Genomic DNA, 281,084 nt, shown 5'->3' with positions numbered 1-281,084 from the left:
TCTGACTTGTAGACTAGAAACATGAAAAATTAAATAGACTTCCACAGTTAATGAAAGAATCTAGGAAGAATCTGAGTCACTGAAATTAAATAATCGATTGATTGCCCCATTCCTTCTGCTTATCTCTAAGGACAGTTTTCAGTGCCTCATACCTTTCTGCTGTGATCCTCTTGAACTATCTCTCTGGTTCAAGACTCAGAGTAATAAGGAATGATTTCTTTGCATGAAGAAATATCTCCAGATCATGTTTGAAATTCTTTACATACATAGTTCATTCATATGATTTCACATTATTTACATGGTTTGGGTTTGTTGATGAAAAAATACAATCCAGTTGAGAACTGGTCTTCCAGTCTGAAAGGTTAATGAAAGCTACAGAATGAAGTTGTTATATTCAGAGCATGACCTCCCAAGGTTGACAGCAACAATTAGAGAACAGGACTATGCGTCTCCTCCCCACCACCTGGCTGCCAGAGTGTGTGTTAAATGAAAATAAGTCAGATTGAATTGTGCCACACATGCAAACATATCTTTACAAGCAGGTACAGAACCAGCAACCAGTTCCCATAAGCTTAATAAAGTCTTCCCTCAGAGTACCCCTGTTATGGACTGAATGTTTGAACCTCACCCCAAATCCATAGTCGAAGCCCTAACCCCCAGTGTGATGGTATTTGAAGGTGGGATCTTTGGGAGGTAATTAGGCTTCACTAAAGTCATGAGAGTTAACCCTCTATGATGGAAGTAGGCTCCCTCATAAGAAGACTCAGACTCCAGAGTGCTCTCTCTCTCTCTCTCTCTCTCTCTCATTCTTTCTCTCTGTTTCTCCATTATGTAAGGATATAGCAAGAAGGCAACCATCTACAAGTCAAGAAAAAGGTTCTCATCAGAACTGAGCCATGATAGCAACTTGATCTTGGACTTCTCAGCCTCTAGAGCTGTGAGAAGTAAGTGTTATTGCAGCCTGAGCTAAGACAACTCTTGGCTCTAAAAAGCATGCTGTAGGAAATTCCAAAGCAGATCTAATGATATTTTGAAGATAGGATCAATAAGCCTTTTAGATTTCCAGTACAGGAGACACAAATGACTAAAGGGAGTTCTAGAGCTAAGGTGCACATTTCACCTCCACACATTTCATGCCGCTATATTTATTGGCTTTTGCTGGGTCACTTTTATATATATATATATATATATATATATATATATATATATATATGGATAAAAATGCCTGTTCAATCTTTCTAGTTGACTATTTACCCTGAACACTACTCATTCCTCCAGTGAAGAATTATTTGTAACACCCCTTTGTCTAAATAACAAAACCCTCTCTTGCAGATTTAGATAACAATATTTAACTAGCTAGCTCTGGAGTTTGGATTCCTGATTATGATTTTTCAAATGCTAACTAATCACTTTTAAGTAGATGGTGAATTACATACAATATAATAGAGACAAAGCTACTTCCATTTTTTAAAAAGGCTACCATTATATTAAAAATAAAATGTCACCAATTTTCTGTATATTTTGAATGTTTACATTTAATAATCCTTTAACATAAAACACCTACAACAGACTATTAATTCATAGTCCACTATAGTCAGTGTGGTCTGGGAAGGGGACACGAGTGGAAGTTGGTGATAAATGTCATTTTTCAATGCTGTAACTGTGATATTTGGCAGGTTGATTTGGAAATGACATCAAAGTCTGGAAAAGAAGTCCTTAGTATGAAGAAAGTTAGGCCTGAGCCAAACAGCATGACCTGGTACCATCTCTCCAACCCTAACTCAGGCCTTGATTCATAAGATTCCAATGGCTTTGAAGTCTTCGCTAAGGAGTCTGCCTAAACCAAAGTCACCATGATTTCAACTATGTCATGTTATCTCCCATGTGAGGCCACTCACAGCCAAGTTCTAGCTCAATTGTAGTAGTCACACATGTAGTCTGATCCAGGCAACCCTTCTGATATGCACAAATGTAGTCCTCTTTTTACCATTTATTAACTGGATGAGTCTTACCTTTACTGCATTTGACACAAATCTGAAAATATCAGGTAGTAATGGAAAATTCACCAAAACTGGATGAATTCTTTTTCACTGAATTCACAAGTAGAATGAGTAGAGAGGCAGATTTTGATTCCTGAAACTTTTTAATGTCTTTGGTGGGTTGTTAATGAGTTGCCGATAACTAATCCCCAGTGAAGAAAATTCTTTAAGAGTTGCTATAACTCAGATTAAGACAATTCATTAAAGTGTTCAGGAATAAACAGTTCTCACTTTATAATAACTTTATAACCTCTACACATATGCCATCAATAAAAGATGAAACAGAGAAAAAAACACACACAAGTAAGTTTTCAGCTGTCCTTCAAACTAAAGAGAATTTTCCTTTGTTCCTAAACCTCTTTCTACCCTATTGTCCTTAATGGCTATGAAGCTCTTGGTTTGGTCTCCCTCCTTGGCTTTTATCAAAAGTTTACCAGGCAATAATGGAAAAGCAGTGTATTCCTACTTCACGGAGCCATGAGTTTCTTCTGGTTAGTTCTGGCTTCTTATGGATATCTAATTCACACATTTAACTGGACTGACATAAATCCTAGTAAGCCCTACAGAGCAAATTTCCCCCAGTCTTCTTCTGGCTAAGGGTTCAAATCTTGGGCTAGCAACATTCCTATCTGACTTCACTCTCCCTTGAGAGGTACATTAGAATCCACAGCAATTGACTCACCAATTAGCTCCATTTCTGGTTGAGATGCATCCAGAGAGCTTATAAAAAAAATCTATGACCCACAACGGGCTAAATGTATTATATTTAATGCCAGAGCAGATCTGTTGCTAGGTTCAGGTATACTTACGCTCTGTTAAATCACATAAGATTAATGATTGCTTCTTCTGGAACCAATTAATTGCTTGGGGTCTCTCTCTTACCTGGAATATATAAGATTAGTAAGAGCTATTTGGATTTTAATATTTAATGTGTATAAGAGATTTGGAGTTTTAGAAAATTTGAATTCACATTAAAGGAAACACATATTCTCACATTGTGTAGGGGTCAATTGCATCTTATGAAACCAACATCATAGAGCCATTGAATGTTCCGTCACTGCTACACGACAAACTTTCTCCTACCATAAATAGAACTTTAGACAAGTTATTCCTTCTAATAAGTACATGACAAAATGAAATAAACTGTCATAAAATTAACTTTGCAGAGTGGTCCAGTCATTCTAGATGACAGTTGGCTGAAGCACTGTTTCCGACATACCCCTAACCAGGCAAAATCTCCTTCAGAGGTTTCCAGTGAGGAGACAATGATCTTAGGAAGACAGAACTAACTAAATGGCTCTTGGTTTCAAAGACCAATATAGGGTCAAAATTAGTAGTCATTGACTTCAGTTATATTTTTTAAGAAGTCAAAGGTTTGTCACACAGATAAAGATACATAAGAAATCTAAACAATGCACCTCCAATTAATTTATGTGTGTGTCTATAAGTTCCACATTGACAAGGTAATATCTATTCTGTATTCATAATAATTTAGTTAGACCATATATAAAGTCATCATATTGATATAGTTTCAGTCATTTCCCTAGTGCTGGAATATCATGTTTCAGATCATTTATGTGACAAGAGAAGAAATAAATACAAAACAGAGACAAGCGAACTGGGAACATAAAACTAAAAAATACATCTTTGACCTTCTTGTTCATATGTGACTATTATTTAACTCAACTGCATATGGTGCAAAATGGATTGCTGATTTTAAATGCTAAGTGTGTAGATCATAGTTAAGAACAAGTGACATGACTCATTAATATAGAAATTAAATGTCAAATTCTCTTCAATTTCCTGTTTTAAATTCTGCTTTGAATAGTTGGAAACTACTAGGCAGATTTCAAACCTCTAACATCTCATTTTCCAAGAGATGGGAAAAAATCTGAGTTTCTACCCCTTCCTCCTTGGCAAAGGTACAGATTGAAGTCACGGGCAAGGAACTGAAAAAGATTTTCTATTAGGGGACGCTGGACTTCATGTGACTCAACAAATCAGACTTGAAATCTTTTGCAGACGATGCTAAACGTTCACTTTATGGCACAAGGTCATGAATACTGAATGGCATGTTCCAATTCTGCCAGATTGGCCCAGGGACAGCACTTCCTGCTGACGTGCAGATGAAATCTGCCTTCAACAGTAAGGCCTGGTGCAGAGGCCTCAGGGAAGACTGGAAGGCTAGGGAGTTATGCCAGAGTCTACACAGCCCACTGTGCATACATCATACCTTTTCCTAGAAAGGAAATCTGTGGAACTATCAATAGAATGGTAATGAGCTTACCTCATTATCATGGGACACAGACCAATCCCTGAACTACAGAAAGTAGTTCAAGAGGGGAGAAAATTCACTTAATAACTTGGTTTTTGGTTTACCATCAACTCTGAAACAGTCATTCTTGGGATCCTCATTCGTGCTTATGTAACAGGTAACAAAAGTGCTAGACCCATAATAGCCAATATTTATAAAGCATTTATTATGATGTCTGGCACTATTCTATGTGTTTGCTATGCGTTAACCAATTTAATTCTCAAAATAACTTTATGAGGTAGTTTCTATTATTATTCCCATTTTACAGATGAGGAAACAGAGGAACAGAGAATTTAACTTGGAAACAGCAACGTGTAGGGTGTGAACTGAGATGATCTGGCTCCACAGCCCCTGCTCTTCACGACTATAGTGTTCTCGTGGATTCATCCAGTGACGTTTCTTTCTCAGCACTGCCTCTGCAAATCTGTTGTCAGCTCCTTTGTCTAGATAACCTGTACCTCACTCCCTCCCTGAATGAAATCCTGGGCATCTCACAGCCTTTCTTCTAGAGAATAAAAGTCTTCAAGTAACTTGGAGGCATCAGAACAGTCACTATTAGGTAAATAATAGATGAAGTACAATGTAATATTAACTCGTAAAGCTCCGAACAAGCATCTCCTAGCACTTAGTACTTAGCACCTAGCACTTCTCAGCTAATGGCCATTGCGGGTGTTGCTCCGGGAGAGGGGCCCTGGTTGGCTGCTTCTTCATTCAGCCTGCCAGTTCCTCCAGTTCTCCCATGAGCAGCTACCATGATGTTGAAGGAAAAGAAAGTAGGTAAGGGAGAACTAGGGGCCAATACCTCCTACACTGAGCCAGCATTAGCTCATCCTGGCCACACTAGTGTTTAAACCTGACTGGGTCTCTGCAGCAGACTCTGTGAGCTCTTGGACAACCCCCAGTCACTGGATGACACTCCTCCTGTGTCTTCCGAGTAGCTTTTTGAAACCCTTCTTTGGCTCTGAAACTCAGTAATACACCTTCACAATCATTTTTCTGTTTTGATCTCCACTCCAGGAAGCTACTCCTGTACCAAGCCCTTTTTGAGGACTCCAGGTCAACTCTCTCATGAATCCACTGTGGGAAAATGTCCTTTTTGTCCCATCACTGGTGGGACTGTGGTTATTTCCTAAAGCATAGCTCTTTGATCTGCAGCTGCAGGATGATTTCCAGCCTCCCTTTGGGCAGGAGATGCAAAGTAGCCCTTGGGGGAGTCCCTGGAAGCCACTGTCACTGTACTTGAAGGGCAAGGTAACACCCCTTATGTCATTATATAATGACCACTCTCTTAAGACAACTGTCCAGTTTCCCACTTCAGCCTCTTAGTGAGAGCTGGCTCCAAGTGGTCTGCCTCATCATGTGGGGAGTCTTGCTTAGAGGTCTAACACCATAATTTGGAATATGGGAGAAGTTTGCTCTTACTGGCTTTGAACCTCGGCTGAAAATGAGACCAAACAATTTAACATCCCCTTAGGATTACATAAGAGAGGCAGCTGGACCTCACAGGTAAAGTACTGGGAAAACAATCAAAAGCCCTGGGGCACCTGGGTGGCTTTAGTCAGTTGAGCGTCCAACTTCGACTTCGGCCCAGGTCATGATCTCGCAGTTTGTGAGTTCTGTGTGCATCGGGCTCTGTGCTGCCAGCTCAGAGCCTGGAGCCTGCTTCGGATTCTGTGTCTCCCTCTCTCTGCCCCTTCCCTGCTCATTCTCTGTCTCTCTCTCTCTCTCTCTCTCTCTCTCAAAAATGAATAAATGCTTAAAAAATATTTTTAAAAAAATCAAGAGCCCCACATTCTAGTCCTGATTCTACCAAGAGTTAATTCTGCCACTATTGGGAGTTACTGTGTCTATTCAAGATTCAATTTCTACATATGTCTTCATTGAAGCTTCCCAAAGGGCTATCAAAAGAATTGTAGCACTGTGGGCTGCTAATGGTTGTTTCATGGGAATAAAAGGATTCCAAAATCAAATAAATTTGGATAATGATCATTAAGCTAAAGTTAAATTATGTTCTTTACAACAGAATTTCGCATTAATATGCATGACAAGTCTCCAAAGAGAAATGTAATGTGCTGTAGTTCCTAAATGTTTCCACCCTGGGAACTTTGTTGCAGGGAATGCTCTTTAACATCTTCCTCAGAATACGATTTCAGAAAATCTGGACTCGATGAACTCAAAGCACCCACGCCCTAGCTTATCAGTATCTTTGGAATCCATAATTTCATGGCCCACCTGGGTTCTATACTCCTCCCCCCACCACCACTGGCCACTGCTCTTGGATATAGAGAAGTCACAGCTGAGTGTGGCATATGTGGTTGGCTGAAAAGGAAAGAGCCTTGTTTTGTATTGCAGGTTCAGTTATCCAAAACCAGATGCTGAGACACAGTGGGAATAGAGGGAATTATGAAGAATCAGCACCTACGGAAGGGAGAGGAAAGAGCAGTACTGGGTGGAGGGAAAAGTCTATAATGCAGCATGATAAAGCCTCAGCCGATCCCAGGGGGGACCTCAGAGGCAAATATTGCCCATCAAAGTTGGTCATCAGGCCCAAATGTCCAGGCCTTTATACCCCCATCTTGACCAGGTGAGCCCTTGAGTGAGGCAGCTGACGCTGAAGGAGCAGTGAGAGGCTTGCGGTAAATTCTCCACTGGAAAGAATCTGGGAGATGTATCTCCATGTTCAACACACTCTTGCTTACATTAAATGAACTCTCATGCTCATCTGCTCATAGAGAGAAGAATATGGAATGCAGAGAGAAAAGATCCACTTCCCTTTTTATCCTGGAAGGCACTGAAAGTGCTCAACTGGTTCAAAGGGGATCAATAAACTCTGTGAGATATGGGGTCTCTCTATAGTCAGGTATCCATTTCCAGAAGCAAAGGAGGACAAAGAGATTCCACCAACCTGCCAGAAAGCATTAAGCAATCTCCTAGCATGGTGAATGGCTAGCCCCATTATAATCGGCACACCTTCATCCATGTTCCTCTTCCTGTCCCATCCAGTGCTGGAGACAAATGCTCAAAACTCATACACTATTCAATTAGAAATGAGTGAAGAATATACCAATAATAGGGAGCACTAACTGTAAAATACAGTATATCCCACAGAGAGGTTTTTGTTCTCTTCCAATAGTATGTTTATAGAAATTGGCCTAATGGTAGACCCAAATTATTTAACACTTACACTGGATTATGAGTCACATCGACACAGGTGTCTACAAGGATCTAGGCAGTTCTGAGAGTGACTTATGAGAGTGCTGGTTTCTGAAGGTAGTCAGAAAAAGTAGAAGATCACGCCAAGGCAACATCAAAGCCAGCTAGAGCTCTGACTTAATTATAAGGCCAGCTCCAAACCTAAAAGCCAGATGGGGATCAAGGAAGGCACTAAAAAAACAGCCTCAGGTACCCACTTCCCTGGCTCAGAAAGAGTCACAAAGCCCCTGAAATCTACCTTTCCGTATGTTCAATTGAGGCACCCAAGCTGTGAGTACGGAAACAAGTAGACTGTCAACTCTTCATCCTGAGCTATTTATGGAAAACCAAAGCGGTAGGTGATGCTGAGTGAGCATGTGGATTTGAGCAAAATGTTTCCCTGGCTGCTTTAACTTATGCAAAATCCAAACTGAAGAAAGCAACATAATGCTAATTAAAGCTGTAGCTCAGAGTTTGCCAAAACTGCTGGCTTTGATGAATGAGCCTTTCAAAGCTTCCCAAGCTCATGGATGATCCACCAGTCACCATGTACCTCATTCAAAGACTCTAATCAAAGAGCTTTATTAAGTCACTAAGGAGTTATCCTAAATTATTTTTAAAGGATAATTATAAACAACTACTATTTAACATTTACTTTTTTAACCAAAATATTCTAGATACTTGTACAAAACCTCCAAAAGATTGGGAACCACTGCAGACTTTCTTTTTGAGTCACTGTCAGAGAAAATCCTGGTAACCTCTGCTCCCATCTGGTGATTCTGTAAAATGAACAGTTAGTATCTATGAAGGCATTCAAGTCATTTGACGACAGATCTAGTCCTGAAGATCCAATGATCAAGGGATCCAGAGAAAGTGAATTATTGAGGAGTTTCAGACCAAGAGGAAAAAAAAAAAAAAAAGTCAGTTTACAGGTCAAGTGTGGGCAAACATCAATAGTGCTTGTCAAAATATGCCCTTCCCAGTCCTTTACAGACGGGTGGGATCATGTGACTAGTTCTAGCTGGTGAAATGTGAGCAGAAATAACCTCTGTCATTTCCCGGCTGAGCTTGTAGAAAGCTCTTTAGTGCCCTTCCTGTCTTGCTGGTCTGCTTCTGCAGCAACAGAAGAGGTTGTGTGTTCCAGATGATGCAACCGTGATATGACTGTGGTCCCATCAGCCTGGATCCCTGATTCCCCTGATTCCTGATGCCCCTCTCTGACCTTCATGTAACCATTATCTTGAAGTTGGTAGGGTCCTTCATAACTGTTTTTATACTTTTGCCACACTTACAGCTGTTCTTAAACACATCATGTTGTTTTGCATGTGTTTAAACTTTAAATAAATGGTACCTTATCACATGTGTCAATCTATGTATTGCTTTACAGTTAACATTACATTTTTGGGAAAAAAATTATATTTTTGACCCTTACGCATGCAACTCTATGGAGCTCCTACAAGATGGAATGAAAGTACCACAATTTACTTATCTATTTTTCTCCTACACATTTGGGCCGTTTTACTTTCTGCTGTAATAAACAACACAGCAATACATATTATAAATTCCCTGAAGCACATGTGCAAAAGTCTGCACTTCAAACTGAAATCATCAGATTGAAGTGTATGGACAGCTTTAGCTTTACTAGGTAATAACAAATAAAATCGCCTAACACTTGGGGCATCTGGGTAGTTCAATCGATTAAGCATCTGACCCTTGGTTTCAGCTCACGTCATGATCTTACGGTTCAGGAGTTCAGACTCCATGTTTGGGCTCTGAACTGTCACTCTCTCTGCCTCTTTGCGGCTCACATGTGCTCTCTTTCACTCTTTCTCTCAATATAAATAAATAAACTTAAAAAAAGAAAAAACCTGACACTTGCACAGTATTAACTCTCATGAATTAAGCACTGGGACAAGGCACTGTTTTCATTGAATCGTCACACAAACCCTATGAGGTACCTTAGAACAGATACCTCCCAGTCTCAGGAAGCTCTGTTTAAGTGTGGTTATTATTATTATCATTTTTTAAATTATTTTTATTACTGTTATTAGTGTTTTGTAGACAAGGAAGCAGAGGTCTGGGTATTTGAAGTATGTCACATAGCTCCAGAGTCCGCACTAGTAAACACTAAGCTCTCTTCTCTTTGGCCTCCAAAGGTCCTAGAAGAGAGTTCTCATCTCTCCAAAGTCCTGCAACACTTAATACTATCAAGCTTTTCCATTTCTGCCAATCTTGTGCATGTGAGATGTTATTTCATGATTGCTTTTATTTTCGCTTTCCCAACTAGAAGTTGAGCTGTTTTCCATATGTTCATTGGCCATTCAGGTGTTCTCTTCTACTGTGATTGCCTGTTCACATGTATCTTTGGCCCATTTTTATAATGGGCTGTTTGCTTTTTTTTCCCATTGATTTGTAGGTCTTTTCTACACATCCTAGATACTAATTCTGTCAATTACACTTCTTTTCTTTAAAAAAAAAAAGCTGGTAGTTTTTTTTTAAATTATTATTATTTTTTAAGTAACCTCTTCTCCCAACATGGGGCTTGAACTCACAACCCTGAGATCAAGAGTCACATGCTCTACAGACTGAACCAGCCAGGTGCCCCAAATAATATTTATTTCAATATCTTACCCAGTCTGTTAGTTGTAAATGAGCCTTTTAAATATCTTTTATAACCAAAGAACTTTTCAGTGTTTATATATTCAAATTTATCAAACTTTTTGTTTATCCTTTTTCATGATTTTATATTTAAGAAATACTTCCCTAACAGATACTATGAAGATAGTCATTGGTATTCTCTTCTAAGAGATTTAAAATTCTGTCTTTCAGGGGCGCCTGGGTGGCGCAGTCGGTTAAGCGTCCGACTTCAGCCAGGTCACGATCTCGCGGTCCGGGAGCTCGAGCCCCGAGTCAGGCTCTGGGCTGATGGCTCGGAGCCTGGAGCCTGTTTCCGATTCTGTGTCTCCCTCTCTCTCTGCCCCTCCCCCGTTCATGCTCTGTCTCTCTCTGTCCCAAAAATAAATAAACGTTGAAAAAAAAAATTTTTTTTTTAAATTCTGTCTTTCATATTTAATTCTCTAATCTGCCTGGAATTTATTTTTAAATTTATCTAATGCTATTAAATTGTACTGTCACTATTTAATAAGGCCCATGCTTTTTCTACAGATTTATAGCGGTCTCCTTGGCAAGTGTCAAATGCTCATATGAGTTTGGGCTTTTGCTGAGCTCTATTTTGTACCAATCTGTTCCATTAATCTTTGTTTATCTCTGGGGGAAAAAAGCACAATCTTGTGTTACCATAGTTTTATAATTTATCTTCATATCTGAAGGGTGAGCCTCCCCTCTTTGCCTTCTTCAAAATTGTTTTAGCTCCTCCTGGCCCATATATGAGATGCCTCTTGGCCTTTTTCATATGAATTTCAGGGTCAATTTGTCAAGTTCCATGAAAAACTCTATTGAGATTTTATTGGAATGTTATTGAGTTGGTAAGCTTTTGGGGGGAAAAAATAACATCAAGTATTTTAATAACAACAATATCAATTCTTTTCATCTATTAACATAGTATATACCTCTACTTGTTCAGATTTTTTCCTTAGGTCCTTTAGTAATGTATTTTAATATTCTCCATGGATAACTCACATATATTTACTTCTAGGTTACCTTTGGGTTTTTGGTGCTCTTGGAATGACATCTTTCTTTCATTTTTTATTCTTATTTATTTCTGATATGGCAGTACAAATGATTTTTGTATGGTGATCTTTTTTCTATTTTAGTGTTTATTTATTTTGGAGAGAGACAGAGACAGAGACAGAGTGCCGGCGGGGGAGGGGCAGAGAGAGAGGGAGACACAGAATCCAAGGCAGACTCCAGGCTCTGAGCTGTCAGCACAGAGCCTGACACGGAGCTCAAACTCACAGGTTGCAAGATCATAACCTGAGCTGAAGTCAGAAATTTAACCAACTGAGCCACCTAGGTACTCCATATGTCAATCTTTTATACAGAAAACTTGCTGAACTATTTTATTATATCTAATAACTTGTCCACAAAGTCATTTGGAGTTTCAACATATACAATAGACTACAACCTACTCAGAAAATGTTGTCTTTTCCCCTTGCTTATATTCCATGTCCTTTGTCTTATCACATTGGCTGAGACTTCCAGTAAAGTCTTGAGTTAGAAAGAGGGAGGGACTGGGTGCTCAAAGTCACCCAGCTAGATAATGACAGTTAACCCAATGTTGAATACCAAAGTCTTCTCTCCTTGTCACTATATAAATATTTTTCTCTGAAAGAGACTTCCCCCTTAGTCTTCAGTTACCTTATTAGATCAGTTTTAGATGACTGTAAAAAATTTTTTAATTAAGTAAGAAGGAATGATACAATCATACAAACATTAAAAGTACATTGATAACGAAGTAGTAAACTTACGATAGGACTTTCTTACATTTAAGCAGTCACCAGAAAGCTTCATTACATGCTTCAATTTACATTGCTTAGCAACAGCTCTTCAGAAATTTCAGTTATCAGCATGATCACTAGAAAGAGAATAAGCTACAAAATGAATTTACAAAAGCTGGATACATTTGCATCTAGAAATAAATGAGTAAATACTTAATTGTGGTTCAAAATGTAGTCATTGTCATATCTATAGCTATCATTTTTGAGGCATTTTTAAGGCTAAATCTTGCCAGCATCTGTCATTTTGTTTCCATTTTCTCCGTTCATATACAGTATCACATATACACAGTTTGGCCCTTACTTTCCAAATTTGGGAGAGAGTTCCCTTGAACTGAAAAATAGTCAAATGACTAAGAGGATCTAGTCCTTCTTTTCTGGTCATCACCTGCCTCTGTTCTAATGTTGGCACCCAGAAAGTGCTCAACACTGGGCTGGAGAGAGCGAACCTGCATGCCCTATTACTATGCAGATTCAACCTGAGCGGCACTTTGGAAGATGGAGGAAAAAGGGAAACCCAAAAGGCTTTGCTTTGGTTACCGCTTTCAGTGAGTTTCTCATAGTGTCATCCTCATACTAAGGCACAAAGATGAACAAGGATTTTCCCTGTGTTTCATGAGCTACATGTCTAATGAAGGAGTCAGTACTGAGTGACAAGTGTTCTAGTGAATGCATGTCTGAAGTGCACAAAACAAAGAGGAAGAACCATCTAACTCAACTTGTTTCCCAGGAAGACTGGGGCCATATGCGTGACTAACCTTCCATAAACTAGATAAATAATCTCCAGTAAGTAACCTCTACAAACATAAACAGTTGAAGCCTCTAATCTGTAAAAACTCTCATGTGTAAGAGATTAACCCTCCTATTGACCAAGGCAAAGGATATGCTCAAACGATTAACAAAGTATAAAATGCAAGTGGCCAATAAACCAATGAAAAGATGTTCAACCACACCAGTCATTAGTTACAGAACAAAACATCAGTGATATTATCTTTCAGTTTGACAAGCATTCAAACAATTGTTACTGCTTGCAATGGAAAAGATATTGGTAAAGGAATTATTCATTGTGTGCAAGAATGCAAAAAGAGATAACTTTTCTAGAGAAATTTGGCAAATTGTGTAAAATTTTAAACTATTCTTTAATAAGTCATTCAATTTCTTAGAATATATCCTCAGAAAAATAATCAAAGTATATGCGGATGCAGGTGTTACCTGTAGATTTATTTAAAACAGTAAAAAAAATGTTTTTAAATGTTTATTTATTTGATTACATAAAATATAGTATAGCTACCCATTATGCTATTATGCATCTGTTTTTTTAAGTTAATTTATTTAAATTTCAGTTAGTTAACATACAATGTAGTATTGGTTTCAGGAGTCCAACGCAGTAATTCATCACTTACATATAATACCTAGTGCTCATCTCAGCAAGAGCCTTCTTTAATGCCCATCACCCATTTAGCCCATCTCCCCACTCAGCTCCCCTCCAGCAACCCTCAGTATTTGTTCTGTGTATTTAGGAGTCTCTTAAGGTTTGTCTCCCTCTCTGTTTTTATCTTATTTTTCCTTCCCTTCCCCCATGTTCATCTGTTTTGTTTCTTAAATTCCACAAATGAGTGAAATCATACAGTATTTGTCTTTCTCTGGCTTATTTCACTTAGCATAATACATTCTAGCTCCATCCACTTTGTTGCAAATAGCAAGATTTCACTATTTTTCATCACCAAGTGGTATTCCATTGTACATATATACCACATCTTTATCCATTCATCAGTCAATGGACATTTGGTCTCTTTCCATAATTTGGCTACTGTTAAAAATGCTGTTATAAACATTGGGATGCATGTGCCCCTTTGAATCAGCATTTTTATATCCTTTGGATAAATACCTAGAAATGCAATTAATGGGTCATTAGGGTAGTTCTATTTTTACTTTTTTAAGGAACCTCCATACTTTTTTCCAGAGTGGCTGCACCAGTTTGCATCTGTTTTAAAAGCTGAAGTAGGTAACTTTTAACTTGAAAAGATGCTCAAGATACATTTTTTAAGTGAAAAGATATCCAAGATGGATATATATAGGTATATCTATAGGTATATCTATATCTATATCTATATCTATATCTATACCTATATCTATATTAACTTTTAACGTTTATTTTTGAGAGAGAGAGAGAGGGAGAGGGAGGGGGGGAGGGGCAGAGATCGGGCGAGACACAGAATGCGAAACAGGCTCCAGGCTCTGAGCTGTCAGCACAGAGCCTGATGCGGGGCTCGAACTCACGAACTGTGAGATGACCTGAGCCGAAGTTGGACGCTTAACTGACTGAGCCACCCAGACACCCCAAGATATATTTTTTAAGTGACAAAAGCACTTTATAAAACTGTATGTTGAGTAAGATCCCATTTATATAAATATATTATGTATGCATGAAAAACTGGAAGTCTATGCACTAAAGAGTTAGCGGTGGTTGTCTCTGGGAGATGAGCTTACAGGGAACCTCCACACTATACGTTGAACATTTGAATATGTAGTTTGAATTTTTGTCACAGAGCATGTGTTACTCTTACAATCAAAACGAAACCAAGATAGCTCTCTTAAAAGAAGGGATGCTCTTTTTCAAGTTTACAGAATGTTATTGAAATGGTATTATGTATAAATATTATATCTTATGGAAATTATTGGAATAATAACTTTTTCTAAAACTTCTTATTAAATATGTATATCCAGTCAAGTTATTTGAGCAAAATTGCCAGCAATTTCAATGCCTGTTCTTGACTCTAAAATATGCCAGGGCTATAACCATACAAATAGATCTCTGTTGTGATTAAATAGAGGTCACAAGAGTCTTTCCAAGGAAAGCCTGCTTCCTCTTCTCCCAAAATATATGGTTTAAGCTTCTTTATGGATTCATGTAAATCTGTGAAATATTTTCATTGAAAAAGAGTGGCTCCACATGTGGGTGGTAACTTCCAAGCTTATGTTGTCAATCAGTCTGTAGCTCAGATTTTTTCCCACTTCAAGTAATTAGCCATTAGGGCAAGCAAAACACATTTTTGGTGCCAAACACAAAAATTTCAAGGATTCAAGAATTAAAAAAGCAAAACAAAAACAAAAACAAAACAACCAACAAACATAAAAAGCCAAAGAAGATGACACAAAAATGTTGTATAAGAGCCGCTATAAAAAATAAAGAAATATAACCATCAGGAATGTATTGCTTCAGTTGATGTGAGGATTGGAGGGGCTACTTGTAGAATCAATTACCGAGGTTATGACAGCAAGCATGAGCCTGTCTACAGCCAAACAGCAGTAATATAACTGAAGGTCTCTCAGTATGGAAATCTCTGCTCCCCTGACAAAATTGTGTGTGTAAGCCTGTTTACCAGAGACACCAGGATGAGGGGTGGCCACACTACATAATCTTCCTCTGTACCAGATCAATTCAGAGACAGAAAGTCTCTACCAATAGAGTCAGACTCCTTTGCCATATATTCTAAAGTATAGTCTGGTACAGAAAGTATAATGAGAAAAATTTGGGAGCAACACTCAAGTAGATATTACCAACCAGTAGATATTATCAAATTCCAACTGGACATCATACTGTGCCCAGACTGAATCAGGGTCAAAGCAATACAATAGAGTAGGCACTTACGGGGTGGGGACATAATGTAAGAGTGCTACCCGTGCATCTCTGTGATTCTTGTGACCTTATGGTTGCAAGATGGCTGCAATAGCACCAAGCATCACAACTTCTCACAATGTTGATAAGTTCCAAAACAGGAAAGACGGGATGAGTCTCCTGCAGCCCGGAAGATCTTTCCTAGAATCCCCCAGTTGATTTCTTATGTCCGTGGCTAAATTTTCTCTACAGGTTTCCTCCCAAGAATCATTCATGGAGGTCTGTAAGGCATATCCCCAGAAACGGCCTTTGTTTTAGGGAGACTTTCTTAAAATTGTTGATGAGTGGGACACCTGGGTGGCTCAGTCAGTTAAGCCTCTGACTTGGGCTCAGGTCATGACCTCACCATTTGTGGGTTTGAGCCCCATGCCGGTCTCTGTGCTGACAGCTCAGAGCCTGGAGCCTGCTTCAGATTCTGTCTCTCTCTCTCTCTCTCTCTCTCTGCCCCTTCCTCACTCATGCTCTGTCTCTGTCTCTCAAATAAACTTAAAAAAAAATTTTTTTTTAGTTGCTGATGAGTTAAGACATCAAAAAATTGCCCCCAAGCTCAAAACTTGCACTCTACTGAGAAAGTGGAACACATTCATCAGCAGCCTTTTGCAGACTTCTATGAGATGGTGGTGACTACATTTGCCTCTTAGGAAAGGTCTGTGAAGGAAACCAGCTGGGAGTTTACCTGGACTCCTCCTAGTGTGCTCCTCTCATGCTCTATCTTGAACGATCCACTATCACTGTGGCCGGCAAGAGTAAGTAGCCATTTTCTCATCTCCTCCTCAAAGCAGACCTCTGGGTTTGTGTCTCAGGAGAAGGCACAGCATCCAGTGACACAAATTGGCCCCGGCCCAGGCAGTCTCCCAAGTTGGTGGATTTGCTAAAATTGGTAATTTGCACCTTCACGTCCTTAAAAGGTATACCTACAGGCAAAAAAAAAAAAACAAAAAAAAACCATGTTGCAAATCCAGGAATTTAATAACTATTTTTTTACTGAATACTTACCTATATGCCAAACTCTAAGCTGAGTGCTTTACATATATATCCACAGGTAATGTCACTTAATCTTGTACAAAATCTTAGAAGGCTGTTGCTGACATTTTACCCTCAGTGAGAAAATAGAGACTGTGTGACATTAACCAACAGGCCATAAGGGGAAGAGTTGGATTCACTCAGATCTGTCTGATTAAAACTTGTGTGCATATCTGCCACACTTTGTTTTATTGTCAATGTGTGCAAAAAGAAAAGAAAAGAAAAGAAAACCCCAAACAGTAACCACAAAAAAGACAAAAACAAAAACAAAACACCTACAAGCCATCATACAACTGATCATTGTGGTCACAAATACCCAACAAAGTGAAATCCACAAACACTCCCAACCTGTCCACACTGTGTTCTTGCTGGCAATCAGCACTCACTCTTATGACACTCAAGAGATGCTGGATCTCTGGTCACCAGATCGTATGTGTGACTTCCTGACCACAGACCCAAGCTAGATCAGAGAGATGGCTCTACAGGGTGTTTCCTGAATAATTGAGAAGGGCAAGGGAAAGCCTCCTGAATAATTGAGAAGGGCAGGGGGAGAGCCTTTAGGTAGAGCCTTCAACAATACTTCCTAGAACAATTCTGCAGAGCTGGCCTGCTAGCAGACAGGATTCTCTGCCACATTTGGAAGTAAAATATATCAGTCAAGTTCAATCGGGGTAGGGGGAAAAACACTTCTCTCAATTTCCAACAGAGGAAATTTAATACACGCATTGGTTGCAAGGGTGTTGGAACAGCTGGAAAGACAAAAGAAGAAAAATAATGTTCCCTGGGGATCTGTATTTGTGGGAAACCACTACCGGCAGTAGTTGGAGGAGCAGAAAGGGAAAATAGCATTACTCGTAGCCAGGGCTCAATGTGCTGCTGAGCTTCCCGTTGGACCTGAGATGCCTGTGCAGAAACCAGAGCCCGTACTCCAGCTACTGTTATTGCTGGTGCAGCCTCAGCCACTGTAGCCCTCACCACTATTCCTCCAAATGCTGGAAGGACAGAATTCACTTCTCTGTACCTGCCTTGCCAGTCTCCTGACATCGCCACCCACTGGCCAAACATAACCAAACACCCACTGGGGAGGGAATCTGCAAAGGGAGCTTGCCCTGACACACACAGACCACAGTAAGGCAGGGTGAAGTGTAAGCAAATAGGCAAAAGACCAGTATATTAGGGGGACAGGGAACAGTTTTTGTAGCTTTTAGCTCCAGGAATCTCCTACCCTAGGTAGGAGAAACCACTGCATCTACAACTGTTGGGACCAGAGTCACAGTGCCTCTCCTAGATCTATACAGACAAAAGTTGCAGGCCTCGCCATCATCAAAATTATATACTTTGTTCGTCCAACGACACAGTTATGAAAAATGAAAAGCCAAGCCACGCACTTGGGAAAAAATTTCCAAAGCATATGTCCAATGGAGGATTTTTTCTAGAAGATATAAAGAACTTTTACAACTTAATAGACAACCAACCCACACTCTTATCCTCCTTTGTCCTCTTATCCTGGCCTGAGATCTCTTCTGGGCTGCTCCAGCTGTATGCTGGAGAACAACCCCTTGAGCTGGGACAGTCAGGGGCTCTCTACGTGATGATTTGCAAATTGTGTCTGGAAGACTGTTTTCAGGCCCGTGCCTGACTATTGGTGCTCTTGCGTTAGTTTCCTAGGGCTGCTGTAACAAATTATCACAAACTGGGTGTCACAAAACAACAGAAACTTATCCTTTCATAGTCCTGGAGGCCAGACATCTGAAATCAAGGCGTTGCAGGGTTGGCTCCTTCTGGAGGATCTAATGAAGAATCTGTTCTGAGACTCTCTCAAACTTCTGGTGGCAACCCTTGGCGTTCTTTGGCTTAAGGCTGCATAAGTCCAATTTCTGCCCTCCTCTTCACAGGCCTTCTCTCTGTATCTCCTTCTATCTCTAATAAGGATGCTCATCATTGGATCCAGCTAACCCTGGGTGATATCATTAAAGTCCAATCTAATCCTGGATGATATCATTTCAAGATCTTTACCTTAACTTCATTAGAAAGGCCTTTATTCCGGGCGCCTGGGTGGCACAGTCGGTTAAGCGTCCGACTTCAGCCAGGTCACGATCTCGCGGTCCGTGAGTTCGAGCCCGGCGTCGGGCTCTGGGCTGATGGCTCAGAGCCTGGAGCCTGTTTCCAATTCTGTGTCTCCCTCTCTCTCTGCCCCTCGCCCGTTCATGCTCTGTCTCTCTCTGTCCCAAAAATAAATAAACGTTGAAAAAAAAATTTTTTTTAAAAAAAGAAAGGCCTTTATTCTAAATAAAGTCACATTCTGCTCTTCTGGGTGGACGTATCCCTTGGAGTCCACAATTCAACCCTCTACCATCCTGAACTCAGAGACTCTCTTAGTCTTGGCAACCCCCAAGCTATATTCAAGAAGGTGAGATTCCAGTCTCCCATACTCTGTTTCCCCTAGGCCACTCTGGGAGTTTCTGCTGCTCCCATAAGGCTCTCAAGATGTGGTCCCAAGAAGGACAGGAGAAGGATACCTCCTTCTTTTCTAGGCCTAGGTTCAAAACCAGTTAAAACAAGGTACCTGGGTGGTTCATGCAGTTAAGGTCTGACTTCAATGCAAGTCATGATCTCATGGCGTGGGCTTGTGAGTTTCAGCCCTGCATTGGGCTCTTTGCTGGCAGTGCAGAGCTCACTTGGAAAACTCTGTCCCCATCTCCGCTGCCCCTCCCCTGCTTGTGTGCACATGCTTTCTCTCTTGCAAAAATAAATTAAAAAAAAAAAGTTAAACCACAGGTTCAAAATTAATTTTAGAACAACTGGTATTCCAAGTAAGCACTCAACAAATGGTCCCCATCATGACAATGTTGGTAATTATTGCTGTGGTTATAATTACCCTGTGAAATGAAAATCCAGTATTGAAATTATCTTACATCATCGTATATCAAAAATAACTACTCTCAAGTCATGAACAAATGTATTTCTGGCTCATATAAAAACACTATTGAACTGGAGGGTATTATGCTAAGTGAAAGAAGTCAGTCAGAGAAAGACAGATATCATGTTTTCACTCATATGTGGATCTTGAGAAACTTAACAGAAGACTATGCGGGAAGGGCAGGGGGAAAAATACAAACAGAAAGGAAGGGAGGCAACCCACAAGAGACTCTTAAATACAGAGAGCAAACTGAGGGTGGATGGGATGTGGGGGAAGGGGAGAGTGGGTGATGGGCATGGAGGAGGGCACCTGTTGGGATGAGCACTGGGTGTTGTATGGAAGCCGATTTGACAATAAATTACATTGAAATTTTTTTTCACTAGAAAAAAATATGTAAATAAACAAACAAAACACTATTGATATCTGCTCGTGCTCATTATGACTGAAATCAAAGTCATGAGGACACAGCATGTGAAATGCATAAGCTCATGTTTTACAAATCAACTATCACAATGGAAGCCTGCTATAGCTTGGCACCCTAACAGTTAAACACGGATGAGAGTGAGCCTTCACAATAGTGATAGTCTTCTGCCATTGGTAATTGTTATTTCAAGTAGCTCATGTTGTCCTCCTGGAAATAGATTCAGTGACATTTAGCTTTTTGGTCTTGAGAAGCAAAGGACAAATCCCCCAACAGAAGGCTCACCCAACCTGTTCTTTGCTCTTACTGATGTGAAGTTATTTCCCCACAGCCACCATTGATACAAATGGAACCACTCTTCTGTTCCATGATAGCAAATTCTGCCACAGAGGGAAGTCCTTCTCCCTCCAAAATGTTGAAGGAGCCTTTTGCTCTCCACTCTCCACATTATTCCTCTGAAGCAATGAACATATAATAGCCTCACAGGGAGGTCATGATACGTTACCCAGCCACACAGATAATTTAAATTGTTGTAAGTGCTTTGCTAGCAGGACTATGGGATGCTCTGGAAGCACACATGGGCCTTAAGGAATTTCTGCGAGTGAAAATGGAGAAAAGCTGGTGACTGGGGCCGATGGCACAAAGCAGGTGTGAGGAAGCCAAAGCCCTGAGTATGTTTAGGACAGAACGACAAGGCTAGAAAGATTGGGTCATGTGAGACTCTGTTTATGGTGTATATCACAACATCTAATTAACTCGGCCCTTAAATAATGCCAACACATTCCTTGTATTAGGATATAAGTATAGAAAACGGAAGAATTCTCAATAGAAAATGCTATTGGCTAAATATCCTAATGTATAAACAGAACTATCTCTAATTTCTAATGCATATCCATGTATGTGTACATGCATGCACAGTATCCTCTGAAGCACTTCATAAGAGACATAGAGAATTCATTAAGAACCATAATGAGGGGGCGCCTGGGTGGCTCAGCCGATTAAGCATCCAATTTCGGCTCAGGTCATGATCTCGCAGTTTTTGAGTTCGAGCCCCATGTCGAGCTCAGTGCTGACAGCTTGGAGCCTGGAGATTGATTTGGATTCTGTGTCTCCCCCTTTCTCTGCGCTTCCTCCATTCGTGCTCTGTCTCTGTCTCTCAAAAATAAATAAACATTACAAAATATTTTTTAAAGAACCACAATGAAATGTTTAAGAGAAAAACTCAATTAAGAATAACAGAAATTAAATGCTAAATTTGTGATACTCCATGGTCATAGCAGGATGTAACCTTTGCAACAGAATGATAATGAGCTTTCAGAATCAATCTTAATTGGATTCAAGTCCAGGCTCCCCCACAATCTGTGTTCTGTTGGTCAAATCAACAATGTACTTATCTAACAGGCTGAAAATAATCTCTTCATCGCTAGATTATGGTGAGAATTAGAGGAGATAGCATCTGTAAGCACCCAGCACTGTGCTAGCACATTCTGTGTGATCAATAAATGCTAATTCCCTTACATTCCTTAATGCTAATGTGGAATTAAGAAACACCAGCCTTGCCATTTGGACATTCAGAAGACAACACAGGCCCTGTGGTGGTTAGCCTTGGAAGGAAAGAAACTGAGAATGGTCTGAGACAGACAATAAGATCAGGAAGCCCCAGGAAGAATCACAAATGGAAGAAGTTACTTTGCATTTCAATCATAAGCAAAATTCAAATTATCATCAACAGCATCTGCACAAGAAGGATAAAATGCTCTGATATAATTGGTTTGAACTTCTTTCTACTTAAGAATTTGAGAAATTAATTTTGTCCACTTTTTGCTAATCTCCCTTGGAGGGGGGGCGGTTGGGTTGGGCAGTAAGAGATGAGGATGGGAAGGGCAAGTGAGGGAATGTTTTAACCACAATTTGGAAAACAATTTATAAGATGATTCTGAAGAAGGAGACCTTTATCACAGTGCAGTTAATCTGTTCCCAATTACTTTGCCTGCTGTAATGACTAAAGGTGACCTCTTCCTTCCCTGCTCACAGACTTGCTTTTTCCCCACATATTTACCACCCCACCCCACCCCCACCCAGACACAGTGGCTCAGCCTCTAGTAAGCTCAACATCTCTCTCTAGAATTTTAAATCAAATGGCTGCAGGCAATACAGGATCCAGAACAATACATACTAAATCACAATTTGTGTCTGGAACACACTTTGATGTGACAAAATTACAGGCAACAGAGAAACATTACAAGATAAATTATTTAGCTCTACTGAAATGATTAAAATAGAGACAGGATTTGAGAAAGCACCCAAAATACAAAGCAAAGGTATTACCTATGTCCATTTGGCTACCATTTCTACTCCATGAGAGAAAAATCTAGAAAGAAGGACGATAAATGAAACTAACCTAAAGCCTTCTAGGCGTTTTGGCAAAGCACCGGGAGAGGTAGAGTTAGTCAGTCAAGATTCATTAGGCACTTGTGGTGCCCACAGGGGAGCAGGAAGTGCTCACGGAGCCCTGTCATCAGTTTTAGATTCTCAGAAACTCCTGAGGGACACTTCGTGTGTCTTGATAGTTTTTCCAAACACTGAACAAAGACCAGGCAGTGTTTCAAGCCTTTTTCAAATGATAAACAAACCTTTTTACCAACAAAGAACAGACACCACGATGTCACATGTTGGTGTTCATTTATGATCTTCCTGCTTGGTGCAATTAGCCCCTTAATCCATAAACTCTTGAGCTCCTACTGTGTGCCAGCCACTAATCCAACTGCTTTTAAGGACTTCACATCGCGGTGAAGAGCAAACAGGTAAATAGAGAGATGCATTAATTTCTAATGAGTGGAATGGAAGAGGTAACCGTGAGGTGTCATGAGTAGGGGGAGTGTATTTAACCCAAACTGGAAAGTGGGGAGCTCAAGAAGTCTTCCTAAAGGGAATGACATCTCTGACTAGGTTTGTTGTTGTTGTTGTTGTTGTTATTTGTTTTTTGTGTTTTTTAAAACTAGATATTAGGTTTTTAAAGTTAAGTAGGAGCTATCCTAACAAAGAAGTCAGGGTGAGTTGGTGGTGATAATGATGGCCCAGGTAGCCAAGAGGTGCTGTGGAAAGGCACAAGGAAAAACTAGCACAATCTTTGGGGACTGATATTGGGGGCTACATCTAGCATAAAGTGGAGGGCATGAAGGGTTAAGGGTGCTGAGACATGCTGAGAGGTCAATCATGTCAACGAGGTAAGCGGAAGCCAAGTCTGCAAGAGCCTTGGATGCCCTAAGGAGTATGATTGTTATCCTCAAAGCAGTTCAAAGCCATTGTAGGATTTTAGCAGGGAAGTTCACAGTTCAAGATTTGTGTTCTTCTCACTGCAGCAAAGGTAGAAAATGGACCTAAGATCATAGCGGTGAAACAGTTTTACTCCACATAGAATAGGATGCCACTCCCCTCTCTGTACTCCCTAGAAGTGCAGACAGTGCAGGAGAAGATACATTTGGAAGAAAGAGGGAAAGAAGAGCTCAGTTTAGGAAATGTTAAACTTATGGTGCCTGTGCTACATCCCAGTGAATGTGTCCACTTTGATTTACGGAAGAGGTTCAGGGTGGTGGTACAGATTGGGGAACAGGTGACTGTGGATGCCGTGGAGGCAGGGCTAATGCTCAGCTGTGATGCTCTGGCATGGCTCTGTCAGATGCTTATGGCCAGAATCTGTTTCTATTTGTCCATGCCCACCTTTGCCAGTTATTAAATATTGTGACCAGAATCTCCATATGAGATGATCCAGAATGACGGTAGGAAAGGGTTGAAGATAGAACTCTACAAAATGTTCAGGTATTTACTGGAAGACCAAAGATGAAGGGGGAGGAGGAGGAAGAAGAGGGGGAGAAAGAGGAGGAGGAAGGAGAGGTAGGAGATTTATAACAGCAAAGACCAGTAGGAATGTTTCAAACTGAGAGTTAATAGTGTTTGGGGAGGGGCACTTACATGGCTCAGTCGGTTAGGCGTCCCGACTCTTCGTCTAGGCTCAGGTCGTCATCTCATGATTTGTGAGATGGAGACCTGAGTCAGGCTCTGTGCTGAGAGTGCAGAGCCTGCTTGGGATTCTCCCTCTCTCTCTCTCTGTCCCTTCCCCACTCACATGCACACTTTCTCTCTCTCTCTCTCTCTCAAAATAAATAAATAAATAAATAAATAAATATTAAAGAAAAGATAGTGTCTGGGGAAGGGGAGCATATGAAGGAGAGAAGACCCTGGACATATTTCAATTTGAGAGAGAAAGAAAGTACGTAGATGAAGGATAAAGCAACAGAAGAGAGAGGGGTGAACAATAGAATGACGTCCTAAAGTAAATAGGAAAAGATAAGTACAGAACCTTCTACTATGTGGATCTATGTAATTATAGGGGGAGGAACTGGGAAACGATTGAGAGAGGGGAAGTAGCAGAAAAGATAGGGCAGTTCCTCTCACGATGTACATGGCTAGAGTTTCAGCTGGGAGATTTCAGAGAGGTGATATGTAGGAAACCCAAGGAGAATGTTGTGTTTTGAAATGTGAAGAGCTCCAAGGAACCTCACCAGAGCTGGGCTGGAAAAAGTATACTTAAAAATACCCACCAAAGTTTAATCTTGTTTTTCTAATAGCTCTCTAGAGACTTGGTATAAAAACAGAAGAGGTAATCATGTGGTTTGATTTAGCAGTGGAGTTTTGCTGCTAAATGAGGCTAGATGAGGAAACAAGAAAGTTGTCAAAGAGCGTTATTAGTCTTGTCTATACTTAGAGACACAAGAAAGGAGAGGAAGAACAAGGATGAATGGAGAATCAAGAAAAATTGGAGAATAGGTATGAGTATAGAAATAAGAGAGCTAGAATGATATGAAAAGGTAATGTAAAAAATGTAGATCTTTAGGATTTCACTGGAGGGGCAATTCCAAATGCTATGAGGTATCCAGAATCCGAAGCAGGCTCCAGGCTCTGAGCTGTCAGCACAGAGCCTGACGAGGGGCTCAAACTCACAAACTGTGAGATCATGACCTGAGCCAAAGTCAGACGCTTAACTGGCTGAGCCACCCAGGCACCCCTCAAGCCCAGTTCGCTTTGATTCCAAGGTCTGTGCCCCTTCGATAATGGTGGGGCTTGAGGAGCACCTGGGTCCTCAGTTGGTTGAGAGTGGGACTTCAGCTCAGGTCATGACCTCACAGTTTGTGAGATCAAGCCTCTGTCAGCACAGAGCCCACTTTGGATCCTCTGTCTTCCTCTCTCTCTGTGCCTCCCCTGCTTGTTCTCTCTCTCTCTCTCTCTCAAAAATAAATAAACATTAAAAAAAATAACAGTAAGGCTTGAGAAGAAGACGGGGGCAGTGAGGCGGTGTGCCCAGCGGTTCCAGGGATCTGTCTTTTGCTTCAACAGTATTTGGACAGAACAGACCCAGGAATGCCCCCTCTACCAGCCTCTGACCACCCTCCAACCTTTTTGCCAGTGGCAACCAGAGCCATCTTCTTGGCCACCATCTGCCTCTGGGACCAACGAATACTTTCTTTCCAACTTAGCTCAACCATGAGCTCCCAGATTAGTTAGAATTATTACACTGAGGTGGAGGTTGCCAACAACCTCATGATCAACATGCATCTGAGGGCCTCTTACACCTACCTCTCTCTTGGCTTCTATTTCCACTGCAAGGATGTGGCTGGGGGGTGGGGGGTGAGGAAGGGGGCACTTCTTCTGTGGTTGGCTGAGGAGAGGCTGGAGGGCACTGAGCTTCTCTTGAAGATGCAAAACCAGTGCAGCAGCCGCACCCTCTTCTAGAACATGCAGAAGTTGTCCCAGGATGAATAGGTAAAACCCTGGACACCTCAGAAGCCACCTGGTTCTGGAAAAGAACCTGAACGAGGCCCTTTTGGATATGCATGCCCTGGGTTCTGCCTGAGTAGACTCCCATGTCTGTGACTTCCTGGAGAACCACTTTCTGGAAGTAGAGGTAAAACTCATCAAGGATATGGGGAAACACCTGACTAAGATCTGCAGGCTCATTGGCCCATAGGTTGGCTTGGCTGAGTATCTCTTCCAAAGGCTCACCCTTGGGCATGTCTCTGAAGCCCAGCTGCCCTTTGAGGGGCTCCTCGACCATATGGTTCATAAGCCTGACCATACACTGCAAATTTCTGGAGTCCCCAGATAAATAGAAGAACTCAGGAGGACTTAGGCCTCTGTAGAAGAAGCCTGCTGTGGCCTAAATGATCACATTTCTGAGGGCATGGAATGTTAGCTGATAAAAAACAATCAGGGAATGTATCATGTTGGCTCCATAAGGAAAACAATGAAGGCTTTGGCTACTAGGCAAATCATTCTCACTAGTGAAGACTCTTAAAGGTTTTGCTGATTATCTCAGTTTTCTTGACCACCATCCTTTTGGTCCCTACGGTATCTGATTTTGTCTTCTATCATGCTATATTTGACTCCTATTATTCATCATGTATATGTCATTACTGAATGCCCAATAAATGGCTTGTTCATCCTAACCAATTACTAAGCATATTATAGGTGCCTGATAGGCATGTCTTTGAATCTCTGGAGGAAACGATGAACGCTTTTAATGTACCATCTTGTGTTTTCTTTTCATCATCTTGTTAATATATGATTTGCACAACATCTTATATTTTCTTTTGAGAACTTGAAGCCCAGTAGGCAGGATGTGCTCTGAGAGAGCTCTAAAAGTCATAACATAACATTTCCAGGCCTCAACTCTGTCCACCATGCACAGACAACTGGGAGAAGGAAGTGAACCTATGGAATCTTCACAGACCTGAGTTCTCAGGCATAGGACAAAGGGAAGGAGAGTTTACAGTCCACTTTTGTTATTTACCCAAAGAGAAATTATTTGCCTTGCTGAAATAGAAATTGCAATTTCTGAAGAGCACTGAGATGGTTAATAACTCCATTTTTTCCATCTCTTTCAAGCCTGTCTAGTGAGGTGGTACATTGTTTAATCAAGAAAATCTATCTCCTCTCTAAGGACCTACCCAACTGGGAGATTCCAAAGTTGTTGACAGCTTATTTTTGAAAACTATATATCTGCTCATGAGGTGAGCTGAAGGAAAAAGAATTTAATAACAAATAAATTTGCCCAAGCTCACAATCCACTGCCTAGTCTCTAAATACCATGAAATATCTGGCCCACAGATACTACTGCTCAACTTCATCAAACAGATACATTATGAACCTTTAACCCTCTTCAAATGATTAGCCAAAAGTGGAGGAGGAGCCAAGATGGCGGAACAGCATGAAAGTTTTTTGTGTGTCTTGCATCCATGAAATACATTCAGACCAACACTAAACCATCCTACACACCTAGAAAACTGATTGCAGGATTAACACAACAATCTGCACAACCTGAACCACAGAATTTAGCAGGTATGCGGTACGGAGAGCTGAACTTGGGGAGTGAGAAGCCGCGACAGGTAGGGAACCGCTTTTGCGGGAGGAGAGAGGACAGAGACTGGGGAGGGAGGGAGGGAGAATACAGGAAAAGCACCCCTCCCCAAAAGCAGCTGGAGAGAAAGTGGAAAATTGGAAACAGCCACAGGGACTAAATTTAAAAAGGGAGAAAGGAGAAAGGAGAGGGTTTAACTTCCATTAAGACTGTAAACAAGGGGAGCACAAAGGCTGCAACTCTGCAGCTCAATACCTGGCGGTGCTCTGGTGGAAAGGGCGAATCCCCAGGAGCAGAGTGAAGCCTGGGAGGTTCTCAGGCCACACGGGGAAAAGCAGTTCCACTGCTGGAAGGACATTTGGTAGAGACTGTTGAAGCCACCTGGTCCCAGCAGACCCCAGAAAAACGGCCACATTCACTGGTGCTGGAACGAGGTCGTTAAGGGTGAAGCCTGGTGCCAGATGTGTGTTGTGATTTTCCATAATCCCTGAAAAGCTGCTGCTACACTATCTCGCGAACATTTTCTGGGACAGGCTGGCAACTGGCCTCAGTCTTGGGACACCGGCAGCAGCAGGGTCCAGCAGGAGTTCCTGGGTACAGCCAATATTCGGCCATTGCTCATTCAGCCATTGCTCAGCGAGACCCTCCCGTAGAGGGGTGGAGCAGGTCAAAGCCACAGCCCTTCAGAAGTAATGGGCCAGGGAAAACAGCCACATCTGAGACAAAACTTGGGAGAGAGGTATTGCCTGGGGCCTGGTCACAGAGAGTGAAAAAGTGGGGAGTGGACGAAACCTGAAAGGAGAGGACCAGTGCACGATTGCTGATCCAGGAGAACAGACTGGGTAGCTGGGTGGCACCATTTTCACCGCTCCCGCGCATGCACATACGCACCTATGAGCACCGCAACAATCCACCCCAGTAGGCTAGCAGTGGCATCTAGTGGAGAGCAGAGCGGTTACACTTTGCCCTGCACAACTGGGCCAACTTCACTCTTCAAGAACACAAGTCTCACCGCTGGCTTATTTTATAGACTATAAAGAGCTACATAGACTGACTTCTAGGGGAAAACGAAGCAATTTCAGTCCTACTTCAATCTGTTAGCAGGTTCATCTATTCAATTTTCTTTCTTTTTTTTTTCTTTTACAATTCTTTTCTTTTTCTTGAATATGGAAAGAGAAAAAATTCATTTTTATTTTCAATTTTTATTAAAAATCTTTTTCTTTAATTTTTATTACTATATTTTTTACTTTTGTGTAAATTTTTTCAAATTCTATTTTACTTCCATCATTTTATTTTAGTCTACTTCAGTGTTTTCACCTTTTTAAATTTTCAATTTCCTTTTTTTTCTTTCTTTTTCTTTTTTCCCTTTTTCATTTCTTTTCTTTTTCTTGAATGCAGAGAGAGAAAAACTTAATTTTTACTTTAAATTTCTATTAAAAATATTTTTATTACTATCTTTTTTGCCTTTATGTAAATTTTTTCAAATTCTATTTTACTTCATTTTATTTTAGTCCACTACAGTATATTCACTTTTTCAAAATTTCAACCAATTTCTTTTTTTTCTTTTTTCTCTTTTTTTTCTTTTCTTTTTTTCTTAAACACAGAAAAAGAAAAAATTCATACTTATTTTTAATTTTTATTAAAAATATTTTTCTTTAACTTTTTTCTACTATATTCTTTACTTTTGTGTATATTTTTTCAAATTCTATTTTACCCCCATCATCTCATTTTAGTCTACTTCAGTGTATTCATTTTTTCAAATTCTCAAACGATTTCCTTTTTTTTCTCCCCCCACTTTTTTTCTCTAATCTGTCAAACCACTTTCAACATCCAGACCAAAACACACCTAGGATCTAGCATCATCTATTCGATTTGTGTGTGTGTGTGTGTGTGTTTAATTTTAATTTTAATATTTTTGTAATTTTAATTTTTTTAAATTTCAATTCTTCTACCGCATTAATTCCTTTTCTCCCTTCAAAATGACAAGATGAAGGAATTCACCCCAAAAGAAAGAGCACGAAGAAACGACAGCCAGGGATTTAACCAACACAGATACAAGCAAGATGTCTGAACCAGAATTTAGAATCACGATAATAAGAATACTAGCTGGAGTCAAATATAGATTAGAATCCCTTTCTGCAGAGATAAAAGAAGCAAAAACTAGCCAGAATGAAATTAAAAATGCTGTAAGTGAGCTGCAGTCACAGATGGATGCAGCGGCGGCAAGGATGGACGAGGCAGAACAGAGAATCAGCAATATAGAGGACAAATTTATAGAGAATAACGAAGCAGAAAAAAAAGAGGGCAATTAAAGCAAAAGAGTACAATTTAAGAATTAGAGAAATCAGTGACTCATTAAAAAGGAACAACATCAGAATCATAGGGGTCCCAGAAGAGGAAGAGAGAGAAAGAGGGGTAGAAAGGTTATGTGAGCAAATCATAGCAGAAAACTTTCCTTCCCTGGGGAAAGACACAGACATCAAAATCCAGGAAGCACAGAGGACCCCCCATTAGATTCAACAAAAAACGACCATCAACAAGGCATATCACAGTCAAATTCACAAAATACTCAGGCAAGGAGAGAATCGTGAAAGCAGCAAGGGAAAAAAAGTCCCTAACCTACAAGAGAAGACAGGTCAGGTTTGCAGCAGACCTATCCACAGAAACTTGGCAGGCCAGGAAGGAGTGGCGGGATATATTCAGTGTGTTGAATCAGAAAAATATGCAGCCAAGAATTCTTTATCCAGCAAGGCTGTCATTCAAAATAGAAGGAGAGATAAAAAGTTCCCCAGACAAACAAAAATTAAAGGAGTTTGTGACCACTAAACCAACCCTGCAAGAAATTTTAAGGGGGACTTTCTGAGGGGAGAAAAGATGTATATATATATATATATATATATATATATATATATATAAACACCAAAAGCCACAAAGATTAAAAAGTGTCAGAGAACATACCAGAAATTCCAACTCTACAAGCCTCATAATGGCAATAAATCCATATCTTTCAGTACTCACTCTCAATGTCAATGGACTCAATGCTCCAATCAAAAGACACAGGGTAACAGAATGGATAAGAAAACAAGATCCATCTATATGCTGTTTACAAGAGACCCACTTTAGACCTAAAGACACCTTCAGATTGAAAATAAGGGATGGAGAACCATCTATCATGCTAATGGTCAACAAAAGAAAGCCAGAGTAGCCATACTTACATCAGACAATCTAGACTTTAAAGACTGTAACAACAGATGCAGAAGGGCATTATATCATAATCAAGGGGTCTATCCACCAAGAAGACCTAACAATTGTAAACATTTATGCGCCAAATGAGAAAGCACCCAAATATATGAATCAATTAATCACAAACATAAAGAAACTCATCGATAGTAGTACTATAATAGTAGGAGACTTCAACTTCCCACTCACAGCAATAGACAGATATCTAATAAAAAAATCAACAAGGAAATAATGGCTTTGAATGACACACTGGACCAGATGGACTTAACAGATATATTCAGAACATTACATCCTAAAGCAGCAGAATATACATTCTTCTCCAGGGCACATGGAACGTTCTCCAGAACAGACCGTATTCTGGGACACAAATCAGCCCTAAGTAAGTACAAAAAGATCGAGATCATACTGTGCATATTTTCCGACCACAACGCTATGAAACTCAAAATCAACCACAAGAAAAAAATTGGAAAGGTAACAAATACTTGGAGACTGAAGAACATCCTACTAAAGAATGAATGGGCTAACCAAGTTAAAAAGTTAAAAAAGAAATTAAGAAGTATATGGAAGTCAATGTAAATGATAACACAACCCAAAACCTCTGGGATGCAGCAAAAGCGGTCATAAGAGGGAAGTATATAGCAATCCAGGCCTTCCTAAAGAAGGAAGAAAGATCTCAGATACACAACCTAACCTTACGTCTTAAGGAGCTGGAAAAAGAAAAGCAAATAAAACCCAAAACCTGCAGAAGACAGAAAATAATAAAGATTAGAGCAGAAATTAATGCTATTGAAACCAAAAAAAAAAAAAAAGTAGAACAGATCAATGAAACCAGAAGCTTGTTCTTTGAAAGAATTAACAAAATTGATAAACCACGAGCCAGTCTGATCAAAAAGAAAAAGGAAAGGACCCAAATAAATAAAATCAAGAATGAAAGAGGAAAGATCACAACCAACACAACAGAAATAAAAACAATAATAAGAGAATATTATGAGCAATTATATGCCAATAAAGTGGGTATTCTGGAAGAAATGGACAAATTTCTAAAAAGATATACACTACCAAAACTGAAGCAGGAAGAAATAGAAAATTTGAACAGACCCATAGCCAGTAAGGAAATCGAATTAGTAATCAAAAATCTGCCAAAGAGCAAGAGTCCAGGGCCAGATGGCTTTCCAGGGGAATTCTACCAAACATTTAAGGAAGAGTTGACACCTATTCTCTTGAAACAGTTCCAAAAATAGAAATGGAAGGAAATTTTCCAAACTCTTTCTATGAAGCCAGCATTGCCTTGATTCCAAAACAAGACAGAGACCCCACTAAAAAGGAGAACTATAGGCCAATTTCCCTGATGAACATGGATGCAAAAATCCTCAACAAGATATTAGCCAACCGGATCCAACAATACATTAAAAAAATTATTCACCAAGATCAAGCAGGATTTATGCCTGGGATGCAGGGCTGGTTCAATATCCGCAAAACAATTAACGTGATTCATCACATCAATAAAAGAAAGGACAAGAATCATATGATCCTCTCAATACATGCAGAGAAAGCATTTGACAAAATACAGCATCCTTTCTTGATAAAAACCCTCAATAAAGTAGGAATAGAAGGAGCATACCTCAAGATCATAAAAGCCATATATAAACAACCCAATGCTAATATCATCCTCAATGAGAAAAAACTGAGAACTTTCCCCCTAAGGTCAGGAACGAGACAGGGATGTTCACCCTCGCCACTGTTATTCAACATAGTATTGGAAGTCTTAGCCTCTGCAATCAGACAACACAAAGAAATAAAAGGCATCCAAATCAGCCAGGAGGAGGTCAAACTTTCACTCTTCAAAGATGACATGATACTCTATATGGAAAACCCAAAAGATTCCACCAAAAAACTGCTAGAATTGATTCATGAATTCAGCAAAGTTGCAGGATATAAGATCAATGCACAGAAATTGGTTGCATTCCTATACACCAACAATGAAGCAACAGAAAGAGAAATCAAGGAATCGATCCCATTTACAGTTGCACCAAAAAACATAAAATACCCAGGAATAAATCTAACCAAAGAGGTGAAAAATATTTACACTGAAAACTATAGAAATCTTATGAAAGAAATTGAAGAAGACACACACAAAAATGAAAAAAGATTCCATGCTCCTGGATAGGAAGAACAAATATTGTTAAAATGTCTACCAAAAGCAATGTACATATTCAATGCAATCCCTATCAAAGTAACACCGGCATTCTTCACAGAGCTATAACAAATAATCCTAAAATTTGTATGGAGCCAGAAAAGACCCCGAATAGCCAAAGCAATCTTGAAAAAGAAAACCAGGGGCGCCTGGGTGGCGCAGTCGGTTAGGCGTCCGACTTCAGCCAGGTCAGATCTCGCGGTCCGTGAGTTCGAGCCTCGCGTCAGGCTCCGGGCTGATGGCTCAGAGCCTGGAGCCTGTTTCTGATTCTGTGTCTCCCTCTCTCTCTGCCCCTCCCCCGTTCATGCTCTGTCTCTCTCTGTCCCAAAAATAAATAAACGTTGAAAAAAAAATTTTTTTTTAAATTAAAAAAAAAAAAGAAGAAAACCAAAGCAGGAGGCATCACAATCCCAGACTTCAAGCTATACTACAAAGCTGTAATCATCAAGACAGTATGGTACTGGCACAAGAACAGACACTAAGATCAATGGAACAGAATAGAGAACCCAGAAATGGACCCACAAATGCATGGCCAACTAATCTTTGACAAAGCAAGAAAGAATATCCAATGGAATAGACAGTCTCTTCAGCAAGTGGTGCTGGCAAAACTGGACAGCAACATGCAGAAGAATGAACCTGGACCACTTTCTTACACCAGACACAAAGATAAACTCAAAATGGATGAAAGACCTCAATGTAAGACAGGAAGCCATCAAAATCCTCGAGGAGAAAGCAGGAAAAAACCTCTCTGATCTTGGCCGCAGCGACTTCTTACTCAACACATCTCTGGAGACAAGGGAAACAAATGCAAAAATGAACTACTGGGACCTCATCAAAACAAAAAGCTTCTGCACAGCAAAGGAAACAATCAGCAAAACTAAAAGGCAACCGACAGAATGGGAGAAGATATTTGCAAATGACATATGAGATAAAGGGTTAATATCCAAAATCTATAAAGAACTTATCAAACTCAACACCGAAAAAACAAATAATCCAGTGAAGAAATGGGCAAAGACATGAATAGACACTACTCCAAGGAAGACATCTAGGTGGCTAACAGGTACATGAAAAAATGCTCAACATCACTCATCATCAGGGAAATACAAATCAAATCCACAATGAGATACCACCTTACACCTGTCAGAATGGCTAACATTAACAACTCAGGCAACTGACACATGTTGGCAAGGATGAGGAGAAAGAGGGACCCTTTTGCACTGCTGGTGGGAATGCAAACTGGTGCAGCTGCTCTGGAAAACAGTATGGAGGTTCCTCAAAAACTTAAAAATAGAACTACCCTACGACTCAGCAATTGCACTACTAGGTATTTATCCAAGGGATATAGGTGTGCTGTTTCGAAGGGACACATGCACCCCCATGTTTATAGCAGCACTATCAACAATAGCCAAAGTATGGAAAGAGCCCAAATGTCCATTGATGGATGAATGGATAAAGAAGATGTGGTATATAAATACAATGGAGTATTACTCAGCAATCAAAAAGAATGAAATCTTGCCATTTGCAACTACGTGGATAGAACTGGAGGGTATTATGCTAAGTGAAATTAGTCAGAGAAAGACAAAAATCACATGACTTCACTCATATGAGGACTTTAAGACACAGAACAGATGAACATAAGGGAAAGGAAACAAAAAATAATATAAAAACAGGGAGGGGGACAAAGCATAAGAGACTCATAAATATGGAGAACAAACAGGGTTACTGGAGGGGTTGTGGGAGGGGGATGGGCTAAATGGGTAAGGGGCACTAAGGAATCTACTCCTGATATCATTGTTGAACTATATGCTAACTAATTTGGATGTAAATTTTAAAAAGGAAAAAATAAAATTAAAAAAAAAAAAAGATTCGCCAAAAGCCAAACAGGCCATTTTCACTCACCTTGGAGAGTAATGGCAAAGAAGGCTGGGTTAATCTGCTTCCCACACTAAGTCCTCAATTATATTCAGTCATTTGACAGAATGAACTAGAGGCTCTACCATGAGACAGAACATGAATGGATCCAGGCAAAAGCTCATGGGAAACCTATCCATTGAAAATAATCAGTGCGCATACTTTGACTACCTCCAGCAGATAAGGTATTTTGTTTATTCATCTGTTTGTTTTTCAGCATGCTTCACTCATCTAAATTAAGCTCCAGAATTTAGTAAGTATGAGGACAGAAACAAAGGATGGAGGAGAATAGGGTTAATGTTGGAGAAGCTGGCTAGGGAGAGCTGAACAGTTTGCGCTTTATTCAAAGCTGGATGAGAAGCTTTGGGTGGGTCTTGAGAAGGGAGTCGTGTGATCTGACTGCTGAGGTCCCAGATAGAAGAACAAGAAGTGACACTAAATGTTTGATTTTTTTTTCTTGAGGAATAATGTTTACTCTCATAATTTTACATAGTATTACAATGAGCTAAGCAATTACAGGGCGCATGGTATGTCATTTATTCTCTGTAGCTTTCTTGTGCCAAAAGAGAAAAATACCTTTAAAAAAACCCCAAAAACTATACATTTGTTTGAAACAGGTTTATGTTTTGTGGGGTGGAGGGACATTTTTACACTGAAACTCTAGTGATACAATGGCGGCATTCATTATATGAATTTTTGATTCTTTTACTGAAGCGTATGCTTTTGCCTCTTCCCCCACCCCGCACTCTCCCACCCCAAATGGAAGAAGCAATAGAATTAAGAATGAGGCATGGAATGTATCATTATTTTTGTTCATTTGACTAAGATTTTATCTCTAACTCAGAAATGTTTGTAACATTTGTATCTCCCAAGTCCAATAAACATTATATTCTGATAACTAAAAATAGTAAGTTAAATGAGAAAAACTCATTTGTTCTGGTCTTTTTTTCAGTATTTCATGTATTGGAAAATAATTATGAAAAGGAATATTAAACCTGGTGGAAGCATCAATAATTGCTCTGGAACTAATTCTACCTAGCATGATTTAATATAGGCTTTACAGAATTCTACGAACAACCAATTTAAATTATACACGCCAAGATTTGAACCCATAAAATGACTATGCAATTAGTTCAAGGCATTGGGCGTCTGCCCCTCTCCATCATGTGTCTGCTCTTAAAGTGAATAAACATTAACAAATATCAGAAGTGACTATGACTCTCAGTCCACAAATCTACGTGGGTTTTGGAGAAATATGCACTTATTGTCTTTAAATCCAGCTAAGACCAAGGCGATCCCTCCTCCCACTCAGCCAAAAGGCAGTCGCTCTCAACAGATTCCTTGGCTGCCAATTTCTTTCCTCAGGACATCTCTCCTGCCACTCCCACCCCACCGCCCCCTCCCCCCCCCACCTCACCCATCCTTACTTTAAAAACCATTCCCCTCTATTCTTCTCTGTCAAGGTAATCACTTCAATGAGCTCAGACTTTTTAGAAAACAAAACCAGAAATTAAAGTATATTAAAGGTGACTTTAGTTTTTGCTCTTAAAATTAATTTCTCCTAAGGGCTGGACTTCAAGACTTCATTTTAACAAACAGAACATAGCAAAAGTATGAGGGTGTAACTTTAATGATTAAGTTACAAAAGACTGTGACTTCCTGCTGGCACTCCCTGGCCCTCTTGCTTCCTTGCTCTGGTAGAAACTGGCTGCCATGTTCTGTGCTGCAGTGTAGAGATGCCTCTGTGAAAAGAAACAACTGAAAAGAAACTGAGAGCACATGACAGCCAGTGAGGAACTAAGGCCCTCAGCCCAACAATCCTTTCGGAACTGAATCCTGCCAATAAGCTTGAGTGAGCTGAGAGCAACTCTTTCCCCACTCAAGCTTTGAGGTGTGACCGTAGTCCTGGCCATTCTGGACCCCAGACTCTGAGACTGGAGCAAAGAACCCCACTAAGCTGTGCACCCAGATTCCGTGGGGTATGAGGACCCAGTTAAGCTGTGCCCCCAGATTCCGTGGGGTATAAATGCATAAGACTTTGGGTGGGTCCGGAGAAGGCAGAGGTGTGGTTTGGTTTTAAGATCATCTCCTGCTGTGTAGACGATGTTGGAGGGGCAGGAGTGGCTATGAAGGGAGGCTCTGGTGGTGATCCAGCGGAGAGAGATGGCTGGCTCTACCCAGGATGGCAGTGGTGGGACAGGAGGGACAGTTAGGAAGTTCAAGGCAGAGGCAAAAAAGAAAAAAAAGATAACACTAAATATTTGGATCATTTTTACAGAAACTGTGAGCTATGAATGCTGTTGTTTCAAACCACTAAGACTTGGATTAATTTGTTATATAGGAGTAACTAATATAAACCACCAAGTATTTGTGGTGCCCTTGTCAAAGTATGAAGTTGAGAGCCAGTGAGGGGGCCTTACACTGTTTGCACACTGTGCCTATCAAATATCTGGGACGCCTGGGTGGCTCAGTGGGTTGAGCATCCAACTCTTTTTTTTTTTTTTTCAACATTTATTTATTTTTGAGACAGATAGAGACAGAGCATGAGCAGGTGAGGGTCAGAGAGAGAGGGAGACACAGAATCCGAAACAGGCTCCAGGCTCCGAGCTGTCAGCCCAGAGCCCGATGCAGGGCTCGAACTCACAGACCGCGAGATCATGACCTGAGCCGAAGTTGGACGCCCAACCGACTGAGCCACCCAGGCGCCCCGAGCATCCAACTCTTGATGTCGGCTCGGGTCATGACCTCATCCTTTGTGGGATTGAGGCCCACATGGGACTCTGTGCTAACAACGTGGAGCCTGCTTGGGATTCTCTCTCTCCCTCTCTCTTTCCCTCTCCCCTGTTCACGTTCTCCTTCTCTTTCTCTCTCCCTCTCTCTCAAAAATAAACTTTAAAAAAATGTCATTTTCATTCTATATATTAAAAATATGTGTTGGTGAATGAAAAGTAAGTGTAAACATAACAAAGAGACACATGTACCATAGAGAAGGCCTTGAGTAAGGGTATGTTTGGTATTTTTATAATGTTTTGATCTGGTCAAAACTGAATAACTAGTAGTATTTTAATAAGGCATTTGAGATAAATGATGATATATTAACATTTATACCAGGGCAATATCAGCAATATGGCAAAGTAATTAAAAATGAGGTGTTTAGGGGCACCTGGGTGGCTCAGTCGGTTAAGCGGCCGACTTCGGCTCAGGTCATGATCTCGCAGTCTGTGGGTTCGAGCCCCGCGTCGGGCTCTGTGCTGACAGCTCGGAGCCTGGAGCCTGCTTTGGATTCTGCGTCTCCCTCTCTGCCCCTCCCCCGCTCATGGTCTGTCTCTCTCTGTCTCAAAAATAAATAAACATTAAAAAAAAATGAGGTGTTTAAAGGACCCTTTATTATTAATCATCAGTAAATAATATTAAGACATTAAAGTTGAGACTGAAAATTATGCGAACATAACAGAACTTCCCCCTTTATTTTCCATGTTGCTCACTATCTGGATCTTACAGAAACAATAAAGCTACATTCCAACTCTAAGTGGTGACATTTGTTCTTTTCACATCCCAGAAAGGACACAGCTGCACTTGGAAGGAGCACACCAGTACTGATAAAGAGAAGTTTCTTCAAGGGACAAACAAGCAGTGGGAAGGCATATGGTAGGACAAATCAGACCTGCCCTGTAGAAGTGTGACCCTGAATCAACTACATTTCTCTTATGTTTTTGGCCCTAGAACAATGTTTGTGTTGCTAATGGTCCAAGGAGTAGTTGCCAGATTAAGTATATAAAAATACAGGATGACCAGTTAAATTTTGAACTTCAGATAAACAATGAATACTTTTTCATGTAAGTGTGCCCCCCACCAAATAATAATTCATTCATACAACAACAGCATTCATAGCTCACAGTTTCTGTAAAAATGATCCAAATATTTAGTGTTATCTTTTTTTTCTTTTTTGCCTCTGCCTTGAAATAATGAAAGAGGCTGAAGAGAGAAACAGAATGAAGAAGCATTCACAGATGACACCCTGGATAACTAACTGTAGAGGCTTTGGGGTCCCTTCCTGAGGTACAAGATGGCTGGATAGGTATAGTAAGCCATCAATGTTGTGCCTCTGACTTTGCCGTGCTTTGAGTTTACTTCAACCCACATCTAAGTGGGAGCATTCCCTTTGGAGACTTAAGAAATGCATATTGCTTACCACAAGTTTCCAGCAGAGGGCAGTAAAATGTCATGAGGAAAAAGGTAGTAGGCACCTGCTTTTCCAACTCCATTCAAAAGACTTCAATGAAGAGATTGCCTCCCCACCCTTTCCATGTGTGGACCAAGCTAAGGAGACCAGTAAGAGATATTGTGCTTGGAGACTGGCAAGAACGGGAAGGCATCACCATTCCTAGACCTCAGAGCATAGAAGGAAATGGTGTTTTCAGAATCCAGTGAAAACTAGAGCTCTAGCCCTGTGGACAGATGTCAGCCACTGCCAGAGATGCAGCCCCAAGCAGGGAGGGAGCAGGAGTAAAGATCCCAACTCTCCTTCTGCCCTTTTACTTTCCCATTGGCAGAACCCAAGTCTGTTGGCAAGGGAGCCCGCGTGATGTAGTCACGAATGGTCAGGCACCTACCATGACAGGGAAGTGTGGAAAACAGATTGATCTCAGAAAAAAAAAAAAAAAAAAGCAAAACAAAACAAAACAAACAAAAAGAGAAAAACCAGCATAGGGTCCTTTTCCTAGGTTGCACAGAGGCACAGTGTGGACAAACAGCAGCCTGTCTTTGTTAAAGAAGTATTTAAACACTCATCAGAACTTAATAAATCTGGCCTGTGAAGTCAAGTATAGTGGTATTTTTATGTATTAAATACTTAACAAGTACAAATCAGTATGCAGGATTCTGAGGCCAGAGAGACAGAGACAAGTAATAACAATAGCTAACGAGTGACTCACTCATTATGTTACAAGCACTGAACTAAATGCTTTATAGGCAATATTTTATTATATCTTCATGTCAACCCTCTCACCTAGACCCTATTATTATTGACGTTTACACATAAAGAACTAGGATGCATAGCAGGTTAAGTAACTTGCCTATATCATGAGCTGCCTAGATGGGAAATCACATTAATCTGACTGCAGACCTTGGGCCCTGATCTAAACAAAAACATTGGTTATAGATAAATGGGGGAGAAAAGGTTAGTGATAAATGCTATGTCTGCAGTAACTGTAGGGATTTATGAAAAAAGATTGGTGGGGCAACTAACCCAGAATACAGTGGGAGAGAGGGGCAGGTGCTTATGAAAAGTCATGGGGAGTAGGGACTTTATCTTAACAATGGTGTCTGGTCTTATCACCGTTCAATTATATTCTGCTTTGTAGCACAGCTATTTTGTGCACAGGCCACATGCTGGCCTTAGTGGTCCTCAGCTCTAGCTGCACATGCATATCACCTGAAAGAAATGTCCTAGACCCCACACCAAATCATTTAAATCAGAGTTCCTGCAGATAGACTGTTGGCATCAGTATTTTTATGTCCTCCCCAAGTGATTCTTCTTTGCAGCCAGAGGTTAGAAAAAAAATGTATGACTCTAAAATTTCGTATGAGTAGGAGTAATGCCTTATTTATTTTATAGCTTATAACTCTGCTTTACATATAGTTCAATATTTAATTGAGCAAACTTGAATCAAATAGCTAAAGAGAATAATTCATGAAGGGGAAGAAAATATAACTTGGAAGGACTCAAATAAAAAAGAGGGGAAAATTTCCTTAGTCAATGTTCTTTTCTTTGAATCCGTAAAGGGCATAGGACCCTTGTACTTTTCCCAATAGATTATCAGCGCACACTGTTTTTCTCAAGAAGCACATATTCATCCAAGTGTCAGGAAATTCACTGAGCTATTTCCATCTATATCCAATAGCATGTAAGTCAGAGGTGAAATTTTTTTAAAAATCATAAAGGGTAAGGCTATGGGAGAGGCCATGACCAACATGGGTGTACCTGGCAGAGACACCGTGACCTAGTAATGGTAGGAGAGGGAGCGGTGAGTGTCTGGACTACCTGGAATGAGAACATAGCTCTGGGGTTGAAGAGAAATAAACCAGAGGGAAAGAAAATAGAGCAAGTCTGGGGCGCCTGGGTGGCTCAGTTGGTTAAGCGTCGGACTTTGGCTCCGGTCGGTCGCGATCTCATGGTTTGTGAGTCTGAGCCTTGCGTAGGGCTCTGTGCTGACAGCTCAGAGCCTGGAGCCTGCTTTCGATTCTATGTCTCCCTCTCTCTGGCCCTCCTCCGCTCACACTGTGTCTCACTCTCTCTCTCAAAAATAAACAAACCTTAACAAAACAACAACAACAACAAAAAAACCACTTCAGGCTCAGATGGCTTTCCCAATGAATTCCATCAGGCATTTAAGGAAGAAATAATACCAGTCATAAATGCTTTTATAAAATAAAGGAAGAAGGAACATTTCCTAACTTGTTTTATGAGGCCAGCATATCCTTCATACCAAAACTAAATACATTACAATAAATGAAAAGCACACTATCAATATCCCTCATAAGCACATATTTTAAAATTCCTTAACAAAAATTAGCAAACTGATTCCAGAAACATATAAAAAGTATGACATATCATGGCCAAGTGGATTCTGTCCCAGAAATGTAAGATTAGTTTAATATTTGAAAATCAATCAATGTAATTCACCACATAAAACAATAAGAAGAAAAGTTATATAACAATTGGGATAGAGAATAACAACAAAATAAGTTTTAATACCAATTAATGAATTAAAAACTAAAAACTTGCAGCAAACAAGAAATAGAGGGTGACTCTTAATATGATACACAGCCCACATCATATTTAATGGTGAAATACTGCTGTATGTCCATTAAGACTGGAGAAAACAAAAAGATGTGTACTCTCTCTAACATTATAGTGGAAGCCCTAGCTAGTTTGATAAAGCAAGAAAAAGAAATAAGAAGCATAAATATGAGAGAGAAATAAGTAAAACTATCCTTAATCACAAGTGACATCATTGCTTATAAAGAAAATACTATAGCATCTATAAAAACTAATAAATTAATAGTGAAATTACCCATATTACAGGATATCCAAAAAATCAATTATCTACAAACTTAATAGATGTGCAAATCTGAACACACACACACACACACACACGCAAAGCATTGCAGAGAGAAATTCATGAAAATCTATATAGAGAGATATGCCATGTACATAGATTGATAGACTCTCAAATTTGAAGATTTGAATTCTTTCCAAATTGATCTGTAGATTCAATGCAATCCCAATCATAATTCCAAGAAACTCTGTCAGAAACTGAAGAGCTGATTCTAAACTTTATATGAAAAAGCAAAAGGTCTTGAGGCGACTGGGTGGCTCAGTCGATTAAGCAGCCAATTCTTGAATTCAGCTCAGGTCATGATCTCAAAATCGTGTATGCCAGCCCAGCTGTCAGTGTGGAAACTGCTTGGGATTCTCTCTCTCTCTCCTTCTCTCCCTCTCTCTGTCCCTCCCCCACTCATATTCACTTTCTCTAGCTCTCATATAAATAAACTTTTAAAAAATATACACTACAAAATAAAAATTAAATTTAAAAATATTTTTTAATTAACAGAAAAAGAAAAGAAAAGGAAAAGACAAAGGTCTAGAACGGCCAAAACAGACTTGAAGAAGAACAAACATGAAGAAGAAGAACAAAGTTGAGGGAATTACATCCTATGATTTTAAGACTTAATATAAAGTACATTAATCAAGAGAGTGTGGCATTGGTATGAGCTTAAGTAGATCAGTGAAGCAGAACAAAGACGTTAGACAAGAAGATATATATATATATATATAATTATTTTGACCAAAGTGCCAAGGTAATTCAATAGGAGAAAAATATAAAAAAAATGGACCTCAGCATTTATTTCACACTATATTAATTTAAATGGAAGTCCAAAAATTAGCCTAAATGGAACTCGACCTAAATATAAAGCTAAAATCATAGAGTATCTACCAAAAAAAACTTGGAAAAATACCTTTTGTGATATTAGACTGTTAAAATATTTTTAGACAAAACAAAAAAGCACTAACCATTAAATTAAAAATTTATAACATGGATTTAATCCAAATTAAACATTTTTGCTCATCAAAAGATATCATTAAGAAAATGAATAAGCATCCATAGCCTGGGAATAAAAATAATTTTAACACATAGGGCTTGTATCAGAATATATACTTCACATACTTTATCATAAGTTACTCTTTGACTCTGCAAGTATGTGGGTCTGTGTAAGAGAAGGGGTTGGGGAGAGGTACAAGAATGGGTATAGCATCATTGTTTATAGTAGCCAAAAACTGGAAACAACCAAAATGTCTACCAGTTCAATAGGAACATGGATAAACAAAATGGTATATCCGTAAGTGGAAAATTACTCATTAAGAAAGGAACAGATAATAAAAGAACCAACTGCTTATACACCAACTAAACAGATAAAGTTCAAAACACCATGGCAAGTAAACAAATCTAAGCACAAAGGTTGATTATCTATGCCATTTACATGAAATTCAGGAACCCGCAAAACTAATTTGTGGTAATAAAAATATGAACAATTGCTGCTTCGGGAGGTAAGAGGGAACTGACTGGAAAGGAGCATGAGAACACATTCTGTGGTAATAGAGATGATTTGTCTTGTTTTAGGTAACGTTTATATATGTGATGAAACTGTCAAAACTCAGGATCTATATATTTTGTTTTTATTAATTATACTTTAAATTATATTACATAAATTATACTTTAAGAATGTCGGTTTAATAAAATCAACCCATAGGATTTACGTATTCCTTTTCTTAGAAATTTGTTCTCCCAGGGCGCCTGGGTGGCGCAGTCGGTTAAGCCTCCGACTTCAGCCAGGTCACGATCTCACAGTCTGGGAGTTCGAGCCCCGCGTCAGGCTCTGGGCTGGTGGCTCAGAGCCTGGAGCCTGTTTCCGATTCTGTGTCTCCCTCTCTCTCTGCCCCTCCCCCGTTCATGCTCTGTCTCTCTCTGTCCCAATAATAAAATAAAAAACGTTGAAAAAAAAATTAAAAAAAAAAAAAAAGAAATTTGTTCTCCCTTTTCCCTGATCTGACCTTTATTGTGAATTTAAGGCACAACTCATTGTTCTAAATTCTGTATTAACCACTGACCAAAGTTATTATAAATCTGACCTAACCCAAAGAAGCAATGGTAGTATTAAAAGAATAGTATGTGAAGTAATTATTTTTGCATCTGTGAGTAGATAACACCGATCTGAACTGATGCAAGAGTGGAAAAAAAGCTTTTGCTGCATGTTTCTGCACACAATGGTTGGGTATAAAAGGCAGCTGAAATGCTACCGTTACATCACTGGCACACTTTGGTGTATTTCTTTGGTGACTCCCAAAGGAGTCCTTGTGTAATCTCCTCCCCATAAATCCGAGCCAATCCCATGACCTATTGTAACCAAAAGTAAGGCAGAAGTCCCCTGACCTTCCATGTAAGAAGTGTGTCTACCCTGCTGAAGAAATTACATATGGAGGCCATATGGAGACCATTGGAAGAGGAAAGGTCATAAGATTATATGGAGAAGAACTGGGGAACCCAGCCAACAAGAAGAACAAGGCACTAAACATGACCCCAGTGGAGTCATTCAAGCCCTTACCACTGACAACTTCCAAATAGAGCCATGAGACATGCAAGTTAGGAAACCGCTTAGACTTGGTAGCTCCAGCAGACATGACATGGAACAGAGAAAAGTCATCTCTGCTATTCCCTGTCTGAATTCCTACCCCACAGAATGGTGAGAAATAACAAAACAGTTCTTGTTTTCCACCAGTAAATCTTGGGTACTTTGTTATACAGCAGTAAATAACTGAAACACACCTAATGGAATAAGCTCCAGAGGGAAAGTTGGGGCCAGGAGGAGAAGGAGGTAAGAAGCTGTTTGAGAATGAATAGAAGATGAAAGAACAAAGGAAATTGAGGCATATATATGATCCAGAGGAAGCAGGAGGATGCCTGAATCATAGACGTGCTTCAGACAATCCATCCCATGTATATGATGGCCTTCAGCCCACCGCAATAAAGAGGTAAACTATCATTGGGTCAAAGTATGGGATGAAGACAGAACAGACTTAAAAGCCAGCTATTTCTACCAGTTTGACCATGAAACCTAAGCCACATTGACTACTTTAAAAGTTATTTTTAGTCTACACCTCTATATCAAGATTCTCCATAAGGTTTTCAGTGAGCTACAAAATTGAGATTGCCAAATGATTTTTTTTGAACAATAAATATTTGTTTCAGTTAAAGAACTTAAGAAAAATTAAATAAAAAACTCAGATTCAATAAAATTCTACCTGTTACTTATTTACCCCAGAATATTGACAACAGAGTTTTATAATTATAGTCCAAGAATTAAGTAATATTTTCCATATCCAAACAATCTAAGTTTGCATAGTTTACTTAATATCTCCCTATGGTACAGTAATGAGTAAAAGTTAACAATGTATTCATATGTCCTGAAGTTGTTTTTTTTAATTAACTAATTTTTTAAATTTTATTTTTTTAATTTACATCCAAATTAGCTAGCATATAGTCCAACAATGATTTCAGGACTAGATTCCTTAGTGCCCCTTACCCATTTAGCCCATCCCCCCCTCCCACAACCCCTCCAGTAACCCTCTGTTTGTCCTCCATATTTAAGAGTCTCTTATGTTTTGTATTTGTATATTTTTATATTATTTTTTATATATTTTTAATATTTTTGTTTTTGTATTATTTTTGTTTCCCTTCCCTTTATGTTCATCTGTTCTGTGTCTTAAAGTCCTCATACGAGTGAAGTCATGTGATTTTTGTCTTTCTCTGACTGACTGATTTTGCTTAGCATAATACCCTCTAGTTCTATCCACATAGTTGCAAATGGCAAGATTTCATTCTTTTTGATTGCTGAGTAATACTCCAATGTGTATATATATATATATATATATATATATATATACCACAGTTTATCCATTCATCCATCAATGGACATTTGGACTCTTTCCATACTTTGGCTATTGTTGATAGTGCTGCTATAAACATGGGGGTGCATGTGTCCCTTCAAAACAGCACACCTATATCCCTTGGATAAATACCTAGTAGTGCAATTGCTGAGTCATAGGGTAGTTCTATTTTTAAGTTTTTGAGGAACCTCCATACTGTTTTCCAGAGCAGCTACACCAGTTTGCGTTCCCACCAGCAGTGCAAAAGGGTCCCTCTTTCTCCGCATCCTTGCCAACATGTGTCAGTTGCCTGAGTTGTTAATGTTAGCCATTCTGACAGGTGGTATCTCATTGTGGTTTTGATTTGTGTTTCCCTGATGATGAGTGATGTTAAGCATTTTTTCATGTACCTGTTAGCCACCTGGATGTCTTCCTTGGAGAAGTGTCTATTCTTGTCTTTGCCCATTTCTTCACTGGATTATTTGTTTTTCGGGTGTTGAATTTGATAAGTTCTTTATAGATTTTGGATACTAACTCTTTATCTGATTATGTCATTTGCAAATATCTTCTCCCATTCTGTCGGTTGCCTTTTAGTTCTGCTGATTGTTCCCTTCGCTGTGCAGTTTTTTATTTTGATGAGGTCCCAGTAGTTCATTTTTGCATTTGTTTCCCTTGTCTCCAGAGACATGTTGAGTAAGAAGTTGCTGCGGCCAAGATCAGAGAGGTTTTTTGCTGCTTTCTCCTCGAGGATTTTGATGGCTTCCTGTCTTACATTGAGGTCTTTCATCCATTTTGAGTTTATCTTTGTGTCTGGTGTAAGAAAGTGGTCCAGGTTAATTCTTCTGCATGTCACTGCCCAGTTTTCCCAGCACCACTTGCTGAAGACACTGTTTTTATTCCATTGGATATTCTTTCCTGCTTTGTCAAAGATTAGTTGGCCATACGTTTGTGGGTCCATTTCTGGGTTCTCTATTCTGTCCCATTGATCTGAGTGTCTGTTTTTGTGCCACCAAATGATTTCCTAAATAAAGAGGTGTTTATTTAAAAAAATTAAACATTAAGATAGCACACAGCTATTACCTCTCTATAATCATTACATCTGTAGCAAATTAAACTACAGATTTATTTTTGAATTTCTGCAGATGGCTTCAATCTATATCTGCCACTCCAGCCACACCATCTGTATATGGTGCTTTTTTGAGAGCCATGCTTAAGTTGTTGGTAAAAGGACACATTAAGTCTTGCAATGACTGAATTTCTAGACCTGATTGCACTTGAGAAATAAGAAAGTCTTACAGAAATGACTCATTAATAATGGTTAAAGTTGTGAACAATGGGAAATAACAGAACTCTTGACTCCTCCCCTCTTTTATCTTTTGCCAGTGTCTCTATTCCTTGGAGAATTTTAATGGTACCTGGGCCATAAGATTATTATGAGCATTAAATAAGATAGTATGTGTTTAATGCTTCAGACAATGACTGGCATGAAGTGCGCATTCAATAATAAATTTTATTATATTGTTTCCAGTCTGCACCATATTGTTAATCAACCAAAATACCTTATCACTTTTATCTTATACAAATTAAATATCAAGAAGAATTTTAGTTATCCTGACAGATCATGGGGATGCTAAAACACTTGCTACATTGTCACAAAGACCTGCATAGATGTTTCAATTACTTTATACATTTTGGTATGTCTCGAAAAGATAATCAACATTAACAATTTTAGGACTGTACATGATGGCTCACCTTCACAATCTCTGAGTTAGAAATCCTATTGGATTACTGAAGCCTGAACTCCTAAGAAAATATTAAGATATGGGGCGCATGGATGGCTCAGTCAGGTAAGCATTGGAGTCAGTTTCAGCTCAGGTCGTGATCTTAAGATTTGTGCGTTTGAGCCCCACATCTGGCTCTGTGCCCAGCCTGCTTGGGACTCTCTCTCTCTCTCCCTCTCTCTCTGCCCCTCTCCCACTTTCTCTCTCTCTCTCTCTCTCTCTCTCTCTCTCTCTCAAAATAAATAAATAAACTTTAAAAAAAAAGAAAATCTGAAGATAGATACTAAAATACTAGGAAAGACTGTTATACGTATTAGAAACCTTCAAAGCAACAATAACAGAACTGACACCAGTTCTCTTGAGTAAATGGGATTTATCAAAGAATATTAGGAGTTGATGTTATTAGTGGGCTTCTGGAAGACCAAACTTGGAATATGGGCCAACACCAATGCAGTGATAAAGGGCAGAAAAAAGAAGCTTTTGGCAGAAATAACTGCCCCTGCTGTTATGAATTACGCCAAAGTGTCTCTATGTAAACGTCAGTCACCAAAGAGTCAGAGTCCTGGGTGGGAGTGTTTAACCAAACCCAAGTAACGTGACCATGTCCTGGCTCCTAGGAGAGGAGAAAGAGAATCAGGCCATTGTGGTTACTATAATGGGAGGTAGGACCCTGTGTTCTATCGAGACCAATGGTGAGTTAACAGGAGTGAAAGTTTGGAAATGCCATAGAAATGCTGGCTATGCGGGGCACCTGGGTGGCTCAGTCTGTTAAGCGTCTGACTTTGGCTCAGGTCATGGTCTCGTGGTTCCTGAGCGAACCCCATGTTGGGCTCTGCGCTGACAGCTCAGAGCCTGGAGCCTGCTTCAGATTCTGTGACTCCCTCTCTCTCTGCCCCTCCCCTGCTTGTGCTCTCTGTCTCTCTCTCAAAAATAAACATTAAAAAATATATTTAAAAAAAAAGAAATGCTGACTATCCAATACATCTTTGAACTGTTTAGACATAGCAACATGAGACTGGCATCCACCTTATAACTATTTGTTCAAAAAGTAATATTCAGGGCTCTGGGTGGCTCAGTTGAGCATCCAACTTCAGCTCAGGTCATGATCTTGCAGTTTTGTGAGTTTGAGCCTCACTGCTGATCAGTCTGTTGATGCAGAGCTGGCTTCGGATCCTCTGTGTCCCTCTCTCTGCCCCTCCCCAACTTGTGCTGTCTCAAAAATGAATAAAAATCAAAAAAGAAGAAAAAGTAATTTTCATGCTGTCCATTCAATGACCTACTGAGAAGGCCAAATTCATACTCCCCTCAGCCTTAAATGAACTCTGCCTTTTAAGCAATTTGTCTTAAAAACTTTTAAGTCTATATTAGCACAATACTTTGAATCAATTCAGAGATTATATAGACCAATCGTTACAGATTACATGAATATTTTAAATATTAATTACATAGAAAGACAAATTGGTTATTTGTAAATTTATCTGACATGCCCACATCAGTTGACACATCTACATTAACGAGTCAGGCTATTTTCTACCACCATGATCAATTTAATAATCACTTTAATAACTTTTCCATATTTTCCATCTGTATTAGTTTCCTGTGGCTATTGCAATAAATTACAGATTTGGTGGCTTAAACCAACAGAAATTTATTTTTTTGTAGTCAATGAAAATACCAAACACATTTGGGGTTTTTAATGGTTAATCAAAGAAAAATGCAAAATCATATAGAACATTTTAAAATTAAAAAAAAAATCTATATAAGTAATAAAATAATGCCATACACAGAAAATATAAAACTCTGGCTCTTTTAATATAAAATACACTTACTATATAGGTTCCTTAATAAAAAAATAATATAAATTATGAAAGCTTAGGAAGCATGAAACAAAAGGATTATCAATATTTCATTTTTTCAGTTACTTATATTTTACTTTCAAATATATGAAGAAATTAATTAAAAAACCGTCTTCACAGATTCCCAAAGTTTCTTCCTTTCTGATTTCCTATTCTGAATCAGTTTATAGCTTAATAATATATCAAAATTGTTTTACCTACTGCTGTTTGTTAGATCAATTGAATTATAATAAAAACTAGGTTTAGAAACTTTGCAGAAGCATATTGTAGCCTGAAAATTATTTGCAGTAAGCAAACTACGTTTTGCCCTCAGGGAAGCAAATTTTATATTCAAAGCACTTCCTTTTAAAGATAACTTGTATTTTTCTCTTTTTCCATACTAAAAACATCCAAATTTAAGTGTTACAGTCAAAAGTAACTTTCCCACAATTGACTGGGTTCAAATCATAATATGGTGACTTATCAGTGGAAACCATTTCAAATGCTTACAGATATTTATATAAATATATAGTGAAATACATATGAAATGACAACATAATGGTCTTTCTGTGATGGAAATTGAGGACTAATTGTTAGTTTGTCTAGTATTGATTTCCTAGAGACTGGTTCCCAGAGACAGAATTGGAATATGAAAAATTCCACAGACATAGGCTATGTCTTGTACTTAAGGGAATCATTCCCAGTCAACCCCAAATCTTGGACCCCTGTGTTCTGGTTATACCACGACAGAGATGGGTAAATCTTGCTATTAGCTTACCACATAGGACTTGGACCCAGTCCCTGAACACAAAAAAGGAGAGATACTTCAACCCACACCCTCATAAATATACCTGGACTCAAAGTCTGAGCTATTAGAATAAGACTGATGTCAACATTCTCCTTGGCCCTGATCACACCAGCACGAAGCCCAGTACGTTCTTACTCATGCAGCCTAGCAGCAAAATAATCCAACTGCCCTCCTGGAATAGAATATTTAGCCCTGCATTCATATATTTAGCTCTGTGCATTTCTCTAGACTGAATGGAGCATGGGATCCCTTGAATATTATTTAGTCTGTCTCTGGTAGTTTCCTCCTAAAACATGCTGCTTTAGCAGGCCTGATCATTAGATCATGCTGCCTGGTCATTAGAACTTGTTTGTATAATAAAAATACAATATTCCTATTCGAAAGCTTGTCATTTTGCTCTTAAGTAATTTTGAAACTACATTTTTTTTAAGTTTATTTATTTTGAGAGAGTGTGTGAGCTGGGGAGGGGCAGAGAGAGAGGGAGAGAGGGAGAATCCCAAGCATGCTCCGTGCTGTCAGAGCAGGGACCAATGCAGGCTCAAACTCAGGAACCTTGAGATCATGACCTGAACTGAAACCAAGAGTCCAACACCTAACTGACTGAGCCACCCAGGAGCTCTGAAAAATATTTTTTTAATGTTTATTTATTTTTGAGACAGAGAGAGCAGGGGAGAGGCAAAGAGAGGGGAACAGAGGATCTGAAGCAGCCTCTGTGCTGATAGCATCGAGCCAGATGCAAGGCTGGAACTCACCAATCGTCATGACCTGAGCCAAAGTCGGATGCTTAACTGACTGAGCCATCCAGGCACCCAGCTACATTTTTAAATTGTTGGCTAGGGTGGCCATATTCTTTTGATAAAGCTGCCAAATAATTCTTACTTATGATATTAGAGCAAATGAAAACTAGAAAGTGTCATCAGTACTGAGAATTTTGTTTAGAAAAGTGAAATATGTAGCAGTGCTACAGAGCTATAAACTGCTTATGTGGGTCGTTCGCGCATGAATTTGGAAGTCTTAGGCTGACTCTCTCCATTGCAGTGCATAGACTTACTGGGAAATTGTGTCAATAAATGTATTACTATTATCTCCCCCACTCTTTATATTCAGGATATTAGCCAACAAAATTAGAACAGAAAAAAAACAAACAAACAGCTAAAGACAAATATTGGAAAGGAAGAGGTAAAATTATCTCTATTTGCTGATTATGTGATAGAATACCTAGAAAACCTAAGAAAAACAAAAGCAAAACTAATATAAACAATATGAAAATTCAGTAAGGTAGTAGAATATAAAATAAACATAAAAATCAAGAAAAAGAAAAAAATAAAATTAAATACTTACAAAAATAAACTTATAAATTTGAAATACGTGGAATAAAAATTTTTTTATTTTATTTAAAAAAATTTTTTTTTAATTTTTTTTAATTTTAAAAAAAAATTTTTTAACGTTTATTTTTGAGACAGAGAGAGACAGAGCATGAATGGGGGAGGGTCAGAGAGAGAGGGAGACACAGAATCTGAAACAGGCTCCAGGCTCTGAGCCATCAGCACAGAGCCTGACGCGGGGCTTGAACTCACGAACCGCAAGATCATGACCTGAGCCGAAGTAGGACGCTTAACTGACTGAGACACCGAGGCGCCCCCCCTTTTTTTTTTTTTATTTTTAATGTTTATTTTTGAGAGAGAGACAGAGCATGAGTGACAGAGAGAGAGGGAGACAGAATTAGATGCAGGCTCCAGGCTCTGAGCTGTCAGCACAGAACCTTACGCGGGGCTTGAACCCACAAACCGTGAGATCATGACCTGAGCCAAAGTCAGACACTCAACCCACTGAGCTATCCAGGAACCCCTGGAATAAAAATTTTAAACAAGTGTGAAGGACTGAAAAATTCATGAGTATACTTGAACAAATGGAATGATGTCTCCTCTTCTTGGAAAGTCCGTTCAACATCATAAAAAAGTCAATTCTCTCCAAGTTGTATAAATTTAAACTACAACAAAAATAACAAAGAAACAAACGTTATTTTCTGGAAGTAAATAAGCTTAGTCTAAAGTTAATTATGTAAGTAAGCAAAAATAGCTCAGAAATCCTGAAAAAGGACAGTAGGGATGCCAAACCTTATCAAATATTAAAGACAGTACAATCAAAACTGTGTGGTATTGGTGCATGGGTAAACAGACTAATGGAACCTAAAAAGTACAAAAATGGATCCAAAGACAAATCAAAATTTACTGTACTATAAACATGGCATCTCAAATTACTGGACAAAAAATGGACCTGGGAAAAATGTAACAATTGGTTAGCCATTTGGAAAAAGAGGGAGGGAGGGAGGGAGGGAGGGCAAGAAACTATAGAAATACTAGAAGAAAATAGGGGTGAATTTTTCTATAACCTGTAAGTGGGGAAATATTGCCTAACTATAAATCAAAATTTAGAACCTAAAAAAGATTGATAAATTAAACAACATAAAAATGAAAAAAAAAATGTTTGCATGTAAAGATAAAGCTAAAAACAGGATCAAAAGGTAAATGATAAACTGGAATGAAAGGGTTTGCAATTTATATTACAAAGGACAAACATCCCTAATTTGTAAAGAGCTCATAAAAAAGAGGAAAACATATACTAGAAAACAGAATTAAAAATGAACAAAGACATGTACATTTACAGATAAAAAGAAAGGATATGGGTTATAAACCTATGAAAAAGTTGTCAGCCTTATTTGTAATAAGAGAAATGTGTTTTGGTTTTCCATTGCCCCCAAACTCACTGGTTTAAAATAACAGCCATTTTATTTGCTCATGATTCTATTGGTTAGACACTTAAGCAAGGCTCAGCTGGATAATTCTGCTCCACGTGGCCTGGGGGCACTCCTGAGACCACATCAGCTGGGTTCTGCTGGTACTGAAATATCCCAGAAGGCTTCACCCACCTGTCTGGGATGGCTAGAACAACCTGAGAGCTGACTGAGTTAGCACCTTCCCTCCCTCTCTCTCTCTTTCTTTTTCTCTCTCTCTTGCCCTCGCTCTCTGTCTTTTCATGTGACCTCTCCAGTAAGGTAGACCTCATTATGTGACAGTTCAGGGCTCCAAAGGCAAGGAAAATGAAGCAAGATCTTTAAGGTTCAGGCTTGCAAGTTGCACAGTGTCACTTCTGGTGATTAATCATAGTCACACTGGTCAGCCCATTGTCAAGGAAAGGGGGAACAGATTGTACTTCCTTATGGAAAATTGGCAAGGTAACATTGTCAAAAAAAAAAAGCATGGGGGTGGGAATTGTTAACAGCCATCTTTGGAAACACAATCTACCATAAAATGCAAATTAAAACTACAAAAAATTTCCCCTCCATCAAACTGGCAAAAATCTAGAAGTTGCTCATAGACTCTGAAGAAATAGGCACTCTTATATATTGCAAGTGAAAGGTCCCATAAAGGGGATTTAGCAATAATTACACTTTGACACAGCAATCATAACCCTACCTCTACCTCTATAAATAAAATTCTTGCACACAAGAATATATGTGGTATTATTTGTAATAGCAAAGAACTAGACAATCCAAATAATAGGGCTACTTGAAATAACCTATGGAATATCCAAACAACACAGTACCATGTAGCCATAATTAGGAAGATTTTTATGTCATAGCAAAGAAATATTTCCAGTATAAGTAAAAATAGTAAGATGCAGAACAAACCCACTGATATTGGAAATACCAATTTTGCCTCGTGGTTAAAAAAAAAACCCAAAACTTATTTTCTACCTCTGTTCCGTGAAAGGACCTAGAAGCAATGACAGTAATAATAAGCACACCTCTTGTCCATTTCTTGGTTTCTAAATACCATGTCCACTAAAAGAGGCATTCTGGGCATGGGTCAGGGAAATATAAGAATAATATGATTGGGGTGCCTGGGTGGCTCAGTCGGTTGAGCATCCGACTTCAGCTCAGGTCACGATCTCACAGCTCATGAGTTCGAGCCCCACGTTGGACTCTGTGCTGACAGCTCAGAGCCTGGAGCCTGCTTCGGATTCTGTGTCTCCCTCTCTCTCTGACCCTAACCCACTTGCATTCTGTCTCTGTATCTCTCAAAAATAAATAAACATTAAAAAAAAGAATAATATGATTACGTGGGTAAATGTCTTCATTCTTAGGACATACTTGCTGAAGTATTTAGGCGTATAGTGTCTTATGTCTGCAGGTTACTCTCAAATTATTCACCAAAAGAAACTACAGTAGTCCCATTTGGAAACAGGTAGTCCTTCTGACATATGATCACAAAGTCAATAGTAGCCTAACACTACATTACAGTGCCTACATCATTCACCTCACCTAAGCATTTTATTATCTTACATATCATCAAAGAAGGAGGCTCAGTAGAACACAATATGATATTTTGATAGAGAGACCACATTAACATAACTTTTATTACAGTATATTGTTATAATTGTCCTATTTTATTATTAATTATTGTTGTTAATCTCTTATTGTGCCTAATTTATAATTAAACTTTACCATAGGTTTGTATGTATAGGAAAGTACGTAGCATATATAGGATTCAGTACCATCTGCAGTTTCAAGAATCTGCTGGGGGTCTTAGAACGTATCCTCCACAGACAAGGAGGGACTACTATATACACTTGTATACACACACATGGGCACACACACACACACACACACACACGTATATATACAGTGTAGGTATGTATACATACATCTAACTATATACATCTATCTATATACACATAAGATGGATACGTAGATAAATTACATACTGGAATATATTTAACAATTGTTGGATCTAAATGGAAAGTATATGGATGTTTGTTGTACCGTTCTTTTCAACATTTTTAAAGTTTGAAAACTTGTATTGAAATTATTTAGTACCAAGCTGGTGGCTTAGTCAGTTAAGTGTCTGACTCCTGATGTTGGTTCAGGTTGTTATCTCATGGTTGAGAAATTGAGCCCTGCATCAGGCTCTGCACTGAGTGTGGAGCCTACTTGGGATTCTCTCTCTCTCCCCCTCTCTCTGCCCCTGTCCAACATGCATGTGCGCACATGCACACTTTCTCTCAAAGTAAGTAAACTTAAAAAAATATTTTTTTAATAATGGGGGAAAGTTTTTGCTCTCAAAAAAATAAAAAGATGATCAATAATACAATAATGTCCATTCTCAAGAATGACTGAAAAAAGAAGGGGACAAATTAGCATGTATTAAGTGCCAGGATGGATTAGGTATAGTATTTCACCTAAACCCATAGCCACACTTTGTGACCACTTTGTTGTTCCTGCACAGATATGAAAAGAGTCTCGTAGAGGTTAGGTAACTTGCCCACAATCATACAGTAAAATTGGTTTTCAAACCTTGGTTTAACAGAGTCCAGAGTCCCTGCTATTTCTACTAAACCATATTGAAGAAGAGAAAAAGCCTACAATGGTTAGGCAAGACAATATAACTGAGATAAAACTTGAGTTGGGTGCAACTTTGGAGATGGATAGAATTTGGAAGGGCATGGGTTTGGAAGATGTGGCATCCTAGTCATGACGTTGGCCATGGCTTATTTAGGCAGCAAGGAAGAGACCGGCCCCCAACAGCCAATGATGGTTGTCATCAATGAATAGAGTAACTTTTCAGAAGAGATTGAGTACTTGGACTTAGGTATCCTGGATTTTGGATGTCTGTTTTAAGAGTCTGCCTTTATGTCATAGATTAGAGGAAGGTCTGTGGCTAGGAAAGTGATATGAAAAGAATGTTTTAGAAAGGTGAATATGGTAGTATATGCATAGGAGATCCCAAGACATCGAGTTATTTCAAACAGTTTATTTACCTCTTACTTCATGCCAAGCACCATGTTGTATATGGCAGGAGATGAAAAAAAAATAATAATAACATTAAATTTCACAAAATCTTTAAAACATTAAAAAATATTTATTGAGAACCTAGTATGTGCCAAGTATGGGGTTAAGCAAGATAGATAATGTCCCAGCTCTCATGAAGCTTACATTTGTACAGGACCAAAGGGATATATAAATTACTATATCATTGTGGTGTAAGTCCATCAAAAAGGGGGAAACTGCTCCGGGGCAGGTGGTCAGATGAGGACAACACTGTATCTAGTTTGAAGAGATGGAAAAGACATCATGGAAAGAGTAGCACTGGTGAGATGGGTTTTGAAGAATGAAAACTGCTGTGGCAGGCAGAAACAGAAGGGGAGCATTCCAATTAAAAGCAACAGTTCGAGCAAATGAAAGGAAGCAGGAGATTATTAAGTTAAGAGATAGGAAGTGGTACCTCATGGCTGGACTATTGGGTGTTTTTTTTTTTAAGTAAGAGGAAATATAGCTAAACATAATGCCTGGACTCATATATAGGATTCTTGGACGGCAGTATAACAGTTGAATTTACTGGTTAGAAAATAGGAGGACCTAACTTGGGGAACAAAGAAAGCAAAACTATGCTTTAGGAAATTCTTCTGATACTAGTCTATAGAAGACATCAGAAGGGAGATATAAAGCTGGATAGTTATTGGGAGATTAGCGTGATGGTTTAGTAAGAGGACATAACGATTTAGCTAAAGCTAAATTGGGGAATGAAGAATCGATAAAAATTGGACAGTTAAGTGAATTGGGGGGCAAAGAAATAGGTATTACAAATGTAAAGAGAGGGAGTCTGGGTGGATTTGAGATGAACTAGCAGAGAGAGGCATCAGAAAGTCCATGGGGGAAGGGGAATGAGGGAGAACGGGGTGAGAGGTGTAAGGTGTCCGGAAAACCTCCATGTGAAGATGTTCAACATGTGGTAGAATTAGGCATCAGTGAGTCAGTAGTGATGGTGGGTAAAATATAGGTTGAGCTATTTATGTAAAGAGGTAGTGGGAACCGTGAGAATGGGTGAGATTGTTGGAGGAGTGCACGTGGACATGAGAGGGGCCTGAAGGCTGGTTTCCTTGTCCCCAAAGTGCTCTGTCTCTGTATCATCCCTCCCAGGACTCCTTTCCATGGCTGCCAGAACTACGCAAGGTGCGATTCTGACCGTTTCACTCCCTCACCTACTGCCTACTACAGCCGGGGTTCAAGCTTTTAAACTCTGCATTCAAGACTGAGCCCTTCTGGAGCCTCCCTGTTATTACTTTCTGCCTCACACTTTATATTCCAGTGTCAACTGTTGCTTCCCATGCTCACGTCTTGCTTTCCTGAGATGCCAGACGTACCCCAGCTGCCTTCACTGCCAATAAGCAATTCTTACGCAGCTCAGACTCCTTTCCTGAATCCTTTCCTGTCCTTCCAACCACTGCCCTGGAGTAGACATCCTTACTCCAAAATGGTAAAGTGACCATGATTTTGCTTATCACAGTGCAGCCTGATGATCCACTTAGGCACCCATTTCCCGCGAGTTATATCTTGACCTGTCTCTGGGGTAAAAGTGTTCCTCCTTATCAAGACTAATCTCACACTGTATGTGCTAAGGTGGGGTCTTTGTCATTTGTCTTCATACCCTCATTATCTAGCATAATACCTGGAATGAAAGAGATGACCATGGGGCACCTGGGTGGCTCAGTTGGTTGAGCATCCGACTTCGGCTCAGGTCATGATCTCACGGTTGGTGGGTTGGAGCCCCACATTGGGCTTTCTGCTGTCAGCGCAGAGCAGCCTGCTTTGGATTCTGTGTCTCCCTCTCTCTCTGCCCCTCCCCCACTCGCACTGTCTCAAAAATAAATACACATACGGGGTGCCTCGGTGGCTCAGTTAAGCGTCCAACTTTGGCTCAGGTCATAATCTCACAGTTTGTGAGTTCGAGCCCCGCGTCGGGCTCTGTGCTGACAGTTCGGAGCCTGGAGCCTCCTTCAGATTCTGTGTCTCCCTCTCTCTCTGCCCCTCCCCTGCTCTCTCTCTCTCTCTCTCTCTCTCTCAAAAATAAAGATTAAAAAATAATAATAAGTAAACATTTTTTAAAAAGATGGCCATAATGGTTGGCAGGTTTTTTTTTTTTAAGTTTATTTATTTATTTTGAGAGAGAGAGAGTAAGCAAGCAGAAGGGCAGAGAGAGAGGGAGAGAGAGAATTGCAAACAGGCTCCCTGCTGTCAGCACTGAGCCCAACTCAGGGCTCGAACTCACAAACCCTGAGATCATGACCTGAGCCGAAACCAAGAGTCAACACTTAAGCCTCTGGGCCACCCCAAGCACCCTGGTCTGCAGATTTTTTAAATTAAACAACAAAAACAGGTTAGGGAAGTAATACTGGGTCTTTCTAGAATTCATTTCTTAGGAAAACGAATGAATCATAAACTCCAAGTATACAGGAGAGTCTAGAATCCCAGAAACTAGAAATGTAACATTTGTAACTCAGGGAAAGAATCCCCTGTATTTAGCAGACAGTGACTGAAAATGGGAAGGAAAAAGCAAAGGTCCTGAAGAGAGGAAGAGATGGTATCAGAGGTACAGTGTGAGGATTAGTTGTGACACGAAGAAACGTCCTTTCCTCACACAGCTTGCAGACAGAAATTTTGAGGTAAAAAGGAATGATGCTGACATCTAGGTTGGAGAAGCCCTCTTCAAACCAGGCGGAACTAGCAAGTTTCAAGTTCATCTTTTCGGACAACATGCTAGATTAGAAAATACTAGAATTCCAGAGAATTCTTGGACATAATCACCAGTTCAGGACTTAAGTAGTACTAGTTTTTGTGTTATATCTGTTTCTTTTTTTATGATGACAAAAACTCACATTCCAAAGCACACGTACTCATTTATTTAACTTCTCTTTTCCCCTGCCCGGGCCCGCATGAGTAGGCAGCAGGTGAGCGATGATTTTCTTCTAAATTAATTAAATGCATCACCAATTGATATTCTGTGAGCATCATGGCTGGTCTTCTCCACCTGATACGCTGAGGACCTCAGAATACATCTGATAGCGTCTGATTTTGCAAGTAATTAGGTATTCTGCATATTTACGTATAGATGAGCTTCTGCTTCCAAGTAACTCATAAATTAATATTTAATGGAATCATTTGCCTGGAGATGCTTTGTGTATTCCTGTTCATCTCCCGAATGCTTTATATTTGGTGTTGCATCTCACACTCCAAAGCCAGTGACAGACTTGGTGGGACTATTTCTACGTACACATATGTATCCCATGTACACCTGAATGAAAGCAGGCTTATTTCTCTGTAATTTTCCCTCAGAGAAGTCATCTTTCTCCAGGCCAAGAAAAAACTCTTTATGAGAGGCATGCCAATTACTTATTTGAATTACAGGTAATATTTAGGAAAATCACATTAGATTGAAGCCACTTGAATATCACTTTCAGAAGACTAAAAAAGGCCACCAGATAAATTACTTAAAAATAAAAAAGGGGGCACCGGGGTGACTCAGTCGGTTAAGCGTCCGACTTCAGCTCAGGCCATGATCTCAGTTCGTGGGCTTGAGCCCCACGTCAGGCTCTGTGCTGACAGCTCAGAGCCTGGAGCCTGCTTCAGATTCTGTGTCTCCCTCTCTCTTTCTACCCCTCCCCAGCTTGCACTCTGTCTCTGTCTCTGTCTCTCTTAAAAATAAACATTAAAAAAAATTATAAAAAAATAACAATGCTTAATCATTATTCTTGGAAATATGACCTCAAAAACAAGCACAGGATGTTACAACAAGCATTTTTAAGAACATTATTAGGTGGTTATAATGTGGAAATCAACTACATGCAGATTAAGGGGGAAAATTTGCTAATTTGATGTTTATACAACAGGTAATTGAAGCATGGAATTTCTTATAACATCATACATGGGTAAAGCATTACCATCTTTCAAAAAACACTGCTTTCCTTCAAATAAGCTTAGACAACAAGCTGACAGGCTTTGGGAAACTGGTGTTTCAAAACATCAAGGAAAAATGTGAAAATAATGAGAACTCGTGCATGGAAAGAAGCTAACGTATCATTTCACAGAATTAAAATATGCATATACAAGCAAATGTGTATTTCATCTTTAAACCATGAACTATAGATTCAAGTAAACTTGATTTGCTTTTTAAAGTTATGCTACAGCATATTTTAGGCACTATCCATCACCACCCCTAGCTTGGCCTCTTTCCACTGGATACCAGTAGTATGCCCCCTGTTGTGACAAATAATGTCTCCCAATGTTTTCACATGTCCACTGGGGGGTGTCATCACTCCAGTTGAGAACCACTGCTCTAGACAAATGCTGTCAAACATCTGTCAAGTAACTTCCACGTTTTTCTTGATGCTCCATTGTTTAATTATCTGAAATCTAATTAAAATATTGATTCCTCTCTGGTTAAAACAGTTGGTTACTATTCCCATTATTTACTTTTCTATTAAATTTTGTAAAAATAAGAAATTTAAGGCAGTTATGAGTAACTGTTACTGAGGAATAACCTTGCAAAATATACATTTACCAAAAAGAAAGGAAGGCTTCATAGAACCAGATCCATTAAAGATAGAGCAGTTGAAATCAATCTTTATCAGAATAGAAATATTAGATACTCTCTACAAGTAGGACTATGCTGTTGTGACTGCCCTACCTTCAGATCTTTTCATTTTGCTCAAGTTTTCCTTCTCTGAGCCAAACATCCTGTTTTCCTTGTCCTCATTAAACTTAAATGATGATTAAAACTACTAATGATGGGAAGTATAAACACGGTCAGTAGCAGGTAATCCAAATAGTCTGACCTCGGAGTAGATCTAATTTTTATCTTTTGCATTCTTCTGGATGTATGAATCTAGATGCTAAAATTTATGTATAGTTCCCAAATCTCTACAAGACAGATGGAGGGGAAAAAAGAAGAGTACAAAATTACTTGAAGAATTTGGATTAAGGTTAAATACTCATTAAGGGTAACTGAATGTGGACTGTAATTTCTCCCATTTTATTTTCATGTGCTCATGTGATTGTTTATATCGGGACACAATAATTAAATACAAAACAGAATGCAAGACTCTCAATTTATAGTTTGTAGCTTAAAAAGAATCTCTTTATTAAACCTGTTACAGATTCATTTTTTCAAATAGAAGTACAAAAAAATTTGATTGTCACCAAAAATGTAACCAATGAATGATGGTATTAGAAATTATTTTCCTTTACTGTAGCTTCTCTAAATTTTCTATTTTTTTCTATAATGAGTGTTTTTTAAAACCACAAGCAAAAAATAAAAAATAAAAATAAATAAATAAATAAAACCACAAGCAAATTCTTTCTGCACTCCCTTTCCCCACCAATTTTATCACAGTTTGTGGCCTATCAAGTAGGATTTTTGGACAAGTGCTTACATTACTCTTGGTTCCTGGGTTTTATTTCAAACTATACTGAACTCTCCCTAAGTTTTGTTAAGTGCATTTCCTATTAACCAAAATTAAAAATGTGCCCTTTGAAACACCTGATTTCAGGTGAAAATCTGTCTTGCAATTAGATACATAGAAAACGAATATTCTATGCAATGTAAGACAAACCATGGTTCTTACCATTCTATTTCCTAGTTTGATAAGGACTGTCAAATTTCTTAAAAGAGTACACACATACACTTTTAACTTGGCATTCCATGTTCAGTAAAAATCAATTTGATCTTAATTGCTGTGGAATTTTGACAACTCTAGCAATGGCAAAGCTGAGTTTTATCTTGCCGTTATCTAGCAAAAAGTAAATACCATTAAGATTCCAAATGCTTAACCTGGTTAAAATGAGAATATATTTCAATCAAAAACATACCATTGGGGAAAAAAAATAGTATTGCTGTCTAGCCATGAGTTTCTCAGTACATTTCTGCAGGCCCTAAATGTTTAGAATAAATGTAGCATTCACATAATACTATAGTCCATGAAAAGAGTATATTCTTTTATTGTTTTTGTACATACATGTTGTTTCAACTTTCAATAATAAAATTCAATAAATTTGATTCCTCAATCATAAAAACTTGCTTTACACATTATGTACATGTTGCCAAAGTCTATAGCCATACAAAACATCACAAAGATTTGACTCTATGCATGGTGCCATCACACAGGAGGGAGCTAATCAAATAACATACATTCAAAGATTAAACTGTAGATACGCACAGTGTATTTGGCACTGTTTCCTTAACATTAGAACACCTTCCTCTCAGAGACAAGTATTCTTAAGCTTTAGTCCCAATATACCAGGATTTCTTTTATTCACATCAAAAGCAGCTTTCAAACTCTATTGTAACAGTAATCAGTTTTAAGAAACAAAATACAACCAGAATTGGGAATGGATTCAAACACGCAAACTTTTTGCTATGCTCCAACCTGCCATCCTTAGAGTAGGTTTACTTTGATAATTTCCATTGTCAGGGGTGTCAAGAAGAAACAATTTAAAGACAAATACCTTGAGTACACCTAAAGATAACAGTTTGTTTAAACTTTAAGATTATCAGTTCTTCTTCGGAGTGCCCAGGGAGCCCTGATGATGTGGAACTTGTGATGATTTTGGCAGGAATTCCAGAATGACCAATGCCATTCAAGTTGTGGAGACCATACAAGCAGTTAAACTCATGAGGAGAAGGATCTGGAATGCTTATATCTGAATTCATAATCCTTAGCAACTTGTGTTAAGGGTCTCTTTCTAGGACTATAACAGACTCAAGTCACAGGTTACAGATTTACTTTGATGTGTAATACTACACTGCTATGAAATGGAAGGAGAAAATAAAAGTACAAAGGCTTAACCATTAAACTTTTAGAGACTTTGGCTACATCCCAGTGGGTAATGTTTGATTAACTTCATTTTACCAAAATTAAATCCCTTCACTTCAACCAGACCCATTAAGTTTATTCATTGAAGCCATACATATTCCAGAATGTTTATAAAAGACACATACCATGTTTATAAAAGACATAAATTCAGTCTCAAACTAAGGCAAAAAACCCTCAACAGAACATGGATCACAGTACAGGGGAACAGAAATCAGAAATTGGTAAAGTTCAGGGATATGCTATAGTTTCACACAAAACTTGTAGCAATAAATTAAGACTTAAAAAAAAGTCTCACAATGTACAAAGGACTATGAAGTGCAAAGTAATGTCACTGAACCAAAATTTAGTTTAATCATTTTATTTCAAGTGTAGTTTTTAAAATCATAAATGGGGTCTTATAGTCCAAAGTCCAAACATTTATTCCTCCTCAGAGCTTTAGAATATGACAAGCAACTTTGGACCTTGCTTTCCAAGCCCAGTCTTCCTTGCTATTTTTTAGACTTCTGAGACCTAGTATTTAAGCTACTCCATTCTAAATGTACAATTTTAGACAACTATTGTACACTTAAGATTTTTCTGAAAACAGTCCATCAAGTATAAAGAATGGTTTCTGTCCAAGGATCAGTAGTGAGGGAAGAAATACTAAACATCAAAAAATCATTTATTCATTTAAAAAATAACAGAACCAGTGCTGTTCTCTGTCATGAAAGAGAACATGTAAGGTTAACTTAAATTACTTTTGTAGACTTTGGTAATATTTTATTACCTACACAGGCCTCAATCTTACTTAAAGATCTTTTAGGCAAAGTCCCCCACCATCAGGATATACTGAGTAAAAATCCTGGGAACTAACACAGACCTAAATGTGCTATTCCAAAGAGTAATAGGTTACTACTTTAGGGGAAAAAAGCTGCCTTGATAACTTTTCAAATGCTCTTTTAAATAGAAAGTTAATGGGAATCTTTTTTTAAACCAACTTTGGGTACATACTGCCCACCAAATAAAAAAGGGAATCAAACTTTATTTCCTATTTTAGGAAATTTTCCAACTCATAATCCTTTAAGATTATAACTTTTTCACCTTTTTTTGACTGATATTTAAATTTTTTAAATTCTACATTTCAATGTAGTAAGAGTTCCTTTTCAAATAATTTTCACAACCCAGAACACAGACATCAGAGCAACACTCACAAGTCACATTGTTTAACTATAATGAGATGAAAATGGACGGATATCTGAAAATAGGTATTCCCTCTACTCCAAAGGTGAGCAAACTTTTAACATGTGACCAACACAGAACTCCATCCCTCCGGAGATCCCTCAGACTCAAAACGGTTCCGTTTAATAAGTCAATACATTATTCTTAAAAATTAAGTTTGGTCACTAGGAAAGACTGAACAAAAACGATTCCCCTCCGCTCAAAACAACCAAATAGCTCTAGTTACCCCCTCCTCTCCCCACAAAAATAGGGAAGTAGTTGAGGCTGAAGTCTTTAAATCTGAAATTTCAGCTCCTAAAACACTGCTGCTATTTGCTCAAAGTTGCAGATCTATGTATTTCCTTCTCCAATACTTCCCCCATTTATAAATTTATTTACACACACACACACACACACGCACACGCGCGCGCACGCACACACACACACATACACACACACACACACACACATATATTCACACATACCCTTACTCTCAAGTAAGACACTTTTTTGTGTTTGTTGATAAATTATGAGGATTATGAACTAGGTGTGTACAGGGTTTCGTAGGTGCTTTGTAAACATCAGAGTCACTTGGGTCCTTTTCTCCAAAAGCCTGAAATCAAATTACATAACCAGGGATCACTACTTTCCCAGACGCTGTTCACAGGCTGCATATTGACGAAGGGCAGAGAAAAAGTCCTCATAACTGATGTTTAGGTGGGAAGGCAAAGAGCTGAAAAGAAAGCACAGGGGGAAAAAAGCAATTAGATGATACACTGTAATGTGGAGAGGGGAACCAGAAGGAAAATACCCCAAAAGACATTAAGGACAGAAGAAAGTAAATGATAAACACAGAGTATGTCAAACCATTTCTACCAAATGACAGCTAAACTCACTGTGAAACAGTGCAAGTACAAAATAATCTCTCCTTCTTTCCCTAAGGAGAGAAAAGCAACTTGTAGCAAGACAGAGATTCAGAACCTGTATCAGCCGAAGTCCAAATCAATGCAGAACTGGAGACCCACTTGTAAGGATCTCATTCACGTTCACGTTAGGAAGTCCTCTCTGCCAGAGCGAAGCCTGCACTGCGTGAAGTGGTCTATGAAAGCCAGGCTTAGCACTGGCAGAGCAGCACAGCACCCTCACGCGACTGCATGTCGAAGCCACGCGGTGAGCAACCAACAAATGAACGTTCATCTCTACCATTTCCATTCGCTCAAGGCGGCAATCACAGTGCGATGTGAAGACACTTTAAGGGCAGAATGAATGTACAGCCAGAAGGTTCCCTGTTAGGTATTTTGAATACTTAGAATAATTTTCAATAATTGACATAAACAATTCTCTAACGTACACAGCTTTCTTGTGAGGCTTTGGGAATTCCAAACTGTACCAGAGCCAAACACCTGGTCAGAGTACAAGTCGCACTGGGAGCTCCAGGCACATACATCACCAAAAAAAGACTGAACAAACTTACCACGAACAGACTCCTGTCTGACCATGTGCTGGTTCTCGTAGCTAGGCTTTCTTTGTCCTTCCTTTTCCCCTCCCTAGCTTTACTGAAATATAATTGACTTATAAGCTTTTTCCTTCAACTGCCAAAAATTCTGAAACAAGTCTCCTTTTCTTCCACTTCCTTCTCTTATTAATCCTGCCATCAACCTTTTATCTTACTCACTCCACTGCAGCGATAACCTCACAAGACATCCTCAAACAACAAGTCAACGACACTCTTCTTGCTGAAGCTTGCTTCATTCAGATGTCCTCCTCAAACAACCCACTTGACTAAGTCTTTTCCATTTTATCCTCTTCATCAATAGCTTCGTCTCCTATCACTCAAGAAGCACTTAGCGCCACTACCTCCTCACTGCCCCCAAAGTGGTCTTGCCATTCCCGTCTGTTCTGTTAGGGCTCCACCCTTCTACTTCTCCATGTTATGATTAAGACGTTAAGACATCAGGTGCTTACGGTCTGGTGGGCAGTAGACAAATCCAAAGCAAACCTTAATATAACGTGATAGGGCCATGACAGACACATGTACAAAGATCCACAGGAAAGCTTATTATGTGCTCGGTATCTGATGTCCGTTATCTGACTTAAATCCTCAACTTCTTATTAAAATACCCATTTTACAAATACAGAGAAGTTTAAAAGCTATCCAAAGTCATGTTACTGAAAAGCATCACCAAGATTCAAACTGAGATGTATCTGTTCTAAAACACACTCTTCCCTTCAAACTACTCTGAACCTCACAAAGCAGCACTGCTACCTTTCTTGGAGCCCAATGCACAAGGCACCTGAAATTAACTCAGAAAACCCCTGGAGAAAAAGAAACAAGAGAAACATACACCCATCATACGGAAAACCAGAGTTTGGAGATTTGGGTTCTAATTCCACTTTACTACAAGCAATAGTAAGAGCTACGTCTCCTCCCCATTTTCCTCACGCCTACAAAATGAGGAGCCAGGACCATATGATGTACAGCCCTTTCTGACTCTACAATGCTACGGGTTCTTTTCTGCCTTTTTATTTGACACCTTTACCCTGTCTTGCCCCTGAACTTGGAGCATTTATTAAAAGGCCAAAAGATCCCTTGATACTGTGCTCTTCTATATACACTTGAGAAAGTTCCTCTATTCTCACAGACTCAACTACTACTACTTCTAAGTACTGTCAAACTCTAAATATACATTTTTTAGCCCCTTGACTTCTCATCCATGGACCAATTCTGCATCTTCATCTGCCCTTGTAAGTGTTTCCACGAAATAGACTATGGCTTTGAAATCATCTTATCCTTGAAATCAACCTTTTTTTTTTTTCAAAATCAATGCTCCCTTGACTTTGTAGTTTCTCTCAGTAACGTCATAATTAGGCTTAACAGCTTAGGAGTCATTTCATTTCTTCTCGGACTTTTAGCACAGTTTTAATTATGCTTGATAAATAATTCTCATTAGAGACCGAATTTATAGAATGTTCCTCCTAAGACTCAGAATTTAAATATATTTTAAGGCTACTAAGTCTCTTTAAAATCAGGGGTCAGCAAATACAGCCCATGAGCCTGCCACCTGTTTTTTTTTTTTTAATGACGTTTTATTACGACACAGTCACACACATTTGTTCTGCGCTGTCTGTGGCTGCTCAGCTATACTGCCAATGCTGAGGGGTAGCTGCAAAGAGACTGTATGGATCACACATTCGCCAAAAATACTTACCATCTTACCTTTATATAAAAAGTTTACCCAACTCTGCTCTAGATAAGCAATTTCATTCTCCGCGCTGTATTATGCCCTAAATCATAGCCAAGGATTCTTCCCTTGTCTCTTTCCAGGTTCTTTCCCAAATCCAATCTACTCTAGTACACAGGTGCCAAACAAATCTTCTAAAATCACCATTTCCACACTATCTACAGGCTCAGTGGTTTCCTACTTCCTGTCTAAACCGTTATGCATATTCTTAGTGCTGGTACTTAAAACCTTCCCAGCATCAATACACCCAAATTATTTGTTTTCATCTTACAGAGCTGACCCTTCAACAACATGGGTCTGAACTGCATGAGTCCATCTGTACGCAGATTTGGTTTTTTTGATACAGTACAGTACTATAAACGTATTTTCTGTTCCCTATAATTTTCTTAATAACATTCTTTTCTCTAGCTTACTTTATTGTAAGAATACAGAATATAATACATATAACACATAAAATATGTATTAAATTAGGCTTCCAGTCAAAAGTAGGCTATTAAGTTTTTGAGGAGTCAAAAGATATATACAGATTTTGGACTGCACAGGGGGTCCACACCCCTAATGCCCATTGTTCCAGGGTCAAGTGTACTACCATCTAATGTCATAATGCCAAATCTCTGTGCTCTGGTAGGGCCGGTTCCCTCACGATTTCTCTAAAATGAGATGTTCACTCCTCACTTCCCAGCTTTTCTTTTTTCCTTGTCCATCATCCCCTATACTTCTCACCCTTTCTGTAATTACAAAAATTCTATCCATTTTACATGCCCTGGAGTATGTCAGACCTTTTCTTTAAAATCAGTAACTATGGGGGCACCTGGGTGGCTCAGCTGGTGAAGCATCCAACTTCAGCTCAGGTCATGATCTCACAGCTGATGGGTTCAAGCCCCACATTGGGCTCTGTGCTGACAGTTCAGAGCCTAGAGCCTGCTTCAGATACTGTATCTCTCTCTCATTCTCTGCCCCTTTCCCACTCACACTCTGTCTCTCCATCTCTTAAAAATAAATATTAAAGGGGCGCCTTGGTGGCGCAGTTGGTTAAGCGTCCAACTTCAGCCAGGTCACGATCTCGCGGTCCGTGAGTTCGAGCCCCGCGTCAGGCTCTGGGCTGATGGCTCAGAGCCTGGAGCCTGTTTCCGATTCTGTGTCTCCCTCTCTCTCTGCCCCTCCCCCGTTCATGCTCTGTCTCTCTCTGTCCCAAAAATAAATAAGAAACGTTGAAAAAAAAATTTTAAAAAAATCCTTAAAAAAAAAAAAACCAAACAATACAACACAATAAAATCAGCAATCCTGACCCACAGACATATCTCTCTCACTTGTCTCCTATGAAATTTGTATTAATGCCAGATATTTGCACAAGCACTCTCTCTTGTGTCTGAGTCTTTATCTTACCACTGATACTGTGAAATATCTGAGGCAAAGGACCAGTATTGTAAGTCTTTGGGAATTCTCACCATACCTAGTACAGTGCTAGGCTCAAGAAACACTTGCTGAATCGAATCAAAGTCAGTACACTTTTAATTACTTACACAATCTCAGTCAATCTGATGTGCCAGGGAAGAAAGCCTAATGTGCTGTCCACAGGACCAAACTTCAGTACTAAATCGGGATCGGGGAAACCATCTGAACCTTATAAAGAAAGAAATACACAGGAATTTAACATGCATTGCTCACAAAGAAAATGACCAAGGGCAAAATCTGTTCATCAAATTGGCTTTTTATGCTTCATCTGTTTTCTTCACAAGCTTCACTCATATGTTTCCATACCACCACCCCACTGCCCAACATATACTTTAGTATCTATGTTATTTCCAAACGTGAACGCTTTCTCTAAAGACCATTTGACTGAATGGATTACCTCATAAGAAGAGGTAACCCCACTCCCATCCTAAACCATACAGACAGCACCCAAATCCCATCCATCTTTCAAGACTCCAAAATTCTTCTGGCACCCTGAGAACCATACTGCTTTAGGGGCACAAATGCTTATTCTGGCCATAGAAGCACAGAACTTCAGAGATGAAAAGGAACCATAAAAGTAACTAGAACCCTTCCTTCCCCAATACCCCTTATTTTATAGCTGATAACAAAAAAACCCAACTCCTAGCTATCTAGTATAAATGTTTTCTCCAGAGCTCCAGCCCAGGGAGGGAAAAGACCAGACACCTGCCTCAACAAAGGCATGGCCATTCAGTCTCACAAACTGGTTTCCATACAAGACCTGGTTTGAGAAAAAAAGGGGATAAGGATAGTTCAACTGCTTAAGAAATAAAGTAAAATAAATATTAAAATAGTCACTGGTAGAACAGAAAAGATGCTATTATCCAAGAAACCCAGGCTGCAACAGTTTCTAATAACCTCAATTCTGCCACTAACTTTCGGTTGCACAACCTCTCCGGGGCTTAGTTGTTTCATTTGTTAAATAAGGAGACTAGATTAGACAGGCTCATCCAGCAGTAATTAAGAATTATTTCCATAAAAAAGTCTCTTTTAAAGTCCATATTGGTAAAGGTGCGTGGACTAAGAAGAATATATATTCCTCTGACTGCTAAAGAGCAAATTCTCTTTAGATCAATAAATAAATAAATAAATAAATAAATAAATAAATAAATAAATAAATAAATAAATAAAGGCAAGAAGGAATTTCTGGCTAAGGGTAGTGTGAAGAAGGTGATGAATCCTCCCCCCAAAAATATGTATTAAACTGACAAAACCAAACATTTAAGGGCACCGGATACTGGCCAGAAGCAGACAATTATTCTTTTAATAACAAAAAAATGAAACACCAGCTAGAGCTTCAGGTAAGAACGGTAAGGGTCTTTGTCTTTCCTGCCTGGGAATGGTCCTAACTCCCATGCCTCTACCCCCAATCAAATGGAAAAAATTATAGGTTTACCAGCATGGGGCTGATGGCAAAACTGGTAGATTTGTTGCCTGTGGCCAAAAGATATGAACTCAATTTGGAACTGGAGATTGTGGGCAGGAGGGGCCAATGATGAAAGCCCAGGGTTTTGCCAGCTAAAAGCACCAAGTGGCAAACTCAAAAGGAAACAAATGAGGAAAACACACAGCTTGTTGGCTTGGTGTTGTGGCCCCAGTTAGGGCAGGCAATCTAATGGTCAGAAATTTACCAGGCAGATCCTGAAAATAAGGGCTCAGCTAAGCCCTCCACGTACCCATAGCTGATGAGGAAACTGCATACATGCAAAGGAGGAAAGTAACCAAGGAAAAGTAACCAAGAAGACTTGAGAACTGGTGGGAACTCTGAACCCAGCAGCCAACATCATACAGATCAGGGGAGCCTTCCAAACTCAAGCTGTTAGAGCACAACCAGTGTGCAAATGACAGTCTGACACATAAAACTAGACAGACACAAGAAGTGAGACTAAAACATAAAATTAAAAATAGAAAATTTGAGAGGACGCAATGGGTGTCATCTTTATATACAGGCAACACAACTGTATATTTAAAAAATCTTAAGGGGCAGGGTGCCTGGGTGGCTCAGCTGGTTAAGCGTCTGACTTAGCTCAGGTCATGATCTCACAGTTTGTGAGTTCGAGCCCCGCGTTGGACTCTGTGCTGACAGCTTGGAGCCTGGAACCTGCTTCAGATTCTGTGTCTCCCTCTCTCTCTGCCCCTCAACCGCTCACACTCTGTCTCTATCTCTCAAAAATAAATGCACATTAAAAAAAAAAATCTTAAGGGGCACCTGGGTGGCTCAGTCGGTTGAGTGTCCAACTCTTGGTTTCGGCTCAGGTCATGATCTCACAGTTTGTGACATCTGACAGTGCGGAGCCTGCTTGGGACTCTCTCTCCCTCTCTCTGCCCCTCCCCCAGTCTCTCTCACAATAAATAAACATTAAAAAAAAAATCTTAAGACTCTGAAAATGAACTATCAGAACTAGTAAGTGAATTTAGCACGGTGGCAAAATACAAAATCAATATTTAAAAAAACCAAAACTACATTTCCCTTTATTATTAACAAACAATCTAAAAGCAAAACTAAGCAAACAATCTCATTAATAACAGCATCCAAAAGAATAAAATACTTGGGAATAAATCTAACAAAAGAAGCAGAAATCCCAAATCCTGTTAAAAACTCTGTTAAAAGAAAAATTAGGACCCAATATGGAGACATGCTATGTTCATGGATTAGAAGACTCAATATTGTTAAGATGGTCAATCTCCCCAAACTGAGCTACAGATTCAATTCAGTCCCTACCAAAACCAGGTGCTTTGGGGTTGGTGAAGCTGATTCCAAAATTTACATGAAAATGAAATGTTCCTGACTAGCCAAAGTCGTTTCACTTCAAAAAAGAAAATCAAGGGGCGCCTGGGTGGCTCAGTCGGTTAAGCGGCCGACTTCGGCTCAGATCATGATCTCGTGGTCCGTGAGTTCGAGCCCTGCGTCGGGCTCTGTGCTGACAGCTCAGAGCCTGGAGCCTGTTTCGGATTCTGTGTCTCCCTCTCTCTGACCCTCCCCTGTTCATGCTCTGTCTCTCTCTGTCTCAAAAATAAATAAACGTTAAAAAAAAAATAATTAAAAAAAAAGAAAATCAAAGTTGAAGGACTTTAAGGACATGATTTCAAAGTTTATCATTAGTAGGCACTACGGTAATCAAGACCTTGGGGCATTTGAAGGGACAGGCAGTACAGACCAATGGCAGAGAGTAAGAAGTCCAGAAATAAATTCAAAGATTTATAGTAAATTAGATTTCAACACAGGAGTCACAGTAATTCAAGGGAGAAAAAAATGGCAGAAGAACAACTCAGTTTGTCTGCCTCACACCATTCACAAAAAGTAAGTCAACATAGCTTACAGATTTAAACAGAACAGGTTAAGTGATAAAAATTCTAGAAGGAAATAATGGTGACTTTGGGTTAGGGAAAGATTTCTTAGCTATGACACCAAATGCATGATTCACAAAAGAAAAAGATGATAAACTGGATTTCATAAAGATTAAATACTTTTTTTTTTAAGTTTTTATTTATTTATTTTGCGGGGAAGAGAGGGAGAGGCAGGGAGAGAGAGGAGGGAGAGAGAGTCCCAAGCAGGCTTTGCACTGTCAGTGCAGAGATCAAGGCAGGGCTCAATCTTGAACTGTGAGATCATGATGTGAGCTGAAATCCGGAGTCAGACACTTAACCAACTGAGCCACCCAGTCACCCAAAGATGAAATACTTTAAGGAAAAAAAAGTAAGCCACAGATTGTGAGGAAATATTCATAAGTCATATCTTACTACTGAAAAAAAGATCTGTACCCCAAATATATAAAGACCTCTTAAAACTAAGACAAACAACCCATTAAAAGTAGGCAGAATGTCTTGAACGGATATTTCACCAAAGAAGATACAGATGACAAATTAGCACATGAAAAAAGCTCAATGACATTAGTCATTAGGAAGATGTTAATTAAAACCACAATAAGATACTATTACATCCCCACTAGAATGGCTAAAATTAAGAAACAAAAACAAAAAACTGACAATACTATGCCTTGGCAAGGACGTGAAGAATCTAGACTCCTCTACATTACTGGTAGAATATAACAATACTATAGCCTCTTTGGAAAAGTTTGGCAGTTTCTTAAAAGTTAAACATTCACTCAACCAACACAACCTAGCAATTCCATTATTAGTCATCTACCAAAGAAAGGAAAACATGTCTGCACAAAGACTCGTATGTGAATAGTCACAGCAGCATTATTCAAACAAACCTAATGCACATCAACTGGTGAATGGATAAACGAAATGTACATCCACAGAACTGAATACTATTCACCAACAGAAAGCAATGAACTACTAATACATGCAACATGGATGAACCTCAATAATATGCTGAGGAAAGAAAACAAGACATTGAAGATTATTTTATATGATTTCATTTATATAACATTTCTAGAAAAGATAAAAGTATGGTAAAAGAAAACAAGCAGATACGTAGTTGCCTTGTATGCAAGTAGGAATGGTGAAGTTCACAATCATAAGCGAACTTTTGGGGGTAACAGTATTCAGGGGATCTGCTTCTGTCAGATTAGTAAATTAACTTATGGACTGTGTACTTTTTCACTTATCGTGAGTTTGCCACCCCTGAAGGCAACACCTGGGCTCAAAACTTTGGCACTTCTCCATAGGCTCCCTGAAGGACCACCTTTGGTCCCTCTATCACTTTTAGGACACCCTCATAAATTACTCTATGGTTGGGGCCTTACAGATTCCGGGAAACAGTCAACATCCAGTAACCTACAATGAGTCCCTACAATGGTCTACTTTAAGTCTATTCATTCAGCTTAAATGCAGCCAGGCAATGAGAGAGAATACCAGAGTAGGGGAAGAAATGAGTAGTCAGTGAAAGACAGGAGTTGGTGAGACCGGAGGCCAGAGAGCAAATGTGCCGTATGATGAACATGTGTCAATGTGGAAGAAACAAGAATGGAGAGTCAAGTAAATGACTGAATTAGACAAAAAAAAAAAAAAAAAAAAAAAATGCATGATTAATAAGTAAGGTAAATGGAGACCCTATTTGAATGAACAAAAAATGTATGTCTGAAATTGAATAGCTATAGAAGCTATTAATGGACATAAACTTGTTAGAAGCATTGCCTTTCTTCAAAAGATCAAGGATGGGGTGCCTGGGTGGCTCAGTTGGTTAAGCATCTGACTCTTGATTTTGGCTCAGGTCATGACGTACGAGTCCTGAAATCGAACCCCACATCAGGCTCTGTGCTGGGCAAGCAGCCTACTTACGAGCCTCCCCCCAACCCATCTCTCCTACCCTTCTGCCCACTCCCAAACAAAAGAAAATAACCCAAAAAACAAAAAAACAAAAGGATCAAGGATAATGCCAGTAAGCAGAAGGACCATAAAGTTGAAGCAAAAGGTTCCTAGGAGGCTCTACAGAGAATAAACAAATTAAAGGCTTTCATAAATAGTTGAAGGAAAAAAAACCCTATAATGTTATATTTGGTATAACATGACAAATACAGTGAGTATATTTCATATCACATAACAGAAAGAACACTAAAAATAAAGTGACGAATGCTAATAAGATTATATTCTTGGGACTGCCTCCTAAATAGCTGTTAAATTCAAACTTAACAGATAGTTCAAACTAAAAAGAAACATAAGAGGAGTGCGATATTATAATAAAAAAAAATATGTTTGGTCTCTGTCCAGGTTCCAAGCACAGAGCTCCTAAAATCCTTGGAATTTCCTGAATGATAGGAGTGAGAAGAGTATCTTGTGTTATTCGTAATAAGCCCCCTTCCACCACAGCTGGGTTTCTGTTAATGGTGACTCTGGGCAGGCCTCTGGATAGCTTTAGGATGGGAGCTAGTTGCTGGGGAAACCAGTCATGTGATTAGAGGGCTGCAACTTCCGGCCCTTTCAACCTACAGGTAGGGGAGAAGAGCTGGAGACTGAGTTCAATCCCTAATAGTCAATGATTTCATCAATCATGCTAACATAAAGGAACTTCTACAAAATCCCCTAAATGACAGCGTTCCAAAAGCTTCCAGGTTGGTGAATGCACTGAGGTGCTGAGAGGGTGATGAGCCCAGAGAGGTCACGGAAGATGACTGCATCCCCTGGCGATACCTGGCCCCGTATGCCTCTTACGCTGGACGGCTCCTGAGTTGTGTCCTTTATTATCAACTGGTAAACATAAAGTTTAGTCAAGTTCCTTCCTGAGTTCTGGGAGCCATTCTAGCAAATTAGCAAACCTTAGGAGAGAGTCATAGGAACCCCCTAGTTATAGGTAGCTGATCAGGGGGCCTGTACAGGTGGCATGAAAACTGCAACTGGCATCTGAAGTGGGGGCCGTTTTGTGTGACTGAGCCCTTCAACCTACAGAGTCAAACACTGTCTCTGGGTGGTTAGTGTCAGAAGTGAATTGAACTGCTGGACACCCATGTGGTGTCTGGAGAATTGGAAAACTCACGGTGTAGGAAAACATCCCACAGGAAGGCTGACAAGCAGAAGTCCGATATTCAAGAACATTCATCAGCCCCCCGCAAAATCCTCTTATATCCTCTCCTTTACCAGTAAGTTCTCTTGCAAGTGAGCTGACTACAAATCTCATTATCTCAAAATCATTTTCAACATGTGGGGCTTCAAAATTTCAGAAACATTACAAGTGTAACAACAACAACAACAACAACAACAACAAAATCAGGCTTTATAGTGCAAAAGGAACTCAGATGCTCTCCTTCATAGTGTACCCTCGTAAACCACGTACAGTTGTAGGACACAACTGAAAACATATATATTTGTCTATATATGACTTACTAAGTAAACTGCCAAACATATCTACATCCAAATCTGTGGATCTCTTTTGCTGCTGGGCTACTAACTGGCAAAAGTCCTGAGCAGCTCTCACAATATCTGCTTTTCCATCTTCTGGGGAGAGCACCTTCACTGCCGATTGGCAATTTAAAACTGAAAGAAAAAACAAACAAGTTATTAAAAAAAAAATCCTGTTCCAGACATATTTCAAAATCTGTTTCAAGAAATATTAAGTTCAGACTAAAATAAAAGTATAGTTCTTATAGTAAACATGGATCATTTAAGTCCTTCAAATTGAACATCAAAACATACTTATCTACTCTCCTCTGAAAGGACCCACACATCACATTTGTGTGTATATTTATATAGTACCTTCCTCTCAAAGTACTCAAAGACCTTGTATCGCTGAATAAATCCTCTAGAAAATAGGAATCATACGCTAGTTTACAATTTTCACTCACCTAAAATGCCATCTACAATCATAGTACAGTTAGCAGTAACACAAAAGATAAAAACGAAGAATATAGGGGAAAAAATGTGTTTCAATGAAACAGGCACTGTCTACCTTATCAGAATCTGATTCTGTGGGAGCTATTTTATAATTGACAGGATTCTAGGTACCTGACAGGAATGCCAAATTCTTCTCTATAGACAAGAATGCAAATTCTTTCTTGTCTGGTAGAGGTTCAATTATCTTCCCTCTAACCCAAAAGAAAAACCAGTTTTGCCTCCATTTACACATTCATTGCAATATTACTTACCTGTAAGTGTGTCCATCCTTTGGACTCTCTTTGAACTGGTTACAAAATCTGCCTGGTTCCTGGTTATTCATTAGTTAAATAAAATCTTTAACATGTGTGTATTTTTTAATATCTATGAAAGTCACGATTTTATCTTTTTCTGAAAATTCTTTGAAGAAGATGAAGAAAGAAAAGTCTAAATCTGATGATAAAAGAAGCGTGACAATAAAGACTAACAGCACAAAATGAATGAATGAGTGACAGGACCTGCCTTGAAACACAAAATACATCTGTGTAAGTTAGATACTCAATTTGATACTCGCGCTTACCTTGATCATCTTTGTCATTACTATTCGCAAACTCTGGTGAATATTTGGAACAATCTAAACCCAGAAGTTCCTGCTGTTGTTTTAAAATTTCATCCATTAATCTGGAATTATTTCTTTTGAAAATACCTTAAAAAGAAAAAAAGCAAGTAAATCCCAACTAGGTTAATTTATCCTCTTCAACAATTAATGGATGTTTGCTGTGAAAACATCACTGCACCCAGAACTGAACAAACTCCACATGAAGCATTGCTGACTATGCCTCAACCGGAGTCTAAAAGAAAAACAAAACAAAACTCTTAACATAAGAGTCTGCAGTCAGGCTAACATTTAAAAAAAAAAAAAAAAAGGATAGAGGTGACTACTTGGAGCCAATATGAGTATGATAAAAAATTTACACCTAGAAGGAAATTTTAAGCTATCTTTTACTTGAAATTTTCATTTACAGATTAAGAAACTGGGACCCAGAGTCCTTAAGAGACTTGTTCAAGAGTCTGTAACTGTGGCAGTGGTCCAGAGCCCTTATCTTGTGGACTCCCAGCCCAATGCACTTTCCTTGCAGACCCACTACGTGCATTCAATATTATTACTTCTATTTGATTCGTTGTTTTATTTATTTTTTATTTTTTTAATGTTTATTTATTTTTGAGAGACAGAGAGAGACAATATGAACTGTCAGCAAAGAGCCTGACTGGGGCTCAAACTCATGAGCCATAAGATCATGACCTGAGCCGAAATCGGACGCTCAACCGACAGAGCCACCCAGGCGCCCCGATTCGTTGTTTTAATGGTAAGAGGAACTATTAAGAATTATGTAGGGACGCCTGGGTGGTTCAGTCGGTTCAGCATCTGACTTCGATTCGGGTCACGATCTCACGGTTCGTGAGTTCAAGCCCCGCGTCGGGCTCTGTGCTGACAGTTCAGAGCCTGGAACCTGCTTTGGATTCTGTGTCCCCCCTCTCCCTCTCTGCCCCTCCCCTGCTCATGCTCTCTCTCTCAAAAATAAACATTAAAAAATTTTTTAAAAAAGAGAATCATGTAGAAAATAGAGAGAATACACAAAAGTAACAAAATCAAAATTTAGTAAATTCCAGCAAAGCATGGAAATACACTACCTAAAACTGTTTTTGTTCCTTCAACCATGCACAAAAAAAGCTAAAACTTTTAATGGTTATTATGTCATTGAAAAAGATGAAGTAACTATGTGGCATAAATTTAACATGAAACTAATGAAGAGAGTTCTAACTAAAAACAAGTGACAACTATTTAGCTATTTTCAGAGGGGCAGCTTTTTTACCAGTCATTGCCTTTTCGATCTTTACCAAGTGTTCCTACTCTGTACTCTCAGTCAGATCTGACTTTAAAGTACTTCAAAGATTAACTGGGAAAGAGAATATAGTTAAAAATATATAAAATAACACAATCTGGTGAATATGCTGTATACACATTATGTTGCTAGTCCATGTGTAATAGCAGTTCAAAGGTTAAAAAAAAAAGTTTCTTTTGGTAGGGAAAGCTTTGTAAAATAAGCAAGACTTGAGCTGAGCTTTCGTAAGTTAGAAAACTGAGCTTCAACCTTAGAAAGTTAAAGGCGATGGAGAGGATATTTAGTTTGGGAAAATGTTTAAGAAAAAAACACTGAATACTCAAAAGACAGACAAATGTTGCTGGTGCAAAGGATTTGAGAAAAGGGGACAGACCTAATTTTCATTTCATGTTGCCTACCAAGTGGGTAACCAACAATTTCTAAGCCATGTGGGAAGGTGGAAATTTATAACTTTAGGAAAACTAACCTGGCAACAGTATAGAGAAGGTCAGGCAGCAGAATACTGCAATAGTCCATTCGTAATTTGATGAAACAATGGAAGGAGTTCATTACAAAAGAACTGAGAGAATGAAAAGCATGACTTAATGAGAGGTGAACAGAGAAAATTCCATGGCATTAATCCTAGCTAAAAGAAAATAATAACTTTTGTTTAAAGTGTGGAATTTCTAGCAGAGAACTGGTTTGAAGGAAAACATAACCTTAAGTTTTAGACACCTGATGATAGAATATTTGGGCAGGGGTACTGAAAAAGTGATTAAGACAAGTGAAGGAAGGACATTCAAAAAAGGTCATATAGGGACGCCTGGGTGGCTCAGTCCATAGAGCATCAAACTCTTGATCTCACGGTCATGAGTTCAAGCCCCACACTGGGTGTGGAGCGTACTTAAACAAAAAAACAAAAAACCAAAAGAGGTGATATAAGCACCATGTGGGTAGAGATCTTAACTGTGTTTGCTCACCAGGGGCTAGCACAGTGCCTGGCACAGAACAGACACTCAGCAAATAAATGTCTGCTGAAAGAAGGCAACAGTCAGAGACTGACTAGGGGACTTAAAAAGACCTCTTTAGGGTAAGTGACATTTCATCCAGCCCATGGAGAATTAGGAGAATTCTACAGGGGTAAGGCTGGGAAGGTAACATAACAAAAGATGGGGATACAGACACACATTTGGGAGTCACCTTCCTTAAGGTGAAGCCAGACAGACACACAAGAAGTGAAAAATAAGATCTGCAAAGGTAAAGAAGCATACGTGAAGAAGAGCAGGGGGCTAAGGCTGTGGCACCTTATGAAAGCCCACAGTCATAAGACCAAAAGCTAGGAAGTATAAAAGTGAACACTGAGTAGTACCCATATGTAAAGCAACAAAAAATACATAGTCCCAAAGACAAACAAAAATTTTAAAGGAAGGTGATTAATATCAGAAGCTATTGGAAAACAATGTTGAGGACAGCAATACTTGTGCAACAATACAGATGTGTAGGATATTAACATTATGTTCAAGTCAGTCATAAAATTCACATGTATGACACAAAAGCATGTACTATAAGACAGCTACATGATACAGGCTTATTAATGTTACAAGACTTCCAGTTGTTTATGCAAGTAAAAAATAAAAAATGATTTAGACCACACTTTGGTCTATATCATAGATATAAATCATGGAAGGCATGCAAATGCAAGCTGGTGCAGCCACTCTGGAAAACAGGATGGAGGTTCCTCAAAAAACTAGATAGAACTAGAACTAACCTACAACCCAGCAATTGCACTACTAGGCATTTATCCAAGGGATACAGGTGTGCTGTTTCGAAGGGACACATGCACCCTAATGTTTACAGCAGCACTATCAACAATAGCCAAAGTATGGAAAAAGCTCAAATGTCCATGGATGGATGAATGGATAAAGAAGATATGGGGTGTGTGTGTGTGTGTGTGTGTGTGTATACACACATACACTGGAGTATTACTCGGCAATCAGAAAGAATGAATTCTTGCCATCTGCAACTACGTGGATGGAACTGGAGGGTATTATGCTAAGCGAAATCAGTCAGTCAAAGAAAAACAAATATCATATGACTTCACTCATATGAGGACATTAAGTGACAAAACAGATGAACATAAGGGAAACAAAAATAATATAAAAACAGGGAGGGGGACAAAACATAAGAGACTCATAAATATGGAGAACAAACAGAGGGTTACTGGAAGGGGTGTGGGAGGGGGGATGGGCTAAATGGGTAAGGGGCATTAAGGAATCTACTCCTGAAATCATTGTTGTACTATATGTTAACTAATTTGGATGTAAATTCAAAAAATAAAATAAAATAAAATAAAATAAAATAAAATAAAATAAAATAAAATAAAATAAAATAATAAAATAAAATAAAAGAATAAATAAATTATGGAAGGCTTATGAATTTCAAAAACAATGTAAAATCTCCACAACACTGTTAGAACATATGAACTTACTAGAATGTAGATTTATTCATTTTAATAGTAACCCACCACTAGGAACCCTTGCTTTTGTCTATTTACAGGACACTGATCCCTTCCTTCAATACTCCAAAGACCTATACTTCAGTGCTCACTAATTCACTCATCTCTGCCTTAGCTTCCAGATTAAAATAGAAACACATTTCAGGAACTCTTGCTCTCTCCAAATCAATGGATGACATTCTTTGTCACCAAAATGGTCACTACCTCTTTTCAATCTGTATCCTTTCCTTCTCAATCTTTCTGAAGTGTTACCATTAATGACCAAGCTGCTCCATTCTCAAAATTCCATCCTTACCCCACAACTTGTCTAAACTCCCTTTCTTGGTTCTACTCCCAGCCTGCGCCTTGAATGGCCCCTTCTCCCTTTGCACTGAATCCTTTTCCTCTTCCCACTTCTAACTGAAAGATTACTCCTAGAATTGCTATCTCAGCCTTCTCCTTCTGTCCATGTGCTCCTCCTTCTCTGAGTCTAGTCACTCATGGGACTTTAAAACCACTCAGGGCCAGGACAAGGGTGAGATAAGTGAAGCAAAACTTAAGTTGGCATCAAAAAACTCTAAGATAAAGAATAACGCATTATCTTCAACAACTTAATGCAAAAACATACCATGATGAACAAAACATTAAAATTTTAAGTAAAAACAAGGATCAGCATTTAATAATTCCAGTTCAGGGGCGCCTGGGTGGCTCAGTTGGTTAAGCCTTCTACTTCAGTTCAGGTCATGATCTCACGGTTCGTGAGTTCCAGCCCCACTTCTGTGCTGACAGCTGGAGCCTGCTTCGGATTCTGTCTTCCTCTCTCTCTGCCCCTCCACTGCTCATGCTCTGTCTCTTCCTCTCTCAAAAATAAATAAACATTAAAAAAAAAAAAAGAAAATTCCAGTTCATTGTACCCAGAAGTTCTGTAAGCATCTGAAACATACCTAAAACATAGCAGCTGATCTCTTAAAGCTAGTTCTCAGGGAGCCTGGGTGGCTCAGTCGATTAAGTGTCCGACTTCGGCTCAGATCATGATCTCACAGTTCGTGAATTCGAACCCCAGCTCTGGTCTCGTGCTGACAATGCAGAGCTTGCCTGCGATTCTCTCTCTCTCCCTCTCTCTCTGCCCCTCCCCTGCTCATACTGTCTCTCTCCCTCTCTCAAAATAACAAATAAACTTAAAATTTTTTTTTAAATAAAACTAGCTCTCAAACACTTATATCAAGTTTTTTTTTTTTTTTCTTAAATGTTTATTTTTGAGAGAGACACAGAGCGCGAGCAGGGGAAGGGCAGAAAGAGAGGGAGACACAGAATCAGAAACAGGCTCCAGGCTCTGAGCTATCAGCACAGAGCCTGACACAGGGCTCAAACCTATGAACTGTGAGATCAAGACCTGAACCAAACTCAGATGTTTAACCGACTGAGCCACCCAGGTACCCCTATATCAAGTTTAAAAAAAAAAATGGAGCAGTACCATAACTGTAAAATTTATATGCACTTAGGAACCAAGCTTGGAAGGGAATAGGCTATATGACAACAGGGAATGTACAAGGGTGATAGGACAACAGGGGATTTAAAATGGTAATTGGGGTAAAACTATATAATTAAAAAGAAAAAAAACACCAGCCTTTTTTGTTGTTTTAGTTCCTTTTTTTTTTTTTAAGTTTATTTTTGAGAGAGAGAGAGAGAGTGTGTGTTTATGTGTGCATGCAAGTGGGGAAGGAGCAGAGAGAGAAGGGGACAAGGGATCTGAACAGGCTCTGTGCTAACAGCAGAGAGCCCAATGCAGGGCTCAAATCCAGGAACCATGAAATCATGACCTGAGCCGAAGTCAGACACTTAACCAATTGAGCCACCCAGTTGCCCCGTGTTGTTCTATTTCTAATAAAGGCATCACTACCTGCCCAGGGACCCAAACATCTTCTCTACTCTAGTATTTTCACTACCACTTCCAATGCCCTATTAACATGCTAAACCCATATACTCATACAGCAATATTTCCCCTATCCATTTCCATTTGTCCATTGTCCCCAACTGTTTCAAGTTTTTCTTTTTCATTAAAATATTACAATTACATGATCTTCCAATGGGTCTTCTTGCCCCTTCTAGCATGTATCACTAGATTGACAACCAGATTAATCTTTGGGTTCATCTTTAATCCTGACATATTCCAATTTAGGATCTTCAATGGCTCCCAAAATGCTTAATATACTAAGAACAAACTGCTCAGATCAGCATTAAGATTCCAGCCTACGCTTCCACACTTGGTGGGTGGAAATAATGTTTACGAAACAAATGAATTTATTTCTCTGTAGTACTCTGTCCCCAGCAAATTAGAACTGTCGTATATTCCCCTCAAAACATATGACATGAGCCCAACCTCCATCCTTTATGTTACTTCCCAGCCCCACACCTACAAACTCTTCACAGGCCAGCTAAAATGTCACTTACTCTTAAGAGACTCTTCCCAATCCCCCAGCCAGATATGCCCCATTCCTACTCTGACTCACCCTTACCTCCTCCAAATACACACATTTTGTTCAAACTCCATAATAAACGAGATTCTACTTTGTACCATAATTACAGCTTAATCCCCCTACTGAACTGTAGTCTTCCTTGTGAACTTCTGGCTTACTCATTTCTTTTCCCTTAAGGTGCCTTCCACATAGCAGGAGTTCAATGTTTATTTAATAAACTGAATTAATCAGTGCACAAAGTGCCACCTAACAACAAAACCTAAATGGATAGGTCACTAAGTGGAATTTTTAAGAAGTTTCCAGGAACCTCTCACAATAAAAACAGGCACTTCCTCATTGCATACAGGCAGAAATTCTGTTAAAAAGGAAGAATACACAGAGCCACAGTTACCAAGTATCTTTCATAAAGAAGTTCATAAAGTTATTTTAAACACAACCTTTGTCTCAGCTAATTTGGATGGAGAAATTAAATGCACAAGTATAGTTTCTGAGAAGTGTATAGATAAAACAGAGTATCAGTAAGATGATTCCTGATCACTCACAGCTTGCCCCTTCCAGAAATCTGATTATATGCTATGCTGCCTATCTCACTTACCCATAGGCAATACTATCATCTTAAAATTTTCTTCAGGATTCAAAGTCTACACATACATACTTCTCATGATACACAAGAAACGCAGAAAGATATGAGTGCCTTTGTCTATGATAGGTAATTCCTCCACTAATATCATAGTATGGTATTAGGCAAGTATTCATACTTGCAGAGCTCTTTTTCTCATATCACACTTCATCTTGTTTGCCTTCACAGAATCTAAACTAACACCAAAATGGTGTAATAAAAGAAACTATGACAAAAGTCATTTTATGTAAAAGGAAGTTGAGACTACATTCGCTCAGAAATAACTGACCTAAGGGAAAAACATTTGTGAATACATTTTTCAGAAAATCATAATTTACAGAATTATACAGTAATAAGCTGAAATAATTATTTTAAACCATCCTTTCACAGATGAGAAAGAGACCCAAAAAGGTCAAGCAACTGTCCTTGGCCAAGAGTCTAAGATTTTGGCCTGGAATCCAGGTCTCCTGGATTCTAATTATTCAGTTCAGTAACTATTTCTAACATTGATAAACCAATGATGCTAAACCCACTTTACTAATACACCCATTAAATTCTGAATTCCCCTCCCTAAAAGTTGAACTCTATTAAATATATAAAACTGGCCTTTTTACAAATAAGCAGTATCTTTGGAAAAAACTAGAACTAGAGCTCTTTTTTAAAAGACTCTTAAGGAGGTTTCACAGGGCTGACAGTTATTTGAATTAAGAAAAAATAAGTTTGGGGTGCCTGGGTGGCTCAGTCAGTTAAGTGTCCAACTTCAGCTCAGGTCATGATCTCACATTTGTGAGTTTGAGCCCTGTGTCGGGCTCTGTGCTGACAGCTCAGAGCCTGGATCTTGCTTAGGATTCTGTGTCTCCCTCTCTCTCTGCCCCTCCCCTGCTCATGCTCGCTCGCTCTCTCTCTCTCTCAAAAACAAATACACATTAAAAAAAGTTTTATTAAAAGAAAAAAGAAAACATAAGATTTTGCAATAATGATTTCAAGAATTTTATATTTTGTTGCTCTACAACTATATCTCATGTATTCTCAATTTCCTAAGTGTAAACTGTATGTGTGTGTGTGTGTGTGTGTGTGTGTGTGTGTGTATATATATACATAATATATATAAGAGAACTATCTTTTTTATTTTTTTTTTATTTTTTTTTTCAACGTTTATTTATTTTTGGGACAGAGAGAGACAGAGCATGAACGGTGGACGGGCAGAGAGAGAGGGAGACACAGAATCGGAAACAGGCTCCAGGCTCTGAGCCATCAGCCCAGAGCCTGATGCGGGGCTCGTACTCACGGACCGCGAGATCGTGACCTGGCTGAAGTCGGACGCTTAACCGACTGCACCACCCAGGCGCCCCAAGAGAACTATCTTTTAAAACATGCACATGCACACATACACAAACATCTACAATTTCCATAAAAAAATAAATAAAATATTATGCCAGAAAAATTGGACCTCAGAAAGACTACAATGTTTTTAGTATTTCTTGACAAACATTAGCTACACACTTTTGGGGCCAAATGTAAACTTCTCATATTCTAAGAAATATCTATTTTGAATTCTAGTATTAAAAACTACTTAAGACGCTTAACATTTAGACAATAAGGTAACCATTCATCCTAAACTGAATATTCCCTAACCTCATCACCATAACACTTCCAGTTTTTAGTGTTTCCTAGTCTTTGTTCCCACCCATGTATAATACTGGCCTATATGATTATGCAATTTTATATCCTGCTTTTTTCATTTATATAACATGTATTCTTCCTTGGTGCTAATCTCATGATTATTATAACAATTGCATTATTTAACAGAAAAGCCTTTGCTGATGTGTTCCAGCTCTCAAAATATAAAAATCAATACTTCCAGGACTAAGATTACTACTAGAGCTATTGCATATTCTCTCAGCATTTAGGTTTTCATCATATTCAAGGAAAATAAAATATATTGCCAATATAATTGGTGAACATAGAAATTAAGTGGAATGAAGGGCATCATATGAGGCCAGGCAAAGGGGTAATACAAAGGGGTCTGTGGGCCTTGGTAATGAGCTGAGAAAACATTCCAAGTACAACGGGAAGCCATTGGAAGGTTTTACTCAGAGCTTAAATGACGTTATCAAGAAAGATCACTTTGCTGGTGAGTAAAGAATGGATTATACAGGGGCCAGAATATAAACGAAGACCAATCAGGTGGCTACAGCAATAATCCAGGTGAAAGATAATGATAACTCAAACTGAGGTGGCTACAACGAAAAACCAAAACAAGTATCCAATTTGGAACATATTCTAGAAGTAGGGCCAGGGAGGCCTGTTGGTAGATTATAGGTGGAATGTAATGTAAGAGACTCACAGAAGACATCTACGTTTTTAGCTTGAGCACTTACTAGTATGTTTTAAGATGGGAAAAACTGTGAGAGAGGTCTGAGGGGAGTGAAATTTGAGACATGGTTTGGACATGTTAAGTACCTGAGATGCCTAATAAAAGTAAACCTGTTAGACAGTGAATTAGATATAGGAATCTGGAATTATGGGAGAGATAAGGACTGGAGATACAAATCTGGGTATGAGCATTTAAAGGACTTTTAAAATGATAAGGTTAGAGAAATCATCTGGGACAGGGATCAGCAAACTACTGCTATGGGAACACAGCCACATCCATTCTTTTATGGCTGCTTTTTGGCCTCATTGGCAGAGTTGAGTAGTTTTCACAGGAACCCATAACCCACTAACCTAAAATATTTACTAGCTGGCCCTTTAAGAAAAAGTTGTTGACCCTTGACCTAGGAGATAGCAAGAACAACAGAAGGACAAAGGCATATATGCAGACAATACTCTAGGACACCCCAACATTTAGAAGTGAAAAAAATGAGAAGCCAGAGGCTCAGAAGGAACACATAGCAAGACAGGAAGAAATCCAAGCATACGTACGTTTCAAAGAGAGTCGAATTAAGCATGCTCTATCCACCCATTCGATTATATGCTATATTCAGGTACCTTACTGGAGTCCTTTGAAATCTTTACTATATCAATCGAAATGACATTTTAGAATTATAGGTTACAATATAGTCTACTCTTTCACTCAACTCATGCACACGTTAACTGGCTAATACACCCATGACATACATACTTTTTTCAAATTCAGGAAAGCAAGTAAGGAGTTTAATTAGACAAATATTCAGTCAGCAAATCTTATCTCTATTCCTTAAATCCTGCTTCTTCTAAAATTTATGTGAAATGAATAATCAATTCCATAAAATGAGACTTTTAAAGCACATATTTAACATATTTTCTTTGAAATATGAAATTACAGGGCATTAGGTGGCTCAGTCAGTTGAGCATCCGACTTCAGCTCGGGTCATAATCTTGTGGTTCGTGAGTTCGAGCCCCATATCAGGCTTTGTTCTGACAGCTGAGAGCCTGGAGCCTGCTCCAGATTCTGTGTCTCCTTCTCTCTCTGCCTCTCCCCTCCCCCCAAAATACACAAACATTAAAAAAAATTAACTGAAATTAGAATTTTTACCATGGTTATTCCCTCCTTTCTACAGAAACAGACTTTAAGATATAACTAACATCAAGTATTTATAAGGATACAGGAAGGGAAGACAGAAAAGTGAGATAAACACTAAAACAATCTCTCCTAGTTATAAAGCATCTCATCAGCTATGGAATTAATGTAATACTTCTTTAAAAATAAATGCCTGTCCTTCAAAATGGCCTACCTTTTTTCCTTTTAAACTAGACACTTAAGTAAGTTACCTAGTGGCTACCTTCATTTAATTTCTCTAACAATCCATTTACAAAACTATCAGAGGCAATCTTCAGAGAAGAAAATATAATACTGATGGAGCAATTATTTAAAATTTAAAAAAAAAAACTACCATTAAAATTTTATATGACTAAAGCAGTCCTAAAAAAAACAAATCTTATACACCATTAAACAGTTTTATTTCAAGAGAGAGCCCCAGGATTAGGAATCAGCATGTTGTAGCAGGGAAGGTATGTGTGTGATGGTGGCACAGCATAATGGAACGAGTGTTGTGTTTCAAGTCCCAGCTCTTCAGCAGGATAGGTGTGTAAAATTAACAAGCCATGTGGCCTCTCTCAGCCCCTGGGTACACATTTTAAAAATGAGAGTATCTTCACAGACTCTGCTCACCTGACAAAGAAACAGTTCAGTACAGAGCAGGAGTACCATGATATTACGTTTAGTTGATTAAAAAAGTGTCCTATGGGGCGCCTGGGTGGCTCAGTCGGTTGGGCGTCCGACTTTGGCTCAGGTCATGATCTCGCGGTTTGCGGGTTCAAGCCCCGTGTCAGGCTCTGTGCTGACAGCTCGGAGACTGGAGCTTGCTTCTGATTCTATTTCCCTCTCTTTCTGCCCCTCCCCTATTTGTGCTCTGTCTCTTTCTCTCTCTCTCAAAAAATGAAAAAATTTTTTAAAAATTTAAAAAAAATAATAAAAAAAGCGTCCTATCAGTCACAGGATGAACGTTTATATTAGTGGTAGGAAGAAAATTCTATTTGCCTTCATATTATGTTACAAATCATTTCTATCACCTGTAGATACGTACCACTTTACCGAGGCTTTCAGATGACCTAACATACTTAGGAACAGTACTAAAAGTGACTATTGTAGTCCCATTCTCTTAGGAGTGTAAGTCAGTATAGCAAAATGGTTAAGTATAAAAGCTTTGGAATAAGATTTAGTTCAAATTCTAGACCTGTTCCTTACCAGATATAGGTTCTTAGCTTTCTCAGTCTCAGTTTCTTGATTTGTAAAACTTCTAAGGGTTTAACGGACTTCTTTGCACAGAAAGAATTCAACAAAGACTAATTATTCCTATTAAGTAAAGGTTTATTTTCATAAATAGATCCAGTACTATGGTTAACCAGAAGGGTACTCAAGAGAAGGTCATTTCAAAAGTTGCCAAAAGCAGAATAAAGCTTTTCAAAGTCAGCAAAACTGGGGATGGAATAATAAGTCAAGAGGTTACCTAGGAAGTAACAGAACGGACGTTATAAGAATTGATGATAGCCTTTTGACAGGTAGCTAACTCTCTGGCACAAAATGAAGACGACGTTCCAGGATGCTAGGATATATATGAAATTATGTACAAGATGTGAACTACACAAAGGTGAAGATTAGGAACAGATGTTGCCTTCCATGAGTTTCCACATGAGGGAAGACAAGTAGCCTAGTTTGTACTGCTCATTGTGTCAACATGTAATCACAGTACAAGTGGATTTTCAACCTCCTTCCAACTCTGTATTTCAACATAAGGAGAACAAGAAGTATTTAGTAAGACCATGCTTCCCAACAGCATCTCCGTCAGTGTGCCAAATATGTAACTAGGGGAAACTATGTTCGTTTCCTTCCATTATTCTAAGGTTCCTGGGTACTTGTGCTCAGAAACAAATTACATGGAGAACACCAAGCTACCTACACACTGTAGGAGAAGCAAAGATGAGAAGGATGGACAGTATCTGTGGAGCCTAAATCTAGTAAGAAAATTGAGGCACATATACATGATTACTATTTTAGAAAATCTAAATACCTTTCAAGATGCAAAGTTCTGAGGAGATTCAAGAAAAGAGCAAGATTAGGAATGGAATAGTCAAGAGAGACTATTTAAGAGGTGACAGGATAGACTTACAAGGATCTATGACAGCCTTCTGACAGGTAGACAGCCATTTCTCAGGAAATGGAGGAGAGCCATTCCGGGGAGTAACCTAAATGTGGATCAAGTAACATCAAGTAACCTAAATGTGGATGAGGCAAAAGGTATATAAAATGTGAGAAGTAGGTTAGGGAAGCCGTGAGTACACTGGACAGACATTTTTTTTTTTTTTAATTTTTTTTTTTTTTTCAACATTTATTTACTTTTTTGGGACAGAGAGAGACAGAGCATGAACGGGGGAGGGGCAGAGAGAGAGGGAGACACAGAATCGGAAACAGGCTCCAGGCTCCGAGCCATCAGCCCAGAGCCCGACGCGGGGCTCGAACTCACGGACCGCGAGATCGTGACCTGGCTGAAGTCGGACGCTTAACCGACTGCGCCACCCAGGCGCCCCTGGACAGACATTTTTAATGCCAGTGTGAGAAATATGTACCCAAAACCAATTTCAGAAGACACCTAGTACACATTTACAACTACGGAAGTAACACTAGAAAGAGCATCGTGAAAGATTTCTGTTTGCTTGTTGCTGGATCCTCACACGGAAGGCAATGCCTTATCCTAGATCACTCCAATTTATAACGAGCAATACTAAAACCCTACCCAGATTTCCTCATTCATGACAAGGAACATGAAGAATGAATACTTTGAGGCAAGGCAAGCAGCAGAGTATCCCTCAATTTGTGTTAGGGTCAAACTTCAAGGCACAAAGGCAGTATATAGGCAGTTGGGTAAAAAGAGATGCTCAGGTCCCACTCCCCTAATTCAGTCTGATCAGTAATTGTGTTAAATCTGTAGTTTTTACAAGTATTCCCAAAAACTCATTCTCAGATGGTCCACAGGCCACATTTTGAAAAATACTGCCCTACAGCAAGGTCCCCAACATGGCACCAATATAACTGGGCTGAAGAACAGGCTTCATCATTGAAGATGAATAATACATACCCAGATAATGTGGAGCCCAGCATACTTCAAGTGAGATCCAGGCCAGCACAACGCCCCTAAGGTGGTAAAGTCCCTGAACTCCAGGTTTTGTGCCATCCCAATCATGGTCATTTCTTCAATTATAATCATGTAGACAAATTAGGCGAACCTCTTTACTAGAATTCTGGGCTTAAGAAATCCTGAGAAAACAACTCCAATTTCTAATATGTGAAAGAATTACTGGCAGAAATTATCACAATCAAGAAATATGGCAGGTAAATGAAAATAAAAAGTTCAGTTTGCTGGCAGTCAAACCAAAGTAAATATCAAGGGGTTTTTTAAGTCCAAGAATAAAATATAATCTAGATTCAATTATAATTAATTAGAATGAATACTTACTTAAACTCAAATTTTTAAGTGACAGGGTACAGGACAGGGAAAGATGTAAGAAGGTACAGTAGCTCGTCTCCGAGATCCCTGCCATCAATCCCCCTGCCTAACCCCCATCCTTCCCACACCTGTCTCCCTTGCACCTTTCTGGATAAGCTATTTTCTCAATGAGCGGTAAAGTCTATTTCACCATTTTCTTGATTTGGGCCAGACCTGGGATGTCTCAAACCAAGAGAGTACAGCAAAAGTAACACTGCATGGTTTCCTAAGCTAAGTCAAAGAAACCGTGTAAGCTTTGGCCTTTGGCTAGGTCTTTGAGAACTTTTTCTGGGAGAAGCCAGCTCTACCATCTGACTACCCTGAGGCCACTATTAATGAGGAAGCCTAAGCCTGTCAGGTAGAAAGACTGTGTGAAGACAGATGACCAACCTGCCCTCATCTATTCCAGCCATTACAAACCAGGTATCAGACTCATGACAAGAAATTTTTACGTCCTGGCCACTATCTGACCACAACCTTATGAGTGACCAACCCCCAAAAAGAAATGACCAACTGAACTGAGTCAACATATAAGCTGTTGTTTTAAAACACTATGCCCCGGGGTAAATAACTGGAACAGTCATGGAAACCTTCACCCTACCTCATTTCTCAAGTTTTCTTTATAAGCACTTGCTTATATTTACTGCTCCCCACAGTCCTCAGCACCGTTGTTAAGGCTTGTCTGATAGGAATGCCACCCAAAGGGAATTCCCTAGTCACATACAGAGCAGGGAGGGGGAGAGAACACTGCTGTTCATGCTAATCCAAATTCTACCTACTTTGGCAAAGCCTAGCTCAAGTGTCACCTCCTTCCTTATCAGGGGCATATGGGGGTGACCCTGCTTTGCAGGGATTTTTCTTTCCTTAAATAAAGTCTCTGCCACTCCCTTAGCACATATATATTGGCTTATATTAATTTTTAGTAGATATCCTTGAGATACTTTAACTTTCTTAAGAAACACAAGTTCTTGGGGCGCCTGGGTGGCGCAGTCGGTTAAGCGTCCGACTTCAGCCAGGTCACGATCTCGCGGTCCGTGAGTTGGAGCCCCGCGTCAGGCTCTGGGCTGATGGCTCAGAGCCTGGAGCCTGGTTCGGATTCTGTGTCTCCCTCTCTCTCTGCCCCTCCCCCGTTCATGCTCTGTCTCTCTCTGTCCCAAAAATAAATAAACGTTGAAAAAAAAAAATTAAAAAAAAAGAAACACAAGTTCTTGTATCCCTTTGTCTCTCAGTGCTTTACACCATAAGGTACTCAATAGATGTGGCATTTGTGAATATGTCAATAGGACTTTTTTTAACTTATAAAGAAATGGGTTTAAATAAAAGTTTGTTTGGGAAAACTAAATAAAGCGTAAGTCGCTACACCTCCCCTGAAAAGGACAACTTTTCTCACATATCCACAGGTCGTTTCCTCACCTCTTTCAGGTCGATACTCAAAAGTCAATGAGGCTTTCCTTGCCCACCCTACTTAACGCTGCACCCCACCATTGCCTTTCAACATTCCCATTCCCTGTTTCATTTTTCCTCATTTCACTTATGATCTAATTTACCACTCTTTTACTCTTATATAATATTTGTCAGGCTTCCACTAAAGTGTAAGTTCCATGAGCACAGGGATTTTTGTCTGTTTTGTGCACTGGTGTACCCCATGCCCAAACGAATACCTGATAGTTAATAGACAGCCAACTGTCACTGTTGAATGAATGAATGAACACCAAGAATGGGTACGTCAAAAGTCTCTTATTTCAAACAATGAAATTATCCCCTTAAAAATAATGAAAACTGCTTTTACAGTTGGGCACAAAGTGCCCTATGTCAATTCCCTGGAAATAACCTTAAAACTCCTTCAGGTTTTCAGTCAATACCTGGTTAGCTTGACTTCTTCCTGTTCATCAACAATCACTTTTCTTTTAGCAAATATGGCACAAGATATTTCTGGACCATATCAGCAATTCAAGAACAGGAATTATCAGAAGAAGAAAGTGTTGCAATATTACAATCTGTAGGCACAGTCACCAAGTTAAACTATTTAGCTATATACATCTGCATTTCCTACTAGAACGTAAAGGTACTTGCTTTAAAAGAATCACCCGTATATAAGGGATTCACTTATAAGTTAATTCACCCTATTGTTTAATGGCTTTAACTGATTTCCATTTCTGCTTCACTTGTTTCTTTCCCCACAGTGTTTCTGTTGCACTGGTTTAAGCAAAGACTGGGTTGCTTCCTAACAGTCCTGTATTTCTATTGGTCTGCTCAGTTCTTTGGCAAGTTCCATAAAATGTCAGCCCCTATTAAACTTTACCCTACAGGTTATATCATCAGTTGATAATGACAGACTACTGAGTCACTATATTCCTTGCTGACTGCACGGAAGGTGACAGGTCAGTCAAAGATGACTCTAATACCCTGCAAGAGTTCCTGTCTGACCTTGACATACCCTTTCGGACAAAACCCTACACTTACACCTGCCTATGTGACAAAGATTTAAAGGAAAAGAAAAAAAAAATCAAACCGTAGCGTCTGTGGAGCATACCAGTAATTTACGTTACTGAACAGAGAAGAAAACATTAGTTTTCTTTCCTTCATACCCATACACCTAAATCATTGTTATCGTCACATCTTTATATCTAAGGAAAGGAAATGACACTACTTTCAGGATCTGACTGAAATCCAAACCTGCCATTTAGAGCCTTCCTCAACCTGACCTCCTAGTCATCATTTCAGTCCAAAGGAAAGCCCATTTCCTCTGCATGAACTTCTCAAATTCCTCCAATTCAGAATTTCTCTCCCCCATTCTCATCGTGGTTACTTACTCCCAACACTTCTTGCTATTCACCAACAAGTTACTTATGTATCTACTCCCCTAAACCTGAGAATCCATGGAGTTAAAAATAAGATTACAAGGAATGTGTTTATTAGCACAGTGCTTAAGGTTTGTAGCCACCCAATAAATGGTGAATTCTCGTACTTAAAAAATTCCCCGTGGTTAAATGCATTCCCTCAATCAAACCTTAAAAAACGGCAATTACTATATCAAGTACTGTGTTAGCCACTAAGGATCAAGGATTGCACACTATCCCAGACCTCTGGGACTGTTTTCATTTTGCCTATCCAGTCTCTCACATACTTTTTGTAAACCCAGTTCAAACGCTACCTGCCCCCAACCACTCAGCTCATGCGCCTTCACAGACTAGCAATGATTTAAGAGCAGTGCCTTGAATCTCTCTGAAGAAACAGTGTAGTAAAAAACAAACAACAAAAAAGGTTGGGGCGGAGGGCAAATAACGTGGAGAAGCGCAGATGTTGGTGTTTGTGTTCAATAAAGCTTATCTCCCTTCCTCGAAAGCGCTAGCACCGTAATTTGCCCTGAAGGGCCGTGGGATGGGGCAACTGGAAGAGCAGGGAGCGCTGCGGTACGCCGCGCGCCGCGGATACACCCGCCGGATGTGCGGTACCCCCCGACGGAGACGCCCGGGTCCCCCTACCCGCGCCGGACCTCACCTTGGTGGTCGTAGACGCTAATGTAGGAGATGCCCACAGCCATACACCACACCACGAGGCTCGCGATGTCCGTGAAGCTGGGCTCCTGCTCCTCTTCGGTGACCACCAAACCCATGTGCACTGGCAGCTTCTCCAGGGAACGGCCGTCCGCGCGCCAGCGCAGCCGGGGGTGGGCGGCGGCCGGGCCCGGCCTCCCTCGCGGATGCCGGTGGTGACGGCGGTTCCTGCCGACAGCCGGGGGCTTGCGGAGCGTGAAGCCGAGCGGCGCTAGGACCGCGGCAGAGGCGGCGCGGCAGCAGCGCCGCCAGATCCAGTTCCAGGTGCCGAACCGAACGCGGAGCCAGGAGGTGAGCGTGCGGTGCAGGCAGAGCAGAGCGTGCAGCACCCGCCACACCAACTCGTACAGCCCCGTCATACTCCCGTGGCGTCCAGGCGCCCTCTCCTCCCGCCCTCCCACACCCGCGGTGCGACGGCTTCTTATCCAGCCCTGCGGCCGGCGCGGGCCATCACTCCACGTTCCCCCGCCCCCCACGCCTGAACCCCTTTCCACTGCCAACACCTCACCTCGCCCCCGCCGCCATCTTCCTCCTGCCTCGGCAGCCCCGCCCCCACTAGTACATGGACAGTTCTGATTGGTCGATGCAGAACTCTGACGCGACTTCTGAGTCCGAGGATGTGGCCTAACCAGACGCCGCGAAGGAGAGCGCGCTCCTGGGAACTAAGCGGGTTGGGGACCGAGGGCGCCCCCTAGTCGTGTGGAGAACGAGGAACAGACGCCGCCAACCCTTGCCCGCAGGACTCGACAGAAAGGCACTTGTCTTCAAGGTTGGAATGGGCCACCTCAGGCACTCCGCGTCCCTCGAGGCCTTGGGCGTCTTCTACTGCCTGTCTCCTCGCACGGCCCCGCCAGAAACGGTTTCTAAGGGATAAAAGTGGCCCAACTGGATTACATTACATTGCAAACGCCAGAAAGAACCTAGGAACAGAAGGTAGCCCTCAGCAAGTGCTGATGTCGGGGGTCAACGAGGGTCCTGGAAAGGAGGGGTGCGGAGACAGAAGCGTGCGCCTTACGGAGGTCCTGCTCCTGTTCTTTAGTCAAACCTTGTACCTGAGGCTAATGCTTCCCAAAATGTGAATGAGGATCTTTAGGAGTGCTCTTGAAACATAATTCTGCCTATGTCCTCCCCCTCTAAGTGGAATCTTTACTGGCTGTCCATTGCTTAATACAGAAAAGGGGGTTCCGCGGCCTGGCAGTCCAGTCAGTTTATTGTTTTGTTGGTTCAGCACGCGATCGCTGACTACCAGCATGACCGACCTGAGTAACCTCTCTCTGGTGGAAATTGCCCATGCAGTGACATCATCCCCTTCACACAGGCTCATGTTCCAGCCCATCTGGACCACAAAGTATTCCTCCAGGCCAGTTCTGTACCTGCAGGAGTTCTGTACCTTTTTTGCCCCCTTTGCTCTCTTGCCTTCTCCTTAATCCCTGTTTCCCAAGTAGGTGTTGCCCGAGCCCCAACCCATTTCCCGAGCATCATCGTACAGGCCACGTCCTCAGTGAAAATTCTCTCGATCTCCTAGCCTGAAGTCATTTCTTCCTTGTAAATCTCACCACTGTTTGCAAATTTCATGGCACTACTTATTACACTTTCCATTTTCATATTCAGTTTACCCTTGAGGAATATAGTGGGTTAGGCTGCCAAAACTCCCCTCCCCTCAGTCAAAAATCCTCATATAACTTTTGACTCCCCCAAAACCTAACTATTAACAGCATACTGTTGACCAGAAGCCCTACCAGTAGTACAAACACTGGATTAACACATATTTTGTATGTTATATGTATCATATCCCTTATTCTCATAATAAAGCTAGAGAAAAAGAAAACGTTATTAAGAAAATCATAAAGAAGGGGCGCCTGGGTGGCGCAGTCGGTTGAGCGTCCTACTTCAGCCAGGTCACGATCTCGCGGTCCGTGAGTTCGAGCCCCGTGTCGGGCTCTGGGCTGATGGCTCGGAGCCTGGAGCCTGTTTCCGATTCTGTGTCTCCCTCTCTCTCTGCCCCTTCCCCATTCATGCTCTGTCTCTCTCTGTCCCAAAAATAAATAAAAAACGTTGAAAAAATTAAAAAAAAAAAAAGAAAATCATAAAGAAGAGAAAATACATTTATCAAAAAAAATGTATCAAAAAAAAATCCAGTAGGAGTGAACCTGCACAGTTAAACCTGGGTTGTTCAGTGTGAATATATATATAAATATATATAAAAATATAGATAGAGGGGCGCCTGGGTGGCGCAGTCGGTTAAGCGTCCGACTTCAGCCAGGTCACGATCTCGCGGTCCGTGAGTTCGAGCCCCGCGTCAGGCTCTGGGCTGATGGCTCAGAGCCTGGAGCCTGTTTCCGATTCTGTGTCTCCCTCTCTCTCTCTGCCCCTCCCCCGTTCATGCTCTGTCTCTCTCTGTCCCAAAAATAAATAAACGTTGAAAAAAAAATTTTTTTAAATATAGATAGATATTTATATATATATATAATATTGCATGTTACATATAGCATGTATAAAATAATTGCATTTTTGTAATGCCTACCTAGTCTTTGTTCTCTCAAGCCCTTTTTCTCCACGGGAAACATCTGTTAACTTCTTGGCCACATACCTTAGTGTTTCAGTCATTGTCACTTTTTGGACTAGTCTCATTGTCCAAGACTCACTTCATTTTATTTATTTATTTTTAAGAGGTGTTTGAGAGTTTTAATGTTCATTTATTTTTGAGAGAGAGAGAGAGAGAGAGAGAGAGACAGAATCCAAAGCAGGCTCCAGGCTCTGAGCTGTCAGTACAGAGCCCGACACGGGGCTCAAACTCACAAGCCGTGAGATCATGACCTGAGATGAAGTGGGACACAACCGACTGAACCATCCAGGCTCCCATCACTTCACTTTATTTTGAAACTGGAGGGACACCTGGGTGGCTCCGCCAGTTAAGCATCCAACTTCAACTCAGGTCATGATCTCATGATTCATGAATTCGAACCTGTTCATGGGTTCAAGCCCCATATCGGACTCTGTGCTGACAGCTCAGAGCCTGTAGCCAGCTTCAGATTCTATGTCTTCCTCTCTCTCTGCCCCTCCCCTGCTCATGCTCTGTCTCTCAAAAATAAACGTTAAAAAAAGAAACTGGAATCTCATGTCCATGTCAAAGTTTTTCTCCCTTTGGCAGTTCAGCCAGAGGAAGTAAGGGCTAAGCACCAGGCACGCCCTTCACTCCTTTCTACATCTCTCCAGTCCCTTTGTCTGGTGATGGAGACACCAGAGGGAGGAGGGAGAGAGGAAAGGCAGTAACCAGGAAAGCCTGCAGTCTTCTTCCTCACTAGCCATTGCTGTTTATGTGACTACAGGATGCTCTGCTAAGGAAGCTCTTCAGGCACCAGCATCCTTCTGAAATTTGGCTGTGTATTCCAAAGGACGCCCCCCCCCCCCACACACACGGCTACATTTCTCTGTTCTACTCACCTCTATGCCCCAATGTTTGCCACTTCTGACAAGACTAGAGGCATCAGTCTCATCTCTCCATGGTCAGCTCTCAGGTCTGCAGGCACATGCAGGCTGCAACTTTTGTACTTCCTTGAATTGCAAACTTAAGCAAAGGGGTTCTAGCTCCATTTCTGTCTGACAGTATCCCACCCCACCCCCAACATGCAGACCCTGCGTCCTGTCCTCAATTGTTTGTTTTTTTCCTCCAAGAGTAACCGTAGGTAGGGTAACAGGTCTTTTGACTTCAAAATGTTCAGCCTCCTGAAAGGAGATAGGCAAGGGCTCCCCCCTTTTCTTCTTTGCCATCTTTCAGTAGGCTGAGAATGGAAGTGTCAAATTCCAGCTACTTCTCTGCCCTTAGAAGGAGCTGGATTTGGGGGCACCTGGGTGGCTCAGTTGGTTGAGCGTCCGACTCTTGGTTTCGGCTCAGGTTGTGATCTCATTTTTGTGAGTGCGAGCTCTGCGTCTGGCTCTGCACTGCGGTGCAGCGTCTGCTTGGGATTCTCTCTCTCCCTCTTTCTCTGCCCCTCCCCTGCACACACTGTCTCAGTCTCTCTTAAAATAAATAAACTGAAAAAAATTAAATAAAAAAGTAGGAGGTAGATTTGATGCCTGTTGTTTTCTGCCACAATTCTGGAACAATAGGAAAACATATTATCTTATTATGTATATCCATTCAATCCAAAGCTTAAGGACTTGTCTCTTTTCTAAAGAATTTCTAATTTTGTCACTTGTGAAAAAAAGAAAAAAAGCAATGAATGTGGCACTTTTAGGAATGTTAAGTGTTCATATAAATAAGGTATAATATAAAATTTGAACTTCTTAAGCATAATTCCACCCAAGTTCTACCCAAGTTCTACCAGGGACAGATAAATGTCTCAGAATAAAAAAAATTAAGCTCTTGGAAGCTACTGCCTATCAAAGCTCCATTAGGAAAGAAAAGAAAATACCTCCGGAAATATAACGTAATTATAATGTGATGTTTAAATTTAAGACTGTTTTATTACGTTCTTGTGTACCAGTAGTGACACAGCCTCAGAATTCTACAGCCTCAGAAATATGGTAAGTCTCAAACATTATGGGGACAAGCATGCTGTGATTCCAAGTATATGACATTTTGATATGTCACCTCGACATCCTCATTATATCTCAGTCAGGTTCTGATGCTTGCTCTCTCTCTTCAAACTGTTTTTTGGGTTTTTGTTTTTGTTTGCTATTTAGAATGCCTTATAATTTTTATCTGGTGATTGGACATGATGTACTGGGTGGAAGGAACAGTCCTTTAGTAATGTGGTGTCAAGGTGCAGAGGGTGGGAAGCGTTCTGCAATCCTATGATCAGGTCTCAGTCTTTTAGTGAACCTTGTGCCTCTGGTTTGTGAACTCACAAGTATTTTTCAGTTCCCTAATCCACCCCCCGTCTTATGTGGGCCAGGATGACTAGACAGGGCTGGCATTGGGTATTTCCCTTCCCCCTAGATTGGATAAAACCCCAATAATTTAGACTGTGGTAAAATAGTTTCTCTTGAGAGTACCCCCTGTTAAGAAGAACAGAATGCTCTGGCATCTTTCAAAATGGCTCTTTTTCTCCTCCTCCTGTCAGAAGCATGAGGAGATTTTTTCCCCCTAATATTCACTGGAGAACCTGGTTGAGTTCCTGAAGGTGAAGCTTACCTAAGTGTGGGGGACCTCCTGTGTCTGCCAGCCCCTCCAGAGCTTTTAATTCCACTCTTGTCCACTCTGAGCCTCTAGCAATTACCCATCACAGACTTGTCCACTCTGAGCCTCTAGCAATTACCCATCACAGGTCAGATTTTTCTGACATAGCACAGGTTCCTGCAGAGGCCTCTGCTCAGGGCTTTCTGCTCCTGTGATTCTCTGCATTCACCTGGCTCTCTAATTGGGATCTCACTTTCTCTTATGGATCAAAAAAGAGTTGTTGATTTTCAGTTCATTCAGCTTTTTTATTTGTGGTTGCAACAGATTGACAACTTCCAAGCTCCTTACATGGTGAATCATAAACTATAAGTCAACTATGAGTTTTTAAAAAGTTATTAGAACACGGCCACATTCATTTATGTATGAATTGTACAAATATGTACTCTTAGGTCATTTACCTTAAAAGTTGACCAACCTGGAGTGCCCAGGTGGCTTGGTGGGTTCAGCATCCGACTTTGGCTCAGGTCATGATCTTGCGGTTCATGGGTTCAAGCCCCACACTGGGCTCTGTGCTGATAGCTCAGAGCCTGGAGCTTGCTTCACGTTGTGTGTCTCCTTCTCTCTCTGCCCCTCCCCTGCTTGCTCTCTCATTCTCTCTTGAAAATAAATAAATATTAAAAAATAAAATGGGCACAGTGAACAGATCACCAACAGAAGAGGAAATGCAAAGGCTAACAAACATATAAAAACATGCTCAACCTCACAAGTAGTCAGTAAAGTGAAAATCAAAACAATGAGGTACTGTTTTTTCATTCATCAGATGGGCAAAAAGTAAAGACTGAGGGTAAAAGCTGATGACCAGGCAGAAACAGGTATCTAAAAACATTGCTGATGAGTTGATACATTTGGAGGAGGTAATATTTGTAAAATGATCTGATAGAATCGATTATAATTAAAAATACACATAACCTTTAACTCAGGAATCCCATTTTGAAATTCCATCACGTTTCCAAGGGAAGAATTATCATGGATTACTTTTCATATAATACATGGACCTTTATAGTCTGTCAGACAGTTTTATTTTCAGTGACATTTGTGATTCTTTTTTTTTTTATTTTTTTAAATGTTTGTTTACTTTTGAGAGAGAGAGAGACAGAGCACGAGTGGGAGAGGGACAGAGAGAGAGGGAGACACACAACCCAAAGCAGGCTCCAGGCTCTGAGCTGTCAGCACAGAGCCTGATGCGGGACTTGAACCCACAAGCCGTGAGGTCATGACCTAAGCTGAAGTCAGACACTTAACCGACTGAGCCACCCAGGCGCCCTGGCATTTGTGATTCTTTTAAAAAAGTGGTTGATAAATTAATCCTAAAGCAGAAATGAGTACTATAAATCTGAATAACAATGATCCAACACTGGGTGGGGCAGCCTGTGGGGAGTTTGTGTTGTGGGGAGAGAGCAGGTGGGAAGGAATGACGATACACTAGGTATTTTATGAAACCAAGATAGACTGGGATGCAAATACTCAAGAGGCAATGGTCAGTGACAGTTTTAAAAGTTGAATAATGGCTATTAAATAAAATCCTCTGTATTAGGTTCCTAAAAACAGTGTTTTGTGACAGCCTATAGAGAATATTGGAACAGTATTCTGCCTTAGAGGAAAAACATAAAGAAATCCATCATTCGAGCTCTTTCCTGTCAAAAACAGATACCATCTGGAATAAAGGTAATCCTTGAGCTCAGAGACAATGCTAGTAATGTTACAAAATCAAACTGTTAAGATAATCCATTATTATTACTGGAATGATACCAGGAAGTTCCACGAAGTTCATTCTTACAAAATTGCACTTTGGGGGCACTTTTACACATTCCCTGAGGTTTCAGACTAATAAGCTGGCAAGAATCCAAGTTTTAACATTCACTACACAATTATATGATGGAGAAACATTGAGTTTTTGGTTGATTTGCAAAGATAGTTTTTCATTTGTGTGCATATTTGTTTAAGAAAATTCAGCTAAGAGCAAAATGTCTAATTAACTAAATGATGGGTGATATAACTGAACCGTGACCTCTGGCAAAGTAGAGCTTTAAAAACATACTGATTATTCTGTTTCTCAGGGCTGGTGAAATCTGTATAACCTGTATTTAAAAGGAATGAAAAAATTAAATAAAAGGGATGAAAGCATTAAACGTCAACCGACCCTCTTCCAACCTTCCCCACCCCCACCCCCGCATGGTTGTTATACCAGAATTTTTGGCTACAGCCTCAATATCAGAGCATTATTTGATAAGGGGACATAGTGAACAACTATTTAAAAAAAAGAACTTCTTTAGAGAAAGGAGAGTTTTCTGAGCATTGGCCTTAGAGACATCTTTGTCATCTAAAACCAGAACATCCATGAACCATGAAGTAAGGGAAGAGATTCAGAGGTGCAACAAAGCAGAAAATTTGAAACTTGTGAACCCCTTTGCAAAGGCATTAACAAAAAGCCTACACATCACAAGAAGGCAAGTCCAAAGTTCTTCCTATTGCACGTATTGTGTAACAGAAAGTTATAAAGTCTGTGAGGAAAAACTCTTCAAAGTTGGTAAATTCTGAGTATTTCTAAGTAGAAACTAAGTATGCTCCTGAATGAGAATATCAGCTCTGATAAAAGTAGTACATTTGCATGTGACCATGTGCATGTTCTAGAAAGGAGCTTCAGTGCCTTCTTTTCAGATCATTCATTTCAGCTATTTATTCATTTCCGTTTTTCTCACTCCCTTTTCCAAGGGTGAGTAGAAGACTAGTCTGTCATCAAAGAACAATCAAGCCCTACAGGGGGCAATTTAAAGGCTTCAACCAGGATTTGTATTACCAAGAGAACAGTCACAGTAGGAGAGTATTGACCAGGCAGTGGCTCAGTTCTGACTCTTGGAAGGTCTAAGCAGGCATGATTTGAAAAGGGAGAAGGAAAGCAGTGAGAGAAGAGAAATGCCTTCAGTATGGACACATGCTATCCACTGCATAACCTTTGGGGGGGGGGGCATTTGCAAATGCTACTGTGTGATTGGCCTCTGAGGTATATAACAATGTCTCCATTTGGAGAGACAAGAGGATTTGCAAATTTAGGGGGCAATTAAGGAAATGTTTTTCTTCCATATAGGTTTAATTCAAAAGAACGCTAGGAGGTATACTACAATCCCCATTTTACAGATGAGGAAACAGTGGCACTAAAAGGTAAAAGGAAAAACTAGTCTCTAGACATTAATCTCCCCTTTTCCTTATCTACCACAAAGTAATCCCTTTTTTCAGATATTAAATGTACCCTTGTGCCCAGGATGACTGCCCCTTCTCCAACTCCAATGACACTCAACCTACACCTGTCTTCCAGGATCATGAAGCATTATCTCACAATCTATATTTCACTCTTCTTTCTAAGTTTCACCTGCCTTATATCTCAACCTTGCCCGCTAGCTGTCTTCTCAGATTAGCAGCTAAATATCTGATTTTTAAAAATCTCTACATAAGTATAAATGTGCGATAATTGGGCCTTAAAATTTCCTGATCCTTTTTTGCTTTGTTCTCCCCACTCTTTCCTTTTTCTTATTTCTTTTTCTTTTTTCTGTAAAGATATCAATAAACTTAATCGAGAGCCCCAAACTGAGATAGATAGTATAGGTAAATAGGTAAGTAGATCGATAGATAAGAACTTACATATATATATATATATATATATATATATATATATATATACTGTTATGGACTATATTGTGTCCCCCAAGATCCTTATGTTAAGCCCTAACCCCCAATATGATTGATTTGATTTGGAGATAGGACTTTTAGGGAGATAATTAACATTAAATGAGGTCTTAAGGGTGGGGCCCTAATCCAATAGGACCGGTATCCTTACAAGAAGAAGAGACAGGAAAGATCTCTCTTTTTCCATGTGTGTGCACACAGCAAGAAGACAGTGGTCTACAACGTAGGAAGAGAGGCCTCACTAGAAATCAACCCTGATGACATCTTAATCTTGGGCTTTCTAAACCTCCAGAATTGTGAGAAAATGAATTTCTGTTGTTTAAGCCACCTAGCCATAGTATTTTGTTATGGCCACCAGAGCAAATAAATACACATACCTTATGGAACATTTTACTATTCTGGACATTGTGAGTAAAGCGTGTCCTAAGTGAATCTTACAGCAAATTCTGTAGTAGGAGTATTGAATGGAAGTGAAAAAACAAAACAAAACAAACAAAAACAAAAACAAAAAACCCAGGTGCAATCAAGTTCCAGTTCTCCCACTTTCTTTTTTCTAAGTTTATTTATTTATTTTGATGGAGAGAGTGGGGGAGGGGCAGAAAGAGAGGGAAAGAGAGAGAATCCCAAGCAGGCTCCTCTCTGTCAGTTCAGAGCCCAATGTGGGGCTCAATCCCAAGAACCATGAGATGATGACCTGAGCCGAAATCTCGGAAGCTTAACTGACTGAGCCACCCAGGCACCCCTAGTTCTGCCAGTTTCTATGTTCGTGAACCTGACAGTGACTTCACCCCTATGAGACTGGCTCTCACATCTGTAAAAGACTAAGATTCTTTCTCAAGGCCCTCATAGCTTAGAAATTCTGATTATTAATACCCCAGGCAATGGTAGTGGGTATATATTATTACATATCACAAATCACTGGTTTTTCTTAGAATTATAAGTCAGACACATCACAAGAGTTGAAACCCACACCATAACAAGGAAAATCACGTAAGAGTTCCTTTATTTCTGTACTTCTGTGCTTTATGTTGTTGGGAAACCTGTCACTATGCCAAGGAGTTCTAGAAGCCACAATAAAAATAGGGCTCTTTTCCAAGGAATGTCAATTTCATAAAGATTTTGGGAGAAGAAAATGTGGACATAAAGCAAGTAAGACAAATTCTGCACAAAATTTTAAAACATGACACTTTGGTGAAAGTTTAAGCTTCTGGTGGGCATATTACTCATCCACTCAATCTCTACTATTTCCTTTCTCTGCCTTTAGAAGCATTTTGATGGAAGTCTGTAAAATGCTGCAATAGGTAAATCTTACTAATTAGGAAAGGAGCCAATTTAGATGGGGTTTCAGATTTATATGCCCGTAGATTTTATTTACAAGTAGATTGATAGAAAAAGATTGCTAGTAGATTGATAGAAAAAATACTGATTGAAAAAAATTAATCTACAGTCACACCTCTATGACCAGACAGGCAATTCTCAAAAGTATGCAGTTCATCAAAAGGAAGGCAGTGTGGGATTGTGGTCAACTCAGGGAGAATGGACTGTAACTCAAAACACAACTCTTTTCAGGGAGGCCATTATAGGGACATCTGTAATATTTAAGGTGCCAGTTTATCTTTCCCTTTTTTTGGTTTCCCTTTGGTCTTGATAAGACTGTCCCACAAGACCTACTGTCCCTTAGCAGGGATGAACATGTGACCCAAGTTAAGCCAATTAGCCTCTCCTTCTGAGGATATGACTCTTGAGAAGAGGGAAGCAAACACTGGTAGTAGCAAGAGCTCTTCATTCTGCACAGAGAACCTCGAAGAAGCTGTGGGCCTCTCCATTACATCATTCTGTCTGGGACCCTGGAGCAGTTCTGATCCCTGTTCTTCCCAGATTCTTCAGTTTTCCTTTGATTCTGTGGGCTATTCCCAATCTTTCTAATACTTGCTTGCTTGCCTAAGTTGGAGTATGTCTCTATTGCTTACAGTCAAAAGCCAGTAGTGTAGACCTGCAGGCATCAGCTTCATATACAAAAGTCATCATCTTATGTGAAAAAATGAGCTACTCTATTTGCAGGAAGTTAGTGAGATGGCAATTTATTTGGCATTATTATTTGTGTAGATTTCAGTATAAAACACTGATTACCTTTTAAGTGGAAGGAATCTTATATCTTCTTACCATTGTCCCTTTCTCCTTTCCTCCCCCCACCTCAATTTACTTCAACTCTGATTTCATTCTTTTTTTTTTTAATTTTTTTTAATGTTTATTTTTGAGACAGAGAGAGACAGAACATGAATGGGGGAGGGTCAGAAAGAGAGGGAGACACAGAATCCAAAGCAGGCTCCAGGCTCTGAGCACAGGCTCTGAGCCTCAGCACAGAGCCCCACACGGGACTCAAACTCACAGACCGTGAGATCATAACCTGAGCTAAGTCAGACGCTTAACTGACTGAGCCACCCAGGTGCCCCTCTGATTTCATTCTTTAAAAAAAAAAAAAAAAAAAAAACTTACAAAAAAGACTCTTGCGTATCTAAATTTATTGTATATTTCTGCTTAGGAGATTGAACGCTATAAAACTTCATCTGGAGCACAGAGCATTTTTAAGGCAGTGAAACTACTCTGCTACTATTATGATGGACACATGTTGTCATACATTTGTCCAGGTCCCCAGAATGTATGCCTCCAAGAGTGAGCCCACACGTAAACTATGGACTTCAGTTGATGACGATGTGTCAATGTAGGTTCATCAATTGTAATAAATGTTCCACTTTGAAGGAGGATGTTGCAATGGGGGAGTCTATACATGTGTGGAGATAGGGGGTATATGGGAACTCTCTATACCTTGGTCTCAACTATGATATGAACCTAAAATTGCTCTAAAATGAAGTCTATTAGAAAAAAATTTTTTTCTAAACTGTAGGCAAAGCTCATACTTAATCTATTTCATAATCATAATAATCATCATCCATGTTGATTCTGATGCTGGAGTGCTCTTCTGGTTTTGATTTCTTTTTGGTTTCTTTGTTTTTCTCGGTTAGATGTAGTTGATGCTCACATTGTCTCATGATCTTCTTGGAGGACATCCAGCTTTCCCCTTGTCGTTCAGCTGGTGCAGCACATTGTCCCCCCTTCACATCTGTGCCCTTGGCCTTCAGGATCTCCCTCGCTCTTATGAGACTACAGGTACAATTCCACGGATTTCCATCCAGATACAGGTGTCTGAGGCGAGGCAATCCCTCCAAGGCTTTGAGGTCTAAGGCAGAAATCTTGTTATTCCTAAGGTTTAGAACCTGAAGCTGCTTCAGATCCTTGAGGTCCCTCTCAGTAATATCCTGGATGGCATTGCCTTTGAGGTCCAGCCTGGCTAAGGTCCCTGGAAGCCTGAAAAAGTATGGAAACAGGATGTGAGAGGAAGCCATGATCAACATTCCATAACTATCTAGGCAACCCGGACTGAGCAACACCAGCCTTTTCTGTACCACCATGTCCTGTTTGAAGCTAGAAAACAAGACTTGTTTTGAAAAATTAAGTCTTATGTATAGGTCTTTAACCCTTTCTCATAGGTCTTGTTTTCTAACCCTCCGAGTTTTCTGGTTCCTAGCCATAAAACTCTTTAATTTCTTTTGTTGTCAAATAGGATCACAGAAACAAATTGATAAGAAAAAAAGTTCCCAATTTTTTAGTTGGCAAAGGCCACGAATCCATAATTTATAAGAGAAAAAAAAAGTATTGAATAAAAACATGAAAAAGTGTTGTTCTTCATGAATATAAAAGGCAATGAAAAAGTGATGCAATGTTTTATGTATGAAATTAGAACATGGCTTTGGTTAATTTTTTTTTAATGTGTATTTATTTTGAGAGAGAGAGTGGGCACCCACAGTGAGGAGCCCGATGTGGGGCTCAAACTCACGAACCATAAGATCATGACCTGAGCCAAAATCAAAAGATCATCAAGACCCAGATGCTTAACCAACAGAGTCACCCAGGCACCCTGGTTTTAAATTTTTATATTTATTGCTGCTGAAGAGGTTGTAAGGTAAGAACTTAAACTCTATTGGTGGGAGTTTAAATCGGTACCATTTTGGAAACAATTTGGTACTATGTATCAAATTTAAATAATGTCATACCTTTCAACCTAGGAGATAACAGAAGCAAACAGATTTATTTGCAAACATGTTTGTCACATATTTAATTATACTTATAACAGCAAAAAAAGGATAGACTAATGTCTCCTAATATGTAAATTAAGAGATAATAAACTTATGTGACAATAAAAATCATATACTTAAATCATTTTTAAAGTACTAATTCTATGAGAAAGCTTTTCTAACTATGGCTTGAAAATCCAGAAGCTATAAAAGATCAATGAATCAATGACATTAAACGTAATTAAAAAAAAGAAATTGTGTATAGCAAAAGACATATGCAAAGTCAGAAGATAAATTATAAACTGGGGGAAAATATCTGCACCTTAAAACCCATACAAAGTGCGGCACCTGGTGGCTCAGTCGGTTAAGTGTCCAACTTCAACTCAGGTCATGATCTCACAGCTCGTGAATTCAAATCCTGTATCGGTTTCTGTGCTGACAGCTCAGAGCCTGGAGCCTGCTTCAGATTCTGTGTCTCCCTCTCTCTCTACCTCTAGCCCATATGAGCTCTCTCTCTCTCTCAAAATAAATTAAAAGGAAAACCAAAACACAGAAAAGCAAAGTCCTGAAGTCTTCAACCATACTCAAAATAGAGAAATGAAAAATAAAACCACACAGAGATGCCATTTCTCACCGACCAGATTGGTAAAAATCTTAATCTCTAGCAACACATTCTGTGGGCAAAGCTGTGAAGGAACAGACATTCTCATACACAGAGACTAAAGTAGCATAGCCCCTATGGAGGAGAATTCAGCAAAGCCTAAAAAATAACCTGTGTATTCACCCTTCAACCCAGAAATCTCACTTCTACATATATGGTTCACAAATATAAAACAGCATATATGTGTTTATTATGGTATTACTTATAATACAAAATGATTGGAAACAACCCAGTACAACAGTAAAAAAACTACTATGCAGCCTTAAAAAAGGAAGGGACTCATTCCTATGAATTACTACAAAATGATTTCCAGAAAGTATGGTTAAGGGGAAAAAGCAAGAAGTAGAATAGTATGTACAGTATGTGTAAGGGGGAAATAAAAATACATGTCCATATATTTGCTTATGTTTGGGGGAAAAAAGAATGATAAACCAGAAGTGAATAAAACTGGTTACTTATAGGAAGTGTTTGCATATGGTTTTAACTTTTGAACCATGTTAATGTTTTACATGTTCACAAAACAAAAATGGTAAAGCAAAAACAAGCCCTAAAACTGAATACAAACAGAAACAAACATATCTAATTAATCAATGTTTATGTTGGTGTATAACCAATAAAGGAAAGAAAAAGTACTCTGACTAAATATCCTTGGTGGATATATCTAAGCCTTAGACACTAGGGACAAAAGGATCTGCAAGGAAACTTCTCTTAGCATGCTTATTATTAACACCACCTAGTAATGAAATTTTGAAACTTTTTAAATGAATGCTCTAATACAAAACAAATAAGTAAATGCATTCATATCATTAGGAACCAAGATTTCATTGTAAAAGAAGATATGCAAATATAAAATAAGAAAAACCCTCTAATGTTAAATGTGAATTGGAGATTTTAATATGAATTCATAGCTTAAAAATACATATTTCCTAATTCTGCATAGTGGAAGGATCTAGAAATAAAGTTACACTCTAATGGCAATGCTATTCCAATAGCATAGCACACTGAACACCCAGATCTTAATTTCAGAATTCCAGTTTCCACTTAAAAGAAGCAAGGCTTCTTAGAGAAATGGCTTATTCTATGTCTGGAGCAAGGTAAGCTAGAACATCTGAGCCAGAATGCAATGACAAATTCAAAGATAAGCAATATCCATCAGCATGGCTGCTATCAAAAATCCAGAAAATAACAAGTGTTGATGAGGATATGGAGAAATTAGAACCTTTGTGCACTGTAGGAGGCAATGTAAAATGGTGTAGTTGCTATGGAAAACAGTATGGTGCTTCCCCCCAAAATTAAAAATAGAATTACCCCATGATCCAGAAATTCCATTTCTGGTACATACTCAAAAGAATTGAAAGCATGATTGGTCTCAAAGAGATATTTACATATTAAATAATGTACATTATTTACATGTTATTCACCCATATTAAATTCACAATAGCTAAAATGTGGAAGCAATCCAAATGTACATTGACCATGAATTGATAGGCAAAATACAAGATGTACATACAATGGAATAGTCAGCCTTACAAAGGAAGGAAATTCCGGGGCACCTGGGTGGCTCCGTAGGTTAAGTGCCCTGACTTGAGCTCAGTTCATGAATTCAAGCCCCGTGTCAGGCTCTGTGCTGACAGCTCAGAGCCAGGAGCCTGCTTTGGATTCTGTCGCCCTCTCTCTGTCCTTCCCCCGCTCACACGCTGTCTCTCTCTCTCAAAAATAAATAAACATTAAAAAACATTAAAAAACAAACTAAAAAATAAAAAAAAAACCCAAAAAAAAAAAAAACCAAAACAAAACAAAAAACCAAAGGCAATTCTGATACATTCTACAACATGGATAAACCTTGAGGACATTATGCTAAGCGAAAAAAGCCTAGCACAAAAAAGACAACTACTATAGTTCCACTTATATGAGATTTCTAGAGTAGTCAAATTCATAGAAACAGAAAGTATAATGGTGGTTGTCAGAGGCTGGGGGAGGGGGAAACAGGGAGTTGCTTAATGAGTGTGGAGTTTCAGTTTTGCAAAATGAAAAAGTTCTGGAGACCAATTACACAACAATAAGAAGGTATTTTACTGAACTGGACAGTTAAAAATGGTTAAGTAAATTGTATGTGTATTTGACCTCAATTTTTAAAAAAGAGAAATAACGGAGGAGCACCACCAGACACTTGATTTCGTCTCAGGTCATGATCTCACAGTTTGTGGGATCAAGCTCTGCATTGGGCTCTGCCCTGACAGTGCATAGCCTACTTGGGATTCTCTCTCTCCCTCTCTCTCTGCCCTTCCCCAGCTCTCAGGCACACATGTACTCACTCGCTCACCAGCTCTCTCTCTCAAAAATAAATAAACATTAAAAAAATTTTTAAGAGAAATAATGGAATCGGGTCTCATGAACACAGGGACCACCTTGGAGGGGCACCCACTAGACAAATTTGGAGCAATTTGAGAATCAAAAGAGACTAGTAACTGGAAATGATCATAACACGGTGAAAAAATTAAGATTTCTTAGGTCCATAGTGATACTCAGAAAAAGTAGAAAGGGTAAAGGGAGAGAAAAATACTCTATAATGTTCAATGGAAAAAATAGAAAAAAACCAAAATTAAATGATCTCAAATACATAAAAACAAATTATGTCTAGACATAGGCTCCTGTTGAGCAATTCTTGGATGATATTTCATTTTTCAACAGATGAAGTTTTCAGTCTTGAACAGGTACTGCTTTATAATCAGGAAAAAAAAAGTTTTTCACTGTGGATACCAATGTGAAAAATGTCATGCTAATGCTTATTGATAAAAAGTAAAAAAAAAAAAAAAAAAAGGAAGCACAATTGTGAACCTGAAAATTTTTCTGCTACTCAACAGCTTCATATTCTCCTATTTCCAGATGCTATTTCCATAGAGTGTGAACCCCCTGAATGTGCACTCATGTCTTTTAGTATTCAGTGACATTTATTGTGGTGGTCCCAGTTATATGATGATTGTATATTTTATGTTAATATCCTAAACTGTACAGTGAATATACATATATAAGTATTTGTGATTTTGATTATTTATTTAAAGTGTTGTCGCCTTAGTTGGAATAAAGTTTACGTTAAAAAGTAGATGAACTTACCAGGGAAAAATCACTTCTTTCATTTTAACAGTTGATAGTTAAATTTATATAACATTTATTTTTTATTTTATTTAAATTTTATGTATTTTGAGAGAGACAGAGAGAGAGAGAGAGAGAGAGAGAGAGAGAGAATAAGTGGGGGAGGGGCAGAGAGAAGGAGAGACAGAATCCCGAGTAGGCTCTGGGGCATCAGTGCAGAGCCCAATGCGGGGCTTGAACTCAGGAACCTGAGTTGAGATCAAGAGTTGGACGCTTAACCGGCTGCACCACCCAGGAGCGCCAACAGTTTGATAGTTAAATTTAATTTGAAGTCAGTCTCCAAGACAATGTATTTTATGTACATACCAACTGACATAAGGTACATCCCTAAAAGTTATACAGAAAATCTTATGTATAGCTTTTTTCCCCAAGGAAATATGGACTATTAGCAGATGGTGTAGCAGTAAGCAAGACACTATTACCCTTCAGAGTACAAGGGAGAAAAATTGAGGAAAGATATGATAAAGTAAACCAAAGAGTCCAGTCTACTAATTAAGACTTGAGTTCTAACTTTGGCCATTCTTTTTACCAGTACGCAACTTCAGGTAAGTTATTTGGCTTAAAGTTTCTGATTTTCCACCCTATAGATGAAAGTGCCTAGTACACAGAAGTCACATAATATATTTTAGCTAATGAAAATGAGAAAGCCAAGTTTTCTTTTAAACAAATATAATGAACAGTTCTAGGGTGGGCATCTAAAACTTATACCTGCTCTTCCTTTTTTTTTTCTTCTGTGTTTCTATGGACATTATAACCAAAATGACACTGTAAGAGAAATCACTAATGTCCTGATTTTGTGAACTTAGGGCAGTCATTTATTGCTTTGATATACTTTGTCTTTATAGTCTGATTTATGCTCAAAAAGTTTCCCTGATTTTAAGACAAACATGTTTCCAAAAATGCTGTTTGTTCTTTGGGTCTGTGGCTTTTTAAAGTAAGAAGGGGTACACCCCATTTTACCAGTAGATGGCACCTGAGTGTAAGTAAGGTAAAATGCTATGCCTGTGTTAGGTTGTAGAAAGCTATTCTGGATTTGAATTACCCAAATTGTGGATAAAGAAAAGGTGATGTGACTTATATTTGTTCACTGAGCTACAGATTGGTGAAATGAAAAGCAGCAAAAGTGAGACCCAGGTCTTGGGCATTCTAAGTTTTAAGTAGTATAATATATTGTTTATAGCAGAGTAAATCTCAGAGGTGGGTAAATCTCACATGGTGGCTAAAATTCACTGACTCTGGAGTTAGACTACTGTGTTTGATCTTGACTCCACCACTTACTGACAATGTGATTTTGAGCAAGTTTCTTGATACCTCCTAACCTTAATGTTCTAACCTGTAAAATAATAGTTTAAAAAATGTACGTACATTCGCAGGTTCATTGTAAAGAGTAATGGGAAATAACATGCATATATGAACTCACTGCTGGTTTAGTCAGAACTTAATGTTATGTTAGGTATTATTTTTTCTTTTTTTTTTAATGGTTATTAATTTGTTTTTGAAAGAGAGAGAGAGAGAGAGAGAGCGTGCGCACAAGTGGGGGAGGGGCAGAGAGAGGGAGACACAATCTGAAGCAGGCTCCAGGCTCTAAGCTGTCAGCTCGGAGCCCATCGTGGAGCTTGAACTCATGAATCGTGGGATCATGATCTGAGCAGAAGTTGGAGGTTTGAATGAGCCACCCAGAAGCCCCTAGGTATTATTTTCTATTTCGAATAATGTATTGAGGCAAAAGTAGTAGATATTTGAATATATGTGCACCTGAAAACATCCACTGTTATTTCCTTGGTACAATGTAGAATGGAGGATGGTCAGCAAAAGAAGGGGTTTGTGATTTGTGGTAGGATACGTAGCTAGCAACTAAGCAACAAATTAGGTTAGGTTAGCAACTAGTAACAGGTTGCCTGTGTTTATAGTTTATTAATACAAAACTGTACTTTAAAGTACAATTTTGTGTATGAATAAAACCCATGAAAATAAAAAGTGTCCTGTTTTAAGCTTGTGGATAAAAGTCTTAACATTCAGAAATTTAAAAAAAAAAAACAAAAAACAGATCGTACTGTGTTTTAATGCTTTATGGGAGGAAAACCACAGAGAACCTTTTCTCATTCATTCACACTTTCCAATTCAAAGAAAAGCTGGGGAGGTGGGGGGTGATGGAGAATTTAAAAATCACTTTCCACAAGAAGGAGATTGCTCTCACAGCTGGCCAAGTTCTTTGACAAAGTAGATAGCTGTGATGCTTAAGTTAATCCTCATAGGAAAAGCCCAGTCTCATCTCATGTCCTTTGCCCCATTGTTCTTGCCCATTACTTCTCAACACTGGCTGCACATTAAATTGATCTTGGGAGCTTTTTAAAAATGCTGATGCCTGGGCAAAAACTCTTGGGTGTCTGCTTTAATTGGCTTGAAGTGAGGTCTGGGCATAAGTATGCTTTTTTAAAGTTCTCCAGATAATTGTAATGTGGAGTCAGATTCAAGAATTATGGCTAGCTCAGGCTTGCAATTCTATTATACACTCCATTGGGTAAAAGCATTGTGCTTTCTGTAGTCACTTATTAAACACACAAATGCCCTGGCGGGAGTAAATAATTAAGCTACTTTTCACTCACTAAACTTAGCAGGATTACTTAGCCAAATGCTTTCTAAAAGCTACCTGAATAGAGAAGTCCACTGGATTCACAGTTTTGCCATGGCTGTTACAGCCCACTGAGAATCCTTGACAAGAGAGTCATTCCCCAATCTCTTTCATGAGTTTTGAGTCTATATGTGATTTGTTTTTTCTTGGAAAAGGGGCATATAGTGATAGAAAATAAGGCTTGAAATACAGTAGAGAAATGACTGAAATTACAAGTATTAGAGTCTTGACACACTGCAGGCATGTTCTTTATGGCTTTTGTATCGGCTCTTCTGTCTAGAACACTTTCCTCCCCCCCCCACCTCCCGCCCAAACAGCTTCACAGCTAAATCCCTCACCTCCTTCCAGTCTTTGCTCAAAGCTTACATTTTCGTGAGGGTTACCACGCTTACCCTATTTCAAATGGCAACCAGCCACCCTTTTTTGTTGTTGCTAACTATAACACCTAACACCATGTAAATGTTATATATGTACACCTTGTGTTTATGGTTACTCTTTCCCTGCTAGAATTTAAGCTGTATAGAACATGAAGTTTTATTTTTATTGCACTGGTGTATCTCAAGTGCCTGGTAAAGTACCCGGCACAAGGAAAACACTCAAAACTTATTTGTTGAAGTAAATTAATTGTATGCATATGCTTATACATTAAAAGAAATTGCTTAATTTCAAATAACCCTGAATATGTATTTTAAAATCTTGATTTCCATTGGATAAATCATTTTTTCATGTTTTGCATTGGGTACAGTTACCATACTATATAACAAACTTCTTTTTTTCAACTAGAAAAAATGAACATCTGGGGGAGCCTGGGTGGCTAGTTGGGTTAAGTGTCTGACTTTGGCTCAGGTCATGATCTCACAGTCTGCGAGTTCAAGCCCCGTGTCAGACTCTGTGCTGACAGCTCAGAGCCTAGAGCCTGCTTCGGATTCTGTGACTTCCTCTCTCTCTGCCCCTCTCCCACTCGTGCTCACTCTGTCTGTCTTTCTCTCTCTCAAAAATGAACATTAAAAAAATCTTTTTAAAGAAAAAATGAACATCTGTACATATCAAAGATAATTTTTCCCTTTTTCATTCCTAAAAAAAAGTTGTTTATTGTAACTAGCAATGCAGATAAGTAAATTGAGTGCCATAGGGTCTTACAGAAGCCAGAAGTTGGTATATTAATTACAAGCAACTTGATAATGATAATCAACAGAGCAAGATGCCTTTTTTTCCTATAAAGCACCAAAAGGAAAACGAGTCCACTGATAGGCACATATAATAAATAGCATAACATCTTTTTAAGAGAATAATAGGGCTTTATTCTTCTACTTTATTATCTACTTTACAAATGTAGAACATGTAATAAAGTTTACATAAAAAGCATCAATTAATGTCAACATGTACATTAGTCATAGTTATGACTGGGTGGGGGAACAGGATGGTGGGTTGGGCACAGAGGGAGGGATATTTGGAAAGAGAAATTAAGTGTCAGAGTATGAGGATATGTATGTGTTTGTGTCCATATGTGCAGGCGTGTGTGTGTGTATGCGTGTTTGTGAGAGAGAGAACTGAGGAGACAACCGAGAACACAAGGTAAGACACCCCAAATGGACTCACACACCCACAGGCAGACACAGATAGAAGCAGAACCAGGATTAAGTCGTTTAAAGATCACAGCCCTGAGAAGAAAACGAGTCTCCCAAAAACAGAATTCCAAGTAAATACAAGATGAGATTATACACTTCTGATTTTTTTCATAGCTACTATTTCAATGCTTTTAAAAATATAGATATTTTACTACACTTCCCTCTCATTTCTTTTACATATCCTTGCTTCGCTAGTGGCTGTGTACCTGTTGCTGGATCTCAGGCCACATGCTTAAAAACCAAAATACATTTTTACAAATATTATCCCCATATTATGTTTGTTAGCATACTCCGCCAAAGTGGCGTTGTATATTTTCAAATACAGATCGCCCCTGTTGGTGTCTTGTCTGACAGGTGAGAGCAATTAAGTTAGTGCAGATTCAGTTACAGGGCTGGGGATTCCAAAAGCCCGTCTAAAACCTCTACCCTGGAACCCTTGGATAGCCTTCATAGATCATTTATGTTTGCTCTGTTTTTCTTGCTTGTATGATGTGCTTAATTGCCCCAATCTTCAGAAAACGTTAAAAGGAGTCAACATAAGTGAGAACTCTCCCTTACCTTAGAGGTATAGACAACAGCAGGTTCTGTTCCAGGGCCAGGTTGGAGAGCTGGGAACACATCTGCAGGGCTCCAGCTTCGAACAAGCTGACAATGTTGTTGTCCAGAAACAAGTGTTTCAAGTCTCGGAGGTCCTGGAAGTCTTGGGCTGTAACTCTCTGAATCAGATTATTGCTAATATCTAGTTTTTGTAGCCTTGCTGGTAGTTTAAGGGGCAACGTTTGAACCTGGTTTTGGGACAACTCAAGAGTAGTTAAATTGGCAAGGATCTGTGCCCCATCAATGGAGGAGAGTGAGTTTTCTGACAGATAAAGGTGGGAAAGATTCTCCAAGTGTCTCATGTCTCGAAACCTTACCACTTTGAGCTGGTTTCTCTCCATTTTTAAAGAGAGCAGGGATTTGGGCAGATTAATAGGAATTTTAGTCAGAAAATTACCACTGACACTGAGAAATTGCAAAGCCTGAAGAGAAGCAAAGAAGCTAGCTGGTATAAGATGCAGTTTATTATTCTCCAGGCTCATACTTTTCAAGTGGGGAAGTACCAGTGGTCCAGCTACAGATTCGATAATGTTGCCATCCAACATCAAACTCTGCAAACTGATCAAAGAAGAGAGTGTGCTGGGAGAGAGAGAAGAGATCAGATTGTTTTTAAGTTCAAGGATTTTTAATTTCTTCAGTCCTTCAAAATCAGATCCGTGTAGGACATTTATTGAATTCTCATTTAGTTTTAACACTTCAAGACTGGCTGGCAGAACCCTGGGGACTCGTCTTAACTTATTTTTCCAGAGTTCCAAGGTCTTCAAGGTACTCAGAGTTTTGAAAGTGTCATTTTCTACTGACTCTGTTCCACTGGCCAGCAGAATAAAATCTTCTAGAGCCAACATTCGGGTGAAGCTAGACAGCTACAAAAAAAAAAAAAAAAAAAAAAAAAAAAAAGCAGGTATGGAGAGAAAAATAGAAAATTAAGACTACTGAGAAAAAAAAATACCGTACACAATGAAATGCAGTTGTCATTCAATACTAATGATACTTCAGATTTCCCTTCAGGACCTCTTTAAAATTATTTTTTAGAAAAGGATGGAAACTCAGGTTCTGACTACTTTTTTTTGAAGATTTTATTTTTAAGTAATTTCTGCTCCTAACGTGGGGCTCAAACTTACAACCCCAAGATCAAGAGTCACATGCTCCTCCTCCTGAGCCAGCCATGCACCCCAGGTCCTGACTAGTTTTATTCATGATTGCTAACATGAAGGATATTAAAAATATGTTAAGTACTTTTACACACTATTGGTAGACATAATACTAGCCAACTTTTTGGAGTGCTTCGGTGGCTCAGTTGGTTCGGTGTCTTGACTTCAGTTCAGGTCATGATCTCACAGCTCATGGGTTTGAGCCCTGCATCAGGCTCTGTGCTAACAGCTTGGAGCTTGGAGCCTGCTTTGGATTCTGTGTCTCCCTCTCTCTCTCTCTCTCTGCCCCTCTTCCACTCATGCTCTGTCTCTCTCTCTCTCCTTCAAAAATAAACATTAAAAAAAATTTTTTTTATATTGGTCAACTTTTGCTGTACATTCTCTGACCAGCAAGCTTATTTCTAGCCAGAAGTACTTACTAGTTGCACAATGATTTACGAAGCAGGATGTTCTTTGTGGCATCATCTTATAATAGCCCCAAATGGGAACAATCTGGAAATCTTTCACCAAACTATTAGCAGCTGCTAACTCTACAGTGCAAGATTACTAGAGGTTTTCATTATCTTCATTTTGCATTGTTTATATATTTTTAAGTTATAAATTACATTAAAAAATTTTAAGCATTAAACATAAAAATTTTAAATGTCCTAGACACTGCTATCACTAAGATGGGCCTATTAGAGAAACATTTCAACTATGTTATAATTTGAAAAACTAGCCTCCATATTCCCTATTGTTCAAACTGTACTTCATTGATGCAAAAGATCCATGAAGAAACAAACAGGATACACGTATCTCCATCTTTGTAGAACAAAGATTCCATTCACGCATATACCCCAGATCTAATGCTACTCTTGTCCTAGATTTTAGAAATAATCAAATCTGATATGCTTTCTCCATAGGTTGCAAGTTCAAGTACCCCTCTCCTCTCCGCATATCTGTCAACCTCCTAGCTTGCCATCTAGGTCTTCTTCTGAATGATGTAATTCTTGGTATTTGGTTCTTAGAGTAAGATCATCTCTAGGCAGAAAGAGGAATTGTTCCAGATTTCCTTCAGCTTGGTAAAATTTCACAAAAATTTTCAATCTGCTTTAGAATTCAATTGCTAAAATTTTCAGGGCACAATTTTATGCCTTACTAGCTACAGGTTTTAAATGTTTGATTTAATTATGCAGTTGAGCCCTTTTGTAACAACAATTGCATGATTAACACTTTCAAAGTGGGTTAATTTTGTACCATATATTTATTTATCCCGGGAAGACATGTGATGTGAATTATGGTAGATTTTATTTTATTTTTATTTTCTTAAGGAGTCGAGGAGAGGGAGAGAGAAACCCAAGCAGACTCCATGCCCAGTGTGGAGCCCGACACGGGGCTTGATTTCATGACCGAGAGATCTTTACCTGAGCCAAAATCAAGAGTCAGACGCTTAATTGACTGAGCCACCCAGGCACGAATCATGGTATATTTCAAAGCTTCTCCTAATATGATACTCTGTTAGGAAAACCTCATGTTAAAATTTCCATAACAGATGTTTCTAATCATAATAGTTTTGGCGGCTGCTAACATGTGATATTTTCTTAATGATTAATCAGATGTATTAATTAGTCCTAGTCCCAGTAATAATCATAATTTTTCTTGCATTTATTGAACATCTACAAGTGCCAAGTGCTTTTTTATATTGTTAAAAAAAAAAAAATAAGCCCCAAATGGAGTCATTTGCTCCCCACCCGCGATGGCAAATCAAGACTTAATTATAGTTTTGACCTCTCCTAAAATGTGACCTTTTAGGGGCATCTGGGTGGCTCAGTCAGTTAAGCCTCAGACTCTTGATTTCAGCTCAGGTCATGATCTCACAGTTCATGAGATAGAGCCCCACATCGGGCTCTGTGCTGACAGTGCAGAGCCTGCTTGGGGTTCTCTCTCTCCCTCTTTCTCTGCCCCTCCCCAGCTCGTTCTTTCTCTGTCTCTCACTCAAAAATTAATAAATAAACATCAAAAAATTTTTTTAAAAATATGACTTTTTAAGAGTCAATCTGAAATTTCTTCATCAGCATTAGTGAGGCAATCACCATGATAAAAACGCTTTCCATCCCTTCTTCCCCAAAGAAACTTGACCTGTCTGAAACCATCCTTACTTTTGTTTTGTTAATAACTCCTTTGCTCTACCCTCCTGCCTATAAATTCTCCCATTTGGTACAACTTCTCAGAGCATCTCTGCTTGCTAGATGAGATGTTGCCTGATTCATGCATCACTTATTATTAGATCTTCAAATGTACTCAGTTGCATTTTGTGTTTTAACAACATATTATCATTAGTTCTTCTAATAACTAGCAAATTTGCTATTATCAAACTTTTGAGAGTTGAGAATTTCAACAAGGTCTATTGGACTCTACAGCCCTTTCTTCTTCAACTTACCATTCTCTATTGCATTTAGTCTACAGTTAATGGTTTTCAAAAAAGATAAGATCTAGACACAAATCAGAGAGTTTTAGAAAAGCAGAAATTTTAGGGGTACCTGGGTGGCTCAGTCAGTTAAGCATCTGACTTTGGCTCAGGTCATGATCTTACAGTCTGTGAGTTTGAGCCCTGAGTTGGGCTCTGTGGTGACAGCTCAGAGCCTGGAGCCTGCTTCAGATTCTGTTTCCCTCTCTCTCTGCCCCTCCCCCGCTCACGCTCTTCCTGTCTCTCTCAAAAATAAAAATAAACATTAAAAGAAAAAATTAAAAAAAAAGATAAGCAGAAACTTTAGAGGTTACCTAGTTCAAATCTCCCATTAGAATTTCAGGCAAAAAAAAAAAAAAAAAAATTTTAATGACCTGCTCAAGACTGTTCCTGAAATACTTTTCATTCTGAAGTGTCCTTTCTAGACTTTCCTTCATATAAAGTCACGTGTGATTCTAGACATAGATCTTCATTTCTTAGATTGTTGATCTCCCAAAAGAACTTGGTGTTATTAGTACTTCCACATTTATCTGACTGACCATAAACCCTAAAAGATTACTGTTTATGTAGCAAGGCTCAGAGATGACACGGCTCTAAATGGGCAATTTATTTGGGGACTAGGCAAAGTGTGGTATCAGAGACTCAATTTGTCTTTATTTCTATTCATGAAGTGTACAGACTGGCCTAAGTAGACTGTTCATGTTCCTAAACAAATCCAGTGGGTAGCTGAAGCACAGAGACCTTTCTTTCTCCTTTTTGTCAGTCAATGCCGATTACTCTTGATTATTATTAATTAAAATGGCTACCGTTTTCTAGGGATGCCTGGCTGATTCAGTCAGTGGAGCATGTGACTCTTGATTTTGGGGTTGTGAGTTTGAGCCCCACGTTGAGTATAGAGATTACTTAAAAATAAAATCTTCTTAAAAAATGGTTAGCATTGTCTAAGTATTTACTATGTTTATAAAGCCTTGTGTGCAAGCATGATTATTACCTTTTCAGAAAGGGAAACTAAGGCTCAAGAAGGTAAAATAACCAGTCCAAGTATATCTTGGTAGCAAGTATAAAAGTTGAGCTTCCCACCCAGGTTTATCTTATCCCAACACACATATTTTTATTTTAACTTTACTGCTATAACATGAATTTAGCAGAAGAATATAGAATACTGGTACCACAAACAGTGAAGAGATGCCCACTGATTTTCAACTTTTCCGTTGATTTACAGAGCTGACAAAGGAAAATAATTCTGCGAGGCTAGTTTTTCCATTTTCCTGGACTAAGGGGAGGTGTGCTCCAGAGATGTAAAAAGAGATGCTTTTGCCCTTGAGCTAACTTGATGCTACTGCTTTTTCTTTCTTTCCTTTTTTAAGTTTTTATTTATTTATGTATTTTGAGAGAGAAAGCGTGCAAGTGGGGATGGGGCAGAGAGAGAAGTGAGAGAGAGAGAATCCCAAGCAGGCTCCACATCACCAGTACAGAGCCCGATGTGGGGTTCAAACTCACAAACCATAAGATCATGACCTGAGCCAAATTTGGATGCTTAACTCACTGAGCCACACAGGTGTCCCCCTCACCCTTTTGGTTTTGTTGTTGTTGTTGTTGTTTTTTAAGGTTTTGAGGCTGCTGGTTTTTCAATGTTGCTTAAAAAACAAGGCAAGTATGGCTTGGTGTTAACAATTAGACATAGGAAGTTTAGCTAAATATAATTCCTGCCATACAGTTTTACAGTTTAGTGAACCTAATATATATGTAGATAAAAGTTACAATAAAATATGAACATTTTTTTAAAAAGCAAAGCAAGTAAAATGAAGTAGAGCAAAGAAACAACTTCTGCTGGCTTCCCAATAAGAGGCTTTGTTTCTGGTTTCCTTTGGGCAGGCCTTGCTCCAAGCATTGGAGGGCCACAGACCTTTCTTGGGTTCCTTATAGGTCCAAGGTACACATGAAATTGAAATATTAGTTACAGCCTCAGACATGGGTGAACTAAGCCAGTAAAGGTTTTGTAAAACAATGTTGGAATTATTTTTCTGATCATCAAAGCAACACTTGTTCTCTGTAAACAATTTTAAAATTCTGGAAAGTATGGAACGAATATAAAAATAATCCATAATCCCCCCACTTGGTGATAAACTCTGTTTATATATTTCTTACCCAGGAGGAATTTGACATAGCTTCTTCCCTTCCACAAAATATGTAAAGAGCAATCATTTTATCTATTTTTTTAAGTTTATTTATTTATTTTGAGAGAGAGAGAGAGTGAGCAAGCTGGGGAGGGGCAGACAGAGAAGAGGACAGAGTATCCAAAGCAGGCTATGTGCTAAGAGCAGAGAGCCCAATGTGGGGTTCGTACCCATGAGCCATGAGATCATGACCTGAGCCGAAGTCAGACGCTTAACCAACCGAGCCACCCAGACGTCCCTACACAATCATTTTAATTGGCTACTGTCATAAAGACACTCCTATTTGTTCTCTAAATGTAAGAGCTAAAACTATAAAACTCTTAGAAGAAAATACAGGCATAACTTTTCATCACCTTGGGTTTGGTAAAAGCTATCTTAGATATGACACCAAAAGCAAAAGTGACAACACATCCACAAAACAGGGAAATTGGACTTACTCAAAATTAGGAACTTCTGTGCTTCAAAGGACATTAGTAAGACAATGAACAACAACAATGACAATGACAACAAAAACAACCATAGAATGGGAAAAATTTTTCTCAAATAATATATCTGATAGGAGATTTGTATTTAAAATATATAAAGGACTCTTACAACTCAATAATTAAAAGACAAATAACCCAATTAAAAAAAATGGGCAAAGGATTCATGTAGACATTTCTCCAAAAAATATATGCAAATGTTCAATCAGCACACAAAAAGATGCTCAACATCATTAACCACTAGTGACATGAAAGTCAAACCATAATGACCCGGGGTGCCCGGGTGGCTCAGTCGGTTAAGTGTCCAACTTCAGTGCAGGTCATGATCTCATGGTTCATGGGTTTGACTCCAGCATCAGGCTCTGTGCTGACAGTTCAGAGCCTGGAGCCTGCTTCAGATTCTATGTCTCCCTCTCTCTCTGCTCTGTCCCTGTTTGTGCTCTCTCTCTCTCTCAAAAATAAATAAACATTAAAAAATTAAAAAAAAAGTCAAACCATAATGAGATACTAACACTCACTAGGATGGTTATGATCCAACAAAAGATTAGAAATGTTAGCAAGAATGTGGAGAAACTAGAACTGTCATACATTGCTATAGGGATGTAAAACAATGGAGCCACTTTGGAAAACAGTCCGGCAGTTCCTCAAAATGTTAAACATAGTTTCCATATTACCCAGAAATCCCACTCTTAGGTATATGCCCAAGACAGATGAAAATATATGTGCACCCAAAAACTTGTACATGAATGTTCTTTGGAGGATAACAGCCAAAAAAAGGAAGCCATCCAAGTGTTCATCAACTGATGAATGGATAAACAAAATGGTATATGCATACAATGAAATATTCAGTCTTTAAAAGGAAGGAAATTCTGACATATGTTATAACATGGATGAACCTTAAAGACATTATTTTAAGTAAGAGAAGCCAATGACAAAAGACCACAGCTTTAGGGAGAAAGATTGACTACAGTTTGGGCATGTTATTTTGAGATCATAGACCAAAATGAAGAAGTCTAGGAGGCAGCTGGGTAAGTCTGAAACACGGGGGTAAGGCATGAATCTGAAACTCAGTTATGGGAGCCATCATCACTTCCTTAAAGTACACTCTCCTAAGGAGAGTGTACATAGTAAGAAATGGAATGACCAAGGATTGAGACTCCCTGGAGATGACAAAAAAAGAAGGGGCAGTGGAGGAAAAGAAACCTACAAAAATGGCAGAAAAGAACTATCAGAGAGGAGTAATGAGGACACAAAAGTATGGTGCCACAGAAGGCAAAAGAGAGAATTTCAAGAAATAGGAGTGAGCCAATGTCCTGGAGAGAACAGTTTTTAACTGTATGAAGTGGGTAGAAAGCAGACAGTAGTGAATTTAAGAATAAATGGTAGATAAAGATGGGGTACCTGGGTGGCTCAGTCATTTGAGCTTCTGTCTTGCTTTTGGCTCAGGTCATGATCCCCAAGTTTTGGGATCAAGCCCTGAATTGGGCTCAGTGTTGAGTGTGAAGCCTGCTTAATGTTCTCTCTCTCTCTCTGCCCCTCTCTGCCCCTCTCTGCAGCTTTCACTCTCTCTCTCAAAAAAGAAAAAAAAAAGGAGGTAAAGAAGTAGAAACAGTAAGTACAGATTACCTTTTTTTTACACACAGACTTAAAATAGTGTTATTTTTATTGTAATGAAAGGAGCCTATTTCTAAGCTAGAACAGGGCCCTCATAAAGAAAGAGCCACTGGAGACACGGGTATGGGGAAGATAATGGAGCAAGCTCCAGGGAGAGGTGAAGAAGGTGGACTCCAGGGCATGGGTGTGAGGTTGCCTTGAGCAGACAGAGGGAGATCTCATCCTCTCTGTCTGGAGGAAAGAGTTTGCAGAATTGAATGGAGACAAGTTAGTACACAGTAAGCAGGAGTTGCGGGAGATCAAGACTAATGGCCTCAGTTTTGTCAAGAATAGTCAATAAAAGGGAAGACCAATCGTTGGTGATAGGAGAGCAAGGATGGCAGGGATTGTGAAAGCAGCCCAACGCTGCACTGAAGTTTTGGAAGATGTCAAGGGAACACAGGAAGAAGAACTGAAAGGGCAGATGGGTGACTCTGAAGACCCAGATGAGGCCGGAGACCTTAAACTTGTGGTGGTTCTATGGATTTGTGGTTGTTGCAAACCACACATACATATGCACATGTGTGCAGAGAGGTGGTGTGACCATCTCCAGCAGCATCTGGGTATCCAGGCATAGGAGAAACAAAGGAAAATGATCACCCTAATCTAAGACTGAGGCTTTGCTGGATAGGTGTTGAGATCATTAATTTTGGGATGCAAAAAAGGCAGGGATAGGGAAAGAAGACGGATAAGAAATGAACTAATTATCTGAGAAAACATGGGCAGATCTAGGGTTCGAAATCTCCATGGGGTGGATGGAAGAGTAGAGAGGGTGGCAGGTGAGACGAAAGAAGATAATGACCAGGGAGTGGAGGAATTTGAGATTTCTGAGTGGAGGCATTTTGGGTATAATGATTATGATATAACCAAGAGGGCAGACAGCTGTGGTGAAGTAGGAATGTAGATAGACACTTTTTTGTGAGCTCAAGGAATCGTGAGGCTTACACATCGGACACTGAAGGCACCAAGGAGATGCAGGACTCAGGATGGAGAGGACGACCAGGAGCCAGGAGGGAAGGGGCCAAGGCACAGTACGAGGCAAGCAAAGAACAAATGGGGAGTGTTACAGTCTGATGGATGTGCCTCAAATAAGTAGGAATTTTTACAGATGCACGCATAAATAAAGGCCTTCATCCTGTGAGGGCAAGAACTGTGAATTTTTCATATTTTATCCCTAGTCTTAAACACAGCATTCACAATCCCAAACACAAAACATATGGATAAGTAATAGAAACATTTTTACTTTTATGCATGGATATATGTATGTGCGTACACATCCATGCATATGCGGTGTGTGTACAGAGATATATACACATATGTTGTATATATGTGTAGATACACATATGTGTGTGCATATGTAATTTCTATTGCTATTAATCTGAAGGTATTTTCAAGGTATTTTTTTCTTGAAATACAGGCACCCGATTCTGTAGTTCCAACCAAATGGACAGAACATACAGCATATTCACAAGATACAGCTCACATTCGTGAAATACGGTCAATTTAAAACCTAAGGGTTTTTAAAATAGAAGTATTATTGCTTAGAGCTGTTTATTACTTTCGCAAAACAATCCTGTCTTTCATCAACGTTTCTGCTGGGAACCGTCCTTCCAAGAGGCGGTTAACTGGGTTAAATTCGGGGAAGAGGCAATATTGCTGTGCAGTGAACCTAAACCCACGACAAATGCACTCATTCAATAACTGAATTTGATGAGAGGGATAATTTCATCTTATCGGCTGCAAGGCAACAGTGTGGGATCATTACCCGGCTTAGCTGACACTTCAGCTCTTGGCGTCCCAGGCCCTCAGAACAAATATTTAAGCATCTCGCCCTTTAACCAGCTGTCCTACTTAAATGCTGAGACCTGACAAGGTCAGACTTGCTCTCTGGCATTAGGCACTACTGGATTACAAGAGCAAAGTAAACATGACGACTAGGCAATTTTGCTTATTGAGCCTTGAAATAAATACCATGCCACATATTTGAAACTCTCCCTGCTTAGGCACATGTACGTTAAAATGTCTTAACCAAATGAAAGGGGATGGTGACTCTTTTGAAGGGAAAGTACATTCACCTGCTGACTGTGCCTGGATCACAGAGAGGTATTTCCTTATCTCAGGATTTGGCCTATGAGGGAGAAGCAGTGACTAGTAAAAATAAAACCAGAGAGCCATGGAATCTGCCAGGGAAAAAGAGCCTGGGATCACAATCACACCCAGGCTTCTTACTTCACAAAGGTAAAAAGTGAGGCCCGGAGATTTTTTTAACTGCTTGTTTAAGATGATTATATCTCTAGCTAGGGAGAAAATGAAGATGAGAACCCTTATCTCTTGATACTTCTCAAAATACCAAAGGCCAAAAAGTTCCTTCATATTACAAAAGTCAGGCAAATCTATAGCATTCTTTACAGCACTCTGAATAGGTAGGCATAAATAAAAATGTTAGAATTAAAAGTGCATAGAACGAGAACGGCAGTAATGTGCCCAAACATAAACATGTATTTCCTCTGTAGAGGTGTCCACAAAGACACTGAGGCCTGGCAGTTTTGTAGGATTTATATAAATAATTCTCAGATGCTTGGGTTCATCTTGATGGTCTTATGATGCTCTAAGTGTCATCTGTTCTTTTATGGCACAAACAAAACTACTTTTTCCCCTTTCCCCTGAAAGCACTTCTTTTTTTTAATGTTTATTTATACTTGAGAGAGACAGAGAGGGAGAGAGCACGAGCAGGGGAAGGGCAGAGAGAGAGAGACAGAGAGAGAGAGAGAGAGAGAGAGAGACAGAGAGAGAGAGAGACGGAGACAGAATCTGAAGCAGGTTCCAGGCTCTGAGCACAGAGCCCAACGAGCAACTCAAACTCATGAGCCGTGAGACCATGACCTGGGCCGAAGTCAGATGCTCAACCGACTGAGCCACTCAGGTGGCCCTGAAAGCACTTATTCTTAATCCTGGGAACAGGAAGTAGCCATTTGCTCTCAAACTCTTTTTGTTAAGAGAGAGCCACTTCCTGGGGCACCTGGGTGGCTCAGTGGGTTGAGCGTCAGACTTTGGCTCAGGTCATGATCTCATGATTTGTGCCACATCAGGCTCACTGCCTCTGGAGCCTCTGTCCTCCTCTCTCTGCCCCTCCTCTGCCTGCTCTCTCTCTCTCTCTCTCTCTCTCTCTCTCTCTCTCTCAAAAACAAACATTAAAAAGAGAGAGAGAGAGAGCCACTTCTTTTACTTTGCAATAGTATAATTACATTTGTTAAAAATAAAAACTGAAATAAAATATCATTAATTATAGATTCAGATTTTTTTTTTGACCAAAGAAATATCCAGAGGCATACACCCATCTCTGCAGTAGAAGGCAAAATGATAGTGCCGCTACGCAAACTTGATAACCACTAGTTCTGAGTTTGGATTATTTAAATTAAACGTCAACAGCCCCACACTTGCCCCTCACCCTGCCTCAAAAAATAAAATTGCAGCAACTTGACTGGAGAATGGTTACCTGGAGGTGTTGAATTTTGCTGTGGCTAATGTAGAGCTTCTTGGTGGTAGAAGGAAGGCCTGACGGTATCTCTGTTAGCCTGTAGCATTGTACCGAGTGCACTGAATCGCAGCTACATCTCCCAGGACAGTTAGGATGGAAACCAGAGGTAAGAGAGAGCAAAGCAAGGAAGGCATAAAGCAGATGCATCTTCCAAAACAGGGCCTCTCAGGCAGCAGCCAAGTGTTTAGATGATGGCTCACTCTTTATACCATGAAATCTGATCATAGAATCTTATGAATGTGTGCTCTGTCAATGTAAGGAGACAGGGAAGAAAAAATTCCAATTTTGTCTGGGTTAAAATGTTAGCAACCATTACAAAGGGCTTAAACATTGATAAGCTGCCTTAATATTTGTAGGTGAGCAAACCCCTCTGTTATTTATGGCTTGGAAGGCTAATCTGCAAACACGTCTATTATCTGTAGTTTCCTTGTTTTGTTAAATGTGACACTAGGGAATTAGTGGGGAAAGACAAAGAGCTGTTTTATAGTGGGCTATAAACCTTTGGATTTTCTGTGACCCTATATTACAACGATTTTTGTAGGACTGCAACAGGCAGGTGTTTTCTTCTCCCATTAACTAGTATGGGAAAATGAGCAGGTTTTCTCTTTATTATTGTTGTTTCAGTAACATTTTATGGCTAGGGAAACAGTGGGCTACCAAGAAGAGGGGTTTAGAGCCAGAGATAAATTGTTCAACTCATCTATCACTCGGTCCACTCAAATATCATATTTGGACAATATTTTTGTCATTCAAAAATATTGTTGACTTGGATGAGAATAAAACATCAAAATGGGTCAATTACCTTCATCTATTTGTAATAATGGCAGAAAAGGCCTCGAGTGTCTTCAGAGGAACTTGTGTGTTCTGAAACCTGACTGCAGAGGGAAGGCTTCATTTGTTCCAGGCACGCTTTTGTTGAGGCTCTTTTACTTGCTGTGCTCATCCCTGCTGAGGAATTTAAAAGCATTTTAAGCAAAAGATTATATAGAGAAGTTCTCTCCTCCCCAATGGAAGACCTGAATTTCCCTATGCTGGTTGGCCTGAGCCCATCGCTCCAAAGAAACCCTTTCTAATATTGAAAAGCTTTTCTGATGTCCCCTTCAACCTACCTCTCTGCTGCAGTTTTCATTTTGAAGCCAAAAGTTCCTTTGCTCTGATAATCTATTTCCAAAGTAAGGATTTCTGTATGCTTTTTCCAAAAGACTTTTCTACTCCTCTTTTGATTTTTTTTAAGTCCTCTTTTCTTTTACTATCTGAGATAAGGAATGATAAGGGATTTCTTTTCTATCAATATTCTGATTTTCAACAAACTTTATTACTAATTTCTCAACAAGAGAATTATTTTTTTTAATTTTTAGAATTTTCAGATAGGAAAGTAATGTTCAAGAAAAGAAAATTTGGGAAAAAAAGAGCAAGGAGGGGAAAAAAAAATCAGTGTTAGTCTTGTCCCCAAATCAAACACGTTTCTGGTTTCTTTTCTCTGCCTAGGCTTTGAAAAAGCCAAAAGAAATACTCATGGAACACTTTTTTTTTCTTCTGTGTTAATTCATAGTTAATTAAAATGGAGAGAGTAAATTCATGGTTAATTAAAAGGAAATGTCTACAAAATCCTTTGGTGTCATCTGCCATTAGAGGCAGCTAATTTTTCTGTTAAGCAGCATAGCGATGGATTTCATTTTCTACCCTCTGTTGGTCACTGCATATACCCTTTTCTTTGAGCCCTGAAATTACACTGTATAATATTTTTTTCTTCCATGGTATTTCTATAGCTTTCCTATAATGCCGACATTATCTCTAAAATGTTACTATTTTATAATAGTAAATAGTTTTATTTTATTATTTTATTTTTTTATTTTATCAATTGTAAACCTACTTATATACTTTATATTCTGTACCTTTTACTATTATAGTTTTCATATTATTTTATAGTTTCCATAAACATAATTTTTAATGTCTAATAGACTTTCAAGAGTATTGTCCAGATTTGATTAACTACTAAGTGTTGGAGTTTTAAGTTGTTTCCTGGTTTTAATATTACAAATATAAATAGTTTTGATCATAAAAAGTTGAAAATGTTTTGAAGAATAAAAGCTCCATTTGTTCCCCTAGACCACACCTATTTAGTTAGAGTTAAGCTGAGAAGTCTTTTTTTTTTCCCAGGTAGAAGGCAAAGTCTTATTGATACCATAAACTGCAGAGAAAGTATAGTACAAAGGTACAGCCTGGGTGCTTGAAGGACATGCATGTCTTCTTGTACCTGCTCTGGAGGCGACAGTCCCCTCTGCAGTCATGCTGTGCTAAGCCGCAGCCACAAAACGGCCATCACTGGTCAGCTTCTGGCATACTTTCTGCTGACTTTTGGAATTTTCACATGTTGACTAAGGGCCCTGAGTGTAAAATTCCCTAGACTGAGTTTTCAGGTCTTGAGCTTATGGGTTCCTAAGGCTAAGTGTGAGACAGACTGTTCTTTTCTCTGCAAAGATTTAACACCTTATCTCATCATTATTGCTTGGCTTCTTTGGGCGAGAAGAAACCTAATAAAGGAGCATGGGTGCCTTTCTCAAGAATGGAAACTCAAATGACTCACCCAGCAACTGTTCAAAATATACCCCAGAATCTAGGTTTAATCTTTCAGCACAAGGAGGATTGCAATCTCAAGGAATATGCTTTGCATTTGAATTTGGATTGAATTAGATTTATGTCTTTGTTTAGATTCTCAAGCCAGGATCCTCCTTGACTTGCTTTCTTATCTTCTTTATCTTTATGCCCCCTCCTCACCTCCCTTCCTTTCTTCCTTTCTATAACCCAGGGGTTCTCAACCAGGGGCAGTTTGGCAATGTCTGAAGACATTTTTTTATGACAATAAATGGTGATAATGGTCAGGAGAGGATAGGCAGTGTTATGAGCATCTAGAGAGTAATGGTGAGGGATACTACTAAACACTCTACAACGTAAAGGACTGCCCCACAAGAAAGAAGTCTCTAGTCCAAAATGTCAATAGTGCCTTGTCAGGAAACCCCACAATAAATACAAACATGTGTCTCAATGCAATGGATATTGGCCTTCCTTGGTTTATTAAAAGCAAAGGTCTAGTTCCCATTGTAGACAGGAAACTGAATTCCAGAGAAGAAGCTGACTAACCCAAGATCTTCCTGACTTGGGTCTGTAAGCACTGGCTTGTGATTCCTATTATAAAACTGATCAGCAAAAGTGAGACAGAAGCTTTAATTTATGAAAATCTCCTTTTGAGGTAAAAGAAAAGAAATTTTAAAGACTCAAAAAATTATGAATATGATTCTTTTTAACTTTTATTTCCTTCTTGAAAATGTTGCAGAAAAAGTATAACTTTGAAGTAAGACAAAAAAATACTTTTTCTACTGCTTAACCTCTCTAAATCTTAATGTTTTCTTCTACATGTGAAGATAAAATGTGAGGAAATAATGTCCACTCTACAGAAAGGAATAGATGACATGAACTAAGGCATGTCAAGTCCATGGGTGAAAAGGGAGTCTCAATACATGATAGTTGTATTGGTTTGGATTATTAGTTACAAGCAATGAAAAAAAAAATCTGGCTAATTTAAGCAGAAGAGGAATTATTGAAAATTGGGTAGCATACAGAATTGTGAAAACCTACAGAACCAGATTTGGAAATGGCAAGAATAAAAGCAAGCCTTTGTAGCCAGAATCACAGGCAAAAAATCACACTTCAATCTGGTGTCACCACAGAACACGGATGCCCTGGCCTGCACCACTGAACCAGAAATTGTGTGCCACTTGCTGGCCCTGCTACTACTCAAAAAGGATGTTGCTACTCCCACTCCCATCTCTCCTCCCTACTAGGAAGAATTATCCCAAGCTTGCCTTACTGTCTCCAAGGTAAAAATTCCAGGTGGATTATTTTGGTTAGCTGACCCCAGATCATATGCCTGTGCTCCCGCTGTCAAGAGTTGGGGAGTGGGCTTGTCTGACGTTTTCAGTCCATTATGGGAAGAAGACTCGGTTTATCATATTCAAGTTACGTAAGGTAGGGAATTCCCTAAATAGAGGAGGGGAGGCTTAAATATGGGCAGTCCTGCATTTATAGTGACAAATATCCACTATAAAAATCTTTTCATCCCCACTCTCTCTGCTTACCATGGCCACAAAAGCCAAATGAACTTTGAGTTACAGTCAAATGGGGCCAAATTCTTTGTCCAACAATGCTTGTGACGTGGCTTTTGTGTAATTGTTTCCCCACACTTTTCTGACTTGTTTCTTTGAAAGACTGTGAAAATTCTAAAAAAGATACTTAAAGGTATTCTTATAGTTTTAATCTAACTGCAAAAAAAAAAAAAAGATAACTAATGTTTAACAGTGTTCAGAATGCAATTGTTTGGGGCCCCTTGTGGAATTAATCTACAAGAAACATAAATGACAGGGGCTGATGAAGGGGAAGTCTGTGTTTGATCTGTAAAGTCTGACAATCTGAGAAATAAACAGTGACTTGACAGTGATGAAAGAGGAAGAATCAATGATTAGTAAACTCTGATACCATTGTTGCTAAATGGTGGTTTTAGATAATGCTGAATCAAACCTGGAGTTGTGGGAAAGGGTAAATAAAGAATGTAAATCAGGTAACAGTGGAAAAGCAGTTGTAGTTGGTCGTTGAGAGTGTAAGGAAAAAACACAGTGATAGAGATTTTGAAAATTGCTTTTTGTTATGTTTTGCCTTTTTTTTTTTTAAGCTTATTTATACTGAGAGCGACAGAGACGGTGCAAGTGGGAGAAGGGCAGAGAGAGAGAGAGGGAGACAGAGAATGAGAGGCAGGCTCTGAGCTGCCAGCTCAGAGCACAATGCAGGGCTCGAACCCATGAAAACGTGAGATCATGACCTGAGCTGGAACCAAGAGTCGTATGCTTAACCAACTAAGCCACCCAGGTGCCCCATTATGTTTTGTCTTTAGGTTTGGGTACACCACACAAAAATGTAGTAGGTCTTAAATTTTAACTATGGAATAGGTAAAATAACTCTCAAAGCTTAAGTTATACTGGATTTATTATTGGTCAAGTCAACCAGATTATTGTTAAATAAACATTTCTCTTTAGGTTGGGAAAAAATATTCCTTAGATTTTAAAGGTTGACATGTATTTTGTAGATATTCCTAACTCTTGAGCTATGAAACATTAAACATTATAAAAAATGTTTAGCTATGCTCTCCGGCAGGTATCAAAGGTATGTTTTGAAAAGTGACAGTTTTGGGGCGCCTGGGTGGCGCAGTCAGTTAAGCGTCCGACTTCAGCCAGGTCACGATCTCGCGGTCCGTGAGTTCGAGCCCCGCGTCGGGCTCTGGGCTGATGGCTCAGAGCCTGGAGCCTGTTTCCGATTCTGTGTCTCCCTCTCTCTCTGCCCCTCCCCCGTTCATGCTCTGTCTCTCTCTGTCCCAAAAAAAAATTAAAAAAAAAAAAAAAAAAAGAAAAGTGACAGTTTTTAGATTTCTAAGTAGACTGTTGTAATATTTTAAATATTAAACTGATTCCACAAATACTTACATCATTTCTACCATGTTCTATGTTCTGTGTTAGGACCTGGCATTCAAAGATTAAGTAATATATGGTTATTGCTGCAAGGAGCTCACGGTCTGAGGGGCTCCAAAAAATATGGTCAGTGCTGTAGCAGGTATTTGCAGGAAACTAAATGGTGATGGTAGCCATAGCTCCACATGAGAAGAAAAAAGGAAGTTTTCCTGAAAGAGGTGTCTGAGCTAATCTTTAATCACTGCATTAAAATTCCCGGTTTTAAGAAGAAGGCTTCTTAAAAGAAGTATGAGTATATAAAAGAAATGATCAGAAGGAGAGTAAGGCTAAGAAATCACTTTGGGATGCCCAGATTTACTTCTTCAATATGAGTATCTCAAATTTTCAAATTGGTAGTAAATCCAAATAAATATAATTTAAATAATACATATGGACCTGATATTCCAAGACTTGATCTGCATTGCTCAAGTAAAATGGTAGTGGATGTTCCTTGGCTTTATTTATCACACAACTGTTTATAGTGACCCAACATCACTTAATTTGCCTTTTCTTTCTTCCTGGTGGGGTTACTAGAAAGTAAATGAAACATGTGAAGCATAGTACAGGGCCTGGCACATAGTAGAGTTCAATAAATGGCAGTCTCTCTCTCCAATCCAAAGTGCATCATCTATGTCCATTCAATACTGTGCCTTTGCAATTAAAAGATGCTTTGATAAATGTCTGCTTAAGTACCAGTACTCACCAAAGAAATATTTAGCACCTTCTGTTTTTCCCCCGTTTCCTCAGTCCCCACCCTGTTTATTCTTAGTAATACCTTGTGGTAAAACTCTATAGGGATGAGTTCCTAAAACAAAACTATCACATTTAAGTTATATTAGAAATTTTTTAATCACATAAGCATGATTCATGAAACAGTTATCAGAAGTTTCTGCCAATGCAATTGCGAATAGAAGTATCAAGATTTTATTATCTTTAGGAAAATAAATCCCACAAGAATTGAGATTACATACGATTCCAAATTCTAGAGTAGGTCAAGATGAGGCAATTCAAAATTAATTAACTGATTAAGTCCATGGGGGGGGGGGGAGGCAATAAACGTAGACAAAGCACACTGGCAACAGATGGCAGCACTTGAATATCAAACCCTGCAACCCTGCTTTATACTGTAGGTTAAGTTGTGATTTGCAGAAATGCAAATTCCTGGTCTAAATGGGCAGAAGATAATTTCTACACAAAGGGCACCTCATGAAGATTTGAAAGCGTCACATAGTACTAAGATAGCAAGCACACAGAGATACGGGCGGCTGCTACAAGTGTGATTACAAGAAGGGACAACATGAGATAGTAAGTCTTCTGAGACAGAGTGTGATTTGTTGGGAGTTGTAAAAGGTTGTAAACAGAAATGGAGCTGGGTTCTACAATCCTGAAAATGGTATTCACCAAGGATCAGAGCATTGGAAACTAAAAACACTCAAAATGCATTTCAGCTGTGCCCTCACAGTATAGTAGGAAGTTGAAGGATGTTCCTTTTTTAAAGAAATTAATTTTATTTCGAGTGTCGTCCATGCAAACTAAAGAGAGTAATAACAGAACGTGAGTATTGTAGGGGTGCCTGGGTGGCTCAGTCGATTAAGCGTCCGACTTCAGCTCAGGTCATGACCTCGAGGTCAGTGAGTGTAAGCCCCATATCAGGCTCTGTGCTGATAGCTCAGAGCCTGGAGCCTGCTTTGGATTCTATGTCTCCCTCTATCTCTGCCCCTCCCCCACTCACACTCTGCTCTCTCTCTCTCTCAAAAGTAAATAAACATTAAAAAATTTTTTAAATCTTTAAAAAAAGGAAATGACTTTTTTGGTAATATTTATTACATATCAATGGATTTGTTTATGGCTTAAAACTGGGAATAAATTATTTTTTTAGAAAAACTTTTGGACTGGGGTGCCTGGGTGGCTCAGTTGGTTAAGCCTCAGACTTTGGCTCAGGTCATGATCTCATGGTTCATGAGTTCAAGCCCCACATCAGGGGGTTTTGTGCTGATAGCTCAGAGCCTGGGGCCTGCTTCGGATTCTGTCTCATTCTCTCCCTGCCCCTCCCCCTCTTGTGCTCTGTCTCTGTCTCTCAAAAATAAATGTAAAATAATTAAAAACATTTTTTTTAAAAGAAAAACTTTTGGACTGATTTGCCAATTTATTATGCTGGTAACTTATACAAAAAGAAATGGATTTCTTCATCCCTCTATATTTCCTGGTTAATAGGTTAAGACTTTGGAGAAAAAGACACCTAGATTGAAATCTCACCTCATTTGAGTTTTAGCTGTTTGACTTTACCAAGATACTTTAGCTCTTTGTGAATTATCTATTAAAAAGTGGTAATAGGGGCATCTGGGTGGCTCAGTCTGTTAAGCGTCCGACTTCAGCTCAGGTCACGATCTAACGGTCCGTGAGTTCGAGCCCCGCGACGGGCTCTGGGCTGATGGCTCAGAGCCTGGAGCCTGCTTCCGATTCTGTGTCTCCCTCTCTCTCTGCCCCTCCCCCGTTCATGCTCTGTCTCTGTCTCAAAAATAAATAAACGTTACAAAAAAATTAAAAAAAAAAAAGTGGTAATAGCTACCTCTTATGATTTTGTGAGGGTCAAAAAATTAAATAGCACAGTGCTTTACACATGGTATGTTTTCAACAATTGAAAGCTGGTCTTAATGTGATTCCATGTATGTTCACCCTTCCAATTCTAAATTATTTACTTCAAATTCCTTAAAATGCATTGCTAACTATAATACAGAGAAAGGGGCTGGGGCCTTGGTAACTGTAGTAATGATGTTCTTGCAAATTACTGCATATGAAAATAAAGTTAATTTGGAAGGGAATGAGGAAAGACGAATATTTTAGGTTTATGTTATTTATTGTGTATTAAAACCTATGTGAAGGTGCCTATTTAAGTTCAAAGCAAAGATCTCATAGTTTTGCTTAACTAAGTTCGCTGAAGCCAAAGGACTTATCGATGGCAGCTAGCCTGCCCTGCACTATCCAGAGAGCAAACTAGAGCTAAGCTTTCTTACTCCTCAATGGCATTGCGTTGGCGAGAGGTACACGGGGCAGGCTTTGGTGGTGATCAATTGGAAGAGTCTGTTCCAGATCACAGGAGTCTGGGGTGGGCTAGTAAAGTATTCCCTTACGCAATGCAAAAGAGTTCTCACCAGCCTAACCCAATATCTGATTTCTCCTTTCTTAAGACTGGGCTAGTCTAGAAGTGGAAAGGAGTTGAGCGCAAATAGGGCTAATGGTAAAGGGCAGTTTGTCAACACTCCCAAAGGTACTACAAAATTCAAATCGAAGTAGTAGCTATTAGGATTAGACTCACTAGCCTACGAGCTCGGCTTGGCTTGCGTGAGGCTCGTCTCGTTTTTGTGTCCCCAGTGCCTCAACAGGGCTCTGCATTCAATATATTTATGAATATATGTATCTTCATAATTTTGTTTTTATGAAAGGTCACTGTGGGAACACCGTAGTTGTTGAGATAAGTACTTTTAAAAATAGTTTCTTTGGAAACGTATGACCTGGAGGCTAATAATCAGGATGAAGGCACTGAAGTTAAGCATCTTACCTCAGTACTGAGCGAAGTAAACTTTAGACACTAAGGCTTCAAGGTTAAAGAACACAACTAAACAGGACAGCTAATATGACAGGGTGCAAGATTCGAACTCAGGGCTGCCTATTAAAGGCAAGACAAAAGGTCCCGTGTGAATTCAGCAAAACCCGGGCGGCCGCTGTCCTTCAAGTCGCCGCTGCAAGCAGTTCTAACTCGGAGTTGAGGGCCTGGTTTAGCAAGAAGAGCCCGTATGTCCACCCACCTCACCCTCTACAGGAACCGTAACGAAAGGTAAAACGTGGCCCTTGCGCATGCTTACACCGCCCGTCCTCACATTCCCTTCCCCGCCCTGGACGTCGCCGCAGCAACTGTCCCGGAGGCCTTTAGAACGGCTCCCGCCCACCGTAAAGTCAAGCGGGCGGAAACTGTTCGTCTCTGCGACGTGGACACCGTTCTCTTCCTCCGGCCTTTCCAACTTGGAAGCCGACACGACGCGTGCCTGTTTTTCGGGGATTCAAGCTAGAGTTTGCCAGTTGTCAATATGGCCGCCGACGGGCAGGTCCCAAGTAGAGGCTTTTCATAGGCCAAGGTCTCATCCTAGCCCCGCCCACTTCGTCCCTCCAGGCTGCGTCGGCCTAAGTCTTCGCTACGCATGCGCAGCGGGGGCGGGCCGGGAGGTGGGACAGCCGGATTCTTCCGTGTGCCACCGCCGCCGCCTCAGCTTCACTGCTCTTGCCACTCAGGGGTGCATTGCCGGCGTTAGCCGCGCGAGGGGAAGGGAGGGGACCGACGGAGCGTGCGTGCGCGGGGGTCCCCGCAGTCCCAGCAGTTCCTCTCGCGCGGGGTGGGCGGTGGGGGTCAGCAGCAGTCGGGGGAGGCCCTAGACGGCGCCATGTCGGCGGGCGGCCCGTGCCCGGCAGGAGCCGGAGGGGGCCCCGGGGGCGCCTCCTGCGCCGTGGGGGTCTCCCCCGGCGGGGTATCCATGTTCCGATGGCTGGAGGTGCTGGAGAAGGAGTTCGACAAGGCCTTCGTGGATGTGGATCTGCTCCTGGGTGAGATCGATCCGGACCAGGCGGACATCACTTATGAGGGGCGACAGAAGATGACCAGCCTGAGTTCCTGCTTTGCGCAGCTTTGCCATAAAGCCCAGACTGTGTCCCAAATTAACCACAAGCTGGAGGTGAGCTGTGGGCCCTGGAGGAGATGGCATTCAGCCCTAGGCATCAGATCCCATTTAACGCACTGGTGAAACGACCCTAGAAAACTACCTACCAGGGCACCTGGGCTCAGATGCGACAGGAGAGTGCGTGTGTGTATGTGTAAAGCAGAGGAGTGAGGTGAGGTTGGAGTAGAAAAAGGGGGTGTAGATCGACGTGTGGGTGTCCTGGAGTCCTGTCACCCACCTTCCTAGTATTTCTATGCGGAGGAAACAGGAACTAGTTACTCCAGCCTACTTGTACATGCATCATTAATAAACCTAAGATTTAAGCTCAAAGATTGTCAGAATACCTTAGCCCACCTTTCAACATTTGAGTTCTCTTATATCGATTTTGACATTGACAAACTAGGTTTGTATATCACCAGACTGATACAGTGTTGATGTTTTTTAACTATTTCAGACCATCGTGCCTTGTTTCACACAGACATACTATTCCCTGAATGCATGAACTATTTAGGGGAATTCTATCAAAGCTCTTAGGAAAATTTAGTGGGATAAACAGGATAGTATCAGTGTCCTTCTTGGTTTATAGTTGGTCTTTAAATTACAGGCAGATACCGCAAGAGTTGTCTACAATTTTTCAAAAGACTTATAACATTGAGTGAAGTTTTGTTTGTCCTTTACTATATTTCCCAAAGTCTGGATTTATTTGTGAGAGTATATGAAGAATGATCATTTGCTTTAGTCTCTAATCTTGTGTGTGGGTGTGGGTGTGGGTGGAGTGGAGTAGTGGTGGTTCCAAAAAAAACCAAAAACCTACCACGTTGTGCAGAAAGTTAAATTAATGCATTATTACAATATTTAGAAACATGGCACGTTGACATTATTACATAAAGAGGTTTTTCTAACTAGATAATTTAACAGAATGGGTCTTTCATTTTAAAGTACATAAAAATAGGATAATCAGAGATGTGCAAAGCTCTTTGAACGTGAAGTTACCCCGGAAAGCATCATTGCTGTCAGTTACAATGATTGAGAGTGCCCCTTAGATCCAAATCAATATGAGTATCAGGTATGTATCCTCTCCTTGATTAGTGGTTAGCAGTCTTCCTCTTTCCTGGCAGCCACAGAAAAGGTGGTCTAATTCATCTGTGATTAGCACAGATGCAAATCAGAGATTTTGTTTCTTCTCCACTGAAAGGACTGTTCATCTCTTCCATCCTTTTTGAAGAGTTTCCAATGGAAGTGCTGATGTGAAGCTAATCACGTCTTGTTCTAGGTATATGAAAATGATTTTTTATTTCTTGATTGCTGCTTACTTCTAGAAGGTAGTTAATTTTTCGGGTAGTAAAAATGCATTTAATGGATTTTAGAAATAGTACTTTAGCTTTAAATAACAGAGCAAGAGTAGCTTTTGCCTCATGAGAACTTTCACATCATTTCCAACTGCAAGTACCTACTGAGGATAAACAGCTTTTAAAAAGTGAAACAATATCTAATTTTTTAAATGACCAGAGGGCTCTTTGAACAGTGATATTTTGATGTCGGATATAAAATCTAATTTTGGAGAAAGGATGATTCTGTGAGTAGGATGTGGTACTCAGTCTTTTTCATCTTTAAATATTTTAGATGAGTATTCAGAGCTATAATAAATTATGTATATCCTTTTTCTCAGAAATTGTAATTACATATTCTGACTCCACATCCTGGCTTAGGAGGTGGCGTTATTTCTCAAAATAAGAAATGCTAGCCTGTCGTGATGTGAGCATGTTTCTTCAACATACTTTGAAACCCTTGACTTAAAGATCTTAGAAAATGGGGAAGGGACATTTTGTTTGTGTGTTTTTCTGTTGCAGTCAACTTATCTATTTGTGGGTTAATCTTTCTACATTTAGCAGTTTTTACGGTTTTCATGGAACCGGTTGTGTGTTTTTGAGGAGAGAGGTTCGTTGTCAGCAGTGCCTTTCAAAGCAGACCTGCTGTTGGATTATTTGCATTTCAGAGGTTCATATACTGTTATTAATCTGAGATCTTGAAATCTTTAGAAAAGATTTCCATACTTTCTTGCCCTGTTTTATTTCTTAGTAAGTGGATTGAATTACTTCTATTGTTTTAAGGATATGGGCATTAAGATTCAACATTTGAGGCCATTTATAGTGTGATATAACAGGTGTGCACCAAAGTTCAGTGTTTTTAGAGATGAATACCTTAAACTATATTACCATTATAAAACATTTTTATAATCAAGACACAGATACTTCCAGTGTAGGTAACTTATATTTAATTGGTCTTGAGTATCTTTCCAGATTGCTCTTTCTTCTGCCTTACTTATTGTGCCTTTAGGTAATACCATGTTTAATATCAATATAGTAGTTAAAACAATTTTGCTGCAAAAAAAGCCAGAGGTTATATTTAAAATTAAATACTAAATGGTGTGCCTGGATGACTCAGTTGGTTGAGCCTCTTGATTTCGGCTCAAGTCATGATCCCGGGGCCGTGGGATCAAGTCCCCCAGTCTGCTTGAGATTCTCTCCCTGTCCTTCTCCCCCACTCACACACATGTGCATGGTCCCTCTCCCTGTGTGTGTGTGTGTCTCTCTCTCAAATAGAATTTAAAAAAGTAAAATAAAATAAAAAGTAAATATAAATGACGCCTGTGTGACTGCTGCTTGCCGTAGGGAGAGCGCTATATATAAGGGGAAGGGGAGGACAAAGAATATCAGAATATATTGAGATATTTCAGGTTACTCACCTCTTTCTTATACTTTCCACATGCATGAGAATTCCTGCTCTAGTGAGCACTTGGTGACAGCTGTGCTGGAGTCACAGGTATTGATTGGGACAGTAGTAAGAGCAGTAGTAATAGTAATAGTTATAGTAGTGTGTTAGAGTAGTACAAAGATTGAGAACCAATACTTTAGAAAAACCCACCTGTCTATCTGGAAATGCAATTTTCTGCCTATTTACCCCTTCTGTAAAATAACAGCAAAACATGAGGCACCTGGGTGGCTCAGTTGGTTAAGCATCTGACTGGATCTCAGCTCAGGTCTTGATCTCAGGGTTGTGAGTTTGAGTTCCACATTGAGCTCCGTGCTGGGTATAGAGCCTACTTAAAAAAATAATAATAATAAAAATAAAATAACAGCAAAACAATATATCTTCTGTCACATCTTCCTTTCCCTCCCCCAACAATTGCTGAATCAGTATATCTTTTTATTTAAAAAAAATTTTTTTTAACGTTTACTTATTTTTGAGAGAGAGAGAGAGAGAGAGAGCACGAGCATGAGCGGGGGAGGGGCAGAGAGAGAGGGAGACACAGAATCGGAAGCAGGCTCCAGGCTCCAAGCTGTCAGCACAGGGCTTGAACTCAAGAACTGTGAGATCATGACCCGAGCTGAAGTCGGACACTCGACCGACTGAGCCACCCAGGCCCCCCTGAATCAGTATATCTTTTTAAACTGATTTACTGTTCACAACCATCAGAAGAGAAACTTTTGGTTTAGAGCCATGTTTACGATGAACTGATGATGTACTGTCCTTTTACTGCTTTAACACTGTTCTGTTTTTAAACAAGTGGTAAGGCCATTTTGCACCGTTGAACTTGAAGGTTAATATTGATTCACTCTGTATTTATTGAGGACTAATTCTGTGCCAGATGCTGTATTGGGTACTTGGGATACAATGGAGACCAAAATGGGCATAGTTATTGCTGTTACAAGGTTTGAATTCTGTTGGGGAGTTAATTGGAATAATTGTCACGTAAGTGTGAAATTCCAACTTTGATGAGTATTATGAAAGGTACATAGTGTAATGGGAGCTTGTTCTGGGGGATCAAGGAAGGCTTCCTTCTGGAAGTGGCCATTGAGTTAAGACATAAAGCATAAGTAGGAATTAGGCCAAGAGAAACAGGAATATCATTCAACATTCCAGTTGAGAGAACAGAAAGTGGAACACACTGTGATGGTCAAGTGCATAATGCACTTGAAGAACTGACAGAGAGTTGGTATGTGTTATAAGAGCAGATGGCCCAAGGAGTGAGATGCAAGATCAGTTTGAACAGGTAGTTAGGGACGATATCTACATGATTTAATAGGCCATGCAGTAGATTTGGGGGCTCTATCATACCAGTGGGAGATGGTTAAAACTGGATGGTGACCTCAGATAGGAGATTAGCATAGCTCACTGAGGCTAGGGTTAAGGAGAGAGTTTGGGATAATGACAAGAATGAATGCAGGAAATCCTTTAGAAGATTCTTATTTTGATCCATATGAGAAGATGATCGTGCAGGGTAGGATAGTGAGATGGAGGTGACAGAACAAGAGAGACTTGGGAGGTAAAAATAAAGTCTAGAAATGGATTGGAATGGAGAGATGAGGGAATTTAGGATGACTCCAAGATGTCAGTTGGCTGAATAGATAGATGGACATGAGTTATTATTAACAATAGTTATGTTGCTAACCTTACTGATCAGTTAATATTGGTCAGGCTCTGCTTTTAGTGTTTTGCATATATTCAGTCATGTAATTCTCACAACAGTCCTGTGTGATAGGTTTACTATTACTATTATTCCCATTTTACCAGGATTAAGTAAGGGGACCAAAGCTCTAGAACTAGAGAAACCAGTTTCTCCCAAAGCACATATTTATGCCTGGTGGGGGAAGGAGGAGGTAGAGAGAAAAGCAGGCAGAAAGAGTGAGTGTGGCTGGATAGGTAGCAGGAAGGAGGAGTGTAGAATCCCAGGGGGGTATGGCATGTATAAGCCAATAAATGTGTATAAGCCAATGAGAAGCATCTAGTTGAGAGGGAAGCTGAATATTCTAGCAAAAGAGAAGGGTAAGTAGTAGTAGTAAGATTTCTGAATGAAGAGGAGATCTAAGATACATGTAGAGAGAATGGCCTCACATTGAAAGGCCAGCTGTTACACTTGGAGGGAGAGGGACACTGTGAGAGCAGGAGGTGGGAGGTTGAGTGTTTGTCTGATGGCTTCTTTGTTCTCTGTGAAATTGGAGCTGGGGACAACTGCTGAAAGTGGGTGAGAGTAAGAGCTTGGAGAGAGTGAAAAGATTTGAAATAGTTATGGAAGAGTGGAAGAGCCAGTTGGCCAGAGAAATGGACCGCCAGGCAATGTTGGAGACTTATTTGGAGTTAGTTATCATAAATTCATGATACAGCCAGTCTGCCTTGTTGTGTGACTTTCTCCAACAATACTTGTTTAGTAACAAGCACAGTAATGTAATAATCCAGTGTTGCAGCAAGGAGTTTGCTATGTTGACAAGAGCATTATTGAAATGAAAATGGTAATGGGGATGAAGAAAAGGAATAACCTTCAATTAAAGAAGTAGAAACAGGATTTAATAATCATGTATGTGCAGAGGATGAGGACAAGGAGGGGTTAAGGATGCCACCACATTTCTGTTTGAGAAATGGATTAGGTGGTAGCTGTTTGAGTATAGTAGTCTCCCCCCAAATTCATATACACCCAGAACCTCAGAATGTGACCTTATTTGGAGATAAGGTCTTTGCAGATGTAATAATTCAAGGGTGGAAATAAGATCATAGCAGATTAGAGTGGACCCTAAATCCAATGAGATTGTCCTGATAAGAGATACTCAGGACACACAGAGACACGGAGAAGAAGGCTATGTGGAGGAAGAATCAGAGATTGGGGTGACATGTCAACAGTCTTGAGAAATGCCCAGGATTGCTGTCAATCCTGATTGCTGTCAGAAGCTAGGAGACATGCATGGAACAGTTTCTCCTTCAGGGTATCCAGAAGGAAACAGGCCTGCCAATAGCTTGGTTTTGAGCTCTTGGCATCCTGAACTGTGAGAGAATAAATTTTTGTTCTTTTAAGCCACCAAGTTTGTAGTGATTTGTTATGACAGCCCTAGGAGACTTACACCATTTACTGAAGTAAAGAATCCAGGAGAAGGAGCAGGTTTGGCAGGAAAGATGAGTTGAGTTTAGGAGATTGTATGTAGTTAAGTTTCTTATCCTTTCTTGTATATTCCTAACATAGTCTCCTAATTGCTTCTTACCCCCTCCAAACCATCTTTTCATTTCCAAAATCATTCTTTTTTTTTTTTAAGTATTTTTAAAAATGTTCATTTATTTTTGAGAGAGGGAGCACGCGTGTGAGTGGGGGGAGGGGCAGTGAGAGGGAGACAGCATCCCAAGCAGGCTCTGTGCTGTCAGCGCAGAGCCAATCGTGGGACTCATTCTCACAAACTGTGAACTCACGACCTGAACTGAAATCAAGAGTGGACGCTCAAACGACTGAGCCGCCCAGGTGCCCCTCACTGTCAGAGTCATTCTAAAATATTTCAGCTTAATTGTTCATATCAAAAAAGGGCAACTCTGATTCTGGTCACTCTTCTTTTACTTACACTTTTCTTTTACTAACTGGGTAAAATTCAAACTCTAGCTTAGTGATCAATGCCCAGTGTGTCTGTCCTTATCTCTTGTCACCCCTTCTTAGCTCCTTTTGCCTCTCAATAAAACTGGTCTATTTGCAGCTCTCTAAATAGGCCTTGCATGGCATCACTGCTTTAACATAGGCTTTTGTGTATAGTGCCTTCTCTGTCCCCTTTGTCTACAGTGTCAAACACCCACTCATCTTTCAAGATACCACTTACCTCACCATCTCTGTGAAGGCTTTCCTCACCCCATTTCTCTCTGCTCTATATAGGCAGAGCCGGTCATTAACACCTTTAACTCACTTGGACTGTTAAATTTGTTACGTTGTTCTGTCATTAGTGGCTGCCACATCTCTCTACCTCTGGAAGGTAATCTCTTGGAGGGTCAAGACTATGTCTTAGGTGAAATAATATCAAGTGCTTTGTGGAAAGCTGACTTTAGGTGGGGGGAATATTATCTCTTTGTGAACTCATTTTGGTCTCTAGGAATGGGTTGGTAATTTTTTTCTCTAGTGCTTTCAAACTTTATCGAGTAGTGAGCAATTCCTTTGAGTATGGATATCCAGTTGACGGATATGTGGATTATAGAATTGTTGTTTGGCCCCTTTTTAAAATTGGAAATTTGAAACTCACACATTAAATACCAACCTTTCTACCCTATTTACATCCCTGTCTCACTTGCAAGGGATTTTCACTTCTCAGACCTTTCTCTACTCTATATATTAGCTGATCTCTTTAGTACTCAGGTAAATTTCTCCTTTCTGACTGACTTTTTCACTGCTTTTTTTTTTTTTTAAGTTTTTATATAAATTCCAGGGAGTTAGGGACGCCTGGGTGGCGCAGTCGGTTAAGCGTCTGACTTCAGCCAGGTCACGATCTCGCGGTCCGTGAGTTCGAGCCCCGCGTCAGGCTCTGGGCTGATGGCTCAGAGCCTGGAGCCTGTTTCCGATTCTGTGTCTCCCTCTCTCTCTGCCCCTCCCCCATTCATGCTCTGTCTCTCTCTGTCCCAAAAATAAATAAACGTTGAAAAAAAAAAATTTAATAATAAAAAAAAATAAATAAATTCCAGGGAGTTAACATACAGTGGAATACTGGCTTCAGGTGTAGATGATAGTGATTCAGCACTTCCATATATCACCCAGACTTTCGCTTCCTTTTTTTTTTTCACTCCATTTTGAATTGGTACATCACACATGGCCTCTATAACAGTGCTTATGACACTCCCTGTCATAATTGGAAGTGTAATTTTGTCTCTTTTTACCAGACAGTGAAATTCTGAAGGGCAGAATCCATGTCTTACTCATCTTTTTTGTCTCCAGATCCTGGCAGACAGTGTGTACTCAATAAATATTTATTTAAATGAATAAATTATTTGAAACACTTTTAGTGTTCTACCATGAATCCTCAAAGATTACCAGTAATCATTCTATAATACAAGTTCACGAGGGCTGGGATGGTTTCTGTCTATATCCGTGGTATCTAACACAGTGTCCACTACATTGTTGAATGACTAAATCTGCAGGTTCATTTTTTCCCCTGGTATGTGATCCACAAGAATAGGATTTGTAAGTTAATATTTCATGGTATTCCATTTTAAGAAAAATTTGAAACTGTGACTAAAAGTAACATTAAACATTCATATTGTGTATGGACTTAGTGTACTTGTGACATTTCTAGAATATAGGGTAGCTTGATTCTCTTCACCCTACCTCCAGTTTGATCATAGAACCAACTGTGTTAATATGCAAATGGAAACAGGAAACATTTTATGTTGTTCATTTTGAGCTTAACATCAAAGTAATTTAACTTTCAAAAATACATCACAGATTTATCCGTTTCTTTTTGAAAATCCTCCAGCCATAATTCATTCACTTTGTTTCCTGTATTATACACAGCTGCCCTTTTTTAAAACATAAATTTGATCATGTCATTTTGCTTAAAATGCCTCAATTATACTATGAGTAAAATTCAAACTTCTTACACCTGTCAAGCTGTATGATCTGACCTCTGGATATCTCTTCAATGACATATCTTACCATTCTTTTCTCTTTTCTATATGGTGCAGCCACATGGGCCTCCCTTCACACTTCAAGACAACAAACTTTTGGTCTCAGGACCCCTTTCCACTCTACAAATTATGAAGTCCCCAAAATGTGGATTAGGTCTATAGGCATTTACTGTATTAGAAATTAAAACTGAGAAAACTTTAAATATTTCCTGTATCAGCTGAAAATAATAACAGTAAGTCTATTATATGTTCATATAGATATCATTTTTAATGAGAAAATAACTTTCCAAAAAACAGCACTGTTTTACATTTAAGAATAATCTTTAAATATCTGGCTTACTAGAAGACAGCTGGATTCTTACATCTGCTTCTGCATTCAAACATTTGTGATATGAGGCGTGGGTTGTAGCCTAGAAAGTTTGACCTCACAGAGATATATAGTTAGATAAGGGAGGAGTATCTTAATAACCTTTTCAGATAGTTGTGGATATTTTTCTTTGATATTAAAAGGTAATTTCTTGGGGCGCCTGGGTGGCTCAGTCAGTTAAGTGTCTGGCTCTTGGTTTCAACTCAGATCATGATCTCACAGCTCATGAGTTTGAGCCCTACTTCGGGCTCCACACTGACAGTGTGGAGCCTGCTTGGGATTCTCTCTCTTTTTCTCTCTGCCCCTCCCCTGCTTGTGCCCTCACTCTCTCTCAAAATAAATAAACTTTTTTTAAAGGTAATTTCTTAAAGGTTAGTTACAATGTGGAGTCTGAAACTCTAATCAATGAAGTTTTCATCCACTGTTAAAGTAAAATACATTGGTCTATGTATATAGTCATTGAATGGATCTCTTACTGAGTCCTGATGTTAACATTATGGATTGGTCATTTGAAAATACTGGCTTGCTGAGTTATGCAGATTTTCTAAATGTGGGTACACCTCATTGTACAATATTTAAAAAAAAAACACATTTGTTGGGGTGCCTGGGTGACTCAGTCAGTTAAGGGTCCGACTTTGACTCAGGTCATGATCTCATGGTTCCTGGGGTTGAGCCCTGTGTCAGGCTCTGTGCTCACCGCTCAGAATCTGGAACTACTTTGGATTCTGTGTCTCCCTCTCTCTCTCTGCCTCTCCCCTGCTTGCTCTCAGTCTCAAAAATAAATAAACATTGGGGCGCCTGGGTGGCGCAGTCGGTTAAGCATCCGACTTCAGCCAGGTCACGATCTCGCAGTCCGTGAGTTCGAGCCCCGCGTCGGGCTCTGGGCTGATGGCTCAGAGCCTGGAGCCTGTTTCCAATTCTGTGTCTCCCTCTCTCTCTGCCCCTCCCCCGTTCATGCTCTGCCTCTCTCTGTCCCAAAAATAAATAAACGTTGAAAAAAAAAAAATTAAAAAAAAAAAATAAACATTAAAAAAAAAATTTTTTTAAGTCATATTTGTTAATATCACCACCCTCATCAGAAAATCCTCCAAGCGTTTGGAAGCTGTCAAGCTTCAATTTTTCCAGAATTCTAATTTTCATTTGAAAACACAAATTCTTACCATTGGCAATAATACTCTCAGTTGTTTGCCTTGAAGTAACAGATTCACTTAATCGTTGTCAAGAATATGTCTACCAATAGTAATGTATTTGTTCTTCTTTCTTTTTTAAAAATTTTTAAAGTTTATTTATTTTTGAGAGAGAGAGACAAAACACGAGCAGGTGAGGAGCAGAGAGAGAGGGAGACACAGAATTTGAAACAGGCTCCAGGCTCCAAGCTGTCAGCACAGAGCCTGACGCGGGGCTGGAACTCACGAACTGTGAGATCATGACCTGGGCCGAAGTTGGACACTTAACTGACTGAGCCACCCAGGCGTCCCCCCAAAATTTATAATTTTTATTGCTTCATCACGGGCATTCTTAAATGAACTTTTTGTTCTTTAACTGCAAACACATTTTACTCATCATTGCTTTTGCACTTTCAGTACAAATGTCATCGTGGTGAAAAAGGCAAATAATGCTTTATTAGTATTAAAATAGTTTTGACCTTGTGGATGCCCTGAAAGGTCCCACAGGCCTGTGAGAATTGCTGCTCTGACAGCAACTGGAACACTTCTCAGAAGAGTAAGTGTACTCTCCCACCCCACGAATCCCCTTCTTTTAGTTTCTTTCATACAGCTTACACTTGGTAAGTATATATTATATTACTTGCTTTGTAATGACCTTGGACAAGTTACCTGACTTCTCTGCACCTCAGTTTCCTTCTCTGTACAAAAATGTGTCTCTCAGAGGATTATCATGAGGATTAAGACAATTAAAATATGAATATGTCCCAAAAAGTACCTGGCATATAATGCCATTAGTGCTGTTGTTACATACGCCACTCATTTTCTTCACAAGCCGCCTCCTGCACAAGGCCACTGCACGCTTTGCAGGCCGGGATCCCCATTTGTTTCACCTACCAGTGTCTCCCTAGAGCCCAGCCCGTGCCTGGCATGTGGTTGGTAGTTGATAAATACTTGCTGAATGAATGTAGTTTAGAAACAAAAACAAGTTTGCTGGTCTTAAACTGCAGAGCAGTTTGGAGAAGAATGATGACAGATGAAGTTAGTGGTCTTTTACGCTTGTATAGAGGGAATTGGAGCGAATAGGCAGTTTTCTCACAGAACTTTTGTAAGCCAGATGTGCAGGCTCTTTCAGGAGCTGACTTGTAATAAAGAGGAATATTATTTCCTGTCTTGAGGAGTGGCAGAGGTTTTTATATTTGACCTCTGAATATATTTTCTGTTTGGTCACAGTCTTTGTTTTAGAATCGGATCTGTTGTCTTTCTGTACTCTTGGGTGGTTGGAGCATTGCTAAGTACTTCAGGCGCAGCGGGGAACAGGAAGGCAGAGGGAGATTCTTTATAAGAGGTATGGGTTAACTCAGATTAGGGCTGAGACGTTGTTCTGCTCTGTTGAAGGAGTAGAAGGAAAAAACGGAATGGATCAAAATGCTTTCATGAGTTGCGTTTTCCCTGTGACTTTTTTTCACAGGAGAAAAGTCCCTGTGAAGAATGGCTCTGTTCTGCTTTTGCTGTCGCTCAGGATCCTATATGTATATAACAATTCCTATGATACTTTTTTTTTAAAAGTTTAGTTCCAGGAAAGAAGGAGTCTCACCAGATAAAATGGCATTGCTTCTTTTAATGAGTCAAGGAGAATTATATAATATATAAAGGTTTTCCTACTGATAGGAAACTCAGTATTAAATTTAATACACAATAAACTGTATTAAGGTGGATTTTTTTAGTGAAATCTTGCCATCTCTATATGGTTTTATTTTTATTTTTTGACTGTTTATTTTTGAGAGAGAGAAACAGAGAGAGAAAGAGAGAGCATGGGGGAAGGGCAGAGAGAGGAGGAACAGAGGATCCGAAGCAGGCTCCATGCTAACAGCAGCAAGCCGGATGTGGAGCTCGCACTCATGAACTGCGAGATTATGACCTGAGCCGAAGTCAGACACTTAACCAACTGAGCCACCCAGGCGCAGTTTTTTTTTTTTTTACATTTTTATTTTTTATTTTTTACATTTCTTTTATTTATCTTGTGAGCTTTACAGCCTTTTTTTTATTTTTTACATTTCTTTTATTTATCTTGTGAGCTTTACAGCCTTTCGGGAAATAGGTGGGTATACATGATAAGTCTTAGATATTGACATTAAATGGTATAATTGCTAGAGATTTAAATTCTAATCTGTACTTTCATCCTAAACTGCATTTTCAAACATAAAAAAAAACATACAGACTTTTAAAAGCATACTTGTTTCTTTTTAGTGAAGTGATTACCTTTTGTGCACATACTTTAAAACAGAAGGTATAGAAACATTTGTAGGTAAATTTGTAGGTGAGATTATATTTACTTTATCAGCAGCTTTCTGTGCTACAGTTCATTACAGGTCAACTGCTATTTGGAGTCAGCTATTTTTTTTGTAATTCTTAAACAATTTGGGGAATGTATGTTTTTGTGTATGCATGTCTGTTCCTGCATGTGTGTCTATCTGTGCACACACATGAGTTCCACTGTTGGGCACGGGGAAGGAGTTGCTAGCTAGATGAGGAATGTTCTGAGTCTCTTGCTTAAAGCCCTGTCTGAGGTCTGGGGATGTGATCTTATTTGGGGGCCCTGGACTGCTTGGTCACCATGTCCCTATTACTGCCGGATTACAAAAGATGTCAGGAGGTCTGAGTTTTAATGCCATGCAATTTGTAATTTGGGGCCACTCAGTATCTTTGAGCCTCAGTTTCCTCATGTGCGAAATAAAGATATTTTACCAGAGTTTTTTAGGTTCCTAGATTGGCCCTTTTAAAATGTTACTAAAAGAGCTGAATGATGTGCTGAAACAAATGACTGAGCTACATCCAAGTTCCCTGCCATACAACTTGATGTTTGCTAATTTCTTGTCTTAGTCTGATCCTCTCCCAAAGAGGTTTTTGAAGGGTGCTTAAGCTAAAGTAATTGTCATTTTTCTCCATAAGACTGTTAAATAAAAATTAGCTTATGTTTAGAAAGAAAAATGCAAGTGTTGTGTATTTTTAGCAGATAACATAGAGGATTAAGGCCTGGACAAAACGGAAACTCTGAACAAAAAATTCCTTTGGTTTTGGTGCTGCACAGTGGAATCTAGTAATAAAGGATTATTTTAGAAAGGAATTACCTTGTTGGAAAAGTTTGGATGTTTCGAAAGAGTATGAGATGAGAATAGAATAGTAATGGCTGCATTAAATACAAATAAGTGGTGATGATAATACTCCAGTGTTATTTAGATAGACTGCCTGTCTTTTTCATTTTGGGGAATACTTCATTCCTACTTTGCAAAATATGCCTCAAATTTTCATCTATCTCCAGACTCCATTCCAGCTGGACCACATGCTAAGAATCACTGCTTTAGAAAATCTCACCAGTGGTTGATTTAAATGGCTTGGTTCACGTGAAGTGAAGGCCATATTCACAAACTGTGAGATTGTGACTGGAGCCAAAATCGAGAGTCGCCCGTTCAACTGACTGAGGGCCACCCAGGTGCCCCCATGTTTGTTTGTTTTAATGTTTATGTATTTATTTTGAGAGAGAGAGAGAGAGAGAGAGAGAGAGAGAGAGAGGGAATGAGCTGGGGAGGGACAGAGAGAGAGAAAGAGAATCCCAAGCAGGCTCCCTGCAAACAGCACAGAGCCCCACAAAGCGTTCGATCTCACCATGAGATCATGACCTGAGCTGAATTAAGAGTTGGATGCTTAACTGAGCCACCCAGGTGCCCCAAGGCTATGGTCTTAAGACCCAGAGACCCTCCTAGAATGAGATCATTTTTTCCTTACTGTGTAGGGGTAGACTATCTTGATGATCAGCTTTTGTTTTATTTTTTCTCTAAATGAATCTCCCAAGATCAAGTGCAGGAAGGGGAAAAGATCGTATCCCAAATTAAGTCTGTATGTAACATAGTTTTTAACTATTTTGGTTTTGCTTTTTAAAATACTTTTGGGGGTGCCTGGGTGGCTCAGTCAATTGCGCATCAACTTTTGAATCCACTCAGGTTGTGATCCCAGGGTCGTGGGATCTAGCCCCGTGTGGGGCTCTGGGCTGCATGTGCAACCTGCTTAATATTCTCTCTGTCTCTCCTTCTGCCCCTCTCCCAGCTTGTGCACTCATGCTATCTCTCTAAGATAAAAATATTTTAAAAAAATAAAACATTTTTGGGATATCACTTGAAAATTTAAGTAAGAGTTGAAGGTTGAAATCACCTGTTTCCTTTAAACTTTGGCTCTTTACGAGTTACAGTGTGGCCAGGGTAAGACAGTGAGGTAAAAGATGCTTAGGCTTTTTCTATGGTCAGAACAATTTGGAGTCTATTACTTACTAGCTGTGTGATTCTGGTAAATTGCTTAAACTATGAGTTCCAGTTTCCTTAACTATTAGGAAAAAGTTGGAGAGTGTGGTAAGAATTGCAGATCATGTGTGGTGTGTATATACCTGCCATATGGTATATAGATGCTTGCTTTGTGGTAGCTGTGAATATTGTTAGTAAGTTAAACATATGTATTGTCGCTATAGAAACAGTTTTTTTTTTTCCTTATGACCAGCTGCTTGATAACACTTCCACTACCTTGTTCTGGGAGTAATTGGGTTCAAAGTGCTGTTTTGCTGCTGACCAGTGGGGGTAGCCCTGGATATAAAAGCAACTTTGATTGGCCTTGGTTTTATTATGTAAATAGTAACTGTCATAATTGTAGTCTTTATGTTCTCTTTGAATTCTAAAATTTGGTGGTATTAGAAAGATAACCATTATATAAAATATGCACATTTCTAATTTTGACATAAAATTTATCAGTGACTAAGTTTTCTTAGCTAAAATGCTTATATCATGGACTAGAAAAGAGTTACTTAACTATTACAAAACTTAAAGAAAATTTGAAACACTTGTTTTAAAAGTAAGATTGGCATTTAATTTAATTTAATTTAATTTAATTTTACTGTATTTATTTGTTTTGTTGGGAGGATACAGTGTACTTTATTGATGTGGATGACAAAGTGGGGCTCCCTAAGCCCCTCTTCTTCAGAGGTTCTAGGATGGAAACTGTGTCAAGGTCAAGAGGGGTCTCATTGTGTTAGGGGATGATTTGTGGCAAGGACTCTCTAGCAGCTGAGGGCTTCCCTTTCTCTCTTATGCTTTCAATGGGGCTGGTCCAGGGGACTCTAATTTCTTGGAGGCCATATGGAACATAAAATCTATTGCCTGGTTGCTATAGCCAAATTCATTGTCGTACCAGGAAATGAGTTTGATACAGTGGTCACTGAGGGCAGTGCCAGCACAGGTATCAAAGGTGGAAGAGTGGGTATCACTGTTAAAGTTGCAGGAGACAGCCTGGTCCCCAGTGGAGCCCAGAATGCTCTTGAGGGGGACCTCTAATGCCTGCTTCACCATCTTCTTGATGTCATCATGTTTGGCAGCTTTCTTTAGGCAGCAGGTCTGGTGTCCATGGCTGACACATTGACGGTAGGGTCATGGAAGGCCAAACTAGTGAGAGTTTCCTGTTCAGCTCTTGGATGACTTTGCCCACATCCTTGCCTGTAGAAGCAGAGATGATGACCTGGGCAGCCCCTTAACCATCATGCCACAGCTTCCCATTGGGGCCACCTACAGTCTTCTGGGTGTCATTGATGGCCTGGACTGTGTCATTAGTATTTTCATGATTCCAAAGTTTTCGTGGATGATCTTGGCCGAAGGAGCTGAACAGTTGGTGGTACAGGAGGCATTGCTGACAATCTTGAAGGAGTTGTCATACTTCTCATGGTTCATGCCCATCACAGACATGGGGGTATCAGCAAAAGGGGTAGAGATGATGATCCTCTTGGCCCCACCCTCCAGTGAGCCCTAGTCTTCTCCATGGTAGGGAAGAAACCAGTGGATTCTACAACATATTCAGCACCAGCATCACCTTGTTTGATGCTGGAAGGATCTCCCTCCAGGAAGATGGAGATAGGCTTTCCACTGATGACAGGTTTTCTGTTTCCAGCCTTGACTGTACCATTGAATTTGCCATGGGTGGAATCATACTGGAACATGTAGACCATGTATTTGAGGTCAGTGAAGGGGTCATCGATGTCAACAATATTAACTTTGCCAGAGTTAAAAGCCGCCCTGGTGACCAGGTGTCCTATGTGGCCAAATCCATTTTCTCTGACCTTAACCATCCTTTCTCAGGGATCTGGCTGGCACTGCACAAGGAGATGTGACTGTCGGTTGAACAAGGAGGAACAGAGAAACTGGGCTTCGAATTTTAATATCTGCATGTTCTCCTTATAAAGAATTTTTTCTTACTTTTTAAGTTGAGCAACCTCTTGAGAAATTAACTGACTTAATGAAGAGTCCATATTTGTAATGGGCCATATTCAAAAAACCTGTGTACTACCCTGTTTTTGTTTTTTTTTCCCTTTTAGAATAAAATCATTAAAAAATATTTTTTTTAACGTTTATTCATCTTTGAGAGACAAAGACAGAGCATGAGCGAGGAAGGGGCAGAGAGAGGGAGACACAGAATCTGAAGCAGCCTCTAGGCTCTGAGCTGTCAGCACAGAGCCTGATGTGGGGCTTGAACTCATGAACCGTGAGATCATGACCTGAGCTGAAGTCGGAGGCTCAACCGACTGAGCCACTCAGGCACCCCTAAAATCATTTCTGACTTGAATACTAATCTGCCGAATTAATTAATGAATACCACTTATGCCTGTTCAATCTCTTAACTCCAGAAGTTTTACTCCATTGTTAATGATTCATGAGATATTTGATTTGAAAGCTAAATCATTGTGGGACTACCAGGCAGTGTATGCCTTTTGAAAACATACAGTATATCCCTTGCCACAAAGATTTAATTAGTAAGTAAATATAATTAAACCTTTAAAGATTTTTTTTTTTTTTTTAATTTTTAAGTATTCTCTATACCCAACGTGGGGCTTGAATTTCTAACTCCAAGATCGAGAGTCCCATGTGTTACTGACTGAGCCAGCCAGGTGCCTCTAATTAAACCTTTAGATCTAACTTCCAGTTTATAGGAAATGTTAGGAATAGAGGAGTATATTATAATAAGGTAAATGCAGACAAAGTAAATGTAATGAAAAAATAGGTGAGGGTTGTTATAGAGTAAATGACTTATGTTAAACCTTTTCTGCATATAGGTTCACTCTAGCATAAGTTTCATATTGCTTATAAAGAGTGCATATTATTCAAATCTTTGTTTTCCTTTTATGGTTATCTTGTTTCAAACACTGTAAAAACCTGTAGGTTGTTTGTTTTGTTTTGACTAAGAAGAACTTTTTAGGCAAAACTTGTACTTTAAAGGAGCAGTCTTCAAAATGTACTGAACATTGTCTGGTAAGAGGTGATTATAAATGTTTATAATTTTCTTTGGTGGGCATTTTTTTTTGTTAAAGGGAAGAAGATCTGTAAGACGTATTTATCATACATGTAAGGTTTTTTTTTCTACGTTTTTCAATTAGGAGTATTTGTGAAAGTATTACATACTCTTTTAGAAGGCAATGGAAATGAAGTTCTTCTGTAATCTCTTGTATATGTTCATTACATTTAAAGAACAGAGTCAACTACTAATGTAATTATTTCTTTTAGCATTTACATTAAAAAAATTTTTTTTAATGTTTTATTTATTTTTGAGAGCAAGAGAGACAGAGCACGAAGGGGGGAGGGGCAGAGAGAGAGGGAGACACAAAATCTGAAACAGGCTCCAAGCTCTGAGCTGTCAGCACAGAGTCCGATGCTAGGCTTGAACTCACAGACTGCAAGATCATGACCCGAGCTGAAGTTGGACGCTTAACCGACTGAGCCACCCAGGTGCCCCGCATTTAATTTTTTTTTTTTGATAAAGTATAGTTGTCACACTATATTACATTAGTATCAGGTGTAGTGATTGAACAACTCTATGTGCTATGCTCATCACAAGGGTAGCTATCATCTCTCACCATACATTGCTATGGTAATAGCAATTGATTATGTTCCCTATTCTGTACCTTCCATCCCATGACTTACTTAAATTCTGTAACTAAAAGCCTGTAGCTTCCAGTCCCCTTTACCCCTTTGTGCCCATTCTCCTACTCACGATAAGAAGTGCGCCTGTGTGTATATGTGTATGTTTGGAGGGAGGGGGAGAGAGAGAGAGAGTGTGCATCCAAGAACACTTCTACAGTATTAGAATTCATCTCAACTTAAAGATATTTATTGAGCATCTTTTATGTCCTAGGCACTGATTGGTGCAGTTGGGGTGTAGAGATGTATATTAGTCCTTTGGTCGCTTATACCCAGAGAATTTCCCTCAGTTGCTTCTGGTCTCTTTCTGCCTCTTCTGGTCTTTCCATCTCTAGACTGTTTTACTACTACAATTTTGTCCTTGTCACTTAACTTCAAAGCACCTCTAGACTCTTTTTCCTTCACTAACCCTCATTAAATCTTCCTTTGCTTTGAATTCCTTGGGATGACTGATTCTAAATACACCTGTAACTTGCCACATTTTTCTTTAGTTGGTTTGCATATATATTACCTCAGTTAATAAATAAGAAAGCTTCTCCAAGACATAAATAATTGTAATCTATAATTCTAAAAGTATTTTCCACAATTTTTTTCTCCTTGAGCTAATATAGTTCTGAGCCCCTTGATGCTTAGTACAGTTACGTTGAATTAAATAGAAAACTAAGGCCTTTTTCTTAATCTTTGATCTACTGGTGATTGGGAAGACCAGACACACAAGACATCCCGTGCACAACTATAAAACATTTAAGTGTAACAAATGAAAAACTTCCAACTTGAATGAATAACTGGTTTTGAGGGGTTGTTCTGCTATGTTGTAACAGTTAACTGTAGCTTATAGTTAACTCTGATATTTAGGCCCATTGTGACCTCAGTGGTTCACACCTTAGCACCTAAAATAATTACTAGATAGATAGTGGATGGGCTCATATGAGCTAGTATTCTCGGGGGTGGCTACTTCCTGGTGTCTCCTCTAATACACCATTAATGTTAGTGAACCACTGTAAAACATGTTATCGCTAAGGATGATGAGCCATCCATACCTTTATATTTTCATAAACTTTGTAGGTGAAGGTGAAACAGTGAAAAGCCCTCTTAAAGTAAGCAAAGTAAAATGGAAGTAGCATTCTGTATTGGAAGATACTGTTTATGGGAGCACCTGGCTGGCTCCGTCAGAAGAACATGTAACTCTTGATCTTGGAGTTGTGAGTTTGAGTCCCACGTTGGGTGTCGAGATTACTGAAAAAAATAAATAAAAGAAAAGAAGATGCTGTTGATGGTAGACTTAGTTCTCTTACCACTCCAGTATCTTACCTGTGCTATTGCATTTATGACTATTTAGATGGATGTCTTAGAGCTCAGTCACTTCATCTCTTCATTCTGGTGTTCCTCTGTTCATTTTACAGGTAGCCTGTGTCCTTTTTGAATAATTATTATTTGAGTCAAAATAAAATTAAGCTTACTTGGTGTTTTTTGTTGTTGTTTCATAAGGCACAGTTGGTAGATCTGAAATCTGAACTGACAGAGACCCAGGCAGAAAAAGTCGTGCTGGAGAAAGAAGTCCACGATCAGCTTTTACAGTTGCACTCTATTCAGCTGCAGCTTCATGCTCAAACTGGCCAGAGTGTTGACTCTGGTACCATTAAGGCAAAACTGGTAAGTAGTTTAGAAGGTAACATATACGTACATATTTTTTAGAGGGCAAAGAGCACGGTTTTTAATGAGGCTTTTGACTATAAAAGGTAATATGTGCTCATGGTGGGAAATTCAGAAAACACAGGAGATGTAAAGATCTTCGTGATCATCCACTGTCTCATCACCTGGGGGTGATAAGTGATAACATCAGTAAGCAACTGATACTTAGAATAGGATTTTGTTTTCTTCTTTGAAAATCTCTGTGTACATACATTTAAAAGATATTTGTGATTATAACACGTAAACATTTTTTTCCCCTGTTGGATCAGTTAGGAATTAAGTTCAGCTGCATATAATAGAAATCCAAGTAACACTAGGATTATTCTTGAATAGTACAAACTGTTTTCTCTCAAGCCCCGAGATAGGTAGTCTAGAGCTGATATGATAGCTCTACAGAGACTGGGTGTCCAGGTTCTTTTTATTCTTGTGTTCTGCCATTTTTAGCTCATAGTTTCCATCTTTAGGATTTCTTTATTCCAGGCAGGAAGAAGGAAGAATCTAAGAAAAGGGCAAAAGGATGCTTCCAGGCTGCATTAGCCTTCTTTAAGGAAATCTTCATGAAACCCTCCTCAGCGATTTTTGCCAATCAGTTTAGCCATCTCGTTGGCTATTGGGACTTGCATTTCGGCCTCTTATTTGGTCACATGACCACCTCCAGTAAAACTGGAGTTCTGTTAATAAGGATGAAGGGGAAAATGGAATTGGGTGCCAACCAGTGGCACATTTTTTCTGTTGCTCTTCATAGAAGCACTTTTCCTGTCACTAAACATTTTGTAATGTTTGTATAATACTCATTACATAAATTTTCCATAATTAACCTTTGCCTTCATAATATAGGTTGTTTAAATAGAAAAATTTTTTTAAGTCTCATGTCGGCTTAATCTCTCATGTATTAAGTGCGCACTATGTGCCACTTTGTTGACCACAGGGGACACAGCAGTAAGACAGGTACAGCTTGGGAGAGGTGAAATGGGATGATGATAGTAATACATTTTTAAGTTTTCCCTGTTTTCAGTTAATTCCATTTGATTGGTTGATTAGTTTCTAATACTGATGGGTTAGAATTTATTTAAATGAATGTTTACATGCTCCTTAAACCTTTACAATTCAGAAATTCTATGAATCTAAGTTGGTAGTCTTGTTTTGTTTAACTGAAGTGACTTAGATTTGTAACTGCTTCTTTGGGATGTTTGATATTAACATTGAGCAACAATGTACGTTTTCAGTAGGAAAGAATTGAAGTGTTAACATTAGATCTTAATCAGGGTGCTATAGTCAAAAGGCACTGAACTAGTTGAGTTGACTAATTTTGGTAAAACAAAAAATTTTAATGCTATATAGTTACTATTGTTTATGTACTTGCAAATATATTTGTTCTAATGAACTTCATCCAAATGATATTCAACATATGGGAATTTTCCTTATAATGATTATACCGCTAGATAAATTCATTTGTTTGACATTTTTCTAATTATGAAACTTTTTTCTTATATCTTAAGTCTGTCCCCTCTGTGGAGGAGCTGGTAAGTGTCCCGTTTCTGTTTTGCTTTAATATGTCATGCTGAAGTGTTCTTAGTGTCTTATTTGCATATTGTGTGTTGTCACTTTGTATTTGAAAACGATGGTCATGACGGTGATTTTTTCATGTGCCAGTACCTGAAAAGTTCAGTTGGTGGCCCTTCGTTCTTTTTCGCTACATGTTGTTAAAGATTTTTCTTTTGTTTGTAATTTTATAACCATTATTTGCAGAGCCCATCAATGTTTGACAACTCCTGAGCCTTGTAACTTGCTCAAACCTCTACTTCAAAAGAGCAGTTGGTTTCCTCCCTTGAATATTTCAAAGATACATTAAGCGGAAATAGCTTTTTCCTCTTCTTCTTCTATTTGAGTTTATCCCCAGGAAAAGAATGTGCATGTTGGTTTCTTACTCATCTACTGCATGTGCCATAACCTTTTAGTAGTCTTGGAATAATTGTGTGGCCTTTGAAACAACTGAATTTTGAAACTCCTTATCAGAATTTATTTTAGAAAATAACAATATGTAAGTTCTTAATATTTTTCCCACTCTCCCAATCTAATCAGCCTCCAATTTATCTTATGGTTTTATTTCTTTTCAAAATACAGTGTTTGACTATCTAAATACAACATGAGTTTCTTGGTTGTTACCTAATAATAAACAGGCTAACTAAAATATTTTTTTTTCTTTAAATCTAAAAGTGATTAACTTCAGTTTTCTTTGTCCTTTTCATGCTTACAAATGTTATTTTTAGGCCTAAGAGTTTGCCAGATTCATTAGGTGTTTGAATTGTGAAGACAAAGTGGTGGCTTAGTATGTTTCTCAGATTCAATAAATATTATGTAAATAGCTCATTGAAGTAATTGTCAAGTAGGTAATTCTTAACGTAAAGTTTATTTAGCCCATAAACCAAAGAATACCTGGCCTTCTAAGAACTCTTTTTCTGACACAGACAGCATTAACCCCAGTAAATGTCATAAAAAAGATTTTTGTTCATGTTATCCAAACTTTGGGGGGTTTTTTGGAATTGATACTTGCCTTTTAGGAAATAGGTTCTGAAATAAATTGCAATTTTAGTAATTCCAAAGTTGTTATAAAAGGAGGTTTCTAGATTATTCTTCAAATTCTTTAAAAACAGTATCTGGAAGTTAGGTTTTAATGGTTACATTTTTTTTTTTTACAGAATCTGAAAAAGTATATCCAACACTTGGTAGTTACTCATTTTAGCTTGTATGTTTTTGTGTTTTAAGTTTGTGGTACTCACAGCCTTGTATTTGAATATATCATATAGTGATGTTTATATCATTTATTGATATACTGTTGTCAGAACAGTTGACCAAAGCAGACAGTTAAATTAGTACCAAAATATATTCCATGAGTTGTTAAAAGTTTTCAGAATTTATTTTTCAGCTTCTTAATATCCAGAATAAAAAGGGAAATAATTACAATAATCAGTACCCATACAGTAGAAACTATCACTTGCCATTTGCTCAAGATAAAAATCTTTCTGGTGCTGAGGTAGACTTTTTTTTTTTAAATAAGATTTTTTTAAAGTTTATTTTCAGAGAGAGAGAGAGAGAGAGAGAGCGAGCGAGCACGCGTGCATGGGGAGGGGCAGAGAGAGGGGGTGTGGAGAGAGGCTCTGTACTCCTCGAAGAGCCTGACGTGAGGCTTGATGTCATAACCGTGAGGTTGTGAGCTGAGCTGAAATCAAGAGTCAGATAGATGCTTAACTGACTGAACCCCCCAGGTGCCCCTAGATTTTTAAGTCTCACAAAGGGGACATAGTAAACAGTGTCTTCACAGCTCGTCAACAAATATAGCCAGCCACATTGTCACTGATTCTGTGAATCAGTGAGTTGGTAAAAACAGTTCTGTAAGGCAGTAAAAACACTTCTACTTAGGATAAATAAATGGAAGTTTACAGTGTTTGGATAGTTTTCTTGATCCAAAAGTAACACTTAAAATATCTATCAGGGCCATTATTAAACTCTCAGAAGAGTTTTGTTTGGCCACAGAGTTTGTGTGTGTATTTGAACTTGACTGCCTTTAGATTTTGTACCTTCTGTTTTCCATTCTACTTTGTTTTATATCGGCCTGTTTTGTGTTTGGGTCCTGAAGGCATTTACATTAGTAACTCCTGATTTATAGGAATAGACATACTGTACTTTATATCATTTTAAGGTAAATTGAACATTATTTCTCACATGTGAGCTTGTGATAAAAATTTGATGGCAAAGATCTTGAGGTTTTATACTCTGGCTAACACTTGTAATTCACGTATATGGGCTGTCTACCAAGTGGAGCATACGATGGTATCCTTTTATGAGAGCTAAAAATGGATGTCCATCCTACCTCATAATAGGCAATTGGGGCCCTGTTGTCCTCAGCAAACAGTTCTTCATTCACTTTAACATATGGACAAATAGATGAGTCAGATCCCCCAATTCAGTGATAATCTGTACCATACATATGCTTATGTAGAGAAATTTTTTAACGTATGTTTCAATGCAGTTGTTACCAGCATTTTTCCATGACCACCAAATGTTCTTTATTTATTATTTTTCTCCATCAAGTGTTCTTTAAAAAATTAGAGTATGTGTTCTAATTTAAGCAGTGCAACTTTCTTGTAGTCCTCTCAGGTAAATTAGCTGTGGAATCTATTCCACCGCTGAAGGATTTTGACTTGTTTATAGAATTGTTGTATTAAAGTTAAATAAATGTTTGGGTACAACCACCAGTGTGACTATTTTTATTTTGGTCTAGGTTCTTGCATCATTCTTAGAAAGTAAATAGAGAGCAGATTCAATTATTCATTGAAACCACTCCTATTAGTATATGATGACATTAGCTTAGAGAAGACTAACTGTCTTAGTATCCTCAGTGTCAAAGTACTCCAAGGCATGCAATTATCTTATGTGGAAGTGGTCCCAGTACCTTCTGGTACTAGTTAAAAAGAACTGTGTCCAAATCTTTGTTCCATTTTACAGAAACAAAGTGGTAACTTTTATCATATGCTTTCATTGTTGGTATTGTAGATTGTGCGCTTTTATGTATTCTGAGGAAATTGGTCTGTTGTTAAAAAGCCTTAAATGTATTTTCATTAAATTTGCTGTTTTTTTTATTTTTTAATTAGGAGAGAGAGCTTGAAGCAAACAAAAAAGAAAAAATGAAAGAAGCTCAACTTGAAGCTGAAGTGAAGTTGTTGAGAAAAGAGAATGAAGCCCTTCGTAGACATATAGCTGTTCTCCAGGCTGAAGTTTATGGGGCAAGACTGGCTGCCAAGTACTTAGATAAGGAACTGGCAGGAAGGTGTGTAAAAAACGGGTACCCTTGTATTCTTAGGTAACGAATTGGGTATTTAATGAGGTTGACTCTTAACCTCTTGTGATAAATGAAACATTAATCTTTCCCTTAAGACTTATTTTACAGTTTGTTATAGCTTACTGTTAACTTAATATTGATAGCATTATATATTGCAGATTTATTTCGCTGTACTACATAAATATTTCTGGTTTACACGCGCACACACACGCTTGATAGGAACTTACTATGAAATGCTAATAACTCCAGATCTGCACTTTTCAGCCATTTCGTGCCTTGAAACCATAAAAGATGATGTTCACATATACAGCATGACTTCCATAAGAAATTTTTTCTGTGATCGTTGAAACCCAGTCTTTCTTGACCCTTTAAAACATGTTTGAATGGCAGTGATTTTATTATAATAAAACAGTTCTGCTTGCATTAATATTTTTACAAATAACTACTCACAAATTTTGGTGATTTATTATTGTTGGTAAATAATTTTTTACTCCTTGTTTTGATATCATGTTAAGAACTGATGTGGAGCAAATAAAAATAATTTCTGTCATGTTGAAGTGAAGATTTTCTAGTAACTTTTACCATATTTAAAATAATCATTTTGTAAAAAGAAGCTATCATTAAAAGAAATGTTTTTGTACGGTTAGTTTCATGTGAAGACTAGTAGTCAGTAGTATCTGATTTTATTGCCCTGCCCTGACTGCACGCAAGACATGAAACATGTTCACTGACATTAGTCTCAAAAGTTGTTTTTTAGATGCATTTGAATGAAGTATATGATTAGAAAAGGTCTCATTCATTCTTTGTTTTTAAAACTGGTTTTCCCTTGAAGACATCTGTTCTTTTCAGAGTTTTCATATTTTACAAATCTGAAAGCCATCAGGAGGTTCCTGAATAGTAGTTTTAATACTAACTTAGGTATATGTAAAAGCTACTTGCATTCAGTAATTCTTGTGAATTCTCTCTGTAATAAAAATTATAGTAATGAAAAACTAACTGAATTAACTCTTTTCCCAATATAAAGGGTCCAACAAATACAATTACTAGGACGAGATATGAAGGGACCAGCTCATGATAAGCTTTGGAACCAGTTGGAAGCCGAAATACATTTGCATCGTCACAAAACTGTGATCAGAGCCTGTAGAGGACGTAATGACCTGAAACGACCAATGCAAGCTCCTCCAGGCCACGTATGTTTGCTCTGTTCCTGTTTCTTACTTAGCCTCTTCTTTTCTTTAGTCAGAAATCCTTTCCATTTTTTTTTTATTCTAGTAGTATTTAAAACCATTATTTAAAAAGTAAAAGCGGAATTAAACTTATTTAGAGCAGATACATATAGTTCTTTTCTGACTTATCCTGAAATGCCCTAAAAGTGATGTTTCTGAAAACTGAACTGTTGCTAGCAAATATATATTACTTTTACTTTGGCTCATATTTCAGAGTTTTCCTGGATCATATTTAGGCATGTTTAAGTTTGTTTTTCAAGCTTAGCAGAGAACTTGTGGTCGTATTAATAAATTGGCAAGTATTTTGGGGGTAGTTTATAAAATACTTTTTGGTAACTAGATTTAACTGTAGTTTTTGAACTAACATTTACACCTGTTTGGTCTTGAATTAAGGTGGAATTTGAGATCTGTGTCCAATCGTCTGTTTCTGTAGCTACCATTGTACAAGAGCTTTTCTATCTGGATAAATCTTTATTAAATTTCATTACTACAGCTGCCTGATAATAAAAGCCTTACCATAATAAAATTTATGCATGTCTGACTCCTACCCAATGGCTTGCATATCTTCATACCAGATAAAGCATGGCCTTAAACAGTTAAAGTATTTGTTGCCTCTGCAAAGATTATCATAAGAAGAATTGATATGTACGTGAACTTGGTGGGCAAAGAGTGAGAATTACAATGTCAGACATTGGGGACCATTAACTTCTAGGCAGTGGCCAAATGACAAAAATTATTTTATGCTAAATAAAGGCTTATGAACTTTAATCTGATAAACATGGGATTTTTTAATAAAATGGTAGACTGAAGATTTAACATTATTTTGACAAATTACTTTGGTATAGCGAAGAGGATATACCGGGAGAGGGCCTAATTAGAGTCGAGGAGATACGTTAGGAAGATACTTTAGTAAGCTGAGGAGAGAGTGATGGACAAAGAGGAAGTGTATTTGAGAGGAAGGACAGGTTTGAGAGAAATAGCATCAAGAGGACTTGGTGATTAACTGCTTTTGGTTAAGTAGGTGAATGAGAAGGAAGAGTAGTCTAGGTATTTGGTGTGGGCAGTTCAGTGAGATGATGGCATTCGTTTATAAAGCAAACAGAAGAAAGGAAGATTTGGGGGGAAATACGAGATTTGTTTTAGCATGTAGTGTTTGAGGTCCCATTGAGTCAAACAAAATGTGTCCCATTGGATATATGACTCTGGAATTTAGAAGAAGTCTGAGTTGAAGAAATATGAGGGAAATCATTTATCTGTTATAATCAAAACAATGGAATTGATTAACCCAGGGAAATGTGTGGAAAATAAAAAGAATAGGGGTTCTCGGGTGGCTCATTCGGTTAAGCGCCCGACTCTTGATTTCGGCTCAGGTCTTGATCTCACAGTTCATGAGCTTGAGCCCCACATATAGGGTTCCTCACTGACAGTGCGGAGCCTGCTTGGGATTCTCTCCCTCTCCCTCTCTCTCTGCCCTTCCCACTCTCTCTCAAAATAAATAAATAAACTTAAAATATATTGGAAAAAGAAAGAAAAGACAAGAAAAGAAAAAGAATAGGAGGCCAAGGATGGAAAGAAACTTTTATGGAGTGAGGGAAAGAAATGGATCATTTAAAGGGAGGATTCTGAGATGGACCTGTCAGATATAAGCCATCTGGGAAAGTACTATAATAGAAACCAAGGAAAAGAGGGTTCCAAGGAGGTAGGGTGATGAACAGTATCAACTTTGTGCAAGGTTTAAGAAGGGTAGTAACTAAAAAGTGTGCATTAGATATAGCCATGTTGGTTGCCAGTGACCGTAGAGAAGACAGTTTTAATTAATGGAGCAGGTGGGGGCAAAACCCTAATTACAGTGACTGGAATAGTGAATGTGAGAGGCAGGGAAGTAGATATAGTTAGGTTTGACTTCGTGTGAAGGTTAAGGAAAGATGGAGGGACGATAATAAAAATAATAGGTGATTGAAATGTTTTTATTTTGTTTTGTTTTATATTTTTACGTGGATAGTATTTTAAAGCTGGAAAAGGCTTAGAATTTGTTTATATGCAGAACAGGGCTGGAGCTTAACAGAAAGGAAAGAATAAAGGTACCAGAGAAAGAACTATTAATGGAGTAAAGTCCTTTATTTAAGAAGTAGACTCCAGAGCTCAGCAGAATGGAAAAGTAATTAGTGAACCAATTAGGAATTTGTTTTTCAGTTCTACAAGTTAGTTAAAATGGTTGTAGATCTTTATGATATTTTTCTAATGAAAATAAACATTTTATCAACTTTTATTTCTTGAAGATATGTGCTCATCAGTTCATTCCTGGCAATAGTTTCCTTTGTAATGTCCTACAATTTAAAAGATGAGCAGTATAAAAAAATTACCCTAAGAGTGAGAAAATCATGTATACATTTCACTATATTAACAGAACAACTGTTTTCATTTTTCCATTTTATCTAGTAATTAATTTCTTAACACTTTACTGTGTATCCATTCCAAGAAATTAATAAAGATTTCTAAAAGCAACTTATATAGCATGGGTTTATTCTATTTGATATATCTTTTAAGTAGTACTAATTTTTCTTCTTTTTTTCCCCTAATAAGGATCAAGACTCTTTAAAGAAAAGCCAAGGCGTTGGTCCAATTAGAAAAGTTCTCCTCCTTAAGGAAGATCATGAAGGCCTTGGCATTTCAATTACAGTAAGAAGTAGTGCTTCCAGTCTCCTTTTCTATAGTTATGTAGTCTAATCATGCTTCTGTGTTGGACATCCTTGGGAAACAAAGCGTTCTGGATATATTCTCTAAGTAAATAAGTTTATCCCCCGGGGCACCAACACTTTTGTGTAAACTTTTTTTTTTTTGTATGTAAATCTTCCTAATGACCATTAAGTACTACTTGAGTAAAATTACTACTTTTTTCAGTATAATTTAACATTTTCATTATGCCTTGGGTCATAGTTCTATACAATATCCTATTATTGCCTCTGGGAGCCTTTGGGAATGGATCTGTTTTCTTCTGTGTTAAATGGCTCCATATTGTATTGTTCTTTTCTCTGGAGTGTATGTGTGTTATCTTTCTCTTGTCTCATTTCTTTGCTGTCAGATTTCACTGGCTCTTGGGTCCAAATATCCTTTCTAAATCTGATGCCTTTACAAACATTTATCTTGGGCAACATTTCTGAGAGCAACCTGTTAGGAAAAAGTAATATATTTGGAGTCATTTGCTGTTGTTTAGTGCTTTGTTCCAGATGAATGAATAAGATGGGTTTACAACTATCTTTGATTTGGTAATACTTAGACACTTAGACACTTAGAACTATATACTTAGACACTTAGAACACTTAGAACTTAGACACTTAGAACATAATACTTAGACACTTAGAACTATATAAGTTCATTTGCTTTTTGGTATTGCTTAATGTAGAAATTATTTTTATAATAACAAGTTTATCTGTTAAGGATTTATTGATTACCTACCTACCTTTTTGAATGCACTGCCCTCAAAGAGCATAAATTTTAGGAGAAGTAATACACATATATACCAATATAATACATATATATACATACACACACAAATAATTAGGATACAAGCTAGAAAGTGAAAGGCACCAAATAACTGCATTTCATCAATTCTTTGTTGCATATTTTTTCACATTTTAGTATCTCTGAAATTGAGATTACACTCTTAGAATGATTTTTGTAGTACATAAAATAATGGTATGTCTTACCATTCGTAGTGATGTAGAGTTGATAAAATCTAACAGTGCTGTGGAATATTAATACATAGAATATTTTTATTTATGTTTAAAAGAGTTAGCCAATATTTTGGCTTTGGAATGTGTTTAAGAAACCACATGCATGTTGCTGTTTTATTCAGAGAAAACTTTTTGATACTTGTAATAATATATTTACCATTACCTAAGTAGCAAGTAATATTTCACTCAGCATTTATACAGTATAGATACTTATTGAAATGCATTTTTAAGAAGATATTTTATTGTTAGAATGGTATGTGACTATACAAAGAGTAAACTAATTGACTGCCCTTCACCTCCCCCCAACCCCCGCTTTTTTTTTTTTTTTTTTTTTGGTCAGGGTGGGAAAGAACATGGTGTTCCAATCCTCATTTCTGAGATCCACCCAGGGCAACCTGCTGATAGATGTGGAGGGCTACATGTTGGAGATGCTATTCTGGCTGTTAATGGAGTTAACCTAAGGGACACAAAGCATAAAGAAGCTGTAACCATTCTTTCCCAGCAGGTAAGTTCCCTTTATGTAATGAAAATTGGATCTATCGATTGGTTCCTTTTGAATCTATTGAGTATTTTGTACTTACCTAGGAGGCTTCTCCAGTCATAAAAGTGTTCATATATGGATACTAGGTTCCTTTGCTTTGGGCCTTTTATAGAACACATTCATCCAGATTTACTGAATAAAAAGATTTTATTTGCCTTTTTCCACAGTTGGGTAACTTTTAGCAAGTTTGTTAAGTCCCCTGCTGCAGTGTCCTTATCTGAGAACTGTCAGGATTAAGTATGTTGATTCATTTAGGATGCTTGGAACAGGACCTGGTACTTAGGAAGCAAAACATCATTAATGACTAAAAAACACTATACAAATAGAAGGTATTATAGAAAAAACAATATGCTAGACATAGATTGGTTTCACAGTCATAAATGTTAGAACTGAAAGAGTCCTTAGAAATCATTTAGCCTATCCCTCTTATTTAAAATGAGTAAACTAAGGTTCTTAGGGTTTAAATAATTTGCTTAAGGTTGCAGAGTAAATAAATTGTAGACTTTGGATTCATATCCACAAGTCATATTTGTTACCAGGTTAACTTAAGGTGGGTGGTGGTGGTGGTTGTTGTTGTTCTGTTTTTTCCTTCAAGAATAGAGTTGAAGAAATTAGGTGTTGACAGTACATTGAGATTTTTGTTGGGTCATCAGTATGGAATTGAATCTGAAAGTTGAAAGTGAATTTATAGCTTGTTTGGTCCAACCATACATGTGGTGTAAATTTCTACGATATCACTAATCGAACATTTACATTAGAGGGGGACCTATTGATGATAAAGTAGTCCATTCTGTTGCTGTATATTGCTGATTTTTAGAAAGCTCTTCCTCATATTAAGCCTAGAATCCATTTTCATGACTATTATGCACAGACCTAATTCTTTAATCTAGAACTTTACTGAAGACCACTGAATTACCCATCTATCCTCCGAAAATGATATTTTTAAAGCTTATCTGCTAAGAGAGATCTAAGAATGCAACCCTATCCTCTTTGTTAGTGTTTTCTTAACCAAACTTGGCTATATCCAGTAGTATAAGAGTAAGACGAATGGCAGCTGTGATAAAGGAAATACAGACAGGCAGTCATAAACTTTTAAGGAAATGCCAAGCACATTTTAAAATTCTGAAGCATAACCTCAAGAGGAGAACCAAAGAGACTGACTTAGTGAGTGGCAGTAAAAAATGACATACTTTCTTTGGAGCAAAGGCAGGACATAATTTTCAGAGTTGGAAATACCAGACTTGTGTATAGTGGTTATAGTCTCTTATTAAATGACTTGGAATGTTTTTTAAACATAAAATAATCTGTAACTTTTTCTCATATGCAAGGTTTTATTCAAGAACAGGGGAACAGATATTACACATTTAGTCTAGTAGAAAAAGCAAGGACTTTGGAGTCAAATTTCTATTTTTTGTTTTACTTGTTCATCATATTGGGAGAATTATCTGCTCTTTCCAGACTCACTCAGGTTTCTCATTCATGTAAAAGAGACTACACTACAATAGGGTCATTCTGAAGATTGAAGGATATAGTTTCGTATAATAAATATGATAATTACTATTATTAGTGACCAGATTACCTTAACACTGTGGTACTCAGTGAAAGTTAAGAAAAGGTTCAAGACCTGTTCAGTAACAACCAGGAAATCGTCATGTAAAGGTTTCTTGAATTAGTCAAGGAAAAGTTTGTGTGATGCCCTTAACTGCAAATTTACTATCTGCCTACTTAGATGGATTTGCCAAATTGCTGTGTAAAGTACAATATGGCAAAATGACTATTCAAGTGAATATTTGTTCCAGAATTTTGTAAGTTGAGTAGTTCAGCATCCTTTTTTTAGTTTAGATCTGTTAGCAAAAATACTGTCATCAGTAAAAAGAGCTACTGTAATATTAAAAGGAAATTACTTATGATTCACGGGGTTGGTCTGGACGTGATGACCTCTGTGTTCTCTTCCACCTCTTGAGAGTCTAGAATTTCATTATTTGTTGTCTTGAAAGGGGGCTACATCTGAACTCTCTTTCTCGTCATGCCTATTACCCCAAGGAATTTGGAAATCCTTTTTGAGTACAATTAAAATAACTTCCTCATTTTCTTTCCTCATTTTAGAGAGGAGAGATTGAATTTGAAGTAGTTTATGTGGCTCCTGAAGTGGATTCTGATGATGAAAATGTAGAGTACGAAGATGAGAGTGGACATCGCTACCGTTTGTACCTTGATGAGTTAGAGGGAGGTAGTAATCCTGGTGCTAGTTGCAAGGACACAAGCGGGGAAATCAAAGTGTTGCAAGGTAAAAATTATTCTAAAAGTTATTTTTAATGTATTTATTGTTAGTAAAATAAGTTTTTAAATGTTTACTTATTTTTGAAAGAGAGAGAGAGCACAAGTGGGAAAGGATCAGAGAGAGAGAGAGAAGGAGACACAGAATCCGCAGCAGGCTCCAGGCTCCGAGCTTTCAGCACAGAGCCCGATGTGGGGCTTGAACCCACGGTTCATGAGATCATGACCTGAGCCAAAGTTGGACATTTAACCGACTGAGCCACTCAGGCATCCCTATTATTAATAAACTTTTAAAATACAGATTTTAGATTTCTTTGGTAACACTGTTTTAATGATGGGGAAGCCATCATTAACAGAATGAATGAATGAACAGAATGAACAGAAAATTATAAGCAAATAGAAACTTTGCTTATAGTTTTATTGTACACTGGTCACTATGCCAAAATTTTATTTACATAGAAGTTCTTCTGGATTCTTTTTGGACTTTAAGACAAGTATATTACCAGTTACTGAACTACATGAGATCCTGGAAAAATAAAAAAAATTCAAGTTTTCGGGACTGAAGTAAAAACCAATATACCTTTTAGAATAGATTTATCTTAGTGTCATCTTGCTGTCTTAACGCAGATTCTTCTCTCATAATACAGTGATTTATAGGCTAAATATGAATATGTTATTAGACTGTGGTGATTGTTATTAGAATCCAGATATGTGATCTTGAGGATTTTTGGGTTAATTCCTTTGCTATTATTTACACATATTTTAAAGAAAAATTCTAACCTTTCTTTTACGTAGAGCAGTGGTTCTTAAATTGTGATCCATGGATCTCTGGGGGTCCCCAAGACCCTTCTAGGGGATTCGTGAGATAAAAACTGTTAATAATAATGCTAAAACATTATTTGTGGGTTTTCTGAGTCGATATTTGCACTGATGGTGCAAAAGCAATGGGAGTAAAGCTACTTTTGCCTTAGTACGAATCAAGGCAGTGGTTCTACTATAGGAATCGTTTTCTTCCTTGCCATCTACTCTGAGTAAGAAAAAAAAAAAAAGACAGTGACAGTTTCATGAAATAGTAAAATTAGCTGTTCATTTTATTAAATCTTGACCCTTGAGTACATGTCTTTTTTAATACCATGTGTTACAAGATGGGAAGGATGCATAAAGCACCGAGTCTGCACGCTGAACTAGGATGCTGGTCTCAAAGAAGAGCACTTAGTGATTAAGTAGCTCGCTGAAGTAGCCATTTATTTCATGGAAGATGATTTTTTACTTGAAGAATGATAAATTATGGTTGTTCAGGCTATTTGGCAGCCATTTTCTTTCAAAGGAACAAAGCGAGTCCATCACTTCAGGGAAAACAGCTGACAGTATTTATTGCCAATGATAAAATGTCAGCTTTCAAGTGACAATTAGAATTTTGTAAAACATGCATCACCCCACCATAAGCTTGATAGCTTTCCAGTGCTTAACTTGTAAAGTAAGATTGGTGGTAATGTTACTAAATGTGATTTTTTTTTGATATAGTGAAATGAAATTTGTCAACCTTTGGAATTGCTACATGACTCAGTGATCTAATATTTCTCAAATGACCAGTGTATGATGTTACAAAATCCTGCATGGGTAAAAGCCATTCAAATTGCAAGAAAGACCAATGGATTTTGATGTAAAGTGAACACTTTACTGATATGGTTTCAAGTCTATGGTGTCAAATTTTGGTATAATATCAAAGAATATTGACAGTTATCTGAAAAGGCTATTAAAACTAGTCTTCTCCAGGTGCCTGTGTGGCTTAGTTGGTTAAGCGTCCGACTTCGGCTCAGGTCATGATCTCGCAGTTTGTGGGTTTGAGTTCTGCATTGGGCTCAGAGCCTGGAACCTGCTTCGCATTGTGTCTCCCCCTCTCTCTGCCCCTCCCCCACTCATGCTCTGTCTCTCTCCTTCAAAAATAAACAAACATTAAAAAAAACCAAACCTAGTCTTCTCTTCCAGCTATATATCTGTGTGAGGATGAACTTTTTATATACTTGTTACAGATGGAACAGAGGCAAATAAGAAAATCCAGCTTCTAGAAAGCCAGACTTTAACAATATTTGTAGAATTGAAAATTATGCTCCTCTTCTGACTGAATTTTTAGAAAATGGAGTTATTTTCCCTAAGGCAAATGCTGTTCATGTTAACATTTGTTGGGCTTATTTTCATTTTTAACAAAGTAATAATTTTTTTAGATTTCTCAGTTTTAATTACTAATATGGTAAACGCCATTAACCCACATAACATTAATAAACCATGAACAAAAGTCTTTGGAGCCCTCAGTACCTATTAAGAGTGGAAAGGCATCCTAACACCAAAAAAAAATTGAGAACGTCTGGTACAGAGTTCTGTAGTGAACTGATGAACGGATGCCCTTCTGATAAGCCTGGATCTTGTGAATTCTCTACGTGTACACAGCAGTAGCAGTTGTGTTCTCCCCGTGCGTCTTGATCAAAACTATTGTGGCAATATGTCAAAACTTTACACTCTTGGTCTGCTTTCCCTATGATTTCATTGTCTTTTATCCTTTCTACTATCTGTCGGGATTAGAAGGCTTTGCCCCTCCCTTTTTTGCAGCTGAGGCTAAAAGACTTCTCTGTCACCTGTGTGAATTGCAGACCACTGAAAGTGTGACTCATATAACTAAAATGTATGCTCTTATGATATATTACTGTTAACGGACTCAAACCACAAAATATATCCATTGGTTACTGTTTAGCACATGTCCAGACTTCATAGCTCACTAAGTAGATGACATAATCAACTCTGATTTATTTGCAAGCCGAGTATGTATTTTTTAGATTTACCAAAATTTGTTTTAAATGTTATCTGGACATTGTCTTGCCGACAACCTAGATTTTTAGCAGTAGGCTAGCCTGTGCCTTAGTGCACTGTAGTTAAATCATCTGAAAGCAAAATGTAAAAGAAACATATAACTTACTGTTCAATATATATTTGTATAAGTGGAATTAACTGAATTTTACAATTGTTTGTATCAGTTCCAAGTTTCACGGAAATTCTGGTAGGACATTTTATATAATTTTTTGATAGGTCCAATAAATAATATGAAAAATCTGTACAGTGTTTGATATCTGCTGTAAGAAGAATTCCTCTGTCAGAAATTGCCAACTTGATTAGTTTAGGCCCCATTATTTACCTCATTACTATTACTAGTTATAGTGGGTACTCCTTTGTTTTTGCTCAGTAAAATTGCAAGACTTCTTTCAGATAGAAAGTTTCTATCTTTTTTTTTTCCTCTTTCTTTCAGGATTTAATAAGAAGGCAGTAACTGATGGACATGAAAATGGAGATCTAGGAACTTCAAGTGAACCTCCTGTAGAAGACAGTGCTTCTAAACTAGACGATCTGCACAGTCTGTATCACAAAAAATCTTACTAAATTGACTGTCTCTCCAGACAAGATTCTTAATCAGACTCTTCTGAGTTTGGGGCACTAGGGAAGACGGTGACAGAGACTATACAAGATCAAGGGAGGCTTGTAGCCTAAATGAAAGGCGGGTACCTCAGGGCTTCATGTGAACAATTCTAAATGCATAAAACTCCTGTTTTCTGTGGTATACCATAATTAGCTATTGCATGTAAAGCGATTTTGATTTTCCTAAAATTGTAAAGCACCAAAGCATGTGTTTCCCAAAGGGATATTACTAGGCTCTTAAGTACCAAATGAAGCACTACTGTTTTATTTGGCTCCTTTTCTAGTTAGTAGAAGGACCATGCTAACCGGAATTTATAAGAAATAGCCTTTAAGTACAAGAATAAATGAATCCATATTATATATTCCAGAATGTTAAGTGTGGTATTTCAGAGGACAGAACTTAACTCAATGAATTGCAGAAATGTAGGCTTGACTTAATTTTTTTTTAAACTAGAAGAATGGTTTTAGTTTTTTTATTTAATTTATTGTGCATCCTGATATCTAAATCAGTTCTTAATGATCATTTATTGTAATGAGTTTGCCTTTCAGCTTTATTCAATGCAGTACAAAATAGTTTTCTTTAAGCAATCCTTTATCAATCAATGCTGCACTAGAAATACTTCCTGAAAAGTTATTGTACATTGTACTTTTCCTGGTTTTTAAAAGAAATGCAGATGAGTATAAAATATCTGTTCTCAATTATGTTGATCTGTGTGCATGGTATTGGAGCATTACATTATTAATGTTTAGAGTCAGATTTTTTTTTTTCTGGAATCCACGAAAGACAGTTTTCTACATTCTGAGTTGTTCATAAAGTTTGTCTTGTGATAGTCTTGGCACTTACAGATACATTTTTCTGGCAGTAAAAGCTCAAATTTATTTGTCAGTGAAATGCATTTCATTCAAACAGCAGTTTTCTCTCAGAGTAACTAATTTGCCAGTCATCTAAAAAGCCAAGGCACTGGTGGGCAAGATAAGGCGAAGACATTTCAATACCGGAATTGTTTTGGTTGGCTTTTCATCTCAGTGTTTGACTGAAGTGCTCTCATATGCAAACTACAGATTTGTTTCTCTTATCCCAGGATTAAGCATGGAGGGCCTGTTCTCTTAGTTACTGCTCTTGGAGGCCACACTGTACCTTGCTGGGGAAAGTGAAAACATTGCATTTAAAGAGGTGATAGTTTTGCCAATATCACGGTTTTAAAGGATGTATGTTTAAGGGAATATTAAGTGGAGGAAAGCCTGCAGGCTTTAGAGTATTATCAGTACCTTCATGTCTAATAGTCAGATGTTACGTGATGTAAAACACATTTTTTTTTCTTTCCTAGATGCACTATATATTTGTTCATAGGTAAATCTTTACAATGTATATACTTTATTTGGTGGTTTTGCTATTTATAAATTTGATGTTTTAACTATTGCTCCTTTATGGTTTGTTTTGGGTGGTTTTGTTCATCTGTATATCACCATGTTAGAAATGCACTTCCTAGTGTATATTGTTACTGATATTAAAATACCTTATAGTGTAACGTTGCCTCCGAGCGGAAGCTAGTATTTAATTGTACAACCAAATAAGCAAGCTATATGTTATTGTTTGTTCCTGACAGGCTAGGCCTCTTAAAAGAAGAAAAGAGTTTTTCCCTTATGCATTTCCCCCTGTACCAAACACATACCCCAGGACTGACATGGGATCTGCAAACTAGATTTCAGCCGGTATATTCATTTAGCCAAAAAAAAATTCCATTGTAGCGTATCTGAAAACATTTTTGTTGTGACTCAAAACCATATTCTTATTTTTTTTAAATGCAGCCTGGGATGGGATGACCATGGCATTTTTTTTTTGGAGAATATCCTTTATCCACTAGGTAGAATCCTTAGGAAATATTACCTGAAACCTTTTGATTTTCAAGAACAATCTAGAAAGTCCACAAAGAGTTTTTCTAAGAACCTTCAATTGGCATTTCTACTTAGACGCTGCTTAATAGGAATCCTATGGGGTGCTTATGACATAAACTCCTTTCAAGGATTGAAGAGCAGAATGAAAATTTTCCCCGATAGTTTAAAATTGCACAAGTCCGTCCCTTTTCATTCCTGCTTCACCTTGGTTTGCAAAGTCTACGTGAGAGCCCTGTTGCTCAGATGCTACCGTGAGCTTCCTGGCAGGTGTTTAGAAAGTACCCAGTTAAAAGTTCATTTTAGAATATATGGTCTCTGGGGGGTGAGCTAAGAATTATAAACTAATGAGAAGTGGTTTTTATATTTTCACATTTATAGGGAAGAAATCTCTAACACTCAAGTTTTTAGGGCAAAACCAAACAGAAAAGAACTGTTGCAAAGCCATTACGGTTAAAAGGAAAAAGAAAAATATACACATTCACAAGCGGAATAGCTGAGAAAAAATGTTCGACAGAACGTGAGGCTTGTGTGTATGTGCGTATATATATTTACACTTTTGCCTCTAAAATTCTCTTCGGTGGTATCTGTTGTGAATATGATGGAGCAAAACCATTTGGGTCTTGAGGCTTGTTAAAGCAGGTTTAAGAGAGGTGAAAACGTTGTGAGTCTTGGTAATTATAACTGAATAGTTGTCAGAAGGTAACACAGCTTGTGCCTGGTGCTGGTTTTATTCCCCACACGGTGGACTTACTTTGTTTTCCTGTTAAAAACAAAATATATTGATTCGTGTGTAAGCCGCACATTATTTGACATCTTTATTATGTAATCCACTATTCCACCTGTTCAGTCTTCCACTTACGGTTGGCCTCAGATCTATAGGATTTATGACAAATGTATTATATCTAGTTAAGTTGAGTTTAATATTTTTTTATTAGCCTGTAAATAAAGATGGCATCTTCTACATTAAAATGTGTTGATCTCATTTTTAAAAAAATAAACGTTTTTTAAGTTTCTTTCACATTCAGTATTTTGGTTTCTTTACTTCTAGTAGCTTCTGTCATTTGCACCAAGAGGTCCTAAAGTCCATGTAAAGGATGAAACCCAGTTACTATATTGAAATGTTTTTTTTTTTTCTTTTTTCTTTTTTCTTTTTGTAGTAGTTAACTGTTTGATCTTAGGAACTGTTTACTCTGGCTTAGTTAAAAACATGTTGGTTGGAAGGATCTGTCAGATCTGTCAGAGCAACTGTGGGACCAGTGTTTTGTTGAAACTTAGCAGATGGCAAATACTCCAGCCTCCTTGGGTTAGTTTTGTGTTGCAAATCTTGATAGTCAATGTTATCTCAGAGGATAACATTGAAACAAACTAGAAAACCAATCCTCTTAGATACACCATGTAAGAGGACAGTCTTCCATTTTATCACCTGAGCCTACAGGTTTGGAAGTTCCCAAATTATGTGTAAAACAACCTTTAGAAACATCTGGAAACATTATTTCGTTTCCTTGTGTCAGAAGTTTTACATGTGGTCACTTACAGTCAGCCTAAGAACTGGGGGTAAAATACCTTTTCTTTGCTAAAGGGTTTTTGAGGTCAATCAGGAAGATAAACTTACAAATTATATTTTCCTCTAAGTGTTAATGAATACAAATCATATTTCGGAAAATTACTTGAGTTATGAACATTTGGAAATATGTATTTTTTGTCGTTGACTAACCTTGATTTAGTTCTAATACGATATGCTGTCTGTCAGCTTAAACTCCCAGTTCACTAAGCAGTTTGGAAGTCTTTTCCCCAGAATTCATCTGCATAGCATGTTTAGTTTATGAAAGGTAAAAGATTATTTACCTTTTCATTCTTAACCAGTGTTCTATTCTAGGTGGTTTTACAACTTTTTTTTTTTAAACTGAAAGTGTTGCTAGTTACCATGTGCTGTTGGTGCTAAATATTTGATGATAAATCTTTTTCAGGTGTATTTGGAGAGCTGTAGCCCCGTGGTGGCAGCCAGGAGAATGTATCTCCTGGATCTCCAACAAGAGGAGCATAGCGACTCCAGGCCGCCCCGCCGGCTGCTGGGCTCTGAAATCCAGTCCTGCCTTAACACCGAGACTCCCGCTTCTCCAGCTGCTGCCATGACGCGGGTATCATGAGCCCCTGACTTTGGCTTGAGGACTCCCTGACGGTCTTGCCAGACTCCTGTGGAATTACATGATCATCTGAAGTGCTTTTTTTAAAAAACTTTTTTTTAATGTTTCTTTATTTTTGAGACAGAGCATGAGCAGGGTAGGGGCAGAGAGGGGGGAGACCCAGAATCTGAAGCAGGCTCCAGGCTCTGAGCTGTCAGCACGGAGCTCTATGCGGGACTCGAACTCAACAAACCGCAAGACCGTGACCTGAGCCGAAGTTGGATGCTTAACCGACTGAGCCACCCAGGTGCCCCTGAATTGCTTTCACCCAACCTTCCTTCCTTCCTTTCATTCAGTTGAGCTCATAACTGCATCAGAGTCTAGTTGCTTCCAGCTTCCCCTTAAACCCAGCTTCTGTTCTAGTTTTCCTCACCAGCATTGCCCCTAATCTGTTACACAGTGGACCCCTTCTTGGTCTTGGTGTCTGCTTCTTGGAGGACCTCCGGCTAACACAAGTGGACCAGGAGTGAGATCTGAGGAAACAGGCTAATAGATTAGGAACTGGCTCATCTCCCACCCAGAGGGTGAAGAGAATGACCTCCTCCTGGGTAAGTGGGGCTACATACAGTCCTTGGCATGAGGTCATGGCTCAGTTACTAAGTATTTCTTAGATGGTGTGCCTGAACCTGTTATCCTTAGAAAGGCCTACCTGCAAAGTTCACCTTTGGCTAGTGTCCAGCAATTTGGATTTCAGGAGTGTACCCCCTGCTTTCACCCCCATTCCGTAACTGGTAAGAACTGTGCCTGAAACCTTTATACAAACAATAAGATTTAGGTTGAACACCAGCTTTCCTTCTAAGAATCTGGAATTTTGATACATGCTAGGCAGAGTGCCTATGTAACTGAGCCAAATAAAAACCCTGGACTCCATGCCCAGGTTCAGGTAAGCTTCCCTGATGGACAGCATTTTATGTGTTACACATCACTGCTGGAGAATTAAGCTCATCCTGCGTGACTTAACTGGAAGGAGATTCTTGGAGCCTGTGCCTGGTTTCCTCTGGACTTTGTTCATATGCCTTTTCCCTTTGCTGATTTTGCTTGGTGTTCTTTGTAATATAGTTGCGAGTGTAGTTGCGAGTGTATAGTGCTATGGGCCCCTCTAAGCGCCCCCTCCCCCGCAGACCGTAACTGTTACTCTCTTGGCCGCTTGGCCAGTAACAGGCTTAAATCCTAGCATAGCCTGGCTGTGGATGTGCTGGGTCTGGTAAGGGAGAAAAGAGACTAGAAATCAAAAGTGTAGGAATTAGCTCGCATATACTGGCAGGTGCCAAGGATGTGCTACTGGGGTTGGGTTTTGAGACTGATCAAAGACCAAACTCCTGTTAAAAGAATTCAAATTGAAAAAAAATAATCCACACCTAAAACATAAGAATACAGAACATTTGAAAGTGAAATGATCAAGAAGATAACACTGGGCATATATTCCAGAGGCCAGCTTAGATAATTATTCATATCAGAGAAAACAGGCTTCAAGGGAACAAAAAGCATTATCAGTGATAGAGAAATCTACTTAAATTCTTAAAGAATCAACTCTCAGTACAAAGTTAAAATAATTCAAACTTGTATATACAAATTTAAAAATGCCTCAAAATATATAAAAATTAACCACTAGAAAATTCTAAAAAGCCATCACAGCAGTGGGAGGTTGCAACAAAACTTCCAAAGAATTCAGGAAGGAAGTTAGATTTGAACAGCAAAAGTAACAAGATTGTTTTAAAGTTCAAGTTAAGACACTATGTGATTGTAAAAGACTTCTGGCTTATAAGTAGGGAGATGAATGAATGGAACTGTAAGAAAGAAAATTAGATACACGAAGTGTAAACTACATAGACACAAACTTGGGATTCTATGCCTTGGAACGGTAATGGCTGCAATTTGTCAAAGTGCCAGCAGGGGGCAGCAGATTCCAAATGTGATAGTCTACTGCCTAGTAGAGCTGGAAGGCTTTATGAAGATTGCCAAATAAAATACTCTTGGGAGGATGAATAAAGTGAGAACTAGAGAAGTTATATTATTTGTGCAGGGTTATATAGCTAGTAAGGGTCAGAGCCAACCCCCTCTCTTGATTCTAATTTAATAGGCCACGTTGAAAAGGAGAAAGGGAAATACAGGTAAAATTGTTGGCTTTTCAGTCTTTCTCCCCCAATAATTATTTCTTCTTTTTAAAAAATGTTTGTTTTTGGGGCGCCTGGGTGGCGCAGTCGGTTAAGCGTCCGACTTCAGCCAGGTCATGATCTCACGGTCCGTGAGTTCGAGCCCCGCGTCGGGCTCTGGGCTGATGGCTCAGAGCCTGGAGCCTGTTTCCGGTTCTGTGTCTCCCTCTCTCTCTGCCCCTCCCCTGTTCATGCTCTGTCTCTCTCTGTCCCAAAAATAAAAAAAAATTAAAAAAAAACGTTGAAAAAAAAAATGTTTTTGAGAGAGAACATGAGCAGGAGAGGGGAAGACAGAGAGGAGACAAAGGATCCAAAGCAGGCTGTGTGCAGACAGCAGAGAGCTGGATGTGGGGTTTCAACTCATGGAGATCATGACCTGAGCCAAAGTCAGATGCTTAACTGACTGAGCCACCCAGGGGCCCCTATTTCTATTTTTTAAAAATGGTGCAAGGTTTGATGGAGCCTAGGGTTGATTCAGTTTTGATTTTTAAGAGTGACGGTTGAACTGGATTTGAATTTCACTAGAAATTGCTTTTCTGCAGTTGAGTGGCTGTTAGAATGCAAGAAATCCTCACATTACACAGCAGAGCCACAGACCCTTCAGACTCCAGCATTTCCTCCCCCGCTCTTTGCTCTTCTGCACAGGGTTCCCACCATCTCTAGGGAGCAAGGTGGCAACAGGGTATTTGTGACAATTTGTGTCATTCTCACCATTGTTAAGGGCATTTTTACATCTGCCTAGGGCTGTAACAAATGAGTTGTCTGCTTCTGAAAGCAGAAAAATAGAACTAAAAAAAAAAAATCAAAAACGAATTTTCCAGGGAAAAAGACAAATAGGTGAACTGCTGGCTAAACTAACAAACTGAAAAAAGAGAGTAAAGGCAAATGTACAAAATAGGAAGGGAGAAATCACCATAACAAAAGCGGAAACTGAAAAGATAATAAAAAACTATTTTGTTCAATTCTACATGAACAAATTTGAAAATTTTTCTAAGATAGTGTGATTTATCATTCTCCAAAACTGAAGTTTTAAAATCTAAACAGATCTCCGTGGAAAAAAGTGTCAGTGCTTGCCTCCCCTCAGTACCACAAATGTATGGTTTCATGGGGCAATGCTACCAAATGTTTGAAGAGCAGATAATTTCAGCGCCTAGCAAGAGAAGAACCTAAAAGAAGAAAATGAAATTGTTTTTGTCAAGCTAATAAAACCCGATAAAGCTTGATACAAAGAAAATGAGAAGACCCCTCTCTCAAAAGAACATTCATGTAAAAATCTTAAATAAAATGTTACCGATGTGAAATCAGCATAGACACACATGCCATAACTATATAGGACATCCAATGATAAAATTAATCAATTGGCTGCATCTAGAAAGGGATTCTAGGCAAGAAAATCATTTGCTTCCAATTCCATAGATGCCGAAAAGTCATTGATAAAAATCCAACACGAATTCTTGGTGAGGAAAAAAAGGAATGAATGGATGCATTTTTAATACACACCTCAACATCATCTATTACTACCCCTAAGCCAGCATCATACCGAGTAGGGAGATACTAGAAGCATTGAATATCATGGTAGGGGAGGTATTGCCAATGGAACTAAGTGTACATGTCATGTTGTAAAGGAGGCTGCAATAACCCTATTGGCGGATGTGATCACATTCCCAAAAAAACAAAGAGCATCAGCTAAATACTACTGGAAACAAGGAAATTTAGTAAAGGAGAATATAAGCAGAAATCATGGGACACCTGGGTGGCTCAGTCGGTTGAGCATCTGACTCTTGATTTCGGCTCAGGTCACGATCCCAGGGTCATGGGATGGAGCCCTGTGTCAGGCTTTGTGCTGAGCATGGAGCCTACTTGAGATTCTCTCTCTCTCTCTCTCTCTCTCTCTCTCTGTCTCTCTGCCCCTCTCCCCTGCTCGCACTATGAAAAAAATTTTTTTAATGTTAAAAAATATCAGAGGAAGAAAAAGAATTTAATAACTTAAGATATTTTTAATAAAAAAATACCCATATATATACAATAGCTAATACCAACATGGTGCCTACTATGGGTCAGGCACTGTTTTCAGGGTTTTACGTGTATGAACCAGTGTAATCTTCACAACTCCATGGGGGTATATTCTATTACTATCTCCATTTAGAAATAAGGATATGGAGTCAGAGACAGGTAAAATAATGCTTTCTTGGTCACATAACTACAGCAGAATTTGAACGCAGGCAGTCCAGTTCCAGAATTCATACTTTTCCCCTCTAAAGCCATATTGGTCCTCGATCTATAAAAGGAGGGGCGTGCTACCATTCACGATGGTAACAACAACAAAAATCACCTGAACATAATTTAAACAAAAAGTGTGCAGTACTTATATGAGAACCATTTAAAATGCCCCGAAGGGATGCAAAAGATGGACAAATGGACAAGATTACTACGTTTTGGACATATAACCAGCGTATAACCGTGTGTGACCAACGATTACATCAGATGAAGAATGGATGAAGCTGAGACACATGGAAATTCTAAGTCAAAGAGATCATTCTGGGAAGAAAGGGGACAGGTAATGAAATGGGCTTGGGATGTTAAGGGAGAATGCTTTCCACTTGAGAGAGATTTGAACAAGTTTATAGGCCAAGAGGAAGTCATCGGTTGAGAGGGAGAAGATGAAGACAAGGGAAAGGGGGATAGATAACTGGAGCAAAGTCTGAGGTGAGGGAAAAGGCAATGGGGATTAGGTCACCGGTGAAGGTTTTGAACGCCTTTCCCGTGGACACGGAGGGGAGAAGAAAAGGACTGGATTGGACGCAGTTTTCTGTGGGAAGAGGGATGGAGAGGCAGTTATAGGATCAGATTTTTTTTTTTTTTCCAACGTTTTTATTTATTTTTGGGACAGAGAGAGACAGAGCATGAACGGGGGAGGGGCAGAGAGAGAGGGAGACACAGAATCGGAAACAGGCTCCAGGCTCCGAGCCATCAGCCCAGAGCCTGACGCGGGGCTCGAACTCACAGACCGCGAGATCGTGACCTGGCTGAAGTCGGACGCTTAACCGACTGCGCCACCCAGGCGCCCCTAGGATCAGATTTTAATGGCCACTAGGTGAAGGAGCATGGCGAGGCCTCAGTAAGGGGAAGGTGCGGAGAGTGGCGCTGCTTTGGAACAGTTGCTGAGGGGGATGGGAAAAGAAGCGGATCAAAGATCAGTTGGATAAGGTTGAGGAAACTAGGAGTTGGTAAGAGTCAGTGTGAATGTTTTCCTGCTGCTGTGGACATGTGGGGATGGTATGTCGAGGGGTCCTGAAGGTTTGGGGTTTCTGGGAAGACAACAGGGTGAAAATGCTAAGACAGAACAGTTCAAGTGATGGATGGAAAGGAAATGCAACTTAAAAAGTTTAACAACCAGGGGCGCCTGGGTGGCTCAGTCAGTTGAGCGTCTGACTTTGGCTCAGGTCACAATCTCAAGTTTGTGAGTTCGAGCCCCTCATTGGGCTGGGCTCTCTGCTGTCAGCACAGAGCCCACTTTGGAACCTCTGTCTCCCTTTCTCTCTGCCCCTCCCCTACTTATGCTCTCTCTCTCTCTCTCTCAAAAATAAATATTAAAAAAAAGTTTAACAACCAGAGGCAAATGATATCTGGGCATCCAATATCTTCATGAGGTCCATGAATAAGTAGGAGGAAAGGTGAGGAATCCGAAGAATAGAAGGTTTGGGGCAGACAGAATTAGTAAGAGTTCAGATCCGACAACAAGAGTGTGGACGTGTGTGGAGGTAGTTTCAATGGAGTGGAGGTTACTAGAGGAGACGTCAGAAAACCATGCAAGTGACCATGCTGGACACTGACCTCTCAGTGTGACTACAGGGAAGGAGCGGGGAAGACCGTGAGCGAGGCAAAAGTCCTCAGTGAATGGGGCACCTGGTTTGGAAGATATTAGATGCCACAGTGGGGGTGGGGGGAGGGAAGAAGGTGGCAGAGCTGGGGGGGCATGGGTGTCACAAAGGGAGAGGATTTTGCACGTCGGAGAGAGAGGGTGAATGGATGGGAAGTGGGTGTCGGAGGAAGGCATGTAATACCCCCTGGCCACAGCGAGTGCAGCCAACTGTTGAGGAGACAAGGTGACCTCCGCTTGAAAAGGACTCTAAGGGAAATGGTGTCGGAGGGCATTTAGGCTTCAAACTGGGTGGGGAGAAAGGAGTTAATAGGTATTGATCACCTGCTGTACGCAAAAGACCGACATAAATTAGTCTTCCCGGCAGGCCTTGTGTCATCATTTCTACTTTGGGATTAAGAAGTGGGTTCAGAAATCACAAATGTTAAGAGATGTACTGGGGCCTACTAAAAATTTTAAGTTTGATCATTTCTAGCTTCTGGTAGGGGAGGTGCCAAACCAGGAGTGCTTAGGAGCGCTCCACCAAAGAAACCAGGGGAAAGACCGAGAGGACATGTGGGAGCAAAGAAAGGACATTATTTCACTGGCTGTAGCTTAAATCTTAGTTGGCTGCTCGTCACCGGTTGTCCTTAGCATTTGATTTTGAAACCTTGAGACACTTACAGGTTTAGACTTTGGTTTGCATACGTAGGCCACCATAGCATTACAGCCACCTCAATAATGGGCTTCTTGTTCAACTGACTGAGCACCAAAAATGCGCTTGAAATCATGTGGTTAAAAAGATTAAATCCCAGGTTAGACCTGAGTTCTAAATCCTGTACTGTTTGAAATAAACATGGTATTCCCTACCTGTTGGGGAGACATCATTCCAAGCAAGATGAGATGAAAACCTGTCTATAAGTTCCTAGGGATGTTAGAGAAAAGAAAACCAAAATTCTCTAGAAGGCCCAGCTAATTTTTAAAAATAAGGGGACGCTGCCTTGGATGGCTGGGTTGGTTAAGCGGCCAACTCTTGATTTCCGCACAGGTCATGATCTCACGGTGCCTGAGTTCGAGCCCCACACTGGGCTCTGAGCTGACAGTGCGGAGCCCGCTGGGGATTTTCTCTCTCTCTCTCTCTCTCTCTCTCTCTCTCTCTTTCTGTTTCTGCCCCTCTCCCACTCATGCTTTTTCTCTCTCTCTCAAAACAAATAAACCTGGAAGGAAGGAAGGAAGGAAGGAAGGAAGGAAGGGAGGAAGGAAGGAAGGGAAAAAAAGGAAAAGGAGAAAAGGAAAAGAAAGAAGGGAATTACTCAGAGAAGAAACTTTAAAACAGAGTGACAAACACTGGAGTGGAGGCTCTGGACATCCCCGGATGGTGGGAGGTTTGTGGTCAGTCAGGTGCTATTTAACCTCCTTGAAGGGATAGCAGACAAGATTTGGTGTTAGGCATGACAGGAGTTGGAACAGTGAAAGCGTGAACCTAAAAAAATCTGCCCGATAAAACAGACAACAAAGGATGAGTGGCCCTGGAGGACAAGGAAGTCTACTCTGAGAGACTAAAACCCAGGGCCTGTGCCTCACACAGGTTTGGGTCTAAGTTTTCGGCACACTCTAGGAACCACCAACCCAAAAGTTAAACTAAAAACTGGTGCAGCGTTGATATTCCTGGTGTTAGTGTTGGCAGATCTAGCAAATAAGAATACAGGACACGTGGGGCACCTGGGTGGCTCAGTCGGTTAAGCGTCTGACTTTGGCTCAGGGTATAATCTCACGGTTCCTGGGTTCGAGCCCCGCATAGGGGGCTGGAGCCTGGAGCCTGCTTCGGATTCTGTGTCTCCTCTCTCTGCCCCTCCCCTGCCCGCACTCTTTCTTTCTCAAAAATAAATGTTAAAAAAAAAATTTTTTTTAAGTACAGGACATGAATAATTTTTAGTATAGATATGCCCCCAATATTACACAGAACATACACTGAAAAATTGTTTGTTGTTTCTCTGAAATTCAAATTTAACTGGATATCCTGTATTTTATCTGGCAACCCCACCCGGTGTACCTGCCAGAGATGCAAAACCACCCAGCCAGACAGTATCATGAGGTTTTTCACAAGGAGGAAAAAGCCCTGTTACGGGAAGGGTCACAAGAAGAAACGTGAAACCAAAGACAGAAACCATCATGAACGAGAGTCGGTAAGAACAACAGGACAGAGCCTCAAGAATTCTGCTCATTCGTTCATTGAGCAAATATTTATCGAGCACTGTTCTAGGTGCTGGGGACATGCAGGGAACAAAACAAAACTCCCGTCCCTCACGGAATGTCACCTGGTGCAGGAGACTGAGAACAATAAACACAAATGTGCACTGTGTTAGACAGCGATAAATGTTCGGAAGAAAAGTAAAGCAGGAAGGGAGATAGGAACTGTGTGGGGGAGAACTCTAGTTTTTACACGGGGGGGGGGGGGGTGGCGGGAAGAGGACCCCATGAAGATTATGTCTGAGTGCAGACTAGCAGGAAATGAGTGCATGCAGATATCTGGGGGAAGAGCTTTCCAGGAAGAGAGAGCAGCACATGCAAAGGTTTCAGGACTGGTGTGTCCCTGGTATGTTCCAGTGACAGCTAAGAGGCCTGTGTGGCTGGAGTGGGGCGAACAAAGAAGTAGAAGATAAGGTCTGACGGGTGGCAACATGATGGGGGGGGGGGGTGCACGTCACAGACGTGTCCTGTCCAATACAGCAGCCGGTAGCCACATGCGGCTATTTATATTCAAATAAACTGAAGTTCAAGGAAACCAAAAATGTCTTCCTCACTCAGTCCAGCCACATTCAAGTGCTCGATGGCCATGTGTAGTTAACGAGAACCACGCTGAACGACTCAGAGAATGTTTCCGTCATTACCAAAGTTCTACTGCACGGCACTGACCGAGCCTTATAAACATCGTACACTGGCTCTTACTCAGAGATGAAGGAAACAAGACAATCAGAAAGAGGATATGAAATTAGTGTGTTTCAAATGATTAAACGAAGGAATCAAAGCCCAAGAAAATACCGCAACAGTGTTAAAAAAAAAGAAAAGGGCATATTTGAAAAAGAATCAACATAGAAATTTTTTAAAAATTGAAATTAAAACCGCAATGGCTAAATGAAGCAGATTAGATAGCAGGAGAAGGAATTAGTAAACTGGAATATAACGTGGAATCTTACACAGTGTTTCATGTGGGCCACGCGATGCTTGAGAAGCTTCGTTTAATCTTCACAGCAGGCATGGGCAGGTGGATAGTATTTTCTCCCCACATAACAAGCATGGAAACAGGTACCGAGAGACTATGGCTCCTTGTCCAGGCAATCCCAAGTCTGTGCACCCAACCACTATGCCATATTGTACCTCAGGAACTGACCCAGAACTCAGCACAGAAGATAAAGAGACGGAAAAGAAGAGGGGCTAAGAGACCTGGGGGGATGGGATGAGAAGGTCCAATGAATCCAACAGGAGTTCCAGGAGTGAGAAAAGAAAACAGCAGAGGCAAATAGGATAGCTGAGAATTTGTCATGGTTGAGAAAGACGAATCCTAGGATTCAAGACGCAGACGTCCCAAGTAACGTGAATACAAATGAATTCACAGAATTCACAGTTGAACACATAGTAGTTAAGACCGCTGAATACCAAGAAACAGAGCAGACATCTTTAAAGCCGCGAGGGGAATTTATTTGTAGAACCGGGAGGCTGGGAAAGAGACCTGTAGAGTGGGAGAGGAGAGATCTGGGGCTGGCGGTGCGCACAGTAGTGTGGGTGCAGGGAGAGCGCTGGGTGAGGGGCTGGGCTGTTTGGGGCGAAGACCACTAGCAGGATTGTATTCAATCCTAGTTTCCCATTAGCGCACTCCATTGTCCCAAGGTTGCAGCGAGCTTAGGTATGCTGTCTCGAGTACACGCTCTTTCAAGTAAGTACAGGGTGAATCCTGGAACTGTTTGGTGCATGAATGAATGAAAGCGAGGCATTTTGAGAAAAGTGAGGCCAACGTGGTGCCTACACTTGGGCTACTGAACTGATGTATTTATAGAAGGCCTTACAGCAATATACTTACGAAAGGCTATTCATGGTGTCTATAGTTGTGTCTATAACTGTGATTGCATTTTCTAAGATTTGAGAGCAAGTGTAATAAACACAGAACAATCTCTCACGTTCTGTCTAGAGGTTTTCTAGGCTGATTATAAATATTAATGAAAGTTTCGATCGTAATAAAGCCCAGAGGAAAGTTTCAGCAGCTTCTGTGGTCTGTGTCATCTTGTTTGTTGGAGATGTGTTGCAGCCACAACTGTACATGATAGAATGCAATCTTTGCCTCCCAATAGGATTTGATAACATAGAAGACACCAGACAATTAGAATGATCTCATTCTCACCTTATCACATGTGCCAATGTTGCAAAACACTGAAAAAGAAAGGCATACTATTTTCCTCCTCTTATCCTCTAGTTTAAGGTGGGCAGTGTAGGGTTTTTATCAGACCTTTCCTCTCAACCCACCCGGTCTACACAGTGAGGCCACCCGGAGGAAGGGCTGTCCCAAAACAAAGTCCCGTTCTCTTTCTGTTGTGATTAGATCACGAGTACAGGGAAGAAGTGTGAGGGAGGAAAATGTAAAGAATTCTATTCTTATGGACTAATATTTTAATATTAGAAGGCTATATGCAGCCCGCTGAGAGCCTGGATTAGAAAATAAATAAATGTTGTCCCAATTCTTACTTGTAAGCCTTCATTAACATTTGTTTTATATATTTGAGAGAGAGAGAGAGAGACAGAGAGAGAGAGAGAGAGAGAGAGAGAGAGAGAGAGAGAATCCCAAGCAGGCTCCATACTGTCGGTGCAGAGCCCGATGCAGGGCTCGAACTCATGAACTGTGAAATCATGACCTGAGCCGAAGTCAGACACGTAACTGACTGAGCCACCCAGGTGCCCCGCATTAATATTTTTACACACGAGGAAACTGAAGCCAAGGGTTATACGGAACAGACTGAATATACAAATGGGTAAATAAAAACTGAACTCTGATTCACAACCCACAGCCGTTAAGTGCAGAAAAGCAACCCATTTTATCCACAGTAACCAGCCCAGAAAGCCAGTCTTGCTGTTAAGTCAGACTTGTAGGAGGTCAGACTGCTACTTCTAGTTAACCATCCAGGAAGCCAAGCAATAATGCCTACATCAACCCCGGATCACTAAGATTTGATTAATAGCTGACAGCCTCCAAAATTTCTGTCCCCATTCCCAACTTAGGGCCAACCCGAGAAAGCCAAATACGCATCCCTAACCAATGATCTAGTTAATCCATCCAACAGCTTCCCTAGGTCATCAGCCTCCAATCACTTGAAGCCCTCCTTTCTTTTCCATGATAAAGCTTTGCACCCCCCTCTGCTGCCTTTCAGTCTCTCTCGGCCAAAAAGGCAAGTGATGGTGGTCGACTCCCCTCCTATAGCAAGCTTGAACAGACTCTGCTGGTTTGGTGGGGCTTCACTTATTTCCAAAATAACTCCACTATCGTGGCAGATCAGGGTCTGGAACCGAGATCTACCTGACTCCAAACCCAGCCTCTTTCCACCGTACCACTTGCTCTTTTGTGGAGGCTGAGCCTCAAATGCCTTCAATAGCCTGGCAGGCAGGACACCAATAAGGGGCAGGGCTCTGTGATTTGGCATAGTTTATTTTTACACTTAGTATGCATATAAAACCATGTAAACTCCACAAAGTAAACGGTTTATCCCCTAAAATAACCGAAAAGTCTGCCATGAACTTCCAGCACCCTATTTTAATATTTATACTTTCACAGAGACTCATAGTCATACAAATAGGATTATAATACGTTTTTTAGGTCAAGGATTTTTTTGGTCCACATTTTGTTAAGCACACACTTTCCTCTTTGGCAAAAGAGGTCAACTCCCCCCCTGCCCCAGGGAACCCAAAGCAAACAGACAAAAAGCACTGAACATGAGGTACAGCTGAGGTCCGGACTAATCTGGAATTAGAGACACACACTCAAGGGAACAAGGTTTCTTACAAAATCAGTTCACTTCCCAACCATCTCAGTAGAAAAGCTCAACGCGGATTTTGCCTTTGTCACTTTCGTAAGAACACACTTTAAATAACTTTGTGCTTCAGAGTACAATGTGCTATTTCTAAAGAAAGTCATGAAAAGTGTGGGCATGTGACCTCAGCCGTATTTTCGACCTGAGGTACAAAAGCATCTGTCACAGTAATTCAAACTACAATCGCTGTGCTGCCTTCGTTCAGTTTGTGGGGAGAGCAGTTTTGGTTGCTGTTAAGTCTCAGCACTTGGCTTTGCAGAGTTTCAAGAGGTGGATTTGCACGTGAAAGCTGCACAGTATCTGCTAGGCCTGAGGTGAGGAAGAGGCAAAGTGGGACCTGGCCTTTGTCCCACTTGGGCAGGGAGGCCCCCTGGGGGCCACAGAGACCTCCTGCTCCGAGCGCCCCCTACTGGCCTCCACAAGTCCCATCTGAAGTGGAGTCTAAGGAACAGGCAGCTGCTGAGGTGGCTGTGTTGTGTTCCGTTTTAATCTACAATCCTAATTGCTAACCACCACCCTGGTGCGCTTCTCATGCTTCAAGTAATTTCATTCCTTCCGGAAGAATGTTAGCAATGCTTTTAGTTCTAGTTACCAAAGGAGAGGAAATGAGCCACAATAACAAGATTAAGTTTAAACAGACCTGCTGCTAACACAGTATCGGATAAAATATACTTAAAAAGTGAACATACTATTATATACGATTTCGCAACAGCTGCATTCTCCCACTTAACCACTGTGCAGAACTAAAACTCTGATAAAGCGAACTTAAGTTATTTTAATTCATGTTAAATACAACTCTGTACAGATTGCACATTTTATACCAAAGCAGCTCAATATCACAGAGAAATGAAAATGCTATCTGGAAATTTTCATTTTTCTAGCCCAACAAAAACCAACAGACCCCTGCCCTAAGGGTCAGAACACCACCAGATGCACCACTTTGTAAACAGTAGGAGAGGTGGTCCCTCGGACTCCACCGCAGGATCCTATGAAATCACACACACACACACACACGCTCACACACACACGCTCACACACGCGCACTTGAACATCTCCCCTCTTCCAGGGCCGCACACAGCCCGCCGCTCGGTACCGCAGCAGGTTGCTTTCACAGTGTGCTCACAAAAGAGCGGTCATGGCCGTGGGGCTGAGGGGTCGGAGGCAGTCTCTGGGGGCCGCGTAGGCGGCGCTGGCGGCTGGCTTTGCCCGCGGCTCCTGGTAGTCGGGGTGGGCGCGGTCCGCGGCCTGGCCGCCGGCCGTGGGCCGATCGTAGCCCGGGCGTGCGGCTGCGGGCGCGGGGTGAGGCGGCCTCTGGTAGGGCGCGCCGCCGGAAGACAGCGAGTGAGTGTGCGCCGGCCGGGGCCCGGGCACCCTGTAGCCGGAGAAGGTGTGCGCGCGCACCGCGTGCCGCTCTACGATGGGCGTGGCGTACTCGGGCTCGGGGTTGGTCAAGGGCAGGGCGTACTCGTGGCGGCCGGCCAGCAGGGGGCGGTCGTAGTGGCCGCAGGCTTCGGTGCTAGGCGGGGTCTCCTCCTCGGTGTCCATCGGACGGAAGGTGGAGCCCTTCCTCGCCACCGTCCCGGTGCCAATCATGAGCGGAGGCTGGTAATCTGCAATCAAAAGCGCAGGAGACACATCGTGTGTGTGTGTCACACGGATGCGAGGGCAAGCCGGTTGTTTGCAGAGGGAGGTGCTCTGCGGAACCAACTCGGCTGAGCGCCTAACCGGTAGCAGGCAGGATGAGAAAGCCCGAGAATGGGAAAGGCGTACATGGCACACACACACGGACTTGCGCAACCATACTGCTGCTTTAGGAAGCCTCGGTGGGTCACTAGAACCCGGAGAAGACAGAGATTAAGCTTCCCCACACCTAGGGAATGAGAGGGGAAATACCTCCTGGAGCTCTTAAACTGGCCCTTGAAATGCCAAATTTTGGAGGGGGGGAGGGGTGGTTGCTGTGAGAGAAAAGGCAACAGTGATTAAATAACCTGGAAAGAGGGGCGCCTGGGTGGCTCAGTGGGTGTAGCTTCAACTCGATTTCTGCTCTGGTCATGATCTCATCTTTGGAGAGATAGAGCCCACCAGTGGGGTTCTGTGTGGACAGCCCTGGGCCTGCTTGCGATTCTCTCTCCCTCTCTCTGTCCCTCCCCAGTCCACCCCTCCCCAATAAACTTAAAAAAAAAAAAAAAGTGAAGATTGAAAAATGAGAAACAAACAAAATCAAGCAGTCACACACTAGGGGTCTGGCAGCAGCCTTGGAAAGGTCACACTTTGGAGACAGGAATCAGAGAAAGTTATTACCAACGATGTCAGTCATGAGGCTAGAGAGGAACCAAGGCCCCTTCCCGGATGTTAAGCCCAGAAGCCTGGGATTCACAGTCCGGAAGCCACTTGGGAGAGGAAACATATGGAGCGTTCTTGGGGAGGGTTAGGAATAACAGGTTCAATTTTGGACACACTGAGGAACTGGTGACACTGACAGGCAGAGGTGTCTAGCAGGTGAGAATTACTTCTCCGGGACAGGGAGGGAAGTCTGGGCTTAGCTGACAAAAGTGCAAAGAAGGGCTCTCTATTGGGAGCTCTGGAGCAGGGTGGGTGCAGCTACTGAGGAGAGAGACTGTGGCTGAGTGAGGGCAAGAGCGAGACCCTAGGGGACACAGTCAAGGTGTTGGAGAAGGACCACACAGTGGGGAAGGAGGGCATGCTGCACCAGAAGCTAAAGAAAAAAGAAAGGAAGAAAAGGATAGACATGGGGGCCTTTTCTCCCCTGTTTTGTCTGCAAGGCAGCACTAGACTGTCAGCAGGAAAGGAATTAAGAGGATGGGTTTTGGGTGGAGAGATGCTCTTTGTTCTGCAGCAGCTCAAGCAACCTTTCCACTGGTAGCTTTCTGACTTTGATATATTCATGAACTTCTGGGTCAGTAGGCCTGGGGCATGGCCTGAAAGCCCACACTTCTAGCAAGTTCCCTGATGCTTCTGGTCCTCAGAATGCACTCTGGGTCACGAGAAGCTAAGCGGGGCGACCAGAGTGTGGTCTGCAGATGCCTATGTATCTGAGAACCGAGACAGGTCTGCAAAAAGACAAGCACACAAATTGAGAGCAAGTGTTTAGCAACTCCCAGCAGCTTGAGAGAGTATACTTATGTCCGTTGAATCTAATAAAAGAATTAGAGCTTTGTATTTTGTATGTCTTTTTTAAAATGTCATTACTTCTACTTTATACAACTGACCCTTAAACAAAGGGGTGGAACGGTGTGTGTCCACTTATAGGTGAGTTTTTTCAATGTAGTATATAGTACTGGAAACATATTTTTCTCTTTCCTGTGATTTTCTTTTTTCTTTATGTTGAGAGAGAGTGAAAGAGAGCATGTGCACGTATGCATGCAGGCAGGGGAGGGGCAGAAAGAGAGAGAGGGAGATAGAGAATCCCAAGCAGGCTCCGTGCTGTCAGCACAGAGCCCAACTCATGGCTGGATCCCATGAATCAGGAGATCATGACCTGAGCTGAAATCAAGAGTCAGACACTCAACTGACTGAGCCACCCAAGTGGCCCTCTTCCTTAGGATTTTCTTAGTAACATTTTCGCTAACTTACTTTATTATAAGAATACAATATATAATGCAAATCACATGCAAAATGTGTGTCGACCCACTGTTTATGTTACTGGTAAGGGTGGAGGCAACAGTAGGTTGTTTTGGTCAGCAATAGGCTGTTAGCAGTTAAGCTTTGGGGGAGTCAAGTTACACATGGATTTTTGTGCAGGGGGTGGGCATCCTTAAACCCCTTGTTGTTCAAGGGTCAACTGCATTGTATTTTACAAAAGCAGTGGTTTCTGACAGATTAGAAATAATAATTTTTTCAAAGGCAAAAAATGGATCCTTCTCCACAGTTTGAGAAGCCTGACCCTCAGCAATGGCTTATCAGGAACACAGAGGTCATTCGAACACTGGACAGGTTCTTTCATCTCCTGTCTCCTCTTTTCTCAAGGGCAGGAACTGGGCTTAATTCATCTTTCCAGTCTCCCTTCCTTAGTGTCTTAACCAAAATCTTAGCAACCAGATTTTTGTGGTCCCTCAGGGCCATTGCTATAGCTATGCTGTAGTTCTCTCAGTGTTCATTTATAACACTTTGCAGAGGAAAGAGAGGACCGTACACATTGCTGATTCCTTGGGCCCCATCTCCACACCAGGTTTTAGTCATATTTCCCTCCTGGTCTCCTCACTCCCATGGGCAGCACTTGCTGCCTCATAACACCGTCACAGAGGCCTGACACGTACCTGCCATATCACTTGTGATGAGATCTAACTTTTGTGTCACCTCCTTTTCATTATCATAGCTGATGGTAAACTCAGCCGACTGGTGTCTGGCAAAGGGATACTTGATCTGCTTCCAACAGTCTGGAATAAAGATAACACGACACCAACATGTATCTCAGAAGGGTAACGCACATAGTCTCTGACGTGTTCCTCAATGGGCTGGACGTCAGGCCGCCTTTTGCCGGCTGACCATGATGAGTGCGTGGCATGGCTCCCAGATTATGTGTAGGGAAACAGCATGCTGAGGTTGTTAGGACAACAGCAAACACTGTTCCATCCGTGTTTTCCACTTGTATCTGGGTTGCCACCAGGGCAGGTCCCAGATTATACCTCTGTTACACCAGCCGGGCATGGTTTTCCATAATCTACACAGATACAGCATTCATGTCTCAGAGGAGTCAACACAGCTGGCTGCTGAGACCCTGTGCAGGTGGGGTCCCAAGCTGCCCCTGAGATTCTGAGGGGTCCTGCCCTGCTGCCCTCTCTGGACTACAGCTGACTCATTGCTTGGGGCACCCTGTGTCCTGAGGATTCTCTGAAACCTGAACGTGAACCCTGCCCGGTTCTTCCTTCGCTCTCCCAGAGTGGAAAATACAGTGGAAGCCTGGAGATGCAGAGCAGTACCGGACAAAGTTCAGTTCACAGATGCGGCTTTTATAACTTCTCCCGGATGACAAGCAGTGTGGTGGCTTAAACTCCGGTGGCCAAAAAAAAAAAAAAAAAAAAAAAAAAAAGAATGTTGTGATGGGATAATACTGAACAAAAGTAAAGGTCACTGGCCATGAGAACTCTCCATTAAAATAAAGAGATAGGCCACAATATTCCATTCCTTTTAGACTTGCTAACTTAAAGGCTGCATATCTTCATTTTTTGACGATGTAAGTGTGAGCCACATAATTTTAATCAGCAGACCCTGTCCCTTCTCGAAGACAGAATAAAACTGTGGAGTTTTCTGTCAACCAACCTGTTTTCTGGGCCTGAGCTGATCCATATGGATTTCCTTTCTTCTTCCTCCTACAGAAACAAAAAAATCCTACTTGAAAAGGTTTCTAAGTGAGGAGTACTGTTTATAAAATGATACTTTCTACCTCTACACAACTTGTTTTTAACACATAAATTAGCATTTTATCTTGGCCGAAGTAATGCTGCTTTTCTATGCACGAGCATCTGAAAAGCAAACATTTTGGTTTTGTAATTAGTTGCAGGATTAGAGGAGAAATTTAAAAATGTCAAGTCACATACTTTCTAAGGGCAGCAAAGATTCCCATTCCAGCAACCAGCAGAGCCAGGAGCACCAGTGGAATAACAACAGTTGTGACATTTATTCCTGGGAAGGGGGAAAAGCCACACATTACAACAGAAAGGAAGTGCAACCGAATTGCTCAATCTAAAACTGAACACTGATTTGAAAGGTCTTCCGCAGTTTAATACACGGGGAAAATGAATATGTGCTAGGCATTTACTGATGTCAGACAGCAAAAAGAGAGGATTTCCAAATCCTGGCTAAAGGGGCGCCTGGGTGGCTCAGTCGGTTAAGCATCTACTCTTGATTTCGGCTCAGGTTGTGATCTCACGGTTCATGAGATCGAGCCCTGCCTGCATCGGGCTCTGTGCTGACAAGCGCAGAGCCTGTTTGGGAATTTTTCTCTCTCCCTCTCCCGCTCTCAAAATAGATAACATTTAAAAAATAAATAAATAAAATCATGGCTAAAGTTAAAGAAAATTTTTTTTTCTCCAAAAGGCGATTTTTGATGGTCCTCAGGGATTAACACTTACTCTAAGCTTGTTGTTTGGACGATATTAGACTCCCAAATCAGAATTGAGGGGGAAGGTTTACAGGAGCTACTCAGAGAGGTGAAGGACTTAAGCACAGGGTGGAGCTCAAGTACCCAGTCTCCCCCAGATGGTGGGCACGTTTGCACTTGCACAATAACAGCAGCTGGGGAGGGGGAAGGGAAGAGAAGCCCCATGCTTCCCGTTACCAGGGCTTTGGAGCTGTGGACTGAGAGGAAATGCAGCCTGATGACCTCAAACAGCATTTCTACTTTGCCGCACGGAACACCGTGTCTTCCTACTTTAAAAAAGGAAATCACTTGAACGGCCGCTAAAGCAGGCCCCAAGTTTGTAGAAACTAGGCAAACTAAAGGAGAAAGATTTGTTCTTCACCCTTCTTTATCTTTGATCCCTGGGAAGAAAACAACGGGATGATCGGGAGTGGAAATGTGCAGTTTGTGAAAGGGGGAGATAAGGACCTTTGAAAGGAACAAAAGTTATGTGACTAACACTGGCGTTATTTACAAGAGTGGAAATTTGGGAAAAATCTAACAATTTAAACATCCAACAATAGGGGAATGGTTAACTAAATGATGGTATAGCCATATGAGAAAATACTATAAAGATATTAACAATTGTGTTTTGCAACGATTTAATAACCTTGGAAGATCATCATAATACAATGTTAAGTGAAAAATACTTGCTACAGAACAAATTACAGGTTTTCCTCAAGGTCATTTACATAAATATAGTTGACTGGATATAGTGGGATATGGTGATTATCTATAAATGCTGATTTATGGCTTTTTATTTTCTTATTTATCTCTAATCTTACTGAATTTTATAAAATTAATATTTTATATTCTGAAAAAGTAAATGTACTTTTAATGTTTATTGCTTGAACTGACAATACATTTACATGTTCAAACTTTGAAACGTATAAAAAAGCCTCCCTCCTACCTCTGTTCCTTCTCTAGGAGAAGCCAAATTATATTTCTTGACATTCTTCTGGAGATGCCGGAATGATTATACATATATATTCATTCTTTATTCCTCATTTTTTACACACATGGTAGGCTATACAGACTGTCCTATACCTTGCTTATTTTTTTAAGTTTGTCAGTACATCTCCGAAAGGTTCCTATATTACAAACACATTTCTTTTTCATGGCTGCAGGGTATTCTTTTTTTTTTTAATTTTTTTTTAACGTTTATTTATTTTTGAGACAGAGAGAGACAGAGCATGAACGGGGGAGGGGCAGAGAGAGAGGGAGACACAGAATCGGAAGCAGGCTCCAGGCTCTGAACCATCAGCCCAGAGCCCGATGCGGGGCTCGAACTCACGGGCCGCGAGATCATGACCTGAGCTGAAGTCAGCCGCTTAACCGACTGAGCCACCCAGGCGCCCCAGGGTATTCTAATTCATGCATGTGCTATTATTTTTCCATGAAACATTCACCCAGTGTTTGAAGGAAAATGCTACTTTTTCTACTTACAATATTGCAATTAATAGTTGCAGATATTCATCCTTTAACACATATCCAGCTACCTCTGAACCATCTGACTTCAGACATTGATATGACAGAGAAAAGTTTTCGTTGAAGTCACTGTAATATCACATGGAGTCTGGTCATACTCCTTAGGAAAGCACGAAACAGCAAACTGCTCTCTACCTGTGGGGATTTCTTCTGAGGGGATGGAGCTTGTGATGATCTCATCTTCTCTTTTAGTTGAACTAACAGTATTTGGACTTGTTTTGCGCCACACCAATGAATCATTATCTGAGGTAGAGGAGATATTGGAAAAACCATATTAGTAACAACAATTTGTGAAAGGGCACGATCAGAATCAAATAACTCGCTGACTTGCCCTGAGTCCTACCTTGTGTAATCTGGCAACCAAAGAGCTCCACGTTCAAGGCGATCCTCTGGTGCCATGTCTGGGGGACAACCCGCACGTATCTGGCCACGATGGGAGGGATAAAATTATTCCTCACTGGATCCCGAAAATTAGAGTTGCCCTGAAACACCTGTGGAAACAAAGAACTTTTACCTGAAGATGCTATTAGTTAGTTCCTAGGTGTTTCTCCACCCACTCATACCTGGATATATGACACCAAAGCCAGGATTCTATGTCTGTTGTAGTTTTGTAGACATACTTGAGAGTTAATTTACAAGGTTTTGCCAACCAAGGCTGAGTTACCTAAGGTGGTGCTGCAAATCTGCTTTCTGGAAACGCAGTGATAAGAATAGGTAGAGACCTGCTCTCCTACTCAGTTCTTTAGTCCAAAGTTTCTCTCACCTTCTCTTTATTATTTGCAATTCCTTTATAGGTCCTCCACTTGGAGTTGCTGTTTTTGAACTTCATCACAAAACTCTTAACATAAAAGTTGAAATTCGACTGTGTGGATCCTGTGGTCATAATTCCTGGTAAGAAAATATTATTGACAGGTTAGTTTTTAAAATATATATAGCATGGATTATAATCTTAGGTTTCCTTTCCTTTTCTCACTTGAAATCTCAAATCATTTTACAAGCCAAATTTCCTTATTTGCATTTAGAAACCTGATCACACATGAGTGTTTCCACACTGACAATATACCATACAAAGGTTTCCTCATTGCAGTGTGGGTTTCTTTTAGTTTATTTATTTCTGAGTGAGAGACAGTATGAGTGGGGGAAGGGCAGAGAGAGAGAGGGAGAATCTCAAGCAGACTACGTGCTATCAGTGCAGAGCCCTATGTGGGGCTCGATCCCATGACCCTGGGATCATGACCTGAGCCAAAATCAAGAGTCAGATGCTTAACCTAAGCGACTGAGCTACCCAGGCACCCCGCTGTGTGGGCTTTCTACTCCGTATATCCATACTTACAATCTGCATATAGGTTCTGCCCATAGAGACAATGAGAAGGTTTGGTAGTTACTTTTAGAAAAGACAGAGTACTTTGAGGAACAGAGAGCGGCACCTATGTAACTCAAAAACATAATCTGAACAGCAAGTCATTTTGCATTTGTAAAACTGCACTGTGTCATCACCTGTTATTTTCTTTTTCTCTCCCAAATCGGTCTCCAGCCATTCTCGCTGTTTGCGGTTCTTGCTGCTGTCCCCCGAAGCCCATGATAGGTCTTGGTCCTGAAGCTGGGCTTGGCCAGGGGACCAATGGAGCTGTTCTCCCATCTCACTGACCCACTGCCAAGTAGTTCTGATTTGCGTATCAGGCTCCAAACTCAATGATCTGCTGCAACCTTTAAAAAAAACAAAAAAAGCCAGAAAAAGTCCTTTAGATATAAACACGAAATGAAAGCAAAAAAAAAAAAAAAGTAGCACTTCACCTCGCCTAGAATTATTCAGTTGATTTATTACCATTCTGATATCAAATCGACTGTTTAATTACTAGTATTTTAATGACTCAGACTCTCATTTGATTCATTTGTACTGCAGTATCTTGAAATGATTGCTGTTTCTTTTTTAAATGGACTTCACTGAAGTCACTTCCCCTACAAATGACATCCTTGTTCCCACCACAGCTTTTCCTTTCTAAACTTCTAAATTCACCCTCATTTCAGCAAAGTGGTATGTGTTGTAAAGGCAACATGGACATTAGCAAATAAAGGCCACACTCCTCTCCCTGGACAAAGAAGACAGATGCAGACTGTTCTTGAAAAACTTTCCTTTATGCTGAGAGAATATTTACGTAGACTATATTTCATGACAGAGGGACTAAAAAGCCTTTATTTTACATACTTCTGTTTAATCACTTTATTCAAAAAAACCCACAAATTAAACCGTAATATTCAAAAGGTTTTTCTGTTCAAATCTAACATGAAGGAATTTATCTTAAAATAAGTGTCATTTCAAATTTTCATTCTTTTCTGGCAAAAGTTTGAGATAGCTTAGATTATAAAGAAAAATATTTTCTGCTTATTGATAATTGAACTATTTTATATTTTTAATATTGGGTATTTTTAAGTCACAGCATACTTGGTGCTGCCTGACCTGTGGAAAAAGAAAAAGAAAATCCTTTAAACTACATCATTGGAGGGGTATGGAAGAATAAACTAGCACTGAAGATTTTTAAATATCAAATTCTTTTTTTTATTATTTATTTTTGGTTTTTGAGAGAGAGCATAAGTGAGCAAGGGGCAGAGAGAGAGAGAGAGAGAGAGAGAGAGAGAGAGAGAGAGAGTGAGTAGGGAGCCCAAAGCAGGGCTCGAGCTCACCTGATGTGGGGCTCGAACTCACAAACCGAGAGATCATGACCTGAGACAGAGTTGGATGCCTAACTGACTAAGCCACCCAGGTGCCCCACAAATTCTCTTTTTTAATGTGTATTTATTTATTTTGAAAGAGAAAGAAAAAGAGAGAGACAGATTGAGAGCAGGGGAGGGGCAGAGACAGAGGGAGAGAAAAAGAATCCTAAGCAGGCTCCACACTGAGCGTGGAGCCTGATGCAGGGCTTGATCTCATGACCATGAGATCACGACCTGAGCGGAAATCAAGTCAGACACTTAGCCACCGACTGAGCCACCCCGGCGCCCCTAAAATATCAAATTCTTAAGGAAAATGTGATCCTTACCATCGGAGGTAAAGAGAAATCGCTTGTCTGACAGGGAACCACTGAAATAATAAACACAAACATGAGGAGGTGAGTTGCTTACCTGGATCTTAATGACTGACACAGCACCAAGCACAGGGTTCAGAGTCTCCCCTCGCCTCATGTGATCCTCACAGCACCCCAGCAAGGCTGTTATTATCTTTGTCACTGGTGTTTTCTAGACCAAGAACTCAGGCACACTGAAGGTGGGCAATTTTCCTCAAGTCACCCAGGTGACAAGTGGCCAGGACTCTGAGTCACTGCTGTTGGATCAAAATCTTGTTTGGATTCCATCATGCCACATTGTGTTGGGAAGGAAAGTGCACATACACCATCTCAGGAGCAGCCTGAAATCCCAACTAACTGATACCCAGCAATGGAAGCAGAAGGAATGACTGCCCTGAATATTCCCTTTGCTTCAGTAGTCACCTTAAAGCATCCCAATCGTTGTCGATCATCAAGGACCATTGAGAGACATGAAGAAGACTGGCCACTTTTAGAAAAATGACCACGGCTTCTGCCCCAGCACTGCTGCTCTGGGGACAGCCTCAGCTCATTCTCTCTCAAGTCACACTCCTACCTACTGTAGCAACTAAGGCCAAGCCGTGAACCAGCTCCTGCGTCCGGATGACAAGGTACAGCTGGAGAAAACTCATAGCATCTCACTGAGCTGGCCCTGGCCTGGGCGTCACCGCTGATCTGGCATTCATCCCTGGGCCTGTGGACTCTAGCGCTTTCACAGCTTGTATTATTCACACAGGCAAACTTATCACATCAACCTCGCTCTGCACTTCTCTCCTTCAGTGGAGAAGAGATTCCGAAGGCCTGCGACCATATTTACCCTCTATAAATCCCTTACCAACCTGGCAGTGTAAAAATACATAGAATAAATAGAAAATCTAGAGTTCTCAAGATTAATCTTATGTGCATAGTATTATATTAGATACTAGAGATAAACACAGAGATAGATGTCACTTTTGTGTTCAATTATTTTACAATCTGAGAGTACTGCTTATAATTTTAAATGTTTAAGTCTGTATTATATGTGGCAACAATGGACAGAGAGACTACTGAACTGTGAAATCCACAGAAAACCTAGACTGGACACGAGTATAAGAATCTTTCCATCAAAACTTGGTTGCTGTTGTTGATTAGAAGTAGCAGGTAGTCAAATTCCCTGGAATGGACTTTTTCTTTCACATTCTTTGTCCACTCTCAAGCAGACTTCACAGCCCTGCTATTCCACATAAAGGTTCTGCGATATCCTGAATATAATGCAGGCACCGATCATTTCTGACATGAAAATGCAGACGCACTGGGGTCGCAGGACTTGCCTGAATTCAGTGGGTGGCCAAGCCTGGGTGAAAATCCAGCTCTTCTAACTTTGAAAAAAAGATACACATTGTTGCAATTCACAATTTAAAGTTTTACTAATGTATTTAGAGCCTCTATTTGATTTTTTCCTTTTTTTTTTTTAATAATGTTCCTGCACTAAGTATTACACTTGAAATTTTACCCAAAGAAGTGCACAAAATGCTGCGGCAACCCAGAGGACCTAAACTCACTCCCACTGTCATGAGACACTAAAATATTTATTTCGCCGTTGCCGAAAAAGAGAAGTTATGGAAAGAAGGATAACTGGAGTTAACCCCAGGAAGATGCCGCCAGGGGAGGCGCTGCTCCTAACGGCCCTCTGCCTGGCTTTTCTCCATTACCAGCTGGAATATGCTTTTCCATTTCACTCTAGTAAACTAACTAAACACAATCACTTAGAGAATTCTATTGGTAAATGAGCCTCCTCTTTTAAAAATGAAAACACCCCAGGAGGCAGGAGTTCTGAGGCAGTCACACATCAGGGTGCACGAATTCCATCAGATTACAAGTACTGCCAGCCTTCCCAGAGAACTAGAGAAGCAATCGAGAACAGTCCGATGCAAACTGAAAGAAAAGCCTTCCCCGCTGATGGTCTGAGCCTTCGCCCTCTGTATGAGGTCAGCTTCTCTTCCTGATTCCATTCTGGTCTCCTCAAATCAAGGAAGTGACCTGACCCGGATGAATCCCAGAAGAACCTTAGATATTTACTTTAGGGACTCCTTCCTCAGCTGTACTGCTTCCTTCTGTGTTTTTTCCTGAACACCAAACAATCATGTGTGGGAACAGAAGTTCAATGACCACACGTACAGTGGTTCCCCAACAGCAAAATAGCGCAGATGAAAACAACTGCTCCCTGAAGATTTGGGAATCGAAATGAGTGGAGGAGATGTATTCGCATGTGGTGGACTCTTCTCTGCTCAGTACCAAAAGTCAAAGCAAAATCAGAGCTAGAAAGAAGGGACCTTGATATAATTCTGGACTTTCTATCTATTCGCACCAAAACAAAAATCGGACAATGTGTTCCAATAACCACATGGAATGCGGAACGAAACTCTTCCTAAGCCATTAATGGTTTCGATTTCCGTACTCTTATCTTTGCATCAACGTTTAATTTCAGATGACCATAAAGCGACTTCATCTGTATTCAGCCCAGAAGTAACTCAGAACATGTCTACTTTTGTGCAACAGTTTAAATAATTCTTTTCCAACAGTAAAATAAAACCCTGGTAGTACAAGTTAAACTTTTTGCAGTCCTATTCTACAAAGGAAGCACTGCAATGTATACAAACATAGGCAAGAGAGTCCAAAAAGCAGATTTAACACCAGAGGTTAATTCTTCACTCCGATTTGGAGATGTAGCACCCAACAAATCTGGGCCACGGCCTGATACCTTCCTGAAGTAGCATCAAACCATAAAAAATGTCAACAGAAACAGATCCTCAAGGGTCAAGATCATGCTGGTTTTTGATCACTGTGCTTACTGTGTGCCTTGGAGAGATTGGTGCTCTGGTGCTGCCAGCTCGGTGTACCCAGTTGCAGTACCTGTCAGATTTCTCCTTGAGAACACGAGATTGACCCACCTGAACCTGAGGAGGAATAACCTGAGAGATGAGGGAGTAAAGTTTCTGTGTAAGGCCCTGGGTTGTCCAGACTGCAGCCTCCAGAACCTGGATTTGCCAGATTGTTCTTTCACAGTGGAGGGCTGTCAGGAGCTTGCTAATGCCCTCAAGCACAATCATAATGTGAAATATTGGATATCGGGGGCAATGATATTCAGGAGGATGGAGTGAAACACCTGTGTGAGGTCCTAAAGCATCCAAATTGTGCATTGAACATACTCGGGTTGGAGACACGCAATCTGACGCCTGCTTGCTGCCAGTATCTCTCCTCTGTTCTCAAAAGCATTAAAATCTGTTTAACCTGAACCTTTTGGGGAATGACTTGGAGCCCAGAGGAGTCAACAGATTGTGGAAGGCCTTGAAAAAGTCAACATGCAAGCAATAGAAGGTTGGGTTTGAAAAAGAGTTGTACAACATAGTGAAGGGGGAGCTTGAGGAACTGTAGGAGAGGGTGTCCTTTCTGAGAGTCAAGCGTAGGACAAATGGTGGTGGTGATCCAATGGCGAGATGCCATGGCTACCCCATGGGATGTTCTTGGAGTAGAATCACCGGATTTCTCAGGTCTCCATGTGATTGCATAAGCATCACTTTTACTATAAATCAGGTATAATATTTATGTTCCAAACAGTCTGAGGCAAATACATAAAAAAATGTACACACACACACACACACACACACACACATACAACACATGCATATATACTTTTATTTACATATAGTACATGTGTGTGTACATATATGCATGTATAAAATACATGTGTGTGCATACATAAAAATGAATTTATGATGCACGTATATATATTTTATTTATTTAAGGATTTTAGTTTCTAAAGGCACTCTGTTACTAAGCTTTTAGATCTTAAACTGTGGCACAAATTTGGGTGTAATTTGTCTTTGAATGTTCGAACAATATAAAAAGAACACTTCGGGGCCTGTCAAAGTTACAAGTCCTATCCAGAGGGAAAGTAGAGGGAAGTCTTATCCATAGCAAGCAGAGAGCACAAACACCACGGTGAGCCTACACATCAGGGTATGAGGATGACTGCCTTTTATAGATTGCACACAGGGTCACTTGCATTGCCTGTGAAAGACTTGGACCGTGGAACACCCTTTCTGGTTACCCCCACCTGCATCCCCGACTCGGAATTACCAGTGGGGGCTCTGCCTTTTCTCCTCAGCCACCCACCAGCCAGGGCCCTGGACATGAGCATGGTGAGCTGACCACCACAACTCCTCTGGTGTCCCTCCCTGGGCCTTGGCTCTGCTCCCAGGTCCCCAGATGCTTTGTTCCTGCCTTCCACCAAACCCAAGGTTTGCTTCCTTCATGAAGGTGACCTAACCAACTTCAGTCACTGCTTCTAAATCCCCTCCCTTGTGAGCTTAGGCCAACGCTTCAATCCAGAAGTGAGTTTTAGTCTAAGTTTACTTGTGAGTTCATCGATTGGTTCTTTGGAACTTAAGATACTTTTTCCTATAAAAATAATACTATAACTTGTGGTCAGAATCCCTATGTGAAGCACAAGATTGCTAAACTAAGCTAGAATACATGTAAATAAAAAGTAGGAGGGGAAGGGAAAAAATTATTGCATAACTTTTTCAACATGACATCAGAGGTACTATATTTATGCTAACTAGGGAAGCTATCTACCCCCTTATGTTTTTAACCAGATGAAATGGTCTACATCCACTGGGAGAACAGAACAGGGAAGTATGATGATCATGTTCTTTCTTCACACAAGCAGGGACCACACCAAAATGGCGGGACAGGGCCGGGGGGGATCCGCATACACACTAGGGAGGGGTAGACAATACAGGCCCTAACCTACTTTTCCCTACTTTTGGATCCTGAAATGTCTGCAGTCTCTGTCCTGTGCCATATCCTTGAGCCCAAGACTATGTGACAACCTGTCCCAAAAACACAGGGTCATGGTAGCAGGAAGACATTTCTGAGGCAGACAGGGAGGGAGGAAGCAAGAGATAAACACGTGGCTTGAGGATCACTTTCTCTCATAAGGCATCTACCCGAGAAAAGCCTCCCTCTGGCCCACTCCAAGCTGCCTGTTTCAATGCGTGGACACCTGGACCACAAGGGGGGCTTATATTTAGCTCTTGTTTTCCACTCCAGAAGCTGAAGAAACCCAAACGCATTAAAAGCCCAGGTTGAATGTTTAAACAATTGAACTGACATACTTTTTTCTCATAAAGCTAAAAGAGCAGAGGATAACAGCGAACAGAGAGGTTAATGCTAATTAACAACCTCCCTTCACTTCCCAACTATTACTCATCACTAAGAGCTTCTCTCCAAGGATCTTTCAGGGGAGCTTGGTGGTTCTATGGGGGCTTATTTCAGTTCTCTGTCTCCTTCAGTACCTTTGGTAACATTGGAGATAACAGGTAATTTACAACTGGAAAAACTGAAAAGGAACAGGCTTTGTTCTCTCCTACTAAAGCACCTGAGAGTAGAAACACTCCTCTGCCCTAGAACTTCAGATGTGTGCCATTTTAATTTTAATTTACTTGTCAGCATAACCAGTGAGCTCTTATATTGCTGCATTTATCTTCTACAAACACACCATAAATGCTGCTTTAAGCATTCACACACATTCTTCCCAGCTGACAAACCCTTGGTATCATACACCCACTGTCCTTTCAAAACTGTGAGCTGATAAATTATGCTTTTGGGGTTACCTTCCACTCAAAACAGAAAACAAAGTACTTACTCTTTTGAAAGCACACCATTGGCAAGGATTCCTTCATATCGACTTATCCCTTTGAGCTGAAGCACGCTGATCTGACCTCCCAACTCATCTGCAATTATTCCAGCATGGATGGCGGCTTTGCACAATACAGAGGTCTGAAATACAGCAACATCATCACTCACAGCTACTCAAGAACACATTAAAAACATGGTGGGAGTTTTCCATTTTGTTATAACACGTGGTCAGGATCCCTAGTTGACCCATGACATTGCTACACTGTACCTTATTAAACAAAAAGAAGAGGGGAAAATTACTGCATTACTATGACACGTGTGACATGTGTAGCAGTTGACTGGGCCATGTTCTCTGCAGCAGATCTCAAAATGACATTAGAGTCACCAATTTTATGCTAACTTGGGAATCCATCCACTAGAGAGGAAGTAGGTAATTTAGTAGTGGTGACCCCCCAGTGAATAACAAACGCCTCCCCATGGTCATGCCCTTGTGTAGGCACCTCCTACTGACTGCACTGGGCCAGGTAGCTTGTTTGTTCTGCTGCAGAGAACATGGCACAACCAACCACCACACATGTCACCGTGGCCACCTTTGACACTCCGCCCCCAGATGATCCCCCCACATGATTACAGGGGCTATTCTAGGCAAAGGCAGATTAAGAACTGACTAGCCCAAATGCTGACCCTCAAACTCATCAGCAAATAAAACGGTTGTTATTTTAAGCCACTCAATTTGGGGGTGGCTTTTCAAACAGAAATAGAAATAACTAATCAGTTTTTTACATCTGCTTTAGCAGATACACATACTAAGGATCCTTTGAGAAGGTGAATCTTCCATACCACAGCTTCGTTTTACAATTGATTTAGAGACTGAACAAGGCATTAAAAACAGAACAGAATATGAAATGGAACAAAAGACTTCATAAAGGTCTTAGGGCAATGACGATGAGCAACCCAGGGCCCACAGCCTCCACCTCATTTCCTGAGTCTCCTCTGGGAGGGTCAGACAGCTGGCACCTGCCCAGGCCTCCAAGTCTGCTGCCTGGAGTGACAGACTGAGCAGGACCACCTGACTGGCTGATTAGCAGGTGGCCTTGGGATTGGCACTGGCACATTAGAAGTGGGGCTGGAGGAAGGACTGAAACTTTTCCATGGGGTGCCCAGGCCCTTAGGTCCCCATGGGCACAGACCTGCCTGAGAGGGTGGTTAGGCAGTGAGCCCAGGACTGAGGGGCTGAGAAACATCATTTTCCAAATCATCTTTAGCAATGCCCCACTTCTCCATGATGGTTAATGCCAACATGGGAAGAGTAGCTCATGAAATTATGTCTTGATAACCGGACTTGGGAATTTCTCTTTGTGTTGACAACATTGTGACTTTATTGTCAGTGGAAAAAATTTCTTGGATTTTGGTTACAATATCTGGGGGACCAAGGAGACCAACAATATTTTATAATAATTGTGGTTGCAATAAAATTGAGAACTTCTGTGATGTTTAGTTTAGAGAGTGCATATTTCCAAAACTAGGTTAGATTTGGGAAAATGAGTCAGTCTTGCAATAATGGCTCTCAGAAACAAAAGAGAAGGACAGTTCCTGACAGAGAAGAAATAAGAGAATGTTGAAAGACAGATGTGGTTATTACCCTCCCTGATTTTGGAGAAAAACAGAAATACTAGAAGATGAGAAAAAGACAGTGTTTTATTTTATTTTGTTTTTATTCTTTTTAAGTTTATTTATTTGAGAGAAAGAGAGAGAGAGAGAGAGAGAGCGAGCGAGCGAGCAGGAGGGGCAGAGATGGAGAGAGAATCCTAAGCAGGCTCCACACTGTCAGCACAGAGCCTGATGCGGGGCTCAAATTCAGGAACTGCAAGATCATGACCTGAGCCAAAATCAAGAGTCAGACGCTTAACTGACTGAGCCACCCAGGAGACCAGTCATATTTATTTTTATAAAATAAAAATAAATATTTTATTTATTAATTTTTAGAGAGAGGGAGTGAGTGCGAGCTGGGGACAGGCAGAAAGACAGAGAGAATCTGAAGCAGGCTCCACTCTTAGCACAGAGCCCAATGAAGGGCTTGATCCTACCACGATCATGACCTGAGCCCAAATCAAGAGTCAGATGTTCAACGAGCTGAGTCAACAAGGTGCCCCCAAAATAGTGATCTTTAAATTAAATAGGCAGCTTGTGTTTTTATTTTTTCTGAATGTTCCTTCTTTAAAAAAAAGGTTTGTTATCATTGTTGTAGATTCTTGGAGTACAAAATGGAGCAAGCCAGTTATAACAGAAAAGCCTTGAATTTAAATTTGGCAATTTAGCTCATCGTCTTGGCTTTGTGTCTAACCCTACTAGGTGTGCATAAGTCATGTCACTGCTGTGGATCCAGCTCCCCAATTCCTGTGTACAATGAAAAACCTGGACTGCATGATGTCTAGTATCTTTTCTAATGGTCTATTACCTTGTGATTCTAATAGGCACCCTATGTACCTACTATGACGTCCCTGCCGGCCTGCCTAGGTGTCTCAGCCCCAAGATGAAAAGCAATTGGTTCAGTGGTCTACTGGGTAGATGATCCCACTGTCCCTGAGATCATTTGGAGTTTGTTCCTTGGAATTTGTTCTGTGGATGAGGTAGTCTTTATCCCAAGAGCCCTGCCTAGTGGAGAGCTCTCACTGGACTTGGCATGTCCCAAGGACTCCTTGGTTACAAGAGAACAGGTTCACAGGTCAATTAGCAATAGAACCTACCAGCATCATTGGCCAACATACATTCCCATTTTCCATAGTAATCAGCGTTGAGGGACCCTAGCAGTATATACCCATTTTATGGAATTTATTCAACTGCAGCTCACATTTTTCCATGATATTCAATGCAGGCCACAGGATACAACTCCAGGAGAATAACCTCCAAATCTGGCTGTTACAGTTTTATAAAATTATCACAGGATTATTTTCTTTAAGAAAAACAAAATTCCTCGCTCACTCAATCAACTTAAATAAATGTTTACTTAAATTGGGGCTTTTGGGTGTTGATTTTAAATTTTTACTTTCACTGAACTTGATTTTTATAAATTTCCTTTGGAAGAGGAAATTTATACTTTGATTTTCTAGCAATTTTCAAGGTCTAAACCTCACTGAAATGTAAATATAGGAAAGTCACATCACTAGCCTATGTTAAATGGTGAACTGGCTTCAACTCAAACGGAATAATTTAAACCTAATTTTTCATTTACATTTTCTCAGACATCTGAGAGGAACACCTACATGGCTCACAAAATTGCAGGTGATGGTATTAAACATTTCTAAAGTTCATTAAACCGTAAAACATGGCTAAACAGATCAGCATGAAGACTACATCAACCTTTTTTTAAAATAGAGAGAGAGAGAGAGAGAGAGAGAGAGAGCGAGCTTGTGAGTGTACAGTCTCAAGACAATGTCAAGACTACATCAACTTTCAAAGTGATTATCAAATCATGCCAGAATTGGGAGTATTTTCTTATGTCTTCCTTTAGGAAAAGTCATCTTGTACTGGAAAGTATTGACAAAGTATTAAAATAAAATTTAATATAAAAGTGAACACTTCAGGGGTGCTTGGTGGCTCAGTCAGTTATGCGTCCAACTCTTGATTTCGACTCAGGACATGATCTCATGGTTTATGAGTTTGAGCCCTGCCTTGGGGCTTGGGATTCTCTTTCTCTCTCTCTGTCTCTCCCTTCCTCTCTCTCTCCCTTTCTTCCTCCCTCCCTCTCTCCCTCTCTCTCTCCCCCCACTCTTTCTCTTTGTCCCTCCCCTGCTCATGCTCTTTCTCTCTCTCAAAATAAAGAAAACTTTAAAAAAAGTAAACGCTTCATATTGAATTTAATAAAACATGAATAAAGCTCATGTTTTAAAATGATAGTAAAATGTTAAATATATATGTTCCACGGTCTATCCTATGAATTGTTCCTATGTTGGTACAGTCTTCGTAATTACCATATTGGCAACATTTTCTTTTTTTTTTTTTTTAATGTTTATTTATTTTTGAGAGAGACAGAACACGAGCAGGGGAGGGGCAGAGAGAGAGGGGAAGACACAGAATTCGAAGCAGGCTCCAGGCTGTCAGCTGTCAGCACAGAGCCGAATGTGGGGCTTGAACACATGAAACACGAGATCATGACCTGAGTCAAAGTAAGACGCTTAACCAACTGAGCCACCCATGCACCCCGGCGACATTTTCTTTGCAAAAGTTACTTGAATTCATTTTAGAGATGTTGGAAAATATGAAAAAAATCAATCACACTGCTTGCTATCACCTGGAAACAATCACACGCTATTATAATGTATTTCCCTGTGTAATGGCTTTTTGTGGGTGTGTACAAAGGCCTGGTTTCTCCCCTTCTCCTCCTAAACCAGGGGTGCACTACATATACTGTCTTCCATTATTCTATAGTCTTTCTTGAATATTCTGGGGGTATGGAGAATATATTGAAACAAGTTATTAAGTGATGTCTTAAAAGCAGATGGTACAGTCAGCAGACTTGGGAGAAGGTGCCAAGAGAGAAACTATTCTAGGGCTTTTTTATTTCTGGTTTCTGGGTAAGGCAGATCTCAAAGAGAAGCTCATCCTACTTAGCTAGCGTGGTAAGCATATACCAATACAGATGCCTTAATTCATCAGTGAAGGAGACAGATTCACAGAACCTTAAGAATTCAAAAAGACCTTTAAAGTTCTCCGCTGATACTTCCTGACAGACTGTCACTTTCTCCACCCCACAGCACCTTCCTACACATATATAGGCCATGTCTGACAAATGGTTTAACGCCTACACCTGACACTTCCTGGGACTAGGGCTCACCATTTCTTGAGATACCCGACTCCATTTTGCACTGCTCAATTATTCCTTACACGTAACTAAAACTGGGTACTCTGTAACTTTCACCCTCTGACCCTAGTTCTGCCTTCGGGAACAACATAGAATGAACCAGTTCCTTTTCTGTAATTGTTCTTTAAGACAACATACTTCTTTTCTGACGCAGAGAACCTGTTTCTTCAACAGTTTCTCTTGTAACTTGTTTTACAGATTCTGTTGTCCTGACCTACAAAATATGCTTCGGTTTTGCAAAGACCCTTCTAGGAAGAACTTGCTACAACTGAACACATTCCTTAAGATGAAGGCACCACGGAGGACAGACTCTATGATAACCTCCAGGATCTCTGCCTCCTGGCATTCCCCCACTGCATAATCCCTCTGGGTTTAGGTGGGAGCTGTGGCCTTCTTCTAATTAAAAGAACAATAGCAAAAGTGGTAGGATGCTACTCCCATGATAACATTACACAAGGTTGTAACCTGTCTTACTAGGAGACTCCTTTGTCGGGAAATTCTCCCTGGGTGGCTTTGAAGAAGAAAGCAGTGATGTCAGATAGGCCCGAATGGCAAGGAGCTGAAGAGAGCCTCCAGCCAAAATCCAGGAAGAAACTGAGGTCTTCTGTTCAACAATCCATGTGTAACTGAATGCGGCCCACACCATGTGAGCTTCGAAGCCAAGTTGAGTCTCAGATGAAATGCAGCCCCAGCTGACAGCTTGGATGCACCCCTGTGAGATCCTGAAGCAGAGAACTTGGCTAAGCTGTGCCCAAACGCCTAACCCAGAGAACACGAGAGGTAACACATGTGTTGTTTTAATCTTTTAAATTGGTAGTAATATTGTTATGTACCAATAGATACGGAATACACCCACGAGAGAGAGAGAGAGAGAGAGAGAGAGAGAGAGAGAGAGAGAGAAGGATGGGCAGAGAGAGAGAGAAAGAGAATCCCAAGCAGGCTCTGTGCTGTCAGCATTTCTATTCTGTGCTGACAGCACAGAGCCGGGTGCGGGGCTCGATCTCACAAACGGTGAGATCATGACCTGAGCCGAAACCAAGAGTTGGATGCTTAACCGACTGAACCACCCAGGTGCTCCTGAATGAAACTATTTTAAATAGCAATGTTAATATTCAAAAATCAGATATCAAATTTCCAGGATAGAGATCTGCAAATAATAAGAAATAAAGGACTGTGTATATGGAGACAGGACATATAGTTTAGGGAAAATGTCTTGTGAATTTATTTTTCTCTTGGAACAATGTGTGTAACCAGAGAGTCTCATTCTGCATAAGAAACTGGGGTGTGAGGAAGGAAGGAGTACTATGTAAGTGCAGGGCAGATGGCTTCACTGCTCCCAGACACAATGTTATCCTGTGATGTGAATGTTCATGTCCTTGGCTATGCTATATGAATCAGCTGGAGCATTAAATTAAAGAAAATAGATGGAATTATACTCTTAGGGTTGAAAAGGGCTTTGTCTACCATTTCATTTACAGCATGCTTAAGTGGAAATGCATGGAAAAACAGGAATGAATGCATGAATAACCTTGGTTTTTATACTTATTATTTCATTTATTTTCAGAAAATAGAAACTTGCACATTTATCTATGGGGTTTGAGATCTTATTTGACTTTACTTCAGGATGCATTTAGGCAGAGCAATAAGTACTTTTTAACTTCCACCATGCCCTATAATTACTCTCAGGTACTTACATCTCTGTATCCATCCACCAGATTCCCAGAAATGTCTCCTGCTATGTCTCTACAACCAGCCGGGCAGAATTTACTGGAAAAATAAAATAAAGAATTTGTATTTTATTGAATTATAATTAAACTAAAAAGTATAAATTACACTTAAACATATATTTCTCCTCTATAGAACATGCAAGAGGGAATTATGCTGTTTATTTGATACTGATAGCACATCTAAATTTGGACTAGCCACAGCCTAAGTACTTAATATTCACACATGGCTAGTATTGGACAGTGACGGTCTACATTAGTTACAGATTACTTTTGCAATTGGAAGTAATTCATTGTGGTATAATTAAGAAACTGTAAGGCATTTCAAGTGTATATCGTGATGATTTATGTTCCCCAACTAGTAAATTAGCATATCCATCACCTCGCATATTGTAATATCTAAATATATAAACATTTAAAATATATGTAATACGTATATTTTTGGTGAGAACATTTAAGTTCTACTCTCAGCAAATTTCAATTATATAATATAGCGTTGTCAGCGTAGTCAGGTTACACATTAGATTCATCTTATGGCTGCATACATTAATCAAAAACATTAATATCTCTGTATCAAATACATGAATAGTCATATTAAGTCCAACACAAAGCTGAATAGACTCGTTAATTCAGTTTTGCTGTCAAATGAATTTAAGGTCACACTAATCAGGTATTGCCACCAAATGAGTTACAAAAACCTTTTGACTTTCAAAGCTTTCTACATTTCACTATTATAGGTGAGGGAGTGTGGACGTGTATATCACCGTACCTCATCTTTAAATACTACAAAACAACTGAGTTACAGCCTAGATGATCTGGCACCATAACATCACTCCGTAGGCCTGAATGTATTCTTTTCTGTAGGACAGGAAATGAACATTGATGCCTACAGGCCCTCTCACCACTGGGACTCTATAGGTACAGCTGGAAAGATCTCAGAGAATGTTGGCATGTGTTTATATTGAATGAATGGCAACCTTACAGGGCAGCTGTAATTAATTACTGGTTATTTTCAATTTTGTTTTCTAATTATTTAAATTAATGATCATTTTCATTTGTGTTTCTCCACTAGACTTAATAATAGAGAACTGATTCTGCATATAAAATAATTTTATTTATTAGAATGTCTAAGATGGTCAGGACCATAGACCCTTGGGCCTCCCTGGGCAAGCTACTTCACTGGTTTGTGCCTCTATTTGCAGGATCTAACAGAACCTACCTCGCATGAGTTATATACGCAAAGACCAGGGAGCTATGACTGGCATTAACAAAGCACTCAAAGGAGTTATAGCTGGAGTTAGTGTTGTTGACAATCCTCTCTAGAACACTGGTTCTCAACAGGGAGTGAATTTTGCCCACCCTGGAAGACATCTGGCAATGTCTAGAAACATTTTTGTTATCACAACTGGAACGGACAGGGTAGAGGCCAGGGATACTGGTAAATATCCAACAATGCACAGAACAGCTCTCCACAACAAAGAATCGTCTAACCCAAAACACCATAGTGCCAAGGCTGAGAAATCCTGCTCTAGACTCTTATTATATAGATGAGGAAAGGTACATCAAAGAGATAGAGTAATTTTCCAGTTAAAGTAAAGCTGGGATCAAATATTTCATCTCCTATTCTCAGTAGGTTTCTCCTCCGTGGGAAAGACAAGATCAGCTCCCTCTGAAAGTGAAGAAATTCTAAAAGTCACTTGCAAATGCTGGCCGGGTTAAAAAAAATACACACTCTGGGCTCCATTATGCTCATTGGTATCAAAGTAGAGCTCAGGAGTCAGCAAACTGTGGCTCATGGGCCAAATCTCTGCTGCTGCTTCTTTTTGTAAATAAAGTTTTATTTACACATTTGTTTACATATTGTCTATGACTGCTTTTGCATTACAGCAACAACAGAAACTATAAATGGATGCAAAAGAGACTGGACGACCTGCACAATCTAAAATATTTACTATCTGGCCCTGGACAAAAGGTCTGCTGATCTCTGCCATATAAGAAATCATTTCAAGTATTCCTCATTAGTTAGAATATTAACACTGTATGGGTGCTTGGGTGCCTCAGTAGGTTCAGCATGGGACTCCTGACTTCAGCTCAGGTCATGATCTAACAATTTGTGAGACTGAGCCCCGTGCTGTGGTCTGCACTGACAGTGTGGAGTCTACTTGGTATTCTCTCTCTCCCTCTCTCTCTGCCCCTACTCTGCTCACTTGCATGTGCTCTCTCTCTTTCTCTCTCAAAATAAATAAATTTTTAAAAAAAGGAACATAAATGCTGTAAAAAAATTAAATACAAATAAGGTACTTTATCTGGTTTAACGTGAAGGAAAACAAAATGTTCAGCAACATATGACTGCAGCACAGCTAGGACACTGTACTTACCTGTATTCTGGCTTCAAATAATGGTTAGCTCGTTCCAAACATGTTATTAAATCTGTCGTAAATAAAGGTAATTGCAATTAGGAGCCTGAATGGAAGTTAGGACACTCATGCTAAAAAAAAAAAAAAATAATAAAGAACTTGAAAGAATTTTAAATAAAAGAATTTAATAATTTTAAATAAAAAAGAACTTTTAAAAAGTGTTTATCCACTATCTAGTTATTATCTGAATTTTTTCCATTTAAAAATAAATCAACACTGAGAACACTATCTTCAGGATTTAATCGGTCTCCTCCGTTTCGCTTTTCTACCACCAACGATGGTTTTTCAGCAACTGCCCAATGGATGATAACAGAAACTATTTCAAACAGAAAAACCAACATTGACTCATTACTGTCTACCAAATGCCTACAAAGATCATGTGCATAACCTCTCTTGGCAGGAGGAAAGCAATTTCCAAAGCCTGACTTAGTTCACAGAGAAGATTCGGGAACATTTTAATTTAGCAATTTAGCGAGTGGCATCTGAGTGACCATGGAACCGCATGTTTACTGAGAATACAACCTTTTCACTTTGATCAGTCAGGACCAAGGACTTAAAAAAAGGATGTTCTTTTCTTTTGGAGTATAGAACTGAATGGACACTCAGCAACAGAGATGTTAAGGTACTGTGGATTTTGATGCATTTAGTTCAACCTAGTATACTTTCCACAATATTCCACACTTGCTGCAATAGTTCTTTCTTTCCTTAATATTTTCAATAGTTCTTAGGGAGCAACATATGGTGAACACTAGCCATGCTGGGATTGACCAGATTTGATTGGCTGAGAGGGAAATGAATGGTGCACCCCCTTCCCAGAGCATTTCTGGCCAGACGGGACTGAGCGCAGAAACTCTGGGCACGTCTGTGACCCTGGGCCGATGTGGAGTGCACTGCGCAGTCATCACTCCGGGGCACGAGAGGCCTGGACAGGAGGCCATGCTTTCCTCCCTTGTCAGTATTCATGCTCCCTTCTCTCCTGCTCAAGTATCAGCTCCATGGATAAGGCACACTGTGACAGTGACTCCACATGTGACTCACACTCACATGCCTCTTCTATGCTGGTGCACTGGTATATGTGAATGAGGGTGGGGCGGAGGGCAGAGGTGCCGCTGGTTAAATAGTTTGTCCCCTAAGCTAAGAAGGGTTGGTGGGGGCGCCTGGGTGGCGCAGTCGGTTAAGCGTCCGACTTCAGCCAGGTCACGATCTCGCGGTCCGTGAGTTCGAGCCCCGCGTCAGGCTCTGGGCTGATGGCTCAGAGCCTGGAGCCTGTTTCCGATTCTGTGTCTCCCTCTCTCTCTGCCCCTCCCCCGTTCATGCTCTGTTTCTCTCTGTCCCAAAAATAAATAAACGTTGAAGAAGGGTTGGTGGAGGGCTCCAGAGAATAGGCAGACCTTAGCAGCCAGACCTTAAAATAGACCTGAAAATGTACCATCCAAGGTTTCTAGGAAAACGAGATCAACCCTTTCTCATATAGGTCAGCTGATCAATCTAACAAGCTTGATACAAGTATTCTGAGTTCAGATCTAACTGCTTACAAGGACATAACATTCTTCTCTTCCTACACATACTCGGTACCTGAGGTCACAATTCTATCCAGAGACGGTTATAAGTAGCAAGAGGAATTCATAGACAGACACACGTTTACAGATTTGTGTTGATTCTTTTGCTATACCTGGATGGTCGCTGCTGGCATAGGTCAACAAAAATCCCCGCCCGGAAATGTGGGATCCACTCTCAAAGCGAACAGTGACTTCATTTGTGTTCAGTAGAAGTTCTTTGGGAACAGGCATACTTCCACAATATGGTCCTAAAAACAAAGCACACTTTTGGCACATTCAAAATTTAGGCCAGCACAAAGAATGGGCATATTTCTTTCCTTAAAGGTGAAATTTAGCAGACAACACATATATAAGATGGTAATCTTTACCCAACTGAAGTTTTGCTTAATAGTGGAACTGCTGATTAGTGCCTGAATGTGGACTTGATTGTACTGACAAGCCAAGGGGGGAAGTGGCTAACTCCAGATAAGGAATAGGCTAGACCCAGTTAATTGTGAACAACCCAAGAGATAGGTTCTAGTTTTTGTAAAAGATGACTAACAAAGGTTAAACACATTAGGTAGTGAAGAAAATGTTATCATAAAAGTGATATTCTAGGGACCTCCTAAATTTGCTCAAAGAAACTCACAAATTTTTTTCCAAGGAGGTTCCAGAACTAAAAGAAGGTTCCAGAACTAAAAGACTGCCAATGCGTGGTAACAATCTTGTTTTCATGCAATTTATACATTTATCTCTCTCTTACAGTATCTTCTGGTTAACCCATATAATTTATTTTGATTTGCAAAATGAAGTTTATAAAAAGGCAGAGGAATCTCTAAAGGCTTTTGAAATACCATAGTATAAGTTATGCAATTAGAAAATAACACACTGTTTTCTAGATTGAGTTGCTTGAAAAGCAATAGGAAGCTCAATGAACTCTCAAAGGACAAAATTAGATTTTGAACTGAACAAGAAAAACAGATCTTCCTAAGGCTACTCAAGTTCAAGTTTAGCTTGTAAACGGTCATCTTAAAAGTCATGTATGTTGGGGCACCTGAGTGGCAGAGTCAGTGAAACGACCAACTTCAGCTCAGGTCATGATCTCACAGTTCGTGGGTTCGAGCCCTGCATCGGGCTCTGTGCTGACAGCTTGGAGCCTGGAGCCCGGAGCCTGCTTCATATTCTGTGTCTCCCTCTCTCTCTGCCCCTCCCCCACTCATGCTCTGTCTCTCTCGGTCTCAAAAATAAATAAACATAAAAAAATTTTAAGTCACGTATGCAAGACATAATAATCCTAAGAAAATAGGGATTAGCAAAAGCCAATTTTGACAACAGGTATTCTTCATTAACCAAATAAAACAGGATGGGAAGAGTCGACAGCAACATCAGGTAATAGGCAAGAGATAGCAGTGCCAACATCAGGTAAGGAAGGAGGAGGAAGGAAAGAAAAAGGTCCAGGAGAGGATCATGAACCCAACTAGGTACTCCTCTCCTGCCATAAGGGACCAGATTTCTCCACTGTCCTTCCAGGTTTCAGCTTCAGAAGATGTAACAGAATAAAAGAGAAATGCTATGTGTTTACCTTTGTGCCTCGAATCTCTGTTATTCCCTATTATTGAATGAGAGTGAAATCCAAATAGAAAAAGATTACTTAGAGACAATCATCATATATAATTACTTACATGAGTTAATACTAGCAAACTGCTTAGAACAGTACCTCGCATGAGGGCTATAGAAGTACTTCATAGTTAGTAGTGAGTAGTTAAATAAATAAATCTATTAAAACAAATAAACAATGCTTGTTTTCCTTTTAGACTACGTCCCATGGAGTTAGAAACTTTTCTACCCATCACTTTTTCTATCCAGCAGCTTGTACAATACCTGGCACGTGGTGGCCTTCCAAATATTGTTAGAATTGAAATGAAGCTAAATGTTCTTTTATTTTTTTTTATTTTTTTAATGTTTATTTATTTTTGAGAGAAAGAGAGACAGAGTGTGAGCGTGGGAGGAGTAGAGAGAGAGGGAGACACAGAATCTGAAGCAGGCTCCAGGCTCTGAGCTGTCAGCCCAGAGCCCGACGCGGGGCTTGAACTCACGAGCTGTGAGATCATGACCTGAGCCGAAATCAGCTGCCCAACCAACTGAGCCACCCAGGCGCCCCCTAAATGTTCTTTTATTTGCAACAGTTTTTAAAAGCCACAACTGATTATAAAGATGCATAAAAGATTTAATCCTGGCATTACAAATATTTTTTAATCTTTATTTTTGAGAGAGAGAGAGAGAGAGAGAGAGAGAGAGAGAGAGAGAAAATGCACGAGAGCGAGTGTGAGCAGGGGAGGGGCAGAGAGAGAGAGGGAGAAACAGAATCCCAAGCAGGCTCCAGGCTCTGAGCTGTCAGCACAGAGTCTGACACAGGGTTCGAGCCCCTGAACCATGAGTTCATGACCTGAGCCAAAGTCTGGGGCTTAACTGTCTGAGCCACCCAGGCACTCCTAATCCTGGCATTTTAAAATATCATGAAGGGGCGCCTGGGTGGCACAGTCGGTTAAGCGTCCGACCTCAGCCAGGTCACGATGTCGCGGTCCGGGAGTTTGAGCCCCGCGTCAGGCTCTGGGCTGATGGCTCAGAGCCTGGAGCCTGTTTCCGATTCTCTGTCTCCCTCTCTCTCTGCCCCTCCCCCGTTCATGCTCTGTCTCTCTCTGTCCCAAAAATAAATAAACGTTGAAAAAAAAAATTATCATGAAAAGGTCAGGAAAAGAAATGTGGAAAAGCAAGGGAGGAAACAAAATCATTCGTGTAATAAATATATAGATGTTTATGAACTTTAATAGTGCTCACAGCATGGTAGATAAGCAATTTACACTAAATCCATTTTTGTATAATAAAGTTGAAGGATGAACATTTTTTCAAAATTAAAGTGAGTCAGGTTACTGTACTTCACTTTTGCAACTCATTCTTAGTTCACATATACTTGAAATTCCTTTTTTGTGCAGATGAGTGAAGAGACTTGCTTTGCAAATCTAATAAAAATGAAATAACTAGTAACTTCTTGCTACTCATAAATGAGAATATTTTTCTAACCAAACTTATCTTTTCCAATATGAAATAAGAATGTATATCCTCCTCTCCAAATGGTGATAATATTGATCTCTCAAATTTCTATAGCATTCCAATAAGTCCTAATAAAAACAGTGAGGTAAGCAAGTCTAAATTGATCATCAATGAGAATTTGTTTGAATTCTTTTTAGTTGAAATATATTTGATATATAACACTGTAAATCTAAAGTATACTATGTATTAATTTGATATATTTATGTACTTTAATGTGATTGTCACTGGAAAGATAATTAGCACTTCCATCATGTTACATAACTGGAATTATTAGTCCCTTAGAAAGTTTGCTGATTATACAGTGGACCCTTGAACAATGTGGTGGTTAGGGGCGCCAACCCCTGTGCAGCTGAAAACCTGTGTGTACCTTTTGAGTCTCCAAAAAGTTGACTACTAATAGCCTATTTTTTTTAATTTTCATACTAATAGCCTACTGTTGATCAGAAGCCTTACCAATAATATAAAGAGCCAATGAACACATATTTTATATGTATTACATACTATATTTTATAATAAAGCTAAAGAAAAGAAAGTATTAAGAAAATCATGAAAACACATTTACAGTACCGTATTAAAAAAACAACTCATATGTAAGTGATCTGCATAATTCAAACCTGCATTGCTCAAGGGTCAACTTTAATTCAATACTGTTGCCTATATTCACTATACTGTGAATTAGATTAGGGTTTATTTACTACTTGTTACAAGCTTGTACCTATAAATAACATCTGGCTTATCCACCCCACCCCATCCCCATCTCCTGGTACCCATGCCATTTTACTCTGTTTTTATGAGCTTGGCTTTTTTAGATTCCATGTATAAGCAATATCTTATAGTACTTGTCTTTCTCTGTCTGATTTATCCCACTTAGCATAATGTGCTCCTGGTCCATCCATGTAGTTGCAAATGGCAGGATGTCCTTTCTCTTGCCTCAACAACTGGATTTTTTTTTTTCAGATTTTTATGGAACAGTTGAAAGTAACGGTTGCAACACTGCATATATTTTACAGAGAAGAGATAAGAACGTATATCATCATGCTAAGTTGTCGGGCAATGTATATCATTTCCTACACCAAAAAACCACATAAATACAGTAAAACTCTAATTCGGTTGTATCCTCCCAAAGTCATGATAGGAATGTGAGTTGGGAGAAGTTCAAAGATAAAATGTAAACACATACATTCCTTTAATCACCTGTGCCCCCCAGGCTCCAGACCTTCTCCTCTTCTTATGAACGGATTGCAAAAATGCAACTAAGCCCTACAGGGGATGGAATGGACCCTCCCTCTATCAACGCAGCATTAGAAGTTATTTTGATGGGTTCATCACAGCACAACCCTCACAACAGCAGAAGGCAGCTTCAGTCCCGCGTGGAGGCTGGAAGTGGAATGCTGACGGTGGTACTGCCTATGGCAAAACATCCACATTATTTTCTGTCTGAAGTCCTGACAGATAGATTCCCTTCCACAGAATGAAAGTTAACAACTGCATTCCTAGAGTTAAAAGGGGAAAGAGATGAAAACAGAAAAAATGTGACTGGCTGTGAGAGGGAAAAATAATGGGAAAGCACTGAAGGGTCCTACCAGTTTGTGCCAAGCAATGTTTTCAGTTCTCAGCCAAACTCTGTGGAGGATTATACCTTTTCTTACGAAAAAGCCTGTCTCCACCCTCAGCTGGCCAGACAATATATGTCACTGTTAGTAGTCTCCATCCCGACTTTTAAAAAGGGTCTACGCCTATACTTAGACATTCACAAAGACAATTCCAATGAAAGCGTGGTGACTCTGTCCATGGTTACGGTCTCTGTCCTGGGCAGTGTTCCTGGACTGGTAAACCTGTCTCAGTTCACAGACTGAACTAGTCTTTCTTGAGGGGGTCTTAAGAACATGAGCAGACCTCCACATAGGACTCACAGTTCTGCACGGGCGTTTGCTTCACAAGCGGCGGTGCTGTGTGCTTTGCAGCCCTTGGACTTGGTAGCTCCCACTCTCCCTCACCTCTGACCTTGTCGGCGAAGCAGATTTCTTACTTCACCATCCCCAGTTCCCGCCAGACTGGGGCACAGCAGAAAAGCAGTTAGTTCATCAAGTAGGCAGACAAATCAGGAAAGATAAACACCTCTCCCTTTTGTGAAACCGAATTGGTAGCCCTGGATGGTGGGAAGGGCTATCAGTGACACCAAACAGAATAGCACCGTGGCATCTGGCACCAGACAGGAGACCAAGACCTGGCAGACAATGGGCTGATTCCTTGGACAAAAGGATAAAAGGCCAGGAACCGTAGGAGCTGCCTTCATTGAGCACAGTAGGCCAGTTCCTCTCAACACATCCCTTGTCTGGAGCTACTGTTCCATGAGCAGCTGAGAGGGAAACCCTTTATCTTTCCTCGTGTGAATAAAAGAAAACTGTCCTACAAGGAAGAATAAACTGCCCCGAGCCAAGCCCAGAATCCTCTTGCTTGTCTGGCAATCTGACAATCTGTTCTGTACTACAATTTATGCTACTGCTACATTCTCTGAGGACTGTCTGGGACTCTACATTACAAGGCAATAATAGTGTGGTTGATAACTGCTCCAAGCCATTTTGGGTGGGCATATGCTTTTCACTTTGAAACTGATGAAACTAAGCTTTTGTTTCCTCTGTGAAAGGGTGTGTTTTAAAAATGGTGGGTATGCCATTAAAAAAAAAAAAAAAAAAAGACTCCTGCCCACCCATAACCATACAAAAACAGAGACCAAAGAGAAACCTAACTCCTGAGAGCTCTGTCATAAATCAAATTAAGCAACAACAAAACAACCTCCTGAAAACTTTCATTAACCTGATGAACACCCTCTGAAACACACATTTAATTTCTCATGACAGATAAGAACATGCCGATGAGTCGAAGTGACCCTTCCAAGGGAGTGTCACGGGAGGAGCCAGCCACATCACACGCTGCTGGCTGCCAGGAAGGTGGTAGCTGGAGCGGCCCGGATTTGTGCTTGGAGCCGTGCTGATAAAGCAATCTCTAGAAATGCTGAAGCTGCAGACGCCTTCACACTTGCGACTGTTTTCCGTTTGCTTTTTCAGTGCAGTCAGATGGCACGGTTGTCCTCGCCTGCCAATTGCAGTAGGGTCATCGTACAAAATTACAGAATTTTCAGGGCCATTTTCTTTGAAAAGGAGAGAAATTAGCATAAAAAAGGATATTCCTGGACTATGCTATTAAAACCATAGTCACGTAAGAATGTAAGTGGATACGTATCCCTGGAGAGTTTTGGTCTCTGGTTCCCAGACAAAAATCAGTGACAGATGATAAATGAACCAGGCAGATTCCAAGACAAAGGTGCAGCTTTCCTTGGGGCTATGAGACGCAGGTCAAGAGATGCTGGAACACCAGGGCTCACAACCCACCTAGGCCATTCCCTCTCTCCCAACAAAAGATGGCAGTTACAGAAACTCATCACAGTGTCTCCAGGGAAGAAGGATCTGGGGAAAAGGAGGAGGAGGAGGCCCATAGCTTTTTCTCTCTGAGGCTTACAGTTATGTCAATGAGGTACCTTGCGTGGAAGGTACCTCAATATAACCTTTCTTAATAAGTTTCTTTTTGAATTCTATCATGGCATAAAAGACAAAACAAAATAAAAAAACAAATAAACAAAAAGTAGTCTTTCTCAAGAATGTCCAAAACGCAGACCCAATCAGAACAAAATAGACTTCTGAGGCCCAAAACAACTTTGCACAAGCTAGAAATTTCTTCGAAGGCTTTTGTTTTATTTTTAAAAGTTGTAAGAGTTTTGCATGCTTCATAATATGGCTGGGAGACATAAACCATTTATAAAATAGAAGTTACTAATCTTGTGCTTTCTCCCTATTTAGGATTTTTAAAAAATCAACAGACAGGGTATAATGCAGTATGCCAGATGTGTATCTTTCTAAAAATTATCATAGAAGTTGTGTTGCAGTTAGGAATGAAAACACTTAGTATCATTTCCCACTTTTCCCTTTTCTCTTGTTCCTAGTGTAATATAAATATTACCAGTTGGCTTCCCATCACTGTACTTCTAGATCACGGACAACGGTTAAAAAAAATATTGGGAGTGGAGGTGGAAGTGCCGGAAATGTAAGAGAACAATTCTTGGGGTTCCGAGTTTTTCTATATCGCAAATCATTTAGCAGACCACAACTGATTTAACGAATTTACCGTGAGGCTCCTGTGGTAAGCTGGTTTCTTTCTACCTCTAACCACAATGCCTCCTTAAGCATGCTGACTAGGAAGCATTTTCGTTTAAACCTTAACTTTATACTGGTACTCTGTATGTGAGTGATTTCTCAGAACTTCTCCTCAGGATACCTCTATGGGGAGGCCTGGAGAAGCTTCCATCTCTTCCAGCAAATGACAAAAGGTTTTCTTCTACACAAACCACTGGATCAGATGGTTTTTGTCATGCAGAATTGGGACACTACAGGGTTTAAGAGTGGAGTCTCTGTAATCAGATGCCCAGACTTGAATCCCACCCAGATCTAGTAGAGTGATAAGGGAGTTACTTGAGGTCTTTGAGCTTCAGTTTTCTTAACTGTGGATGTTAATAATAGGCCCTGTCCTTAGGGCCATCATGACAGTGAAAGGGGATAGTGACTCTAAAGAACTAAGCCCAGGGTACAGCATATAACTGAATGCTCACGTGTAAGCACCTTCTACAGTACTTTATGGTCGTTTCTATATAATAAGCAGAGTCCTAAAATTTTATGTTAATCAAGTCTTTTTGAAAATGCAGAGGGGATATTTGCAGAGCTTTTGTAAAAATCCAGATTTTTAAATATATGTTTGCCAAAACCAAGCTACATGCAGTCAGATTCATTAAATGTTCAATAAGCATCGGCAATTCCAAGACTATGCTAAGTATCAGGGCTACTGAAAAAAAAAAAAAAAAGAATAAAATGCAATTTCTTGCTCAAGGAACCCTGTACCTTGTGTAAAGAAGCTAACATAATGATCTCAATCTGAGATTCGTGCTCTAGTAAAGGCTTAGAAAATCAACACAAGCCTCAGAGAGAGTAAGCGGGGCTATTGGACATCAGAGAAGGCTGTAGGGTAAATTGCATTGGATTTAGTTCGTATGCATGCGCATGTGTGTATGTGTGTGTTAGAAGGGGTGGGAAACACAGGGGAAGGAAAGGAGACCCATAGTAGAAACACCGTCAACAAATGTACAATGGCATAAAGTTGTACAATGTGATGTGTACAATGTGATGTGGAAAAGACACAGACATGGGGAGACCCAGAAATGAGCTGGAAATGAAGGTGGGGAAGAGAGTGAGTGAGCCTTGAATGCCACCCTCACAAGTTTCTGTAACCAGGGGGATACAATTAATAACTTTCAAAATACGGACAGAAAGAAATTATAATTCTATTCAACAAGATAGCCTTGGCTAGCCTGGAGGGAAGAGAGGCTGGTGAAAGGAGAGAGGGAAACATGGGAAGGCTCTTTCCACAAGAAACAGATACAAAGATGTAGCCTGACAGTGAGAATAAAAAAGCCAAACAGAAACACAACCAACTGTGGGCTTGCAGAATATGTGTTCTTGGTTCATCTCACAAGGCTGGATGGAGAAAATCTGTAGAGGGAGCTGTTTCCGGCTTGGGGAACTGGAATGCTTTGGGCAAAATGATTTGACCAGGAATGCACCAGGAGGGTAGGGTGCGGCAGCTCAGCCTCTACTGGGTGGAAGGGGAGTATTCAGGGTGCTGAGGGTGGACCGGTGGGAGCGATGAGGATGATGGCTCACACGTGCTGAGTGCTTCCTGTGTGCCAGGCCTCATTCATTTAAGTTATACATATGTGCCTCGATTACCCATATACAGCTAGATAGTACTGTTTTGCCCATTTTAAACATGGGGGATAGAGACAGAGAAAGACTACATAACTTGCTCAAGGTTAAGCAATTAAAAAATAAGCAGTATGGCAGGAATGTGAAGGCAGGCAGTCTAATTCCAGAGTCCACACTCTTCAGCACAAGTGAGAAATCTAGGCAGAAATGACAGCCTTAATCTCAATCAATGCTGAAGGCCAGCCTGGTTTTATTGATCCACAGTGACCCGGGTGGGGCAGCCTATGAGATTCCATCAGAGCAAGGTCATTTGAGATCCTGAGGAGCCACTATCTGGTTTCCACCCAGATTCTTCCAGCAAGTCCATTGTCCAGGAACAACCCTAAACTTCACACATCCAGGGAAGGCCAAGTTTCAAGGGAAACTGGGACCCAGTCAATCTTCCTGAAACATCAGGAAAACAGAAATGACAATTCCTCTGGGGTCCCTGAGGGCAGTGGCAGCAGAAACAAAACTCTTGAGTGAATTCAAATCTCCAGGTCCTTTCTGGTCAGCAAGACGGGAAATGGAACTTAGCCATCGGATGAGTCATAGAGTTTTAAAGTTGAGAATAATGACCTTTAGTATGCATTCACAGCCCTCCCTCTTTAGTGTCATAAATAAAAGTTAGATATTTCATACTTTAAATGTAGGTATTTTGGCATAACACAGTATCTGAAGCAGCATCTACGTTTTCCCAAAGTTCAAGATATTTTAATGTTTTATATAATTAACCTCTATTAATTTTTTACATTGTGAATATAAAAGGCCAGAGATGGAGAATCAGTACCAAAGCAGCACTCTGAACTGTACTATGAAACAATTCTAAATTTTAAGATATATTATTTAAATAGACTCTCTGTTTTAATCTTCAAATCCAGGCTTAAAAGTGAACCTGTTCAACCCTAGAGTAGTGTTGGCTACCTCAGTGAAGGTTCTGTGGTCTTATGTGCCCAAATATAAGATGAGTTTCCTCTGAAAAGGTGCCACCTTAGATTTGTGTTTTTCAAAGTCTCCTAGTACACTGACCTCTTTGAACAACAAGGAATCGAATTGTTTTGGGAAGACACTAGAAATACTTAAATGAATGCAGTCTTGAATGCCAAAAAGAGCCCACCTGACAAAGAGCTGTGAAAAGAAACAAAGAAAACAATGCAGTCTTAGTTTGCATTCCTGGGGAGGGGGGGAACACATGACCTCACAATTTCTAATGCTGGAAGTTTTTGCAAACAGGCCTTTCAAAGATCATTTTATTTCAGTTTTTTAAAAATGTTTATTTATTTTTGAGAGAGCGAGTGAGGGAAGGGCAGGGAGAGAGGAAGACAGATTCTGAAGCAGACCCCACGCGATGCGGGGCTCGAATTCTCCAACTGGGAGATCCTGACCTGAGCTGAAGTTGGGCACTCATACCGAATGAGCCACCCAGGTGCCCCTCAAAGATCACTTTAAAAAGGTATAATATTTGCCAAAAATGCATAATCTGACTTTAATCATGAAGGAACAACAAACCAACCCAAATCAACATTCTACAGAATAAATAGCTGGAACTCTTCAAAACTGGACAAGGGACAAAGACTGAGGAACTTTCCCAGATTAAAGCAGATGGAGGAGTCATGATAACTGAATGCTTTGTGACCCTAGCTGAATCCTGGAACAGAAAAGAGATGTTCATGAGACGTTCGTGTTTCTTTGGAAGGTAGTCTCAGTTTCTTTGGTCTCTTGAACAGAAACCCAGAATTTCCACAGCTAGAGTGAAAACAACCTCTACTAAGCAAACTATACTTGTTACTTTTTTGGGGGGTGGGGGGGTGGGGGCGTGGTCAGGATATTAGCACACATGATCTTGAAAGTCAGTGTATATATATTTTAGATCCAAATGTTTTGTAAGTTTAAAAGCAAAACTTGTATTTAAAGATATCTTTAAAAAAATAAAAATTAAAAAAATAAAGATATCTTTAAAAACTTATCTTGCCCTTAAAATTTGTTTTCCCAAAAAAAGGTTGATATACCTTTACTTTGTCAATTTTGCTGCATCCTGGCTGTTTCAAGGGTATTTTGAAAGGAATAATCAGTGTCTTAACTCAGTGATAAATACATATGGAATTCTTCTGATATTGAACCTGAAATATCAACTATAATTATAATATGTGACAAACAGAAGAAGAATAATCCCACCTTGTCTCTATTAGGCCTTTTAAAAGCAATGAGATCAAGAGCATGTTTTGCCTGATTACTGTGATAGTTGGTGTGGTTTACACTTGTTTACAATGCATTTTACTACCATGAGTGTGGATTACAAAAGTGCCCAAAGTATATGAACCAAACATTTAAAACAAAATTGGCATATTAAAAATGAACTGCATCATGATTAAAAGCACAGAACTTCAGCATACTCACAATTGTTAATGCAATCGGCATTCCAAGTACTTCCATTCTTGGCAAAGCTTACTAACACTAATGCCAGAAAACATTATTCTTTTTCAAAACATTAACTCCACATTCAAAATTCTGATAGTGTTGAGCCTTAAAATCTCTTGGCATGGGTTTTAACAATTCATTGGTTAATGAAAAAAACTGAGTTGGATAAACTAAAACTACTCAGCTATTTCAGTCACGCATGTAATTGTTAGAGCTGTCATATATGGGGATTTCAAAGAGGTATTCCAGAACATACATTCTTCACTGCTGCCCTTGAGCAGGCACTTTGTGCCATCACCACCAGCCCAGACAAGTGTTATGGATCCTGGAGACCCTGCACTACTAGGGCTCTCCCTCCATGGTCATGCCAGGTCCTGTAGCTACACTGGCTGCAGAGTAACCTCCCGCTCTCCCAGGGACCCGGGCAACAGCCCCACAGGAATGCACACCCCCAGCTGGACACAGGATGACAAAGCACTTGTCCCTCCCTCCTCCTCCTCCTCCTCCTCCTTTGCAGATGCCTGCACTCCTTAGGGAAGTTAAAACTGACCAGGGGACTATTTTAACTAAGTTAAAATATTGGTCTAGTTAGTATTTTTGGTCAAAAGAAATCTATTGTTTATTAACATATCAACATCTGATTGTTAAAGAAAAAATAGAAAGTGGAGAGAAGATATAACAATACCCATAGTTAAAACTTCTAAAGTGTCACTTTAAGATTCTCCAGAAGTTTTTGGGGTGCCTGGGTGGCTCAGTCGGTTAAGTGTCTGACTTCACCTCAGGTCATGATCTTGCGGTTCGTGAGTTCAAGGCCCGTGTCAGGCTCTGTGCTGACAGCTTGGAGCCTGGAGCCTGCTTCGGATTCTATGTCTCCCACTCTCTCAGCCCCTACCCTGCTCACACTCTGTCTCTCTCAGACATAATAATAAACGTAAGAAATAAACTTAAGAAAAAAAAGATTCTCCTGAAGTTATGTTGTCTCAGTTGATGCGAAGTTTTTTTTTCCCAATTGATATATTAGTGTATATTCATGTTTTACCTAATAGTATATCATAAGCATCTTCCCATATGAATAGTCTTTTAAACAAATATGTGTTTAATATGCCAACTAACTGTAACATGTCTTAGTGAACTGGTTCCTTATCATTGAACTTGTTGATTCACTTTTAAAAAAATCATTGATTCACTGAGTCGATCTACATTCACGTCACTGGATTCAATATTATAAGCACATAGATAGGAGTCAGTGGCTCCTCTCAGAATGCTTTTCAAAACTACAAAAGATACAAACATACACACAACACATATAGCATATGCATGTCTACACTTTCTATATGTGGCCCTGAGCATTTAATTAAAAAAAAATATTCTTAGAGGACTGAAATATCCTAATTTTCTTTCCAGGTATTTCTTTTATTGCTGATTTCTGTAATCCTTGTCTATTGGGTTTGCCTTAGCACGACCGATCAGGAAATCTCTAAAGTAGCCACAGAAGAAAAATACTGAGCATCTTTAAATGTTTCATCTTAAGAACATCCCTAGCCAATTTGGGCGCCTGGGTGGCTCAGTCAGTTAAGCCTTCAACTTTGGCTCAGGTCATGATCTCGTGGTTCGTGAGTTCGAGCCCTGCATCGGGCTCTGTGCTGACAGCTTGGAGCCTGGAGTCTGCTTCGGATTCTGTCTCCCTCTCTCTCTGCTCCTCTCCCATTTACATTCTGTCTCTCTTTCTCAAAAATAAATAAAGATTTAAAAAAAATCCCTAGCCAAAAACATTAACTACACCTGCCTGTTAGACAAAACTGCTGTATGATGTAATACTGGGCTGAGACTTTGTTGTGGTTTTCTCTGAGGGGTGGTCCTGGGACAGAGAAGCAGACATCTGGAAACAGAGGTCTTAGAGCCACAAAGACATCGATATAAATCCTCCTCTCATCCCTTACTGAGCTGTGTGATTTTTGGCATGTTAGTCAAAAACAGAAAACAAAAATCCAACAAGAAAGCCCAACTCATTGTGCTTCAGTTTCCCTACTTGTAGAAAGGGGGTAAGAAAATAACATTTACCTCCAAGGTGGATGTAAGCGTTCTAGAAAACCTATGTAAGGTTCAAGCATGTGCCTGGCACACAACAGACACTGAATATGCTTATTTCCACAATGAGCATATATTCTGTTTTTAAAAGATAAACCTAGGGGCGCCTGGGTGGCTCAGTCAGTTAAGCAGTCGACTTCGGCTCAGGTCATGATCTCGCGGTCTGTGAGTTCGAGCCCCGCGTCGGGCTCTGTGCTGACAGCTCAGAGCCTGGAGCCTGTTTCAGATTCTTTGTCTCCCTCTCTCTGCCCCTCCCCTGTTCATGCTCTGTCTCTCCCTGTCTCAAAAATAAATAAAACGTTAAAAAAAATTAAAAAAAAAAAAGATAAACCTAACCATATATAATAAAATATAAAGAGAAAATTTTAGTTACTTGGCTTTACTGCTACAGGTGAATTGTAGGCCATTACTCATTTCCTAGTGAAGGGTCTAAGTCTTGAAAATTCAAGAGTCTAGAAATGTAGAGGTCGGTGCCCAGAAGCTGACCATGAGCACCTGGGAATCTACCTCCTAACATGTAGTTAATCCCATGCTTTTCCTCCTTTCTGTATATTCGCGAATACACATAGGAGATGATGAAGTAAAGTCACAGTGTGGGAAAGCCACTTCCACTCTCCAATCCTGCCCCGGAATGATTTGCTCCCCTTTCTAGTTCTTCTCACCTCGCCTCTGACTTGAGAGAGCCCCAAAACAACAGAGGACTACTCTGCTGCTCTGTCAGCAGGTGGAATTAACTGCTCACCTTTCAAGAAAGTAGATGTTCCCCTGGAGACGCCAGTGTGGAAAAGCCGATTCTGGCCCTGCAGTGCTTTGCCTCGAATTTTACAGGAGAGCTCTGACACTCAACCCTCTCCTCTGAATGTGAATGAAATTTCCTGGCTAATGAGGGTTTCCCTGAAGAGTGCTTCCAAAAAATAATACACATTTGGTCACCAGTAAGTGTTCCCAGGGGCCTTAAGCAACCCTGGAATTCTCATTTTTCCCATTTGAATCAAACTGTGGAGTTAAAAAGTTGCAACCAATTGTATGCAATCAACTATCTTTACTCGGTCAGAGCAATTCAGTCATCATTAAAATAGACATAATATTCCCAGGGATACAAAAATCTTGGATTTTTCTTCCCCCCATGGGGGTTAGATAAACAAACATATCTGAATGGTCTCCAGGCTAGTCTGGGCCTCCACGCTGGGAGGAGGGACCAGGAGAGAGGAAACACATCTGTGTGCAAAGGTAAATACAACATTGAAAGTTGTGTGTGTTTGAGACGTTGCCTGTAGAGCTAGTAGGTAGACAAAACTTGCATCATTTTTGGAGTTGTGTGCATAGGGAATTTCAGAAAACCTCTAACCTCAATAGACCCTGTACATAAGATTCTGTCTTTGTTTTTGAATTGTCTAAATCCACACTGTTTCCTTGGGCTCAGGATCACAGGGTCACTGTTACAGTGACTGCAGACTCCAATGTACTAACCGCACACCACAAAGCACAAAAAAAGCTTAGTTCAAAAGATTATTTTGAAAACTGTCCTTTGCTTTTGCTGTTCCGTTACCCTGAAAACTCTGACCTCAGACATGCACGGTCCATTCCCTCGAGTCACTTGGGTCTCTGGTCAAATGTTCTCTTACTGGAGAAATCTTCCTGACCGTCCCTTGTGAAGTAGTAGAAACCCACTCAAAAACAGGCCCTGTATCACCTTAGGATGCCTTATTTTTCTTACTCTTATTTTTCTTTAAAAAAAATTTTTTTTTTTAAGTTTATTTGAGGGAGAGATGGAGAATGAGCAGGGGAGAGGCAGAGAGAGAGAGGGAGAGCAAGCATCCCAAGCAGGCTCTGTGTTGTAAGTACCAAGCCCGATGCCAGGCTTGAACTCATGAACTATGAGATCATGACCCGAGCCAAAACCAAGAGTTGGATGCTCAATTGACTGAGCCACCCAGGCTCCCCTCTTATTCTTATTTTTCTTTCTCCCTACCTCTCATATTATAGATGCATTTGATTTTCCACCTCCCCTCCCCGGCAATGCAAGCTCCATGAAAGGAGGAACTTTGTTTTTTCACTGCTATATCCCACAGAGTTCGTGAATACCCTATTACTGTTCAATAAATATTTGCCACATGAATGAATGACTTGTAGATGTTTTAGCCAAATCCCATACATCTCCAATTCTCTTCCCAGCAAGATATAAATGCAAACAAAGCTCCTGGAATACATGTAAGGCTAACACTAAATCTCCTTAGATGTCTTTGTTGCAACTTACAAAGCAAGTGTATCCATATGAGCTACGCTAAGAATTTACAAAAAGCAAGCTTCTCTTCTAATCTTCCCAGGCTATAATACTAATGAACACACAATTTGCCCTCCCTCTCAAGTTTCAAATCATTTCATGCTCACAGAAACCTAGATATCTTTCTTACCATACTGATCGGAATTGGTGGTGAAGAGAAGGTAGTCAGAGGCACAGGTCTGGGATTCAATATCCAAATCTCCTAACCTCAGAATCAGTCTCTTCCCTTTTGGTACTCTGATAGTCTTTTCACAAACAGTGTGATTGGGGTAAGTCCCTGGATAATTCTTAGACGTCATTGTGCCGCTGTCCTGATAGGTCACTATGTGCCCACAGCCATCACCTGGTAAAGAAAAAAAAGAATGAAAGAAGTGAAATTAATTCTTATTGAGCATTGAGAGAGTCTAGTACTATCTCCAAGTCATGTATTTATTCCTTCTTTGCAGAGAGAGAAAAGCTAAAAAAAAAAAAAAAAAAAAAAGAGGAAGAAGAAATTATTTACTATTTCAGGGTATTTCATCTGGTTTCCCAGTTTAATCTTCTGAATATTGATCAAAATGTTTCCGATACTAGAATGGAAAGCCCTTGGCAAACACATCGTTTAATCACACTACTTTTTCTAACCATCTATTTATCTGCCCACTGAAACTTGCACTGTAGGCTCTCGACACTCACACATTTGCCATTTGTGGCAACGCCACGCAATAGTTTGTGATGGAGAAAATAATCTGACTCGCTTTAGAGGGTCATCATACTGCTACACAAGAAAATGTGCTCCACATGCTGCTGGTAGAATCTGAGACCCAGGCTGAGAGGAGAGTGAAAACCTGTAGGAGGCTAGCAGCCATTTGACATTCGTATCTCAGTTAATGGCAGTCACAGATGTGAAGGTTCCTGATAGACCCAGGATGTGTCATTAGAGATTGTCGAGGGTCTAGTGCATTGAGCGCTTGCCACGTAACTAGACCTGGTATTGTCAGAGACACAAAAAAAGCAGCAAGGGCAGCTTCGCAGAACTAAGAGCAAAACGGGAGACGGTCACATGTTCAACTAATATAATACTAGGTGCTATGCGCCATATCTGGAACTTAAAGTGCTGAGGAAGGTAGGAGAGAATCGATTTCAGTGAATTATCACACTTCACTAAAATAAATTTTCTTAAGACTTTTCTGAGTAGGAAAAAACATCAATTGACCAACTCGTTGCTCCAGGAGATGAAAATGACTAAATCATTCACTCAGATATCTAAGTGCATGCACAATTGGGTGGGTTGCAAGGTAAATTAGCATACATTGCATTCAAATTGCAAAATTCCTGTGGTTAGTTTGGCTTCACATAAAAGCAAGAATTTCTGCCCTTAGCTGGAGGGAGAGAAAGCAGAAATTAACTGAAGAAGGAATTCTCAGAGTAATAATAAAATGAGAGGCCTCTGCATCCCAAAGTCTCCCACAGAGAAACGCCAACTTGAGCAGCCTTCTTCCTCCTCTAGCCTCTTCCTGAGCTAGAGGAAGACTGGCCTGGGGCCTTCCTTTATCCCACTCTCCTCTGACCCTGAGGCTCCCAGCCTAAATGATAATGGAGGCTTAGTAAAAAAAAAAAAAAGGGGGGGGGGGGAAGGGGGAGGCACAGAACTTCAGAATCTACCCCATTATCAGCAGACAAGTCTAAGGAGAAGATCCACCCATAATCCAGAAACTGCCACAAAATTCCCAGAGCCCCGGACAGGCAGATGGATGGGGAGAGAAGAATTAACCTTACCAAGCGATGGGTCAGAGAAAACCAGCAGAAACACAGGTGGACACTAAGATAAACTACTATGAAACCTGGGCACCTAGGGATAAGCTGTGCAATTTATCTGCAAGATGATAGAGACCCATACAAGTTTTTGAGAAAGGAGATAATGAAAGAAGTATTTGGAAAAAAGATAGTCTGGTTTGACAATGCTACAGGAATTAGGATGTAAAGAGAATCTGGATCAGAGGAGCAGGACAAAGGCTAGGAATGGGGCAGCTAGAAAGGGAAGGGAAAGAAAAACAGATATTCACAAGAAAAAAAAATTACTGGACTTGGGTTTTGGCTACTTATAGTGGGAAAGACAAGAGGAGGGAGAAAAAAAACCCAACAAACCACTGAGATTCTGAGTCTAGAAATGACTGGAACACTGAGGCTAATATAAATAGAAAGCGAAGCCCAGAGAGAGAGAGAGAGAGAGAGAGAGAGAGAGAGAGCAAGCGAGCAGGTTTGGGGGCAGACGTTGTAAGTCTGGTTAAGGCTGAGGTGACGGCTCTATTTCTTGACATCTCTGGAAGTGAGCACAAAATAGTTAAAAATTAAATGAAAATTATACTAGAGTGAAGCATGTGGTGCAGAAGCACATAGTGAACAGGGCTTTGACTTAAAATTTGAATTATCTGCCTGCTTGTAAAGGCTTTGGTTTAAAAAATCCAATTTTGGGGAGCCTGGGGGGCTTAGTCGGGTAAGCGTTCAAGTTCAGCTCAGGTCATGATCTTGTGGTTTGGGAGTTCAAGCCCTGTGTCCGGCTCTCTACTGTCAGCTCAGAGCCTGCTTGGGATTCTCTGTCCCTCTCCCCACCCCCACTCTCTCTCTCTCTCTCTCTCTCTCTCTGTGCCTCCCCCACTGGCACTCTGTCTCTCAAAAATAAACATACAAAATCAGTTTAAAAATCCAATTTACAGTTTCTCTTGAAAACTGGAAAGACATGGCAATCGTGCCAGCAGGCATTCTTATGGGGCTAGTGACACAGTGGCTGCCCCTTTAAAGGAGACAGGTGCCCTAGCTCCAGACCCTGACTGCTCATTTCTATGACATGTCCCACCTTGGGAGGCAATGATTTTGAGCATGCTGCTAGGGCAACACTAGGGTAGCTAGTGTACCAAAAATCATGCATACAAATATACACATAACTAACCCCCTCTATGCCGCCAAGAGTTCACCTGGTCAAACATGTCAATGCCTTTTATTACTATGAAATTCTCTGCTTTAATAAGAAAAGAAAAAGCGAACTCTTTTGGAAAACACAACTACAAAATATAAAATGAAGGGTAATTATATGTGAATCAACTTTCATATCATTATTGTATTCTTGATTTTAAGTGACATGTCATGACAAAGGAAAATCCCAGGGTATCACGTTTATCCAACCCTGTAATTACACTTTTTACCAATCACTTTCACTCTAAAGCCCAAGAGGAAGCTAATTTTACCGGGTGATACGGGGCAGAAAGTGAGCAGGTTTGTCTCCAACACTCCCCTCGTTATTCTGCCTGGGGGATCTGTGCCTCCTTGGAAAAATTTCTCTTTTCCATTAACTATCAGAATGAAACTCTAGGAGTCTTTGTTCTGCCAAAAACAAAAAAACAAAAAAAAACCAAAAAAAACCCTGAAAGGAGCTGCTGAGTCCTAATTCGTTAAAAAGCAAGCTGTCATTAGAAGTTGTAATTTCACCTCTGCCTATGGACAGAGACTATTTCTAGAGTTTTCTGTGGCAAACACTAATATAATACATTTATCCCAGGGTATTAACTACATCAGGAATTTTCACCCTATTGTCCTCCCATAGTGTGATTAAGAAAACTAGATAGAATAATAATACTGTAATACATACTTGAAAGTGGATGAGAGAGTAGATCTTAAATGTTCTCACCACAAAAAAAGAAATGGTAATTTTGTGAGGGGATGGAGGGGTTAGCTAACATTGCTGTGGTAATAATTTTGCAATATGGAAGTGTGTCAAATCAACACATTGTAGATTTGAACTAACACAATGTCATATATCAATTATATCTCAATAAAGCTGGAGGAAAAAAGCACTAGAAATATGCCAAAGGGGAGAATAGAGAACTGGTAGGGAGAGAAAATGGCTACCATATCATGGATTGTATAAGGCAGATTCATGCAAATAATCAACAATAGAGAAGCAATATTCCCATGACCTCATCCTAACACTCTGGTAGTTTAACTCATCACCTGACTGCAGTTAAGAATCACTGACAGGGAAGACAACAAAAATTATTTAAAAATCTATCAGTCTTTGTTCCATTTCTTGTGTGTCAATGTCAATTTCCTGGTTGTGATTTGCAAGATGTTATCATTGAGGGTAACTAGGTAAAGGGTCCAGGACATTTCTCTGTGTTATTTCTTGCAATTGTATATAATCTACAGTTATCTCAGAAAAAGTTTCATTAAAAAAAATTGAAAAAAAATCTGTCAGTGTAGTTAATTTTGGCTGACGAGGGTGAAAATGAGGGGGCTTTCATTTTCTACTTTATACTTTTCTACACTAGTTGGATTTTGTTATTCTGTATGTTTCTCCCATTTAAACTATGCTTAAATAAAATATACAAATTTACATTGAAAAAGTATATATGGAATGCCAACCAATAAAGGAGGCCACTTTTATTTGAAAATCTTTCTGTAACAAATTCATTACCCATCTTCCTCATATTTGTCTAAGGAGCATGGGGTGTTATGTCTGGGGCGGGGCGGGGGGGCGGGGCTATACATGTTCCAGTTTACAGATGAGGAAACACAATGCATACTGACTTTCCGTAAGGCTACTTTACTGATGGTGGATCCCAGACTGCAATTGCCAGGTGATTTAGCAATAGCTCTAGGATTTTAAAAAATATTTTTGTCTTCTTTGATTTTGTAACAAATACTTACGCTTAATCTTTAAAAAACATCTGAACTGCTGCCCTATCAGACCTTCCTTTGGATACTTTGATGACACCCTCCTATTAAAATGAACAGTTCCCTAATGAGAGAAAGCTGACTCCTGCAAGTCATAAACAGATGGAAAACCATTGGGTAGAAAGTTGAGGAAGAACTTCAAAATTTAAGTGCCAGATGTGTTACCATCTAAACTCACTGATGGATCCCAGCATGACTACAAGTAAGGCAATCAGATACTAGGTGTCTCCAGGTTGGATAAAATGTGCTCTATGCACCAACACCTATGAAGCACTCTTGCCAAAAAGCAAAACGTGAATCAATAATTGACTCCAAATCTCATCAAGCCTTTACACCTAGCTTCCAGGCTACAGGAAATGCACAAGTTTATTGACACCGTAAGGAAGCCATTAGCCAAATCTAGGCTGGAATATGCTAGTGCAACTGACCTAGTTTCTTCAACAATGAATTGTATAAAAAGGCATAAAAGAATGTATTTATTTTAAACTAAAGGAAACTGAAGAACCACAGCAACCAAGTGAATCTCATTTGGATCCTGATTTGAAAAACCAACCTTATAAAACTGTTTCAAGAAGGTAAGTGGGGTACTGATATCAGGAAAGTATTATTCACTTTATTAGGTGTGATAATGATGTTGAGGCTGTGTAAGAAATGTCTTTTTTTAGGGAGGCCTACTGACATATTTGGGCTGAAATGGCATGATAGCATGAAGTCTGGGATTTGCCTTAAAATACTCGAGTAAAAAAAGGGAGGAAGTGGGGCGCCTGGGTGGCGCAGTCGGTTAAGCGTCCGACTTCAGCCAGGTCACGATCTCGCGGTCCGTGAGTTCGAGCCCCGCGTCAGGCTCTGGGCTGATGGCTCTGGGCTGGAGCCTGTGTCTCCCTCTCTCTCTGCCCCTCCCCCGTTCATGCTCTGTCTCTCTCTGTCCCAAAAATAAATAAAAACGTTGAACAAAAAATTAAAAAAAAAAAAAAAGGGAGGAAGCAGGATAAGAAATAAGAGATGGGGGAAGGTTGATGGCTGCTATGGATGAGGGTTCAGTTTAAAAAAAAACTGAAATGAAAAGAAATGAAGGTCAGTCTTTAGGGGAAAAAATATCACCTTGGTTTTGAGGATTAAGCTCCATATGGTGTTGGGAGGCCTGATGGGTAGTGAGCCACAGTGATACAGGAGTGTGGGGTTAGACCGCTAGGTTCAAGTGTCAACTACCTAACATCAAAGGGGGGGGGGGGGGAGCATGGAAATAAAGGGGAAGGAGGAAGCTTTGCCACAGGGAACTTGTCTAGTCTTCAAAAGTGGCTACCACCCAGTGTTTATCTTTTTCTTCCTTTGAACTGTAATTTAATGGCCAAAGCACATGATGACTAAACTATCCGTCATTTCCTCCTCTCCTCTGCAGAATATTTGAAGAGTGGTCACTCCATGATGGGCCTAAATCCTGGGGTTTGCTTGGAGCCATAGCCGACTTGTGAGACTGATCAAACCCCTTCTCAAAACAACTTAAAAAACAAAACTGGATGAAGGTGAGATTTTGGAAAAAGCTGCTAAGTACTCAGTAGTTTATAGATCCCCAAGTGACCTCTACACAAAATTTAAGTATTTTATTTGTGAACATTTGGAAACAATCTAAATTAGAAAAGGATGGTCAAACTATATCTCCAAGCCATGTGGTAATAAGGAAAAGTTAAAGTCATGTTTTAGAATTCTCTTTAACTTAAAAACGGGATATAGTGTACTAATAGATATAAAGGGAAAACGTTTGAAGTGTTACGATGTAGGATTACAAGTGATTTTCATTTTATTGATATATTTATTTTTTAAATTCTCTACAATATGAAAGCACAATGTAGATATCAGAAAAATAGTATAATGAAAAATACCAAATTTACCTAATATTCTCTGTAACATAAGCTACTTTTAGCATTAGCCTTAAGGTACAGACTGAAAGAAGTCTCTTTAAACCAATACGCACAGACTGTCATTAAAAACTCACTCAACAGCTAGGAATTTAGAATAATGCAGATCTCACTTGAAGGAGCTCACAGGCAAGAGGCGAGGGGTGTGCTAACAAGTAATTCCTGAGAGTATAGTGACAGCTCCCAGAGGTATGGGCTCAATATCTATTCTCCAAATGCCTGAAATGAATGCATATGTCTCTATGCTTTTAATATCAGCTGTTCTGGAAATATGGATATACAGGGTATTTTCTAAATAAGCTTAAAACAAATCCCAGATGCTTGTCTACACGCGTCAACTGTTTATTTAGTCTACTCTAATTCCACCCACTAAGAAAGGAAAACAATAACTTCCTTAAAAGACTATTTCCCTTTGATAAGAAATCACGTTCCACTAACAGAAAAGTGAAATTAAGACATACCTAGTATGAACTAAGTTCTGTAATACTACAAAGCAAGAATTAGGCTTCAGAAGAAAACTTTCAACTGAATTGCACTTGTGGAAAACTGGATGACATAAAATACATAATGCAAAAATTCCTTTAAGATTAATTATTAACTAATCCATACAAGAAAACAACAGACCTCAAACATTTTAAAAAATTTATGACCCATAGTTAGAACATGGATTTTTTGGGGTACCCAGGGGGCTCACTCGGTTGGGCATCCAACTTCGGCTCAGGTCATGATCTCACAGTTTGTGAGTTGAAGCCCCGCATCAGGCTCTGTGCTGACAGCTCAGAGCCTGGAATCTGCTTTGGATTTTGTGTCTCCCTCTCTCTCTGCCCCTCCCCCACTTGTGCTCTGTCTGTCTCGGTCTCTGTCACTCTCTCTCTCAAGAATGAATAAACATTACATTCTTATGCATTATGTAATGCATTATGATTTTCCTATTCCACTTCATTTTTTTAAATTGAAAACATGCTGGTTGTGTCAATTGAATTAATTTTATTGCCTACTAATGGGTCACCACCTGCAATTTGAGAAATAGTGCTCTAAAATATCACAAGAGTGAAACCATTTCTAGAAACATGATTTCATTCCTGTTTTATCATTGCTCTTCTAATATTCAAGTTAGAACAGGTCTCAACCCATATACAATCACCTGTGTGTGGGTGTGAGAACATCTTTTCCCATGTCTAAGATCAAGTGAGCTCTTGATGACTACAATCTTTTCAACCACAAAGGGGAGTTTGCAATTATTACAGTTCTTTGTCTGATGGCAATGTGAACAGATTTCCCAAGGTATTACTAATTTCATTGTCAGCCATACTCTCTCATAAATTTTGCTCTTTTCAGCTGTGTTTAACTTTTTTATGTTGTGTGTTGCCTGGAATGGAAAAATAAGAGCAGAAGGGTCTAAGTGGTTATGTGAGAATAAAGCTAGTAAGAATGAAGTTGTGATGGTAACTTCAATTATTCAAAATTTTTCGTTTTCTTGAAAGGAAAATGGATAATACTATGCTGACAGAAGACACAGCTATAGATTAGAAGCATAGGACCGAGTTCTGCAAAACTGTTTTAGAATCTCTTTAGACCTTATTGCCACCAAATACAATAATGGAAGCTAATGATAGGACTAATGATCTAAAGAAGATGATACTTTTGCCTCAGCAGATGAAAGACATTTGGCAGTAAAATAAAAGGAAACACAAGGTACTTATTGTCAAAAAGTCTCTCCATGTAAACTCCCAAGACGGTGTTTCCTATCAGCTGAAAGAACCACTTAAAATAAATCAATTTGAACGCATGAAAATGAAATGAGTCATTTCAAGAGGTCCTATCCAAGACTCCTTACATAATGTGAGGCTGTTTCCATCAGGGTGCAAGGGCATCAAACATTTTATTTTATTTTTTTTTCAACGTTTATTTATTTTGGGGGGGACAGAGAGAGACAGAGCATGAACGGGGGAGGGGCAGAGAGAGAGGGAGACACAGAATCGGAAACAGGCTCCAGGCTCCGAGCCATCAGCCCAGAGCCTGAGGCGGGGCTCAAACTCACGGACCGTGAGATCGTGACCTGGCTGAAGTCAGACGCTTAACCGACTGCGCCACCCAGGCGCCCCGCATCAAACATTTTAAATGTTCACATAAGAAGCATACCTAACAGTAAAAAAAAAAAAAAAAAAAATCTCAAAACCTAATTTAGTGCTATCCATTAATGTGCTATAAGTAAAACCACATAGAACTGCAAGAACTGCATAGTTCTTGGTCACTCTCCTGTTCTGTGATTCCCAAGGAAAAGTTAAAGATCACAGAAGGGGTGTGGGTGTGGGGGAAGAGGGCTTGCACACCTATTGCTTTTCTAATTTCATAAAGTATTTCCATACACTTAAGAGGTGACAGATGACAATGGTTAGGACATGGGCTCCTGCCCAGTACTGACTGACCTTAGATAAGTCCCTTTACCTCTCTTAAAGAGCTACAATTCATCATCACAGAGACAATGATATCATCCCCCTCCCTCGACACACAGGGTTATCATGAGCATTAAGTGAGATAATGGTAGTAAAGTATTAAGCATAAAGGCTAGCATACAGTAAGAATTCAAAATATTTTAACTGCCATATTTTTATTTAAAACTACCACACATATTAAAGTAGCAAGAATATTGCTTTGGGTTCGCTGACTTTGTCCAAGTTCCCTCACTCACTGGCTCCATGATCTTAAGAAATTACCATTTTTTTGTTTATCAATTTTCCTCATCTTTAAAAAGCCTAACCACACATGTGCCTGGGTGGCTTAGTCAATTAAGCGTCCGACTCTTGATTTCAGCTCAGGTTATGATCTCACAGTCATGAGATCAAGCCCCATGTCAGGCTCCACACTGAGCGTGGAGCCTGCTTTGGATTCTTTCTCTTCCTCTTTAAATAAATAAACATTAAAAAAGAGCCTGACCACAATTGGGCATGGTAAAGATGAGTGAGCCTGTGTTAAGGGTTAGAGAGTCTGTCAGAAGCTTTAATTAGAATGCTCCCTGCCCCATTATGTATCCAGGGCCCCACCGACTGCTAGGACAGCATCTCCCAAAGTGGGCACTGTATGCTTTTGAGTCCTTGGGAAACTTAAAAGGAGGTCAAGTCTTCATCTCCAAAAAAGATCTGCAAGATAAATTTTACCAGTAGAATTTTACCTTTTTCTTTGCCACAGGCCATCTCACAGCCCTTAGAGTGCACAGTGACATTCTCACAGCAGACACAGGTTGGAATATTCTCAGGGAACCCCTTCCTCAGTGGGTGTCTCCTGATGTAGTGTTCCATAGGGCACATGGCCGGCCAACTCCTGGGCTAGGCTCTCAAAAATGGGATGCACACTGGGATTCCATGATGGGGCTTCTGGGATTAAGGCTGAGATGCAGAGAAGTGGATTCTGGCCTTGAGACTTTAAAGAACGATACTGAAACTACACTATGTGAATCTGATAATTCAAAAGGAAGAATTTTCCCACTGTTGTGAACTCACAAGTGCTGTGGGGGAAATTTGTAACAAATTGGATGCATTCTTTAAGAGAAGTTGCTTAATTTCAGAGATAAAAAGGGGAAAAAACTTGTTTGTACAGCAAAACAAGTCTAAGACAACTATTTTATCTCTGTTGAATAGATGCTTAGGATAAGGAAGTTAGAGAAAAGCAGCTGCTGACCTTTACCAATAATGTCAGGATGTTGATGTAATGTCTAAGTTGCAATTGCTGGGGGTGAAGATAAACGCGGGAAATCTTTCCTGTTTCTACCATGCGCTATATTTTCTAACCTGGTTCCATGTTAAATATACACACCGCCAATATTCAGATAAAGTGTAAATGGACATTGACTTTTCTCTCTGGAGTAAAAAAAAAAAAAAATCCAGTATACCAAGTGTGGATAAAGTTAATCTCAGTTCGTTAAAACTATAAACATCTCTCTCTCTCTCTCTCTCTCTCACACACACACACATATACACACACGTTGTCACTTTTCCAGATACATTTTTCAAAAACTCAGCAAGAACCAAAATGTTATTGGAATAGTTAAAAAAAAACTCCATAATATTGTGAAAATGCTAATAACACCTGGCATTTACTAAACATTTATTATAAAAGGTGGCAGAGCATTCTAAGGGACTTTATGCTACTGAATCTTCTTATAAGCGTATTTTACCGATAATAAATATTAGTTCCCTTTTTAAAATTATGAAACATTTTATACATACACATACAGACATATAGAAAGTACTATCTCAAACATCCAAGAATATACCCCATAGCTTGTAAGATAGGCCATTTCCAATAAAGAACAACTGAAGACCCCAACACCCCTTTTCCATCCCACATCCCTCTTGTTATTGCCCCTGTTCTATGTGTGAAGATGAGGCTCTGAGAAGCCGGGTAACTTGGCCCAGGTGGCTGAGCTGGCACCTGAACCTCTCCTGAATTCCAGAAACCACGGACCTCAGTCCCTGCGCTTTAAGGCTGCCGCTGCTAAAGTCACCCAATGTGGAGGTGAGGAAACTGAGGCAGACAGACTTAAGACTTGCCCATGCTCACATGACTGCTGAGCAGCACCATTAGTATTAAAACCCACATTATTTTTTTATAGTCTTACTCTTCTTGTCTCAAAATTAACATGAGGAAAGTAGCCATGTTTAATTCAGGGATTCTTGTAAAACTTATGAGAAACTCTATCACCCTCTCTCTTTAATTATTTAAGCAAGTACTTTTTACCACACTATTAAGGGACAGTCTAATGAGAGGTGACTATTTTACCTCCAACAAAGGTTGTTCACTTTTCTTAGCACCAAGGTGGCTCCTAAAAGATGCTCTGTAAATGAAGTTTTAGGTGGATCAAAGTGCTGCTTCTTAACCTTCTGTGGGCACACCAGTCATCTTGGGATCTGGGTAATAGGCAGGGCCTGGAAATTCTGTGCGTTCAAAAGGTTCTTGGTAATGATTATTTTGCTGATGCCTGAAAGATATACTCTGAATAGCAAGAGACTTAAAGAGCCCTTATTAATTAATTCCTATTAATAGATAGGGACCAGGGGTTCCTGGATGGCTCAGTCAGTTAAGCATCAGACTTTGGCTTAGGTCAGGATCACACAGTTGGTGGGTTTGAGCCCCACGTCTGGTTCTGTGCTGACAGCTCGGAGCCTGGAGACTGCTTCGGATTTTGTGTCTCCCTCTCTCTCTGCCCCTCCCCCACTCACACTCTATCTCTCAAAAATAAATGTTAAAAAATTAAAAAAAAATAGATAGGGATCTTGCAGTGAACCTTTTCAAAAATGAAAAATTCTTGAGATACCAGTTTTATATGGTTTTATTTTAATATCCATTCCTAAAATTGGAACAAGTCTATATTCTTAACTCTTTGACACTTATTTTCATGATTTCATTTATAAGTCTAGAACAGGCAATAAGAAATTTCAGGATCTACATTTAAGCCAGGGTAACATTTCTGACACCTGGAAAAAAGTGTCAATTTAGAAATTATTTAGGGGTAACTGGGTGGTTCAGTCTGTTAAGAGACCAACTTCAGCTCAGGTCATGACCTCACAGTCTGAGAGTTCGAGTCCCATGTCAGGTTCTGTGCTGACAGCTCAGAGCTTGGTGCCTGCTTCTGATTCTGTGTCTCCCTCTCTCTTTGCCCCTTCCCTGCTTGCTCTCTGTCTCTGTCTCTCTCTCTCTCAAAAATAAACATTAAAAAAATTTTTTTAAAGAAATTATTTGAGCATATGGTAGAAAATACACAAAGAAATAGGGTGAGAAATTTTCTAGGAACGTACACATATGTACCATATAGAAGTAAAAAGCAATCAATGTTTACTGACCAGAAAATAGCAAATCTCAGTTAGGAAAGAAATGGTATCTTATCATGCATCTACTTAAGTATGAAACATTAAAAGTTGATGGAGGAAAAAATAAACTTTATAAGCTCATATCACATTGCACAGTCCCCAAAAAGTATACTGCCTTTGTACATTCCACATCTTGTACCACAGACTTTATCACAATGCAATAAAAACACATGGTTAACTACTAATTGAGACTTGAAAAAGTCTTAATATTTCTGGAGCAAATGTGATCACCTCTAAGAGAAACCAAAAACTGTTAAAGATTTATTGCATAAATAGCTTCTGAAAATATGTTTCTCTAAGACTTAACTGATCTCCCCAGGACAAGAGCTTTCCTAGAAGATGAAGGACAGGAGACCATCCTAAGGTATCTAGGATTGTAGGACACGTACCTGTATCCCATTATGGACACTCAAAGTGAGTGTGTCTCGGGAAGCCTGGGTGGCTCAGTCGGTCGGTTAGGCATCCGACTTTGGCTCAAGTCATGACCTCATCATTTGTGAGTTCAAGCCCCGTGTTGGGCTCTAACAGCTTGGAGCCTGAAGCCTGCTTTGGATTCTGTGTCTCCCTCTCTCTCTGTCCTTCCCCCATTTTCACTCTGTCTCTGTCTCTCAAAAGCTGAATAAAAGTTAAAAAAAATTTTTTTTTAAAAAGTGAGTGTGCCTGGGGTAAATGATTCAATCTTTCTGATCTCAGTTCCTTTCTTTCATAGCTCTCAGAACTGTTGGGATTCAATTAGATGCAAAAACCACTTGATAAATCAACATACCTATGAAGGTAGGGTTTTAAATTTTTATTGACATAAAAAAATCTACATGGAAAAGCAATGATCGATGGATGCTTACACCACCAAATGAAATGTTGATGGGGAAGAGTAATTTTACTGAGTAAGAAACTATCATTCCACAGACTATTTACAGGTCATAAAGGAAAAAGGCAGCTTCACAATGGAGGGATCAAGCTGAAGTCACTGATCATTTTTAGCATGATAGAAAGTGGGACAATAATAACAATAATAATGTATGCATCTTGAGACACAATCAGCAGCACATGACACCTTTGTGGTACTTTCACCAAAAACACTTAGCATTAATCTAATCAAGTCTTTAGGTCTAATTTCAAGGTTATAGAGAATTACAGTGGCTAGCGCACCAAGTAAAAAACACAAAACTCAGAAGCCAGTTGGTCTAATTTAAGATCGATCTGTGTCACAAAATAGCTGAACCTGATTTCCTTGCAGGAAAACAAAACACATGTGTGTAGCGGTCACTGGTACCTAAAAAGTGACTTAAGAGATAGAATAACTAACTGTAACGTGTGGACCTCGTTTGTATCTTTCTTCGTATAAAGCAGCAGTAAAAAGGCATGTTTAGATCAACTGGGCACATTTGACTATTAGATGATATTAAGACGGCACCATCAATATTTTTAGGGGTGTTCAGTGCACTGTAGTAATATAAGAGACTATTTAGAAACGCAAATGAAATATTTGGGAGAGAAATGCCATTTGGTCTTTAACAGATGTCAAATACCTCAGGGAGGGGAAGTTTTTCTGTTAAGATCTTAGTAATACAGCACAGCAACTGTAGCAAAGAGGATGAAAAGGGTGGGGGGGGGTAAGAAGATGAAAAACAGAAAGAGAAAAGAATTTCCTACCCACAAGGCAAGAAGGTTTCATAGATTTTTAGACCCTAGGGAGCTAGGAGCAACAGTAGATACTGGGGCATTTCTCTATCTGGAGGCTATCTTCAATTTTAGTCTCTTGGCAAAGCAAGGGCTTTTTCAGGGGAAAAAAGGCAAATCATGGTCCATGTAATTCTCAAAATAAGCAGCCTCTGTTCTAAACTCCTCAGAATGGGAGCAATTCAATAAACAGCTCTCATGTTTCAGTGGTCCTATGGACTATTAAGTCTCAAAAGTTTCTTCTTTTGGGCTGAAATCAACCACATTTCAATATGAGGCAAGCTTGCTTTTGTGAAAAGCCATAAGAAGGCTGAATTAAATCCATTCAGCCATTTAAAAATTAAGTGAGTCTCACAGAGATTTTACCTACATTTCCTGTAGGAAGTTTTACGCACTAGTAATTCAAATTTACTGTACTTCTTAACTTTTAATATCCATTGGCCTTGTACTTTGACAGAATAGCGAAATACAGTTTTCTTTCCCTTTTTTCAAGAATAAGAGTGCTCTTTAAAAAATAATTCATACACAACTTTTAGGCATATCCACTAAACAGACTTAATCATGAAATGGAACTAGATTAGTACTAATTTCCAAGGATTTTAATTTTGTGATGAAAGAGAGACTGTTCTTTTCCCTTCCTGTAAAATGTAAATATGTTGGCCACTGAATTAAAAGGCCATAATAGTGGTTGTAATTTGAGTTGGAAAATGAATATAAAACCATATAAAACAAATATGGTTATCAGTAAAGATAAACTCCAAATAGTCTAATCATTGACAAAGTTGAGTCCTTTAAGTATGAATTAAGAATTTCATCCAGGAAGGACCAAGAAATCTTACCTTTCTGATACTTACTACATTCAGAGTAATAATTTTCTCAAATATAGTACGGGCAAATTTCTTCTGACTCCAAAAGCAAGGAAGGGTTATTTGAAACACACAAAAGACAAAAATCTGGACAAGACCCATGGCCGATTGGACAAGACAAAAATTCCATTTTCCCATTAGATATTCCTCAGTAGCAGTAAAGGACTTGAAAATGAGTTTTTGGTTTCCCTGAAGGCTAACTCTAAATATAAATATAAACTTAGAATTTTTTCCCCAAACAGTATGGTGAAAGCTTTTAATAAAATGTGAAGTTGAAAAAGAAGCAGAATATAAAAGCATGTACAGACTAGGTAGTAGAATGAGTACCCAGGTATTAGTTTTATTGTTGTTCTTTACACCTTACACATATTTAGAGATGAAATTTTATTACCCAATATTTAGTAAAAAAAAAAAAAAAAAGTAGATAGTATATAAGTGTGTGTGTGCATATGTACATTGGTTGTGGGGATATATATTTGTATTTGTGTATGTGTGTGTGTGTGTGTGTGCCAAAAATTTGTCCTTACTGGTTCTCTGTGTAACAGTTTCCTTGCAGGATTATGGTATGTCGGTACAATATTATTTATCGACACCCTGCTTTATTCCACAACTGTTGTGCCTTGTAAGCATTGGGGAATATGTTTGGGAAAGCAGTCAGGAAAGAAAGTCCCATCCTAAGAGAAATTTTTTTGTTTGTTTTTGATTTTGTTTTTTGTGGGCTTTTTGGGGGGGGGGGTGAAGCTCCAGTGTAGCTTTATAAAAAGGGAGAAATGGGGTAAAATAAAACCACTTAGCTAATACCTTGTTTCAAGGTTATTCTTTGCAGCTTTTCTTACAAAAAAAATCCATCTAAGCTAAAATTACCACACTTAAGACACAAGACATTTCTGCACATATTAGGTACAATTTCACACAGCATAAAAGCTCCCAGAGAGATAGTTCACAAAGGCTAGATTAATAGATCAAGTTGAAATGGCAGTAAACACTCAAGGCATACATGACAATGTGGTTTAATACAGTGATAATGTCACAAATGTCTAAACACTGTCCCAGCGATTTTCAAGGTGAAATAGGCCCCTGATGCCCTCAATGTATAAGCATCTGGAGATCTTGGGGACCTCCGACTCACCTGCTCCAATACCACCTGCTGCAATATTCTTAAGACTGCCAGTGCCTAACTCATGGAAGCTTTCCTGGTGCTGCCTGTAAAGGAGTCTCAAAGATTCTCAAACCTTTTCAGAGTTGAATTTAATTATTTTCTTGAATACGTTCAGAGTGTTTCCTAAGTCATCACAATAGTCATGTATGCAATTCTGTTTACAACAACTTAGTGAATATCACCATTCACTTCATTCTCTCAAACCTCAGCCACACCATTCATGCGCCGACTAGGAAATAGTTATCTGGAACCCTTTCTCTACCAGGAACTGTACCAGGTGCTGGTGGAGACTATAAAAAGCTCCTTTCATCTCTACTCTCCCCTATTATCCTCCCTTCCCCCTTCCCCCTGGCCAAAACAAAAAACAAACAACAACAAAACCAAAAAACAAAAATAAACTCTCTTCAATCCAACTGAAAGGCAAGTTTGACAGTTGGTCTGGATTCAGCATACTAGAGCTCACAGTTAAAATTTATTTCTACATTGGGCTAGAAATCGCCATGTGGGTTTTTCCCAACAATTAAGTCTCTCCCACTCCCCTACCCCCACGGCAAACAACTATTTTTTTATGTATATGCAAAGCAGAGAACATCTGGAAAATGACATCAACATGACTCTTCAGTTGCAAAAAGACAAGATTACGCCATAGTCTAAAGAAAAAAAAAATCTGAAGGTCTGGTGATATTTATGGGTTTCTCCTCAAAGCCAAACTTCAAATATACCAGAATGAATTCTTCTATTTTAAACCCATATTTCAGACTTTTTGTCTATAAATAACAATGGGACTAGACATAGAATTTTATTACTTTGTCTTGTTCTGGTTTTGAGTCTCAGCTAGAGTCACAGCTTTGAGTCTTTAACAACAGGGCAGGAACTGTGTTTCCACTGCATTCTCCCCCTCACCCGCCCTGTCCTCACGGAGCACACATCCCCTCCTGAGCCCCATCATATGGTGGCCACTGTTCAAAGCACAAAGTTCCTCCCAGACCTGACATTCTTCTAGGGGGAAGTCAGACAAATTAAATAAAAGGGTAAATGATATATTCTGTTGGAAGATGGTAGTGCTCCCAAGAAAAATGAAAGCAGGGAAGGTGGGGAGAAGGAGTCCTGGGGGATGGCAGGAGGGTTACAGGTGATTAGGGACATTCTCCCTGAGAAAGTAACATCTGAACAAAGACTGAAGGGGGAGGGAGTGATGTAGATATTTGGGGCAGGCCTATTCTAGGCAACATGTGCAAAGGCTCTAAGGCAGAAGAATGTCTGCTATCTTTGAAAAATGGCAAGAAATCCAGTATGGCTGGGAGTATGGGGGAGCATGGAAGAAAATGAGGTCCTAGAAGCAGTGGGGGAGGCAGAACAAAGGGACCCCATATTTTTCAAATTAGTAGTAATAAACAGAAATGAAAAGTAAGATAGCTGGCATTCATTGAGCTTTTACCATGTGCTAAGTGCAACTCCGGATAGGTTATGTTATTATCTCCTTAAAAAACATGAAATTTGTTGCTCTAATATGTATAGGGTAGACTTTATGCTATAGGACACACATAGCAGTAAGTCCAAAACTTTACAGGAAATATTTCCTTATTTCCCTGAACAAGCTGTTTTGGTTTTGTTTTGTTCTTTTTGCCTTAACATGACTAAAACCTTTGATATATGGTGCAGTTAATTCACTTTCCCATGCATCTTAAAAATAAAAACATAATTCCTTATAAATGTCAGATGTCTAGACTATTTCCAAGTTATGTTTTGTATGTGATTTTCAAGTCTGTTTCAGTACCACAAGTTTAAGGAGTTCAACTTATAAAATAAAAAGTTAATAAATACAGTTCAGGACACTATTCAGAGTTCAAATCATAATAGCATCCTTTGGTTTAATGAATCCTTTAACACAACTTCCTTTCTGAACTATATGGTGCAACTTAATGTTTCTGAGTGGTACAAATTACATCTACTGTAGCCAAAAGGCACCGTCCATGTTCTGCTCGCATGTTCTCTTCTTTCTGATGTTCTTTCATTTAAAAGGCATCCTTGCCACCCAGCTGACAGGGCATCTGGGTGACTCAGTTAGTTAAGTGTCCAACTTTGGCTCAGCTCATGATCTCATGATTTCTGGGTTTGAGTCCCACATCGGGCTCTGTGCTGACAGCTCAGAGCCTGGAGCCTGCTTCAGATTCTCTGCTTTAGATTCTGTCTCCCTCTCTCTCTGCCCCCCACCCCCAACCTGTGCTTGTGTTCTCTTTCTCTCAAAAATAAATAAATAAATAAACATTTAAAAAAAAAAAAGGCATCCTTACATACAGAAATAAAGCATTCCAAGGGGCTGGGCTTGCTAACCAAATTAATTAATGGAAGCACCAGATGAACCTTCATAAAGAACTTCAGTAGATTCTTTATTACTTAGTTTCTACTAGTTAGGAAACAATTTGAAGATAATCTCCTAAACATGAAGAGATTGTTCAGTTCAACCCAAGAAACATTTACTGAGCACCTCTGTCAGGTGCCAGGATGATGACGACAATCCCAGTCACTCCCTCGAGAATTTACAGACTAAAGGGCAGACAGAACCCCAGACCTCAGAGATGATGGAAAGTCTCGGATGGGTGCAAACACTGATACAGAAGCTACCCAAATAAACTTGTGCTTACCTTTTAAGAAGCCACTCACCTAGAACATCAGACATCTGCTGTCCCATCTCTAACCAAATATACACAAGTGATGACTTAAGAACAGACCTTCCAATAGTAACAGATAAGAGTTGGGCAGAATTTTTAAGGCAATTTTTAAGTATCCAGTTCTATGCTTACAAGTTTCCTTAGACACTGACTGCTTATTTTTACTCTTCACTAACACTTCAATCACAAAGAGGAAATCTTTCATACACATCTCCAAATATTTTGGGGAAGGGAGAATCAGGGATGTTTAGTTAGCACAAAATCTTCACATGAATTAGGGTATTTTATTCTCAAAACTTATAATAAAGGTAAGAAGACTTAAGTCCAAGCCTACAGATTTATAGTAATTGAATCAATACTAAAGATTAACTTATATGTGGTGTTATGAAGTTCAAAAACCATGTGAAACAATCTGTATAAATATCTCAATTTAGTTAACTAGGTCCAGAGGAGCAGGGCAGAAGAAGCAGCAGACGTCAGACCAAATCCTGCTCATCAAGTCCTACTGTCTGGGGCCTGGCAGGCTATAAACACTAGAAGAGGTGGCCACTTATATATATAAATACATACATACATAAATACATAAATACATACATACATAAATACATACATACATAAATAAAGCAAAAGCACCAGATAGGCAAGCGTCAGCCCTACAAAGGAACCAGTATAGCTTCTCCAGACTCTGACATAAAAAACTGGAATAATTTCACTGACTAGGCTTATAAATATTCAGATTAAAGTATCACATTCATTTCCTGAAACAGAACACAATGAATGAAAGTGTAATATTAAGTTGTCCATGACACAGATGGTAGCCATTTATCATAATCCTTACATTATAAAATGTTTCCGTCATCTCAAAGCTGATTTGAGTCAGAATTACCTGGGGGAATTTTTTTTTAAGTGCATATTCCCAGGCCCCACCCCATGGGCGATTCTGATTCACAATCCGGAGCTGGGGCTTTACAAAGCTTCCCGAGACAGTCGTGATCAGGCAGGTTGGGACCTGAGAAGCACCAGACTAGGCTGACTCCAAGAATAATGAAGGTAAAATGGAATAAACGGTCCTCTTCTCATCAAAAACAGACCGTTATGCCAGGGCTGCCTTCTTGTAAACATGAAGATGGCTAATAACACCTATGACCACCATCCAACCACAGCCAGTAGCGTATCTCAAGACCAAATGGGTGTGCCTGCTTAAACTTAGGGACACTTGCCAAACAGGTGACCCAGGGCTAATTGGGAACATCACAGATGTGAGAAATATTAAAAAAAAAATCACTGATTATTGCTTCATTCGAGAGGTATCAGCACCAGGGTTCCTAGGAGATTTTTTTTTTTTTCAGTAAATGTCCCAAATCTAAGTTTTGCTTTTTTTGTGTGATTGAATACTTATGGCTTTTACTGGTTCTTTTAGCATCCTAAACATATAGGATGTTTCATGGAAACTCAAATGACAACATCATCTTCCACCAGTCAGCTGCTATAAAATCTCAAATTTGAAGCTCAATAAAAAATCTAAGCAATCACACTTGTTCCCTGAGAACTGCTCTACCAAGCACCTGTTCACCAGCCTGGATGATCTTGCACATCTGAAACTTCTTTGTAAAGATGGATGGCAGTTTTGGCCAGATTAGTACAGGGACACAGTGTCACAGGGATTCAGAGACCTGCAGTATTAAAGTTGCATCTTCGGGAAGCACCTGGGTGGCTCTGTTGGTTCAGCACCTGACTCTTGATTTTGGCTCAGGACACGATCTCATGGTTGGTAAGATCAAGCCCAGGATCCAGCTCCCTGCTAGGTGGAGCCTGCTTGGGATTCTCTTTCTCTCTTTCTCTCTCTCTATCCCTCTCCCACTCTTCCCCTCTCTCTCTCTGAAATAAACTTAAAAAGAGAAAATTGCATCTTCAAACAGTGATGAGAAACATTTTTTAAGTCCTTAAAATACCTGTGATCAAAATCCTACATATTCAATAAAAGCATACATGTTTTTTAAATTTTTTATAACGTTTATTCATTTTTGAGAGACAGAGTGTGAGAGTGGGTGGGGCAGAGAGAGGGAGACACAGAATCTGAAGCAGGCTCCAGGCTCAGAGCTGTCAGCACAGAACCAGACTTGGGTCTGGAACCCACCAACTGTGAGATCATGACCTGAGCCAAAGTCCAACCCTTAGCCGACTAAGGCACCCAGGTGCCCCCAAAGCGTACATATTTATTAAATTTTTAGGATATGCATAGCATTCTATTAGTGCCAAGGCATATTTTGTCTAAACTTCAGCTTTGAAACAAATAAATTGGTATGTAAGCAAACTTAGGAACCACCAGTAACATCTTAAGTAGCCATGCTTCAGACTGGGAATGGATAAGTGGTTCAGTGGAAAAAAAAAAAAAAGTGAAACTTGCTTCATTAGAAAACACGGGTGGGGGTGGGAGAGCTGTCAAAATATTCTAGATGGTTAGTGCTATTCAATAACCTCGGTTGTATAGGGGCAGAAGTAGGGAAGAAAAGAAACATGAACTGAAAAGCTGCAGAAAGCTGCCCTATCAGGAAAGAACTAATTAACAAGGATTTGTCTAGGGCTGGTGAAACGGCTTACTGCTTTAATCAGGTGGATGCGCAGAGGCAAACTGGGCTGTGGATTAATTAGTTACGTCCAACCTGAAACCAAGGACCAGGTCCACAGAAAGAGCAGCCTGGTCGGGAGTCGACTCGCTCAAACACCCAAGAAGGAGCCACAGGACTCCAACTTGGGGCGCAGGCGGCACACGAGTGAGGAGCGGCAGGGCGGCCCGCCGGCCCCCTGGCCACAACCCCGGGGAAACATCTGCCCCCGGTTCCTACAAGCCGCGAACGCACCCGCTAGGATCGCAGCCGCGCACGGAGGACCCCGGCCGCCCAGCAACTCGGCAGCCTTGTCAAGGGAGGCTTGGGCGCAGCGTCCCCACACACGACTCTCCCCTGTGGCGGCCGGGGTCGCCACCTCGGGGCCATGTCACTTCTCCCGGGGCCGGCGGAGTCAGGAAGTCGGGGAGCCGAGTGAGCCCGGCTTCGGGGCAAGAAGAGCGAACGCGGGCAGGCGTCGAGTTGCTTCTCTCGTTGAGCGGAGAAGGAAGGAGTTGGGTGGGGGAACGATCCGAAATTCAGTAACTTATTTTATACTCGAGCCGCTGTCGGCCAGAAAGGGCAGGACTCCTCGGGGTGCAGGCGGAGACCCCACTTCCTCCCGCGCCGGGTCCCTCCAGGCCCGGCCTGGCCCACCCCCGCCGGCCGCGCTCCACTCACCCAGCTCGCCCGCCTGCAGCCGGAGCGGGGCGGAGACCACAAGCAGGAGGACCAGGAGACCTCGGGCGCCCGCCACCATGGCCCCCCCGGGCGCCAGCCTGGCTCGCTCGGCCTCCCCTAGGCGGGCGCAGAGGCTCCGCTGCCCCGGCCGGGCCGCCTCCTCCGCGGCCGAGCGCGCCGCCGGGACTGGGCGCAGCCGCGGCCCCGCACTGAATCCCATTGGGGCGGCTGGGAGCCCAGCCCGGCGGGGGCGTCGCCCGCCCCGCCCAGCCCAGCCCAGCCCCGCGCGCCAGCCCCCAAAGGAGGAAGTCAAGCTCCCTGGCGGCTGCTGGCCGAGAGGCCGGAGGCGCACCAGACTCGGCCCGCGGTCTCCAGTAGGTACCCGGCGCTCCTCGCTTCACTCTCCCCTTTTCTTCCGCCGCTCTTCCCCCAATGCACGTGAACCTGGGAGACAGAGGGACACCTGGCCTGAGGACCTGCCCTGAGCCCCGCTGTGCCTAGGTCCTCCCCAGAGTTCCGGAGCGCGCGGTAGGTGCGTCAGAAAGGCTGCTCTCCACCAGGGCTTTGCCAACCCCACGGGGGCGGGCAAGCCAGGAGAGCAGCACTGGAGAACTCGAAATGTTGTTTGATAGGTTGATGATGGTGACAATTAAAATGTAATTCAAGTCCCTCCATTCATTCATTCAAAAGTTATTAAGTTCCAGCAGTGTGGCAGGCAGGCACAGTGCTAAATAAACCCTTGTGACACTTGCAGACGTTAAAAATAATCAGGCAAGTGTATAATGCAAATTGCAATAGGTAACATGAAGACTACTTGGGGAGCACATTCAGGAAGATCTAATTAGATGGCGGGTGAAGAGACCAAGGGGGAGCAATCAGCCAGGAGAGGCCTCACTTAAAAAGTGGCTTCTAAACTGAGACTGAGTGGGATTTGGGAAAGCAGAGGGCGGGGGACTGGAAGACAGCCACAGAGTGCGAAGGAACTGAGGGAGGAAAAGGCCAGGGTGTCTGGAGCAGGGTGCACAGGTGGTTACATGGCAAGAGGTGGAAGCCCGTGCACGCAGCAGGGGCCAGAACGTGGAGGGTCTGGAAGGCCACGTAAAGGCTGTTTAACTTGACCCTCGGACTAGAGAGCAGCCACGGAAGGTTCGGACGAGCGAACTGATTCTCCGGGGGTGTGGAGAAGGGCTGGGGCGGGGCTGGGGGAGGGCAAGCATGAAGAGTGGAGATTTACAAGGCTATTACCGAGTAGTTGAATGGGGAAGCGGCAGTGAAAATGAACGTGGACAGATTAAATACATATTTTAAAGACTGTGATACCTTCAGCCTGCTTGCAGGTCTCCCGTGCTTCCTCCACTGCTGCACCCTGCAATTTTCCTAGGTAACACGCAGCCATAGTTAACATCTGCTAGTCCCCGCTGAGGTCCAATATTCGCCAGCCGCATGCTCTTTGGATACCCGGATAGACTCTGTTTACACATGCATTCATTTTTTTCGTCTGTCATTATTTTTTAACCAGGTAAAAACCCTGTTGAAATTTCCAATGAGTTTGTCTTTGGGCTTTGCTTTCTCAAAGACGGCAGAGCCTACGGGAAAGAGCTTGGACTCTAGAAATGAGGCTGATCCAAGCCTGAATCCCGGATCAGCCACTGACTAGGATTGATCCTCTCTGGGCCTCACTTTTTTGGGGGAATATAAAACGTAATTGTCCTGGCTGTCACAGTGAGGAAATAAAGTATGTATATACAGTTCTAGCATGTAAGAAGTACTCAATAAATAGGTTTATCACATTTGTATTAAAAGTAAATTCAGGGGTACCTTGGTGGCTCAGTCAGTTAAGCAAGGGGCTCTGGATTTTGGCTCAGGTTATAATCTCACATTTGTGAGATCCAGCTCCCACTCCCACCGCGTGGGTCTCCTTGCTGACAGCAGGGAGCCTGCTTGGGATTCTCTCCCTCCCTCTCTGTGCCCCTTCCCTGCTCCTGTGCTCTCTCTCTCTCTCTCAAAATAAATATTAAAAAATATATATTTAAAAGTAAATTCACACCCATGAAAATATTGAATATTCTCACACATAAACATAAAGGATACTTTAAAACATTGAATTACTCCCTAACTCCAGCTTTCCCTGTTTTTTTTTTTCTCTTCATTCCTTCTAAGGAAGTGAGTTGGGGCAGCTGCTGCTGCCCTCCAACAGGTGAGGATCTGTGAGCAATGAATGAAGACAATGAGAGTATTGTTTACAAGTGAGGAATTCACAGGGTGAGCCAGGTGGGCTCCCAGAGGTGACCTTTTCCATCTCAGGTAATACTTTCATGGGAATGAATTAATCTATTCTACAACAGAATCCTGAGCCAGATCAGAGGCGAGGTTTAGGATCTGGTAACAATGACCAAACAAGAAGGCCAACTAGATCCTAGGGCTTTCATTATGCCATGCTTTTCTTGAAAAAATAAAAGCAAAGCATAATGAAAGAAAACTATGAAAATACAGCAGATAGTCAATGATAGTTTTGTATATAATGAAATACATAGACCTTACCAAATTGATCTACTTCAATCATATAGACTTTCATGTTCAGCATGTGTGTCTGTTTTACTCTTGAGAAGATTCCACTATGATTTTTTAAATAATGCATCGTGGAATCTCAGAACTTAAAGTTTGGGGATTCTATTGAAGTTATAATTATTAGGATCCACTTATAGCATCTCACATATTAAGATGAAAGAACTGCTTATCATGTGAAACCTCTCTGGAAGGGTTTCTCACAGAGCAACTCCACATTTAACCTGTCTCCTCATTTACCATCCAGTCTTTCCATATTTTGCATATCTTACTGCAGCTTATGTTTACATTTGCTAGCTCTTCTGTAAAAATAGGGGGCAGCTAGCTGGTCAGAGATGCCTTGTTTTGAATACATAATATGTATTCTGTATTGCTTAGGTAAGACAGAACTTAAACAGAACTGCAAGCCTATTCTAAAGTATTTAGAAAGCTTTAGATTGTGCTTCAATTTGACAACCTCATCAATTGTATCCTTAACATTTGGTAATCCTGTTGTGATCTATGAAGAAGACCAAATGGGATATAAATTTGAAACCCAAGTAGGCTTCTACTTCCTGAATGCTCCCTCTTTTTCAGTTATTCAATAAATTCAACCCTAGAAATACATTTTGAACTTTTCTGTATGCAAAACAATCTGATGGAGATACAATGAAAACAAATACAGGTGCTTCTCTCTCTCCATTCATAATCCAATGGTAGAAACTTGAGAAAAGTAATTCCATGGGCTCATAAGTACAATGATGGGAAAAGTCCAGAGTGTTAGAGAATCACCAAGGAAGGAAAGGTATATAGCTGAGGTTTCAAAAGCCTGGAAGAGTTGGGAAGAGTGAAGATGGGAATTAGAAGGGAAATATTGTTTGTCAAATGAGAAGAATTTGTGAGAAAGCTCAGAGATAGAGATCATAGGGTGCTCATAGGAACTGAGCTGAATTCATTGTGGCTGGAACAGTGAGCGTGAGACAGGAGTAGGTGCCTGAAGTTGTGGCAGGAGGCAGGGGTGGATCTGAGGGTGCCCAGGGCAATGGGAAGCAAGGAAAGTGGAGGAACTTGTTCAGATTTGATTTTTGGAAGAGCACACTGGCTGTGGGGCGGGGAATGGATTGGAAAGAGGCAGAGAGACCAATTAGGAGTTTGTGGCAATACTCCAAGCCTAGGGATGATGGCGCCTGCCTCTTGTGCTCAAAGGGGCAGGGACCACTGGACCAGCAGCATCAAAACACCTGTGAGCTTTTTAGAACTGCAGACTCCTATCCACACCTCTGCCTAGACCTCTGAGCAGAATCTGCATTTTAGTAAGATCTCCAGGTCAGGATAAAGCCATTGGTAGGTCTGAAAGATAGACATTAGAAACAGGTGAGTCTTAGGTGTAGGCATTGAGGGAGAAGGAAGATTAAATTCTGAACGCAATAGCCCAGATAGTTTGCATCACACACGTTCTTTCCTCATCTCTAACTCCCTATTGACTTTTGGTTGCTGGTGTTCAGTAGGTAGCTGTGTCATCTAAGATCTAGCATGGATTCTTAAATGTTGTAGCTCACTATGGTCAGATCTCACATTCTGGTCCTCCCTTTTGCAGCTCCAGAAAGTTGATTTTTGTCAATTTGTTTGAACTTGGGATACTGCTCTATAATTAACTTAATCACAGGAATCATATAAGACAGCATCAATGTCAATTTATTGACCCTGAGAACTATAAAATGGTGAGGGATATTTTCTTCAGCTTTAAAACAAGTTAGGAAGGTAGAAACCAGCAGAGGTTATTAGATGAACATGGAAGAAAAACAAGGCTGATTATTTTTGTGGTTCTCATGTGTGAAGGCAACAAGTAGGAGTGCGGGATCATTCCCATTCCTCATCCCTATTAAAGTAAAAAAATATATATATTCTGACAATCAGTCAGGAAGACTTTCTATGGGAATATTGCAACAGGGGTCAAGACTATGGCAAGAGGGAAGAGAGATCAGGCTTAACTCTGAATACAGCAAAGACATCCTGGGATTTCCAGCCAATGAACAGAGTAAGGGGGGCATAGATGGAAAATAATTAAGAGGAGACATCAAGAATAGGGGCATTCTTGCTAAACTCACTTAACAGGGTTAAGACAGGTAAAGGACTCCTACATTAAAGGTGGAGGATGAGAAACTTGATCAAGTTTCAAGGGTGAGGAAGATCCAAGGTGATCCAATATGGTGGAGGATTCTCCCTAAACTGACTTGGCAGGCAGAAGAGAGCCCAACGGTAAGACCTAGTTGAAAAAAGGAGCTCAGAGGACCAGACAGTCTGTGATACTTCCTGCTTAGACATCCAGGATACTGTCTTGATGTTAATGTGAGCCACTGGGAAAGTGGAGGTGATCCCTTGGGATCTCTGGAAAGCATTCTTGGAAGCTGAAAACATAAAAACTTTAAAGGAGAATTGACCCCATCCCTTGGGCTGCCCATGTGATTCTCATATACCTGAGGGCTGAGGGTTTCATAAAACAGACATCTGCTGTGGATGGAGTAGAGCATCCACAAACACCTCACCTGTGCTGACAGTGAGGGAAATCATGAAGCTTGGGAAAAATGAGGGCTCTCCATCCAAAAGCCTGGGCCATTTATCTTAGCTTCTGCTAAGAGATTAGGTACTGATTTTTATCTTCGTTCCTTCCCCCACATCCCTACACATCATTTGACTTTATATTTTGAAGAAAACAAAGACCATTGCAGTCACCAGTCCATTTAAGCAGGAGATGCATTTCTCTTAAGCAACAGGATAAGTGTTGGAGCAGGAAGACATTGACCGAGGTGGCTGGCCATCCCTAAGATCCCCTCAGCTCTGTCTCCAAACAGGGGTTTGTAAATTCCATACAAACCTACTAATTTGTATCCTAATAAACATCTTGAATGCAGAAACTCAGTGAAATTTAAAATAAAAAGTCCTAACGATGAGTAGGAAATGAGACTACTATTAAAAACTAGAATCTGCTCTTCTTTTCTGCAGCCTTTTATCTCCTACTTCATGGGCTTCATCTCAAGAAAAGGTCTTCATTTAGTTAAACAAGTGAAGGATAGAATTTCGGCTTGTTTAAGAGACAGACTTTGCCTTTTCAAAGAGGATGTTTTCCATTTTCCCTAAAAGATCTGAATGTTTATGTCATATGACTTAAAAAAAAAAATCACGATTCCAGACCACATGCAGATGATCATAGGTTGGAAAAAAGAGAGATAAAAATCTTGAAATTAAGAAGTTGAGTAATCTTCTCTTAGCACAGAAATTTCTAAGTACACAGAGAGGCTTTTATGGGTTTGATTCTGAAGTCTTTATTTAGACAACAATTCTCTTAGTTAATGGAATTTTTATTTGAATAGAGAACATAGAATGAGGAGATTGAGAGGCAGGTTAAAAGGAATCCAAAAGACTTGCTACTTTGTTAGCAGAACTCCCATAGAGAGCCCGGCAGTCTGACACCAGGCTGTCTCGTCTTTCCCCTCCTCGCCCCCTCCCTGCTCTTAGCCACTCTGCTGCCTTCTCAAACGTGCCAAATGAAATCTTCAAGGATACAGGTTTCGCAGACTTTGGTTAAAATATTAGCTAAACAGTTTCTACCCTTTCTACCCTGTCCCTATTTGTCAGTCCAAAGCAGAGGGGCTATTGAAAAGCAACAACATCACCTCCACTTTCTCAGGCCAATGTTTTCTGTCCCTTCTTGAAGGTAAACCCAGTTGGCTTTATTCCTGAGGTATATATACCCTGAAAACTGGAACATACTCAACTCTCTTCCTCATTAACAGTAAGACTTTGAATTACATACTATCCATTAATTGATGCAGAGAAAACACTTGGCAAAATTCAGCAGTCATTCATGAAAACAACTGGAAAATAGAAAGTTCCTCAACTTTATAAAGAACATCTAGTAAAAACCTACAGCTAACATCATAGTTAATGTGAAACCCTGATGCTTTCCCACTGACATTGGAAACAGGTAAGAATGTCTGCTCTCCCTGCTCTTCCATTTTTATTCAACATAATGCTGAAAATTATAGTCAATTCAATAAGGAACCGTCCCCTCAAAAAAAGGAAATAAAGGACATACATCTCAGAAAGGAAGAATTAAAACTGTTCTTGTTTGCAGATGATATGACTGTCTATATAGAAAGTCCCAAGAAATCTACCAAAACTTTTACAACATAGCAAGCTTAGCGAGATTGCAGAATGCAATATAAACATACAAAAATCAGTTGTGTTTCTATATACTAGCAGTGAATGTGGATGTCAAAATTAAAAATAAAATTCCATTGGGGTGCCTGGGTAGCTCAATCAGTTAAGTGTCCAACTTCGGCTCAGGTCATGATCTTGTGGTTTGTGAGTTCAAGCCCTGTATTGGGCTCTGTGCTGACAGCTCAGAGCCTGGAGCCTGCTTCAGGTTCTGTCTCCCTCTCTCTCCGCCCCTCCCCTGCTCATGCTCTGTCTGTCTCTCAAAAATAAATAAATGTTAAAATAATTAAAAATAAAGTAAAATACAATTTACAGTTGCTAAAAAATGAAATACATGGGGTAAATCTATTAAAACATGTATATGACCTGTATGCTGAAAATTACAAAAACACTGATAAACGAAATCAAAAAGGGGATCTAAATAAGTGGAGAATCCAACAAATGATGTGCTGGGGCAACTAAACATCCACAGGAAAAAGAACCTAAATCCAAGTTTTACATCTTATACGAAAATTAAAAATTAACTCAAAATGGATCATGGTCTTAAATATCAAACATAAAAACTATGAAGCCTTAGGAAAAAATAAAAGAGAAAACCTTTTGAATGTAGGGCTAGGTAGAAAGTTCTTATACTTGGCACTAAACGCACAATCTATAAAAGGAAAACCTGATAAACTACTTTAAAATTAAAACCTTTTGTTCTGGGGGTAAAAAAACAGCTAAGAGAATGAAAACATATGTTACAGAGTAGAAGAACATATTTGCAAACCACGCATCTGACAAAGGACTAGTATCTAGAATGAATAAAGAACTCTTAATATTTAACAGTATAAAACCCAGGGTGGCTCAGTTGGTTAAGTGTCCGACTTCGGCTCGGGTCATGATCTTGCAGTTCTTGCATTCAAGCCCTGTGTTGGGCTCTGGGCTGACAGCTCCGAGCCTGGAGCCTGCTTTGGATTCTGTCTCCCTTTCTCTCTGTTCTTCCCCCACTCATGCTCTGTCTCCCAAAAATAAACAAACAAAAAAAAATTTTTTTAAAAAAGCATCCAACTCTTGACTTTAGCTCAGGTTATGATCTCACGGTTCAGGGTTCAAGCCCCGCATCTGACAGTGCAGAGACTACTTGGAATTCTCTCTCCCTCTCTCTCTCTGCCCCTCCCCCCTCAAAATAAATAAATAAACTTTAAAAAAAAAAGTATAAAACCCAAACACTCCAATTAGAAAATGAGAAAGACATGAAGAGATGTTCACCAAGCACAATATTTGGATAATAAATAAGCACATGAGAAGATATTCAACATCATTAGCTATAAGGGAAATGCAAGTTAAAACTATGAGCTATCAGTACACGCCTATCAGAATAGCTAAAATAAAAATAGTGACAACACCAAACACAGGTGAGGAAATAGAAGAACTGAATCCCCCATACATTCCTGGTGGGATGTGGTATGGCCACTCTGGAAAATCATTTGCAAATTTCTTAATGTACTAAATATACAACCACTATGCAACTTACTAATCACATTTCCCAGAGAAATGAAGACTTATGACCACACGAAAACCCATACACAAATGCTTATACTAGCTTGATTTATAATAGTCAAAAACTAAAAACAACCCAGGTGTCTTGCAGTGAATGAATGGTTAAACAGTCTACTTCTGCACCATGAAATATTGTTCAGCAAGAAAAGGGAAGAGACTATTGATATACACAACAACTGGGATGGATCTCCATATTCATTGCAGATTATTCTAAGTGAAAAAATGCAAGCTCAAAAGGTCACATGTTGCATGATTTCATTAATATAACATTCTTGAAATGACAAAATTATAGAAATGGAGAACACACTGACATACATACATAGAATCAAAGTTAATATCCTGATTGTGATATTACACTGTAGTTGTACAAGTTGTTACCATTAGGGAATGCTGGGAAAAGAGTATACCAGATCTCTCTGTATTTTTCCTTACAACTGTATGTGAATCCACAACTATCTCAAAAAGTGAAATAAAAAAAAAAAAAAGCTATTGAGGATATAAACTGTGCCAAAAGTCCACAATAAAGCAGGTCCACAGTAAAAGACCTTGTGACTTCCATGTCAATGTATAGACTAAATCAGTTTGGACCCTCACATTCAAGATTTGGGCTTAGGCTTGATTTAGGGGTGGCTTGATGTGTGAGTTTTTGGACAGTTCTAGACATCCCACTTCCTCTCTTCCCATTTACTAGTCTACTGCCCAGAGAATTTGGTTTATATTCACTGTAGGATTAGAGGAATGTTTTTGTTCAATTTATATTGTTAATAAATCTGTTGGCCCACACCACCCAGTACTAAAACAAAACAACTTTGATTGGAACCAAAAAGTGATCTTTTTATATAGATAAAATAGGTCATATGAATCTTTTCAACTTGATTGTGTGGGAAACAATACCTGTGAGCAGCTTCCCCTAAACTGTCATAAGAAGAAGTATGGGTTCATTTAGATGTCAGAGAGAACAAAAGGACAACCATGAGGCAAAATGATTTAAGAATTTGATTGAAAAAAAAGAGAAAGATTTCTATTTTGCAAAGGACATACTGAACAAAATGTAGAGGTAGATGAAGGACTAAAGGAAGATATTTGCAACTACTAAACAGACTAAACTGTTAGTCTACTAAACTAAACAGACAAGGAACCAACATTTGGAATACATTCGTGTTTACAAATCATTCAGAAAATTCCAGGGAATGTACAGAAGATGAGCAAAGGATATGACATACTACTTACAGAAGCCTTAATGGCTAACACGTATATAAAGAGCTGTCCAAACTTATTAGTGATTGGAGAGAAATGTGAATTTTAAATCAATGAGATACCAGTTTATACCCATGATAACGGCAAAAATAGAAAGATAATATAAAATTTGGTGGGAATTTTGGGTAACATGAGCCCTCTTGTGTTGCTAGAGGGAATGTAGATTGGTACAACCAACCAGACAATGATTTGGCTGTGCTCAACCAAATTAGGTACTCACAGCTCAATGATCCCACCAGGACCATAATGGATACGCATGAGGATGTAGAGGAATCAGAATGTCCATCACTTGGGGGAATGAGAAGTGGAATGTGATGGTTGCACATCTTGGAGCACTGTGCAACATTTGGAAGCGATGAAGTTCATATACATCAAGTTCATACAATACTACATATAATAGTATATAATGTATTATATATGTAATATACATGTATTATATAATAGTACTACCTATAATGCTACATATAATAGCACAGACAGATCTTACAAACATGATATTGAGTAAGAAAAGTAAGTTATAGAATGGGACCATGAGTATACACATTTATATAAAGTTTTAAAATATACACTCCAACAACAATATTTTCTACAACGTTGTATACAAACTCAAGAAAACTATAAACTACATTTGTGTTATTGCCTGGGGTGGGAAAGAAAACAGGGGTAGAGTGTAAATAAATAAGCAAAAAGGGGCTTTGTATAGACCCTTGACATTGATGAGATTATGCCTTGGAATGAGTAGTCCAGAGTTCAATCTTCTGTACCTGAGGTAACTCAAGAAGCCGAGATGAGGAAGTAATAGAAGGCTGGTGGTACATGAAATTGAGAGCTGTAAGCTTCAGCTTAGTGCAACTGGTAAATTAAAAAAACAAAAACACATTAAGGAATGCGCAGCTCAGCACTTTCCTTTTTTCTTAGGAGGGAGCCCTTATCCCAAAGGTCTGCTCAGGTTCAGGGCTGTCAAGGATCAAGTGGGAAAATCTTCCTAATACTGTCGTTTAGTTCGTAGACCCAGTTAGGTCTCACACTTCCAACCAAGGTCTACTGGTAATGGTTCCATGTTTACTTTATTACTCAAATTGTTTAAAACCGGGTAGGGGAGAGGGGTACAATTTATTCAGGTCACTCTAGGTGGCTGCAGCTGTCACAGATGCACAAATAGCCTGGACTGTGTTGTTTTTATTATTTGGCAACCAATTTTCCTTCTATATTACTCGCCTAGATCAAGGTACAGACTGGACTTTGGCAGAGTAGCATACTGACTTGAGGAGTAAAAGTAAACCATCGGAGTGGAATGAAGTCATTATCAGAGTTTCCTATCAGAGCCTTTTGACTGCGGTTTGTGTGTAAAATGAAGGGTACAGATTAAGCAAGCTTGCTTATCAGGTCTCACTGGTTACTTTCAATTATTACTAAGTTCCTAGGGTGTGGTATTTTAGAAAAAAATGGAAAGGGGGCTGCAGGCATGCTGGGAAAAACAGATCGCAAAGGAGGTAGCATATAAATACCTTAGTAATTGTGAAGTGCCTCATGCACTGCAATGACTGATGTCCCTGAATCTCGGGACAAAGGTGATATCTGCTCCATATATTCTGTTCAACTAGGTGAGAACATATCTGATGCAATTTTAATAGGTTGTCATTAAAAATAAAAAAAAACATTTAAAATGGTTAACCGCAGCCGTTTAAAAAATCACTAATGCGCCACACCCAATTCTCCAGTGTTGTTCAATAAATGAGTTATGATTTGATATTACTATTTAAAAATAATTAGTATATTTACAAAGTCTATTTCTTGTACTCTTTAAAAATGTGCACCTTATTCCTCTCTGCAGTTATCTAAGCAATAAACCCAAGTTATTATTATGAGTTCCAAGGTCTTTTCTAAAACTAGTTAAACAGGTTAAGTGCTTCAAACAAAGAAGTGTCTTCAACTCAAGCCATTATTTTGAATACTCTATTGCCTGACAGAATGTTGGGAATTTGCAGTGTGTGTGTTTTGTAGTATGTAATTGCAGACTTTGGTCAGAAACACAGTGAAATAGTAATCTGTAATAAATTTGTATTACACATATAGCTAGGTTCCCAGAATTTCTTCGCAACTTAGAATGATAATGACTTTTAATTTCTACAGCTCCAGTTTGAGGAAACTGTGGCTTTATGAATCTTTGGCTGGCAGTAATATTTCTAGTATGGTAAAAACATACATCTTGTAGCGTCTGTGCTCTGATATCAGCTGAGATGCTCACGTCTTTCTGCACACTGAATTAGAAGGAATTGATATGAATATGAACAGTCATCTTTATAGTATAGACTAGAAATCTTCTGGGAGTGATCTGTCACATAAACTCCAGAAGCCAAACATAAACAAAATTTTAGATTATTTTTTTCTGCTTAAAATGCAATATGCGATTATTATAAAAAGATAAAACATTTCAGAAGCATAAGACAGAATGTTTTCTGTCTTTTTAATTTCTTTTCCTCACCAGATAACCATGGTGACATTTTCGGACTCCTTCAGAACTTCCAAAATTGAGCCTTCATTTTGCCACAGGAACGTTGCTATTTAAGTATGATTATTATATCACGACTCTATTGACCACCTGATAGGTAAACTTTCTAAATGTAGATAAATTTGATGTAACATGTGTAAAGTTATGAACAAGACTTTGAGGAATCATTTTATAGCGTTAGACTTGAATCATTTTGGATCCCATTCTTTTCTACAAGAAGAGCTGGTTAGGACTGTTTTTCTCGGTTCCCACAGTCTCACTGGCTCAATCCAGCTTTGCGCAAAATTGTTATACACCCAGTTAAAACTTACTTTTGCGCTACCTGAATGCTTTTACTTTTAATAACTCTAAGATAAGCTACTTGTTGACTTCTTTAATGTGTAGGAAAAGCGTGAGCTAGTATAGGTTCTGGTTGTTTTTTTTTTAATTTTTTTTTCAACGTTTATTTATTTTTAAATTTTTTTTTCAACGTTTATTTATTTTTGGGACAGAGAGAGACAGAGCATGAACGGGGGAGGGGCAGAGAGAGAGGAAGACACAGAATCGGAAACAGGCTCCAGGCTCTGAGCCATCAGCCCAGAGCCCGACGCGGGGCTCGAACTCACGGACCGCGAGATCGTGACCTGGCTGAAGTCGGATGCTTTTCTCATCAACAATCAAAAAGACAAATGGTTCTAAGTTCATTCATTAATTCATTCACTCACTCAGTTGTTTTGTTAGAGCATCCAACCATTCATCCATCTATCTATCTTTCCATCTACCATCATCTCAAAACATACTTTTTGAACACCTTCTCTGGAGATGACCTTGTGAGGGAATTAAATAACAGACCAAAAAAAATCACATAAAACATCAATGGCATCCCCATAAAGCTAAACCATCAATATTCTAGTTAAAATTTTTGGGTAATGTTTCTAAAAAAAAAAAGGTCAAAAAAATGCATTTATATAGGCCTGAAGAGAATTGCCTCAGGAACTAAAATAAGAGGTAGAAATGTATACCCCACCCTGGAAGATCTTGATTAAATATGTCTGAATCTGCCAATTACTATGAGTTCTTGATCAGACTGCTCTGTTTTTCAATGCTGTATTTCTCATCGACAATAGAGATACAATGAAACCTACCTGTCAAGCTTATTCAGGAATATTAAGTGAGATTCTGCGCATGAGAGCCTCTGCAATCCCAAAGTGTGATACAGTTATAAGGTGTTCGTGACTATTAACATACGTCAATGAGGTAAAAATATGTTCAGAGGTATAGAGAGTTTTTCTCAGTTTTTGCAAACACTGCTAAGTGCTAATGGCATTCTGTTCTAAGGTGAATAGTCCATTTTCATGAGTCAAGATAAATTCATATGCAACAATCCTTTGTATTTGATTCAAGTGTGGAGTGAGGGGAAGGATGGGCAGAGGAGAGAGGAGGTGCAGAGATGTGGGGTGAGAAACCGGGAGTGGATACTATGAGATGGCGGGGAGTGGTATCTTGAATGGAGTGTTCTTACCCTGGATAGTATTGTGCTCATGATCCTTTTGAGGCTGATCCTGTCAGTAATCTTGAGAGCCCCATTGGACATTTTGAAAGGACACTTTAAAATCCCAGAACATTAGTTCTAGAAGAAAATGCACAGGGGGCGCCTGGGTGGCGCAGTCGGTTAAGCGTCCGACTTCAATCAGGTCACGATCTCGCGGTCCAGGAGTTCAAGCCCCGTGTCGGGCTCTGGGCTGATGGCTCAGAGCCTGGAGCCTGTTTCCGATTCTGTGTCTCCCTCTCTCTCTGCCCCTCCCCCGTTCGTGCTCTGTCTCTCTCTGTCCCAAAAATAAATAAAAAACGTTGAAAAAAAATTAAAAAAAAAGAAAATGCACAGTTATCCATTCTAACCTCCCCATTTTTGGAAGAGGAAGTAGTATAGAGAGGTTAAAGTCACTTGGTCAAAGTCACAGAGCCTGTTGGTGGCAGGGGCATATGATAGTTTGACATAAGTTGATTTGACATGGGGCCATCTTAGAATTCTAAAAACTACGTTACTCAACTTTTATCTGTTCTTATTTTTATTATTTTTTTAATTTATTAAAAAAAAATTTTTAACGTTTATTTATTTTTGAGACAGAGAGAGACAGAGCATGAACGGGGGAGGGGCAGAGAGAGAGGGAGACACAGAATCGGAAACAGGCTCCAGGCTCTCAGCGGTCTGCACAGAGCCCTACGCGGGGCTCGAACTCACGGACCTCGAGATCATGACCTGAGCAGAAGTCAGCGGCTCAACCGACTGAGCCACCCAGGTGCCCCTATCTGTTCTTATTTTTAAATAATTTGTACAACAGGCTTGGGGCTCATCCTCTGCCTGAATCACCCTGGTGTCAGGATCAGTGAGGAGCTGGTGTGGGTGGGGCTTAGGCACTTACTGCCAGAACACATGACCAGCACTAGTATGTTGACCACACTTGCTTCTCCAAGAATGGCCCTCATTCTGTGGGAACTCTCTCTCACATTCCACTATTTCACTTTTTACGTCACAGTATTTTTATTTACCTTCAATTAATGAATGTATTTGTCTGCTTCACAAAGGAAGCCACTCTAATTTTCATTTGGCATTCCAATGCCTGCCTTACTAACAATGGTTACCTTACTTGATTGGATATAGAGAAGATGGATGATGGTGGGAGGGATGTCTGGACCACTCCGATCCCTTAGTTCCAGACTGTTCAGAAAATCCACAATTCAACGCCATCACTTCTCTCAGTATTTGGTGACATATATTATACTTAAAACTAACAAACACCACTTTAAGTTGGTTTTGGCCAAACTTCTTGCAACACGTTTTTTTAAAAAAGTATCTTTGCTGCCTTAAAAATATAAAAGCAATAGATTTATAAAAATTCGAACAACAACATAGAAATGAATAAAGTAGAAAGAGCCTTGAAATAGGGCAGAGTTAGAAAAGGATGAGTCATGCGTGTCCATAAGAAAAAATAATGTGGCTACTATAAAGAACAACAACAGGGGCGCCTGGGTGGCTCAGTCGGTTGAGCGTCCGACTTCAGCTCAGGTCACAATCTCACGGTCCGTGAGTTCGAGCCCCGCGTCGGGCTCTGGGCTGATGGCTCGGACCCTGGAGCCTGCTTCCGATTCTGTGTCTCCCTCTCTCTCTGCCCCTCCCCCGTTCATGCTCTGTCTCTCTCTGTCTCAAAAATAAATAAACGTTAAAAAAAATTAAAAAAAAAAAAGAACAACAACAACAGAAAATAACAAGTTTGGGTGAGGATGTGGAGAAATTGGAATCCTTGTGCCCTGTTGATAGAAATGCAAAAATGGTGGAGCCACTGCTCCATAAGCAGCATGGAGTTTCTTCAGAAAATAAAAAAACAGAATTACCGTGTGATCCAGCAATCCCACTTCTGAGTATGTATCCAAAAGAATTGAAAACAGGATCTTGAAGAGATAGTTGCACACCCGTGTTCGTGGCAGCATTATTCCCAACAGCCAAGAGGTGGAAGCAACCTAATGTCCATCGACAGATGACTAGATAAAGAAAATGTGACATGATAGAGATGTTAGCTAACACTATGATGGAAATCATACTGCAACGTATAAATGTATCAAATCAACATGTTGTGTACACCTTGTGATGTCAATTAAATACCATGTTATATGTCAATTATATCTCAATTAAAAAAAAGAAAATGTGGGATAATCATACAATGGAATATTATTCAGCCTTTAAAAAGAAGAAAATCCTATCCTATATCACAACATAGATGGACCTTGAGGACATTATGCTAAGTGAAATAAGCCAGCTACAAAAAGACAAATACTGTATGATTCTATTATATGGGGTATCTAAAGTAGTCAAATTCTTAGAAACAGAAAGTGGAATGGTGGCTACCAGGGGTTGGGGCAGAAAAGGAAAGGGAAGTTGTTGTTTAATGGGTACAGAGTTTCAGTTCTGCAAGATGAAAAAATGCTAGAGGTCTGTTGCACAACAGATAACTCTACTGCACTGTTCATTTACAAGCAGTTAAGATGGTCAATTTTATGTTACCACCATAAAAAGGTAAATAAGTGAAACCCAGATACCTTAAAACAACAACAACAAATCCCCAATGATTTTATTTTAATGGAGGGCGAGCGTTCTGTCTTAGTATTTCAGGGCTGAGGCTACTCCACCTTGGGAGGTAGGACCTGTGTCACTCTACCATGCTGCCTCTTGGGGTAGAGATATAAGTGGCCATCATCCCTGGTGTGAGGAGTCCCAGGACAGCCATGTGCTACAGGAGAATTAGGATTGGGTCAATCCACATTCTGCACTGGGTAGGTTACTGAGTCTCCAAGTCTCAATTTCTTCATCTGCATCTAGCCTTCTTAATAAAGAATTCAATAAGTGGTAGCTATTATGACCGACACCTTCAGGCAATTCTAGTTTGACATCCAGGGTCTCTCTAAATGCAACACAGATTCTTAGTGGTGGGAACAGGCAATGCCAGGGAGGGTTCCTGGGGACAAACCCACATGAGCTCAGAAGGCTGGCTTTGCATTTCAGAGCAACCAAATTATCTTTCTTAGCAGGCAAAGTGTCTTAATGGGCCTTTGAAATCTGTTTTGAAGGTGGGCAACCATCCCTGTAAGAAACTTCAAAGACATAGCTCTCCAAAGCATCATTCATATCAGAAGAGTGCTTGTACCTCCTAGTCTATCAAACAGGAAGTTACTGTATAAGCTTCAGGATCTATTGGGAAACTAACTCTGTAAGAAGGAAGTTCCTGGCCTCTTGTAGAAGAGAGAGTAATTGGGCCAACTAAATAGCAATCCATCACTTCGCATGCATCAGGCAATACGATGTAGAGAATATATCATTTAGTGCAGACAATACATTTATTTTTTCAGGAAAGCACTTTTCACATCCGAGGTATACATTTTATGTCTCAAAGATCCTCTGCAATAAGTGGATTGCAGTCCTGGAGGGCACTTGTTAATACTAAAAATAATATTACAAACAAACAAAAATGACTGTTCAGTCTAATTACAATTATTCAGTGGTTGTGTTTAGAAAAGTCATAGAAGTGGACATTTAGAATCTCAAAACAAAAGTTCATAGAACAGGATAAGAATTTAGACATATGCTATCTTATTCTCTCTTAGATTAGAGTCTTACTGTCTACATATTTGAACTTCAGCAATACCATGATAAATGGCTGAGTCAACATGGACAGACAGAAGACAAACAACTAAGATTAGGACCAAAGACTCCTAGAAAAAGACAGATTCCAGCATGAATAGCACTTGGAGATCAGACTGTTTTTTGTTCCATAGATATTGTGACCTGACATCAAAAAAGAAGAAACTATGTATATATGTCACTAGATTCATATGGAGACTGCATTTTCTTTTTTCCTCCTTTGCTAATTTATCTTTACTCAGCTGTTGAGTCTATAGTGCCTCCTTATTAACAGAAGAAGGTGAACACTGGCCTAATGTGCCAGTTAGAACCTGTAACAGGAAAGCTGTTTTTCTCAGCAATTTCAATATATTCATGAAGAAGAAAGTGTCCTTTATTTTCATGCAAAAGAAACTAGTCCACACTTTCCTGTACCCTTACCTTTACTGATGTGAATAAATAAGACAGTTTCCAAATTCCAAGTCTGTTGTTTTGTGTAGGAAAAATTATACATTTTCTTCATTTTCCTTTTTTAATGTGAATGCAGAAACACATATAATTTATGAATATCAGGCCTGTAAACAGTGGGATTTTGCTAATGAAGCCAATGCAAGTTAAAAGTGCCTATTTCCCAGATAGGTAACCGTTAAGAACATTCTAGAAGACAAGTTCAGCATTCAGTGAAAGGTTGTACTAGAATCACACTTTCTCAGTTTAAGAATTTTAAGACACTCATGTGTCCAGATTGGGTGTAGAGCATGTTAAAGTAATTTATTTCTAAAAATCAAGTATTGAAGCTAGTGAATGACTGACTTAAAAAGGAGATTTGATATTATCCTTATTACATTCCTATCACTCACCTGAATTTTAAATACCTTGCTGAAGAGGAGGAAAAGGGGTAAAGTTACATTCCATGAAAAATACCATAGGCATAGTATCTGAAAATGTGACCTGTTCAATTTTTCAGTGGAAAAATGCATAAAACATTGAATCTTGTGATTTCTAAGGCTCATATTCTATAATTCTTTCAGCTGCAGTTAAAAAACTTTAAAGAATGCTGGAATCAATAGCCTTTGAACTATTTGATTGAATTTGCATTTTTTTATCTTAAACTTATGGTTTGGAGACATCGATGGTTAAACCATGTGAGGCTGTTTACCAGTATAAACTAAAGCCATAGATCTCACAAGTAGTTGGTTGGACTTACTCATTTTCCTATCAAACTACATAGTTCCAACCAAAGATTAGGTTTTATGAACACAGCTTTTACTCCAATTCTATTTGGGTTTATGGGTGTCACACTGCCACCCTGTGGACATGAGACTTTTCAGCTTTTAGGGAGGTCTTCATAATTAGTACTCCATCTAAAACATAGGCAGGGCTTAAGCATTGTAACAAATGTACCGCTCTGGTGGGGGATTTTGATAATGTGGGAGGCAATACATGTGTGCGGGCAGACGGTATATGAGAAATCTCTGTACCTTCCTCTTAATTTTGCTGTGAGCCTAAAATGGCTCCAAAACACAAAGTCTTAAAAATATCGTATGCCTACACACACACACACACACACACACACACACACACACATCCTGCATTATATATAATGCATTATATATAATGTATATAAATGTGCTTCGTATATGCTTTAAACTTAATACATAATATATGTATGCTTTAAGCTTAAAATTAATATATGTGAAATTTCAGACATTGTTTATTATGTAGGAAATAAAACAATAATTGTTTCTCACTAAAATGAAACTCTGTAAAGAGATAGATACTGCATGAGCCAGTTTTTAAAAATATAACTATACCTTCACCAGAAACCATAAAACTCAAAGATGGGCTTTTCTAGAATTGCCTTCTGACTAAGTTCCAGTCTAGGAAGACCAACTGTCCTGGTTTGCTTGGAACTAAAAGTTTTCCCAGGTCACAGTACATTCAGCGCTAAAACTGGGAAAGTTCTAGAGAAACCAGGAAGAATGGATCACATTAAGTATGACACATAGATTGCTGTCTTGCCTTAAGGATTGCAGTCTTTGTTTCTAGCAATTTGTCACAGAATTATGGGAGTTCACAGTGCCCTCTTTAGGGTAAAAGGAGAGTCTGATGAATTAAAAGTAAATGGGGCCAATGTCTTGAGAAGCATTATTCACAATTGCCCCAAAGTGGAAGCAATCCCAAAGTCTGTCAACTGCCGAGTGGATAAATGAATGTGTTATATTCATACAATGGAATATTACTCAGCACTAAAAGTAATGAACTACTGATACATGCTACAAAATGGATAAACCTTGAAGACAGGATTCTAAGTCAATTAAAACGGTCACAAAAAGCCACATGTATTATTTCCATTTATATGAAATATTCAGACCAGCAAATCCATAGAAATAGAAGGTAGATCAGTGGTTGCTGGGGGCTGGAGGCAGGGAGAATGAAGGGAAAAAAGATAGGAGTTTCTTTTTTGGATAAGAAAATGTTCTCAGATTAGATAGTGGTAATGATAGCACAGTTCTGTAAATATACTAAAAGCCATTCAATAGCACACTTTAAATGGGCGAGTTGCATGGTAGGTGAATCATATTTCAGTAAAGCTGTTTTTTGAAAAAAGTAAATAGATCCTTGGTGTCAGGGCTCTACTGCAGTAGACTGTTGGCAAAAAGTATGATGAGTGGTTTGGAAACACGAAAACCCAATTTATATGTAAGTTTCCATGATTAACTCCTTTCAGGCCTATAAACTATGGAATCGATTAACTTTTAAATGGTTTAAGAGAGTAAAGAAGCCATCAATTTCAGATGCAACCTTCACCTGTGTGGAAATTTGGAGATTTAGCATCAGATACAACATGTTCACCAAGTTGAGCTGTGAGGAGTAAAGAAGTGTGGGTGTTGAGTGAGGTGGTTGGCCTCCTGAGGCGGGATTCTCACGGCTGTCTTTTACGAGCATCCTACCTTTCCTACTGTTGTTGTCACCCCAGGTGCAACCAAGTGCTGAGTCTTGGGGAAAGCAGGAAAGCCTCCCCTTTCAGGCCACACAGGGCTTTTGTCCTTTAAGGGGGTGGATGGCTGTGGTCTGAGTATGTTGATAAGCTCCTCAGAGTTGCCATTCATCAGAAATTCAAATCAATGGGGTGCCTGGGTGGCTCAGTCAGTTAAGTGCCCAACTCTTAAAAAAAAATTTTTTTTAATGTTTATGTATCTGTGAGAGACAGAGAGAGCATAAGCAGGGGAGGGGCAGAGAGAGAGCGAGACAGAATCTGAAGCAGGCTCCAGGCTCCGAGCTGTCAGCACAGAGCCCGATGTGGGGCTAGAACTCACGAACCGTGAGATCATGACCTGAGCTGAAGTCAGACACTTAACGGACTGAGCCACCCAGGCACCCCATTTAAGGGCCCAACTCTTGATTTCAGCTCAGGTCATGATCTTGCAGTTCGTGAGTTCAAGCCCCACATCGGGCTTTGCACTAACAGTGCGGAGCCTGCTTGGGATTCTCTCTCTTCCTCTCTGCCCCTTCCCTGCTTGCGCTCTCTCTCAAAATAAAAAAAATAAAAATAAAAAGTTCAAATCAGTAGATTGTCACTGAAGACAGCTGTTTATCCCAAACTTTCTGTGAGAAAGAGCTCCTGGAGGAGTAGCTCCTGAGAGAAACAATCTCATTTTAAATATAAGGCAAAAGATAGTGGTATGAATCATAACACTAGTGGCTGTTTACAAGAAAACAAAGATGAAGGAAGAACAAATTATTGTAAGCAGAAGGAAGCAGCTCCTTCAGGAAGATTTATTCATAAGGCAGGAAGCCAGTGCCTCTAAAGCACCGACTATCACAGAGCTGGCAAGAGTAAGCTCTTGAATGCTTACTTGAGATGAACAAACCGTTTAATTTACAACGATGGGCCTTTGGGCTGGGGGACAGTCTTCTATGCAGTATTTGTCATGTCCCCTGTTACTGCCTTTTTTCATTCTCCTCAATGATTTCTTCCCTCAAAATTCCCCTTATCCAGAGTCTCTGAGGTGGTGAATTTATGAGGGGAATAAAACTGAATATTTTAAAAAATGCCTTAAAGTGACTTTAACTCAGATGCCTTAGACTTGGTGTTACTGTGCCACTAATTTTTTGTTGTTGTGCTTGAACCAGAGGCATTCTGGAGAGTTATAAATGTTACGGGGATTTATAAGGCATTGCTGGAGGGGAGCTCCCGTGTGGGAGAACCAGTCACAGATTTAAACAGTTCAATTTCAGGAGGGGACAATGAAGTAGGGCTTCTGGCCCTACCATCTGTCCTGAGGCTCAGCATGGGAGTTGGGGAGGGCAGTGAAAAATCTCCATCTGGTCCTGGGTCGTCTTCCACAGGTCAGGAGGAAATCACACAGAACTCACCTACGAGGCTCCAGGGAGCTCAAGTGATGACTGTTGGGAGTTCGATCTCACGGAAGGGGGAAAATTTAGGTAAATAGAAAATTGACCTAAGATCAAAGCGGCAGAGGGAAACTGCTGAAATTGTATTTCAAATAGGACCCATTTTTGGAATTCGTTATTATATTTATCTTTGAAAAATCTCTGTAAAACCCAATGAAATTTTAAAAAAATAGTGGTACTTAAAAGATTCTTCTAGTAACAGTTATACTAATAGCTGATCTCTCTCTCTCTCATCTCTGTCTCTGTCACACACACACACACACACAGCCTAAAAACCACATGAATGACTTTAAAAAGTCTTTTTAGGGGCGCCTGGGTGGCTCAGTCGATTGAGCGTCCGACTTCAGCCAGGTCACGATCTCGCGGTCCGTGAGTTCGAGCCCCGCGTCGGGCTCTGGGCTGATGGCTCAGAGCCTGGAGCCTGCTTCCGATTCTGTGTCTCCCTCTCTCTCTGACCCTCCCCCATTCATGCTCTGTCTCTCTCTGTCTCAAAAATAAATAAACATTAAAAAAAAAAAAGTCTTTTTAAGTTTATTTATTTATTTTTGAAGGGGAAGGGGCAGAGAGAGAGGGAGAGAGAGAATCCCAAGCAGGCTTCTCACTGTCAGCACAGAGCCCGATGCGGAGCTCAGTCCCACAAACTGTGAGATCATCACCTGAGCCAAAATTAAGAGTGGGATGCTTAATCGACTGAGTCATCCAGGTGCCCCTCACATGGATGCCTTTTTGACACAGTTTTAAATAAATATTTATTGAACAGGTACTAGATTGAAGCATCTGAAACTGGTATTTTTTTAAGGTCAAAATATTCAAATATCAGCCATTCCACATGGTTGAACCTATGGTTAAAATTGTTCAAGGAATCAGCAGTGAAAAAACAAAACAAAACAAAACAAAACAAAACTCTGCTACCCTCAAGGGATTTATAATATACTATGGAATACAACCTTTATACAAATAAAAAGTAATCAGTCAACAAATAACTACATGTGTGTCGACTCTAAGCAGAAGAAGAAGAAGAAGAAGAAGACAACCCCACAAAAACAAAACAAAACCAAAAATAAACCAAAAACATGCAAGGAGCCACAGGCCCGTTCAATGAAGAAATCAAACCTAGTCTCAGGGGTCAGTGAAGGTGCCCCTGGGAAAGTGATATGGAAGGATGGGTGGGATAAGTCCGATGGAGACAGGTATGGGTCTCCTGGGCAGTGAAGACTGATGAGGGAAGGCCCAAGGGAAAGAGAAGAAACCAGAAGGAGTTCTGGCTACTTGGAGGGTGAGGTAGGAGAAGGAAAGCAGAGGGAGAAAAGCTGAGCAGGTAGACTGAGGAGATCTTTGCTAACACGTACATTTTAGGGACTTTAAGCCTGGAACTCTCAAAAGGTAAACTGAGGCATATCAACAATTTTAAGAGTTTATTGGAGTAAATATAGATTCTAATCAGGCCGTGCTGAGCTGGAAGCGGGTAGGAGCACTCTGCCAACAGGAGTTAGGGAAAGTCCTTATGTAGAGAAGGTGTAGGAGCAAAGCAAGGAAATTATCTGATTAAACAGTTGCCTTATTTGGGAAAAGACTAGCCGGCTGTTCGTTCGTGACTGGTTGCTCCTAGGTTTCAGTTTCTTAAACTTGAGGCATTTCCAGGCTTTGGTTTTGGTTTGCTTATTTAAGCAACTAAAGCCTTAGAGCCACTTCAGTCTAATGGCTTTCTTATTCAATTAATTTAACAATCCTAAGGGAAATGGGAAGGCACCAAAGTGGCGTAAGCAGGGGAGCAACAGAGTTTTACACTGCGTATTGGTATAGAATTAGTTTTCAGTAGACTGTCTTGTCCACATTTCCAAGTGCTGCATTAAGATCTGAACAGACTGAAGTGTCTGAAGTCTGAACTGGCATCCGGCGACCCACGTGTCGGGAGTAGAGAAGCTGTGCATCTGTTCCTCCAGGCAGACTGTCCGCTCCTGACCAGGGCAGCGCTTGTCCTGGTGAACGGGGAGGCAGCTTTCTTACCACAGTCCTCCCAGCTGGGTCACTTGAGATTCATTTACTGGCCTTCTGGTTCCTCTGAGCAACTCTGACTATTTAGTTTCCAGAGGAACAGATGGAAGTAGAGATTCGGAATGGAGGTTGCATAAGGAAGACATCACAGTTCTTTTGTGACACGCTTGAAATAAATCGCTTGGAGTGGATTGCTGGGCTCTTGAGCAGAACCCTGAAAACATCTGGGCCAGGGTTTTGGAGTGACTGTTTCAGTGAGAATTCAGGGCAGATATAAAAGCAACTGGAAAAGCACAATAATGACTACAGGAGCTCTTCTGCTTTGTGCAATCACACGACCTGTAATATTAGAACACACAGCCATCTTGGCTGAATATGGTGCACTGTGGTTGGATAAGAATGTTTAATATCTGGGACAAATCTTACTAGTAAATAACAGCCCTGTGCTCCTGAGGCTTAATTAGGACCCATCCTTCCCATGTGGGTGGAACAAACTACCAGAGAAAATAGTGAGTTCTTACTGTGAATTTTTGACATCAAAACTTTTCCCGCTTGATACCCATAGTCATCACCCACAAACATTTCTGTATCACCTGCAAGATGTGAGGGGAGCAAGGGTTTCATATTATCTGTTATCAGTTTACATTCTGACTTTTATTACACTGTATCAATTTAGAAGCTCTTGGCTAAGAATCAGAATAAGAAACTGAAAACTGAAAATGTCTTAACACAAATATGATCTCGCTTGAAGAAATCTGCAGCTAGGTAGGTCCAGTGTTCCCTCAATTTTTCACTGCTATTTATATTAAAACATGTTATGGAGTAAAATGCTAATTTGACATGAATTTTAAAACCAAAATTGGAGATACAAAGAAAATTTGAGCTCATAAGAAGCTCAAAACTCAAAGCTTAAGTCCAGTGATGGCCATTATCCCCCACTTAACTCATTAATTCTGCTTTGCTATCAGGGTTCTCCCAGGGAGAAGATTAAAAAACACAGGGCATGGAGATCTTGGGAACGTGGTGGTCTAAATTATGTTGTGAAATATATTTTTAGTAATACTAAATTGTACTATTTAATATATTTAATAATATTTGAGTATATTATATATTATATTATTGAGTTAAAAATAATATATCATAAATTATATTTTAGTAATAATTAAACAATTCAACAATTCAACTCAAAATTCAACAATTTAAATATAAGAATTAAGAATTTAAACATAATGATTTACAGATAACAGCAATTTATATAAATATGAATTATTTTGTTTATTTATTTTTTTAAAGTCTATTTATTTATTTTGAGAGAGAGAGAAAAAGAGTGCAGGTAGGGGGAGGAGCAGAGAGCCAGGGAGAGAGAGAGAGAATCCCAAGCAGGCTCCACACTGAGTGCAGAGCACGATGCAGGGTTCAAACTCACAAACTGTGAGATCATGACCTGAGCTGAAGTCAGATGCTTAACCGACTGAGCCACCCAGGCGCCCCAATAAATATTAATTATTTTAAATGTAAGTTGTATTATTATAACCCCCCCCCCCCTTTTAGAAGGGGTTTGCAATCATTTTGCATTGTAAAATTTCTTTCTTTGTAGCGAAGGATACAATTGGAAACTTTGTCTGACAGACTTGTGCAATATTTGCAAATACAGATCAGGTGATTTAATGAAGAACTAAATCTGAAGTCATGGTTTCCTGTTTCTTCATCCTCCCTGAGTTTAAACTGCCTATATCATCTTAGTAGCCGTGAGAGCTTCTGAAAGAAAGCACTTGGCTCTCAGCTGTAATCTTTACTTGTAAGTGGTCAAAGTACTCTCTTTGAAAGTAGTTGAGATTGAGAAATCTTTTGAGTTATATAAATAGCTAAAGAAAACAATGTGCAAACGTTCATATTTGTGAGCAGATAACCCATTTTATATTAGCAAAGGCTAGTTCACCATTCCAATTAAAATAACAAACTTATATCTCACTTAATAATAAACAAACTTATGTAGAGTTCACATAATGCTATAATATCTAAACTAGCAACCTGCAAACTTAGCCCTCTATTCCTGCAAACCTGTCCTTTTTCTCTTTAGAATTTATTACCATATAACAACTGTGCACACGTTTTACCTGTGTACATCTGTTTAGTCCTTCTCTGGCCCCTATCCAAATAAGGGCAAGGATTTTGATCTGTTTGGTTTACTGTTGTCTTCATAGTGCCTTGCAGATTCTTTGGCAAATAGTAAGTACTCAATAACTGTCGAATATTCATTTAACAAATCATTATGACCATTTCAACTGGACCAACCAGAGTATCTCAGGTGACAAAATTCTTAAACAGGAAGAAATTTATTAAGAACTTACCACGTGGCAGGTACTAAAACTTTGAGATTGAATCTGTTGTCTGCCTTTCCAGATGAGGACAGAAATGAAGTAACTGCTAAGGTCACTGAGCTCACAGGTGGAGCCAGGTTTGGATGTAGGCACACATGGAGTCCATGTTCTAACTACTGTACTAGTTCCAGAAGATAGAAAAGGTGTGGGCTTTGGCTCTAGGGACCTGTGGTGGGGAAAGAGAAATAAAGTGCACTGGAACCTAATACCATGTCTACCACCTCATAAACTCTCCATTTCCTGCTGTACCAAGAGCCTCTCTTTACCACTGCAATAATTTTTGAAGCAAGGAAATCTTAAAGATTCCCCTTCTTCTCTTTCCTAGGTGAACTTTGATGTACTCTTGGGAGGACATTTAAAAACAATTTTTTTTTAATGTTTTATTTTATTTTTCAGAGAGAGAGAGGGAGACACAGAATCCTGAAGCAGGCTCCAGGCTTTGAGCTGTCAGCACAGAGCCCGACACGGGGCTCGAATCCACAAACTGCAAGATCATGACTGGAGCCAAAGTTGGACGCTTAAACGACTGAGCCACCCAGGCGCCCCAAGGAGGGCATTTTTAAGTCTGAAGTTGGTATCCAAAACTATTTGGTTTTGTGCTCGGACTACTTAGTCATAAATGGTCAGTAATATAAGTGATTTAATTAGTAGTAGGGTTTCTTTTTTTCCTCCCCCTTTATTATTTTCTCAGTATCTGGAATAAGGCCACTGTTGGAGTTTTTCTCATGTCACTTAATAATTACAACTATGATCAGACGTTTCTTAAAATGTGTGACTGC

The 281,084-nt window shown here is 39.8% G+C and overlaps 4 protein-coding genes and 2 pseudogenes across 11 annotated transcripts; 2 read left to right on the top strand and 4 right to left on the bottom strand.

The window, feature by feature from the left end:
• The first annotated feature begins 25,583 nt into the window (after nt 1-25,583).
• Nucleotides 25,584-26,067, top strand: LOC125166225 (ferritin light chain-like; annotated as a pseudogene).
• Nucleotides 26,068-62,027: 35,960 nt separating this feature from the next.
• Nucleotides 62,028-94,626, bottom strand: NUS1 (NUS1 dehydrodolichyl diphosphate synthase subunit). The gene is made up of 5 exons (XM_047859730.1): nt 94,125-94,626; nt 76,706-76,831; nt 75,640-75,789; nt 68,883-68,982; nt 62,028-64,850 (listed from the first exon to the last, which is right to left on the bottom strand). The coding sequence occupies exons 1-5, from the start codon at nt 94,537-94,539 to the stop codon at nt 64,760-64,762; spliced, it is 882 nt and encodes a 293-aa protein (XP_047715686.1). The 5' UTR covers nt 94,540-94,626; the 3' UTR covers nt 62,028-64,759.
• A 10,928-nt stretch (nt 94,627-105,554) lies between these two features.
• LOC125166066 (nephrocan-like) lies at nt 105,555-136,967 on the bottom strand. 7 transcript variants are annotated; one of them, XM_047859727.1, is made up of 6 exons: nt 136,820-136,967; nt 136,409-136,438; nt 128,097-128,242; nt 127,253-127,540; nt 115,809-116,710; nt 105,555-106,409 (listed from the first exon to the last, which is right to left on the bottom strand). In XM_047859727.1, the coding sequence occupies exons 4-6, from the start codon at nt 127,439-127,441 to the stop codon at nt 105,962-105,964; spliced, it is 1,539 nt and encodes a 512-aa protein (XP_047715683.1). In that variant the 5' UTR covers nt 127,442-127,540; nt 128,097-128,242; nt 136,409-136,438; nt 136,820-136,967; the 3' UTR covers nt 105,555-105,961. The 7 variants fall into 7 exon arrangements, with proteins under 7 accessions (XP_047715683.1, XP_047715680.1, XP_047715681.1 ...); XM_047859724.1 differs by having other exon boundaries at nt 136,409-136,967; XM_047859725.1 differs by having other exon boundaries at nt 128,097-128,239; nt 136,409-136,967.
• Nucleotides 136,968-137,080: 113 nt separating this feature from the next.
• GOPC (golgi associated PDZ and coiled-coil motif containing) lies at nt 137,081-176,149 on the top strand. Its single transcript, XM_047859630.1, has 8 exons — nt 137,081-137,573; nt 156,998-157,162; nt 161,854-162,029; nt 163,066-163,231; nt 165,851-165,946; nt 167,342-167,506; nt 169,649-169,829; nt 173,118-176,149. Exons 1-8 carry the CDS (start codon nt 137,286-137,288, stop codon nt 173,246-173,248), a joined length of 1,368 nt encoding a protein of 455 aa, XP_047715586.1. The 5' UTR covers nt 137,081-137,285; the 3' UTR covers nt 173,249-176,149.
• Nucleotides 152,636-153,666, bottom strand: LOC125165565 (glyceraldehyde-3-phosphate dehydrogenase-like; annotated as a pseudogene).
• A 12,900-nt stretch (nt 176,150-189,049) lies between the features above and the next one.
• On the bottom strand, nt 189,050-254,505 carry DCBLD1 (discoidin, CUB and LCCL domain containing 1). 2 transcript variants are annotated; one of them, XM_047860271.1, is made up of 15 exons: nt 254,286-254,505; nt 232,259-232,471; nt 216,513-216,647; nt 214,802-214,853; nt 212,394-212,466; nt 205,846-205,979; nt 200,115-200,155; nt 198,574-198,783; nt 197,840-197,964; nt 197,420-197,567; nt 197,212-197,319; nt 195,008-195,092; nt 194,730-194,779; nt 193,727-193,846; nt 189,050-191,059 (listed from the first exon to the last, which is right to left on the bottom strand). In XM_047860271.1, the coding sequence occupies exons 1-15, from the start codon at nt 254,503-254,505 to the stop codon at nt 190,569-190,571; spliced, it is 2,205 nt and encodes a 734-aa protein (XP_047716227.1). In that variant the 3' UTR covers nt 189,050-190,568. The 2 variants fall into 2 exon arrangements, with proteins under 2 accessions (XP_047716227.1, XP_047716228.1); XM_047860272.1 differs by lacking the exon at nt 254,286-254,505 and adding an exon at nt 243,534-243,611.
• Nucleotides 254,506-281,084: the final 26,579 nt, after the last annotated feature.

Source organism: Prionailurus viverrinus, chromosome B2 (assembly GCF_022837055.1).
Source record: "Prionailurus viverrinus isolate Anna chromosome B2, UM_Priviv_1.0, whole genome shotgun sequence".
NCBI classification, from domain to species: Eukaryota; Metazoa; Chordata; class Mammalia; order Carnivora; family Felidae; genus Prionailurus; species Prionailurus viverrinus.
Note: the sequence above shows the minus strand (reverse complement) of the source record. Positions and strands in the feature narration are given on the sequence as shown.

Excerpts from the sequence above, each read along its gene's own strand:
- GOPC (XM_047859630.1), top strand. The coding sequence starts at position 137,286 with ATGTCGGCGGGCGGCCCGTGCCCGGCAGGAGCCGGAGGGGGCCCCGGG. Across the intron at positions 157,163-161,853 it reads GTACCATTAAGGCAAAACTG|GAGAGAGAGCTTGAAGCAAA; the intron begins GTAAGTAGTTTA and ends TTTTTTAATTAG. Across the intron at positions 162,030-163,065 it reads GATAAGGAACTGGCAGGAAG|GGTCCAACAAATACAATTAC; the intron begins GTGTGTAAAAAA and ends CCCAATATAAAG.
- NUS1 (XM_047859730.1), bottom strand. The coding sequence starts at position 94,539 with ATGACGGGGCTGTACGAGTTGGTGTGGCGGGTGCTGCACGCTCTGCTC. Across the intron at positions 76,832-94,124 it reads TAGCGTCTACGACCACCAAG|GTATTTTCAAAAGAAATAAT; the intron begins GTGAGGTCCGGC and ends TTTCTTTTTAAG. Across the intron at positions 68,983-75,639 it reads TATGTTTGGCAGTTTACTTA|GTTCAGATGGTTTCCCCGAT; the intron begins GTAAGTCATATA and ends TTTCTTTATAAG.
- DCBLD1 (XM_047860271.1), bottom strand. The coding sequence starts at position 254,505 with ATGGGATTCAGTGCGGGGCCGCGGCTGCGCCCAGTCCCGGCGGCGCGC. Across the intron at positions 212,467-214,801 it reads TATTTGAAGCCAGAATACAG|TAAATTCTGCCCGGCTGGTT; the intron begins GTAAGTACAGTG and ends TTATTTTTCCAG. Across the intron at positions 195,093-197,211 it reads CTCAGAAGAAATCCCCACAG|GAATAAATGTCACAACTGTT; the intron begins GTAGAGAGCAGT and ends CCCCCTTCCCAG.
- LOC125166066 (XM_047859724.1), bottom strand. The coding sequence starts at position 127,441 with ATGCATCTGCTTTATGCCTTCCTTGCTTTGCTCTCTCTTACCTCTGGT. Across the intron at positions 116,711-127,252 it reads GCAAAATTCAACACCTCCAG|CTGTCTAGCTTCACCCGAAT; the intron begins GTAACCATTCTC and ends TTTTTTTTGTAG. Across the intron at positions 106,410-115,808 it reads CTGTTGTCTATACCTCTAAG|GCTTCCAGGGACCTTAGCCA; the intron begins GTAAGGGAGAGT and ends ATACTTTTTCAG.